The following is a 288,358-nucleotide window of genomic DNA, read 5'->3' as shown; positions in this document are numbered from 1 at the left end:
ACACAGGGCTCTGCCCCCCAAACTCCAGGAATTTCCCAACCCAGAACTGGTAAACTTAATGGAGGGGGGGTCATTCCAGTACATACTATGTACATTCTGCACTTTTGAATCAGCTTTAGCACTTCCATTTCCCCTTTTCTTTGCAACAAACCAGTTCAGTGAACAGTGACTAAGTGGGAATCAGCCACTACCACGCACACAACAGAGCCAGCTAGCGCTGGAAATCGCTTTGCTCTGAAGAGACTGCCACATTAATATCACTGTCTGTTATGGTTGTCAACCTCCAGGTGGGACCTGGAGATCTTCCAGAATTACACAGGGTTGCTAGGCAGCCCCCAATGGAGGTGAGGGGTTCCACACCCCCAGTCATCAATCCCACACATGCACCTGGGCCGTCGTCACACGGGCCCCTATTTTGTCAATTTTGCACTAGAAATTGTTCCTTCTGTTATCGTTATTAGAACAAATTCTCCCATCTTTTGACAACTGATTGCGCTTCCAGTCAGTCACATTAAAAGGGGAAAGCGCAATTCGAAGGTCAGTCAAAGTGCCTCCAGAAACGAGGCCCTAAACATCCCTCCCCTTAAAAAAAAAAATTCGCATATTTGCGCTATATCACTCTTCTATTATACCAATGTTGTGCTGGGCCAACCCAAAAGCCAACCGCGATAGGTAGCAGAGGTTTCCTGCCCATGGCAGAATAACGCTATACCGCTATAAGGCTGACTTTAAAAATAAAACAATTACTTTGAGGCTTAATTGCGGGTCGTGCTGGGGCTTGTGGGAGTGTAGGGCAGGAGAATCAGTGTTAGGTGAGACAGATGATCGGGGAGAGCGAGCGTTTTGGTGTTGGAAAGCATTCATAGTTGATCCAGGGCATTCACATAGAAGTGGATAAAGATGACATAAAGAGTCACAAAGCGTGAATTGGGGAGAATGGCAAAATTGCAACAGAACCAGAATGAGGTGAGCATTCAGCGGGAGATAGCGCTAGTTTGGCGCTAAATTTATGGCCTGGTCGGCGGAGGAAAGGTATGGGAAGCCACAAGGAAGGCAGGCCAGAGGCACATGGGCTAAATGGGCAAACGGTTGTGCCAGGGCCGAGTCTTTAAAAGTCGACTCAAAATACATATTTTGGGCTGACTTTTAAAGACTTGGCCCTGGCGTAACCCATTAGTTCTACATTACACCCAAAATGACATCATTGACTGATGCCATGGGCACACAGGCACCACTAAGAACCCACCATCCACTCCCCCCCCTCTCCCCCCCCCCCGCCAGTTGCCAGAGGGGACCAGGAATCCCTGGAAGTACAACTAATCTCCAGATGACGGAGATCAGTTCCCCTGGAGAAAATGGCTGCTTTGGAAGGTGTACTTTATGGCATTATACTCTGCTGCTGGGGTCCGTCCCCTTCCCAAACCCCACCCTCCCTGGACTCCATCCTTAAATCTCCAGGAATTTCCCAACCCAGAGTTAGGAACCCTACTTTCTGTAGGTTTGTAGAAAACAAGAGCCCAGGTGTAGCTTTTGTTCCCTTAGTGTGAGGTTACTCCTGATCCTGCACTGGGCAGGGGGTTGGACTAGATGGTCTGTATGGCCCCTTCCAACTCTATGATTCATTCTATGACTCACTTCTGAAGAGAACTGAGATGAGGCCACAAGTACGTTTCACACTCAAACTACCAGTGTGGTAAAGATTTCTATCTGTAATGATATAGGTTGGCATCAAACGGGCAACATGCCAGGGAGGGGAAAGCCTCTCTTAAACTATTATCAATTCCCAAAGCCACTACAGCTCTGATAATGTTGTCTGAAGGAAACGCTCTCCCGCTGGAGATCCGGGCCCTGCGGGACCTGTTACAGTTCCGCAGGGTCTGTAAAATGGAAATGTTCCGCCGGGCCTTTGGCTGAGTGCCAGCGGGTGTCCTCCTTCCATCTAAGACCGCCACTTTTTCTCGGGCTGCCCTCAGCCATCTGCTATGCCCATATACGGACTCCGAATATTTGTTTAAATAGCCTACTCCTGGACTATTTTAATGACTTTTTAAAAATTATTGATTTTATGGTTTTTTGACTTTTAATGTATTTTTTTAATGTTGTTAGCCGCCCTGAGCCCATCTGTGGGGAGGGCGGGGCATAAATCAAACAAACAAATAAAGTGTTCCTATTTCTGATGAACAGCTTCCTTTAGAATGTCCCACCGACCGTTTGCAACAAAAACCTGTTTCTTCTCTGAACTATTCACAGCTTGTACCAGAAGGAACTTTAAAATCCTGACCCATGGGCATCCAAAGGCAAATATTATATTATTTACAGCCTGATTATAATTTTGGTTACAGCCAGGGCTTTTTTTCTGGGAAAAGAGGTGGTGGAACTCAGTGGGTTCCCAGCACAGGGGGCAACTCTTGGCAGGAGGTGGTGCCCCTGGTACCACATGTGCGCGTGCGAAGTGCACACATGCTCCCAGGGCCAATGATGTCACTTTGGGTCACCTGGAACAAGGGGGGAGTTTTAAAAAGTTTAAATCGCCCTCGGCGAAAATAGTCACATGGCTGGTGGCCCCACCCCCTGATCTCCAGACAGAGGGGAGTTTAGATTGCCCTCCGCGCAGAGGGCAATCTAAACTACCCTCTGTCTGGAGATCAGGGGGCGGGGCCACCAGCCATGTGACCATTTTCAAGAGGTTCCGGAAATCCGTTCCACTGCTTTCCAGCTGAAAAAAAGCCCTGGTTACAGCACTACAATGTGTGATTCATACATACTGTCTACCTACATAACATACACCTGAGACAGAGCACTACTACAACATGTATATCCCATCTTATTTCCTTATCCCTCCTCTCATTCCATTTAGGATCACACTCGATGAAATGGAAATTATAGATCCCCATCTTTAAAAGCTCAATTTACAGCTGCATGGGGCCCAGTTTCGACTGGGGCTGGTGGGACAGGGAGAGAGTATTTAATACTTCCATTGTGATAACAGTCTGAGGAGGCCCAATTAACGTGCAAGGGTGGAAAAGTTACACCCCGACCCCGGCCCCATGCATCCTGACCTGAATTGGCTCCCTGCACAGCTATAATTGAGCTTTTAAAGATAAATGGAAAGAATGCGGTTCAGTGGTGGAGCATCTGTTTTGTATGCAGAAGTTTCCAGGTTTGATTTCTTGCATCTCCTGTTGAAAGATCTGGGTAGAGGTGATGTGGAAGACTTTTTTCTGAGACTCTGGAAAGCCAGCACCCATCAGAGTAGACATTACTGACTTTGATAGATGAATGGTCCGTTCCACTAAAAGGCAGCTTCATATATTCTCATCTCATTTGACCTTTTGCTGTAGGATGTCTGCATTCGGTATGCGCGCAGATGTGCCGCCAAGTTGCAACAGACTTATGGGGCTTTCTAGGCAAATGAGAAATAGAAGTGGTTTGCCAGCGCTGTCCTCCGCAGAGTCTTTCTTGGCGGTTGCCATCCACGTACTGACTCTGCTTAGCTTCTGAGATCTGACAAGATCAGGCTGTACCATGCCGCCTTCCCTCCCCCATTCAGTATATAGATGATTATATACAAAAAAGCAATCTTGTGGCAGCTTATAGGGCTATGCGGTGCAAGCAGTGTTGTGCATAAATGGCAACTTTCCTGCCTCTTCCCTCCCACTATATTCTTATATGCTCCTATGTAATCGCAAGGTAATCTGAGACTATTTAAACAGCCATGTTGGATCAGACCAGTGGTCCATCTAGTTCAGCACCCTGTTTCACCCAAGGCTGAAGATGGTTTCCAGTTCCCTATTTGTAGCACCTAACTCCTTATTGCCCTGTTCTCCAGATTTGGAAGACGCTGCTCTGCAATGGGACGTGTGCTGCTTCCCGGCCCAAAGTCTGGTTTTATTGCTAAATATTCCAAAGCAGAGTGCCCCTAGGCAAACTAAAAATTAAGTAATTAAGGCCGCTATACCCCAAAGTTTTCAACCACCCTAAATCATAAACCCTCTGCTCTGTGTGGTGACATACACCATGGGCTGGTTCAAATCTTGGTTTGGAGGGAGAGTGCTTCCAATCTTAAATAGAGGAAGGGTGCTGTTGTCACCATTTACTTAACTTTCAGTTCTCGTGAGATACCAGTTTTGGAACATGGTGCTAAAAGCAAGGTTTGGAACAGCAAACGTGCAAAGTTCCCAGAGTCTAGGGGGTCTGTGGTTTCAAGTGGTTCAAAATTTATTTGGGGGTACAGACATACTTAAGTTTCATCAATATTTGTTGCCGTTTCGGAGAATGAGGAAGTAGGAACTGTGGGAATTGGGAACCATCTTCAGCCTTGCCTGTTTCTCACAGGGCCCAACCGGATGTCCCAGAAGACCTGCAAGCAGGGTGTGGTGGCTAAAGGTTGTTGCTTGCCAGCTCTAGTATTCAGAGGATTGCTGCCTCCGAACATGGAGGTTCCACTTTGTCTAATAGCCACTGATGGGCCTATCTTCCATGACTTTGCCTTCTCCCCTTTTAAAGCCAACCGAACCAGCAGCCATAAGGACACCCCTCAGGAGCAAATGCCACAAGCCAATCACTCTTTGGGGAGGGAAAGCAGCACAGTGTAGCCTGATCTCAGCAGACTGCAGAAGTTAAGCAGGGTCAGTGCTGGGATGGGAGACCACCAAGGAAAACTCTGACAAGGAAGGCAATGGCAAACCATCTCTGCTTCTCACATGCTTTGAAAAAAAGGTTGCTGGAGTTGCCATAAGTCAGCTATGACTTGATTGAATATATTTACATATGCAGTCACTCTTTGAGCGAAGTCCTATTGGACTCGTTCCCATCAGCTTGTATTTATTGTACACCCGGAGATACTCTGTGTGTGTGTGTGTGTGCGTGCGTGCGCGCGCGCGCGCGCGCGTGACAAATAGGGTTGCCAGCTCTGGGTTAGGAATTTCTTGGAGATTTTGGGGGTGGAGCCTGGGGAGGGCGGGGTTTGCAGAGGGGAGGGACCTCAGCAGGGTACAATGCCATACAGTCCAAAGCTGCCATTTTCTCCAGGGATACGTATCTCTGTAACCTGGTGATCAGCTGTAATTCCAGGAGATCTCCAGCCACCACTTGGAGGTTGGTGAACCTAGAAGACAGGATACATAATAAATAAGCCCTGCCTCTCAACTGGCAGGAACTGGGGGCTTCATCTGCACAATGCCCTCAAGCTGCAAGCCCTTGGCTGGTCCAAGCCGGCTGTTTGGCAGGCTGCAGGGAAGCATGCTGCCTTCCTCTTGTTTCTCTTCTAGGAGGGAGTGCACATCCCACAAGGCCAAGTTCCCTTCCTGAAGGTTTCCACCCCTTTTGGTGCTGAAAAAGTGTGGAGGGAGGATTGGATTTAGGCCCCCTGCATCTGTCCAAGTTCAACTGGTTAGCCACCATGTGAAGCAAGATGCTAGACTAGTTGGACCACTGGTCTGATCTACCAGGGAACCTCTTGCATTCATCCTGAAGACTAGCTCCACCGGTGAAGAACATGGTTAAAGTCCACTCTCTAAAATAGTGGCCTCCAAATTTGTTGAGCCTGTGAGTAATTTTGGAATTTTAAGAATGGGAAGTAGGCACCTTCAAGAAATGCCAACCACAGAATGGACTTCTATGGGGTTTGGGGGCCAATTTTAAACTCTTGAGAGGCGGCCAGCCAACCGTCCTGCTACAATGGAGGCAGCTGTTTCTGAACAGATGTTCTCGGCAGACACAGAATTGATGCCTCCTGTCTTCTTCCAAAGTAACTCCTGCTCCAATTAAGTGAGGTGGAGGAAAGCCAGGACTGGTTCTTTGCTTCGGGGAAGAGCTACTTTGTTGAAGAAGCAAATGGATGCAATGGTGGACCCATGTTGAATATCACCATCCCCAAATATAAAGTACTTACACAACAAAAACTTATTTGGAAACATGGTAGCCTACAGGTACGCTTACCTGGTATCAAGGTAAACTTGGAAGAGAAGCTGTGAGGGAACTAGAAAAGATCCTTAAAGCTGAAGATGTCTCTCTGGGAACCAAGGTCAAGATAATCCAAACTATGGTATTCCCCATTGCTATGCACGGATGTGAAAGTTGGACAGTGAAGAAAGCTGACAGGAAGAAAATGGATTCATTTGCAACGTGGTGCTGGAGGAGAGTTTTACAGATACCATGGACAGCCAAAAAGACCAATAAGTGGGCACTAGATCAAATCAAGCCTGAATTCTCCCTAGAAACTAAAATGACAAAACTGAGGCTATCGTACTTTAATCATGTTATGAGAAGACAAGATTCTCTGGAAAAGTCAATAACGCTAGAAAAAGTGGAAGGCAGGAGGAAAAGAGGAAGACCTAAAACGAGGTGGCTTGACTCAATAAAAGAAGCCACGTCCTCCAGTCTGCAGGATCTGAGCAAGTCTCTTAATGATAGAACATTTTGGAGGTCTCTCATTCATAGAGTTGCCATATATTGGAGGCAACTTGACGGCACATAACACACACACACACAGGTACACTTAACAGGTTGTAACTGAGCACACACTTTAAAGTGGATGTGCAGCCTGTACGTACAACCCGATTGAGAGAAAATCTCACTGACATCAATAGTCACGACTAACTTGTGACTCATTTATTTCAACGAATCTTGAGACAAGGAAAATCATTCATTTCAGTTAAGGTGATAGGCAATATGTTGATAGATGATTGCCGGCACCTTTCAGTTTGCTTGATGTGAAAAGGGGGCAACGGTGATGTAATATCTGATGACAGTACATTCACACATTCACACGATAAGGTCAAAATGGCAGTTATTCTGTATATAAATTCTGAACATACACATAAACGGCTTGCAAAGGGAGTGAGTGTCTTCCAGGGTGAGAGATTGATGAAGGCGACAGGTAAAGTTCAAACAAAGACATGACTGATGGTTCCAATTTGTTCAGAAACCTCCACTTTATACCATGGAGGAAGAAATTGTTTGATGTGAGGGAATAGCTGGTTTTGTGCTTCTAAAACTAACTTCTTCTTAGTCTATTTATGTACTGAGTAATTCAAGGCTCTTTTCTTTTTTCTCTCCAATCCTGTCAGCTTGACAGTTACATTAACAAAACCCTCTTGCCTGACAAATTGATTATCATATGAAACACCGAAGGATATAACCACTAATCTTTCAAGATGAGGAATAGAAGTTTGAATCTGAATATTAATTTTTAACCACCATTTAATGATACTCTCAAGGTTGGCATATATTTTCATACCTCAGAAATCCACTGAAAATGTCAACACAGATTGAACTTCACTATATTTTTGAAAAAAAGGCTAAGAGGATCAGATATAAATATAGCATTAGAAAGCACCATGGGGAGTAGGGGTTCATGTATGATGTCAGCCTCCAACCTCCCACCTCCCCCATCTCCTCAGGAACACAAAGGATTTTGCTCATAGGGAAGTGTGTGGTCGTTGGGGCGTTTAGTATCACCACTTTTGGTCTCTCGGAGAGTAAATTGGTGGTCTGGTTTATTTCACTGAATGACCAATTGATTGTTGGTTATATTACTAGTCCACCTTTTGAACCTAATCCAGCTTTTACGATAGTTCACAACAAGTATTCTAAAGAAAAGGAAAAGAAGATCATAATGATAAAAGATTAAATATGGGTGAAATGGTGATAAGTGGTTATATTAATCCCAAATCGGTAGAATCTGTTCATAGGGCTGCAGTGCCCATGTACAGAGGAAACACACAGGCCTCAGCCCAGTTCTCTTGTTCCCTCATCCCACTCATGCATAGGAAGCATTAGTAATTTGTATTGGACAGAGAGGTGAATGGGGTATGGGAGGAACACAAACAGACCCCCATTTCTTTTCTGATGGCCCAATCTGTTGTTTCTGCAGGTGCACAGGCAAGAGGAACAAGAAAACTGGATTCTGTGGAACCCTGTGGAAATCCTTCATACATGGATGATAAGGGCTAATTTACACCTTACAGATAGGGTTACCAGGTCCCTTGACTCCCCTGGTGGGAGACTGGGAGCCAGTCACTTACCTTGTCACAGCCCTGGATTCTTTTTTTTCGTGCGCTCCCGGCTTGTGTGATGTCACTTCTGGGAAGTGATGTCATCGTGCGGGTCAAAGGGCAGCCCCACAGGTCAAAGGGTGCTTCTGTGCTCACCAAGGGGCATGAATTTGGGCTGAAATGGGCCCGTTGTGGGGTGCAACTCAGGACACTGTGGGAGTGGAAGCATGCCACGCCACCCGGGGGGGGGCATACTGCACCACCTGGGGGGGTTCCCCAGGGAGCACGATCCCCCGCTGGCCAAGTAAGTGGGTGCGGAGGGGAAGGGTGGGAGCAGGGGATCCCCCACCCCAGGCAAAGGAATGGCACTCCTATTTACAGAACACACAGGTTGGATGTGGGGTCTCCATCCTGTGTCCTGTGGAACAGTCAGAGGCAAGTTATGAGTTCTTCTTAGTTCCCACATGTGCAGTTCCCAATTTGGACTGTGACTGTGGTGCACATAAAGCAGGGCTTTCAAACTTCTCATGGCATCATTTTGTTGATCTGAAATGGTCCAAGGCATGCTATAGCTCAAATCTGACTGTTACGCACAACATAGGTTGGAAACCTCAGATCCAACTAGCGTACTCTGTGATCTGTGAATGGTACCATTGAGTGTGTCATGCTCATAATGTGTTCACTGTGAATCAGTATCCATTCCATCTTACAGTACACTTGGTATTGGTTTAAAGAGGCACATTTCCTTGCTTTAATTTGTCAATTGACTGTGTCAAGTGACAGGTGGATGTTAAGCCTGTGATCTCATTCATTCATTCATTCATTTACTCATTCATTCATAACCTGCCATTCCTTTTGGCTCAAGGCCATGCTGTCACGTTGGCAGCTTTTAAGGTACTTGTGTATTTTAAACTTTTTTGGTGAAAGAGATGTGTGCTATGGTTATATCCAAAGATGGTTGACTGGTGGCTTAGGGGCAAGGTAATTGTTTCTGTCAATTTTTGTTACTGGTATGGTAATATATATATTATGCCCTGACCTGGATAGCCCAGGCAAGCCCGATCTTGCCAGATCTCAGAAGCTAGACCACAAAGGCCTCCAGCGAAGATGAAGGTTACAGAGGCAGGCAATGGCAAGCCACCTCTGTTAGTCTCTTGCTATGAAAACTCTGCCAGGGGTTGCCATAAGTCAGCTATGACTTGAGGGCACTCTCCACCATGTAAAGAAGTATTTCCTTTTCTCTGTCTTGTGCCTATTGCCTATCAATGTATTGAGTGCCCTGAGGTTGTAGTATTACAGGAGACACAGAAAAGGTCCTGTCTATCTTCCTTCACCCTATGTATAGAACAGGCCTTAACAAAAAATTAATCAAGTCAATCTTGGAGTGATATAATCAGGGCTTTTTTTCAGCAGGAACGCAGTGGAACGGAGTTCCGGCACCTCTTGAAAATGGTCACATGGCCGGTGGCCCCGCCCCCTGATCTCCAGACAGAGGGGAGTTTAGATTACCCTCTGTGCCATGGAGGGCAATCTAAACTCCCCTCTGTCTGGAGATCAGGGGGCGGGGCCACCAGCCATGTGATCATTTTCTCCAAGGGTGATTTAAACTTTAAAAAACTTCCCCCTTGTTCCAGCTGACCCAAAGTGATATCATTGTGTGGTCCTGAGTTCCAGCACTGAGTTCCACCACCTCTTTTCCCAGAAAAAAAGCCCTGGATATAATTAAGTAAATTTTGCCCTGCCATCCTGAGAAAAGCTCACATTCCCTAATGCAAGCCACTCTCAGGTGGGGTGTGTGTGAATATTGGCTCTTAATGAAGTTTGCTGTATACAGCGAATGTTTTGTAGCCCTGAACAATTTTGCAATGCTGCATAAATTACCCACAGTTCTCTATAGCTCCCTGGGTGGCTTTTTGTGTGTGTGTGTGTTAAGTCGTGTATGTCCCAACCAGGATAAATGTGCACATTGTTCAGCTTCTTTCACGGTCAAATATTCTGAATCAATGGGTGGATGTTCCTTCAAAACACGTGACCAGCAAGAGATGCCAAAGAGTTGCTTTCGCTCAATTTTTTCCCCCCAAGGAGACAATCTAACCCATGATGCCATCAAAGTTGAAAGCATTTTCAAAGAGTAAAAATCTATGGATTTTCTCCACTTGAATGCTATGTTCACGCAAGCAGCCCTAACTCAGTGGAAAAAAGACAATAACTTATCCTTTGTTAGTAACGGGGAGGGTAAACTTGCTTTATGGAGGGATACATTTACTGTATTCGTGTTTTAAAGCAAGGGAAGATGTGTATTCCACCACTGGGGAGGGACAGAATGCAGCCAACAAACCCCACGTTTTAAAATCTATCATTTGCTTAAACAACGTACATCCTGGTTTTCTCTTATAAATTAGCTCAAAGGCAGTTTACACCACAGTAGCTCTCTTGCTCATATTCCACATCCCATTTTTATTAAGAGATGAATGCTCTCAAGCTTTAATGGTACAGAAAGATTACACACCTTCTGTGTTCAAGGGAAAGATTTTCACATCTGTAAGACAGGATTGCAAAATCACCATTTCTTTCCTACTAGAGTTGCTTCGATTTACAGGAAGAAACGGAATAAAATATTCCATGGCTAGTTTTCATATTGACAAAAAGGAAGCCCAAACAGGAAGGAAACCAATACTGTAAAGTTAACAATAGAAATCCTTTTTCCTGCCACAGCCAGTGATTGTGACTTTGTTTCCTTTCTTTTAAAGGACCGAACCAAGCCCTTCCGAAAAATTCCACTTTATTTGCTGGGTTTGTAAGTGAGAAGACCTAATATTTTAAAATAAAAAAGAGGCAGGTAAAGAACATACAGATGCAGTGCAGAAGGCACTCACAACCACGTTTTAATTAAACTACAATTCACGTGATTGTCTGAACACAAACCGTTCCACATTAGACTATATTTAGGTTTGTTAGCCGAGTGCTAGCAACCAGCAGGATCCTTTGGGAGGCAGGGAGAGGTGTCATACAATGACACAGGGCTTTCTGATGTCACTTCCTGTTTGTACCTGGAAGTGAGTTCATGCTGCTCTAGGAATCCACACATCTCTATGGCTTTTACCCAGAAGTGACATTATGATGTCACAAGTCACTGCCCACCCAGCCCCTTGCTCCTGCTGGAGTGAAGAGGCCCAGCAGGCATGGAAGCCTGGGGCAGGAGCCTGTTAAAGCAAGGCCAGAAACCATGGCTTGAAGTTGGTTTTCTGATAATAGTTGTTGTTAATAATCGCTTCATATGGGATATGTACACAAACTTCCTGGCTTAATCCTGACTTGCTCATAGCCCGAATACCAGCTAGGTCTCTGCAAGAAAAGGCAGGGGAAATGAGCGAAACTGATGAAATCAGCATTTGTAGAGGATTTCAGTGGTCATCTGCAAGCCGATTCCTAGTTTCACAAACCAATAGTTACAATAAACCGTAGTTTCATGTTATGTCTGAAGTGACCCATATGGCACCAGTGGGCACCAAACTAGGGAATCACTGGTTTATAATATGGATTCAAAAATGTCTGTGGCATCACACACTCTTCAACCTGGCCTGAAGCAATGTAAAAATACCTTTTCACATAGCAGCGTTTAAAGTCAATGTATTATTGTTTGTATTAATAAATATTTGTATAGCTTTACTTTTAAAAAAAGGCAGGCAGAAGCAGGGCAGGGAGGGAAGGTGGCATGGTACAGCCTGATCTCATCAGGTCTCAGAAGCTAAGCAGGGTCAGTACTTGGATGGGAGACCACCAAGGAAGACTGTGCAGAGGAAGGCACTGGCAAACCCCCTCTGCTTCTCACTTGCCTTGAAAGTCCTTTACTGGGGTCACCATAAGTCAAACAGCACTTCAAACACACACAGAAAAGTTTGGGGGGAAAGGCAAGTCACAAGGTCTTGAGCCTGCAATTTTTTCACTGCTAGGTAGGTGCAAAGTCCCTTCCCGCATGTGGGCCAAAAGCTGCTCGTGGCAGGCAGGAGCATCCCCAGGCCGTTTGGAGGGTCAGCTGGGAAAAATGTTTTGCTGGAGTACTATTGTTCCAGGTTTTACTGTTTCTGATTATTAGCACAGGGCAGGGATGCTTGCTTAACGAGACAATACAAGCTGGAGGATACTGAGGAATTCCAGGATGGGGAAACAATTCGTAATTCTCACCCTCCCACCCTCGAGTCTCCCACTCAAGGATTCTTTCCCAGGGGCTTAGCACACCCGTTTCCTCCTCCCTCCCTTTTAACTCATCTGCTCTCAATATTCCATTCTGCTGGAACACACACAGTCCTTACCAAGCCATTGTTAGAGATTTTGCCCCCTACCCGCGGATTAATTTACAAGCCATATTTGTCTGTATGTCTGGGGGGAGCCTATGCTGTTACTGTAAGCATGTTTATGTTATTGAATAGCATGAAGCGGGGAAACTCCAGGTAGCCATCATGCAAACTAATGAGTTACAGCTGCCTTTAATATTGGCTTTTTATGAACTGTTTCATCGATAGCTTCCCTGTCCATTTTGATTAGCTAACTTGAAGGAAGGAAGGAAGGAAGGAAGGAAAGTGTATTATAAGCCATGTTTTAGGAAACCAACCAACCCAAGGCAGAGACCAGAATCCCAAACAACAACAGACTTCTACGTGTCTGAATACAATTACCTTCCTGAAATCTGTGGTTCAAATTCCAAGGTGGGGGAGGGTGCGAAACTTCCCTTGCAAGTGGAAGAACTGGCTGCAGCTTCTGCTTAAATGAGGTCTGCCTTTCCCCCCAGGGATGAAGAAAATGAAGCGGCAGTGAACGGTGTAGGAGAAGGATGCCAGCAACTGTTCTTCAATGGAATAAGGCCTTAGGCCAGTCTAGACAAACAGGTCAACTTGTGTTCAGTTGGTTCCTGGATTGGGCTCCTTCGCATTGCAGGATTGCATGACAAGTGCAAACTAGAGGGGGGAAAACCACAATTTCCTGTGCAGGGAAAATGCTAGGTGAGAATCATTGTCCTCTGAATTTAGTTTTTTTGCACAGCATCTTCTATCTGCAGTCGCAGGTGGTACACTCCTGGAGCAGTTTGACGATATAATCAGGTGCTAGCATAAACTGGGGCATTGAATATGAAGCAGAACTAGATACTTGAATATCCCCAACGGGAGATTTTATGATGTGGTGCTACTGGAACTTGCGCACAATATTCCTTCTGGCATGCTAATTGCACCCAGTAATTCTTGTGTGAGTATGTGGCAGAACCCAGGACACTTGGTACCTTCTCAGAGCCCTCCATGTGGAGGTGCGGGGGGACTCTCCAACCTTAGACTCCACTGAACCCAGTAATTCTGGTGTACCTTGCTGTCTCATGCTTAGACTCCTTCTGAAATTTTGGACTTTCTGCTTTCACCTCTCAAACTCCAGGAACAATGGTGTCAGTAAACAGGGAGTGATACCTTCGAAGGCAAAGTGCTCACCTTATCACAGAACTCTTCTCCAAATACTCCGTCTGAAGATAAGATTCTGAGTTAAGCATTTCCAGGATTAGCTATTGCTCCTCCAGGAGGAATAAGGATGCAGAACTCCCTGGCTCTGGTCTGCTGCTTGCTGATGCAACATATACGCCACCGAGCTCTGTGCCATTTAACCAGTTGCCTTGTGGACAGTTCCCCTGCTCCTTTACCAAATGAAGTCTCAGGTTGTGCTGCAAACTTAGGGCCAAGCTAAAAGTGACAGATTACACTTGAATGGCAAGTGAACTGACTCACATGTATTCCTCTCTGTTCACTTGTGCACCACTTGCACTCCACTCGGCGCATGTTCATCAAGTGTCGGGAGACACAATGTTAGCAGAGATGGGTAGTCTAAAAAGACAGAGCCGGCAGAGATTGCTCCTCAGAGGGTTTGTTAATTTCATCTTCATCTCCCCAAAGGCTTTGTCAAATTTCACCTCTCCAGTCTAAAACTTTGTGGGATCCTAATCAGAGGGCAGTGAGGAATGGAAATGGGCTGGGGCTGCCTTCCAGAGCCAGGCTTGGACCTGGAGAGGTTATAATGAGCTGAAGTTTCCCTTCTGGCATTTCACAACCCCTTCACACAGCTGCAGTGTATAGCAAAGCCTTTGCCCTGCTGCTAGCTGTGTCTTTTTAACCTACCCTTCCCGGCTACCATTACATCTCCCAACACATGTTCCTCATGTGTCAGATGTCTCATGTAGAGAGAGACTCGGTTTTTGCTCACCAACCCTTGAGCTCCTGCAGTGACAAACATTTTTAAATATTTATCTATTCACCTTATTTATATCATGTCTTCCCCCCCCCCAGTGGGATCCCAAGCAGCTCACATCATTCTACTCTCCTCCAAGTTTATCCTCACAACAACCCTGCAAGGTAGGTTGTCAGCTGAGATCAAATTGTCAGATGAGATATGACTAGCCTGGGATAGGATGGGCTATTCAAGTCTGGGCAAAACTTAGTCTCCTGCAATTAAATAGCAAAATGCTCATCGTTGCTGCTTTTTTTGGGGCCTAGCTCCTCCTGTCTCCTCTAGATACAAGCAGCAGCAGCAACTGGATGAAAGCAGTTTACATAATACTGAACCATGGTGCTGCAGAACTGCTGTCAATCTATTGGAATTCCATAGTGCAGACATGAAGCATTCTACCACAGAACACCATTACATCTATGGTTGCCAGCCTCCAGTGTTAGCGGTCAGAACCGTCCCCATAATATTAGAAGGTGTATGGTTATGGTTATACCATAAACCCCTTTTCTGAATGTGCTTCCAGCACCGAAACTACTGCCCAAGCCAGCAGAAAACATGCAAGCTTCTGCCCAAGCAGGCAAGCCAGATCCTTCCCAAGAGGTGGAACATGCAAACATGGGGAGAAACAGGCGAGGGCAGCTTGACTCCCTCCCTTGCCCCGGGAGCATGCTAAGGATCCTGATACAATAGGGTCTTCCCAGAGTTCCTGAATCAATCAACGCAACCCACCCTATTGATCTCACCTTAACCACTTTCCTGTTCTTAAGGGTTCAGAGAAATGGTCGCCTCACCCATCTGCCTCGCAGTCGTCAATCATAATTTGATAACTTTATTGCCACCCAGGAAGACTTACTCAAATCTTCCTAGTTCTTTGTTACACCCTGTAGATGGTTTACCAGCTTGTTGTCCCACTTTGGGAACAGTTTGCCAGCTCTTTATTACACCCCAGAGACAACTTCCAAGGGGTGGCTGGAGATCTCCCAGAATTACAACTGATCTCTAGGAGACAAATGCCAGTTCCTCTGAAGAAAATAGCTGCTTTGAAGGTAGGGTTGCCAGCTCCAACTTAGGAAATTCCTGAAGATTTGGAGGGTGGAGCCTGGAAAAGGTGGGGTTTGGGGAGAGGAGGGGCATCAGTGGGATATAATGCCATAGACTCCACCCTCCAAAGCAGCCATTTTCCCCAGGGGAACCAATCTCTGTAGCCTGGAAATCAGTTGTAATTCCGGGAGATCACCAGCCATCACCTGGAGGCTGGCAACCCTATTTGGAGGGTGGATTCTAAGGAATTACACCTTTCTAAGGCCCCTCCCCTCCCCAAACCCTGCCCTTCTCAGGTTCCACGCCCCAAATCTCCAAGAACTTCCAAATCCAGAGCTGGCAACGCTAAAGTACAGCTGGGGGAAAATTAATACGTCATAACAGTTAATAGAATAGTATTTAATCAACTTATTATGCATATTAGCCCATTTCCCCTACACAGTTTCCTTCATTGTTTACTCTTTCAAGTGCTCGTTTTTTCTGATCCTCTCCATTGTTCTCTGTGAGTGGCTTAAACAGACATTTTGTTTTCTCTTGAAAATCATTTTGCTCTAAAATTCCGCACAGCAACTTCCGGAGAAGTTGGGCCGGAGGGGGGGGGGCTGCTCCTGGAAAGGTCAATGACATTTCTCACAGGATGTTCCTTTGGAGACACCTGGGACATCTCTGCATTACAGTCTTTCCTTCTTCCATTAAAAAAAAAATTGTGTGTGTGTGTATGAGAGAGAGAGGGCCAAGCTAGAAGTGACGAATTACACTTGAATGGCAAGTGAACAGACTCACATAAGAACATAAGAGAAGCCATGTTGGATCAGGCCAATGGCCCATCCAGTCCAATACTCTGTGTCACACAGTGGCCAAAAACCAGGTGTCCTCAGGAGGTCTGCCAGTGGGGACGGGACACTAGAAGCCCTCCCACTGATTGCGCCCCCCAAACACCAAGAATACAGAGCATCACTGCCCTAGACAAAGAGTTCCATCTATACCTTGTGGCTAATAGCCACTGATGGACCTCTGCTCCATATGTTTATCCAGTCCCCTCTTGAAGCTGTCTATGCTCCGAGGGGAGTGCAAGTGGAGCGCAAGTGAACAGGGAGGAATACATGTGAGTCTGTTCACTTGCCATTCAAGTGCAATTCGTCACTTCTAGCTTGGCCCAGAGAGAGAGAGATCTGGGCCATTTCCACACTACTCACCTTCAATCGGAACACCGCGGAACGTTGCGAAAAACCCGCAGAAGATAGCATTTTCTCACACGAGTTTTGTGCGACATCGCAGAAAACTCGCGTGAGAAAACGCTTTCTTCCGCGTTTTTTTCGCAACATTCCGTGGCATTCTGATTGAAGGTGGGTAGTGTGGAAACGGCCCTTGTTATAACGAGAAAATCCTGTATGTGTACATCTTTAAATCACTTCTTGAGTTGGGTTAAGTCAATAGAATAGGACCTTGACCTGCTACCACTCTTCTCAGCTAGATGTGGAGCCTTCCTCTAGGACAAAAGCCTCTTCCTCCAGTGAAAGAGGCTATTTCTTCAGGGGAAAGTTCCTCCTGTTGGGAGAAGGTTCCTGCTATTTACCAAGAGAGCCATTCATGGGCCTCCCAGTTGTCTTGAGTAGTTTAGCCCTGAGACAGATATATTTGATCCATTTCATCAGCATCACACCTCCCTTCCCAAATCTCCGATGGAGAAAAACAAGATTCTGACAAATGCTTCCAAGGTCAAGCCTCCAGCAATGCACCTCGAAGGGCAGAATCACTAAGCCATTGCCTGGGAGTCGCTGATTTTTATTTATTTTATTTACTTTGAATTTCTATTCCGCCCTCCCCACAAAGGGCTCAGGGCAGATTATGACAAGTTAAAACACATTAAAACTAGTTTATCCAATATAAAACCATAAATAAATTTTAAAAGATTCACTCATAAAATATACACTAAATATAATAATATATAATAGCCAGATGGTGGCAATCAGTACAACAGCACGTGCAGCTCAACAAACTAAGGTGGTAGACAGCCCTAATAGGGAGGGTTCAGGTCTTATATTCTGCTCCATTTTGTGACATCTTTGCTGCTGAGCTCCTGAACATGGGGACACTCAAGTGTAGGGAGACACGACGTTAGCAGCGAAGCCTAGTTAAAAAAGACAGAGCCAAAGGCTCTGTCAATTTCATCTCTCTACAGGAGGGTAGTTTAAAAAGACAGAGCTGGAGGAAATCAGTCCTAGGAGGGTTTAATTTATTTGCCTCCTGGGGAGGTGAAATTAACAGAGCCTTTGGGGAGGTGAAGATGAAATTAACAGAGCTTCTGAGGAGCGATCTCCGCCAGCTCTGTCTTTTTAAACGACCCTCCTGTAGAGAGATGAAATTGAAAGAGCCTTTGGCTCTATCTTTTTAAACTAGGTTTGCAGGCTAAAATTGCGTCTCCATACACTTGAGCTTTCCTGTGTAAGATGTCTCGTCTCAGCCCTGGCTGGTGGCTTTCTGTTGGACAGCCCCTTTGTCCTTGTTTATTTATCCCTGAGCTCCTCCGAGGTGGTGAAAACATCACAGAAACGGAGCAGGCACAGAGCATACATTTTGGTGGGCAGTCCAGGGGGACTGCTGTATAAACATTTAACTTTTTAAAAGTTTTAGGTGGGTATCTGTGTTGGTCTGTAGTAGATGAGCAAGATTCTGCAGCTGGTGCAAATGTCACAGCCAGGATACTGTCTGGCGTAAGTCAGCAAAATCATACAGTACCTCTGTTGAGACAACTATTCTAGCTATCTGTACATTGCTAGGTCAAGTATGCGGTGTGGACTTTACCCTCAAAAGTTCCAAAAGGACCCTTTGTATCTGCCAGAGCGAGCCCTGTCCTGCTTCAGGCGTCAACTTGTTCAAAGGCAAGAGGAGCCTTCATGAGAAGCAGGGACTTCCCAGTGGTTGGCCCTGAATTTTGGAATGCCTTCAGGCAATTCTCCGGATTCCCCTTCTGCACGCATTCTGGAAGACAGTATAGCTTATCAAGGGGTTGCATCCTAACCATATTTTCTGCTGGCAGAAAAGTTGTCTGTCAGCAGAAAAGGGGTGGTGGTTGTCGCTCATTGCCCTTCTCACTGGAGTTTGCACTTCACATTTGTTGATTTCTTGCTTATCGGGCACTATTAATCCTCCCCCAGGACGATTTCGAGGGACACGGCAGACTGAACTTCATGCCACTCGCACGAGATAAGATCCACCTCAATGCAGATTTCAGCAGACCTCTGGCAACTGAAGTTTGGATACCTAGCACCTGTGCTGCGGCCATTTGTATTTGTATTTGTCTAGTTGCTTATTGCATCTGAAGAAGCGATCTCCGCAAGTCCATGAAAACTTCAGCTGGAAAATGTTGTTGGTCTTCAAGATAATACAAGAGTCCTGTTCATTTTGGCTGCTTCCGGCTTACACAGCTACCTCTCTGGAATCAAGAGCAAAGAGAAGGAAATAATAGTAAGAGAAACTAAACCTACCAGGATTACCCCAAAGCTGCTAAATTCCAACCTGGGGCTCTACCCATATCTTCAAATGTACCTGGACTTAAATCGAGAATGAAGTCAGATACATAGTTTTTCCTGCCAGTGTTTCTTTCCCATTGCCCTTCTTCCTCTGCACTTGTTTAGAGAGCAACAAAACCTGCAGATATACTATGCGCAGATAGGATAGGATACCAGAGGTAAACACTTGGGAAGAACTGAATCTCCCAGTTCATGGAGGGATTGAAAGGCATGAGGTTGGGGGGGGGGTTGCAGTCTGGGAGCCTTTATTGCCCCCCTCCCCAAATAAAAAAGGAGGACAATCTTCTTGTAGTTCAGCACGGTAGTAACTCCTCTTCCCATTTTATTTTCGGCAGCCAAATTTAGCAACACAAAATTAAGCCGGCTATTAAGGCTGTTTCTGAATTTCACTTCAGGGACCTCATTGACATAACAAAGCAAACCCTTGTTTTATTTACTTACTTTTTTGCCTGATCACCTCCTTAGGAGGCCTGCCTCAAAATGCTCTAACCACTTGACCACCTTCCCTGGTCATTAGGAAATGCCCTGACCCCTCTTAAACTTGGAAGCACACGTTTGGCAATGCAGCCCTTTTCTCTGCAACAGGGAGATGTGTGGGTGTATCTGTGTGTGGGGAGCGGGGGGGGGGGGGATACAGGCAAGCTCCTATGGTTGCCATAGTGAATGACTGGCTTTAAGAGTTAAGTATAGGATTGCACATGAATATCCATGCACTTAACGAGGAGGTTGTTGTGTTTTCCTGGCAGGGATGTCATTTATGAACACTGGCTTAGCAATGGATATCCAGCCGCACTGCTCACAAGAATGCCTGGGGGGCCAGAAATAAGCACTGAAGAAATGACATGTTTAGTACAGTCGTGCATCATTCTCTCACAGCATTCCATCAAAATGTATATTTTTTCTCTCGTCAACTGACCGTTGAAGGAACAGCTTTTCAGAGCGGTTTCCTATGAAAAGGAGAGGGGGAGGCCGTGTATGGCACTGATTGGCTAGCACCTGTGATCACCAACCCACTTCTCTGCCCCAAAATCAGGAGCAATTTTGTGTGTAGTTTTGCTAGCGTAGAGGACAAAATGGTGATCTATATCTGGGAGGCTTGGGTTAAAATCTCCCCTCTGCCATGAAATTTTCTGGTTGGCCTTGAGATAGTCACTCTTTCTGCGCGTAAAGGTACCTCACAGAGTTGTTATGAGGATAAAACAGAGAAGGGAGAACTATATGTACACCATGTTGAAGTTTTTGTATGACTGGTAAGATAAAAATGGACTAGATGACCTGGATATCCAAGGTTAACCTGATCTCATCAGATCTCAGAAGCTAAGCAGGGTCAGCTCCGGTTAGTACTTGGATGGGAAACCACCAAGAAAGATCAGGGTCACAACGCAGAGGCAGGCAATGACAAACCACCTCTCTTAGTCTCTAGCCTTGTCAGCTAGGACTTGACGGCACTTTCCACCACCACCAATTTCAGACTACGACTTGGAAGACTGAGTTTGGATCTTAAGAAGAATAGCAAAAATATATGTTTTGAAAAGCACTTGATGAGCACATAATGTGCTACTGTAATTTTTTTAAAAGGTGCTAAGCAGCCCACCTGAGCCAAGAGGGGGAAAGCAGTGGGAGAGGCAAAGAAGCTCCCTTGTGTGCACGGATTCAAGGTAAATCGTGAGACGGGGGTAATGCTGCAGGCCAAGACCCTGATGCCTTTATTGTTAAATGTGAAGATTCCCCCTTACTGTGCAAATCATACCTCTCCATGCTTTTAGCAAATAATCTCACGGCCAAGAGCACAGAAGCTGATGGTGCATCCCCCCCAAATATGAAATGGATGGATGAAAAGGACCCTTTCAACCATCAAAGCCGGCTTCCCCTTGAGAATCTCACTGTGCGGTCCCTGCCCTTGTCCTTTGATAAGCTATATCAGGAAGCCTTGCCGTATCGGTCCTCTGAAAAATAACACAGTCTCCCCAAAGCTGGAGTGACGTCAAACAGCAAGTTTTAAAGGTGGTAGGGAATAGCCACAAAGGCTCTCAACAAGAACCGATGAAGGAGCGACCACATCAGAGGGGAAGCAGGCGATGAGACAAAATGGCAAAGCACGTGGGAAGGCCCCCGGGTTAGGAAAGCAAGCTGTTCACTGCAAGGGTTTGCTTATGAGGAGAGCATGCTTGGAAACAGTCCTGGCATCGCTTTCCCACCAGAGGTGACAAGGGGCTTCAAAAATAAGGATGGAAGGGCATGACTCGAGTCTGAAGTAAATACTCCAGGATGGTGCTAGGGTTGCCAACTCCTGGTTGGGAGATTCCAGGAGATATGGGGGGTGGAGCTTGGAGAAGGTGGGGGTTGGAGAGGGGACAGGGACCTATAATGCCATACAGACCACCTTCCATGATAGCCATTTTCTTTGGGAAACTGATCTCTATTGCCGAGGGATCATTTGTAACTCTGGGAGATCTCCAGCCTAAACTCTGGGAGTTCTCCAGGATCAGTGCTGATCCTGCACTGGGCAGGGGGTTGGACTAGATGGTCTGTATGGCCCCTTCCAACTCTATGATTCTATGATTCTATCCAGCCACCATATGGAGGTTAGAAGCCCTTGGTGGTGCCTTCAGGAAAAGCAAGGAGCCAGTGCTCATAGTGGTTAAAGCATCACACAAGGATTAGGGAGCCACAGGTTCAAGTGACCTCGGGCCAGTCACTAACTTGTAGCTTCAAGTACTTTGTGGGGTTGTTGTGAGGACAATGGAGGGCGGGAGAGCCACGTATGCCTTCCTCAGATCCTCGGAGGATGGATGGAATAAAAGTGCAAAAGAAAGCTTGTAATCTTTGGCTCTGTGTAGGGTTGCTAACCTCCAGGTGATCGCCAGGCTACAGAGATCAATTCCCCTGGAGAATATAGCTCCTTTGGAGGCTGGACTCTATAGCATTATCCCCTACTGAGGTTTCTCCCCTCCCCAAATCCCACCCTTCCTAGGCCCCACCCCCAAATCTCCAGGAATTTCCCAGTCTGGAGTTGGCAGCCCTATCTCTGTGTAACTATTTCTGCATTTTTCTCCCAAATGCTTGTCTTTTTAATTTAGACCACCCTCCTCTTCCATTTCGCTCTTCACTCTTTCTATTTGTGTGTGTGTATGTATGTATACGTATACGTATATATGTATATATAACAGAGTCAATAGTTGAATCCAGTGAGAAGTAATATTCTCCAGACGTATTTGTTCAGATAATATCGAACTTCATTTAATAACTATATACAGCAAAGCAAACTATGAGAGAAAACTTGTTCATGACTTGTACATAATATAGATAGTTACAGTAACAGACCTTTTTAAACTGACACAAAAGGAATGTTCATTCACAGCAGGGAGGGGGCAGTTCAATAGCAACAGATAAAGAAACTGACAGTATACAAAATATCAAGCCCCCTTTCCATCTGCAAGTACTCTTCACTCTTTCTATTCAAGTTAGGCTGCAGTGATTTATTCCAACAGTCCTTAGGCCCTGTGTAAATCTTCTTAATTCACTTCCTCTTCAATACCTGCACCAACTGTTAAGGTGGTGTGGAATTTTAGCATTTCATGACTCCACAACCACCCCTAGAGAAGAAGGGTTCATCTTTGCCACCTGGTTTTTTGCCTATTATAAATATGATTTACAATGTAATCCTATGAAGAGTTACTCCAGTCTAATTCCATTGAAATTAATGGGCTTAGACTGGTGTAATTCTTCATAGGATTGCACTGCTAGGATAGCAAAACTTTGCTTTTTTAAAACCAACCAGACTCTTGCACCTTTAATATCAGCTTGATATGCAGGCATGATCTGGAAAAGCGTCACCTGCTTTGCGAATCTGGTGGGCACAAAAGCAAGAACAGTAAAAAAAAATTGGCAACTTTATATTTCAGAAACTGGGTTCCCCCAGGATTTCAGTAATATTACCTACATTAGGAAATTGGTGTAAATGAAATATTTATTATTATGGGCCCCCCGGTTATTTTTTTAACATAGCTTTCCCCAGCCCACCTTTAAGTCAGAAGTTTCACCTAGTAGCAGTGCTATCTAAAGCAGGTTTACTCAGAATTCTTCTTAGGTCTATTCAATGGGTTTCACTCTGTACATTTCTGCATCCCTGGCTTCTGTTAAAAGAGCAGGATGCATTGACAAACCTAGTGAGATATGTTCCAGTTATTAGATAGGATCTAATCCAGTTATTAGATAGGATCTAATATCTATTCCACTGGATAGGATCTTCAGGCACAAGGGACATGTTCGATACCCAGTGAGAAAAATAAGCAGCGTGGCTTTAATTAGGCACAGATGCAAGGTACGCAAAAATACATGAATTGCATCACTGATGTGATTTTTTTTTCAGCATGAACGAATGTTTCATCCTTCCAATCTTTCATGGATTCAGAAACTTCAGCACGTACAAGTCGAGATAATGTAGGCTTCAGAGCTCTACCCAGATGCATTCAGCAGAAAGCAAAATGTAAGGTTTTCAACAAAGACCCTTCTTACACTATGTAGGCACGACCTTCCTCCAAGTTTATCCCTCTTGCAGGTAGCATCTGCAATCGTTACTGTAAAAAAAAAAATCTGCAAGCTTCAGGGGGTGAGATGGGAAAGGAACCAAGCTACTCTGTTGCTATATTAAGCTCCCTCTGAAGCTAAAAATAGCCAGTCAGCTCGGGAGATGTGATGCGGCTTGCATATCAATGGCCCCTTTCTACCCTGACAGATAACAGTAGTGCAAGATTTGCTTTTTAAAAAACGTGCTTGGTGAAACCAAGGTGAATCTCTTGGCGAGGTTCATCGGAGGAAATGTTATCTATTATACACACAGATTCGTATCAGGCATATGTTGGTTTCCTTTACATGCATTTGCTCTGGGAACGAAATGAAAGAACAGTATAGGAGGTCTGTGTCAATATTTTCCTCGCAGGAAAAATACAGGGTGGTCACGTAACCCCCTCCCCCCAACTCAATTCTAGCTACCAGTAACACACACACACATTTCCCTTTGCTGCTAGGGGAATATTCTTACAGCAAAGGAGCAGGAAATCTCTCGTCCTAATGTTTGGGGGGAAAGAGAGGCTGACCCCCCCTTCCCTACAGAAGTGAAGGGAAATTGGGTGTACCCACTGATGCCCTGTCTCTTCCCCCAAACAGCTACTGTTTGGGTCACAAGAAGACTGATCAGTTGGCATATTCAGATTCTTTGGGAAGAACTAATCTCCAGGATCAGCGTCTTGCTGAAACAGATGGTAAAAGATTTGGGAGAAACGATCTCAAACTGCGATGTGTGGTTATTTTATTTTATATTTTATTTTATATCCTTTGTTTATGGTCCACCTTTCTTGCCGAGGCTCAAGGAAAGTAATGAGATGGGTTTCTGGAAAGACCGCGTTATGGCTTCTTTGAATAGCATCCGTTCTCCCATCACAAGACACCTCAAATTGCCCTTTGTGTACTACCAACTCCATTCCACAAAAGATGCCCAAGCTTCATGTCAGGAAAGCTCTCTACTCAGCTTCTTGGATTATTGCAAAGGCTGTCAATTTATGAGTATAGAGAGCCAGAGACGTGCCATAGGGGAAAGAAAACCCTCAAAGATCACTAGCCAAGCTGACCAGCAGCGGGGATTTCTTCCCAACCAGACCTTGCACAAAAACAGTGCCCTTCCACACAGTGTACATTGAGATTCCAGACCTGATTTATTAGTCATATTACCCAGGGAAGTCTGGGAATAATTGTTCTGTGAGCGCTATCACCAAACTACGGAGGGGAACCATGAATTGGACACTATCAGCTCTTCTGCTGGTAAGAGGAGCAGGTGTGGCCCTTTTTGACCAACCCCAACTACCACCACTCCATGGTGGAGATTCTAGGACTCACATGGATGAAAGTTACATAGGACGGGAGTGGCAGTGAAGACCGGAATAAGGTGAGATCAAGTGGAGAAGCTGGTAGGATGTTGCCAACTCCAGGTTAGGAAATTCCTGGAGATCTGGCAGTGGATCCTGAGGGAGACAGGATCTTGAGAAGGGTGGGACCTCAGTGGGGTATAATACCAGAGTCCACCCTCCAAAGCAGCCATTTTCTCCAGGGAAACTCATCTCTGTCATCTGGCGGTTGGTTGCAATTCCAGGAGATTTCCAGGCCTCCACCTGGAGGTTGGTAGCCATAAACCAACCCCATGACTGATATAAAAAGCAATTGCTTGTATCGTTCCACTCTATTTGGCGAATGGCAACAGGGTCTTTCAGCACAAAAGGAAGACTCTTACAAAGAGTTTCTTGTGTTGGAGGAACGCTTCCTATGGCAGAGGAATGAACTGCCCATTCGCTGAGCAGAGTGGCAAGGTACAATCCCACTACATCCTGAATTATCCTCTGGGAATTCTGTAACACTCCCCATCATCCAAATCCAACCTCTGGTGGTAAAAATAGATGTAACAGTTTTAGAACAGTGGGTCTAATTCGGAAGCATTCTCCTTGCAGCTAGTACAACCAGAGCCTTTTCTAAGGAAAACCTAGAAGGAAAAAAACCCCAAAACAGTTCTACGTGATTACAGAACAATTCTGTTTGAATCAGAGAAAAGCTAGCCCCAGGATGTGCCAATTGTCTAGTGCCTGTGATGTCACCAACACACATCCCCATTCAATCTTTGCAACAGCTCTGTAATTATTTGAAAAAAGGACTGTGGCTTTTCCCCTGGATCATATAAAGGGCAAACATAGACAAACAAAAAGCAGCCTGACTGAAGGAAACCAGCCTTCGGTTCGCTAGTATGGCTTCTCGCCATACAGAATGCAAAGCTGTATCACCACACTGTGACTGAAGACCCCGCCATGACGGCTCTTTAACGACTATCTTTATCTTGCGGCAGTCCTTAATTGCCAGATCAGTGAAATTATCCTTCTGTTTCAATGGAATGGGGGTCTCCTTGCACTAAGACTTTTATCTGGAAAACATTCTGGGACTCTCAGGATTCAAACGAGAACCCAAAGGGCCCCACAAAAATGGCAGTCTCCAGATCACCTCTGCACAATGACATACTGCAAAGGCAGAGAAACGTCTCTGCTGCTTCCCCACAAAGTAACCACTCCAGGAACAATTATAGCAAGAAGTGACGTCAAGAAAGCAGCGAAACCATTAGAAAGGGGAAAGCACCAGGAGTCATTTATATCGATAAACGTAAGTGCTTCAGATGGGTTTAGAAGACCATCCATTTCCAGAAAATGTACAAAACCATCCTAATGGTTTTATTTAATTTTTTTTTTCTGATACAGGGAAAGATGGGAAAAGATCATCAACCATTTAGCATCAGCAAAATGGATTCTTCTGATTTCAATTACTGATACAGGCACTGCGCTAAACGCTTTTGCATTCTTGCCTTGCAAAAACCATTAAACTGGCTCACTACTATTCAACATGGCATAGAAGTGTGTTTTTGATGGTCCCCGTTCTGAAACTTTGTATTGTTCATATTCCTATAAGTGTCATCTATTCCTGGGAATCAGCATCACTAGAATAAAACGGGACTTACTTCTGAGCAGACCTCCCCTGCTTTAGGTTGGCTGGCAATCAGTGGGATTCTGAGGAGGGGGGGCAGGGACCTGAAGGCACCAATGTACATGGGGGGAGGCTGTGGCTCAGCAGAAGAGCATCTGCTTTGCATGCTCAAGTTCCTCAGTTCAATCCCCAACAGCTCCAGTTAAAAAGGATCAGGTTGTAGGTGATGTGAAAGGCTTCTTCCTGAGACCTTGGAGAGCTGCTGCTAGTCTGAGTAGACAACACTGACCTTGGTGGACCAATGGTCTGGTTGTTTGGGATACAGATCAGTTTATTCAGTCTGAGGATGTGGACAGGATCATTGGACCACGGTTTCCAATGTCAAGGTGGTACCTGCAATCTCCTAGAATTACAACTGGTGTCCAGATGACAGAGATCTGTTCCCCTGGAGAAAATAACACATTTGGTGCATAGACTCTACGGCGTTACACCCCACTGAGATCTTTTCCTTCCCCAAATTCCACTTTTCCCAGACGCCACCCTTAAATCTCCAGGAATTCCCCAACCTAGAGTTGGCAACCCTACCTTAGAAGTTGGAGGCTTATCACCTGCTTGATCTTCCTGGCTAATTAAATTTGGGGGTGGGGGTTAACTGGGTCTGAGAGGTAGTTAATGCCTCCTTAAGGGAGGGGTTGGTCACCCCAGCCTTGAAAGAGACTGTGGTGTGCCTACTTCTAAAGAAGCCCATCCTAGACCCAGGGAACCTTAGAAACCAACAAGATTTTTAGTGTATAATCTTTCGAGAGTGGAAGCTCCCTTCTTCAGATTATCTGAAGGTATCTGAAGAGCTTTGACTCTCAAAAGCTTATATACTAAAAATCTTGTTGGTCTCTAACATGCCATAGAACTCAAATCCTGCTATTCTACTGCAAACCAACACGGCTTCCTACCTGAAACAACTTGATACTCAGGAGACCTTAATAATTATTGACGCATCTCAAATTTTCCATTCTTCAGCAAGATGAATGAAATCGTGGTGGCTGGACCACTTCAAGCTTTCCTGGATAAGGCAAATTATTTAGAACCTTTCCAGTCTGGTTTTATGAAGTTGGAACAGCCTTGGTTGCCCAGGTCTACATTGGGAGATGAATAGAAGAAGTACAACTCTGTTGATTCTCCTGGACCTCTCAGCAGCTTTCGATATCTTTGATCACGGTATTCTTCTGGACTGCCTTTCTGGGCTAGAATTTAGGAGGCACCGTTCTGCAGTGGTTCTCATCCTACCTGGAGAGATGGTTTTAGAAGGTTGTGTTTTGGAACTGCCACTCAGCCCTTTGATCTTTGGCCTGTGGAGTTCCATAAGGTTCCATCTTGTCCCCTATAAGTTTTATCATCTACCTGAACCTGCAGAGTGAAGTCATCCAGAGATTTGGGTTGAGTTGTCACCAATATACAGATGACGCTCATCTCTTGCTCACCTTTTTGTCTCATACCAGGGAGGCTGTAGAATCCTGAACTGGTGTCTGGAGCCAGTTTTGGAGTGGATGTAGGCTAATAAACTGAAGCTTAATCCTGACAAGATGGAAGTGCTACTGGTAAACAGAAGGTCTGACCCAGGATTGAAGGTGTCGTCTGTTTTGGATGGGGTTGCAATCCCCTTGAAGGAACAAGCCTGTAGCCCTGGGGTGCTCTCGGACCGAGGTCTACTGTGGCCACGGATGCCTTTTTACTCGGTTTGACTGATTTGCCAGCTGAGGCCTTTCCTGCTCAGGAAAGATCTGGCCACTGTGATACATGCCCTAGTTACATCTAGATTAGATTACTGCAATGTGCTCTATGTGGGGCCGCCTTTGAAAAATGGTCTGAAATTTCCATAGATGCAGAATGGGGCAGGTCGTAGGGACCATTTCACTAGAGTCTTGTCCCATCTACACTTACTTCCAATGTGTGTACTGGCACAATTGGATTAGGGATGTCAGCTCCCCAGTGGAGGCTCCCCCTCCCCCTCCTCTCCCTTCCCCCTGCTCACTTGGTCAGTGTGGAGGAAAGGAGGATGGAGGCAGGCTGGGGGCCACCAGAGCATGCAGCAAAATGGCGGTGCCTGCATGCTTCAGAGGCCCAGGTGACACATTTCCAGTTCAAAATTGGAAGTGACTGGGTCTCAACAGGGCCAAATTAGATTTTGCCCACACTGAGACCTTGTTGCCTTCATTTCTCAACTGGAAGTGACATCATTGAGGCCTCCAGAGTGTGCACACATGTGAGAAAACTGGCATGGGCTCCTTCCACACTTGCAATGTGGCTATCAGTCCACCAAGTTGGAGGTATGGGGGTCTGGCAACCCTATTTGGGATCAACATTCCTGAAGGATCTCTTATTCCCTTATGAACCTACCCACCACTGTGGTCATCTTCAGAGGCTCTGCTTCAGGCCTTCTGAGATTGCATGGGTGGGAACCCAGGAGAGGACCTTCTCAGTAGTAGAACCAAAACTGGAACTCTTTCCCCAGGGAGATTTGCTTGCCCTCTTCCCTTGCTAACTTTTGCTAACAGGTGAAGACTTTTTTGTTTCACTTGGCATTCCCTCAGTGATCCTTCCTCCTTCCCCAACATTTTAACTGTTGTCTTTATATTTTGTATTTATTTTTAAGCTCTCTTTTTAAATTGTTTTAATGATGTATTTGTGTGTTGGTTTTAATGGTTTTCAAAGAAGAGATTTTGATTTGTGTATTTTTAATTTGTTAGCTGCCTTGAAGGTCCTATGAAGGCAAAAAGGCAGGGTAAAAATCTTATTAAATTAATAAATACAAGCCAGCTTCATGTGTGTTCCTGATGGTGTTATGCCACTTCTAGGAAAAAATGAAAGTGACATCACGCTGCTTTAATAATTGCTGATAAATCAAGATTAGTAGCTGTGTTAGTCTGTCTGTAGCAGTGGAAAAGAGCAAGAGTCCAGTAGCACCTATAAGAATAACAAAATTTGTGGTAGGGTATGAGCTTTCGTGAGTCACAGCTCACTTTAACAGTTACTGTAAAGTCGAAGGCTTTCACGGCCGGAGAACGATGGTTGTTGTGGGTTTTCCGGGCTGTATTGCCGTGGTCTTGGCATTGTAGTTCCTGACGTTTCGCCAGCAGCTGTGGCTGGCATCTTCAGAGGTGTAGCACCAAAAGACAGAGATCTCTCAGTGTCACAATGTCTGTGACACTGAGAGATCTCTGTCTTTTGGTGCTACACCTCTGAAGATGCCAGCCACAGCTGCTGGCGAAACATCAGGAACTACAATGCCAAGACCACGGCAATACAGTCCAGAAAACCCACAACAACCATAGTTACTGTAAACTTTACCATTTATTTGGGAAGTGATGTACTGGAGTCTGCCAATGGTGATTTTTTATTCTCCTGCTAGCTGCCCATGTGCCCAGTAGATAACTGGTAATGCTATCTAGCTTGCTTATTCATTTAATAGAATCGTTATTGAAGTTATTTTTAATTTTTCCATCTCTTTCCATTTTAAAGAACTTTGGAATCTTTTTATTTTTAAAATTTTGAAAAACAAAATAGTCTAGAACGGAGGGTGAAGAAGGCTTAGAGGATATCACAGCATCACAGCTCCTGAAATCAAGATATAAATACCTCTTTAAAAATAAAATGGGACATTTATTTAAAATATTTACTGCAGCTTTCCCGCAAAGGCCCAAGATGGCTTAAATGGTCAGCAATGGGATTGCTAGAGAGTCAATGCACACATAGAACATCCAGCTGACGAGACTGTAACGTGTGCATAACCACAAATGGGAATATCCATCAGAATTACCTCCTCTGTGCAATTTAGCAAATGCAGGAAGCAAGAGGTGAGAGAAGATAATGCACCATTAATTGAGCTTAGTCCCAATGTGCTGTTTGGGAAGGATTGTCCTGTTTCAGTTACTGATAACCACATTGGGCTAAGTGATATTCGGCTAATTTATTTTTGAGTCAGGAATCCAGCCTTTCATGAAATGAGGTCTCATGCCATCTCTTGCAATTAAAATCTGCACTGAAAAACGTAACAAAGATCAGGGGGAAAGCTACCCAAATCAGCGCTCAACATTCATTCTTATGCTAAAAGGGGTGAACCGCTTAAGCAAACCTTTGCTACTTCTGCCAAAGTCACCCCAAAATCACTGAGCTCATTCCACTGTAAGGAATTGCCTGAAGCCTGGAGGTGAACGTATAAACAAAACACAAAGACCACTATTGTAAATGTTTGATGGATCAGATTTGTTTCCTGATTGCCGGATCAGGCTGTTGGTGCGGCTCAAGTTCGCAAAACGGGAAGAACTGGTGTTAGTATACAGAACACAGCTTCATTATCCATGTCAGCAGGTTAAACCATCAGGGTTCCCCCAAAAGAATCCTGGAAATTATACATCTATCAGTTTCAGCAGACTTACATATTTACAACTAGCAGCACGTGCTTCAGAAATAAGGTTAGTGTTGAATCAGGTTCACATAAGTCTCTTCTCTCAAATGGACCTTGACAGGAGTCCTTTCGTAGAAAAAGAGCTGGAGGAACTCATTAGCATAACTCATTAGTGTAACTCATCAGCATATGCCACTCCCCTTGCCATCACCGAAAGTGTGTCATTAGCATGACTGATTTGCATATGCCACACCCCCTGACATCACCTATCCTGGCTGTTTTGGACCTAATCCTGGCCATTCAGGGCCGAAATTGGGCCCAAAATGGCAAAAAGGGGCTGAAAATGGCCGAAAAGGGGCCCAAAATGGTCAGGACTGGGCTGCTGCTGAGTGGGAGAGTGATCCACCACCCAGGGGCGGCGCAAGGGTTTGCCGCGCTTGCGTGACGTCATCACGGGTGCGCGCGCGCTGCCGCCGGCCCAATCGCTGGGGTGGGCAGCCTCCGAGCTCTCCCGCTCAGTTGCCTGCGCCGCTGCAGATGCCTGCCTGTGGCGGCTGTGCCCAGCCGGGGGCTTGTGCTGGCGGTGGCAGCGGCGCGGGACGGAAGGGATAGGAGGCTGCTGCTTTGTGGTGCGCGCTCCCGTCCCCGCGCCTCCTCCAGCGCTCCCTCTGGCACCCCGCGCCTGAGGCCACCGCCTACCTGGCCTCAATCGATGCGCCGGCCCTGCCACCACCCATCAGAGGCCCGATCCAGGCCGTTTCGGCCCCAATCCAGGCTGAAATGGGCCCAAAATGGCCATCAAGTAGGCAGGACCACCTGACACGTGACCTCTTTGGGGAACTGCCGGAACTGTGTTCCGGCGCGTTCCCCCTCGAAATGAGCCCTGGACCTTGATGAAATTTTTAACAGCATCTGAACCAAGTTATGATTTGCTGTCTTACCTACAAATCAATACAGCAGTCGGAAGTCCTGATTCATAAGGGCAAAATACAGCTTGTGATTTAGACATAACCATGGTGAAGTGACCTTGTATAACCTCTTTCTGTTTGGACTTTATGGAGCTAGGAATAAAACCAGCAAGATAAATGCAAGCTAATAAATGTATTTTAAGTCAAAACCTTTTAAGGTTTTACAAGTTATATGAGGTTTTACAAGTTATACTAGATTTGTATAACTAAATGCATAGGTGTAACAGAGGTCAGAAATGTTCAAAGGATGTCTTAGAAGACAATCAAGTAACCGGTTATTGCTTAACAGAACTTGGTGGTGAGCAAAGTTCTGGTCTGCCAAGTACCAAAATCTTTCAATGCAGTCAACTCTTGATTAAAGGAACGCACTGGAAACCAGGCTTCCGTCTTCAGCTTTAAAAAATATAGCCCTTGTTCAAGGTGATAAGAGGGCAGAAAATTTTATCAAGCTCTGCAGCAAACCAGTCGCTTCCTTTGCTGCTCAGCTCCTGACGCTGACTCCTGCCTACTGGCTAAACCAACCAGCTCACAGGGGTTACACTCGCATTCCAGGCAGCTGTATAGAAAAATCTCTACTTTGCAATGTGAATGTTGTATTTGCCTTCAGGTTAAGCTCCAATTGCCTGGATGGGTGGCCTGGTCCTAAGGTTGAAGAACCGGTCCACCAAGATGGGCCCTCCAAATCACTCCGCTAGAGTTTAGGATCAGCTGTGGAGTAGTTGGGGAGCCCCCATTGTCTTACAGTGGATCGCTCTGCTCCCACGCTGCCTGGGTTTCAGTGGCAACTCTGCTACAGTTGGAGGCATCAGTGGAGTGGTGGAGGCTGTCAGTTTAGGTCCAGGGCAGCTGCTCTGGATGCTCTGTGGCTAGGACTGCCTTTGCTTCTAAATCCCAGTTGCAGAGGTGAACAGGGTAGCCACTCTTCTGTTAATGGATGCAGCCCAGGAAGACAAAAGAGACCCTGGGCAGGTATAACCAGAGAACCATGGGGCGGAAACCCTGGAGAATACCTTAAAGCAAACTACGTAGCACCCAGGCGGTCTGGTAGGTAGGGAAGAGATTCAGAGAAATTGTCCAGAGAAATGCATAATTAAATACAATACATAATTAAAATGTCATACAGCAAATAAAGCAGTGCATGGGGAAATGACAGGGACTGTAGACTATACTACTGTTGCTGTAAGTATATTCCTTCGGGGTAGTTTCCGCATTGTGTAATATGTCGGGTTAAACTGTTCCTGCTGTTTCAGCATTGCTTCAGCTCTGTATAGGTTTCTGCATATTTTCACATTTCTATAAATGTGCATTTATGTGCCCCATTGCATTGATCATCGAATGTCCCTGCTGTTGTTCTTATTGACTATGTAATCCACCTTGAGTCTCAGTGAGAAAGGTGGATTATAAATAAATCAAATAAACAAAATCCCACATGTATGTATGTATTTATATCTATCCCCTCTCCCCAATGAGATCCTAAGTGGCTGATACTGCTCCCCTCTTCTCCTTTTTTATCCTTATAACAACCCTTTGAGACTGGCCAAAAGTTACCCAGCAAACTTCCATGGCAAACAGGGGATTCGAACCTGAGTCTCCCAAATCCTAGTCTGGCAGTCGAACCACTGCTGCACCCAACCTAATAAAACCTGGTCAAGCCTATTTAATACCTATTTGATTTTCCTGTGCTCCAATGCTCCGGTATATTGCTGTTTGACAGTAAGCTCTTGTTTGTTGTAACCAAGGACTTGCTTATTTCCATATTCCCAGATTGGGCACGGAGTAAAAGAGATTTTTTATTTGGAACCAAATCTGTTTAAAGGTCAGGCAGAGAGATTTTTATTGACCTGCTGGTGACAGCAAGAAGGATATTGTATTTTTGTGAGGAACATCTGGGATAACGCGGGAGAGGCAACCTCCTCATAGTTCAGCAATTTGAGTAAATTCTCATTTCCGGCAATAAAAAGATTCCTGCAGAGCCTATTTTATCACAGTGACAAACTATAGTTTAAATGCAAGCCTGAGAATCTCCCAGCCTCAATGACAAACCATGACTTGTAGCTCACTGATGAAAACAATTCAGACTCATCCCATGTCTGTAATCTGCTTTGCACCAATCCATAGGACTCAAAGCAGCTTAAGCAACCTCCATTTAATAACCACAGAAATACAATACAGAAGATAGAAAAAGCAAGCTAATTACTCATTGCCTGTTGTGAGGATACTAACTGACGCTTGCCAAAGGATCATTAAAAATATGCCAAAAAATTCTACAGAGCTGGAACATTTCTCACATCCATAGAACAGGAGCAACCAGTGCAGAGAAACACTTCTTTACCTGCCCTGAGTGGAGGAGAAAGAGTTAACAATCCTTGCTCAGATTATGGGGGCCAGAGATGGCCCGCCTACTAGGTGACCCCAGGTAATTGCATAGGACACCAAAGGGCAGTCATCAAGGGCTCCAAAAGCAGGCAGCTCCATGGTGCCCTGGCACCACTGCCTAGTTCACCAGGCCCACTGGCAGGGGGAGGTGCAGCTGGGCTGGCAGGCAGTTTGGGGTGCACCCAGGCTGGCCAGTGGAGGTGCACCTGGATCAGTTGATTAGGAGAGGGGCATAGCTAGGCTGGCAAGTCCTTGATCTGGCCCTGATGGGAGACTTCCAAATAAGCAGATATGGGGGGAGACGACCCCACCGATAGATTCATAATTGCACTTACATACCTCTCTTCTAGATAGATTAGTGCCCCACTCAGAGCAGTTAATACTGTCAGTATTGTTATTATCCTGACAAAAGAGCTGGGGAACTGGTGCTGAGAGGAGTGGCTCACCTGTTGAGGCCACCTGTTGAGCTCATGTCAGTTGTGAGAGTTGAACCAGCAGAGTGCTGATTCACAACCCAACCACTTAGCTGCATGAGGACTTCAAAAGTTACTTCCAGCACCTTGAATTGAATGTGGGGCGCCAGGACCAAAGCCATCGCCTTTCCACCGTACTTTGGGAAACAGCCCTAGAATGGCACTGCCACTTCCAGATTGTGCTGGAAGTGATGTTATTGGCTGTGGGCGTGTGCGAGAACGATGGAGGGAAGTGCCCATGCTCCAACTCCTTCTGGTTACCAGGGGTACCTGGCAATCCTACCCTTTCCTTAACAGCAAATGAAACTTCCATGTGGTCTTCAAGGGCAGACACACACAGAATATGTTACAGTAGTACATTTGGCACGGAAGCAAAATTTAATGTTTTGAGGCTATAGGCCCAAGCATATGAACACTTCAGAGAATAAGATTACTCAAGTCTGATCCTAACATTTGCTTTCTGAAGCCTAGGAGCGAAAGTATTTTGCAGAACAGGTTCTCTCATTTTCTCTCTCCCAGCCTCCTATGGCAATTCCTTTGTTTTAGTTTCTCTGTCCTCTAGCCACAGCCCAAGCCTCAAGCAGCACAAAAGCAGAAGATTGACACACGAATTAAGGGGAAGGCATGCATGAGAAATCCCGCCCCCTAGCGTTAAACATCCTTCAGTTAAAGACTGAAAAGGGTAGCATTTTGCAGAAGGAAAAACGGCACCATCTATAAATCCCCTTTCTTCATGCCTTCACTTTGTAGCAGGTGTGCAGATTGTGATATACTCCAGAATGCAAAGAGCCAAGTACTGGAGACTGTAATTGAATTTGAGCCTGTACAGTATAAAATACACACCTGCCTACCCACATTTCCCTGGATTGCACAATCTGCACGCACTTGGGAGTTCCCTGCTGAAAGTTAAATTCCATGGTGTGCAGTACACACAATATGCAATAAGGAGCTTTGCACAGTTTTCCTTACTGGTGATCTGTTGTTTATCTCCATATAGATACACAAGTTTCCTCCCAACTGCCAAAAGAGCACTTTGCTGAGGCTGCTTTGAGTTGGGAAATTGGCAGGGGAGGGGGAAGGACCAAGCCCCCTTTCTTTGTGTGCCACAGTCCCGATCTAAATTGGGCATCATGTACCCGGGAACTGAATTCCCATTGGGGAACTTCTGACTGACAGTCTTCATGACAGATGTAGGCCACAAGACTATGTATCATAAGTTTGCCAGATGTCAGGGGTTGCTTCCAAGGAAACAAACATTTGCTTTATGAATGATTGTATTGCCCAAACCAGTTATAATACAAGATTCTGCACTTTTATTACATCATGTTTAAAAGGATAAATGATAGTAAGGCACATACAACCTTACTAAAAAGTTTATTTCACTGATGACAGGAGAAAACTAACAGACTTGTAGCAGAATGTAACAGTATTTCCACTGTCAGTTTAGCTGTAAGGGCAAAAACAAATGTTCCTGTTTTTATGGGGTTGATCCAAACAGCTCCTTGTGATTAATGAACATCTTAACTTTGCAATTACTAAGTCAATGTCTCCCACCTTGTTGAACCTGGGGGCACTTTTGGAAACAGGTAATGGGTTCCATAACAAAATGACTTCCATAAGGGACTGAGACTAATCACCAAATGGTGGCCACGGAGGCTAGGTTCAATCACAAATATTGGGAGGTTCCAAGCCAAGTATCCTCCTACGATCGCTCAATTCTGAACTCCCTTCTTGTTCCATGTTGAGGATATGTAATCATCAAGCTTTTTACTAGAAGTTCAACCACCACCATGGAAGAGAAATCGCCAGCTCCACATTCCACCTGCAGATCTGCAACTCCACCCCAGCCGAAAGATGCTATGACGTCCCGGGAAGGGAGAGGCTGCTTGCCCCCTTTGTCTACAGATTGTCACCTTTTCTATGTTTTGTTCCCATTTTTAATTCTTGCGTTTCATAGCAGATTTGGTTGTTTCTGTGGATTTTTATGCCTTTGATGTTTGTGAGGTGTTTTTGAGTCTTGTGATCCAGGGGAAAAGCAGCATAAAAATACATTAAATGCGCTCTTCTGAAGCACCTCCGACAGCACTGAAGCAGAACGCCAGGACTGCCTCTCTGATTTGGGAAAGACACAAGTGGGCGCCAGCTAACCTGTGCCACAAATGGCAAGGGTTTATGGGACTGCCAGATAACAGCAGGATGGTCTGCAACCAAGACACGGCACACAGCCAGTCCTTTACTCTTATCTGCCTCTGTTGTGCTACAACGGTGCCAGTTCCACAGCTCACTGGGATTCAAAACTAGTCGAAGGCACAGGGTGCTGTGCTCTAGTACTCTGGACGTGGGCCATACTTGACAAGAAGCAATTAGTACTGTATTCCAGCAATTATCATATCATTTGTGACATTTCATTTGAAATGTATTTTGAATCCAAGTTATACTTAAAGAGAAGAGCAAGAGCCTGGGTTGCATTCCCCGAATTTGTGGAATCCAACCCCCTGTTACTGCTACCATCTTTGTATCCCACCTCCTAATTTCCCACTGTTCTTCTGTAGACAGCTGTCACAACATTTCAGATACTGGTTTTCAATGGTGGGTAAAAAGCTCAAGTAGCACATTTCCCTGGGACAGAAACCACCCCAAAGCAGTGGAAACTAAAAAGGCTAGTTCTTGAAATATTGAACTTTTAGTTTATTTCTTCTGATTGGATGTATTCATGAAAACAGAATGGAGGGAATCTTGTACTGAAGTCCTTTTTTGACCTACAAGTCAAAACTGCTGGGAGTATCCACGTTTACTCAGAGTCTTTGGGCTAAAGGAACGCTCATGTTTTACACTTCTGTTGCTTGGGAGTTGCAGTTTTATTCCGCAACTTGGCTTTTTTCACTTTTGGTGAAGCCCTGATCTTCGTACTTGCAGGCGGCAGCGCGAAGGTTATTTCTTTGTCGTCAGTTTCTTCTGACTGAGACTTTCGGCGTTCAAGAATTGTTGGTGTACATACTGGGGTAGGAAGCTGGAAGAGAGAGAAAGGTGTTGCTGATTATGAAGGGATACTTTTGTTTACCACTGTGCTATTAAACGTATGTGAGTGGGAGAAAATTTAACAGGAGAACTAGTATGAATTATAAAGGTTTTAACTGACCACTGGTCTGCCAATTTATTTAATTACTTATGTCATTTATAATCATCCTTTTTCACTGAGACTCAAGGCGGATTACATTTAAGATGGATTTTTTTAACTACATCAAAGGCAGGAAACCAGCCAAAGATACAGTGAGGTCCTTCAATGACAAAAGATCGCTAAAGAAAGATAAGGAGACTTGAATGAATTCTCTGCTTCGATTTTTAGTGAGGAAAATGCAGAACAGTTATTCACAACAGAGCTGCTGTTTTGGGACCAGAGTTAGAAGAAATGAATCAAATAGAATTTGATAGAGCCCAGCAGCAGCTTAAAGACAAATCACTGGATTTCCATTTTATTTTGCTGCTACAGACTAGCACAACTACATGGGGGTAACACAACCCCTGGACTAGGAGTGTTAGATTAGGATCTGGGAGAACCCGGTTTGAATCTCCATTCTGCTTGTTGTGCGACCTTGGGCCAGTCATACACATGCAGCCTAGCCTACCTCACAAGGTTGTTATGAGGATAAAATGGAGACGAATTATGTAAGTCACCCAGGGCCCCCACTGAGGAAAAAAGTAAGGTAAAAATGAAGTAATAAATGTGCACATCTGAATTTACCAAAGAGGATGGGAGATGAAATTCTAGGGATAGTGGTCAAACTAAAAAAATACAGGAGGTTATGATCCAGCAAAAGTATACAACTTGGTAGTAGAATGAGCCTATTTTCAAAGAAGACAGAAATTTAATGTTAATTAAAAAAAAAGATTCAGAGGAGACCCAAGAAATTACAAGTCAGGCATCCTAATATCTTTTTGGGGAAACTGGAGATCTGAATTCCCATCTGTATCTATAACTATTATACCACAATGTTATTAAAGATACAATTGCACTGAGTTCCAGTTTTCACCATGGATTTCACTAGGTGGCATTGGGCACATCTTCCTTTTCCAGCCTTTCCTACCTCAGAGTTGTTTGTGAGGACAAAAATGGGAGGAAAACCGAGCCATGTATGACGGCCTAAGCTCCCTGGAGAAAGGGTGGCATGAAGATGCCCCAAAGAAATAATAATATGTGCACTGAGGAACAAGCCCTACTGAGGAGGAATCAGTTTGGCTTCTGTAGAAGGAAGTTCTGTTGACCAACCTGATTCAGGTGATATATGTGGCAGTTCTGAGAAGTTTTCGATGAATTTCCTAATCAAAAGTTCTTGACTAAACTTAGCAATTATGGGACTAGGGGATGGATCCTCTTATGGATAAAGGTTATGGATCCTGATTAACAGAAAATGACATGTAGGAGTTCCCACAATTTGTTTCTTGCTGTAAGTTTATAGAAGACTGAGAGGTGAACACCTGACTGGCCCAGTTTACAGGAGTAAATTATTCTGAAACCAAGGCAGATTGTGAGAAGCGTCAAAAGAATTTCTCCAAACAGGTGGGAGGGCAACTACATGGCAAATAAGGCCAATAATATGAAGTGATACACATTAGGGAAAATTTTTTAACTTTAAATATTCAGTGACAGAGCCTGAACTGAGGATAATTAATCTGGAAAAAAATCTTGATCTCATGGTGGATAGGGGTGAAATAGGCAAATTCTACATGAGATTATTAGAAAAACAAAACAGCCAGAATCACCCCACCTTTGCACAGGTCTACCGAGTGGCTGCATTTTGAATACTGGGAATAGTTCTGGTCACCATATTTCAACAAGCATAAAGAAAATAGTGCAGAAAGGGTAACAAAAACAATCAAAGGGCTGGAGAAACATTCCTATGAGGAACGTCTAAAGAATGCGGTCTTTTTGCTTAGAAAAGAGATGACTAATGGGAGACATGAAAGAGGTTTATAAAATTATGCACAGGGGCAGAAGTAGCAGAAGTGGGGAGAGAGAACTTTGCCCTCTCCTCCCACAGTACCAGAATACACGGGCAACCAATGAAGCTGCTGGGCAGTGCAATTCGGACAGACAGAAGTATTGCTTCACTCACAATTCATTTATGGAATTCATTACCACAGAAGATAGTAGCGATTACATGTCTGAACCAATCCATGGCGGATAGGCCCATCAACAGCTGTTAGCCATGGTGACTAAACGGAACCCTCCACATCCTAGAACTGGGTGGCAACAATAAGTAGACGTTTGGGCCTCTGTGCCCTGCTTGTAGGTACTCTGGGAACATCTGGTTAGCCACGATGTGAAACAGGATGCTACACCAGATAGACCACTGGTCTGATCCAGCAAGGTTGTGGGATGGGCCATTAGTCTGGCTACCCAGATGTCTCTAATGGTGATATCTGACTCCCCCCATACTCTGGGTGAACACTGGAAACTCTTTGGCACGATGAGTATTTTCATACAGGTGGGTATTGGATCAAATCAACAGCCAGTGCAAGCTCTGTGTCATACAACTGAGAGATGTAGTAGTGGGAAAGGGAAGACGACAAGTCAGGAAGGTGGAGAATTACTATTGGTAAGCTTGCACTCCTCAACAAGCGCAACAACCACGTTTGTCAAAGGATGTGTTTTGTGCCTTGTGCATGCAGGAATGTCAGCCTCTGTTCAAACAAAACATTTCCTATTACACAAATTTGTGTTCCTGTAGAGCCTAATGAGGCTAGATTTTAAAAAACTGGTCCATGACAATAAGGCAGGAGACTTCATCAAACAGCCAGAAATCACAATCAGATAGATACTGATGTATTGTCGAAGGCTTTCACGGCCGGAGAACGATGGCTGTTGTGGGTTTTCCGGGCTGTATTGCCGTGGTCTTGGCATTGTAGTTCCTGACGTTTCACTGAGAGATCTCTGTCTTTTGGTGCTACACCTCTGAAGATGCCAGCCACAGCTGCTGGCGAAACGTCAGGAACTACAATGCCAAGACCACGGCAATACAGCCCGGAAAACCCACAACAGCCAACAGATAGATACTGTTTGCCTCCAGGACCTTTGGGGTAAAACTGCAATTTAAACTTACATCACTGTTCACAGATATATCCATGCTGGTGTCCGAGTTTGAAAGTGTCTTTTTTTCCTTTGGAAGCATCTGAGCTGCCTAGAGAGAAGAATCCCACCATCAGTTTTCCCTATACATTGCTTATTGGGAACACAAACATTTCTTCTCATTTCTTTTTATGACTGTATTCAAAATGGTTAGCACGAACCTTCTGAAGATGTCCACTAGATGGCCTAATTATACATATAATGGCATAAACGCCAACCCAGCAGGGTATTTTATTTATTCATACAATTTTTAGGCAGCCTTTCCAGCAAACCCGCTCAAATAGCACCTCTTTGCAAGCGCTTGCTTGTCAGATCCCCTGAAGTCACCTACTGCTCGCCCCAGGTGACCAGGCAAGTAGCTTCCTTAAGTCTTGGGGCATACGCTTAAGTTACACTTGTAAGCATGTTTAAAGACACATTTAGCATGTAGGTACATTCTTTAGGAACTGATTGGCTACAGTTGCCTGCTATTAATTGTATGTTCAGCAAAGACAGGGTTGCTTCTGCATCATGTTTGCAAGACTCCACGTTATCACTAATTCACAGATCTACTTAATAAATGGCAATAGAGTCTTTAAAATTCTGCCTGTATTATGAAATTAGCACTTGGCTTAAATTAGTAGCATTTCTTTCCTCCTATGCTAAAACTTTCTTGGGAGAAGAAAAAAGAATGTACACTTACAAATCCAGGAAAATCATAATCTATTCCCTTCTCAGCCAATCTTTTTCGCAACTTCCTCTCTTTCTTCAGCAACTGCTTTGTCATCTTTGCTTTTTCTTTAACCGATCGCTTTCGATTGTAACGTTTCACTGCTGGGTGTGTTGGTTTACGGAATTTTCGTTCACAGCCTTTGAAGAGGTTTTCGTGTACTTTTTCAGGAGGCATAAACTGGCCTGTATTGCAGCAAACACATCAGTGATTTGGTGGGAGATGGAGAGATGTTTGCAAAGCCAAGAGAAAGCCGAACAGTCTTCATTAAAGCAGGAAGGCATTAAATTCTAAACAAGTAATCTGCTACAGATTAGTGTTTCATATTGGGCCTCAGAGTACACACTGAAGAATTACAAAGACCAGTAAGCTTCCCATCACTTCTATACAGGGCTTTTTTCTGGGAAAAGAGGTGGTGGAACTCAGTGGGTTGCTCTTGGAGAAAATGGTCACATGGCTGGTGGCCCCGCCCCCTGATCTCCAGACAGAGGGGAGTTTAGATTGGAGCGGCATGGAGGGCAATCTAAACTCCCCTCTGTCTGGAGATCAGGGGGGCGGGGCTGCCAGCCATGTGACCATTTTCAAGAGGTTCTGGAACTCCGTTCCACTGCACTCCTGCTGAAAAAAAGCCCCGCTTCTATATATTCCCTCCATTTCTTTCATGTGATTCTTTGTCATGCCACAGACACTAAAGCCACCTCCCACCACCCTCAGGCACCTTGCAGATGTTGTCACATGCTTCTACACAGGTTGCTCGATGAAATGCTCTTTCTATGAGGTGAACAGATACAGGCTGCAGGTATTTTGTTGCTAGTTCTCCTCCTGTATCAGCAATCTTACAGCAATTGATTCCTAACTATCTACCTTGCCCAGGTCTGAAACGTAACTTTTAAAAACTTCTCAGGCAATGGTCTTTTCCTGCCACGCATCAATCTTCCCTATCACTGATTTAAGTCCATTATTTCCTATTCTAAAAGACAAGCGCTGGCATGGATCCATGGCGATAATATAAAAAGTACAGCGCCATGGAAAAGACAAATGACTAGCTGAACATATAGTTCCTTGTAGCATCCAAGTACTGTCATGAGAACAACAGTCCATTGTAAAAATGATTCGCCTGGACTAGTTCAATCTGGTCAGCAGCAAGGGACTCGCACAGCTTTCCTTTCAAATCCCAGCACTAAGAATCGCTGTGAATTCCACTTCACTTTTGGTGACAAGCCCATGAGACTAAGCTGCACACAGAATGGTGATTTAGGCAGGCCTGCCCTCTGCCTCGCCTTAATACAAGGCACTGCTATCATCAACACAGTGCAGGGAAGGAATTCCCAAAAGCTTTCCTCAGAAGTGGCACATGCCAAGTGATTTCAGACACGCAGCTGCAGCACCTGATTCTGATGTAGGGTACGCTGGCATAGAACACAGATGTCAAAGAGGCATCAATTCCTGCCCGAGGCTGATTTGGGGGACCATTTCCAGAGTCATGGGTGTTCCCCATTCCACAAAAAGGCTCAACTTTTGAGAACCCACTGCATTTAAAAAAACTATGTCGGCCATTACTTGCCACTTTCAAATCCTGTTTTGGGGCATTGCGTTTCTCATACTCACACTTCAAGAGTCGCTCGCAGAAAAGATAGTTATTCATGGTGTCAGCGACTATCTTAGCAACTTCGTCACAGTCAAATTCCACAAATCCATAGCCTTTGCTGTTTCCAGTCTGTTAAAGACAATGATGAAGATGAAAAATAATTTCCGTGCCAAGCCGGACACCTTTAATTGGTTGAAGGATCTTAATATCTAAGCCATAATATGATTCTGAATTAAGTTGTACAGTCCCTCATTAACAGCCCTTGAGCTATCAGATAAGACAAAATCTGCATAAAAAGGTTAATAAGTACTCCCTGTTCCCATCCTATGTGAGGAAGATGGTTGTCCCCATTAGAAAGCTATTTGTATATGGCCACAGGGAACCATTTATGCTAATTTAAACACATCCCAAAAGCAATGTAAGTGACTGAAACAACTGGGACAGGCTGATAGGAACTGGCTAGCAAGGAAGGAACTCTATGGAATACTTTAAAGAAACATTAGCATCCTATACAACCAAAGCAATACTTTCAGTGGAGGAAACCGAGGAACAGTGTCATAGAAAAACAAGTATATTCTGAACAATTTGAAGAGAATTAGGAAAAGTGAAACTTCAAATAAAGTGTTACCTTTTTGCTCCGTGAAAGTCGAAGCCGCGTGACTGTCCCAAATTGATCAAAATAGTCTCTGAGCTGTGCCTCATAAAGGCCCCTTGGGATATGTCCCAAATAAATGACACCAGGCGTTAGCGTCTCATTCTGTAATGTAAAAGAAAGAAAAACACAAACGTTTAAGTCCATTTCCCAAACGCATTTGGTCATTTTAGGGTGGCTGCACGCATTTGATGATTTCTCCATGTGGAATGGCTCCAAGGATTCCAGGGCAGTTATGGGGAGAGGACGTCACAAGTGATGTGGCATGTTTCTCAGCCATAAAACCAACTCACAACTGCAAAGTGTTAATAAGCGGGTCTATGAGACTTGCTTCTTACCGTTAGTTACAACACAGAATTTGATTTAACAGTTTACCTTATCCCTCTTCTTCTCTCATAGGAATGAGCACAAGACCATATATTGAAACTGCCACCCCAGAAAAACCCGACATAGGAGCTAGGTTTCTGCGGCAGCATCCCCGGCCACTGTGGCTACATCTGAAGTCATAAGAATGTGGCTAATTCTCTCCCCCATCACCCTGCCAGGAGGAACTTATTGGTCTGGCTGATCCCACACCAGCAAAGGAGGTCTTTCACCGACATGCCTTTCATCACAGTTAACTATCATGCAAGCTGGAAACGTAGATTTCATTTAATAAATCTCCCCCAAATTTCATCATTTACACTGAACACTTGAAGATTTAACAAGTTCACACTGTAGCCCATATTAATATTGTAATGTATTACCAATTCAGGGATCAGATTTTATCAACAGAAATTAGCACATTAACACGCTCCATGTAGTGACATGGATGGCCCAGGTTACCTGCTCTTGTCAGATCTTGGAAGCTAAACTAGATCAGCCCTGGCCAGTTTATATCTTGCCTTGAAAACCCTATGGTAGGTCTCTGTAATTTGGCTTAAATTTGAGGGCCCTTTACACACACACAACACACTCCACTGTCAGTTTTCTGCATGGATAATCAACATAAAGGCCAGTATTGGAAAATACACATCTAGCAGCACAGATGACCCTGGAATGCACGGATATCCCTTTGGCAGTTTTCCAAGCAGTCCTATGTTGTTTCAGTTCAGCATTTCTCCACCTCTGTATCGAATTTCTGCTGGTTTCTAAATCTTTGCAAATGTGCATGTATTACATGTCTATTGAAACTCTTTGACAATCCCTGTAATTGACTCATACTGTATCTTCTGCCTTGAGTCTCAGTGAGAACACAAATATTTATTTATAAATAACACAAATAAATAGCAGGCATTTAATATTTTATATCCTTATATGTAAATGATGCTGAAGGGGGGTAGAAATACCAAGGTTGTGAGCATGGCATCTCTGAAGCAGGGATACACGTGTTATTGTGGGGAAAAAGCAAATATTCAACGTATGAGAAACTCCCCCCCTCCCCTGAAATGGTACAGCCCATTCCGTGGCAGATCCTCCACCACGGCGGTTTAAGGCGCGATGACGCAAGCATCGTAATGACACTGGTTGGCGCGTGGTGGCTGCCTAGGAAACGGCGCCCGACCATTGGAAAACGGGGAAAAGCAACGAGCCTGTTCGCCACGCGCAGCGGCTTCTGCTTCCCCGTCTCACGTGACGCTCCCCCTCCCAGCCTCACCTTGCCGGCGGCTGTCTTGCGCACGCGCTGCACCTTCTCCTGAAACTCCTGCTGCCGCTCCGGGTCTAAAGACAGAAGAGAGGCCGCCGCTGGGGTCGAAGTCACCGCAACCGTCGACGCCATCGTGCTTCAGAAGGAAAAGAAAGACGGACGACTTATGTGGACGCGCATGCGCAAACCCGGCGCCCTTTGCACCCGGAAATATTTCGTGGGCGCGCAAGCGCAAAACACAACCCCTGCGCAAAACACAACCCCGATTTCATAGCTGCGCTTGCGTAAAACTAAACTGCCCTTCGACCTTGGAAATATTGCTCGTCGCTTATCTTTTTTTTTGTACCATACAAACAGACTCAATGAGGAGCAAGTAGAATGGAACAGCAGAGGGGTCCGCTGTTTGAAGGATGGACGAGAAGCCAAGTGAATTGAGGGCAGTCCCTGTTCCGCCGAACCAAAGGAACAAAGCTAGAGTAGCGGCCCCGTGTTATTCTTTTGCAGAACAAGTTAAGACGAGTCTTTCAGTATGTGCGTGAGAAAAGACTTATCAGGATCTGAAATCAGTGGCACCTTAGCGACCGATAAGATTTTCGGCGTGTAAGCTTTCGAGAGTCAAAGCACAGGGAGGGGATCTCTGAGCCTTTATATCACAGCCAGGAGGTCTCTAAGGTTCCCCTGGATTCAAATCCTGCTATTCTACTGCAGACCAATCCTGCTCCCTACCTGAAAGAAACTGCTAATATTGGGGCTGCATAGATTCAGGATTTACAGACGGAGAATCACATGTGTGCAAGACGTCATCCAGATGAGCACATTAAAGACTAACAAAATTTATTCCTTTTCTTGAGTCGCCGATGTCATTATCAGTTGCACTGGAGCGTAAATCCATCTCAGCAAGCTTTATGTACACAGCATAAAGATCAGCAGGATTGGAGTCCAGTGGCGCCTTAGAGACCAACAAGACTTTTCAAAGATTGAAGCTTTGGAGAGTCAAAGTTCCCTTCTTAAGATACAACAAGAAGTCCGTGCAGAGATAACGTTGCAAAATTAAAGTGGTCCTATGGAGTCACATGAGAGTAAGTCCCGTTTAACGCAAGCATGCACAGCGGCTGTCTGAAAGCTGCGCAGGGATTGGCCCCCTATCCTCACGTCCACGAGATCGCCCCGCCCCTCCTGCTCCGTGGCCCCGCCCCATTCCGGCAGTTTGCAACCAAACCTGCTTTCTTTGTCACCGCCCTTCGGCGGAGTCAGGCCGAGAATCCGAAAAGGTGAAGGTGCAGCCTAACCCCGCCTCGGCCTCAGCGATTGGCTCTTTTTTTCGGTCTCGGACGCGATAGGTGCATCAGGCAAACTGTGTCGCTCCCTATTGGCTAGGGGAGGGCGCAAGCGGCAGTAAGCACTTTCAGTTGAGCGCGGTGTTCGAGCGGCGAGCCAGTCGGGTGCAGGGAGCTTTTGTTGGCGCCGGCGAAAGAAGGCAGGAAGGAGGCGAAAGCGAAGCTGGCCATGAGCGGCGGCGTGTACGGAGGAGGTGAGTGCGGACCCTCCGTCAGGCCCTTAAGTGCTCCTGTGCCTTTAGGGGCTGGTATAGAGGGGAGAAGTCTGGCAGATGCAGCTTCTCCCTTGATCGCCGTGGGAAAAGCCACGGATGAAACAGGAGTGAAAAAAACCCTCTCGGTTTCTCGAAGGGGCTTCTGTTATTAATTGTTGCATGGCGATTATGGGCGGCCTTGTACCTTTTTCATTTTATTTGCATCATAACATTTCCCCCCAATTGGACCCAAAGCTGCTCACAGCGCTCTCCTCTTTTCCATTTTACCCTCACAACAACCCTGCAAAGTAGGTTAGTCTGATAATATCTGACCGACCCAAGGTCACCTGGCAATCTTCCATGGTAGAATTGGGATTTGAACCAGACTCTTTCAGATTCCAGTCGGACACTCTGACCACGAAACCGCACTGGCTGTCACTGCAGCAATAGCGAGGGAGAAATGCTGAACTTAAGGCATTATGTCCCCCAGTCTCTGTGTGGTTTGAGTTCAGGGGCACCTTAGGGACCAACAGGATTTCCAGGGTATAAGCTTTTCAGAATCAAAGCTCCCTTCTTCAAATATCTGGAGTTTTGACTCTCCAAAGCTCATATCCTGAAAATCTCGCTGGTCTGTAAAGTGCCCCTGGACTCAAATCCCACAGTATCTGCATGGAAACCCACCAGCAGAGCCTGTGTGCATCTGTGGTTGGTATGGCTGTTCCTGATGTTTACTGTGGCATGAGGAGGCTGTCTTTCAGGCCCGGATTTTTACAGCCCAGTCCTGCGCATGGTGATTTGGTAGCGGGTCTTCGTGAATTTCATTGGCCCCCTAGTAGAATTGCAGATGTCCTGACCTGTCAATTCCCTCTGTCTCCCCCAACTTGCTAACGCTGCAGCAGTGCTAAAGATTCCAAGCTTTCCCCCATTAACACAGAACTTGCCCTGTGCAGATTTTTAAATTTCTTTTAATGCCACACTCCCTGTAAATTTTCCTCTTCATCTCCAGATGAAGTCGGTGCTCTGGTGTTTGATATCGGCTCCTATACTGTACGGGCTGGCTATGCTGGGGAGGACTGTCCAAAGGTAAGAACAAGCCCTGAGATATTGCACCAAAGAAGGCGATGTTCTGTGCAGAACAGTCCTTGAAACAGTTATACACTGGGGGAGAACTCTGGAAATCCCATGATCAAATGGCCAAGTCAGTTATGCGCTGGCAACAAATCACTGGCCACAAATCACGCCAGCCATAACACGGCCCAGCAGAAGGACTCAGCGGCTTTCCGCTTTACATCTTTGCTAGCTGTGGACCTTTGTGTATCGCTTTAGAATAAGCAGCATATTCTTGACTTGGCTGAGTAGGGATTAGAACTTGGATCCAAGTTCAAAACAGCCTAACCACTAGCCCACCCATTCACTATGAGACTCTGGGAATTCGATGACTTGAGAGACATAGTTGTGTGTTCTTTTTACCTGTTCGTAGTTATCATTTTGCTTATTGCAATGTATCATGAGGAGATTTTTGCTTCACTTTGGATACTTCTGATTTAAAAGAGTATCTTGGTCAAAATTTAAAGCGCCACAAAGCTCCAATGTGTGTGTGATGCTTCTTGCACTTTAGGAGCTTTCCCTGCTTCAGAGAAGAGAATTAGACTGTCCTGGCTTTCTTGCCCAGAATATTAATATTTGGTGAAAGAGAACAAATCGAAGGGGGCAATGTTAGTAGGTGTCGCCATTGGAGGCCAGGCCTGTTTGTGGTCTCTGGTGACACTGCCAGATAGCAATTGACGCATCTGTTTGCTCAGCTACTGGCTTCCCTTTTGTGGGGTTTTTATTGCCCTCCCTGAACAGGATTTAGCCTTTGCAGGTTTTTCAGCATCATCTAAAGGTATCGTGTGCTGTTGAGTCTCAACCAGCTCATGATAACCTCATGAAGTTCCACCTTACGGGGTTTTCAAAGCAAGAGATGAGCAGAGGTGCTTTGCCATTGCCTTCCTCTGCATAGCAGCCTTGGCCTTCCTTGATGGTCTCCCATCCAAGTACCTACCCGGCTTTGCTTCTGAGCTCTGATGAAATCGGGCTAGTTGGGGCTATTGGGGCTGCTACAAGCATCACCTATCTATGGTCAAATAACAAATCCGATAGCCACTTCCTCTTTAAAAATGGCTTTCTGCAGACTAGCATTCTGCAAGCCCATTTCTGGCGTGCAAGATTTGAAACTTTTGGCTCAGGTGCAGGACAGCTGAATCAGGGGGACTGCAAATGGATAATAGCAGTTCTGATATGAACGTACAGAGAAGGGAAGTAGGCCCAGGTTCAGGTTCCTACAGAGAAGCCAAGTGTTATTTTAGGCTTGAGCTAAATTCTCCCACCTACCAAATTAAAGACTCTGCAGTGTTGGAAGATGCTGTTGGAAAGAGGTGTGCTGGGAGTGGGAACAAAATTAGGCATGTCAGCAATTGTCTTTTGGTGGAAAGGGGATTGTTTTTAAGCTGCTTTGGGAGCCAGTCTGGCTGAAATGTGGGATATGACCTGTATCAAATAAATAAGATCTTAATAGGAGTAATCATACCTGCTAGAATAAACCATGGAGATGCTCACATGCATCTTTAGAGACAATAATAAAACTGAGCCGTGTAGATTTCAGTAATAATAATAATAACATTTGATTTATATACCGCCCTTCAAGGACAACTTAACACCCACTCAGAGAGGTTTACAAAGTGTGTTATTGTTATTCTTACAACAATCACTCTGTGAGATGAGTGGGACTGAGAGAATTCTGAGAGAGCTGGGAGTAACCTAAGGTCACCCAGTTGGCTTCAAGCGGAGGAGTGGGGAATCAAACCCAGGTCTCCAGATTAGAGTCCTGCCACTCTTTACCACTGCACCATACTGGTTGTCAGTGTCCCAGTCTGCTCCTAGGTTGGTTCTGGGTCGCTGCATACAATCTCTTGATACAGCATATTGGAGAACTACAGTTTTCTATGACCATTGGCTCTAGCTGTAACATTAAGACGTTCTTGATAAAACATTTTTAGATTTCCATTTGAATTTATTTAAAATGCTTGGACTTGGACTTGAAACAGAGTGGGGTATTTTTATCCTTTGGCATCCTGCAGATGCTGAATTGAGGTGTGTGTTTGCTTCAGAACCTCTGTGTGTATGGGGGGGTCCCTATTGCTCAACATGGGAGAGAAAGATCCATGAACTCACAGTTTCAGGGAAAGACTAGCTCTGCCAGCGATAGTCCTACAGATTTTAGTCCCATTGGCATCTAAGGATCTAAACACAAGTAATTGTGCACACTAGGGTATCTTGCCCTGACCAGGATAGCCCAGGTGAGCCTGATCTCATCAGATCCAGAAGCTAAGCAGGGAGTTGGGTCTTGGTAAATGGATGGGAGACCTCCAATGAAGACCAGGGCTGCAGAGGCAGGCAGTGGCAAACCAACTCTGTTAGTCTTTTGCCATGAAAACCCCGCCGGGGTGTGTGTGTGTGTCACCGTCAGTCAGCTGTGACTTGAGGGTACCACACACACACAGGGTATCTTAATAACGTTTTGTTAGGATTATGGGAATCTTGGCTTTCATTTTTTCAAAAAGTTTTCAGGGTTGTGAATACATGGATAATATATGATAACTACCCCAAACCAGGGGTAGGTTGAGAGAATGCTTCTGTCCTTTAAAACCCTTTGATTCCTAAACTGCTATCTCAGCTTTATAGAGCTGACAAAGAATGTCAGGGCTTTCAGTGTGGTGGGATGTGCATCCCTTTGCATGTTCCCTAAACTGCTCCCTTTAGCATCTTGCTCATTGTCTGCCCTGCTGGCAGCTGATTCCTTTCCCACTAAGTGAGATATGAGAAAGGAAAGCAAAAAAAACCAAAAACAGAGTCTCCCCCCGCCCCTTTCATTCTCAGGTTTGAAATCTTCCCTCCAAAAAACAGTGATGGAATGGAACTCCTAAACAGTCCTGTGTCTGCAGGGTAGGCGGGAATAGAAGAGGGAAAAGCTCCTCCCAATGGGAGGGGCAAGCTCAATCTGATTTGCATAGTCCTGCCTTTGGAGAGCGTGGGAGGAGCTGCCCTCGCCAGGAATTTGCTCTTCATGTTATCGGAGCGTGTGTGTCTCTCTCTCTTCTGCATTTCGCACTGTAGGTTGATTTCCCCACTGCCATTGGTGTGGTGCTGGACCGGGATGATGGCAGCTCCATGATGGAGATTGATGGCGACAAAAGCAAGCAAGGAGGGCCGACGTACTACATAGACACAAATGCATTGCGAGTCCCGAGAGAGAACATGGAGGCCACGTTGCCTTTGAAGAACGGGATGAGTATGGTGCCCTTTCTTCCCTCTTTTTGTTCTCCAGTCCTGATTGTTAACGTCTGAACAAGTGGAAAGAGACGTATCAGCATAATATTCTGTTTGTAAAAACATTTTTGGTCTGGAGGCGTAAAGATTTTCATTCGCATGATGTCTGTTCAGTCCAGAAGATTTCTAAATGTATGTGAGCTGTAGAGTTGTGGTCCCCCCCCGCTTCTGCCCCCCCCATTCCCATTTATAATATTTAAGGTATGTTGGCTACTAGCCAGTGATGAAACACGACTTCTGAAGGAGAAATTGGTTACCTTTCGCTTCAGTCTTTAAGGATGTAGTAATAACGTAGGCCTTCTTAAATGATAGCATGTTTTGGAAAAGATGGCCTGTCCTGTCTAGTTACCTTGCTGAGCTGTCCCTCCCAACCGAAGCTGTATACAGGGAGCCACTCGGAAACTGCCTGAATTGTGCTTTACTTAATGCAGATGTGACGTTCAACCATGGCCAATGCAAACCATGGACTGCAGATTCATTTCAAACTGGGGAGTGAAGCTTGCAGAATGGGGGCTCTTCCACTCCCCCCCCCATGTTCTTTGGGATGGGATCAGTGGACCCTCATGAATGCATGGGAAGCAAATTGGGGGGATATAGTGGGAGCAGGGAATTGGCAAAAGTATTCCTTCCTGCTGCCCCTCTGTTGGCGGAAGGGGGCTTTGGGTCCACCCTATAGCTTTACATCCTGGTTTGGGGTAAATCCATAACCTTTGTGTAGGTTTTCAGATGTGACACTCCGTTGCAGTCGAGGGAAGTGGAACAGGGCTAAGCACGGTGCCTGGACCGCGGCTGCTGTGACTTTCAGTATGAGAGTTTGCCCCATATATTCCACTGAGAGGCTTCGTGGGCATGTTGCGGCAAAGAGCTGTTGGCTGCATGAGCACTTAAACGTGTGCATCAAAGCCAGCATTTTGTGATGGTTTCCGATTGTGGGTCTGTTCAGGATCCGGACTTGAACGCTGCGTGCTTTTGTGCCCTTTGGTCACAGTGCTGTTGTGGTGCCAGGGCCATTTTCAGTCCTGTTGATGTGGCGCGGATTGTGCGTTGTGCTACTCATCCGTCATCCTCCTCCTGCTCCCCCATCCCCCATTCCATGCTCAGTGTGTTTGTGGACTGCCACCCCCTTCCTGTGCTTGGCATTGCAGGCGCATATATTGCATTGGAAATGGTCACGTTTCAGGCTAAAGCCGCTCTTGTGTCACTTTCTGTCATTACAGTTGAAGACTGGGATAGCTTCCAAGCAATTCTGGATCACACCTACAAGATGCACATTAAATCTGAAGCCGCTTTGCATCCCGTCCTAATGTCTGAAGCACCCGTGAGTAAAAATTGAGCATGTTTCTTTGAAAAGGCCAGCTGAGCTTGATGCACAGGCATTTGGCGCTGTCAGAGTTGTGAAAGTACACGATCGAAATGATGAATGGCTTTGAAGCCAGGGCTTTGCAAAACAGTTGAATGAGTTCAGGGGGCCGTTGATGAGGCAGTCACTGCCTAGTTTAACTGTTTGTTTCTGAGAGCCAGCATGGCATAGTGGTTAGGATGTCGGACTAGGATCTGGGAGATCCAGGTTCGAATCCCCACTTAGCCGCGGAAGCCAGTCACAGCCTAATTTACCTTTCAAGGCTGCTGTGAAACTAAAAGGGAGTTGGGGGTCATGTTACATGCCGCTTTGGTTCCCCACTGGACAGAAAAGTGTGTGTGTTGTGTGTCCCGTTAGTGTGCAGCAGCAGTGAGAAGGAAGCTCAGTGGGGTTTAAGTGGCATCAGTTGGCTGTGTGCTGCTTCTGGGTGCCTCCGTCCAAAGCGTTGGCAGTGGATTGGCATTACCCAAGGCAGCACCCGTGTGGCTGAGAGAGCCCTCCCTCCCGTGAACATGTGCCTTGTCTGACAGATGTGCCCCTTCTTTTGTGGGGTTAAGTGTAGTTTTATGTTGCATGTAGATTAACACAATCATGTTCCTATTGAACTCTGGTTTGTAAAACCACTGGCTTGCAATCTCCACTACACAAGGGTATCATAGTTTCTGTTCAAGCTTCTGCGTCATAAATCCATGGTTCATGCAAGGAGGGAGAGAAGAGCCGAGCCATGTATGCCTCATTCCAGTTTGTGAACCACAGTGTGCCGGGAGCCAGGGTTTCATATGTATGCCCTTTGTCTTTTGTACTGAAGGTAGCCCAGATTGACCTGTCATATATTTTTGGCTCTTTATCATTGAAGAAATTTTGCATGTGGTTCTTCTTGGGCTGTAGGTGAGAACTGGATGATCTTTTTTTTCTCTCTCTCTCATAGTGGAACACAAGAGCCAAGCGTGAGAAACTGACGGAACTGATGTTTGAACATTACAATATCCCTGCTTTCTTCTTGTGCAAAACTGCGGTGCTTACAGCGTATCCCGGAAATGCTGGACAAGTGGGCAGAGTTGCAAAGCTCCTGCCACCTCCTGATAAAAAAATTCCACCTAATTTTTTTTAATGACTAATTAAGATGCTGTCACAAAGTATAGTACCTTTACTGAGTTCAACCCTGCCAGGTAGTGGAATTGAGAGCAACCACCCATGAATTTAATTTAGTTTAGATTATTATACCTTCTCTTCTGACTTCCCAGGGCATAGCTTTAAAGCCATAAAATAACATCATAAATAAAATTTCAGGTGGGTAGCGATTTTGGGCTGCAGTAGAAGAGCAAGTTCCCGAATCCAGTAGTACCTCAAAGACAAACCAAGTTTTCCAGGATAGAAGCTTTTGAGAATCAGTCTCTGTCAGATGCCCTTCATCACACTTTCTTCCTCTAATGAAAGGAGGTTGATTCTCGAAAGCTTATATCCTGGAAATCTTGTTAGTTGCTACTGAAATCGAATCTTGCTCATTGTAAAATGATACAGTCTTCCAACAATGTACAAAAAAGAATGAAGAAAATACAGCTGACACAGAAACAAGGGGAAAAGAAAGCCGAGCAATTAAAGCTCTGTAACCAATGCATTGTTACTCGGTTAACCCCGAGTAACCTCTAGAATTAATACTGTTTTTTTTTTTTTGAAAATTTTTTTTATTGGGTTAGAATCCGTTATTTTTACATTACATTCAATTTTCCCCAAATTTTTCATTTCTAACCCCCTCCCTTTCCCCCCCTTTTGTTGACTTCCAACAGCTTTCCCACCCTTTGTCCCTTTTCCCTTACTTCTATTAAATTCCTCTATCTAAAACAGATATACATTCTCCATTATATTAAGCAGTACATCCTTAACTACTTTTCTTGTTATATACCCAAACTGTAAGTCTTTGTTTCCATCTTGGATAAACAATTTATCCCATTTTCCAGTTTTAAATATTTCTATATATCATAAACCTATATATCATAAACCATAAAAATCTTACATTTAAATCAAACAATTTGACTTATTCTCTATATATTACTCATTCTATCTTTTTATGGTAATTCTATATAGCTCATCACATAGTCAATCAATTTGACTCTTCTGTACATTCAGTTTGGTGCATTATATAAATCTTATCAAAGAAAGAAAATATTGTTGGTTACTCAATCCTTATATTTAAACCTTATCATTAATTATTTTCTATCAATATTCTATCTATTAACCTATATATATCTATATATATATCAGTCTGTTAATCTAACTGCTTATAAATTCACATTTATCTCTTCCTCCCCCGGTAAAGTCACCCCCCTCTATTATACTTTTATTATACTTCAGTAGTTCTCAAACTGCCACAGTTTTCCTCCCACCTCCCATTTCTTCTCCAGATATTGTTTCAGCTTCTCCCAATCTGTGTTAAACTGCCCTGAGTCCAGATTTCTCAGTTTTCTTGTCATCTTGTCCATCTCTGCCATATACAGCAATTTGTAGATCCAATCTTCAATAGTTGGCACTTCTCGTACTTTCCATTTTTGCGCATACAAAAGTCTAGCTGCTGCTGTCATATAAAATATTAACGTCCTATGATGGGCTGGAATTCCCTCCATTCCCAAGTTTAGTAGCAGGAGTTCTGGGTTCTTATTTATTTGAAATTGTAAAATTTCACTCATTTCTCTTATTATTTCCCCCCAGTACTGCCTGGCTACCTCACATGACCACCACATATGATAGAGGGCGCCCTCATGCTTCTTACATTTCCAGCATTTATTAGAAGTGTTCAAATTCCCTAGCGCAATCTTCTTTGGTGTCATGTACCAACGATAGATCATTTTGTAAATGTTCTCTTTAATATTAGTACATGTCGTTGTCTTCATTGTAGTTTTCCACAAGTATTCCCATGCCTCCATTGTTATTTCTTTATTAAAATTTATAGCCCATTTCACCATCTGTGTTTTAACTGTCTCGTCCTCGGTATACCATTTCAACAGTACTTGGTATACCTTGGATATTCTTTTCTTGTCTTCTTTAAGAAGGGTCTGCTCTAGTTCCGAATTCTCTGTTCGTATACCCCCCTTTACAGAGTCCGAGTTATATAAGTCTCTGATCTGTCTATACTGGAACCAGTCGTAGTTATGTGATAGTTCCTCTTGCGTCTTTATTCTAAGTTTAGATGCTTCAATTTTAGTTATTTCTTTGTACGTTAAACATTGTTGTTCATTATCAACAGCTCTCGGATCTATCACCTCATATGGAACCACCCACAAGGGAGTTCCTTCTTGTAAGTAATTTCTATACTTCTTCCAGATTATATATAGACTTCTCCATACAAAATGGTGCAGGAACATCGAGTTGACCTTTACTTTGTCATGCCATAGGTATGCGTGCCATCCAAATATTTTTTTATATCCCTCTAGGGCTAATAGTTTCTTGTTCTTTAATGTCATCCACTCTTTCAACCAAACTAGGCAGATTGCATCATGGTAAAGTCTCAGATTGGGCAGTTGCATTCCGCCTCTTTCCTTTGCATCTTGTAAAACTTTTACTTTCACTCGAGGCTTCTTGCCTGCCCAAACAAAATCTGATATTTTCCTCTGCCATTTTTCAAATTGTTTAGAGTCTCTGATGATTGGTATTGTCTGTAGCAAAAACATTACTCTTGGTAACACATTCATCTTAACTGCTGCAATCCTGCCCAACCATGACAAATTCAATCTATTCCATTTGATCAAGTCTCTCTCTATCTGAGTCCATAGTTTTTCATAGTTGTTTTTGAATAAATCTATATTCTTTGCAGTCAGTTCAACTCCCAAATATTTCACTTTGCTTGTTACTTCACAATCCGTTGTTTCCGTTAACAATTGTTGTTTCTGCTTAGTCATATTTTTACATAATATCTTTGACTTCTTTTTGTTGATATAAAAGCCTGCCAAGTCTCCAAACTCCTTGATCTTATCTATCACTTTTGGCATGTTCTCCAATGGGTCCTCTACAATTAACATTATGTCATCCGCAAATGCTCTGACCTTATATGAATAGTCCTTTATTTTTATTCCACGAATTTCCTCATCTTGTCGTATTTGTATCATCAGAATCTCCAATACTAAAATAAACAACAGTGGAGACAACGGGCAACCTTGTCTTGTTCCTTTACTAATCGTCAGTTTCTTAGTCACTTCATCATTCACCACAATTGCTGCAGTCTGGTCTCTGTAAATTTCCTTGATTGCTCTGATGAATCTTTCTCCCAATTGTAGCTTTTCCATAGTGGCAAACATAAAGTCCCAGTTTAAATTGTCAAACGCCTTTTCAGCGTCAACAAAGAAGAAACCAACCTCTTTATCACAACGCTTGTCATAATATTCAATAGCATTGATCACTGTCCTTAAGTTATCTCTTATTTGTCTGTCTGGCAAAAAGCCTGCTTGTTCCTCTTCTATAACTTCCGAGAGCCATCCCTTCAGTCTCTCCGCCAATATCTTCACAAAAATTTTATAGTCAGTGTTAAGTAGCGATATAGGTCTATAATTTTTCACATTAGTCAAGTCTTGGCCCTCTTTTGGGATCAATGATATGTTCGCTTCACTCCAAGTATCTGGAATCCTTTGATCCCTAAAAACTCCATTCATCACCTCTTTTAGGAATGGTGCCAGTTCATTAGCCATTGTCTTATAAAATTTAGCCGTAAGTCCATCTGGCCCTGGCGCCTTTCCTAGATTTGCGGATTGTATTGCCTTGCTTATTTCCTCGTCAGTTACTTCACTGTTCAATTTGTTTCTCCAAGCTTCCGAGATTTCTGGAAGTTTGGTTTTCTCCAGATATGTCGCTATTGATTCTTTATTTACTTCTTTCTTCTTGTACAGCTTAGCGTAAAATTTATAAAAGGCTCTACTAATGGTAGTCTGCTCCAGATACGTTTTGTTGTCTTCACAAATTTTGTTTATTATTTTCTTTTCCCTTCTCTTCTTCAATTGCCATGCCAGGTACTTCCCAGGTTTATTGGCACCCTCAAACGCTTTTTGATTCAGCCTTTTAAGATTCCACTCCAATTCTTTATTACTCATTGCTGTTAGCTGCTCTTGAAGTATTTTAATTTCCTGGTATAATTTCTTTTTCCCTGGTCTCTTTTTTAGCCGTATTTCTTTGGCTTTTATTTTCTCCTCAATCTCTTGTCTTTTCTCCTCTTTCTTCTTTCTTGCTCTACCATTTAAGTCCATTAGTATGCCCCTTATAACCGCCTTATAAGCATCCCAAACTTTATTGGTTGGTACTTCTTTATTCACATTATATTGTATAAAAAACTTTGTCTCTCTTCTCAATGTTTCCATATTCTCTCTTTCCTGTAACAAGTCCTCATTTATTCTCCATGCTTTCCTTTTTCTCCTTTTTCCTAGTTTCCACATAATTGGATTGTGATCTGAGCCTACCATCGGCATTATTTCTACCTCCTTAGTCCATAACGCTAAGTCTTTTGAGGCCCAGATCATGTCAATTCTTGATAATGTAGAGTGCCTTGCAGAATAAAAAGTAAACTGTCTACTTTTAGGATATTCTCTCCTCCATACATCTTCGAGAGTCTCTTGTTGAATCAACTCAAAAAAGAGCTTTGGCAATAGTCCTCTTTTCTTTTGTGCCGTTGTAGTCTTTTTATCTAGTTCCAAGTCTGTCACTCCATTGAAGTCTCCAGCAAGAATTATCTGGTCATATGAAAGGTCGTCTAAATGCTTCCTCAAATCCTCAAAGAAGCTTTCTTTTGCACCGTTAGGTGCATAAAGTCCGACTACCAACACTCTCTTTAAATTCCAAATACATTCCACTGCTACAAATCTGGCTTCCACATCTCTCATAACAAATTTTGGCTGTAGCTCCTCTTTTATGTACAACACCACTCCCCTTTTTTTCTTGTTGGAGGCCGCTACAAATTCTTTGCCCAATTTTCCAGATTTTAAATATTTTACATCCTGCTTTCTAATATGGGTCTCTTGCAAACAAACAATGTCACATTTTTGTTTTAGTAGCCAGTGAAAAATATTTTTCCTCTTATTCGGTGAGTTTAGTCCATTTACATTCCAAGATATTACTTTACATTCCATGCTCATAGTCTTGTTGGTAAGTCTTTTTCATTGTCCTTAATAAATCGCTCCATCTCTCGCTCAGATCTGATACGTTTTTTGACCCCTTCAAACTCAAAGGACACTCCTTCTGGTAACTCCCATCTGTACCTGATTTTCATGTCCTTCAAGATCTGAATTAGCACTTTATATTTTTTCCGGTCCAATAACACTGACCTAGGTAGTTCCTTCATTATAATGATCGTCTTGCCATCAATCTCCAATGGATCTTGAAACTGTTTTGTCACAATCTTCTCTTTCATATTTCGTGTCGTAAACTGCACAATCACATCTCTTGGTAGTTTCCTCTGGGTTGCAATTCTCGAGTTCACACGATATGCCACATCTAGGATAGCCACAACTTCCTCCTCCTCCTTCCCCAGTTATTCAGCTAACACCTCAGTCATCTGTTCTTGCGCTGACTTTCCTTCCACTTCTGGCAAGCCACGAAAACGTAGCTGCTTCTCCATATGTTTAGTTTCTGCAACTGACATTCTCCCCTTCACCAGTCTCATCTCTGTTTGTTGCGTGTCTGCTAAATTCTCCATCGCGTCTTCTACTGTTTTAACTCTCTGCTGCGTTCCTTGTAGTTCACTTTGTATTGTTTCCATACCTTTTTTCACTTCTGACAGCTCCGATTTTACTGTCTGTGTAACCTCTTTAACCTCTTTAATCAGTTCCAATTTCGTGTCCTTAAGTTCTTTAATCACATCTAAAGGTTTTTTGTCCAGGTTTTCTATTGCCGATTGCCACTCTTTTTTTGACATCGTGGGGCTTGCTTTAGCTCGCTCCCACGAGTCCGCTCTCTTCCTTAACTCTGTGGCGTAAAATTTAAAGTCTTTTTATTTTAAATGTCCCGGTCTTCTTGCAAAAATTAAATTTTAAAGAGTCCAAAATGTCGGGCGTCTTTTCTCTATGGTTTCTCTATAATTTTGTAATCCAAGATGGCCTACTTCCTTTTCCGCTGAAGCCGCGACCCTTCCCCTTTCAAAGATGGCGATTCCCTTCTTCCTGCCCTCCTGCAAGGGCCGCTTCTCTCCAGCCACTCTATTGTTATTACACACTTCCTGTCTCCTGTCTTCCCACAGCAGATCTCGCGATGGTGTCTTTTTCTCACAGCTCCAAAGCCACAGGTATTCAAAACAATAGTCCGTTTTCTTCAATAACTTCTTTAAACTTAGTCTCTTTTCAAATACAACTCCTGCCGAATCTTCCCCTCCTTTTCACTAGTCTGTTGCAGTTTAAAAATCTACTTTTTTTCCTCTCTGTTTTTGTCAATCTGTCCCGTATCGGAAGATAATGATCTTTACCTTCTCTTCACTTTTCTCGGGTTGTAATCGCTGTTTCGATTTTAAGTTCCCCTCTCAGCTTCTTCCCCCAATCGAAGCTTGGGTATGTAGGTCTTATGCCAGCCGAATTGGCCCCAAAACTGCCGCAGAGATTGTCGCAAGGTGGGACCTCAAGGATCGAGAGGGGACCCGTTGTGTAGAGCCCCCCCTCGTCCGAGATCTAACTCACCCTAGGGTCTTGAGCGTTCTTTGCCTGCTCTCTGCCTGAGAGCAGTCGGCCGCGGGCTATTTTCACCCCGCCGGCCGGTTAAAACGGCAGTCCGGTCAGCTCCGCAAGTGGAGCTGCGTTAGACCTCCATGAATCCCAAACCGGAAGTCAATACTGTTTTGATTTCACATCTAAGAGGGGCCGAGAGAGAGAGAGATGAACCTTTTGGGGAACGAAATATTTTTAAAAAAGAATCTCTTAGCCACTTAAAGATGAACAGAGTTATTTTAGCCCAAGCGCTTGTGGGCTGGTGCTTGGAAACTTGCGCAAATGTAAACCTGCTAGTCTTTAATGGGCCACATGGCTTGTTTTTGTGTTTTTCTTGCATAAAACTGAACACAGCTATCCTGCTGGAGGTTTTGATAGGAGTTCCGCAACCCTAGCGCGTCTAGTCGGAAAGGTCATCTCCTGCATAACCACGCTCGGGACCTCTCAAGGTGTTGGGGCAGGGGGGACATGGAGCAGGATATCTCTGGATGATCTTAGTGTACTGATGTGTTCATGACCATAGTTCTTGAAGAGTCCCCGTCCTAAACTGTTTAGGCTCTAAAGGTCCAAAGCAGCAATTTGAGTGGGCCCCCGAAACCTATGGAGAGCCCACGAAGTTGCTTCAGAATCCCAGAGACTTGCCGCACGTGATCTGCCCTTGTTCACAGCCTAACAAATGCAGGAGGGTCCTGACAGGAGTTAACAAAAGAAAATTCAAGATAACCTAACGACAAACCACTTCAACACAATCTTATATAAACAGTCATATAATTAATCCAGTATAGGTCAATTGCCAGTATTTGTACAGTTCATACAGTGTACTTATTCATTCATTACTAAATGCAGTTTCAATAAAGCCTTAGCTCTGAACAGCACCCGACATTATATAATTGATGGTTTAAGTGAAAGTCTAAATTGAATGGAGGGAACATCGGAGTTTATATACCATCTTTGAAAAAGAGAATCTAGAAACGGGACCCCCAACCGGTCCTCCCGTCAGATGGATCTTTCTTTCTATGTGCCTCTTGACCTGTAGTGCCTCTGTGGCCATTTATATTGACATATTGGATGGAATTATCTTGTTCACTGATTTATGACTGGCAGCTATATGGCTATGGACAAATAACATCCTTTTGCACTTAGCACTTTATAGGTCTGGCAACGAAGACTGTATAAATGTATTGAAACTGCATTTAGTAATGAATGAATAAGTACACTGTATGAATTGTACAAATACTGGCAATTGACTTAAACTGTATTAATTATATGAATGTTTATATAAGATTGTGTTGGAGTGGCTTGTCGTTAGGTGGTCTTGATTTTTCTTGCTTGTTCACAGCCTGGCAGCTGGATTGGTGGTGGTTCTTGAGCTCTCTTTTAAGGGTTCCTTGCAGTCATCTGATTGAGTCACCCATGCTGAGCTGTTTGCTCGGTACTGTGAGGACAGAGGAATTGTCCTGTACTGATACAGCAATAGTTTATCCAGGAACAAGATCGGGACTCCAGTTTCAAGCAGCTAGGTGTGCTTACTCCAAAGTAGGTCCCACTGAATTCAGTGGCGCTTACTTCCATGTAAAGAGGCCAGTGGCCCCAGCTACATTGGGATTTGTAACCTGAAAGTGACTTTTCCAGAAAAACAATAATCTCGCCCTTAAATGCATGCAGTTCCTGAAAGCAAATTAACAGCAATACACACGAAGAAAAATGTGCAGAGATGGCCATTGTGTCCCTTAACCTTTTCAACTAGCTTTGCTAATGGCAGATCGACAGGCCTGATCCTGGATAGCGGAGCAACACACACCACGGCTATCCCTGTGCATGATGGATATGTGCTCCAGCAAGGTAAGAATTTTTTCTATGTGGTTGATAGAAGTGACCAAAAGATGCACTTCCTTAACCCTGTATAGGATTGCTCTGTTAATCTTTCACTGTCAAGCATTGCTGCAGTGAACGACCACTCGTTTAGACTTGCTTTTAAAAAGAATCAAGAACTACAAAAAATTCCGGTGTACAGGAACTACAAGGTTCCACAATCTCTCAAAAATAATTTGATATTAGCACTTTATATTTTTTTAAAGTGCCAAGTGCTAATATCATGCAAACAATAATCAGTGCACATAACAACAAAGTCAATTAATATTCATCCCAATCCAACTGTTGGATGAATATTATAAAAATTATTTTTTTGAGAGATTGTGGAACCTTGTAGTTCCTGTACGCTGGAGTTTTTTGTAGTTCTTGGTTTACGTATCCTGTGGTGCCCATTCAAGTTTAGTCTTTTAAAAAGAATCAGACTTAAGTGTTGCATCGTAGTATCATTGTTGGGAAATTTGAGGAAATGGAGGAGAGGAACAATTTTCTGAGATAGTAACAACAGTCTAGAAAAGTTTATCACAGTGTCTTGTTTAGAGAATTATCCTCTTTATGGTACTACATTTTATGCACTGATTTTTCTGCTTTAGTTTTATTTGGGGGGAAAAGCTAGTGGCAGATTTTTTCCCCCAAAGAGTTCTACCAGATTATAGAGGATGGGTTTATTAATGCCTGTTAGGTGCAATACCCAAAATGGAACTTCCTTGTTCAGGAGCAGTCTACCTTGGAATACGAGGCAGTAAGGACAAATGCTAAAAGATGGCAGTCGTTTTCCCACCCTGAGCTTCTCAGAGGCTCCTGCCTGGCTTGGGTTGGGGAAGGTGTGCTGTATTAGGAAGGCCTTGAGCTGGTTACACAAGGCCATTTTCTTGGGCTTCGTTTCCTCACTGTTGCGATAACTTATTTGCTGCGACATGCGGTCAACAGGCAGTCTGCAGGCTGCAGTTCTCCCCTGAAGCAATTTTTAGTGGGCTACTGATGGCTTTATGGAATTGTAATCAAGTAGAGATTTTTTAAAAAAAATTCTCCATGCTTTCTCTCCCGAGACAAATGTTTTCAGATGGCCTGAAACACAAAGATGTTGCACCGTAATGTGAATTCTGCCCCTTGGATTTTTGTGTGTGATGCTTTGGCTAAGCCTGGGCTCATAAGTGCTGCATGACTGCAGAGCCCTTATTAATACAGGGTGCCAGCTCGGGCAGAGAGTTAAAGAGGCCAGTTTGAGCAGCCCCTGGGCAGGCTGCTGAGAACAGACTGCCGCAGCTTCTGCCTGAGCAACGGATCAGGTTATCCTTAATGAGAAGCTCGCGTGCAAAACATGATCTGGGAGGTTTTATATCTTGCCGCAAGTCCCTCTTGCATCATGTGCCTGCAGGCATCGTGAAATCACCATTGGCTGGAGACTTCATTACGATGCAGTGCAGGGAACTGTTTCAGGAAATGAATGTAGAGATAATCCCTCCGTATATGATTGCCTCAAAGGTAAGAGGGTGTGCGGGATGGGAGTGAACGGGGCTTTCACTTGGAGGCCGAGCGAGTGCTTTGTGTGCAAGTCGGCTGCTTCTCTGCACCTCCAGTTTGGGAAACGTTCTATTTCAATTATTTTTAATGTGGCCTCTTCCTTCACCCTGGGGGCAGGGAGGGGGGGCCTGCCCTGCCTGCAGTTCACATGTGTGTTTACTGCACGTCAACTACAGCACAAGGGCATGTGTGAATGAGCCATAGCCGATAGAACATGGGTTTCACTTAGTGTCAGCACAATGGTTTGGATCCCAGAGTTCCGTTTCATGAATGGCTGAGCCTTCCACTGGCACAGGGAGCCTTTCACTGGCACAGCGAGCCTTCCACTGGCACAACAAGCCTTCTGCTGGTGGAACATTGCTCTTCTTCTGGAGTGACGTTCCTTTCTCCGATAGAAGGTTCCTTTTAGTGAGAGGAAGGCCTCCGTGTTAGTGGAATGGGATCTTGGGACCTAAGCCCATAATTCTCGGTGGCAGCTGTTCCCATATTGGGCTGAGAGAAATTAAGTGGTGACTGGCGAGAAGGCAAGGCAGGCAAGTCAGCCTTATAGCGGCAGGGTTAAAACATCTGCTCGAGACTTTTCAAGCTGTATCTCGCTATACCACTCAACTGATGGTGAGGTGCTTTTCTCTCCTCTAAGCTGAGTGGAATGGAAAGCTACAGTCCTGGGTTTAAGATATGCTACCTCTTGCGGTCGGCAGATGGACTGGTGTCTAGAGATACCTGAAACGACACTGTTTTGGGATGAATGTGCAAACTGCCAAGCAAAACAGGGTTGCACCTACCTGTAACGGTTGTTCATCAAGTGTTCTTCTGTGCAGTCCCACATGAGAACTGCCCATGCGCAGGCCATGGCTTGTGCATGCGGAGTTCCCATGTGGGACCGCACAGAAGACACGACTCCGAACCAGGATTTCTTTTGCAGGAAGCCGTTCGTGAGGGGTCTCCAGCAAACTGGAAGAGAAAAGAGAAACTGCCTCCGGTCACGAGGTCTTGGCACAACTACATGTGTAATGTGAGTGGAAAGGGAACACATTTTGCAGGGATCAGCTTGTCACGGCGTTGGGTTGTTGAATCAAAAAGCTGAAAGGTTTTATGGGAAGGATTAGGGAGCTTCCTCCCACTAATAACTTAGCAGATGACAAAAAGTGACGCTCCTAAAGGACTGGTTGAATTGCAGCCATCGCACGTCATTCCACTGTCTGAAACAGGAGCGCCGCAGGCAGTCACTGAATTCCCCCAAAGGTTGACTAGGGGTATAACTCGGCCTTGCAAATGGGAGTGTTGACGGCCTCCGCAGGGACTGTGGCAAAGGAGTTAGCCAGTAGGCGTGAAAAGTAGTAACGACATAGCAATAATTTGGTTTATGTTTGTTTCACGAGGTGTGGTGCGATCCCTTTTTTATATATTATTTTTAATTAAACTTTAAAATTATGGACTTCCCTTGGAACGTACTCAGGAAACTGCAGAGCACTGGACCTCATAGCTTTATTGCTGAATGGGTTCATGGAGGGGCTGGTGAAGCTGCAGTTCTAGATGCGTCAGACGCATCTCAGGAATTCCAGCAAAAGCCTTATTCGTTTTAGCCTGAATTTGGAAAATGAGTGTGCTGCTGTTTATAGAGGACGAAAAACCACATTGGGTGGATTCGGTGCATCACATTAAAACCTTCTCCTTGCTAAAATGTATCCTTTTGAAATTGTAAATTTTCCACTAATTCTTTTCGGGAATTTATGCTGCCTCCCAATTTGTTCAGGACAGACTTTGCTGTTTGTGCATCCCCAAGAAGTCCCAGGAAAAGATCTTCTGTAGGCTAAAAAAAAAAAGCTTTTACATTGTAGGATTTCTCTGTGCTGCTAAGCTGATAGGTTCATTTCTGGCACTTGTCTGAGACGAGGATCTTTTTCTAGGATGGAGCAAAACTGGGTAACTGGTGTGGGGAGCGGGGCGAAAGAGAAGCTCAGGATATTTTTCATTACTCAGAAGCGTCTCTTTGAAGAAGTGTTGGCAACTCCAGCTTTAAATGCTCCGTGTGTGTGTGTGTGTGTGTGTTTTCGCTCCACAGTGCGTAATTCAGGACTTTCAAGCATCTGTCCTCCAAGTGTCCGATTCGACTTACGATGAACAGTACGTAGTAGAGACGTTTATTGTGAACTTAGCACAGAACTGCATTTTAAGTACTTTTTGTTCTGCTGTTATCCAAATCATCCAAAGGGGATTGCTGCGAACCCAGACATCAGGAAGGGAATGGGAGGAAGGGAAGAAAGAGGGGAGGAAAAGGAGGAAGACAGGACTTTGTGCTCTGATTGAATGGCCCACAGAAAAGAGTGGGGTTCAAATACGCTTAACTTTGGCTGGATCAAGATTTATGTTGTAATATTGTGAGCGGAGGGGGGGGGACTATACTTTTCCTTTTACGCATTGCCTGTCGGGAAAAATTGAGAAAGAAGGGGGTGGTTGGGATTTGGTTTGGACGCTGGAGGCCTCGGCTCAGAGCCTTAGAAAGGCAGTGCCTTGTGAGTTACAATTCATATCCAAAGAGGGTCCTCCGGGCAGAAGGTAAAAGTGGGTCAAGTTCACAAGCCCTGCTCCTGAGTCTCGAGGAACCGAAGCTCCCGTTTCTCAAACTGCTTTGGACTCCCTTGGAGAACGAGCGTAGAGGCGTAAAGCGTGTTGTGCCGGATCCACAGGGTAGAAATGCACAAAGCCAACTGTTGACTGCTCTCTAAGAGCATTTGGTTTCTGCCTCCAGGGTGGCAGCTCAGATGCCCACGGTACATTACGAATTCCCCAACGGCTACAACTGTGACTTTGGCGCAGAGCGGCTAAAAATTCCCGAAGGCTTGTTTGACCCTTCCAACGTTAAGGTAAGAAACGAGTGAGGTGGGTAGAAAAGGATCTTTTGGGGTACATGCCATATGTGGAACGGCATTTTGGAAGCGAGTAGGAGTTGGTGAAAAGAACAGGTTCATAGGCTTAACTGTCATTCAGTGGCTTGCGGGGCAGAAAGGATAGGAGATGCCTTGACATTTCAGATACGAGAACTTTTATATCTCGCGTTTGACACTGTGTTACATGGTGGGCAAAGTAATTCTGATAAAGAGTTTAAGCTGCAGGGGCTGGGTGGGTGTGGCTCTTGTGCTATTTCATTGTGTAAATAACGGCACAGCCTTGATGGTAAGTTACTTTTTGCAGGTTTACTTAACTCGCACAGGGTGGGATGAGCCATTTGCCCGTCAGACCCCTAAAGGCCTGCAAAGTCTGTGCCTTGAGTCCTTCATACTCCCCTCTGCCTGTGGGCCAGACTGTACCATTAACCATGGCTGTTCCATCGCAATGTTGTAACCGGTCTGATTCTTCTGCAGCAATTGTATCAATTCTCTGATTTTCTCCTCCTCCCCCAGGGTTTGTCTGGCAACACAATGCTGGGCGTGAGTCATGTTGTCACCACGAGTGTCGGAATGTGTGATATAGACATCAGGCCGGTAGGTCCCAGTTTGGCATGTTGGGTCCATAGAACAGAGGTCGCTGAGATTTTTTCCCCCTAGCCAAGGTTCAAAGTGCTGGCCACGCAGAATGGACTCTTGCCATAACTCAGCACCCCGTAAGGCTGTTGAAAATTTCTTTGTATATTGCCCTGGTGTGGAAGAACGGCTGAGAATGGGAGCTGGTAAGTTTCAGGTTCTAACTGACCTTAGCAATAAGCTTGTTTTCTGGCCGTAGACCGGCCATTACCCTCTCTGCGCCCCCTGCCCCTCACCTGTAATACAAAAACTATCATACTGACACTAGGTGGTTCTGAGATAAATCTGTATAAAGAAACTTTCTAAAAGCACAGTATAAAATGCTGCATGATGGTGGTATACAGGGCTTTTTTCTGGGAAAAGAGGTGGTGGAACTCAGTGGGTTGCCCTTGGAGAAAATGATCACATGGCTGGTGGCCCCGCCCCCTGATCTCCAGACAGAGGGGAGTTTAGATTGCCCTCCACACTGTGGCGCGGAGGGCAATCTCAACTCCCCTCTGTCTGGAGATTAGGGGGCGGGGCCACCAGCCATGTGACCATTTTCAAGAGGTGCCGGAACTCCGTTCCACCGTGTTCCAGCTGAAAAAAAGCCCTGGTGATATATATGGAACTATGTCAGTCTTCTAGGCGGTAAGTTAGAGCCCAATCGTGTACTTTGCAGTACTGAGTTGGGCTGAAACCATAAGGCGTGAAAGGAAGCCCCACTGCACTCAGTAGGTCTGACTTTGGCGTGGTGTAGTGGTTCGCGTTGGACTAGGATCTGGAGTCAGTCCTTACTCAGCCATGACGCTGTCTGAGCTCCCTTGGGCCTGGCACTCCCATCAGCCACACCAGATGCTCCATCAGGGAAGGGGTGGGGATAAAATGGCATTGGGGTAAGTCGTGGAGGCTGCCCTGATTTCCGTGGAAGAAGCTATGGGATAAAATTGTATTGCTTGATACGTTGGAGTTAGCAAGGCTAGGATCACACCGCAAGAGTTCTTTCCTGGTTGAGCGTGTCAGAGAAGGGCACGATGGTTGTGCAGAAGGCGTGGGGGTTCTGTCCCACTTTCAGGGCGGGCTGTTCTTCTGTGGCTGTAACAATGCAGGTTTTTCTGGGTGAGACAGAAGCCTAAACTGGGAGCAGGGTTGAGCAGCCATTTTAAAGTTGGGCAGGGTCGTCTGTAGCATTTGCGTAGCTGCGCACTGTGCTGCATATCTGTTGTTGTTTTTGTCCCCAGTGCTCCATGAATCCTTCACTATCTCCTCCCATAGCTGCACCAGCAGTTCTGAAACTATAGGAATTCCAAATTAAGCTGTCAGGTTTATGTTGCGCATGTTAGAAATGTTTGCCAAATTATGGATTTTTTAAAAAGAACTGAGCATGGCATTACAATAGAGTAATAGGGTTGTACTGTACAGAATGTTTTAGAAGGTTGCTTGCGTAAAACTTTAGGGACTATGGTCTGTAGTACTGTGCATAGCTCGTATTGCCTGTTGCTATAATTAGGATCCTACGATGAAATTTTTGCAAACGCATGCTGTTAATACTTATGCTTTGGTTCAGTTCTGTTTTGGTTGGTTCCAAAATTCTACTGTACCAATACTATTGCGCTTTTTATAGGATGTCGAACCCTGTGATTGTATTAACTTATTCTGTGTAATCCACCTTGAGTCCTAGTGAGACTGTAAATAACGTAAACAAATAAAATAAATTATAAACTTGCTCGGCTCAGATGAAGACCTGTATGCTGTCATTACCAAAGTACCATCCACGGCTTTCTCTACAGGAATAATTCCTTATCTGTGACAATTAGCAGGTCATGTTTTAAACTTTGTCGAGCAAGTGGGGTTGTGACTTGCTGCCTTCAGCTGTAGATGCATGGTGTTTTTTTGTTTCTCCCAAAGTGCAAAATGCAGAAGTGAGAATTGCTTTCACTTCTCAGGATTGTGGCTCTTCTCTTTCCAGGGCCTCTACGGTAGTGTGATCGTAGCTGGGGGCAATACGCTATTACAGAGCTTTACAGATCGGCTGAACAGAGAACTCTCTCAAAAAACACCTCCAGTAAGTCTGCAGTTTGGTTGTGATGTTTCTCTCGTTCTTCATCGATGCGGATACTTTTCAATTCTGGGCTGGCTTGAGCAGTGCTCTTGGCAAGCAGAAGGTGGAGGTTACACATATATAGCTGTTGTGGCATAGTGGTTAAGTGGCTGGGCTGCAAATGAGCAATCCTTTGGTTCGACACCCACGGCTTCCACAAGCTCAGCAGGTTGCCTTGGGCAAGCCATTCCTCTCAGGCCCTGTTCTCCAGCTGTATCGTGGGGATCAGGGCTCATTTGGAGGCGGAACATGCCGGAACAGCATTCCGGTAGCTCTGAAAAGAGGTCACGTGGGTTTTGGCCCCACCCACGTGATTCCTTTTCCTCCTGGCTGTCCTCGTCTTTAGCAGCAGGCTCTGCTGCTTTATTTTCATTTGTGACACGAGGGAGAGAGAGAGAGAGAAAAAGAGTGAATGAGTGCAAGCCGTGTGGGCCTGGGCTCCAAAGGAATGTAAGCTGCTTAGAATTCATTCGGCTCTGCTGCTTGCTTTATTTTCATTTGTGACTCGTGAGGGGGGGCGGGAGAGAGAGAGAGAATGAGTGAGTGAGTGAGTGAGTGAGTGAGTGAGTGAGTGCAAGCCGAGTGGGGCTGGGCTTCAAAGGAACGTAAGCTGCTTAGAATTCATTTTGCTCTGCTTTTTGCTTTATTTTCATTTGTGACTCGGTGGGAGGGAGGGAGGGAGAAAATGAGTGAGTGAGTGCAAGCCAGGTGGGGCTAATGAGCAGCTAAGGAGGGTAAGCTGCTTAAAATTCATTCTGCTGCTTTATTTTCATCTGTGACTTGTGAGAGAGAGAGTGAGTGCGTGTGTGCAAGCAGGGCTGCTGGGGCTGGCTCTGCAGAGGAGGGTAAGCTGCTTTGAGTTCATTCTGCTTTAAGGAAATACCTGGAGATTTTTGAGGCAAGGGGCCAGATGTTGCTTTCTGACACACTTCTGGTGATGTCGGGGTGTGGCATATGCTAATGAGATATGCTAATGAGTTCCTGCAGTTCTTTTTCTAGGAAATGACCCCTGGTGGGGATAATAACAACACTGACCTTGTTCACCGCTCTAAGGGGGGCACTGATCTGTCTAGAAAAGTAGTATATAAGAGCAGTTACTATTATATTCCATAATGGACCCATCTACTGCAGCTGTCCTTTGTTTTGCCATCCATGGGTGTATCAGGGAGCAGCGTGCATATTTCATATGAGAGCCAGTTTGGTGTAGTGGTTAAAAGTGCGGGACTCTAATCTGGAGAACCGGGTTTGAGTCTTCACTCAACTTGAAAGCCAGCTGGGTGACCCTGGATCAGCCACAGCTTCTAGCTCTCTCAGCCCCGTCCACCTCACCGGGTGTTTTGTTGTGGGGATAATAACAACATACTTTGTAAACCGCTCTGAGTGGGTGTTAAGTCATCCTGAAGGGCGGTATATAAATCAAATGTTACTATGATTGTTGTTATTATATGTTGGATCCTATTCTGCAAATGGCAGTGCATTCTTCTGGCACAGGGATTCTTCCGCTGTAGTTGGTAGAATGAATCTGCGCAATCCAGTGTGTTTGCAGATATACGTGTGCTCGTATGAGTCAGCTCTGAACATCCAGCATCCCAAAAAATTGTTCAGCAAGTGCCATGTGCCAAAAGGGGGGGGGTTACGTTTACATTTTGCAAATAAGAGCTACCCCCCTGTGCTACGTTTGTGAAATCGAATTGCATTTCACAAGTGACTTGTGACTCAGTATTGGCCGGAGGGTGAGGTGAGGAATTGCTCTTCAGAGGGGAAAATAATCCTGGCAGGGGCTGTACAAGCCCTTCGGTGCAACCCCTGCCAGGCTTTTCATGATCAGCATTGTTTTTTCAACCCTGCTGCCTCATTGATTTTGGGCAGACAGGACTGTATCGATGGGCCTCTGTGTGGTTTCTTACAAGGCCAAAACAAAAATGCTTGTCCCTCTTACGAAGAAGTTCAGACCTCTCGGCTGAGGCAGGAGGAAATCTCTTTTGAATGTTTTAATCGGAATGTTTTAATCTGAACTGGGCTGAGCGGGGCCCTTGAAGAAGGGAAGGTGTATTCATTTCAGACATTAAAAAAGAAATCTCCTGTCTTGAGGATGCAGAAGTCGCAACCGGTCACCTGTACGCCCACCCCTAGTCTGTCCCCGGCCTCTTCGTTAGCAAGCCTCTCTCCTCTTTTTAGAGCATGCGGCTGAAGTTGATAGCCAACAACACGACGGTGGAGCGGCGGTTTAGTTCATGGATCGGCGGCTCTATTTTGGCTTCCCTCGTGAGTAAAATGAATGAGCTACGCTGGTGAGGGGCCAGGCTGCCCCAAGGCATTTGAATGGCTTGAGAAAATTGATGGTCTTTGGGAATGTTGGGCGAAGGGTAGAAACGTCTGTGGGGAGCAATGCAAACAGCAATGTGTCTGTTGAAAAAGGCTGGGTGGCGACTCTGTATCTTCTTGAGGAGCTACAATGAGGGTCCAATATAGAACTGTGCTGGGAGGGAAGGCTGAATAGCATAGACAGTTCTCATTAGATATTGGGAGCTAAGCAGGGTCAGTACTTGGATGGGAGACGGCCAAGGAAGACTCTGCAGAGGAAGGCAAATGGCAAACCACCTCTACTTCTCACTTGCCTTGGAGCCCCTTGCTGGAGTTGCCTTAAGTCAGTTGTGATTTGATGGCACATAAATACACACAACTGGGCTACTGTTGTCTTCTGCAAAGGGCCTCTCTGCACGAAGATAGCTCACTGAAAATAACAGTGGAACTGAGTGACCAGTGTGTGGCCTCAGGGGGTGAAATGAAATCCTGCCCTCAAGCTTTAGTTGACTTATGGTGACCCCTGGTGGGGTTTTCATGACAAGAGACTATCAGAGGTGGTTTGCCTTTGCCTGCCTCTGCAACCCTGGTCTTTATTGGAGGCCTCCCATCCAACTACTAACCAAGGCTGACCCTGCTTAGCTTCTGAGATCTGATGAGATCAGGCTCTCCTATTGGGCTATTCAGGTCAGGGTGGCCTTGGGGGTTGCAGAGAAGGAAATTCTCCTGGGAATCCTCATGGTGGTTTTCTTACCTGGAGTGGACTGAAATTTACAGTTACCCACTGACTTGGCCCAGAAGAGCCAACACTGCGGTGGTTAGAACGTTGGGCTAGAAATCCTCAATCTACTGAGAGAGGCATTGGGCCGTCATTCTCAGCCTAATATAGAGTTGGAAATGGAGTAAACTGGACCAGGGTGGTGGTGGTAGTGGCAACACAAAGGGCGAACCCCCTGCACCGCTGCTCCGAGCTCCTTGGCAGAAGGAGGTGGGATGAAAATCGGTAGGAGATCGGTTTGCATTCTGTCCTATATCCTTTGGTCTTGCGTCTCGCAGGGTACCTTCCAGCAGATGTGGATCTCCAAGCAAGAGTACGAAGAAGGAGGAAAGCAGTGCGTGGAAAGGAAGTGTCCGTAAACCTCATGCTATGTATACAACAAACCTGCTGCCTTCCCAGCGGTCCTAATATTTGATAGCTTTAGTATACTCAGGAATTGAAATCTGTTATTTTGTAGGAAAAAACTGTATACTTTTTCTGGGGCATCGTTCTCCAGTTCCCATTGTTAACCATAGGCATTCATTTTTAAAGGCCAAACTGGTTCCCTCGCAGCAAGAGGGAGCCCGCGCCCTCTGTTAACGCAATAACTCTTATAAAAACCTTTTTTTATAGTTTTTGTACAAATATCTATTTTCTGCAGAATCTCTTTTCTTGGAAACAAAGCTATAAAACCATGGATCTAATTTCTTGCTGATGCTTTTCCATGCAATTTCTAAGAAACGTGTCTACTTTTGCAGACTAGTCTTCCTTGTTACGTTGGCCTTAATAAAGCCCTCTAGTTTGTCTTAAAGGCTCTGGGGAGCATGCCTCTGTTTTTTACAACAGCCATCCGGTGTAGCCTTTCTTGCTGTGGTCAGGTGTTCCCGCAAGCAAACCTTAACGCTGAGTTTTGTTTCCTACGGTGACTGCAGAGTTCCAGTGAGGTCTTTCTCTGTAGAAAAACACGTGCAACTTGGTCTGCCACCCAGGAGAAAGGCACGCACATCTCTGCTAAGCTGGTCTCTTCCTGCTGGAAGAGCTCCGAATACTGACTGGCATAAAAGCAGGCTTAATGGCAAGGAGGCAGAGGGGCTAGAGCAGGGGCCTCCAACCTTTTGAAGCCCACAGGCACATTTGGAGCTCTGACACAGTGTGGTGAGTGCAGCCACAAAATGGCTGCGACAGCTTACCTTTAGGCACACGTGAAGATCCTTGTGCTGTGGAAGAAGCACAGCAATGGCCAATCAGGAGCCATCACCTGGCTCCACCCACTTTCTAAAATCACTTGGGCACTAGGAAAGGTGTTGACAGGTGCAGTGGTGCCCATGGGCACTATGTTGGGGACTCCTGGGCTAGGGCCTCAGTCAGCAGTCACATAGAGTTGGTATGTGCATAAACCTGGCTTAAGATGCCTTGCTGTTAAAACTCTCATTACCAATGTACGGATGCAGGCACGTGGATAAACTAGAGTGTCTCCATTGACTTCCACTTCCATTTGAAGAGTCCTGTTTACTAAACCTGCAGTAGTGGACCTAATTTTGGAAAGCTTCAAAGCCTCATTGTATCCCCACAATCCCCTCTTGTCCTAACTTGATCAGTTGTCCTACTCTGTAATTAAAACGCTGGGTGTGATCCAGACATGGTTTAGCATTTTTTAAAGCCCTGTATATTTCAGAGGGAGAGCTATGGCGCGTGCTTTTAAAACTCTCCAGTTTAACCCAACGGGAATTGAAACAGTTTAACCGTGGCTCCATCATACCCACTCTCAACTTTCTAGGTCACTACCTTCTTAGCAAACACCATTTCTTAAATAAGAACAGAGCAACTGTGTGGGCATCGGGCCGTGGCCTGAACGGGGATGTCTGCAGGTTCCTGAAACTGGTCTGTATCTTTACAACGTGGTCAGAATCGCAGTGGCAGTAACAGGATGAAGCCGTTGGAATGAGCTGGTTGCCCCGGAAGAATCCAGCTTCTCCTGCAAGAAGGTGGCTGGGCCTTCGGGGAGGAAGAGTGGCCCAGTAGCAGAAAGCATGCTTTGCGTGTAGAAGGAGTGAGCTTCAGTCACTGGCATCTCTAGTTAACAGAAGGTGCTGGGAGATCCTTCTCTGCCTGAGCTTTTGGAGAGCAGCTGTCAGTCGAAATAAATGCTGTTGAACTAAATGAACCAATGGCCTGATTTGAAATAAGACAAGGTCGTTACATAACATACGTACGGACTTTGGATGGAGGTATTCAGTCAACGAATCATAGGGTTGGAAGAAAAATAGTAAAGAGTCCAGTAGCACCTTTAAGACTAACCAACTTTATAGTAGCATAAGCTTTCGAGAGCCACAGCTCTCTTCGTCAGATGACAAAGAGAGCTGTGGCTCTCTAAAGCTTCTGCTACAATAAAGTTGGTTAGTCTTAAAGGTGCTACTGGGCTTTTTACTATTTTGCTACTACCGACTAACACGGCTAACTCCTCTGGATCAAGGGCAGGAAGGGACCTCCAGGGGTCATCTAGTCCAACTCCCAGCAGGAAATTCACTCCCATCTTCCCATTCAGAGGATGCTGGATCATACCAATGAGATGGTTATTTAAGTCTGAGGATGCTAGTACACTTACTGGGTCCTCATTCCTCCCTCTTAAAGCAGTCCTCCATTTCTCTGAAAACTCTGATGGGTCCAGTTGGCTTTCATAATTATGGGAATTCCTGTTTTCTAAGGCCCATTTTCCTCGTCCCTGGAGTCAACTGGAACCTACTTAGCAGCTTGATCTTCTCTGGAACTGAAGACTGGCAAAGATGAATCAGAAGGAAAGGAAGCTCCATCACTAACATGTAGAAAGCAGTCTCTAAGCTGATTCCAAAGTCCACTGGGACCACCTGAACTGTAAATAAACCCCCTTACAGTACCCTCCAGGCAGACTGGATTCTAATACACAGGCTGGAGGTCATCAATGCCTACTGGAAACCCTAATCCAGAAGGCAGGTCTGCTCACAGATTACCAGACTAGTTTTTTTCTTACTGTATTGCTATCTTTGTTTTCGGTACTGAGGCTTATGCGACGCTTTTTCTAGTCATTCAGGATCGCAAGAAACAGGAGGCTTGGTGCCTGCTGGAGTGTGTTGAAGGGTCTGGGGTCTTTTGGATCTTCCCCTTTCCCCCAAGAGACCTCCAGATTGCTGATGCAGGAAGATGTATAATTCACATGGCCCTGGAGCCTGCAGTAGAAAGAGGGAAAGATCTCCTTTGTAGAAATTTTGCACGATTCCAGCGTTGGAATTTTGAGATCACAGGAGGCTGGAAAGAGAAGAACAGTAACTGCAGCTCCACCTTTTTTTTTTTTCATGTGTCACACAGGATCCAAGATGGGTTTGGGATAAGGCACTAGTCCACAGGGAGCAGGATTAGCCCAAATACTTGGAATCAAGCTCCCGAGAGAGCTTGCTCTGCTGCAATATTCATGTTTTTGAAGATCTTTGGCATCAAAAAGTGGAGCTGGTTTCCCAAAGGTAGCAGAAATAGGTGCAAAGGAAGGAGACGAGAGTCCCACTTCTGGGCTAAAGGGATTGAGGAGCAAACTCTGCAAAATGGGAATTCATAACGAAGCTGTCGTGAGCGAACACTGCAGAACAACTTTCAACCTACGTTAGTCTCATTTTAGACCTGGTGCGCTTTGATTGTCATCCTTGGACAAAGGCTGTCAATTCTCACGATTAAGCAGGGCACATTGATGGTGGGCTCCTCTACTGGTTTAAGGTGACCATGGTCTTCAGGCCCCATGCAGCGGCTACCAATTTTTCATATGCTTTTTGCCTCTCTGCACGTCAACACTATTTGCACCTGAAAGTAGAGAAGGGGTTTCTGACCGTGTGCCTCTGGACACACTTTTGGAATTTTGAAAACACAGAGTGGGCACCACAACAAAATGTGCCATAGGGTGGGGCTGGACCAATCAGAAAACATTGGGGTGGTTCCACAAAACGATAGATGCCAAGTATACGTCCTCTTACGGTAGAGATGGATGTTCTCTGAAAACACAAAAGTAATACCCCCAGAGCTCTTCAGAAGCACCTCCTACTCTAAAGAGGTTGAGCGAAGCCAGGATTGGTTCCATTTCTTTGGGGGAAGAAGAAAGTGCGCACCCACAAATCCAGTAAAAAGGACACACTGGGGGCTTCTGCGTACAATGCAGATGCTCTTATCACTGAGCCATGACCTCTTTGCCCAAACACCTTGATTTAATTTCCTGCTTGCTTCAAATAAAGGACAACCATGTTTTTCATTTGCTGACATCTCTGTTTCCTTTAGTGCAAGAGATCTAGTCTACTGCTACTGCTGAATGGAAAAATTCCTCATTCCCCCGCCCCATCCCAGCTGCCTTTAGTAGAATCTGCAAATTGATTTCCATCCACCACCACCTACTGCCAAGGTTGCAAGTACATCCTGCTTTCCATTTTATGATGCCTACACACTTAGGATTTGCCACCCTGCCCTGCGGAAACTTACTTCTTGCCCGTCTGAACCTCTAGCTTGCTGAGCGGCTTGGGGGGGGGGGGTCTTGGAAGCCTGCATGCTGTTTTGTAACACTTTGCTTCCTCTTACTAAAAGGTTTTGGAATTTTTCTGTGGATCAGTGCAGCTACCGACCATCTTTAAATCACTCTGTAACTGAAGCAGATACGTAAATGAATGACAAATACTTCATAGCCAAATGGAGCAACTTTATTTTGGTAAGAAAAAGAACTGAGGGTTTTTCTTTTCAAAGATCACGTGACAATCTTCACTTTATCTTTGGAATTACAAGAGTATTTTGTACCACATCCTGCAGCTCAGATGGTCTGCCAGCCTACCAAGTGCAAAACCATTTTCAACTCCACGCTAACTCTCAGGCTTGGCTGCAAGATGAGGGAATTTTTTCAGTAGCTTTCTCTGTCTGTTTCTCTCCCGGTTTTTCCTCCTGTTTTCACTCCGTAAATATTTTTCCAAACGGAGCCTGCAGGTTAAAAAACAAACAAAAAACAGCTGCCCGTTATTACACTAAGGAATTAATAAGAAATGATAACGCTCATTTTGTTTCCCCTTTCAAGAAGGTGGCAAATTGACTGATGGGGGAATGCGAAAAGGACACGGGCTCTGTGCTTTTACCTGTTAAAAGGCTCGACGTTTTTCAAATAGTAGAATCGTTTCTTCTTGTGCTTTTGGTTCATAAACCACGGTATTGGCCATTCCCTGAAAGTGTACCTGCCAGTGAAACAGAAATTGGAAATATATGACCTCAGCAACTAAGCCTCCGTGCCCCAGTCTATGAAAAAGAAGATCCTGACACTGTTTAGAGTGGAAATAAAGGTAGGACAAGCCCGGCAGCTATTTGTCACTCTCCACCCCCTTAAACACATACATAACCTATCATAATAGCATTTTGAAAAAAAATTAAGCATTAAAACGTCCTTGGTTCATAAAAACTTCAGTTCCTTGTTTGCTCTGGCAGTGTGGTATGGTGGTTACAGTGTCAGACTGGGATTTGGGAGACCCATGTTCACATCTTCACTCTGCTATGCAAGCTTCCTGGGTGACTAGTCTAACTAGTCAAAAATGGTGGGTGCCGGAGCAAACGGGACTGGTACTCACAAGACATGCACCGGTGCTGACAAGAACAGATTGATGTGGATTGAATACTAGCAGGAGGCAGCAGCTTTCCCCGCCATGCCAGCAGAGTCAAGCAGCCACAAGAGAACTCCCAGCCATGATCAAGGAGGAACGTGAACCACACGGCAGACAACAATCACGTACTTAATTTATGCCCCCCCGCTTTCTCCCCACTGAGGACCCCAATGCAGCTTGCATCGCTCTTCCCCATTTTATCTTCACGACGGCTGAGCGTGTACGACTGGCCCAAGGTCACCCAGCAAGCTCCCACAATGAGGCTTTCCCCCATCAATCAGATCGTTGGTTCATCTAGACTGCTGGCATCTCCCTCCAACAGGCAGGGGCTCTCTGTGAATCCATATTCAAACAGAAATTTAATTCAAAGTTGTGCCTGTATCATACGGTTTTGTCACATACCAAAAAATACACATACGTGAAAACAAGCATTGAGTCAACCTCCAGAACAGTTATGAAATTCACTTTCAGCAAGTCATTCTGTAACAATAAAGTGCTGGTGCTTATCCTCCTACGTATACATTTCATACATATATAAATAGTTGAATATTGCACTAGTCCATATATCGTCACAGTCCCGAGGTTCGGAATAACATGCAGAGGAATGCATGTGTTAGAGATCCAGATAAATTCTCTCTTTCCTAGAAAGACATTGTAGCAAAGCTCCTGCATGAGGAGTTTGAGCAACATTGAAATTGTAAATTTCATATTGTGACTGCTTTGATAAAAGCAACGAAATGGTGTAACATGCACCGGATGACCCATAAGCCAGTCACATTTGATTCATTCCTTGGCTTTGCAAAGAAAGAATTAATCGGCTTTAAAAGATCCAACAGCAGCTTTCGACCTGGAAACTTTGATAGGATCCTCTGAATGGATTGAGGGAAATACGGATCTCTAATACATGCATTCCTCAGCATGATATTCTCCAAGAACCCAGGCAAAGTTTCTTCCAGCGCTGCTACTCAAAGGTCCTTTTCACTGGCCAGCTACACGAACATTTTTATCCCACCCTTCCTTGAGTAGCTCAGGGTCCAGTAGTACCTTGAAGACTAACTAGATTTCTAAGATATGAGCGCCCTTCGTCAGATACGACTCCTCATACTTTGAAAGCTCACACCCTGGAAAACTAGTTGGTCTTCAAGGCGCTACTTGATCTGAATCTTGCTCTTCTACTACAGACCAACATGGCTACCCGCCCGAAACTATCTTCAAGGTACAGACAGAGACACACAGCGACAGAGGCAGAATTCTGTAAAAATATGAGCAGTTTCTCATACCAAATGACGCGCCCCAAGAAGTCGTGTCTCCATTCACCGGGCCGCTCCTTCTCCTGGCCAGTCTGTAAGAGCCGCAAAGCATCTTCCCTTTCTTGAATGACCTGATCCATTCTATCCATAGACTTTTCTACCTGAAGTATACAAAAAAGGAGTCTCGGGTCTGAAGCCACAGTGGAAGCAAAACCCGGAGAATTCCCTTCATCATAGGCTATCAAGAATGTTGAGGTGGAGCTTCTTACGTCTTTGGTGGACTTGTAAAGCTAAACAACTTTGGTCTCGAATTCATAGGATAATACAAAAAATGTTTTGTTGGGATTAATGGACAAACAGCTGGAAAATCAGCATGGTATTTTATGTTTATATATGACTACGGCAGTTAGGCTTTTATATGCGCAACAATGGAAAAGTACAGAATTGTCTTCAGTTGACTGGATTATGAAAACGACGGAGCTAGCGGAGATGGCTACACTTACTGCTTTGATCAGAGATAAAACATTGTCTATTTTTATAGTTAACTGGAAACCTCTTATTGACTTTCTGCATGAAACAGGGAAAAATGATTTGCTGATTTGTGGTTCTGATTTTTAAGGAGACAAATTTGGGAAAAAATAAATAGAAGGGGGGCAGTATTGGAAAAGGAAATTTTTGAGAGATTAAAATTTAAAGTACGATGTCTGTTAAAATATAGGTGTAATAGAGAAAAATGGAAAATGAAATATGTATTATTGTTTTCTGTTTTTTACATTTCTTTTTTTTGTATGCTCTTTATTTATTTCTTTTATTTCTTTGCCCTTTTTACCGGGCTCTTAATTCTATTAATAAAATAAAAAAAATTTGGGAAAAAAAGGAACTTTGGGGTGGAGCTGCAGCACCAGCTTTTCTTCCTGTGCACGGACTTGGTCGCCTGGAACTTGCAGGCCTAGAAGCCTTCCTTGCTCTCGCCCAGGAATGGGCAGTCTTCTTTCCTAACTCAGCATTAAAGGGAAGGGGGTATTCTGAATCTTGTCCCAGCCACCACTACCTCAAAGTAAATTGTGCCTTTCTGCCATTTGTGCAAGGGATGCAACTTCAGCGGAAGTATGCCAACCTGTACCATTTGTTCCAATCAGAAACGTTCGCTGCTGCAGAACTGAGGATTTCTGCAAGTTCTGGAATATGACGGGCTCAGGTGAGTTCAGAGCAACCAAGACACCACACAACAGTCCCTGGTGTCACCAGAAGCAAGCCCACCTCATGGCCTAACTTTAGGACAAGAAGTCACCAATGCAGGGATTCTGTGTTGGGTGAGCTCATGCAATGCCCTGGAAACACTCCACCCCCCCACCCCCATACACACACACCAGTCACACTCAGTGACCAACCTTAGCTGACAAGCTCTACAGAGGCACCACTGGTGGCAAACCATCACAGGGTAATAAAGCCAAAGTAAGAAGTAGATTAATGGGTCTTGTGGAATTAGGGGGTAAAGTCTAAGGCTCCCCGTTCAGCAGTCTAACCCCTCCTTTGAAAAAGCAAATAAGAATTTCAAACCAGACTTCAAAACCCATCACATAGAACAAATCGTGGCCTGTGACTATCGTGGCCCTAAATTACCTTTTCTAACCGCTCCGGGCTTGGCATGGGGACCCTCTGTCGCTTTGCTTCTTGCTCCATGGTTAAGAGCATGTTTCTCTCCTTTAGCATGACATACCTAGATCAAAGAGGCATGTCACTAAGGAATGTCAGGCAAGCGCAGCTGGGATTTCTTCCCAAGAGCACCAACTGAGTTGCACTTCTAGTTCTATGCAAAGGAACATTGCATATCAACTGACAGAAGCTCATCCAAGGTTGCCACCTCTACGCACTTCCAAGACCCTTATTCTTGCTCGAAGCCTGCAGCCAAATAAACTGACAGCCACTTCAAAGCAGCCAGTGAAATCAAGCCTTTATTTTCGGTCCTCAATGCCCTGGTCAGGTCATTGAGCTATAGAAGTCACAACCAGCAGAATTCTGGTTGGGCTAAGACTCTGTACACAGCCACGTAGCCCTGGTGGCGTCTGCCCTTGCCTGCCTACTTCTTCTCTGGCAACAACCCACAGCTCCTTCCGTCTCTAGGCTCTGTACATAGTTTTGCTGTTAACCAGGTTTCTCCTTGGTGCCTCTTTTCCAAGGCTCACCCCCATGCTTCACCCACGGTCCTTGTTTGTCAGAACAAGCTGTTCCACTCCCTTATCTACTGAGTGGCCCCTTAGCATGCCAGCACTCAGTCCTGTCTTATTCTGTAGTGTTTCTTTGACACACATACTCCACCTCTCCTCTGGCCTTTTCTCTCCCATCTGGCTCTACTTTCTCCGCTCATTACTTACTCTCTTACTGCTCACTCTACTTTCTTTCCTTTCACCTACTAGTCCCTTAGTTTCCCTGCATTCCCGGTCCTCAGTCATTCCCCGTGACAGGCTTCAGTTCCCTCCAAATTAAACTTTCCCTTCCCTCACAGAAGGTCAGTGCAAAACATCTTCTCCCTTATCTCAACAGATCGCAAACCACTCAGCCAATTTGCTTTCAGAGGCAGAACCTTCACAAGCAAAATATAACATACATTTTTAAACTATTATGGGGTGCCAGCAACTCTTGACTGTATATTGCAGAAAAGTGGAGTCATCTTAAAGAGACAGGAGCCATTCCCCAACTTGAAAAACTCACCAAAGCTTATGCAAATCTTCACTGCTCTTGCCTCGAAGTTGTTCTACTGTCCAAGAATCTCCTGCAGAAAGTATAAAGTGCACCAGAAAGTGAACTGAGACTCGAGGAGGAGGAGGAATGGCCATTCATATTCTATATCTATACGGACTCTATGGCAATAGCAACAGAGAGAGGAACTATTCAAAGGCTATCTATGTATGCTTTGACCGGCAGAATCCATGATTCAGTGGCCATCTATACTCCTCCATACAATTCAAGCCCACGTACCAAGGAAAACCAGATTGCCCAATTAAAAGATATAAATTGGTAACATGCATGCAAAATGGCTATTTTTTAAAGACAGAACCCTAGAAATTTTTAAAAAATGATCAAGACACATGTGAACCACCTCAAGCGGATCTGGAGAGGCAACACAACAATTTTCTACATAAATGAATAAAATGTGCTCAAGCGGTCTCAGTGTCAAATGAAACTGGAAAAAGATTGCCCTGGCAAGGCTTAGTGGTCTCACCAGAGCTCTATGGGAATCCTTGCTCATTAATTCAGTATTTTGAAAATTACATCATCACAGATATTACCGCTTTGCCCATTTTATTTGGCTTGCAAAATGCAGACATTCAAAGAATCCAAAATGATTCTGGAGCATCAAGAAGAACAGAGAGGGCCCAAGATCAGAGACATGGGAAAATATCAAAAATAGTATCTAATCAGCAGGAGCCACCAAGACCTCATTTCCTGGCAACTGGAATCACTGTATACCCTTTAGCCAGGCTCTGAATTTTCAGCCCCCCCCCCAATATTTCCAAGCTCTCTTTTGCATCCATGAGTTCTACATTTGCTTTAGAAATACCAAGCGCTATGCAAAATACTAGATGGTGTGCCAAAAATGGCAATTTTGCAGGTTGATGGGAAAGACACAACCCTACACATAACATAAACAACAGGTAGGCAACAGGCTTTCTTTTTTATTTACTTCATTTAAACCCGGCTTTTCTTGCCAACAGAGATCCAAAGCAGCTCCTATCATGCTCTATTACATTTTATTTTCACACACACATGAAGCTGCCTTATAGTGAATCAGGCCATCAGGCCTTCAAGGTCAATATTGTCTACTTAGACTAGCAGAGGCTCTCTAGACTTGAGTCTCCTGTTAACCGGGGCTGGCAGGGAATGAACCTGTGACCTTCTGCAGGCAAAGTAGAGGTTCTTCTTGTGAGCCACAATCCCTCCACAAACAGCAGGAATCACGCCAGATAGGTTATGCTGAGGCTGTGTGACTGGCCCAAGGTCCTCCAGGAAGCTTGCATGGCACAGTGGGGATTCGAACCTGAGTCCTGTCAGTTCCTAGTCTGACCCTCTAACAATTAATAACCTTTTATTTAAGCACAAGCTTTTGTAAATTACACCTCATGTCACCATAATATCATCATCATCATTATCAGGAGCACTCTATGCATCTGATGAAGTGAGGGCTCACTTAGAAAAGCTGGTGCTTAAATAAAATGTGGTAGCCGCAAGATTCCTGTTATTTTTTTTACTGAAACAGACTAACACAGCTTCCCCTCTCAAAGTATAATCTTGACCATACTCCACTACCAGTCAGACTGCAATTCAAAACTCACTTTCAAGGGTCTGAACATCATTGAACTCAACGGGATGTACTTCTGAGTAAACACATTTAGGATTGCACTGCACAAATTACTTGCAGCAATTTGTATATTCTTACAGGAAGGTGACTTATATTGAGTTGGACTACCGGTCTGTCAAGGCTGGTCTTCCAGGATATGAGCTTCCAAGAGTCAACTACATTTAGAAGTGGAAGTATGTAGGGTTTTATCCAGCCAGAAGGAGGGAGGGATACTTTAAGTAAGGTGCTACTGGAACCAAATCTTGCTTTTCTAGCTGCAGACCAATACGGATACCCACCTGAAACTAAGGACAGCCTTGTAATAATAACTGCAGTTATATACTACTTTTCTAAGCAGATTAGTGCCCAACTCAGATCAGTGAACAAAGTCAGAGTTATTATTATCCCCTTAATACAGACGGGGCTAGGAGAAGTGACTTACCCAAGGCTACCTGCTGAGCTCATAGCAGCAATGGGATGTGAACCAGCAGAGTGCGGATTCACAGGCTGGCCACTTAACCACTATACTATAGCAGCTATCTGTCTAGTTTGACTAGCAATGTCTCTTCAGGTCTCAGACAGAGTTTCTGCACATCAGCTAACAGCTGGTCCTTTTAACTGGAGATACTGAGTATTGAATCTGGGACCTTCTGCATGTCAGATGCTTCGTCACTCAGCAACGGTGCATCGGAAAAATCAAAACCAACAGACCCTTACCAGATTTAACTTCTCTCTCTCCCCAGTTTTTGGGATCATCGAAAAATTCCTCCAGCCCTTTTAGAGGGCGCGAGGTGTGCAACAACGCGCAGAGAGGGAAGGCCTCCACTTTCGCTGTCTCCTTCTGCAGAACATGGTGGGTTAATCTAGAGGACAAGAAAATGGGAGAATTTGAGAAACCAAACCAAGCATCCAGCAGCCACCCAAGGCAGGGCTGCCAACCTTCAGGCAAGGCCTGGAGAACTCCTGGAATTGCAACTTATCTCCAGACTACAGAGATCAATCCCCCTGGAGAAAATGGCTGCTTTGGAGGGTGGACTCTATGGCATTATACCTTGCTGAGGTCCTCGCCAGACTTCATCCCGAATAGCCAGGAGTTTCCCGACCTGGAGTTGGCAACCTTAGCCCAAGGGCAACCTCTCCACACTTTGAGGCGGTTCTTTCCTTCCAATATCAAATGCACCCCCGCCCTGACCGAACAGCGCCTGTTGCTATAATGCATAGCTACCCCGACCTCTCCCATGCCCACCTCGAGGACGCGACTCCGGCCAGCCTCAAAACTCCCGAAAAACGCCGGCACAGCGCAGCCATCGCCATCATACCTCTTCTATCCCACAGTACTCAGCGGCGAGAGCGACGGCTCTCCATGACAACCCTTTTCGTTTCCCACAATGCCTCTCGGTGTAAGCAATTCTTCTCCCCTTCGCACCAGCCCGTACGTAACATGGCGACCGTCGCGGCTTCCATCATACCGCTCCGCTCTCGTTATGCCAGGCACAATCATGGCGGGCGCCAGTGCCCATTTCCGAAATGGCGGCTATGCAGCTTCAGCCCTATTGTAGGCCGAATTAGGTTGAGTACCCCCCTCCGCTTGCCAGATTCAGGCATGGCGGCCATGAGCCTTCTGCTGCGGGCCGCGGTCACATTGGGGTCCCGGAGGCCCTTGGGGGTCTCAGCGGTCTGGAGTCGCTTCCCCCTACTGGGAAGAGCTGTCAGTCGCTCTGGAGTCATCGGTATGGGGGCAAAGACTATGCTGGGTTCCTCTGCAGGTTGACCTTGAGGGGAGGGGGAGGTTGGCTGGTCGGTTGCCAATTCCAGGAGATTTTGGGGTGTGGAACCTAGAGATGGCAGGGGTTGGGGAGGGAATGGACCTCAGCGGGGTATAATGCCATACAGTCCACCCTCCAATGCAGCCATTTTTTCCAGGGGAACTGATCTCTGTAACCTGGGATGAATTGCAATTCCAGGCGATCTCTAGCCACCACCTGGATGGAGGTTGACAACCGTAGTTGGTTGATTGGTTGCCAGCTTTCTTTCTGGCAGGGCACCTGTTCCTTTAAGAGATGTGCTTTCAGCTCCTTGGAAGAAAGGCAAGATCAAAACAAAATAAACAGCTAATACTACTCCATCTTGAGTCTCAATGAGAAAGGCGGACTATAAGCGTCATAAACAAACAGATTAGCTTGAGTTTTGCCAAAGTTTTCAGATGGAACTGGTTTTTGTAGCTAAGCTTAGTAACATGCAGAGCAGTAGCAAAAAAACAAAGGTCTCCTCCAAATGCTGGATATCTGTATATTGTGTCCGGTGCCGTCCTCAAAATGCCTCTCGATTTGTGAGCAGATGAAATGTTTATGCCTGTAGTCCAGTGAATATAGAAACAAAGATCAGCGAGTTTGAATTATGAGTATGGGAATATAATGAACAATTCTTCACGTTGCTCCAGTCCAATGACCAATATGCCCCTGGTTAGAGAACTGGGTACACGGTGGATGTGGGAGAGCCACTTTCAAAGTCTTGCTTAGGTGTAAGCTTACTGGGTAGCTTTCAGGAGCTCTCAGCCTCATAGGGTTGTTACAAAGCTAAAATGAGCATTGCTTGCCTGTTTGTTTTTGAGGAATAGCTGAGATACAAATATAAATGATGCTGAGAATGAATGAATGAAGAGAGAGGGGCGGATTGCCAAGACACAGCTACTGTGTCTCAGCTGGAAAAAAGAAAATGGTGGGAAGATGAATGAGGCTGTAGTTGCAGAGAGTATTCTGAAAAGCCTGTAAGGAGCGCGTGCTGATTTTTTCTAACGCACCAACTTAATTTGGCAGCTCCAGTACGCCATGGCAGCCAGGAGAAAAGAATGTTTATTATCAAGCCAACGACATTTTATGATAAGCGGTTCCTGCAGTTGTTGGTGAGCTAACATTTTTGACAAAATATTATTTAATGAATAACATCATGTAAAGCATTTTAACTATAAATAATATACTCTGTTTGTATCTTAAATTGAGGCTTGTAAACCCAAGATTTTGCTGTATTGTAGAGATAGCTTTGAAGGTACAGCCGTGATTGGAGTTTGTTGAAGGTATTTTGTCACCCCAAAGGAAGATATGCCTATCCGTTGTGTCCTCTTGTGCTGCTGCTGGCTGGAGATGTGATGGTTTGAGAACCTGCTCTGTCACACTGCACAGGGGAGCAGTGTTAGTCCGTGTAACAAAATAAAACTAAAGTCCAATGGCACCTTAAAGACTAATTTTTTTTATTTTAATAGTAGCTTTCATGGGTCACAGCCCACTTTGTCTGATAGACATATGGTGAGAAACAGTACTGGGGAATGTTTATGGAGCAGGTACAGTTTTTCATCACACATCAATCTGGCAAAGTGAGCTGTGACCTATGAAAATTAATATTGAAACTAATAACATTAGTCTTTAAGGTGCCACTAGATTTTTGTTTTATAGGTTGGACTGGCAAGCATATAAAACAGGGCCTTATTGTCTCCTCACCCTGTGTTATATGCTTGCCATTCTGACCTAAAAACCAAAAATCTGGACCTCTCCTGTTTGAACTTCAGCTGTGTCCAAAAACTTTGTTTGGGGGCTTTTGAAATTGAATAGGCTTTGACTTCCCTGGTACCAAATATTTTTGTTCGCATTATGTTTAAGTTTGTTCTTTATTACTGTCTTATTGATGCTATGTTTTATTGCAGTTTTTTTTTGCAAAGGACCTTGACTACTGATGAGAGTTGCAAGGCAGCATATAACTAGTCTGAATAGAATAGATAAAATGAATGTGGTCTCCTGAACTTGGCAAGAATGGTAGAGGTAGACCGTGAACAACATCTTTTTCAGATAGATGTGGTAGCTTCTAAGATGGTACATAAGGACAGGGGCCAGCGCCAATCTCACCTCCACCAAAGTTGCTCAAGTGCTCTTACACACTGTGTTTACAGTGAGGTAAGGGCCTAGGAGACTTTGCCGGCAGTATTCATGATAGTTGTTGGTCCAGTCTAGGCTTTGAGCCACCTACCGATGCACAGATGCTCCTTGGTTCTGTTGGCGGCAGACTAAAATGTGAAACCTGAGATCCAAAGCCATTGTATATGTGTTTGGAAGGAAGGGATGTCCATGCATCTGGAGCTTCATTGATGTTTGCACTTAGCACTTCCTGTTGCCCAAGAGGCTAGCCACTTTTTTTTCAGAAGTGGCTTGACTCTTCAGCAAGGGTGCTTGCAGCAGCAAAAACAAGTGGACATCCCAATTGCATGCTGCTCATATGCATTGGCTGTTTATTCGGATCCTTGCCAATAAACAGATCAAAAGTGGTAGAGTTTGGAAAGAGTAGTGGGCGTGAATGAGGGTTAAGAATTCTGTGTTCGAGATGAGGGCCCTGTTTCTCACAATTTAGAAAATATCAGAAAATCCCAAGTATTTGAAGACTGAGTAAGAAACCACACCTGTTGTGAGGCCCCTCCTTCCCACAGTACAGATTGCAGTGGTTGCATAAGAAAGTGGTCCACATTTACTGGGAACTGCAGGAAAATTGAGTGTTATGAATATTGAGGCATAACTCTCTTGCTTTTCTCACTTTCTTAACAGAGATTCTATATTAAGTTAACCGGAATCCCCATAGCAGTCTTTGTAACATTTATCAATATCTTCATTGGTGAGTATTTTTGCTAGCTTTGCATGCACACATTATTTGAAGTGCTTGAAATTTAGCAAGTAGTTGCATCTTGGGGTATGTGTGTATATTTGAAGTAACAAAGAATTCAGTTTTTATCATTATTATCGTTCATTTATAGTCTGCCTTTCTCACTGAGATCCATGGTAGATTACATACTGCAAGTGAATACAATATAATCAATAGCTAGGACATTTACAGAGCAAAAATACAATATGATCAACAGTTCAGACATTCAATGAAAACAGATGCAATAGGGTATGGTAACTACAAATTTGAAAACTGGCATAAAGCCAAACCCGTAGATGAAACATTTATGAATTAATGTGTAAGTAATTAATATAACATCTTTAGCAATGCTAAACCACCCCCTAGGAGTGTATCTCCATCAGCAGACAGTACCCAATAGCCTAGTCTATAGTTCCCATCCCGTACCAAGGTATCTCTTTGAGCTATTTTTTATGGTACTGGATAAAGAGCTCCCTTTTAATGGAAGGTCCCACAGGAAGTAAAGTCTACAGTAGTTCTGCTTTTTCCTGGATGATCCAATGTTACTGATTTTTCTTTTTATTGTAGGTGGAAACTGGTTTGGATTTTGGAGATACAGGATCTCAAATTTTTTTGAGTTAAAGATCTTCCTAGTCGTGCTCATATTGGTGCTCTATTCTTTGCCTGAGCCCCTGCAGTGACCACCTAATCCCCCCCACCCCGGAGGGCTTTAAAAACAATTGCTGATTATAACATTATAAAGTTGAAACAATCTGTCTATCAAGTTTCATTTTTTAAAAAAGTACTTCTTCCATAGCAGAGAGATACGTCTTTCCCCTTATATCACTGCAATAAAAGGGGATTCACCTATTATTTTAAAAAATGAAAGCTGGGAATTCATATAACCTGATAGACAGATTGTTATAATAATATAATAATACGTTCCCCGGAGATCGCTCCGATCAGCGAATAAATATTTACTTGTGGTCCCCGGCCCTAAGGAAGCCCGCCTCGCTTCAACCAGGGCCAGGGCTTTTTCAGTCCTGGCCCCAGCCTGGTGGAACGCTCTGTCAATGGAAACCCGGGCCCAGCGGGACATATTATCGTTCCGCCGGGCCTGTAAGACAGAGCTGTTCCGCCAGGCGTTTGGTGATTGAAGGGGGCGGTGCCATGTCGGCCTCCCACCTTTGGGGTGGGGAAGGTTCTCCCCACCACTGCACCTTGTTAATTTGTTTTATTATTTGTATATTGATTTTAGTTTTGTTTTTATCAATTTTAACTGTTCACCGCCCAGAGCCCCTGGGATGGGCGGTATATAAATTGAATAAATAAAATAAATAAATTGTCCATCTTTTAAGAAAATCCCCCAAAGCTGCCTTTCGGTGGTGCGAGGAAATAGCTTTCACGGAGGACTGGGGCAGGAAGAATACTGGAAAACCTGCCACATAGCAGCCCTAGTGCTGCTGAGTTTTATCAAGTTTTTTGCTGGTGTTTTGTATATTAACATTACATCTTTATTTTTAAGCTAGTCGACTGGCCTGGAGAAATGTGTCCAATCCATTTAATGGGACTTTATTTACCCTGTTATGCCACGTCATGAAAATCTTCATCTGCCCGTTTCTAGACATGAAAACTCTGTTAAAGGGACAGGATATTTTCCTTTATAATTGGATTATAATTTTGTAGACTCTGGCTAGTTTACACATACCCTATCTCGTAAAATGTTCCTGCCTTGCATTGCTGCTTATGCTTAATGCTTTATTTTTTTAAAAAGGTTTATTTTACTTCTCTTCTTTTTATCTCCTCTTGTGCTTATCTATTTTTGTTTGCGCTTGATTCTGCTTTTATTAATGTGATTTTTATTTTAAATGGTGAGCAAGGGATTGGTTTTGTTTTGGTTTAATGCAGGCTGTGATGGGTTGGATTGATTTTTCTGTGGATTTGGAGGAGGGAGGCTTTGGATGTCTGTTGGCAATTTTGATCAGCATGAACTGCCCCCAAAAGCCTTTGGGCTGAGATATACATGAATAACAACAACAATTGATAACTCCCTCCGATCAGGTGAAGCTGAACTGGCTGAGATTCCAGAAGGCTACACTCCAGAACACTGGGAGTACCATAAAGTGAGTCTGGGACTGAGAAAAGAATGGTGGTGATTGTGGTGCTGGGTTAGGAAGGAAGCACGTGGGATTTTAGATGGGTGGGGAGATGAGACATTGCAAGCGGTCTTGGCGTGGGACCTGTTTCCATTTTACCTGGTGAGAACTTTAGCCTTAATATCTTGATGCAGAGTTTTACTCTCCTTCCCCTTTGGGGAGTACACTTAGATTCTAAAATGAAAAATCTATTTATCGTTAAAGGGTGTGTGTGTGTGTGTTCCTCGACAGCTTGGCCCACTGCTATAAATAAGGGTGTGGAAGTTTTTAGAAAAAGGCCTTGAATACAGCTGTGTGTGCGCTCATACTTACTAAGCTGCTCTGCCCTTGGTAAGTCATTACCACTAAGGGAAAGAAGACGATAAGGGTTACCTTGCTAGATAGATGGTCCAATTAGTGCAGCATCACTTGCTGTTTGATCAGCTAGGCAATGGGCACTGTCCCCAAAACTTCCCTCCTGTAGGAGTTCTCCCCTGATGCAAACAAATCAAAGCGGCAGGGAAAGGTTCTTCCCACTGATGGAAAGTGCCTCCTCTCGCAGAACAGATCCAAGCCAATATCCCTGTACTCTGCACCAAAGACTTTCTGTTTTCGAAGCCAGGAGATCTTTCTTAGAATCATAGAATCATAGGGTTGGAAGGGACCTCCAGGGTCATCTAGTCCAACCACTTGCACAATGCAGGGGCTCTTTATTACCCTATTTATACCCTGCTTTATTACCTTACTTATACCCTGCTTTTCTTCCCAATGGAGACCCTGTGTGTCTTGCAATATTTTTCTACCCTCTTCCATTTTATTCTCACAACAAGCAGGTAAGTAAGGCTGAGACTGGCACAAGGTCACTGAGCAAGTTTCCATGGAGAGTGGGGATTTGAACCTGTCTCCCAGATCCCAGTCTGTCTAACCACTACACCATGCTGGCGCTTGTGTTCTGTGCCAATACCACCAACTGATGTCACAGGCTTCACTGCTGCCTGTGCAATACAATATAGATTTTTGCTGTTCCTTGGTAACTTCCTTTCCCTCCCCCCTCTTCTCCAGCATCCCATATCTAGGTGGATTGCTTACTACCTTCTCGACCCGCCTGAAAAGCATTATGAAAAATGTCTGGCTTTGATTCATGCTGAAGTTGAAAAAGCTGAATTAAGGTATAAACATTGCAAGATGTTTTTTTTCCAGAATGTAATGGAACTCTGAACTATGGTTTTATTCCCAAGCCAAAGGTGGAACTTGTATATTGGGTTGGATCTTTCATTCCTCTAGCAGCAGCATCTTCCTCCACTGCAAGAAACCCTCTGCTGATCGAAGAGGGTCTTCTACTGGAAGAGTATTCAGTGTGCAGTAAGAACATGCTCTGGCCAGCGGAACAGAATGGAAGGACCCCTCCTAATGAATTGCAGAGGGCCCAAGTCTGGGTTTGAAAGTTGTCTAGCCGTGGGGAAATCTTGCTCTTGTCTTTCCCCCAATCTGGCCTTGAGTGTCTGGATTATGGGTGCCTTTGCTGTATTAAAAGCCCCAAAATTCATAATCATTCCACAACCCAGCTCTTTTTTGAGTGTCTTGGAGATGCATAGCTATAAAATTCCTGTGCTAAGACTTCTGGTCTCAATCTGTACTTGTTGGGTTGGAGGAGCATCGGAAGGCTCACCCAGTTCAGCCCCCTGCCCGAAACAGGTCCCAAAGCTCCTCAACCCGTGCCTATCTAATTTCCACTTTGAAAGCCTTTGAGGGAAGGGACTCCATGTTGTTTATGGGCAGTTGGTTCTTGAGGTCTTCCGAAGTACCTGCTAATATTTCACCAATGGTCCTCTTCCCTCAACTTCTCATTCCATGGCATGTACAGGATTCAGAGCAGGATGGCTTTTGGTTTGGTACTGGGACACGCTGTGACATTGGCTGATTCCGCACACGTTGGATAATGCACTTTCAATGCACTTTATCAATTGTTTGAGGTGGATTATTTGTTCCGCACACAAAAAAATCCATTCCAAATGATCTATAAAGAGGATTAGAAGTGCATTATCCAACATGTGCGGAATCACTCATTTATATATCAAACTCCAGTCTAGGACTGAAAGGAGCAGTTTCCCCCGGAGTTGAGATGGTACTTGGAATGTACGTCCCTGCACTTCAGAGCATTTGTTTGTTCATTTTTATTAAAATACTATATTTTGTATTAACTATTTTTATTAAAATATTTTATTACAACTTTATTAAAATTAATTTCAGTTTATTCATTTTATGAAAATGGTTTGTTAAAATTAAAATTATTAATTATTAAAATATTATTGCAATATTATTATTAACATAATAATTGGGGCTCTAGCACATGTAATAGTGTCAGTTAAAAGAGGTGACTTATCAACCACCATCTAATAAAACTAAATACGTGGAGCCTGAAAAATACTGCTTCATAGAAAATGACAACATGTTACTAATCTCCAAGAACTAGATCTCACAGAGGATGTTTATAGATCTCACAGAGGATGTCCATTGCAGCCAAAAATGTTTCATTTCATGGCCCCTCTGGGATGCCAGCAAGTTAGGAGCTTTCTTTACCTCTTCCTGAAGGCCATTTTCTATAACATGGGGCCACCTTTGAAAAAGCTTGCATAGAGCTGTTGTTGCTTGCACCAGGGTAAAGATGGATTTCAAATTATTAAATATTACTTAAATATTTTATAAGTTAAACAGTGGTCACGTGGAAGGATTGAGTGCTGTGCACTGGCTCCAAGTCTTCCTGACTTATTTGGGGAGTTTAGGCATCATCAAAGTATCGGCTTTCTTCTTGAGACATGGGGGGTAAACGAATCTTCATTGGAAAAGGGGAGGGAAATGGAATTTAAGGTCGCGCTGTACCAGCTGACTGACTAGAAAAGCGTTGAACTTATTCCCGATAGTCACATCGCACTGATGTGACATCATCGGCTTAGCTACAGATGCAGAATTTCTTATATTACTAGGGTTGGCGATCCCGCCTTCTGACTGTGCAGAAAGCAAATCTTTTCTCTGGAAATCGAACCCTGACAACATCTTTCCCCCAAAGCAAAGAGCCAATCCTACCCTTCCCCCAACTCTTGCCAGCGACAGCAGCCATTTTGTGCTGCGCAGGACCCTTTCTCAAATTTCTCAAGTATCTGCTGGCTTATCCACTTTGTAGAAGTATGGACTGATGAATGACATTGTAAAACTGCTTCCTGCATCTAACTCTCCATTCTTTCATTTAATAGGAAGAAAGAGTGGAAAGTACGCCGGCTTATGAAAGAAAGGGGAGACGGACCATGGTACCACTATGAAACCCCCAGTACAAGTCTTATTGATTATGATCCTAAATCCACACCTGACAACTGAGCTTTCTGGCCTTCTGTCTCGAAAGAGTGCCCCCACAAAGAGCAGCCGAATTATGTAATATATCTGACTTAATAACTCAAATAAAAAAAAATCTTGTTTCACTTATTTATGGCATTGATTCAAATGATATTTGGATTCTATGATCAAGTCTTGTGAATATTGACTCTGAAATGGGTTTTATTGCTTGAGTACCAGTTATGTTGTGTTGGCATTGTGACAGAGATGTGATTGTACAAGAAAGACTTCCAGTTAATGGAATACGTATGCACTGTGGTTTACAGGGCAATACAATACAGGAGCGTAAGTTTTTGTGATTCTGCAGACACACTATGGAGTTTTACAATCTGGAAAGCTAAGCTGCTTCACTTCTTGCTAACGTCTTTGGAGATGAATTTCCACCCGTGTCACATTTTATTTTGGTAGTATGCATAGACAAGTGGCTCTACAACGTTTTCTTTTAGGTTATGGTCATATGAACATTTATAAGCAAAGCCTTAAAGGACAGAGTTTCAGGTCGGTGTTGGTTTGCCATAGAACAGCAGAATTGAAGTTCAGCATCTTAGAGACCAACAAGATTTTCGGGATATAATCTTTTGAGAGTCAAAGCTCCCTTCTTTCAGATTCTTCAGGTATCTGAAGAAGGGAGCTTTGACTCTTGAAAGCTTATACTCTGAAAATCTTGTTGGTCTCTAAGGCGCCACTAGACTCCAATCCTGCTGTTTTTACCACGTAAGAGTTTTCTTTCTATAAACAAAAAAAGCACCCAAGATTTAAAACAGCCTCAGAAATTTTTGGCACTGGGGTGCTTTGTTACAACTGCTCATAAAACAAATCGGGGTAAAACAATACCCTGTGAGTCCCCACCCCCAGAAAACACTTAGCCAGAGAAGCATTTTCAAGCGCTCTGGAAAGATACAGCCCCTCCTGATAAACTGGAAAACATTAACTTCACCACGGGGAGAGAGGTTCTTGGGTTAGGGAAATACCCTAGATATACACAGTGCTGCCAAATATTAATGACAGATATTTTCTGTCTCATGTTTTCAGGCTCTGGGTGTTTGGATATTGTGAATCACAATGTCTTTGTGATTAACAGACTCCTTGTATGGGAGGTGTATTTTGCTTGATTTATGTATATACCCAGAATACAATTTGTGTTAAGTTCTTTTCAGAGAATGATAGCAGAAGTGTGTTTCTAGTTTTCATGGTTCTGGACGTGTTGTTGAAAGTGTGTTGGAATTTATGTTTTATCGTACAGCGGAAAAAGTGATGAGTATATTACGATGACTGGCTGCGAATATAACTTTTTCGTCCTTGTTCCCAATTGATCACCAGGGATCTGCATGTTAAAAATAGTTCCTAGCAAAGGTCCGTGGTGCAGGGCTACTTGTTTTTCCCTTCAGACTTCTGAGAAAAGCAGAAAGCAAATTGCGGCCCACTAGCCAATGTACAGAGAACTATCTGGCATTAGAAGGTGCCACTTGAAATGCTGCAACACTCTTGGCAGGAAATGTTTGCCGACGATTCAAGCAGAACATGTGCGTGTGTGCGCGCGCACACAAAATTTGAATTCAGAGTGCAATGACAAGAGGACAGGAATGCTTACAATCGATTGCATGCGAAGGTTTTCTAAGCCAGCGTTTAAGCAAAATAATCAGTGAGTAGTTTGGACTGTGCCATTGGGGTGGGGGTATCCTTCTCTGAATCCTGCCCTGCATAAAAAGCTCCCAGTCGCTGCAGCTAACAAATGAACACTAGGGGATTTTTTTTGCAAGGAGTGACATTGAAAAGTGCACCTCACCTACAGTCAAAGATGGAACAGTCGAGCATTCTGTCGCCTCTTCTGTAGTGTGTATATTTGTACCCAGATATTTTTTGCCTTCTTCAATGTCTAGCTTCTTGTAGTTTCTATAACCTCTAGAGGGCAACAATTCCTCTGGTTATGAGGCTGTATGTTTCTAAGAGAGTCTGACCAAAGTGTCTTAAGAGCTGTAGCTGACAAACTTTAGGTAATTGAAAGCCCTCTTTGCCACAGCCATCTTCTTTCTCCTTCTGTGCCATCCCCTCTGTCCTGTGATGGACCTGCTTTGAATCCTTCAGTGTTTACTTCTTCTCCCAAGATCTAAGTGCCATCAGCTATTCAAAACGATATGCCAACTCAACATCTTTCAGCAAATGCTAGCAAGATTAGATCTAATAATCAGGACCTGAAAGATCCGTGTTTTTAATAATTTCGTAAAATCCAGGCTGTTTAAGAATTCTGGTAAGCCTGAAAGCTTGCACAATGTTTTGTGTCTGTTTGGTTGGGCTTAACAAAAGGTATTACATGGATTTTGGTTTGGATTTTGCATGGGCCCATACAGTTGGTTACAACTTTTTTTCTCTCTCAGCACCGGTTCTGCTTCTGTATCCATCCTTTCACATACCACCCTGCCCCCCGCTGTAAAAAACCAAAACTATCCCCACCTAAGGGCATGGAGCCAGAAAGCATGGAGAACAAATGTGGCATAGCAGAAAGAACATGGGATTTTGACGAGCCTGGATTCAGCCATGATACTCAATGTTTAATCTTGGGAGCAAACATTGTGCTCTCAGTTGAGTCTACTTCACAGGGTTGTTGTGCGGAGAAACTTGAGGGGACATGGGTGCTAACCTGTGCTCCTTGAAGGAAGAATGGAACAATGATGAAATGATAATAAATAAATGTGGTCAGGTCTGATGTGTGCTTCAAGAGTTGCCTAGAAATATGCACACCTCTAATATTACATGAAAGACTTTGAATCTGTGGGCCAATTTTGGCTCTTTTAGCATTATGAGAACTGTAAGAAGCCCATTTGGCCAGATCCCAGGGTGGGACATACAAAATGAACATGTATCTGCAGTCAGTGAGGTCTCTAAGTCTGTGAAAAGCCCTCATATAGCTAGTCTACTTCAAAACTGCCGTACCTCGGAGACGAAGTGAGGCTGTATCAGTTCATTTCCAATCTAAAAGACATAATGTACAAATCAAACATGATAGATCTTAGAATGTAAGTAAAATACCCTCTTGCACAGACTTTACCCTTTTTAATTGCACTCTAATTGTAATAGATAGGAATTTGGCCACTGATTGTATATTTTCCTTATGATCTTCCCAGAGCTGGTCAATTGAACATGGCACTGCAAATTTTGTGCTTAGAACGATTTGCAGGGGCTTAAGCCTTCCCCCATGCCATTTTCCCAACCCGAAATGGCTTCACAGTTGCCTCTGCCTCACTGGGGAAACAATGTGTACTATAATGCATGTACTCTTCTTCAACAGGGTATGTACAGGCTCCGCAAGGCTGTTTCACATTAGGAAAATGGTGTAAGGGCAGGGCAGCTTTAAGTCCCTTCTATGCACTGCAGTACCAATCTAAATTGCTACCCCCTGCAGCACCTGAGAACTGCGATCCCAGCACATAACTCACAGTGCACATCTCAACTGGGCTGAGGGAGAATGCAAGGAAAATACAGTGTAGCTAGCCTCTCCTAGAGCACTGCCTAAAATGTTGGACGAATCAGTGATGAAATGAGGAATGTAGAGCCACATATACCACTCTGAGCTCCTTGGAGAAAGGGTGGGATAGATTAAAATGTGTTTGTAAGAGAGCTCATATGGTGGACAAAATACCAGAGTTTTGTCATCCATGTGAGAAGGATTTTACTACACAGACGCAGCAGTGGTAAAGTATAGGTTGTCCATCGCCATGCGTAGTTAGTGTTTTGAATAATTACTCAGGACAAGGGCAGCTGAGGAAAATAAATGGATAGTATTAGGTTCTATTACAGGAAAACAAATCAGAAACAATATCACCCTTGATACTGAAGGAGACCTTGGTCTTTTATGAAGAGAAATTGGTCATTTATGAGAACAGACTTTCATGCTTGTTGAAGAAGGAACAAAATCTACTTAGCATGTTATACACGAAGTAAATTTTTATCTTGCCTGTCTCCAAAGAGCTCAAGGCAGCGGGCATGGCTGTTGTTTTTAGACTCACAACTACCCTGTGAGGTACATAAGGCTGACAAAGACTGGCCCAAGTTGTCACCAAGCCTTGTGGCAGAGACGGCATCTGAACCCAAGTCCCTCAGATTCTTTTCTCCAATATGGCACCGCCTCACATTTCAGGAAAGTGCGCAAGACCCTTGCCTGGTGGAGTTTGTTAGCAGGTGGCTGTTTCCTTGAAACAATTGCCAACAAAGGGACAGATAAGCTCCAAGCTTCCTGAAGGTGCAGGTCTCATGCCAGGGAAGTAAACGTGGCTCTTTCTGTTGATAGTAATTAGCTCTCTGTGAGCTGTGGAGTAAATATTACTGTTCTAACTACACCACCACAGTGGCTCCCTTTCAGCATTCAAAGGATTTCACTTATGTTGTATTCTTATAACAGCTCTGCAGGTCAGTCCAGTCTGATTTATTCACTAAATGTATTCATACCCCATTATTTTTCTAAGACTTGAGGTGAGTCACCTGTGTAGCCAGTGCTTAAAGTGATGGGCTAGGATGTGGGACACCCAGGTTCAAATCCCCACTCTGCCATGGCAGTGGCCAGCCACACACTGTCCACTTAACCTGCCTCACAAGGTTGTTGTGAGGATGAAATTGGGGAGAACGTTGTAAGCCACTTACCGTTTGGTTAAGTTTGGAGTAATGATTACTTCATAAAGTTGGTATAAGTTTACTGTCCTTAGGGTACCATTGGAGGACTGATGCTCAGAGATGGCAACATGCTTAGGCGCACATTTGTGGCAGAAATGAGATTTGATTCAGGGATCTCCCAATCACTATACTAACACCAGCTCCTAGCAGCTGTTAGAAACTGCCTGAATTGTTCGCTTTGGAAGTCTCTGGGTTGTATATGCAGTGATGTTGCCAAGTAGGCCCCTCCCCTGCTTTAAAGCCTGCCATGAACTGTGTTAAAGTTTCCTGCATTGCTGTTTCACTGCTACACCAAAGATTGCTTTACACGTGTGTGTGTGTGTGTGTGTTAATACACGTGTCAGTTTCCTGCCTGCGTGTCAATTACCCTGCTGCTGTAATAGACTGTGTAGTTTACTGACTCCATGTTTGGATAACTGCACAAAGGACTCTTTTTCTGGGCAGCCCTGCCCTGACCTGTATCTGGACTTCCCAGTGTGCGTTTGGACTGTGTTCCCCGTGCCTGCATTGCCATCTGCCACGGACCGTGCCTGTTCCTTGCCTTGGACTGTGTTTTAAAGTATTGTTCCCCCTGCCTCCATGGAAGCCTGCCTCATATGGGCCCAAGCCGCTGCTAGCAGCCGGGCGCCTGCCGGGGAAACCTCCAGCGAGCCTGGCTAGGCGCTCCCTGGTCAGTTCCTGCCTGGAGCCTCCCGCGGGCCGGTCGCCGAGCTTGCCCTCGCTACCGGGCAGCCTGCTATCCAGCCCCAGCCATGCCCAGCCGGCATCCATGTTCCTAGGCAGCTAGAAGACCCTGAGGAAGAAGACTGCTTTGGGAAGCCATTTCGGCGAAGCGGGCACACCACGTCCGCAGCGAGAGCCCCTCGCCCTGCTCTGCATATCTTAGGAGCCGCCCCGGAGAAGAACTAAGCGCCGACCATCCCAAGCACTTAGAGAATGCATCTCAAAGAAACCTCCGCATTCCAGAGCTGATGACATCAGGACAAGCCCTGTCCGCTGGAACATCCTTTCAGCCCACTTGGATTTCCCCCTCCCTCTTTTGTCCCCTCTTCCTGAGGTGTCACTTATCACAATCTGATTACCAAAGTGGCCCATCCAAGCCATTCAGTAACCCATTAGGACCTTTGTTTTAATCTGTGAGAACCACCAACTACAGCACCAGCCCCAGGGTCCGTTTTGGGGTATTTAAGCTGGTCTCTCAGACCACTCGGTGCTTAGGCCATTCCTATCCAGACCCCCCCCCCTTTCTGTCCGTGGCTTAGGCCATTCCTATCCAGACTTCCTTGCTGTCCATCTGTGGTCCCAGTGCTGGCATTGGGCCACCCTCGCTGCTGTGCCTCTGCTTCGCTCCAGGATTGTGAGTATTTCCCTTATCATCGTTGGGAACCAGCTAATGCGAACGTCTCTGTATTTCCTACTCTGTATTTCTTAGATCTTGTATGTTCTCTTGTATGTTTGTGCAAGTTTAGGCTTACGCCACACTAAATACACGTGTTTGGAACTTATTTGTAGTCTGCCTCTTTTTCACTAGAGTGTCTGGGATCGGGACCTCCGTATACATAGGTTATGATCCGCGCTTAATTTTAAGTTACAGACTTGCTACAGCTAATTCCCCATTATAATAAAAGAGCAGTTCTGGTAACAGTGAGAAACAGAAAACACATTGATGGTGAATTTCTTAAATGTTGTCATCTTTTATGGGGTGGGGTACAGCAAGCCTGAAAGGACTGAAAATTTTTAGGAGTTGTTACAAACTTGAAAATAGCCACGAAGCCTGACAAAGGATCCAGTGAAGCCTGAGGTCAGATACTGAGGGCCAAGTAGGGTTGCCAGCCTCCAGATGGTAGCTGGAGATCTCCCGGAATTACAACTGATCTCCAGGCAATAGAGACCAGTTCCCCTGGATAAAATTATTTTATTTATTTTATTTTATTTATGTCATTTATAGTCCTCCTTCCTCACTGAGACTCAAGGATGATTACACAGTATGAGATTAGTACAATCAGTATCAAGTACATTTCAATATAGTATCAAGGACATTTCCATAAACAATGCCATAGGGTAAATAGATACAAGTTTAAAAGATATTAGCAAGAATCCAATACAGAGCAGAAAAAATACTGAAGCAGAACATGATCAATTTGAGGCCTAACATTAGACAACATGGAGCACAGGTGGTACATAGTACATATTTAAAGCAGCAGATAATACATAAGGCAATATAGTGATGAAGTCTATTGTTCCTAACTCATTAGTGAAGCATCTGAGACCCCATCCCTATGATACAGCCCTCCCATTTGAGTAAAAAGCCTTTTTGAACAGTTTGGTTTTGCATCGTTTATGAAAAGCCAGGAGAGCAGGGGCTCTTCTGACTTCCTCAGGCAGGTCATTCCACAGGATAGGGGCCACCACAGAGAAAGCCCGTGTACAGGCTGTTGCTGACTTTACCCGTGTGCAGCCTGGCATCTGCAGGAGACCCTATTCAGATGAGCTGCTCTGAAAAGTGAACTCTAGGGCATCATACCCCACTGAGGCTCCTCCCCTCCCCAAACTCCACCCTCTCCATGCTCCACTCCCCAAATCTCCAGGAATTTCCGAACCTGGACCTGGCAAGCCTAGGGCCAAGATATCCCAGTGGCTATCTACCATGGTTTCTCTACCATGTTAAATGAATTTCTGTTAAAAAATCATAGGCCAAGGCCACTTTTCTCAAACCATTGACTCTGAGCTGTCCCTTTATTTTTCAGTCTTGTCTACCTCACAGGATTGTTGTTGAGAATAAAAACACAGAAGAAGGGGCCCATGCAAACTCCCTGGGAGTAAGAGTAGGACAAAAATACAATCAAATCATTAATTTGCAGAACTATAAATTTGCAGAATTTATTGTCTTGCGTACTGTTCAGTGGTTAGATTCGGGTCAGTAGCGCCTTAAAGACCAACTAAATTAACAGAGTATGAACTTTTGAAAGTCAGCGCTCTGTTCGTCGGCTAAGAGGAGTGAAAAAGGAAGGTTCAGTGGTTAGCGTTCACTTGTATGTTGTGCATAATTGTTGAAAATAAAGAAAAAAAAATACAGTTGATGGTTTCTTCCCTCTTGCAGTCAATCCCCAGCCAGCTCCCACAAGATGCTCATTTAACCTTTTCCCATGCCTAGACTCCCCCCCTCCTTTTTTGCCCTCTTTTCTCCTCCCCTATGGACTTAACCAACCTTGGACCCCACCCTGCCCTCTGGCCCCCCTTCTATCCATCAGGGACCTCACCCCCCATACTCCAAGCGCTGCGCCTCCCACCCATCCCGGCCTAGAAGGAAGGGAGGCGAAGGTACTCCTGCCCACGTGCAGAGTGCCGCCTCTTCCGCCCCAGAGGCAGGCGGGCGCGCAGAGAGATTCCTTGGGCGCGGCTTGCAAAAAAAACAGCCCCTCTCTTCGGAGAAAGGGGAGCCTCGTTGCAGCAGCCGGTGCGGCTCTGGCTGCCATTGGAGTAAAAATAGCATCTCTCCTCCCTTGCCGGGCCGCTGGGCTGGGCTTTTCCGCCGGGCCCCTCCGTCCCGCCTTGCTTGTTGGCTTGCTGGCGAGGCGAGCCGACGGTCTGCTGCCCTGTCCGGCCGTCGGCGGCGAGCATGGAGCGGGCCGCGCTCTTCGGCAACGGCCGGGAGGCGCCGATGGACGCGGGGGACGTGGGCGAGCTCTTGATCCCGTACATGCCCACCATCCGGGTGCCCAAGACTGGCGACCGCGTCTACAAGACCGAGTGCGCCTTCTCCTACGACTCGCCGGTAAGTGGCGGCGGCCGCGACGTCGCTCTGCCTTTGGTCGCCCGAAGTCTTTGCTGTGCTCCAGCAGGACCCCCCCCCCCGGCTTAAGGCGCTGCTCCCCGTTAACTTCTCCGCATGCGACACCCGGGATTTTTAGTCTGGAAATCAAAAAAGCCCATCAATTGTTAAGTTGGAGGGTGGCCCCATCAGCCTTCTTCACTGGGTTGTGGAGTTCGTTGCAGGTGGGTAGGGTGGCCCTGTTGGTCTGCAGGGGAACAGCAGGCTTTGAGTCCAACTCGATTTGCAGGGTGTCAAAGAGTTAAAGCTGGGCAGCTGAAGAAGGGAGCTGGCTGTTGAAATCTTACCCTCTGGCAATCTTGTAAGTCTCAAAGGTGCCGCTGGATTCAAATCTTGCTGCATTTTGGAGCGGTGCATAACTGGCCCTCTTCCGCAGCGGCCCCCCACTCTCCTTGCACTGACAGCTTGCTCCCCGGTATCAACCATTTAGGGCATTTCTATCCTCCCCCTACTCCAAGAGTCAGCGTGGCTTACACGGTTCTCCCCTTCTGCATTTATCCGCACAACAGCCCTGTGAGGTAGAACGGTAGGATTTGAGTCTAGTGGCACCTTAGAGACCCAACAAGATTTTTCAAGGATATAAATTTTTGAGTCTGAGCTCCCTTTTTCAGATACTTGTGAGGTATGTTGGACTGAGTGAGCATGGCTGGCCCAAGGTCACACAGTAAGTTTTATGACAAGTGGAGATTTGAACCCTGGTTTTCTAATATCTAGTCTGTTTACTTACTTCATTTATACTTGGCCTTTCTCCCCAATGGGGAACCCAACGCAACTTATATCGTTCTCCATTTTATCCTCACAACTGTCACTCTGTTGTGTCACTGGACTGAAATCTTGCTCTTCTATTGCAGACCAGCGTTGCTACCCACCTAACTAAACAGCCACCCTGTGAGGTAGGTTAGGAAGAGAGGGTATGACTGGCCCAAGCTTTCATGGCAGAACCGGGGTCTTCCAATCTTGCCACTCTAACCACTACGCCGCAGTGGTTCTCCATCTATCATCATGTTTTACCCCATCTTTCCTTCAAGGAGCTTCGAGTGTTGTACAATGTTTTCCAGTCCCTCACCTTATCCTCCTAGCAACTGCGTGACGTAGGCTGGGCTGAGTAAATGACTGCTGCAAGGTAATCCTGTGAGTGTCATGGCTGAGTTGAGATTTGAGTGTGGGTCTCTCAGGAGACCCCCAGCAGTAGCAGGTAGCTTCATGGAGGCTGTTGTTGCCACAAGGTGGCCAGGCAGCTGTTGTGCTCTGGGGGTTGCCCTCTGTCAGTACCCCATTACCAGAGCTGACTCCTTACATCACTTGTATGTACGCACAAAATTGGTGCACAGGGTCGTAGGGTGCCTGTATAGCTGCTCAGGCTGGGTAGTTTGTTCTGTATGTTCTTAGAGTGGTATTGTTGTCAAACTTCATGCAGTGGCCGACTGATCCTAACCAGCTCCACCTCCCCAGTTCTATGAGTCAACTCCTTAGCCTATTCAGATGTGCGCCCATGCTGCTAGTAAGCTTCCTGCCACTTCCCTCATCAACACACAATCCTATAAGGTGCCTCCATTGTTGTTAAACATCTTAACTGGCTTCCTGACCCCTATGGGCCCTTTCATTGAGTGCCCCAGTCTGCCTGAAGGGGGGGGGTTCTCAACCCTTCATACCGCAGTGCTGAGCTGGTCATGTAGGATGCCTTCCCTCTTCTTGGATGGTGGTGGTGGAGAGTGCCCTCGGGGCAGAGTTGACTTATGGCAACCCCTGATGGAGTTTTCATGGCAAGAGACTTTGAGAGGTGGTTTGGCAACCCTGGTCTTCATTGGAGGTCTCCCATCCAATTACTAACCAAGGCCGACCCTGCTTAGCTTCTGAGATCTGATGAGATGAGTTATCCAGGTGCTGTCCTCTTCTGGCCACCTAAAATGGTAGATTGTGATACTATTAACCAAGCTGTAAATCCTTCTCTGCCCGTGCTTCCTTTCATTCAAGGGCCCCTATCCTGAATTTCAAACCCTATTGCAAATATTCCCTGTCAAATGGATGCATGGTGATGCTCTCTGCTCCACAGGACAATTTGATTGGTTTGTGCCCCCCTCATCTCTTGTGATTCCTTCTAAGGCTCTTAGTCGTGGCGACTGTAGCTCAGAGATGCTTGGCTTGCGGAAGGTCGCAGGTTCAATTCCTGGCATGATCTGCTAAAAGGATCAGGTAGTAAGTGAGTAACCTCCAGCTGAGACCCAAGAAGGGCATGTCCAGTCGAGTAGACAGTACTCACCTTGATAAAACAACGATCAGCCTCAGTATAAGGAAGTTTCATTTTGGGTTGTTACCTGTTGCTCAATGGTAGACCATCTTCTTTGCATGCTAAAGGCCCCAGCTTCAGTCCCCAGAATGTCCAGGTAAAAGAATCAGGCCAGAAGTGATGTGAAATACCTGGACCTGAGACCCCTGAGAGCTCCTGCCTGTCAGAGTATACAATACTGACCTTGATAGACCAAGAGGCTGACTAAGCATAAGGCGGATTCCATGTGTTCATTGATTTCCCTATCCTCAAATCTCAGTTACCCTGTGTGTATAGACTTTCTCCATAGTTGAGTCTGCTTTCCAGACCCATAGAGGATCCCATTAGAGCCCCGTGGCGCAGAGTGGTAAGCTGCAGTACTGCAGTCCAAACTCTGCTCATGACCTGAGTTCAATCCTGGCGGAAGCCGGGTTCAGGTAGCCGGCTCAAGGCTGACTCAGCCTTCCATCCTTCCGAGGTCAGTAAAATGATGAGTACTCAGTTTCCTGGGGGTAAAGTGTAGATGACTGGGGAAGGCAACGGCAAACCATCCCATAAAAAGTCTGCCAAGAAAACATCGTGATGTGATGTCCCCCCATGGGTCAAGTGATGATTTGGTGCTTGCACCTTTACCTTCAGAGGATCCCATTGCACACCTTATGCATCCCCATCTGTCCGTCCTCGGCTGCCAACCTGTTTCTCCTTAACTGCCTGAAGTCTTCTTGCCCAGTAGATCCCCTCATTTGCTGCAATCTCATCTCTTCAGTTTACCCCTAGAGAGCCTTCCTGTTATACTCCATGATCATGGAAAAAATGATTTCAGATTTAACCATGATAGCAAAACGGAACCTCCATATTCAGAGGCAGTATACTTTTGAGTACTGGGAGCAAGGGATAAAGAAAAAGGGAAGGCCAGAACATATTTATACCAGCTCAGTTAGGCATTCAGTTGGCAATGATATTTGTGGCCTCCGTGGCTCTTTGCTCTGACTCTGCAATGCTCTTTTTATGCTCTGATTCCTGAGCAAGTCGGAGCAGAGCTGGAGTAAACCCCCCCTTTTTTTTTTTACACTTTTGACTTTTCACACAATCCAAGTGCAGCATCTCAATCTCTGCACCTAAGTTGGGCTTCTGTCCTGCCTGCATCCTCTTACTTTGCTCAAATTCTTTCCTAGTTCTCAGTCAGCGTTTCCGTATAATCGTTTGCTTAACCCTATTCTCAGTTGGAACTCCCTTTCCACCTGCCTAGCAAATTGTCCAAGTCACTCTCTCCTCTTTTTCCTGGCAAACCACTTTTCTCTTTCGACATTGCTGCTTCAAATATAGCAAAATTCTCTGAAGGAAAGCAGGAAGACTATGTTTGTGTGTAGATGTTACAGCAGCAGCTGAAAATGTGTACATTTTGCTGTGCATGTGCACGCATGCACCACCCAACACAATCCGCCTGCGTGTGATCAAGTCCCACGTTCCTTTCTGTGTCGGAAAGATTGTCGCTGTTTTGTAACTGCTCTGATGCTCTTCCCTAACCAGGATACAGACTCTTCGTTGCAATGCCCTGTGCCTGAACTGCTTTCAGGCTGCTTGGAGAGGTGTGTGTGTGTGTATATTTGTGTGTGTGCCTTTTAAGAAGCTGCTGAATTTAGCAGCCTGGGTGGGGTGGGGGGGAATGTGCAACTGCCAGATGGGATTTCCTGACCTCCCCGCCTCCCCATCCAGCTTCAGCACATTGCAAGGTACAAGTGGCCTTTTTAAAATTAGCTTGAGCCCGTCTCTCCAGTGTTGCTGGAATCGAAGACTGCAAAGGGTATATGAGTGGTTCTCTTCTTCTATAAATCAGTTTCCTGAAGTCATTGCGCTTCCTTGCTTGTTTTATTTTGTAGGGCTGATTCACAACTGGTCAGCTGCAGTTGCTGGTTTTATGGGTCCTTATGTTCGCTGTCCCTTAGGCCTTTTGAAATAGTTGATTAGACACAGATTTTTTTCTTTCCATTCTTTGGGGTGTCTTGATAACCTTCTATGCTTCAGCAGACCGTTTTGTACTATTCTGGTTTTCTCACTTCTGTAGCGAAAGGATGGCTTTCACAAACCAAATATAATTCTGATTAGTAACCACCCACAAACTGGAGATCCTAGTGTCTGTTCTCCAATATCATAAATCTGTGATAAAATTTAGTCAGCATCCTGGTTCCTTGCTTATTTACACATATTTAGTCTCTTGTTAGCATTAATGCTTGCATATCCACAGATTTTGCAAGCAAGGTGGAATAGAAATCTTTTTACTGTTCTTGACTCATCCTGATGGCATGTACACGAGGCAGGTTAAAATATATTTAAAATGGATGTTTTGCATTAGGTAATCATGAGTTTAGAGTCCTAATTTTTTTCTCCCTGGTTGTATATATATTTGGAGATTGTGGGTGTACTTAATTAGCTCATTCCAGCAGGCCTTGGGATTGAAGTGGTTCTTTCCCTGTCTGCATGGCAGATGGAGGCAATAGAGGGCCCTACACAAACTCTGATGTCCACACAATCTGAAGTGTGATATTAACATCGATATGTAGAACACCAATTGAGAAATTTCTCTGGGACTGCAACCATTGAAAGACATATATGCCTGATAACTTAATGTAGAATAGTGTCATGTTTACACATTTTTGAATAACATCCAGAAAAAAAATGATGAAGTCCTCTAGGACTGTACCGCTTCAGACTGCTGGTGGAGATCACAAATTAGAATTCCTGCCCATGTAAAACAAACTCCACCCCCCTTGCTTGCAGAAAATTAGCATGTCAGTAAAGAATGGTTATACTTTTTTTGTAATCTGTTGCATCCTCGAGTCAGCTCTAATTCAGAGTAGTGAATGAATTTTTTTCTACTTTGGTATGACATACTTATTTCTGATTCTGTTCTGCGCTAGAGACTGTGAAAGAAGAGGTTGGTAGGCTACTTAAGATTGACTGGCTTGGCCTAATACAAACCTTTTGTTATTCCAGGGCAGCGTTGCAAACTGCATCTGAAGTATTTTACTGAAGTCACAGGCTAATTGTCAGACATCTGGTTCATACTCTTTCCAGTTTTGTGTAGCGGTTAAGAGCGGCGGGACTCTAATCTGGAGAATCGGGTTTGATTCCCCACTCCTCCACTTGAAGCCAGCTTGGTGACCTTGGGTCAGGCACAGCTTTTCGAAGCGCTCTCAGGCCCACCCGCCTCACAGGGTGATTGCTGTGGGGATAATAATGAGATACTTTGTAAACTACTCTGAGTGGGCATTAAGTTGTCCTGAAAGGCGGTATATAAATCGAATGTTATTATTATTATTATATTATTATGTTGTTGAGAAATAAACTTCAGCCAGGTAACCTTGGACTAGCCATAAGGCAACGGTTGTCGATATATGAGCTTGTACCCTTGGTTGGGTCACAGTTGCGGGGCGAGAGTCCCTCTAGAGCCACTGGTTGGTGGTTTTTTGGGGGGGGCTGCCTTTTGGAAGGATCTGCTGCTACCAGAGATGTATAGAGAGTGAGAATGCCACAGCTCTTGTTCATCTGCATGGTAGCATAGCAAGGTGAGGTCACTCAGAGGTGGAGAAGATTCCTTCATAGCTCAGACAGTGGTTCCTTGTTACGGCTCTCATCTTGGTGTTTGGCTTCCTCTTCTTGTCCCTGGTTGTCTTGGCCTGCTGCCCACAGTTGTAGCTTCGACCTGGTGAGGTCATAACTCGACCCCCTTCTTCCTGTCATATGACTTTGATGTCAAGCACTTACAGTTCAGTGGATCCCGGATCTAGTCCAGTGCTCTAGGTTAACAACAACAACAACATTCGATTTATATACTGCCCTTCAGGACAACTTAATGCCCAGTCAGAACAGTTTACAAAGCATGTTATTATTATCCTCACAAACAGACACCCTGTGAGGTGGGTGGGAATGAGAGCACTCTGAAAGACCTGTGACTGACCCAAGGTCACCCAGCTGGCTTCAAGCAGAGGAGTGGGGAATTAAACCCGGCTCTCCAGATTAGAGTCCTGCTGTTCTTAACTGTTACACCAAACTCACAGGGTATGTGAGAGGAGGGAGGGCTTGTGTATTGCAAGGCTGTGCAGACACATACGACATCCCTCTGGGACCTTTATCAGTGCAGCCAAGTGTCAAGGATAGAGATCAGGTTACCTCATAAAGCGGCGGGATACAGTGCTTTACTTTTTCCCATAGGAGTGAATGCCCACCTTAGGAGAAGAGAAGAGAAGTGGACCATTTCAGGGGCAGGGGAAGTTATGTAGAATTTATTGAATTATTAATCTATCACCAGACTTTGCCTCTGGTTGCAATTATTTATCTTTTTGTGGGCTGGGCAAGGAAGGAGACGGAGGTTTAATGCAAAAAGCAATAATGGAAGCACTTTCCAGGGCTGATTTCAACCAGAGCTTGCCTGTGAAAACCACTCATATCTGCAGATCATAAAAAGCCCTTATCTGAGGACATGTGCATTGTTATCTAAAAATAAGCTACATAACATAGATCATTTTCTTAAATAGTAACCATATTAATATTTAAACTGTGCTTGGTTTTTAAATCAGTATGTCATATGGTTATAGAAAACAATTAGTATGTACTTTTATTTAGAAAGTATCTAAACTGGAGGTCCCCAGCCTTCTTGTACCTGTGGGCAGTTCTGGAATTTTGGGAAACAGTCGTGGATGCCATCACAAAATGGCTGCCATAGGGGTAATTACAAAATGTTGGGAGGTTCGAAGCTGAACATCTTCTGAAGCTGGTGGCAGCTACTTTCAAGTGGACACTTCCTGAAGAACCAGATGTGATGCTCTCTGGAGTCTTCTGAAATACTTTCTGCTTCAGTGAAGTGAAGGGAAGCCAGGATTGGCACTTTGCTTTGGGGAAGAAGTGTTTTGTGGAAGAAGCTAGTGGGTGCCTGGAAGCTGATTGGGGGGCACCATGAGGATGACTGAGGATGACTGATCTCAGTAATCCATGGAATATGTCGATTGCAAACCAGTAATTAAAATCAGCTTTTCTTTTCCTTTCTTGGTGACTTAAACCTTGTTGTCTTAAATCAACCACCCTGAGCCAGCCTCACACCTGTGCTCTCTCTTTCTCTCTAACGGCACAGCTCCTAGCCTATAGGCAGTGAGGTAACCACACTGAATCGCAAAGCAGAATTCCCCTTTTATACATTTTATTTTCTATAATTTGTTTATTTAACCTTTCTTTCGATTGTCCTCATGTCTCTTATATTCAAACAACCCCAAAATAAATTTCACTCCTGGGACTGTAATAGTTGGATCGAAACGCCTCTTTGGCCTACCCGTCTTCAAAGGGTTGTTGTATAAGCATAAAGTGAGAGAGGAGAGAACCAAATATACCATCCCAGGCTTTTTGGAGGAAATTGGGGTAAAAATTGTGTGAGAGATTTTGCCTGTTGCATTGCTTTTCACTCCCATCTCTCTCTCTCTCTCTCTCTCTCTCTCTCTCTCTCTCTCTCTCTCTCTCTCTCTCTTTCTTTCTTTCTTTCCTTTGATCTGATTGTAAATCGTGATTTTAAATAGGAAGCTACTGCCCCTTCCCTGACTGCTTGGCAGAAAAGTTCTGTATACATGTAGTGACTAATAATTAAAAGAGGAAAGTATGGAACGGGTAAAGCAGACCATTATGCTCAAAGCCTTCTTCCAGTTCACGGGAGGCAACCACCCCTACTCTCTAGCTTTGGGGATTTATTTGGGTCCATTGTGCGTGGTTTGTATCAAGTGCCTGTTTCAGGGCACCTCTGGCTTTTTAGCAGCCAAACTGCCCCCCTCACCCCAGATTTGTTTTTAAATTTGATCAGAAATTTGTATGGGATTCAGAGGTGACTCAGCTGCCTGGCGTTTATCATATCTGTTCGGGAGACGGGCTATTTTTATAACGTACACTCTTCAGATCTCAAGTGTCACCCGACCAGCCCCCTCTCTGAAAAGGGAGCCTTGCTTAGAAAGGGCAAAGAAAACGCTAAAGCAAGGTTATAGATTTAAATACTGAAGGAGAACGGGCTAGAGGATGCTCCTTCATTACTCAGGTCTCAGGTGACTTTCACTGAAAAGGGGCTGAATCTGTGAGAATCCAGTCGTTTCACTGGGCTTTGGGTTAGAGCTATATTTATACACAAATGAAAAGCCTGCTGTGATGGCAGGCACCGTATATGTAGAAGAGGGGCCCAGATGGTGCAGGGACTCCTATGGGATGACCTTATGCAAGAACATTTTGGAATGACTCAATGAATAACATTAGAATTTATAGCAATTTGAAAGACGTGAGGGAGATCGGCCTTGGACAATGGGTCAGCCCAGATATTCTCCGTAAAAGTACTTGGTCGAGAGAGATATTTTCAGGAACGTTAGGAAAGCCTTGGGTTGTCTTGTTCTGACATTTCAGTGGCTTGATAAAACCCAATTGCAAGTGAATTTTAGTTCTGTTTGGTTTTAGAAGTTGTGAGTGGCCTAGTGGCAAAGTCCCTTGCTTACGTCCTTTGTGAGTCTGAACTACAGTTTCGTCAGTTGCTGCTTTGGTTCATGCAAATATACTAGTCCAGGGTTCTCCAACGGATAGATTGTGAACTTACTGGTAGCTTTTTGGCTGCTGAAGAATAGCAGCCGCTAGAAGACCCAGGAACCTATCACAAGAGAGAACGAGAGACTCAAAGATTCGGAAGGCTCCACATTTCTGTGTGTGTGTGTGTGTGTGTGTGTGTTTCAGTAGTTCAGGATAGTTTTCATTATGTAGATGTGGCTCTCATTAAAGAAGAGATTGTAGAAGCATCAACTGTTTATGGCAGAACGTTAGTATTGAGGTCCTCGTAATAAGATTGTCAACCTTTTTCTGGTCCCTGATATGCAGACAGGTTTCTCTCCAGGCTGTGAAGAGAATCATTTGCTAACCTCCAATCTGCAGGCCAGGCTTTGTTTTTCTGATCCATTGGCAATCTGCCCTCTTTGGTCTCTTCCTGTGTAGGGCAGAAATATTAAGGGAATCCTGGAAGCAGGTACGTGTACCTGTCTAAGGTTTGTGAATCAGACATGGTAGTAAGAGAATTTCACATTTTGTGTGTGTGTGTATATGAACTTCTATGCGGAAATAACAGGGAAGAACGTCACTGGAGAGTTGCCTGCCATTTGCCCTGATCTGTAAGAAGGCACTAGCTTCTTTTGAGTTTGAGAATTTAGTGGTGCTTGCTTCATTCCCTGATTTATCATGGACAAGAAGTAATCAACTGGAAGGCCTGGCGGTCTGTCTCATTTAGGGTTACCAGCCACCAGGTAGTAGCTGGAGATCCCCCAGAATTACAACTGGTCTCCAGGCCACAGTTCACCTGGAGAAAATGGCTACTTTGGGGGATGAACTCTATGGAATTATGCCATGCCAAGGTCCTTTCCCTCCCCAAACCCCTCTTTCTCCAGGTTTCTCCAGGTTTCACCCCCTAAATCTCCAGGAATTTCCCAACTTGGAGCTGGCAACCCTAGTCTCATTCTTGTTGACAATCCAGAGGTAAACAAGGGATTGGGAGGGGGTGTCTTCTGTGTTAACAGGTCTTGGCAGCAGGCCACTGAATTCGGAGGAACTAAAACTGGAAATGGGAATAGGCAAGTGATGTTTGTTCATTATTTATTTTATTTTTATTTATTTACGTCATTTATAGTCCGCCTTTCTCACTGAGACTCAAGGTGGATTACATAGTGTGAGATTAGTACAATCAGTAGCAGGGACGAGGGCAGGCATTTCCATATAGGGTCAAAGAACATTTCCATAAACAATGTCGTAGGGTAAATGAATACAAGTTTACAAAGACATAGCATTAGCAAAGATCCAATATGGGGTTGAAGAATTGCTGAAACAGAACATTATATCATTATCAGGGCTCATTTCGAGGGGGAACGCGCAGGAACGCAGTTCCTCAAAGAGGTCACATGTCAGGTGGCCCCGCCCACCAGACTCTCGGCCATTTTGGGCCCGTTTCAGCCTGGATTGGGGCCATTCGGGCCTCTGACGGGTGGTAGATCACTCTCCCACTCAGCAGCGGCCTGATCCTGACCATTTTGGGCCCCTTTTCAGCCATTTTCAGCCCCTTTTTGCCATTTTGGGCCCAATTTCGGCCCTGAATGGCCAGGATTGGGTCCAAAACAGCCAGGAGAGGTGATGTCAGGGGGTGTGGCATATGCAAATCAGTTACGCCAATGGCACACGTCTGGTGATGGCAAGGGGCGTGGCATATGCTAATGAGTTCCTGCAGCTCTTTTTCTACAAAATGACCCCTGATCATTATATATATCATTATATCACCACAGTGCAATAGCAATTACTGGTTTTTATAAAAGCCCACAGAAAGACCCTGTGGTGGTACAGTGGGAGAAAAACATTGGGAAAAAGGTACATGTGAGGGGCTGAGAGCACGAAGATAGGACTGATGTGAATGGAACCTTTGTTACGGTAAAATGTGCACCATTCCTTCCACACAACATCCTGATTCACTTGGACTGCGTTCCTTCAAGTGATATTGGAGTAAAGTAGGTTTGGGAAACAGCGTATAGAGAAAGGGGAAGGCCTGGAAAGAGGACGATTAAAGCACGATGTTGTGTGTATGCTCCATTAAGAAAAAAAACTCCAGTTTGGAAGTCAAGTGGAACAAAACTTCTGTGTGGGAGCAGGCTATCTTCTCTTGTCTACCATAAGGTTATCTTGCCCTTCCTTGAAGGAGCCTAAGGTAACATAGCAGGATTTGAGTCCAGTGGCATGTTAGAGACCAATAAGATTTTCAGAGTGTTAACTTTTGAGAGTTAGGGCTCCCTTCTTCAGACACATACATACAGTTATCCCTTCTCAACAGCCTCATGAATTCAGCTAAGCTGAGAGGAAAGGACTGGCCCAAGGTCACTTAACAAGCGCTCTGGTAGATTGAGGATTTGAACCCAGATCTGCAGTCCTAGTCTAACATTTTTTTTTAAAAAACTAGGCCTTCATGTTGCAAATTCATGCTTTGCATTATGTAATTTTCAGAAGAGCACAAATGCTGCATTTCTTCACCTTCTGGAATTCCCTCCGTTCTTTTGTAGACTTGCTCTGCTTCAGGTTTGGCTTGCACTCTGTCATGATTGTTTTATATTGTGCCTGTGCTCTCTGCTTCGTTTCAGGATTCTGAAGGAGGCCTCTATGTGTGTATGAAGACTTTCCTGGGATTTGGACGGGAACACGTGGAAAGGCATTACCGGAAGACGGGGCAGTGCGTGTTCATGCATTTGAAGCGGCACACAAAAGAGGTGAGTACATCCATAGATGACGCATCAGAGAGCTGTTTCATGGGTTATATTCTCTTTAAACGGTAAAGGTGCAAGCACTGAGTCATTACTGACCCATGGGGGAACGTCACATCACAACATTTTCTTGGCAGACTTTTTGTTACGGGGTGGTTTGCCATTGCCTTCCCCAGTCGTCTACACTTTACCCCCAGGAAACTGGGTACCTCGGAAGGATGGAGGAAGGCTGAGTCAACCTTGAGCCGGCTACCTGAACCCGGCTTCTACCAGGATTGAACTCAGGTCGTGAGCAGAGCTTGGGCTGCAGTACTGCCGCTTACCACTCTGCGCCACGGGGTTCTATAATTAAAGCTTGTGTAAGGCAAAGCTCAGTTTGTGAATGGCATTCTGTGTGTTGAGGTTCAAGGAGAGGTGAACTGGTTGAGAAATGAGGCCACACTTTCGCATTTGCTTCTATAGCACATTTAGTGTGGCTTTCAACCCATATTCTGTGGAATTGGGGAGTTCCATGGAAGCTTCTTGGGATGTGTTTATGAGAAGATTGGTAAAGGAGTGTGAGATTTCTTGCTAGTGGTGGCTGAATTTCTGTTTTTATGTAGAAGGGAATGTTAGGTGATCTAGGACACGTTCTTGGTTCAGGTAAGCCACTACAAGATTTGGCAGGACTAGCCAGTGTTAGTGCTCTGCATGAACCAGCTGCCTGCCTTAGAAGGTTTCACCAGAATTTTTTACTATGCACTGGAGTTCTGCAGCTGATCCATAGCAGATTTCATGGAAGAGCATTCACTGGGGAGGGGGAGGGCTGTGGCTCACTTTCTTTGTGTGCAGAAGGTCTCAGATTCAACCCTGACATCTGCAGATTAAAAAAGGACCTGATAATAGGTGATGTAGAAGACCATGACCTGAGACCCTATAGGGTCACTGACAGTCAAAGCAGACAGTTTTGATCTTGATAAACCAAGCGTCTGACTGAGTGCCAAACTACAAGTGACGAATGACACAGGTTGGACACTTGTCAGCTTCCCTCAAGTTTTGATGGGAAATGTAGGCAGCTTGGCGGAATGTTGGACAAGTAACAGTTGAAAAATCCATTGGACAGCAGTCAGAGAGCCAAGCTGCAAGACCAGAACGCCTACATTTCCCATCAAAACTTGAGGGAAGCTCAAAACTTGAGGGAAGCTGACAATTGTCCAACCTGTGTCATTCGTCACTTGTAGCTTGGCCCTCAGAATAAGGCAGCTTCATGTGTCCAATGTGTATGAAAGGTCTATGACTGCCTGTTAGGCATCCTTATTCTACCTCAAAGCTCGCTGGATGTCCATATAGTGGACATTAACTTTAAAACAGTAGACTGGATTAACCATTACGCTAAATATGCTGTAGCATAAGACGTGCTATAGCTACAAATCTCAAAGGACTAGCTAAGCCACTCACCAGTAGCGAAAACCAGCAGCCTGGTGGCGCCTGAAAGATTAGCACATTTATTGGAGAATAAGCTTTCATGAGCTAGAGTGTCCTATTCAGTGGGCAGAATACACAAGGAAGTAACTCTTCCCCCACCCCCCCCTTCTGCTTGCGACAAAGAAAGGACAGAAGGTCCAGGGTTCTGAGCCATAAGTTAGTTGTGATGCATTGCAGAGCATGGGGGAGGACATAATCCAAAATAAATGATCCAGTCCTAGTGGGTGTGAACCATTCCCAACCATCGTTGTATTGGCAAAGTAAGAAGAGGGCTGTACATCCATTTTGAACAAGGGACAATGACTTACTGTAATGAAGTAACAATTCCCAGTCTCTGCTGAGTGCAGATCCGATTGTGTCATATATGTGGATGAATTCTCACCCTGCAGCTTCTTATGGGAGTCTCCTTTTGATTTCGCCCATGTGTAGCGTGGCACCTGCAGGAGACCCTGTTCAGATGAGCGAAATTGCCATGGAGGAACATAGGGAGGGTGGTGGTCCTGTAGGTATGCTGGAACAAGGCCGCGAAGAGCTTTGTATGCGATAACCAACTGAGCACCGTAACTGATAGGTAGCCAGCGGAGTGACTGCAGAATGGGGGTGATGTTCATGCTCCCACTCGCTCCTGATAACCGTCACACTGCAGCGTTTCGCACCAATTTGAGTCATCTAGTTAACTTAGATGGCAGATCAATGTATAGTGCTTTATGTAGTCAAGTCTTGATGTTACCATAGCATGGATCCAAGTGGCCAGGTTGTGTGTGTGTGTGTGTGTAAGAAAACCATGCTCCATGGGTGGACCCGTTCTGTTTGTTGACGTGCTGAAAAATCCAAGCCAAGACTTGTGTTTCATTCCAGGTTCTTTACAAATGTTGCACATTTCCAAACTGAACAAACACAAGGCATGTAATGCCGTTTATTGAGACCAATCTAAATAATACAAAACCCTGTGCAAGCCTTCAAATTCTGCCAAGCTCTTCAGCTGGCTTCATGTTGAGAATTCTTTAAATAATCCCCCAAAGCTTCCATACTGTATTGTGTTGTTTTGCTTGGTCTTAATAAAATATATTCCAGTACCTTTTTTTTGGATTTTACTGTGGACCACCGTAGCTACCTCTTTCTTACATTCGTAGAGGTGGATGTGCGTTCGTCAAGATACTGTAGCAATCGTTAGTCTTGATGGCGTAAAAGAAGACACATTCATGAAGGAGTAACTAATTAGTTTCTATTACTAATGATGGCTAAAAATAGGAAAGGGTTCCCCTGGCCAAGAATGAAATGGTGTCTTCTGTTGTGTGGGCTTATGGCTAGGTTTTCGTGCTTTAAACTGCACTTGCTGAATATATGAGGGCGTCATCAGAGGTCACATACCGCATGTACCTCAAGAGACTTCCTTGGAGCTTGTAAAGTTGTTGGCTTGGAGGGAAGCCAGTGGGTTTTCCTTCCTGCATAATGATATAACAGACATTGGTGGCCGATGCTGTTATAGACTGTCCGTGAGCCCTACCTTGCTGAATACTGAAGGTCCCAGATTCTGCAGTTCCATTAGAAATTGCCCATAACGTTCTTATTCTAACATCTAGATATTTGGCTTTTAAAAGGTGAGGCTTTCGTGTGCTCCATTCTGTGCCAAATACCAACTTCTGCTTTGAATGTTGTATGATCACCTTTATGTACTCTGGGAGACAGGCAAGAGGGAGGATCTTGTGCTTTCTGTAGGACCTGCCCAATCTGAGGGCCAAACTACAAGTGACAAATGACACAGGTTGGACACTTGTCAGCTTCCCTCTTTGATGGGAAATGTAGGCATCCTGGTCTTGCAGCTTCGCTCTCTGACTGCTGTCCAATGGACTTTTCAACGGTCACTTGTCCAACATTCTGCCAAGCTGCCTACATTTCCCAACAAAACTTGAGGGAAACTGACAAGTGTCCAACCTGTGTCATTCGTCACTTGTAGCTTGGCCCTCAGGTAGCAGATCCATTGATGGTGACCTGCGCAGAGCCCTGGAACCGTGCATGAAATATGACACTTCGTAGTACTGAGTCGGGTCCTTTATCTGTTTAGCCCAATGTGATCTACTCTAAGGGTCCCCAACCTTTTTGAGCTTGTGGGCACCTTTGGAATTCTGACACGTGATGGTGGGGGTTGTCACAAAATGGCTGCCACAGGGGGTGGAGTCAGACTCAAAAGGGCTGTCCCAGCCTACTTTCATTCACACAATAAAGATCTTTGTGCTGTGGTGGCAGCTGCTGCCCAAACAATGCTTTTAAAAATCTGCACAGTCCATCAGAAGTCTTGCTGGGCAAAAGCTCTTCTTGGTCCCACCTACTTTCTAAAAACACTTGGTGGGTGCCAGGAGAGGTGTCAGCAGGTACCATGGCACCCATGGCACCACATTGCAGTCCCCTACTCTGAGTGGCGGTAGGTCTCTGAGGTCTCTGGCTGAATGTCTTACCCTCCTTCTACCTTGAGTAGACTCCTGGGCAAGCAACCTGGGAAAGCGAGCCCCAGGCGCGCTCTCAGTAGGGCAGGAAGTGACATCATCCTGCTGGCCACAGGCATGCTCCCGCACTTTGCATAGGGCCAATTTTGGTCCATTTGGGCCAAAATTGCGAAGTGCAGGAGCATACCAGCAATCAGCACAATGATGTCACTTCAACAAGTGATGTTGTTGTGCTTTCCCAGGTTGCCTACTGGTGGAAGGCAATCGCTGGGGCATTTGCCACCTTCAGTGGGGAAATCCCGCAGGAGATTGCCTACCAGTGGCTGGCAACTGGGAAATCCATTCCCAATGCTTTTATCTGGGGACCTTTAACAGGATTGCTGAGAATTGAAACTGGGATCTCTACAGGCTCTCAGTTTTCCAGTCCAGCTTGGAATAGGGACTCCCATGATGTGCATTATTGGCAGGTAAAAAATAAGAGACTTCTGTACTGGCCAAGTTAGGTATATATGCTGTCTAGGTAAAATTGATGCATCTCCGATAGTAAACTCTGATTCTCTAAAGCTTTCAATGCTACAAATTTTGGTACTCTTTAGGGTCCATATACATGTATATTTGTATATTACCGTGATACTCTCTACTTGCTTACTTACTCTTTAGGGTCCAGCTGGACTTGTTCTGGAATAAATGCCATCAGCCTGGTCTTTGGTCTTCGCTTCATCAACAGAACAGAACCCCCTAGTTGTTGCTGTAGGGGCTCTACTTAGGATTTCCATCTCAGTCTTCCAGACTGTGGTCAGCCCATGCACATTCACGTTTATTACCAATTCTTTTAAGACAGCCAAAAAAAATTAAACGAGTTTTACATTAAAAATAATTTTAAATGAGTTTTATGTTTAAAATAATTCCGAGAGCATCACTGGTCTTCGTACCCCCTCCCCTTTATTTTTTTGGCACTATGAACACATGCACCCACCTGTTGTCGTTCGTTTCCCCATCTGTGGCAGGTTGGGACAGCTGGGTCTTGTTCTTTGGCTGGCAGGGTAGAGGAGTGGACTTTGGGTGTTTATGGGTCATTAATCTCTATGGACTCCAGCACAGTAGTAGCAGATGGACTAAGACTCCCAAATAGGGATCATTCTTCCCTACGTCAGCGGAGCTAAATAAGCGATACATTTATCTGTCCTCCTTTGGCTTGAGTAGTAGGATAGGAAGAACAATTCAGGCAGCGCTATTTGGGGGAGTAACTTCACCTGCCACAGTTTCCCCTTTCTACGTGGCTGGCTATTCAGAGCTCAGGAGCATGATTATTTATTCTCTCTGGGGATTCTATCCTGCCCCCAAATTTAGCAAGTATGATGTATCCAGGATCTTTAGTGCAGCACTGAAAGTCTCTGAAGTCGGGCGAAGAGGCCCAAAGATGGGTGGTCCAGCCCAAGGCTTTGAAATCTTGAGAAGTGCTTTTCAAAATATCCTGCTGAGCTGCTGTTTGCCCCATTGGGGAGAAATGTGTTGGTCTTGTATATTTGTCCCAGTGGGGTTTGCCCCATTGGGGAGAAATGTGTTGGTCTTGTATATTTGTCCCAGTGGGGTGAATAGCAGCTCGGTTGGGGCTGTTTCTGGTCAGGAAAACAAAGCAGGGGGGGATGCTTAAGCCCCCTCAAACCACAGTATCCAGTCTGGGCCCTACATGCGCACATTAAAAAAAATTATTTGGGAGTCCACTCATAGAATTCTCAGTTTTGAATCTGATTGTCCCCTGAGGGGGTCTGGTTCACAGCTCCTCAAATGGTGGTGGTGGTGTGATGGCCCTCTTTTGAAAGTTCTCTTTAAAAAAATTAAAAAACTCAAGCCTCTCTGCACGTGGGGAACATCTAGCAAAGCCTTCTTTATGATGTGGTAAGTAAAATGGAGAAGAATGATGCTAAGCTGGTTTGGGTGCCTACTGGGGAGAAAGTTAGGGTTAAATGAAGTTAATAAAATAAACTCGAGGGAGGTTTTTTTTAAAAAAAAAAAAAGATGGAGCATTAAAAATGTGAGTCCATGGCTGATTCCGCACACGTTGGATAATGTACTTTCAATGCACTTTATCAATCGTTTGAGGTGGATTTTTTGTTCCGCACATGAAAAAATCCATTCCAAATGATCTATAAAGAGGATTGGAAGTGTATTATCCAATGTGTGTGGAATCACATGTCTGCACTTTGCAAAGGGACCGTCCAGAATTTTGCCACTTCATTCTGTGTTCAGTTTCTTGGCCCCTCTGAGACCCATATCATGCTTGCACCAGTAGGTAGTTTACTGATTAAGATTCAGCGGGTTATTGGGTCTTTGGACTGAAGGCTATATATTTATTGGCCAGTGGGATTTAGTCTGTGAACTGTTAGAACAAAGCTCTGGCCAAAGTACAGAGTATCCAGCCGGACTAGTACTGAAGCACTGAAATGAAGCTAGATAAGGTTAGGGCTTCCAGGCCATGCCTAACAACTGGCTGGAGAATCAAGGGCCAGAACATGAGGGGTGCGACATGATGTGTGCTGCAACATCATTTTTGAGGAAAACACAGCAGTGACTTTGGGCACCTCTAGGATCACACTATGGTTTTACCATAGAGTTTCCAGTGATTCCTAGAGCTACCTGATATCACTTCTGGGCTTTCCCTTTAAGTGACATTGTGGCTCAAATGATGCCAGCTTTAACAAAAATTCTCCCATCACCACAACAGAGACTGCTGGCAGGAGGCCTCACATTATAGCAGAAGGCCTGCCAGCCCCTAGATAAGGTCTTGTGATAAAACCTGATCCTGCTCATGAAACTTTCCAGGTCAGGCTTGCAGCTTGCTCTTATCTTGAAGTTTGTTAGAGTGAGACTAGGGATGGAGTGAGAGGAAAAATGGTGCTGAAAAGGGCTCCTCCTGCTGGCTAAGGGAGAAAGACAGAAAGAGCCTGCCCAGCCAGTCCTTGCTTGGGGCTGGGATGGCCCTGTAACGGGGGCAGATTGCCAGGCCATCGGCTCACCGGGATGTTCCCCCATGGCCTTAAATATCCAGTCTGCTTCTGAGAGGGAGGGCCTTTCTCACTTCCTCACTCCCTGCTCAGTGGTAATACTTGGCCAATCTCCCCCAAAGCAATGGGGTCATTCTGATCATGAGAGAAATGAGTGGAGGAGGGCGCAGGGTGAGATGGGCTGCTGGAAGACTTTGTCTTTGCTCAGTCTTTCCTATGTCCTTGCCTTTTCTCCTCCCCGTCCCATCTAGCTGTTCAGTAAGAACATGGCAAGCCGAGGCTGGGCCCTGTTACTTGCTTGATTTGTGCCTTCTAAGATTTGGCACCTCTACTCAGAACATAGACTGCCGAGACCAATGTGTGGGTGTAAACTTTAAGCTGTCAGAGTTGTGAGTTAAGCTGAAAATAAATCAAGAGGCCAACACGATCCTCGTATTCACCCTAACAACACAATCATTGGATCTAACAACACCAACCCTACCATCTCAGGTTCGTTCACTTGTTCATCTTCCAACATTATATATGTCATCGAGTGTCAGCAATGCCCTTCCACTCTCTGCATTGTACAAATGGGTCAGTCCCTACTCAAAAGAATAAATGGATCTGGCATTAAAAATCACAACTCTCAAAAACCAGTGGGAGAACATTTTAATTTCCAGGCCGTTCCGTTGCTGATCTAAGAGTGGTGGTCCTCAAACAAAGAAGCTTCAAGGTGAGGTTATCACACAAGATTGCTGAACCTGAGTTCATTTACAAATTCAGAACAATGGACCGCCCCACCCCCCCAACCGTGCTGAATAGGGTCATAGGACTCTTATCTCACTACAGATGCTAATTTTCTGCATTTCCTACCCCTGATCATTTCTCCCCATCTCCAATCAAGCTAGATACATCTTGCATTGTACCTTTGCATTCTGACTCTCCTCTTTGCAATGCTTCTCCCACCTTCTAATTCAGATATAAGGGCTTATCCATTCCTTCTTGTATCTGATGAAGGGAACTTTGACTCTTGAAAGCTTATGCCCTGGAAATTGTATTGGCTTTTAAGGTGCTACTGGACTCTAATCTTGCTCTTCTACTGCAGATCAATGCGGCTACCAGCCTGGAGCTACTTAAAAGAACACTCTGGTAGTTGTTGTAATAGTATGAGAAGAAGTTTGGGAGAAGGGAGAGCAGTAGTGCTAGCGAGCAGGGTACTGGTTGGGTAGCCAAGCTCTGAATAAATATTTACAAAGCTGATTTAGAGTTCTCATTGGCTCTTCCTGTTCCATGGAAAACTTTCCAACAGGTTGCACAAGAGCATTGATGATATGAAGCGATAGATTTGGCATGAGGTCTGTTTACAGAAACTGTTAGGCCATTGGGACCAACTTAACTATCCTTTAATGATGTCAAATCAGTGCTGGACTGGCTGTGATTATCAGCATTCTCTTCTGCCAGTAGACACTCTGTATCAGAAAGACTCCAAATTGTTTTGCTCGGACATGTGCACAATTTTTAAAAAAATTGTGCCACAGTATCAAACTTGAATAAATTTGCTTATTTTTCACTAATATGTTTAATCTTTGTTTCACAGGCCAGGACTACAGGAAAGAACAAATTCTTGCAATAGGCTACAACTTATGAAGATCTCTGTTGAATAAATCTCTGCAGAATAATAGATGGGTGTGTTCAGTTTGCAAAGATTAAGGCAATCTGTTTCAGTTAACGAAAATGCCTATGCTGGTAATGCCTAAATGAACTGCTGCAAGGTTTCCAATCTGGTTTATAATCAATTTTATGTAATTTGAAATGTTGCATTCTCTCCACTTGGCATCTGATTTATTTTGTATGTCTTACGTTAGTTCCACGGAATACTAACTTTCTATTTGATAATAACTCCTGAACTTTTGTTAGTAGCTGAGGGTCACATGATATCTTGAAGACAAGATGCTTCTTTGTATTGTATTGTACTGCCTTGGTTCTGTAGGCCAAGCGTGGCTTGATCCAATGGCTTTAAGACAGGAGTTTCCAAGTACTGTGTGCACTTCTGGAAATCTGAGGAAAAGCGTAGTGGCCATTGCCACAGAAAGTCTGCAATGTGGGGAGGGTTTTTATTATTTACTTCATTTAAATGGAGACTAAATTGCGAATTATGCAGTGTAAAACAGTGCTATGAGACAGTCAATAAACAATGCACTACAACCAGGATTCGAAAAATTTAAAAACAATGCAAGAAAGTAATAAGCACGACACATAATAAATGCAGAAAATGGAATTATAAAAGCAGAAGACAATGCAGTAAGAACATTTTAAAAATTCAGGAAATAGGGAATAAACTATAGTGCTGTTACTTTGATAAGCATCCTCCGGAACCATTCCATTATAGTACAGCCCTGATCCCTTTATAACAATTTTTTTTAATATGGTTATTTTGCTTTGGGAAGAGATGCTGTTTGAGTGTCTGTTTCCCAAGGAAGGGAGAGTGCATGGCACAGTTAGCCATACCAGTCCCCTGGTGGGGGCAGGGGATCCCTTGCTCCCAGCTTCCACTCCCCACCACCTCTTACCTGGCTGGCAGGGGGAAAAGGCTCAGAAATGGGCCTGGGAGCCCCACAGAGCAATTCTATGGAGCTGGCAGAGGGGATGCAAAAATTAAATTAACAAACCCTCTGAGAAGCGATCTCCATCTGTCCTGTCTTTTAAACCACCCTAGTATAGAGAGTTGAAATAGACAGAACCTTTGGCTCTGTCTTTTTAAACTACACTTCCCGGCTAACATTGAGTCTCCCTACACTTGAGTGTCCTCGTGTAAGATGTCTCGTGTAGAGAGAGACTCAGTTCCACCAGTATTGTGTCCTTTTCAGTATGTCTGCATGTTTCCAGGAATATTTTTGCAGGAGAGCTAGGAAGTATTTTCCTATATATATAAAAAGTTGAAAATCTTAGGCTTAGGCTCAGCTGAGAGCCATTTTGGTGTAGTGGTTAACAGCACGGGACTCTAATCTGTAGAGCCGGGTTTGATTCCCCACTCCTCCACTTGAAGCCAGATGGGTGACCTTGGGCTAGTCACAGCTTTCTCAGAGCTCTCTCAGCCCCACCCACCTCACAGGGTGTTTTGTTGTGGGGATAATAATGGCATACTTTGTAAACCGCTCTGAGTGGGCATTAAGTTGTCCTGAAGAGTGATACATATATTGAATGTTGTTGTTGTTGTTATTATTCAGTTTAACCATGGTTACTGGAATGGCTCACATGTGGACAGTTGTACTAGCCATAGTTAGTTCAATTAAAACATGGCTTTGAACTGAGCATTAGCCTCTAAATTCTGGATTCTATATCCAATGTTATGAGTGTCTGTAGCATAAAATTGCAGAAAACAAACTACTTGTGTTCTCCAGTGGTGTCAAAACTGCTTGTCACTTCTTTTGGATTTTTTTCACTGGCTGTCGCTCTCCTCTACCCCTCTGCTGCTGTCTTTTAATTTCAATTTTTTGTTTTGTTGTAACTGCTCAAGTGTGTGTTTGCAAAACAGTGGCTTTTTCATGGTGCCTGGCCTCAAAGAGAACTCTGCTGCTTTGAATAGAAGTAGGATTAAAGTTGTTTGACAGGTGTATTGCCACAGAAATGCAGTATGACAAGAACAGAACAGATGTGGCACGGAGATGCATGTTTCTTTAATTCGAGACAGGGGGCTGCTAATTTGATGGCTGTAGCTGTGGAGGCTGAGAGATTGAGCTGCAAATTAGAACATCCTGGCTTGGGAATTTGCCTCTGCCATAAACTTACTATGTAGCTTTGGGCAATCCCTTTAACGCTCTTCCTGAAATATGGGGAAATAATACTCATCAACTGTATAGGATTGTTATAAGCAGGGCTTTTTTCAGCTGGAACACGGTGGGACGGAGTTCCAGAACCTCTTGAAAATGGTCACATGGCTGGTGGCCCCGCCCCGTGATCTCCAGACAGAGGGGAGTTTAGATTGCCCTCTGTGCTGCGGCGTGGAGGGCAATCTAAACTCCTCTGTCTGGAGATCAGGGGGCGGGGCCACCAGCCATGTAACCATTTTTTCCGAGGGCAACCCACTGGATTCCACAATCTCTTTTCCCAGAAAAAAAGCCCTGGTTATAAGGATTAAAAGTCAATGTATATGAAGAGCTTTGAATACTTGAAAGTGCTGTGCGAATATTTCATTGTTTTATCGTTACAGAAGCAATGCTGGTGGGGAGAAGGTGGTGTTTAGTGCTGCCCTCCCCGTGCTGCTTTTCTGTTTACAAGGAGAGGTGCTGTGGTGTAGTGGTTAGAGTGAGATTTCTGGCAGGGTTCAAATCCTTCTCTTCTGCCATGAACCTTATTTGGAGTTCTTGGGCCTGTCATTTTCTCTTAGCCTAGCCTACCTCAAAAGATTGTTGTGAGATAAAATAAAAGAGAGCCACGTTTTGCTGCTTTGATCTCCTTGCAGGAAGGACATTATCGTTATTAGTCTGTCTTTCTTACTGGGGCCTGAGACAGATTACAAAGATGATTTTTTTAAAAAAACAACAACCCCTGTTTGGTCAGTTAGTACGCAGATTACAAAATATAACATCAGACAGTTGGTGAACATATTGCAAGCTATGCTAACAAATGGCAAAGATTCCTAGTAAGACATGATAACAACGTAGGGGAAGGATAAATAAATCAGGTCCTTAGAGTTGTTTGCTTAACAGTGCTGGGGAACACATACAGACTTCATGCTTGTACCTGTTTTTTTTCCCCCAGAGGGCATAACAGCCACTTGAGCTGGCTGGTTTAAATTGGGTGGGAAGAGTTAACCTTCCCCTGTGCTGTTTCCCTGATAATGGGTCTCTCATATAGGGTTGCCAGCTCCAACTTGGAAATTCCTGGAGATCTTGGTGGGTGAAACCTGGAGAAAGTGGGGTTTGGGGAGGGAGAGGACCTTGGCATGGCATAATTCCATAGAGTCCACCCCCCCCCCCCCAAGTAGCCATTTTCTCCAGGGGAACTGATCTCTGGAACCTGGAGACCAGTTTTAATTCCGGGAGATCTCCAGCCACTGCCTGGAGGCTGGCAACCCTACTCTCATATTGCATCTATTTGACCTTTGTTGTTAATAGAGGGGAGCTGCTTTTGGAGCCAAATGGTGTAGAGACACCATTTTTATTGCTTGGGAGTTATTTTGCACCGATTTTTGTTTTTATCTTGCCAGCTTTTATGTTTGTGGGTTTAGATTCCACTTCTTACGATCTTTTGGAAGGATTGTAATCAGTTTACATTGGTAGTAAGAAGAGAAGTTCTGTCCTACAGCAGCCAGTTGACTGATGGGTAGACACCTAAGCCCTCCTTATGCATCACCGGATTTGTAGTTCCCTTCGCAGAACAAAACTGCTCATGTTTCCCTTGGAGGGAGGAAAAATCTGATTGAGACCAGCTCAGTCTAGGGTGTATAATGTGCCCCCTCACTTACCCTTAATGAATTTCAGAAGCATGGAGCCCTCATTTAATGATTCTGTCTGTGTCTGGCTTTTTCTGATACGTCCCAGGACATCTCTTGGGTGACTATGAGGGCAAGGAGAAAAGAAATGATGTATCTTTTATTACTTAGGGAAGGGAGAGAATTTTGGTCGGTTTAGCTTGCTATACAAGAGTTTTCAAAGCTGCTTTTGCTGAAATGCTTTCCTCCGCCCTGTGGTTAAGGTTCTGTTCTCTTTTGCATCTAGGAACCCAAGGAACTATTTCTGGTTACACTGCCAAAGGCATTAATCGTAACGTTATTGTTACTACTTATTATACTTTGCCTTTGTAAGAACCTTCTGAGGTAGGTTACAAGAGGAGGCAGGAATCAATCCTGTGCTGACATCATCCCCTGGGTTAACAATAGCACACATTTTATATCGGAGTTCCATCCCTAAAGCTAGCCTTTATGCCAATTCCATCTTTTTCTGACTGTCACTTCACCGCATATGAGTAATTTCCCCCTTGTAGTGACAGAAGCTAGATTTTTAACCTTCTCTTCTTCTCCCCCCCCTCCTTTTTTCTTTCTTTTCAGAAGGTTACAGGGGCGTCTGGTGGAGCTTTACCAAAAAGGAGAAACACCAAGCTATTTTTAGGTATTGTAAAGAGCTGCTTTCACACCCTTCTTCTGACTAACCCAGGTGCATGCATTTTTTTTTGTTTCACTGGCTTTTGTGTTTTTGTATTTTCTTTTAAAATAGAGTTGAATACAAATTGTTCACCTGATGGGAGAAAATGGCATTTTCTTACAGCTTTTCCTCCAGTCATTATAAGCTTGTAATCCGTAGAAGGCTTCCCATAATGCACCGAGAAACTCTCAGAATACTGTCTCCCCTTTCTCTCGGCACCCATCTGTGCTATGATAACATTTTGCATGCATTAATAAATTGATTCCTGAAGCCTCACTTTATGCCACTGATGGTTTGGAGCACAGATTCAAAGCCGCTGCCCCCCAGGTCAGAGAGGAAGCTTGAAATTCTTGTCTTTTGCGTTGCCCTTCACTTCTGCACATGTTACTAAGAACCTAGGGACACTCTAGTGTAGGATTGTATGTATAGTCCTCAATTCATGCACAGGCTGTTCTTGCTTGGCGCATGTCAATGCTGCTTTCAGGTAAACTTTCTTTGTGTGACTGCATCTGCAAGTGATTCCAGAGGCCAGAGCGCCAATTCAGCTCTTGTTTTCACTGCAAGAACAAGTATGTAGTCTCCTTTGGCTTGCCAGTTTGCATTTTTTTAAGGTACGAGAAAATGAGAAGATCTGCATTTCAGTGAATGGATGTGGGGGAAACCGAGAGCCAAGCTACAAGTGACTTTTTTCCACGTAGAACACTTGATCGTTTTCGCAAGTTTTCCTGGGAACTGAAGTCCCAGTGTCCTTCCCCTCTCTGTTAGAATCGCTGCCTGAACAGCCAGAGAAAGCCAGCAGCAGCTTTTGCAAATCCAGAGCAGCTCCCCAGGAGCAAGGGAGCAAGACGCCCAGGGAAAAAGCTGCAGCTGCCCGCCCCCAAAGATCGTTGAGAGCAGGCTTGTGACTGGACAAGTGATTTGCAAAAGCTGCTGTTCAAGCCGGCTTTCTCTGGCTCTTCAGGCAGCGATTCCAACAGAGAGGGGAAGGACACTGGGACTTCAGTTCCCAGGAAAACTTGAGAAAACGATCAAGTGTTCTACACGTGAAAAAAGTCACTTGTAGCTTGACTCTGAGATACTTTTAGCAGTTGAGGCGGAGCTGATATTGAATGTGTGAATGTATTCACGCAGAGCAAACTGAAGTGTGACTGTGTGAGTAAGTGTATGGAAAGCTGGAGGGGGAACATCTGAAATGAGGTTTACTTGAGCATCCCTAGGTGCTTCGTAATGCATGTGAATTTTAGAATTGCATCCCTTTTGCTGGCTAGGCTCCTTGGACTTTTAAGAAATAAAGAGCTGAAAGAATGAACGATCTGTGAGAAGGGAAGGCTTGGGGGAGATCTCATGCTAGAAGAAAGTATACTCTGGAAAGAATACCTGTGTAAACAATCCAGATGGTGGAAGATCTCTGAAAGAAGCGTTACGTGACTTTCAGTTTTGTAAATGCAGTTTCAGCATTAGACTTTTGAAATGCTTGATTCTGTCTTTGCTGTTTATAATTTACCTTCTGAAGATTACTGGGTTAGCATTTCATATCAATTACACAGTTTAATCTTGGTGTGGTGGAAGACACATTAAGAGTTTTATTCCCTCCACAACTTGAATCTGCAAATTTAAATTTTGCCCTGACTTTGACCAAGGCTCAAAGGCAACCTCCTCACACAGTGTGTGTGTGTGGGGGGGGGGGTTGACCTTTTCTTGCTTGCAGACAGCCTGCTAACCTGAAACAACTACTCACCCACAATGATAAACTACTTAACACTAACATTGACTCTGGTACCAAGGCCTGCAACAAACCAAGATGCCAACTTTGCTCTCATATGAATCTGAGCAACATCATCAGTAGACCCAACAACATCAGCCATACCATCTTGGGTTCATACTCCTGCTCATCCTCCAGCGTGATTTATGCCATCACATGTCAGCAATGCCCCTCCACCCTCTACGTTGGACAAACAGGCCAGTCCCTTTGACAAAGAATTAATGGACACAGGTCTGACATCAGGAACCAAAACATTCAAGAACAGTGGGGGAACATTTTAACCTTCCAGGACAGTCAGTTGCTGACTTAAAAGTAGCAGTTCTCCTGCAGAGGAATTTCAAAGGGAGATTAGAGAGACTGCTGAATTGCAACTGATAATGAAGCTCAAGACGATACATCCACCTGGACTGAATCAAGACAAAGGCTTCCTGTCTCATTACCAGTGCTAATAATCAGCACCCAGTTGGAGTATCTGGGGGAAACAAGGGTATCTTGAAGGCTTTTAGTAAGCTTTCACTGTTTGTTATCATGTCTACCAAGTTATTGTCTGTTGTGGTATATCCGTAATTTGGACTTAAAAAGAAAAAAATTGAATGTCTACTACAGAAGCTGAGCAAAACTTATTTGCATAGGGATATTGCTTATTGCATGCCCTTATCTGGTCAAACAAAAAGCCTAGAATATCATTAAAAACTTTAAAATACCCTAATGAGAAAAGGAGATCTGAACCTCCCTTACTTTATACAGTAGCTTGCAATATGTGGAACCTATAAACTCAAATCAATAGATGCAAATAAAGCATGTTTTTTCATTGCCATTTTCCCTTGAGGATATAACTTGGATGGTACCACATAATAGACCTACAAAATTAAAATTGAATCCTGGGCCTCTTCCACATGGTGAATTTTACATGGGGAGGACATCGCCGTGGCATGGATCCAGGTGGCAAGGTCAGCTGTCATCTTCTGGGCTAGACTTAGTTGGAAGAAGGCCTTTTATGCAGCTTCAACTTGCTTCTCTAGCAGCAGCCCAGTATCCAGTGTAGTTCCTAGGCTCTTAATTGAGTGCAAGTGTCAGATGAATTCCATTGAAAGTGGGGAGTATGATGCCCTTCAAGATCTCTGCCTTCCCAATCAGCATCACTTCCATCTTGTCTGGGTTCAGTTTCAATTTGTTTGCTTTCAGCCATTTGACCACAGCTGTTAGGCAGCGACCCAAGATCTCTGCTGCATCCCATGGTGATTTGGATAGTGAGACATAGAGCTGGAAGTCATCTGCATATTAATGGCATCCAATTCTATAGCTACAAATTTCTCCTTAAGGCTTTACATAGAGATTGACTAACAGGGTGGTTAAGATTGTGCCCTGTGGAACCCTGCGAGATAATTCCCTCTCTGGAGATAGCTGGTCTCCAGTAGCAACTCTTTCAGTCTATTCCATGAGAAATGACTTAAACCAGTTCAGAGCACCTCACTACCCACTTCTGCCTCCAAACACCTCTACAAGATGGTCTACTGTATGTAAGGCTGCAGATAGATTTAGGAAAAGCAATAAAGAAGCCTGGCCTTTGTCTGAGTTCAGGTGAAGATCATCAACTAAAGCCTCCAGAGTGGTCTCTGCCCCATAGCCTGGCCTGGACCCAGACAAAAAGTGTCCAGAGCAGCAGTGTTATCCAAGACAACCTGGAATTGTGCAGCTACTGCTCTCTGTCTCTTTACCCAGAGGGGGAAGATTGGAGACTGGGCAATAATTGGCCACATCATTTTTGTCTAGGGATTTTTTTTAAAATTAGCAGGCAGATAACTGCCTGTTTGAATGGCCAAGGGACGGTGCCCTGAGTTAGTGACTGATTTACAATAGATCTCAAGGGTTCATTTATGTAGTCCTTACATGATTTTAACAGCTAAGATGGGCAAGGATCCGGTGCACAGTTTTGGGAAGGCTGTGGTGGTGTTGATTCCTTTTGTATTGTTGGTGGCATTGCCCCAAGATTTTACAGTTCTGGGAGACTGTATTAATTCAGATAAATCATTACAGGATATGAGATCCCATCAAAAATGTCCACAGTTTTATTGCAAATGTTTGATCATAAGAAGATCCAAAGAAGAAAGACATTTCATTGTTCTTGGTGGCTGCTAAATTCTTAGTTGCAGCACTTTGGAAAAAAATTAAAAAATACCTTTGATTAAAAAATGCTATCTTAAGATCTGGGATCTCTTGATCTTGGACAGAATCTCTTCCCAGATTAAAATTATTAACAACCTATTGTACACAACTAATTTCAGAAATAGATTGCTACTCTTCCTTGAATTTATTGGAAAAACCAAGCATCGAATCCACAGAAGGCCTTTGAATTACAGCTCCATCCTGGTTTATTAAGTAGTCCAATCCAAAGTCGATATGATATGATTACATAAATGCTCACTCATCCAAGTATACCTATTTTAGAACACCATGGCAGGCATGCAGGAAGAGCAATGATTACGACTCTTTCTTCTTATAGCGATAGAGAGAGAGATCACAGATGAGTGTTTATTTTTTTTAAAAAACTTGAAAATTTGCTGACACAAGAACAAAAATCCCTCATTACTGAGGCAGAGGGAAGAGAGCATCCGATGAGATTGCCCCACAGTTAGGGTCCAGTCAGCAGAACATGGGCAGGAAGTAGGAAGAACCAACAGAAATGCAGGAAACATCACACGTGAAATGCGACTCAGATCTGATAGCTAGAAAAAGATTTGAGATAAAAGTGGTCCTGAAAGAACCAGAACAAAACAGGGAAAAATGCGAGCCAAAAATTAATGGCTCAAGAGAGTGTGTTGACGACAGCAGATAAACCGATGTTGTATGGGCTGAACCAATGCAATAAGGCCCTGTGGAAAATACACTTGGTTTAGCAGCATGGGCTTGGGGTTGCCTAGCAACCACAGCTTACCTGGAGCTAGCAAAATGGCTGATAGAGCTGAAATGTGGCCTGGCAAGAAGCAGCATGGTCAAGGACAGCGAGAGTGTCAGGGAATTCCTGGCAAGCGGTCCGTTTGGCATGACCTGCAGGGTTACCCATGAGGCACAAAATGTCTTATTAGTCAAACAGCGCATGAGTTGGCCCAGACGCTAGTCGCTCTCCCTTCATCCTTCTGTAATTGCTCTTCGGTGAAGTCTTCCTAATTTTTTTTCTGGAAAGCTTCTGTTTGAAATGGGCAATTCCAACAGGCTTGAGATTTTTTTTTTTTGTGGTGGCAGTGACTGTTTTTATGTAGAAGTGGTGACTCATTAGGATTATAATGTACTGGCTCAGCATTGTTGTTTCTGGATAGCTTCCTTTTCCCTTCCCCTTTTCTGTTTTTGTATTAGCTGCAGAGAAAATAACTGAGGCCTGTGTCTGCTTGGTTCCAGCAGTCTGTATGGGAGGGTTTAATCCCCCTCCCCTGAGTAATTGTTTCCCCTCGTTGAACCTGAACAATAGCTTAGTATCCCATTTGAAAGACTAACCAATTTTATTGTAGCATAAGCTTTCGAGAATCAAGTTCTCTTCGTCAGATGCATGGTACATAAACTGGTCAAATATAGAAGAGGAGGGGAGGAGAGAGAAGAGAGAAGATGCAGTTAGGCGGGGGGGAGAGGGAGGGTGCAGTCAAAACATTCCTTTGCTAGTAAATGTAAACATCTCCTTTTGGTGTCCTTTTGGGGTCAGTTGGCTTGAGTGAGGCTTCAAGGGAGTTTGCCCTGTTAGTTTGCAGCAGTAAAATAGCTAGACCATCCAATTCCTATGTAGTATAAGCCTTCGATAACCACAGCTCTCCCCATCAGATGCATCTGACAGAGAGAACTGTTGTCCCCGAAAGCCCACGCCAGGCGCCACTGGGCTTCCCCAGACCCCACCTCTGTAAAGGAAATCTGTTACCTGTGATAATGTGATAACCATTCATAGTCCCTATTCAGTCCCAGCTTGACAGAGTCAAATTTGCATATGAATTCCAATTCAGCAGCCTCCCGTTGGATTTTGTTTTTGAAAGCTTATGCTACAATAAAATTGGTTAGTCTTAAAGGTGCTACTGGACTCTTTTTGATTTTGCTACTACAGACTAACACGGCTAACTCCTCTGGATCTTATCCCATTTGAGATACTCTGATTTGTGGAATGTGACCCCAAGAGGATTCTGTGGTGGGGTAAATGATCCCTTACCCTGCTTGCCTCCCTCACCTATTTCCCAATGTTCAACATAAATTTAGAAAAGAAAAAAACAGGCCTGAAGAGAGCTAAAAGAGACGCTTGCATCCCAAGCAAAAACAGGTGAAGTTTGTCTTAAGAATTGATGTGAGCTGCGAACTTCAGTGCCTGCTTCCTATGAGCCCTGCTGCCGTTCATTTTGAGCCTTTTAGAAATCCATGGATGGAGAAACTATGATAATTAAATTGAGCCTCCACGTGTTCAGGGTTACCAGCAACTGGGGGTGAAGAGCTATAGGGAATCACTATAAGTAAGGTAAAGGTAGTCCCCTGTGGAAGCACCGAGTCATTACTGACCTATGGGGGGACGTTGCATCACGACGTTTTCTTGGCAGACTTTTTTTGGAGTGGTTTGCCATTGCTTTCCCCAGTCATCTACACTTTACCCCCAGGAAACTGGGTACTCATTTTACCCACCTCAGAAGGATGGAAGGCTGAGTCACCCTTGAGCCGGCTATCTGGACCCAGCTTCCGCCAGGATCGAACTCAGGTCGCTAGCAGAGCTTGGGCTGCGGTACTGCTGCTTACCACTCTGTGCCACGGGGCTCTTCCTAAGAATTACTATCTCTAATTTATTTGGATCGTGTGCTTCCTAAGGGCGTCTGCTGGATTAGATGGATCCTTGGCATGTTCCCTGGGCAGCTCTTTTTTGCATGCTTGATGTTGTTGAATGGTTGTAGCAAGACCAAAGCTATCTGAAGAACAGCATAATGTAGCAATAAAAGTGTGTCTGTTTCAGAGAGAGAAGCAAGCCAGCAGATGTAAAAGAAACTCCTAAAATAAAAGCAGAGTAAACGCTTTTATTGGACTGACCGAAATAGCACAAAACTAAATTCAAGCTCTAGATCTCTTAATCAGGCTGATTTTTTGTGTTTTTTTTAAAAAAAGGGTGGGTAGAAGGGAATGTTTCAGGTCCTTAAAGCCTGCAGTCTGCATTCTGCAGACTTGAATAGGTTAGATGATACTGGGCAAAGCTGGTACCAAGTTATATATTTGGCCTTCTGGGAAGAGGAGAAGGGAAGATAGCAACTGCCAATTGAAAATATAAAAACCAATAGTACATTGATAGTGCAATCCTGGCCAGAGGTACATATCCTTCTAAATCCATTGAAAGGACTTAAATGGATGCATCTGTGCTTAGGTTCACTCTAAATGTTACTTCCTTCTCGAGTTTGCCACAGAGCCAACCCTGGTTCCGCGCAGACGCACAGCAGTTTTGGGGAATGGCTTGTATAAAAAAAGGAGAGCCCAAATGGGCTCGGAAAGCTGCTGGTGGGGGAGGGAGAGACCTTGCCTTTATTTTATTTATTCATTTTATAACCTTGACCAGGGGTCATTTCGTAGAAAAAGAGCTGGAGGAACTCATTAGCATAACTCATTAGCATATGCCACACCCCTTGCCATCACTGGAAGTGTGTCATTAGCATAACTGATTTGCATATGCCACACCCCTGACATCACCTATCCTGGCTGTTTTGGACCCAATCCTGGCCATTTAGGGCCGAAATTGGGCCCCAAATGGCAAAAATGGGCTGAAAATGGTCGAAAAGGGGCCCAAAATGGTCAGGATCAGGCCGCTGCTGAGCGGAAGAGTGATCCACCACCCGTCAGAGGCATGATTTGGGCTGAAACGGGCTCAAAATGGCCGAGAGTCAGGTGGGCGGGGCCACCTGACATGTGACCTCTTTGGGGAACTGCCGGAACTGTGTTCCTGCACGTTCCCCCTTGAAATGAGCCCTGGCCTTGACAATTCCCCGTAAGAATTGGAGTATGAGATAAGGAACAAACAAGCAATTTTTTTCTAACAGGGCCTCTTTCCATGTAGAAAGAGGGGACTTGGGGGCAGCAAGTTCCAGTGGAAATGGTGTCTTTGTATGCATACAAACTGGCCATGTTTAATTCTTGCCGTGGTGCGGAAAACAACTGAATTACTAGACCGAAGCAGTATGTCTCACAGCTCATTCACTCTTGCCAAGCTTCTGGGGAAGTCTGTGCAGGGATTGACTGATCGAGTCTGAAAATGTTTCTTCCAGAAAGGGCAGAAAATTTTTTGGAAGGTTAAATGGAAGGCCTCTGGCAGAGGTGAAATTACAATTTCAAATCCTGAATCTGTGATTAGTAGTCTGTGCTGCTTCTTGATGTTTTCCCATTGCCCATTTTATTTGTGCGTGAAAGGTACGGCTCCAGTTTCTTCCAAATGTAAATGAACAAATATGCACCTTAATGCTTCCTGACACTACTGCAGTAAGGACCAGTTAGTACCATCAACCATGTTAGATTTATTTACTTACTTACTTACTTCATTTATACCCCAAGAGGAACCTAAAGAAGGTTACATCCTTCTCACCTCCCATTTTATCCTCAGCAACTCTGTGACGTTGGTTAGGCTGAGAGTGGGTGACTGGCCCAGTGTCACCCAGTGAGCTTCCATGGCAGAGAGGGAAGTTGAACCTGGGTCTCCCAGATTCTAGTCTGACACACTAACTGCTAAGCTACATTGGCTCTGTATTAATTTCTTCGCCTCTGGATACCAGTCAGTGTTCTTAGATCTTCTTGGCAAGAGAATCCTCTTTGGTGTTATAGTATGACTTCCCATGTTCTTTACAAGAAAGAAGAGGAGGAGAAAATTTAAACTAACCACAGCTAATACTAGTATGCAGGGCTTTTTTTCGGAGAAAAAAGGTGGTGGAACTCAGTGGGTTGCCCTCGGAGAAAATGGTCACATGGCTGGTGGCCCCGCCCCCTGATCTCCAGACAGAGGGGAGTTGAGATTGCCCTCTGCGAGGGCAATCTAAACTCCCCTCTGTCTGGAGATCAGGGGGCGGGGCCACCAGCCATGTGACCATTTTCAAGAGGTTCCGGAACTCCTTTCCACCGCGTTCCAGCTGAAAAAAAGCCCTGCTAGTATGTATATATAAAAGTAATGAATTGACTATCACCAAAGGCAGTATGAGATTAGATTTGACGGCTCTTAATCCTGAATTAAAAGGTACCCCCACAAATACATTCTGTCAGACTGGTTTAATCATTTGTTATATTTCCTGCTTTTAATACTCTTTGAGGTATAAACCTATTAAGGGCATGAAAACTCTTTCCTGTCCCCTCTGTATTAGAAACTTCTTTAACAGTGAAATCCTAAACAGAATTACTCCAGTCTAAGTCCATTGAAATCACTGTAAATTGTCACTTTATGCAAGTCAGCAGCGGTCACTGTGATAAAACAGAAATGAAAATAAGCTTACCTTTTCAAACTGTCATGGAAACTGGCTTCTGGGCTGATGTCAGTTCCTGGCAGGTAGATCTCTCAGTCCCTCTCCAGTGAAGACACATTGGATCCAATAAAAAAGGCTTTATTCAGGATTTTACAGTTCAGGTCTGAGCTCCATCACGGAGCTTGGTAGAAGTGACCATTCAAAACAACAGGACAATATTATACTTGAGTTTTCCCATGTTCCAGCAACAGTTACGTTTTGGTGTGCAGGGTTACACTGGTTCTGTGAGAACCCATTATCATTATGGCTAAGCAGTGAGTACACAGTACTGAATTCCCAGCATCTGGGCAAAGTAATAAAGGCAAGCGCCTGGAGTCTCCAAGGTCGTTTCTAGCTCGGAGGTGCATAGTTCTGTGAGATAACATGAGGCTCATCCTGGCTGAAGGAATAACAGTTATAATATGAAAAGAAAATGGGTACTGAGAGAACACAGCAGGTTAGACATTAGGGATTCAATACACTGTGGTATCAGTGACAGAATAAACAAACAAACATGGCATGGATATACACAGACATGACAGTTGGAACAGATGTGAGTGTGATTTCTCACAAACGTACATTTCCTCTGCTGCTGTATTTTAACACTGGTTACTCTCTTAAAATGAATGTATTTTTAGGGGATTTATAATTATAACTGAACTTTGTCCCTCAAAAAACACAGAGTGGATTACAATAGTTAACAGTGCAACCCTATGTAGAGTTACTGTAGCCTGAGCCCAGGGCTTTTTTTCAGCGGGAACACGGTGGAACGGAGTTCCGGCACCTCTTGAAAATGGTCACATGGCCAGTGGCCCCGCCCCCTGATCTCCAGACTGAGGGGAGTTGAGATTGCCCTCTGCGCAGCGGCGCGGAGGGCAATCTAAACTCCCCTATGTCTGGAGATCAGGGGCGGGGCCACCGGCCATGTGACCATTTTTGCCAAGGGCGACTTAAACTTTAAAAAACTCCCCTCTTGTTCCAGCTGACCCAAAGTGATGTCATTGTCCAGTCCTGAGTTCCATCACCTCTTTTCCCAGAAAAAAGCCCTGCCTGAGCCTATTGAAGTCAGTGGGCTTACACTGGAGTAGCTCTGTATAGGATTGCACAGAAAACTGGAGAACCGGTTTAGCTGAATGGCCGGTAAGTTAGATTGGAGGTGCATTGATGACGTTTTTCTCAGGTACATCTTTGGCTTGGCAGATGTGTACTGGAAGTCTGTGCCTCCCAGATGCACACGCGCCTTTGGATTTGAACTGCAGTGTGTCATGAGAAGGCACTTAAGCCTCCCCCCTTGTTCTCTGGATCTGAAATTACCTGGGGGGGCAGTTTGCCACTTGGGGGGGAACCTATGTGTAGCCCCCAGTGTGGCAAATAGTGGCCTCTGTGGAGCAATTCAGATCAGGAGAACAGCAGGGTAAAGTTTAATCACCCTCTCACTGTACATCGGTCATTTCAATCCAAATTGGGGCCACATCCACCCAACTTCTAGCACATGCTAACCCAAGTCAGGAACGTCCCTGGGAAAAATGTCTCGTTTAGTGGGGTTCACAGCCATGGATTCATTCTGTAGTGTCAGACAAGTCATTTTCCCTATCTGTGAAATGGGAATAGTAATCCTGTCTTTCACTAGGTCATTGTGAAAATTATGCGTAATTAAATGTGATTAGGAACTTTTTTGCCTAGATTTCCTTCCCTTCTTTTTTGTTCCAATATAATTTACATTCTGTAAATTTAGAATCTGTAAAATGCATACTGTTGCTCTCTGTGGAGTGCCAAGGGCGAGAATACCGCCTAGTGAAATAATGCTTCAAAATTCTGGCTCTTTAAAAAAAAAAATCAGTTCCATAGTTAACAGCATAGCAGATTCTGAAGCTTTTTTTTGAGTTGATTCAACAAGAGACTCTCGAAGACGTATGGAGGAGAGAATATCCTAAAACCAGACAGTTTACTTTTTATTCTGCAAGGCATCTTACATTATCAAGAATTGATATGATCTGGGCCTCAAAGGACTTAGCGTTATGGACTAAGGAGGTAGAAATAATGCCGATGGTAGGCTCAGATCACAACCCAATTATGTGGAAATTTGGAAAAAGGAGAAAAAGGAAAGCCTGGAGAATAAATGAGGACTTGTTACAGGAAAGTGAGAATATGGAAACATTGAGAAGAGAGACTAAGTTTTTTATACAATACAACGTGAATAAAGAAGTACCAACCAGTAAAGTTTGGGACGCGTATAAGGCGGTTGTAAGGGGCATACTAATGGACTTAAATGGTAGAGCAAGGAAAAAGAAAGAGGAGAAAAGACAAGAGATTGAGGAGAAAATAAAGGCCAAAGAAGTACAGTTAAAAAAGAGACCAGGGAAAAAGAAAATACATCAGGAAATCAAAATTCTTCAAGAACAGTTAACAGCAATGAGTAATAAAGAATTGGAGTGGAACCTTAAAAGACTGAATCAAAAAGCTTTTGAGGGTGCTAATAAACCTGGGAAATATTTGGCATGGCAATTAAAGAAGAAAAGGGAAAAGAAAATAATAAATAAAATTTGTGAAGAAAACAAAACGTATTTGGAGCAGACTACCATTAGCAGAGCCTTTTATAAATTTTACGCTAAGCTGTATAATAAAAAAGAAGTAAACAAAGAATCAATAGCATCATATTTGGAGAAAACCAAACTTCCAGAGATCTCGGAAGCTTGGAGAAATAAGCTGAACAGTGAAGTAACTGATGAGGAAATAAATATGGCAATACAATCTGCAAATCTAGGAAAGGCGCCAGGGCCAGATGGACTTACGGCTAAATTTTATAAGACAATGGCCAATGAACTGGCACCATTCCTAAAAGAGGTGATGAACGGAGTTTTTAGGGATCAAAGAATTCCAGACACTTGGAGCGAAGCGAATATATCATTGATCCCAAAAGAGGGCCAAGATCTGACTAGCGTGAAAAATTACAGGCCTATATCATTACTTAACAATGATTATAAAATTTTTGCAAAGATATTGGCGGAGAGATTGAAGGGGTGGCTCTCGGAAGTTATAGAGGAAGAACAAGCAGGTTTTTTGCCGGACAGACAAATAAGAGACAATTTAAGGACAGTGATCAATGCTATTGAATACTATGACAAGCGTTGCGATAAAGAGGTTGGTTTCTTCTTTGTAGACGCTGAAAAAGCGTTTGACAACTTAAACTGGGATTTTTTGTTTGCCACTATGGAAAAGCTACAATTGGGAGAAAGATTCATCAGAGCAATTAAAGAAATATATAGGGACCAGACTGCAGCAATCGTAGTGAATGATGAACTGACCAAGAAATTGACGATTAGTAAAGGAACAAGACAAGGTTGCCCGTTATCTCCATTGTTGTTCATATTAGTATTGGAGATTCTGATGATACAAATACGACAAGACGAGGAAATACGAGGAATAAAAATAAAGGACTATTCATACAAGGTCAGAGCATTTGCAGATGACATAATGTTAATTGTAGAAGATCCATTGGAGAACATGCCAAAAGTGATAGATAAGATCAAGGAGTTTGGTGACTTGGCAGGTTTCTTCATTAATAAAAAGAAGTCAAAGATACTATGTAAAAACATGACTAAGCAGAAACAACAATTGTTAATGGAAACAACGGACTGTGAAGTAACTAGTAAGGTGAAATATTTGGGAGTTGAGCTGACTGCAAAAAATATAGATTTGTTCAAGAACAACTATGAAAAATTATGGACTCAGATAGAGAGAGACTTGATCAAATGGAATAGACTGAATCTGTCATGGTTGGGCAGGATTGCAGCAGTTAAGATGAATGTGTTACCAAGAGTAATGTTTTTGTTACAGACAATACCAATCATCAGAGACTCTAAACAATTTGAAAAATGGCAGAGGAAAATATCAGATTTTGTTTGGGCAGGCAAGAAGCCTCGAGTGAAAGTAAAAGTTCTACAAGACGCAAAGGAGAGAGGCGGAATGCAACTGCCCAATCTGAGACTTTATCATGATGCAATCTGCCTAGTTTGGCTAAAAGACTGGATGACATTAAAGAATAAGAAACTATTAGCCCTAGAGGGATATAAAAAATTTTTTGGATGGCACGCATACCTATGGCATGACAAAGTAAAGGTCAACTCGATGTTCCTGCATCATTTTGTAAGGAGAAGTCTATATACAATCTGGAAGAAGTACAGAACTTACCTACAAGAGGGAACCCCCTTGTGGGTGGTTCCATATGAGGTGATAGATCCGAGAGCTGTGGATAATGAACAACAATGTTTAACGTACAAAGAAATAACTAAGATTGAAGTATCTAAACTTAGAATAAAGACGCAAGAGGAACTATCACCTAACTATGATTGGTTCCAGTATAGACAGATTAGAGACTTATACAACTCGGACTTTGCAAAAGGGGGCATACGAACAGAGAACTCGGAACTAGAGCAGACCCTTCTTAAAGAAGACAAGAAAAGAATATCCAAGGTATACCAAGTACTGTTGAAATGGTATACTGAGGATGAGATAGTTAAAACACAGATGGTGAAATGGGCTATAAATTTCAATAAAGAAATAACAATGGAGGCATGGGAATACTTGTGGAAAACTACAATGAAGACAACGACATGCATTAATATTAAAGAGAACATTTTCAAAATGATCTATCGTTGGTACATGACACCAAAGAAGATTGCGCTAGGGAACTTGAATACTTCTAATAAATGCTGGAAATGTAAGAAACATGAGGGCTCCCTCTATCATATGTGGTGGTCGTGTGAGGTAGCTAGGCAGTTCTGGGGGGAAATAATAAGAGAAATGAGTGAAATTTTACAGTTTCAAATAAATAAGAACCCAGAACTCCTGCTGCTAAACTTGGGAATGGAGGGAATTCCAGCCCATCATAGGACGTTGATTTTTTATATGACTGCAGCAGCTAGACTTTTGTACGCGCAGAAATGGAAAGTACAAGAAGTGCCAACTATTGAAGATTGGATTTACAAATTGCTGTATATGGCTGAAATGGACAAGATGACAAGAAAACTGAGAGATCTGGACTCAGGGCAGTTTAACACAGACTGGGAGAAGCTGAAACAATATCTGGAGAAGAAATGGGAGGTGGGAGGAAAACTGTGGCAGTTTGAGAACTACTGAAGTATAATAAAAGTATAAAAGAGAGGGGTGACTTTACCGGGGGTGGAAGAGAAATGTGAATTTATAAGCAGTTAGATTAATTGATTGAGATATATATAGATAGGTATAGGTTAACTGATAGAACATTGATAGAGAATAATTAATGATAAGGTTTAAACATGAGGATTGAGTAAATAATAATATTTTCTTTCTTTGATAAGATTTATATGCACCAAACTGAATGTACAGAAGAGTTAAATTGATTGATTATGCGAGGAGTTATATAGAATTACCATAAAAAGTTGAAATGAGTAATATATAGAGAACAAATCAAATTGTTTGATTTAAATGTGGGAATTTTTTATGGTTTATGATATATAGGTTTATATAGAAATATTCAAAACTGGAAAACGGGATAAATTGTTTATCTAAAGACGTATAGTTTGGGTGTATAATAAGTAAAGGAGTTAAAGATGTACTGCTTAATATAATGGAGAATGTATATCTGTTTTAGACAGAGGAATTTAATAGAAGCAAGGGAAAAGGGACAGAGGGTGGGAAAGCTGTTGGAAGTCAACAAAAGGGGGGGAAAGGGAGGGGGTTAGAAACGAAAAATTAGGGGAAAATTGACTGTAATGTAAAAATAAAAATGTTCTAACCCAATAAAAATTTTTCAAAAAAAAAAAAGCATAGCAGATTCTGGTAAGATGCGCCATAAAGTCGAAATTGCCCTGCAAGCTTATTTTTCCAAACAGGCTGATAATGTTCCCCACGCACATATATTATTCATGATCACCTTCGTAAGCTTATTTCATTCGCCAGCATGTCTTGGAGCTGCAAATAGAACCCCCCCCTCCAAATTCCAGCCATATGAATAGGCAGAACCTGTGTTCTCAAATATCTGCTTGTATGAGGAATAGCAGTAATGATAATAATTAGGACAAGCTAGGAAAGCCATGAGAAGGAATCACACATACTGTGAAAATCAAATGTCCTCTCCCCACCCCTGAGGAAGCATAATTTTTGCACGCACCCCTCCACGCAAGTACTTTAACTGCCATTCCGCTGCTCTCAACATTGTATCCCTTCAGTCCTCATCAGCCCCTTTGGAGGGGGTTCTTTTTGATTAATTTAAATATATAAACAAATTGTATAGGAGGTTTTTTGTGTGTGTGTCCAAACATGTGACATTTCTTTTATGGAATCCAATATGGGACTGCACTGAAGAGTGTAGATGAAAACAGGGTTGCGCTTACCTGTGACTGTTGTTCATCTAGGTCTTTGTGCAGGCACGCATTCCCGCCCTCCTGTGAGCTCTCTATGTTTGAAAGATCAGAGGTTATGCAGTGGCAAAAGAGAACCGAAGGAAACGGGGTGACCCCTCCGAGTCATGTGACCATTTCAGGGGGGAAAACTGCTCTGAGGCGGTCCAAGGTCACTCCCTCAGGAGTCTAAAAACTAGGAAAATAGTAAAGAGTCCAGTAGCACCTTTAAGACTAACCAACTTTATTGCAGCATAAGCTTTCGTGAACTACAGTTCTTTTCGTCAGATGCAACTGATGAAGAGCTGTGGTTCTTGAAAGCTTACGCTACAATAAATTTGGTTAGTCTTAAAGTTGCTTCTGGACTCTTTACTATTTTGCGACTACAGACTAACACGGCTAACTCCTCTGGATCTAAAAACTAGGAAAGTCCTGTTATAAGTGGCCGGCCTGCGCAAGCATAGTCCTAATATGCCTGGACAAAGACCTAGGAAAACAACAGTTACAGGTAAGTGCAACCCTGTTTCTCTTACTATCTTATAACTTCAAACACCAGACAAGGTTATCCATATTTGAAACATCTTCTGAAAATCTATACGAATAGTTATTTCACTCTTGTTACCTCTTCTTAACCAAGGCTATGTAAAATTAGCGATTACACGTTTTTCATATATATGAATATCTTTTAACCCTCAACCAATACATCTATCCTTGAGTGATATGGCCAGCTTCTATGAAGTGGAAAAGAGCAAGAGTCCAGTAGCAGTTAGAAGTTAGATTTTCCTGCCGTTCTCAGATACTCTTTGCACCTGGGCATTGTATATGGTGATACAAGGTAGACATCTCTTCTAGTCTGCACGAGGCCATGCAACTGTGTTATTCCAGTGTTATGTTCCTCTCCAAAGTTGTTCTGTCCTAGACCTCTAGACTCCCTTTGTGGCATGCCTAGTTGTGGGGCCAGGCTTGCCCTGTTTCTGCGTGCAAAGGAATCTTCCGTGACTTCCTTGGTCATATCCAGCAACTGCTCTCATGTAGTTCTAACTATATCCATGACACTTTGTTGTTGTTGTGCAGACGGGAGATGCTGGAGATAGAGCCTGAGAACTTCCCTGCCATTAAGCCACAGCCCCAGTTTGTGGGATGGGGTGGAGCTGTCTTTGAGTGCCCCCACGTGATGAGGCCTGTGGGTCTGTGTTTTTGTGTGAGCGCATCTTGCTTTTATCTCCTTTTCCTGGAGCCCGGCTTGGGATCCAATTATATCCCTATTATTAGCACATTCAGTTGGTCACATCTACATCTGATCTGGGCAAGTTGAGTCAAGCAGGCCTCCCTTTTCTTTCCCCGCCCGGCTGTCATTCTTGCAGCTTCCTTGCCTGCCAACGGCCTGGCTGCAGCTGCTCTTTTCATTCAGCCCAGGGCAGGACGTTTGTTGTCATCAGTCGCTAGAGTGACGCTGGTTGAGCTTGACCAGTTGGCATCTGAAGGAAATTTACCCTACTGACTGTTCGCTCCAAAATAACAACTACTTTGTCTGTCCTTCTGCCTGCTTAGAGCATTGAGGATTTTTGCTTTGCTTGTCACCACTTCTTTCTTTTTAATGTGCGCCTTTCCTGACCTCTGGTTGTTCTTGTCTAATGACGGCACTGCTTTAACCATGATTCTGATTGAGTTTCCGAGGGCTTCTAGATCCTTAGAAGGGAAATAAGCTGCGGTTTGCGTTAACTCTTTCAAACCTTTTCATAAGCTGGGTTGGTTGACAGCAGCTGGAGTTTTTGCTGGGGGGAGGGGGAGGGAATGGAGATCCTCTCAATGCTGTCTGTGTAAGCACCTTGAAGAGCTCACCAGCGCTGGAAATGGAACGCTCTATCAAAATAGCTTCTGTGTCATACGAGTACAGTAACTTCTGGAGGACTGTCCAATTCCACATGCCAAAAGAAGCAAACTTGCTCTGTTTATTTTTGATTTAGGGGGTCTCTTCAGATCTGTCTACCCTTGTACAACATAGAAAAATAGTATATTGCCCAACTCAGCTTGAAAGTTCAATCCCCAGAGTGAGAGCTAGTTTGGTGTAATGGTTAAGAGCGGTAGGACTTTAATCTGGAGAACCGGGTTTGATTCCCCACTCCTCCCCTTGAAGCCAGCTGGGTGACCTTGGGTTAGTCACAGCTCTCTCAGAGTTCTCTCAGCCCACCCATCTCAGAGTGATTGTTGTTGTGGGGATAATACACACTTCGTAAACTGCTCTGAGTGGGCATTAAGTTGTCCTGAAGGGTGGTATATAAATTGAATGTTGATGTTGTTATTATCATTATTATTCCGTCCCATCTTAATTATATTGTTTAATTAATTTATTTTCTTCATTTATACCCATTTTTTCTTCCAAGAGTGGCTTACATTATTCTACTCCCCTCCATTTTAGGCTGAGTTTATGTGACTGACCCAAGGTCACCCAGTGAGCTACCGTGATATAGTGGAGACTCAAACTGGAATTTCCCGGATCCTAGTCTCACCCTCTAACCACTACACCACAAACTTTTCTTGATCACCCCAAACCACAAGTGATCTCACAGTCCAAGTTCTAAACAGTTGTCTTTAGGCAATGGGATGTGTCTAATATTTGGGAAGGGGATGCAAATGAATAGCCATCTTGGCTATCTGCAGCTGTCTGAAGAAGGGGCCTCAGTCTCTCGAAAGCTTACACTCTGAAAAACTTTTTGGTCTCTGATGTGTCGCTGGAATGAAACTCTGATCCTGTTTTTCACAAAACCTCACAATCCCAGAATATACTAAAATGGAGGATGCCCTGCATTATGGTCATCCTTGGATAATCTGAAGCACTAAAAAAATTTCCCCTGAACATGTGCAGAGTGCCTTCCCCTCACTACATGTTCCCTCTCCCTGCTTGAAAGGGAGCTTTTGGGGCATGTGAAATGGATTCCATGCCTTTGTGAGCCCACGTACCTCTATCTTCAGAAATGAACTCCGTGATCTGTGTCATGGACCAGGGTGGATAAAAATCAATGATTTTTTTTAAAAAATCAAAAAAATCGGATTTTTTTTATTTACATCGGATTTTTTTGATTTAAATCGGATTTTTTTAAATAAAATGCTTTTTGAGGAAAATATATTACCATCCAAAGGTTATTCCATCATGAAATAAAGATTAGTTTTTAATTATATAGAATAAGGCTGTATATGTTTAATTTTTTTGGTAAATAAATCCCATTAATCCATTCACAATGTCATGCTCTTCCAGAGGTTTTTGTAAGATTATTGGGCAGTTTCTCTGCCTACAAGATATTATCACAGATGCTTGGTTTTGCAATTCTCAAAACTGAATTTGTGTCAGCTCAGCAGAGATCACATGCCTCTTCTTCACAGCAAAAATGTTACAACATGAACAGAGTTGAGAAACAGACCTTAATCCTATTGTTCTACAAACCTATGAAGACAGAATCAACCCCTCCAGTGCTAAGTTTCAAGAAGTTCAGTGAATAGAAACAATATTTTTCTGATTGTTTGGAGTGGAATAGATCTGCACAAGAAGAAACTAAGTGTGAGGAGGGAGGGGCAAGCAGTACAAAATGAAAGTGAAACTTTTTGAGCACAATACTGCACAAGTCTTTGGCTCTTTTGTGTGTATGACCTGAGGTTTATCACATTCCTTCCTTGGAGGAAAAAACCTATAATGGCAGCAGGCCGTAAAAGAGACCCAGTTTGGGAATACTTTAATGAAGTTCCTTTACCTATCGGTAAGGCAGGCATCTACTTGCATATTAAAGTTATACCAGCAAGAATTAGTCTTTATGTAGAAAACTATGATTTAAATCAAGCCTTAATGACTAGTGATTTAAATCGTTATTTAAATCGTGATTTAAATCAGTTTGATTTAAATCAAATCCACCCTGTCATGGACTGACCCCCACAGGCCTGCTGCCCTAGGATCAGGAAGGACTTCTGGGGAAAGGGAAAGCATATCCCACTAACAAAGCACTGGATCCAACTCTGTGTGTCTGTCTCTGGGCCAATAGCCTCTCCACAAAGTGGTCAGTTTTGTAGATTATAGGGTCGAAAACCAGGTCTAACCAACTGTATTGGGGTTGCAAAACAGATGAGTATCACAATGAAACCTTGAAGGGTTTTATTGTTGTGTTGGAGGATGGTGATAATTTTAAGATCTGTGATAGAGAGATGGATTTGATGGAAACCAGAACACAGCTGGGGTTTGAAAGAAACTTCCAGTTATGAGTTGCCAGCATCTGTGTTTTAACAGCCAGCATGAAATTCTTTGGCACTAGCAAGAAGTTTCAAATTCCTAGAATCCTACACTGGTTTTCTGGAATATGAGGCAATAGAATTTTTCAGTCCTGGAATTTTTTTAAGTTTTTTGGGAGGGTGGGAGGGGGGTATTGGCCAATGCTACATGTTCCCCCTGCTTTCTGAAACTTTTTCCGGGTTTTCTTAATATCACATATTTTCCAGAATGTTTCTCAGCCAATTTTGGTAGCTAAATATGACTTAACTCTGCCTCCTGTATTTCATGTTTTATTCTTTGCCTGCTTTTCCAGATCCCTCTTCTAATAAATCATATCTAAAATGGCACTTGTTTTGTGATTTTCACAACTCTGTTCATTCTGTCCCATCTTTAGTGAGCAGGGGCTTTCAATAACTGCATCTCAAATCATTATTTAGTTGTTTTTATCCCACCCTTCCTCCAAAGGGCTCAGAGTGGGCAACGTAGTTCTTTCCCATGTTATCCTCCTAACAACCCTACAAGGTAGCTTAGACTGAGAGAACACAACTGGCTCAAGGTCTCCAAGTGAACTTCTTGGTAGAGTGGGGGTTGTCTCCTCAAACTTGAGTATTCCTTAGCACCAGAAATACTGTATATGCCACCTTTTAAAAATGGCTTTCATCCATCCATTTGCCAGAGGGTGGGGGAGGTAGCTGTCAATTCCATCCACTGTGCAGGGGTTGAACTAGATGGCTCTTGGGGTCCCTTACAGCTCAATGTTTTTTAAAATTTCTATGCTTAGCTTCCAAGAACTGCTGAGACTATACTAGCCTGGGCTATCCAAGTGAGGGCCTATTACAAAAATGACAAAGAATGCCAAAAAAGGAGGTACGCGATATCATAAACAGTGCAAAAAATGGGATTCCAGAAGAAGAAAACAGTGCAGTTAAGAGCATGATGAGACATACAACAAACACTGGAACAGACTACAATGCCCCTTTTTTATATGGCTGAGTAAATATTTCAGATTATTTGGTTCCACACTCAAAATTCGAGGCACTTACTTGGACAACTTGGTATCTGAATTTTTCCAACTTGCTCTACACCTCCTGTGATGCTTTAGTTTCTTCATTTTCTTTTTTCTTTCTCAGTTCTTTGTTTTCCTTCCCCCCACCTGCAGATCTAGAATCCAATGGTGATTTAAACAATGATGATTATGAATATGAGGATGAAGCCAAACTTGTCATATTCCCTGATCACTATGAGATCCCTTTGCCCAATATAGAGGAGTTGCCAGCCCTGGTGAGTGATTATGTGTTACAGTCAGATAATGGGAATTGTGGGTTGTTGTGGGATATACTGCAAAGAGACAAACGGTGTTGCTCAATTAAGCATTGGGTGTTTTGTTTTAGGTTCTGCAAGAGTCCAGTATTTTGGCTCCCCTGGAGAAAAATATCCCTTGTATGCCACAGTCTCAGTGACTAAATCATACTGGCTGCATTCAGATGACTAAAAAAAACTCCCGTGGTTAAACCAGGATTCAGGTGTTATATAGAATCCTAGGTTGATGTCATAGAATCATCTTTTTACATTGTTGAATTCCCCTTTTGCCTTCAGGTTCCACATAAGCACTTAAAATAACATTGTTTTTCCCCTTTAAAATCTGTCAGTGCCCGTTTCCCAAGGATGAGATTCTTCTGTTATGTTTACTTGAAAGTAAGCCTACTTCAACTAGTCCTGCTTCTCTCCGTAATTGTTTTTTCATGCTGTTTTCCCAGCCACTTCTGTTAGTCTGGCTGTTACATCCTGTTCGTTTTTGATCTCCCAGAAAAGCGTGAGAATAGGAGAGAGCCTTTAAATAAGCTTTTTTCCCCTCATTCAACATGAAATGGACAGAGATAATAATGATTTAAAGGGGAAAAAAGAGAAAAGCACACCTACCCCCTGTTCTTAAAAATCATATGGTTTCTGTTGTTCAAAAGCAGGCTGTGGCTGTCCCTGGCACTAAATGACACACATGTTTAAAATCATAGCCCTAGGTGTTCTTACTTGGAAATAAGTGCAACCAGGGCTTTTTTTCAGCAGGAATGCGGTGGAACGGAGTTCCAGCACCTCTTCAAAATGGTCACATGGCCGGTGGCCCCGCCCCCTGATCTCCAGACAAAGGGGAGTTTAGATTGCCCTCTGCGCCAATTGCAATCTAAACTCCCCTCTGTCTGGAGATCAGGGGGTGGGGCCACCAGCCATGTGACCATTTTCTCCGAGGGCGATTTAAACTTTAAGAAACTCCCCCCTTGTTCCAGCTGACCCAAAGTGATGTCATTGTGCGTTTCTGAGTTCCACCACCTCTTTTCCCAGAAAAAAAGCCCTGAGTGCAATTAAAAAATATCTTGAGTAATTGGATTGGAATAACAGTAACAGAAGTGTGCTTATATACTGCCCTTCCAGACAAATTAGTGCCATTCTCAGCGTGGCAAACAAAGTCAGTGTTGTTACCATCCCCACAATACAGCTGGAGACCTGGGGCTGAGAGGAGTGGCTGACTCAAGGGCACCTGCAGAGTTCATGGTGGTGATGGGAGATGAACTTGCAGAGTGCTGATTCACAGCCCAGGCACTTCACCAGCATAAAAACTGACATAGAAATGTGTTGTCATGGACTGGCAAGGCTCTCCCAGGGTTTTGTCTTTTTATTTCTGTTATTCTTCCTTTGCTTTTTAGTTAAAATCCCATTTGCGTCTTGAACGGATTTAGAAACCAAGACCGGAATATAAGATGGAGAGGGGAGGGTTATAGTCCAGTGGTGGATTGGATTCTGCATTTCTCAGGGCTCAGGTTCAACACCTGATCTCCACTGAGGGAGAAGACAGGGTTTAAAAGTATATTGTGCCATTACTGATCAGGAAGTACCCTCACTGCTTTCATCCTGAAAGTAATTCTCCAGCTCAAAACAAACACAAAATTAGCTTCCCAAGATGTTGCCATTCTACCTTCCCCCTCTTCCGTAGTCTTCAAAGCAGTTTTGCACATTTAAAAAGTTTCCTTTTTAAAAGGAGTCAATTAGTGAATGAACGAGTGTATAAATGTTCACATGTTGCTTTTAACAACGGAGAAAGAGACAAACGGATGAAGCAATGTCAACGCTGACAGCTGAGCCGGTGTTCGTTGTGTTGAGACGCACACCTGCCATTTCAGCGGTGGAGCAGGGTGTGAGCTTTCTTTTCCTACTTTTAACATTTGTGGTCGCCCTTAAAAGATCTCAGGTATCAGGGCTGCGGAAGATCCCTGTTTGGGACCTTGGAGAGCTCCTGCCGATCAGAATAGGCAGGGCTGGGTTCCGTGGACTGCTCATCCGATTAAGTAAGGCAGTGTCTGTATCTTAATAAAATAGTGGAATATAAAGCATACTCTGTATTTTCTCTGGGAGTTAAATCTAGTTGCCTAAAGCCAATCCAAATAAGAAAGATCTTGCTTGACTTTTTGAAAGACGCTCAGCTGGAATGACAGCTGTGTCGTATTCATAGGGAATTCTGTATAGACAGCGGAGCTGGCCAGCCGAGTGGTTTTAAAGGCCAGTCTCTATGTGGTGCGGCAGACCAGAAAAGAGGATCTCCTGCATTTAAAAAAAAAAAGTTGCAGCCCTTATGTAACTGCTTTGAAGACTGTTGAAGTGGCACCGAAGCTTCCCCCTACAGAGCTAATTGCTGCTTGGGGAAAGGCAGTTTACGTAACGGAAGTGGCCTTGGGAGAGAGGGCTAAGCTCCCCTAGTATCACTTCCGGAGGTTTTCAGAGCAACCCTGGGGGGCTGCTGACTAGTTAAAACCCACAAGAAATCTCACCGCAGCCATGAAGACACTAGTTAGCCTTAAGGTGGAGAGAGAACGGCCTTCCTGACGCCCCTCCCCTTCCTGCAGTTTGCTAGGTGTAAATAGTAATTACCGGCCCTACAGGATTGTTTTAGGATTGCTGAGGGAATGTATAAGAAGTGTAGATGATGATGAAGAAGAAGAAGAATTGTGTGCTGTCAAGTTGCAACCAACTCGTGGTGACCCCAGAACCATGGGGTGCTCAAGGCAAGAGATGAGCCGAGCTGGTTTGCCACTGCCTCGCCCTGCATAACAACCTCAGTCTTCTTTTGAGTCCAGTCGGAGACCCAGTAGATTTTCAGGGTATGAGCTTTCAGAAGTCAAAGCTCCCTTCATCCCAGTACTAACTGTGTCTGACCCTGCTTATAGATCCAGAGGAGTTAGCCGTGTTAGTCTGTAGTAGCAAAATCAAAAAGAGTCCAGTAGCACCTTTAAGACTAACCAATTTTATTATAGCATAATAAAATATAGCATGAGAAGTCGTTTAAGATTGGGGGGCTGTCTGTAGGCAAGGAAAGGTCTCACTTACTTCTCACTTACTTCTCACTTACAATCATGAATCGGCCAGCAGAGTCACCAGCTCAGGTGCCAGGCCCTGCAACAGACCCAGATGCCAGCTCTGCCCCTATATCTACCCGGGGAATACAATTACAGGACCCAATGGCATCAACTACACTGTCTCTGGCTCTTACAGCTGCTCATCCTCCAATCTGATATATGCCCTCATGTGCCAACAATATCCTTCTGCTCTGTACATTGGACAAACCAGCCAACCTCTACGCAAAAGAATAAATGGACACAAATCTGACATTAGAAATGGAAACGTCCAAAAACCAGTGGGAGAACACTTCAATCTACCAGGACATTCCACCAAAGACTTAAAGGTCGCTGTGGTTCAACAGAAACCTTTCAAAAACAAAATCCAACGGGAGGCTGCTGAATTGGAATTCATATGCAAATTTGACTCTGTCAAGCTGGGACTGAATAGAGACTATGAATGGTTATCACATTACCACAGGTAACAGATTCTCTTTACAGAGGCGTGATCTGGGGGAGCCCAGTGACGCCTGGTGTGGGCTTTCGGGGACCACAGTTCTCTTTGTCAGATGCAACAGGCAGGGAGAGCTGTGGTTACCGAAGGCTTATACTACATAGGAATTGGATACTTTCACTGCTACAAACTAATACGGCAAACTGACTGCACACCAAAAGGAGATGTTTACATTTCCAAGCAAAGGAATGTTTTGATTGCCTCTCTGCTAATTGCATTCTATCTTCTTGTGATTTATGCCCCCTTCTCTCTCTTTCCCCCTCCTCTTCTGTATCTGCCCAGTTTTGATCAGGCATCTGATGAAGAGAACTTGATTCTCGAAAGCTTATGCTATAATAAAATTGGTTAGTCTTAAAGGTGCTACTGGACTCTTTTTGATTTTGACCCTGCTTAGTTTCCAAGCTCTGAAAAGGTCAGGCTAGTAATAACAACAACATTCAATTTATATACTGCCCTTCCAGGCAACTTAGTGCCACACTCAGAGCAGTTTACAAAGTGTGATATTATTCTCCTCATGACAATCACCCTGTGAGGTGGGTAGGGCTGAGAGAGCTCTGAGAGAGCTGTGACTGACCCGAGGTCACCCCAGCTGGCTTCAAGCACAGGACTGGGGAATGAAACCTGGTTGTCCAGATTCGAGTCCTGCTGCTCTTAATCACTACACCAAATTGATTCTAGTAAGGACTATTCAGCTTAGGGGGCATAGGGGACTGCTTTTTCTGTTGTAGTTCTACTTTGCTAAACTTTTGGGGGTGGGGGTTGTAATTTACCTTTTACCCTCCAGGTGACAATTGCTTGTGACGCGGTCCTCAGTTCAAAATCACCTTATCGAAAGCAAGACCCCGACTCGTGGGAAGATGAGCTGCAAGTTTCCAAACATGCCAACAGTCTTGTGCAGATGGACAATGGAGTCAGGATTCCGCCAAGGTGAGGCTGGCGCAGTTTACATGTGAGAACCTCCCTGATGGTTCAGACAAGAATGCATCTCATCCAGCATCCTGTTTCGATCAGAGGCCAGCCAGCTGCCTCTGGGAAGTTTAGAAGCTAGGCATGAAGGCTGCAGGCTGGTCATTGCCCATCATCTGACACTCTGAAGAATACAGCCACTGAATGTGGAAGTCCTGTTTGGCTAATCAGGTTAACAGCTGTTTGTAGAACTATTGAGAGACAGTATGGTATAGCCGTTAAACTACTGGGCCAATACTTGGGAGGCCTAGTTTCAAATACCCACTCAGCCACGGAGCTCATTGGGGCACCCAAGGGCCAGTTGGTCTCTCTCATTGTAACCCACCTCCCAGGGTTGTTGTGAGAATACAATAGAGAGAAACATTTACATGGCCCTTCAAAGGAAGGGCAGGATGAAAATGTACCACTGATCCTTCATGAATTTGTCTAATCTTTTTTTGTGTGTGTGTGTGTCTAATTTCAATAATTTTTAGGGTGGCAGGATGCGTTGTAGTATTGAAAGGAACAACCAGACTCTCTTACCCATGACCCAGAAGCCTAGAGCTAGGGCAAGGAGGGGCTCCCCCACTGTAGGACATGAATATGTAGCAAATCGATTCAACTTAAACAAACTCCCATTCTCATTCTTCTGTCCCTGTAGCAGCCATTAAGCACCCCCTGTGGACAGCCATTTATGCTTCCCCCAATGCCATTTAATGCCGCATTAATCCGTTACCTGACTTGGGCAAAGTATGTTAAAGTTAATTAAATGGTTCTAAACTGCGCTGCTGTACGTTATATGGTTTTATAGATAAATAGAATATCTTAAATTGTCAGCAGGCTGGCATGTTTGCTTTAATGAACTCTTGGAATAGGAAAACACTCCTCTTTGCCCCCTTTCGTCCTGCTTTCCTACTCTCTCCTTTTTGTTATCTCCCTTACTGCCCAAAAGGTGAAACTTAGATTTGTAAGTTCCTTTTGGTTCTCTTGTCTTTGTGCCCTCTACATCCATGCTATCCTGTAAATAACAATAAGAGCAACAGGTTTGGAGGATGAAGGATGCAGAGGGGAACAGGGCAGGATTCCTAAATTGGAAGAAGAGTGGGATAGGCCTTTGGGCATTTGTTAAGGCTTATTTGGTGGTATAAAAAGATTCGGGACACCATCCTATATAACTCATGCAATGCGGATTTGGACTTTATGGGTTTGAAAGTCAAGATTTTGAAGGACGTTCCATTTCTAGTCCGGAAACGGCGTTTTAAATATAAAAAGTTTGCAGCTCTTCTGAGGGACCATGGAATAAAGTACAAGTGGTTATTCCCGGAAGGAATATGGTTCAGATATAAAGATCAGGCCTATAAGATATTATCAGAAGATCAACTAAAGGATTTTGAGAATAAAAACCCAGAACTCTGCTGCACCAAGAACGAAGAAAAGGAGGAGCCGGAGGGGGGGGGGGGAGGAGGAGGAGAGCATCGCAACAGCAGTTGCACAGAGAGAATTGCGTCCGGGACCTAGAAGGGGGAGGAAAGTTTAATCAGAATTTGAAATGTTTATTCTCTGTATGATTAACCACTCCATCATTATTCTATGGAGCTATTTTTGTATTATGACAGTATGAAGGGAAACATTGAAGTGTAGTGTTTAGTGTTTGTAGTTCATTCCCCCCCCCTTTTCTTTTTCCACCTCCCTTTGTCCCTTCCCTCTCCCCTTTCCTTGTGATAGTCTGGTGTAGTGTTTTGTAGTTATGAAAAATAAAAAAAAAGGCTTATTTGGTGGTTTAATCGGATCTGGGCCTTTTGTGCCAGATTTCCTAGGTGCTGGCAATTCACTTCTGGCTTGATCTTCGGCCGCTTCTGTTTTGCAGTGGCTGGAAATGCTCGAAATGCGACCTGCGGGAGAACCTTTGGTTGAACCTGACGGATGGGTCAGTATTATGCGGAAAGTGGTTCTTTGATGGCAGCGGGGGAAATGGACATGCCCTGGAACACTATAAGGAGATGGGTTATCCCTTAGCTGTGAAGCTTGGAACAATTACTCCTGATGGCGCAGGTTAGTCAAAGCCGTGTGTCCTCATGTAAAAAGGCTTTGTTCTTAGCTGATGCCGGATGGCTGAAACGAATGCCCTGTTTTCCAAAAGAAGCTGTATAGACTAATAAGGTTCAAGTCCAGTAGCACCGTAAAGACCAAGAGGATACCGACAGGTATAGGCTTTTCAGAGTCAACCTCCCTTTGTCAGAAGAAATGGAGACTAGTTGGGCTTGGGTTCGCACCTAAATGCAAGTCTTGCTGTACTCTAGAGGTAATTGTACATGCCTGCCTTTTCCAAGGCTGAGCTTAAGGAAAACAAGTTAAACAGGCTGAAAGCATAAAGTAGGCTGTGCCCAGCATGTATTGGCTAGTGCCTGGAACGTTATGGTCTTCTCATTTCCGCCCAGTAGAAAATTTTGGCACTTTTTTAAAAAAGGAGATTTTAAAATAAAAAGTTAGGATTAAATAAAAAGGCTAGCCTGAATTTTAAATTACATCAAGGTACAAATGATGCTTAACAGGGTTTTTTTTAAAAGAAAAAAGGATGTACAACATGTTTAAAGCATGCAGGAGGGAGTATATGTGTAGCCTTTGAAATGGAGTCATTTGCACCTGTCAGTTGCAGCATAACTATTGGAGGGTGATGGGCTTTGCCTGCCAGAGAAGAAACCACTGATTTTAGTTCCATCAATATGTGCTTTTTCTTGTGCTGTGCTGATGTTCTCCAGGATTCAGAATGCTTTGGGGAGGGGGGATTTCCTTTACAGTGAAAAATTGTGTACCTGTACTTTCATCTTACTTTCATACATATTTTATTTCTTGACTTGACTTGACTTGACTCACCTTGACTTGACTTGACTTATAGTTTGCCCTTCTCGCTAAGATTCGAGGCGACCTACGAAATAAAAAGAATGTACTCATAATGCATAAAACAGCTGATTATCAGTGTAATAATACAGAATTAAAAGACAATGCAAACAACAACCTGCCGAAGGCAAGTTATAAGCAATGCAGTCAGTGGAATTACAAAGGTGGAAGACAATGCAGTAAAAGCAAGTTGATAAAATAATCATTGCAGTAGACTAGAGTTCTATTCAGTGCTGTGGGACAGAAATTTGCTGCTTTGTTCTGTGGAAAATTTTCTATTCTCCGTATGTAAATATAGTCTGTTTGTAGTTGTTAGGAATGTTACACTGCAAACCCATCATGTTAGATGGGCTACATGTCAGATGCAAAGCATGGACAACCCCTAGTGACATTAGTTAAATGTTTAAATTCTTTATTTAAATTAGAATCAGAAAATTTTCTGGAAACTCCACACCACTGATCCCATTTCAGTTGAAAATAGGCATGTATGTCATCTTGCCATGCTGCAAGGAAGCTGTTATGTATTCTCAGCATGCAAATAATTCCTGGCACAGCCCTGTTTGCTAGTTGGGAAGTAGGCCTGAATGGAAGAAACCATGGAAGGCCTGCACTGTCGCGTTGCCTACAAGCCCAGCTTGTTCTGTCTAACGTTAAACGGACTGTTTTTTGAAATCCTTTTGCGAAGATCGGTGTGCAGGAAATACTACTCCTGAATGAATCATCTCCGTGGATTTTTCAGGAAAGATCTGTGAACATGAATTTGCAGGAATTTTAGTTTGCTTCAAGATGTATTTTCAGAACCAAGGGCGAAAGCCCCCACGTGTAGGGCAGTAAAGCATGCATCCTTTCTTACATGCAGATTTGATGTGAATTCTCTATTGCAAGAAATTTTGCTGTGTAAATTGCCAAGAGGAACAACGGAGATTGAATTGGATTAGCCATCTGTTAAGAAATTTACCTAACAGTTCTGAGATTGGCATTGATCATTCCACTAAAAATATTTAATGGTGATGGGGAGACAGATGGGTGGGACCATGTTATATAATCCCTCCTCTCTCGCTCCAGTGTTTTATTTGTTTTTGTATTTTGTATCTATTTTCAATTCTTGTTTTAAATTGTTTTAATAATGAATATATGTGTTGGCGTTAATGTTTTTAAGGCAATAATTTAATTTGTATGCTTTAAATTTGTTAGCTGCCTTGGTGGCCCTATGAGGGCAAAAAGATGGGGTGAAATTTTTTATGATAATAATATGTACATGCATCTATCTCTAGAAGTAATTTAGAAATTGCTGACTGTTGTTGGTTCATATAGCTGGTGGGGTGGATATTGCAAAAAAGTGGAAGAGAGGTGGCACCAAACCCTTGTACGTATACAGATTTTCTGAGATGCAAGAATTGTACTCTGGTGCTTCTTTACATAGCAGAATACGTTGTTATTTTTATCCTTGCAACAAACCCTCAGGGTAGGTGAGTATTTTTATTGCAGGGAGCTGAGGGTTGAAAGAGAGACAGAACTCTATCCAAGGCCACACAGCGAGCTTACAGGTTGCTCAGACCCAAATTTAGGGTGGTTTCCTCAACAGGAGGGTGCTAGATACTTATCTTTATTTTTAAATGAAAGATGAGAACTTAGAGAAATTGATGCACCTATTTTTTATAATGCATTGTAGCGATAAAACACTATTCAGTTGTTGATATAAACAAAAAGCCCCCTTTTTGCTGGGGGAAGAAATGGCTGGTGCAATCAGGAAAAATGGCTGCCACGGGGATGGGAAAATACGACCTTTACCATCCACATCGCAGCCATTCAGGCTTTACCGCAATATTTCCCAAAACTTTGCAGCAAAGCAGGTTTAAGAAATATTGGAGAAAAGGAAGAGAAACCCCAGAAGATGCACAAAAGATGTGGTGATTCTCCCCCTCCCCCGCTTCCCAAAAGCATCAAACCCGCAGAAAATAATCTATGTGAAAATGGCCTTGCTCTCTCTCTCTCTCTCTCTCTCTCTCTCCCTCCCTCTCCATTGTACCTTGCTGATTCTCTTAAGTTGCATGTTTTCATCTGATCCCTCATTGGCCATTTTGTTTCCTTTGCGATCTGCCTGGCAGACCATCAGTTTCCCCTGCGACTAAAAGCACAGCAGATGTTTGGACACGGGGCTTTTGTTTCCTCCCAAGTCCAGGAGTTTTATGGGATGCATCCCTTGTGGATAATAGGCCTGTCACCCCTGCTCCATTTTGCTTGCATCCAGCATTTCTTCGGTCTGTGATGAAAACTGCAGTTGTCAGTAGAACAGCCTTGCTGGTTTAGCTTAGCATCACCTGAAGTGAAGGGAAAAGAAGGAACAGTGAGCTCTGCCTCTTCTGACACGGGCTCCTGGCTACGTTTCAGCTTCTTTTGCTGACGTGGAATGCTTGTTCTAATTGGTTCCGGTATCTTACATAGCGATCTTCCCATTATTTTCTTTATTAGGGCACTTTGATGCAGCTTTCTTCCCCAAAAGGACCCAAAGGGGCTTATGGGCATTTCCAAAATAAAGGACAGTTTAAAGAAACAAAACAAAGAATGCATCCTGGGCGGGTCTGATTCACAGGCTTCATTAACATAGGCTGCAAGCCATGGCCTGGGAGCCCTTGGCCTTGCACCCAAGGGCTTGTGCCTCTGGTTGTGGCCAGGCTGGAGCCCCTGCAAGCAGAGGAGAGGAAAAAATTCCAGCTGAATGCAATCCAGCTTCTGCTAAGCAAACGAGCAGGCTGTTCCCCTTCCCCTGGCCTTGGACTTGAAGGCCTGTTTTACATGATTATCAGTCCTAGAATAACATCGCACTGGGGGCCCGTCAGCCTCTCCTTAGAGAGGGCAAATCCAAAACTGATTAGAGAGCCCCCAACCCCGTCCCTGGCAAGATTTGAAGCTCTCGCTTATTCTTTCATCCTGGGATTAAGCGACTGTGAAATTGGCGGCAAGGCTGTTATCTGTGATATGGGGACCCTGCGGTTCTGCAGAGAACTATAGTGTCCTATGACTGTGTAACTGGCAGGAGGGAAGGAAGCTGAAACGTCCTGGGAGATCCCTGCTTTATGTAGACAGGGGCTCGGTCAGCTTCAGGAGTCTGGGCAAAACACTTTCAGCAAGTTTCCTAACCCAGAAAAGATGGGGCATACAAAGCAAGGTCTCGGACGCTGCTTCTGGCCTTCTTGGATTCTGGGCGAAGTGAGAAGTGTGGTGCCATTGGGTCCCTTTGTCAGTTTGGGAGCCAGCCATTGCTCAACCTTGCCCCTTTGGGGATTGGCCCTAGAGAAGTGTTTGTTATATCAAGGTAACAAACTCGGCGTAACTGTCAGTGTATCTTGGCAGTGTGGCCAAACGCTCAACATACTCTCCAAAAACTACACATGGGATAGCATATTTGAAAAGGCTTAAAGTTAATAAGAATAGAAGTCCAGGTCACATGATTTCCATTCATTTGTGCCGACTTTTCTTGAAGGGCTGTCTGAAATGGGGACACCCCCTTCCTTCTAACCCACTACAATTGTCTTTGCAGCCTCCCTGTGCAAAACAGATCTGGCGCTCTGATCAGGTGTGCTGCGTTCTAACAGTGCTGCATATTTCAGACAAAGGGCTTTGCCAGACCCCTTTCACCTAACAGCATTTTTGTCACACTGCTCCCAAGAGCCTTGTGGCTCAGCTGGCAGCTGTCTGAGATCAGTCCCCTTTATCTCTCATACTTTTACCGTGGAATTAATGCTGCACCAGGAAGCGAATAAATCATCGGAACTTCGGGCTGCAAGTGAAAAGGGCAGCGTGACCTCTCTTATTGTTATTCCTTGCGGCCTGAGGGCAAGAGGACAAAATTTATTAGAGGAAAGGGATGGTAATGAGGCATGTATATCCTCAAAGATGCATGTTTGACATACTGATCAGGAGTGCTGCTGTCTGTAAGGGAGTGGATCAAAGCATCGGCCCTGGAGTCACCTTTTGTAATACCTTGCTCTGAGCAGGTTTTTAAGACGAACAATATAGGCTGATTCCGCACATGTTGGATAATGCACTTTCAATGCACTTTATCAATCGTTTGAGGTGGATTTTTTGTTCTGCACATGAAAAAATCCGTTCCAAATGATCTATAAAGAGAATTGAAAGTGCATTATCCAACATGTGTGGAATCAGCCATAGTTTTGGGATTTGGCACAACAATATGGATTTTAGTTGGATGATAATGGAGCAGGGCTTTGGCACAGAATTACACTGTTATTATTAAGTGTTTTTAGTAGACAAGGTTAATTTTCTCTGTTCTGGAGGTCAGAAAGGCCCCTACAATCCTGTTATTCTTCAAACTGTAAAACAGAAATGTTCAGGAGGGCGTATTTATAAAGGGAATAAGTCTGTGGTATAACAGAATTAAGGGTGCTTTTACAAAGGGGACATGACTTTAGTTTATTCCACTGATGATGGTATGGGTAATCTTGCTCTTACTGCATTGCCTTTTGCTTTTGTAGTTCCATTATTTTTTGCATTGTTTGGCATACCATGTCTGTTATTTTTTTACATTGATTTTAACCTTTGGGATCATAGTCCTATTGCAGTATTTGTTAGATGCACGGTGCTGTTTGATTGCTTTGTTTTATACCACATAATCCCCTTGAGTCTTAGTAAAAAAGGCAGGCTATAAATAAAACTTTTTAAGAAGTACAATTTTTTTTTATAAATCCGTGCCAACATCCTCAACTGCAGATTGGTATCAGGGGACCAATGTGTCTCTGTGCACTCCATCCCCCCGCCCCCAGTGCCTCATATAGTATATTTGATTCTTTTATTGCAACCGGGGATATTTTGTGATCTTTAATACTGTACTTTTCATCTGCCAAGGTGGATTTAAAAACAAATTCAAGATGAAACAAATTTGTATTTGGTATTGTGAAAGATTCAAGTTCTTAAAAGCGTCACTGTTTTGGAAGATTCTCTGTTTCTGTTGCCTGTGGTTCTGAATTGTTGAAAGCAAATGATCTGGCTTGCTGGTCAAGTGTTCTTTGAGATGATGTCTTTTTTCAGTGGAGGAAGGGGAAACTGGTGCCTTCTGTGCTGTAGTGGGCCTTTTTCAATGGCAGGTATTTGCTACCTTCCAATCCCATCATTTAATTGGGTAAAATTTGATGTTAATCAAAAGGTTACTTGACATTTCTCTTTGCCCAGTTAGTTAAAACTTGTATTCTGAAGACTGAAGGAATGCACAATTTTTCTCCTAATGTTTTAGGAACTGCAGATGTGCTGGTTCTGTTTGCTTGAATACAGGCCTCATCTTTATACAGTATTAAGTATCTACTGCTATTTCCTGTCATAGTTTCAATTTGCAAAATCCTTTACAATCAATGTCTGAGAGTTTGACCAATGCCATGTGATTAGTTTGTTGACTAGGCGGGCTTTAAATCTAGGCCCATCTATCTTTCTAGCCACTTGCTATACCGTGCTTGCTCTTAAGCACACAATATTCTCCCCTTGTCCCAAAATATCTTCATAGGTGAAGGATTTACATCTATAAAATCTCCATATTTGGGAGCCAGTTTGGTGTAGTAGTTAAGAGCGGCAGGACTCTAATCTGGAGTGCCGGGTTTGATTTCCCACTCCTTTTCCTGAAGCCAGCTGGGTGACCTTGGGTCAGTCACAGCTCTCTCAGAGCTCTCTCAGCCCCACCCACCTCACAGGGTGATTGTCATGAGGAGAATAATAACGCACTTTGTAAACGGCTCTGAGTGTGGCACTAAGTTGCCTTGAAGGGTAGTATATAAATTGAATGTTGTTGTTATTACCAGCCTGACCTTGTCAGAGCTTGGAAACTAAGCAGGGTCAGACACAGTTAATACTGGAATGAAGGGAGCTTTGACTCTTGAAAGCTCATACCCTGGAAATCCACTGGGTCCGCACTTTGTAAACCGTTCTGAGTGGGTGTTACATTGTCCTGAAGGGTGGTATATACATTGAATGTTGTTGTTGTTAAAAAAGCTTGTGAGGCTGCTTGGATTGTTGTTGAAGGAAGGTTTCAGATTTCAGAACAGTGATATCAGGATTACCTGAGTTGGAACAGAAGCGGGGGGAGGAATCCCATTTGGACTTCCATGTTTATTATAATGATCATAGTCCAAGGTCAATAAAGCACAGGAGTTTTTACCAGGTACCCTGATGCATTATGACTTATCTGGGAAGGCATGAGAACTCGGTGAGCTCTTGTTTGTAGAGGGAACAATGACAAATCCTGGGAAGCAAACGCTTCCCTAACATGGAATGTCAACAGAAGGGCACGCTGCATACCCATAAATGCCAATCAGGTCACCATCGGTGAACACTGGCAGTGGGAATGCTGGACTTCGTCGTCTTTGGCAGCGTAATTTAAAGGGGCCTTTTCAGCTGCAAGTGAAGTCCCTCAAGAAAGGGACCGTAACCCTTTTAAATAAACAGCATTCACCCATGAACTACAGCAGTTTCATTCCATATTGAAGTGCAAAGCGTTGAAGCATAGCCTCTCCTGTGCAGATCAAAAGAAATGCTGCTGCTGGTTTTGTACTGTAAGGTTCAGACAATCTGATTCCAAGGCAGGCTGATACCCGAAGATTTATCACTAATAACGTATTTTGTCATTTCATCCAAAGAGGTTATCAAGGCAACTTACAACAGATAGGGAAAGGTAGTCCCACGTGCAAGCACCAAGTCATTACTGACCCATGGGGGACGTTGCATCACGACGTTTTCTTGGCAGACATTTTGTTATGGGGTGGTTTGCCATGGCCTTCCCCAGTCATCTACACTTTACCCCCAGGAAACTGGCTCGAACTCGGGTCATGAGCAGTACTGCAGGCCAAGCTCTGATCACGACCTGAGTTCGATCCTGGAGGAAGCGGGGTTCAGATAGCCGGCTCCAGGTTGACACAGCCTTCCATCCTTCCAAGGTTGGTAACATGTGTACCCAGTTTCCTGGGGGTAAAGTGTAGATGACTGGGGAAGGCAATGGCAAACCACCCCGTAACAAAAAGTCTGCCAAGAAAATGACGTGATGCGACATCCCCCCATGGGTCAGTAATGACTCGGTGCTTGCAAGTTTACCTTTACCTTTACAACGGATAACTGTCATGTATAAACTACAAAGAAAGATCTTAAAATTTCCTTTAAAAAAGGTTTCTTTCACACTGATGACCTGAGACTGGATGTTCTGTATTTTTTTCCCAAATAAAAGCAGGGTAGAAATATTTAAACATCATCAAGAACAATGTCATTAGCAGATGGTGAATTTCATAGCAATTTAACAATGGACAAATGGGAGGCTTATGGTGTAGTCTTAGGCAGCGTTTCTGTGGCTCTTAGAGAGCAGAACCACAAGTGACAAAAGGCACAGATTGGACACTTGTCTGCTTCCCTCAAGTTTTGATGGGAAATGTAGGCATCCTGGTCTCGCAGCTTCGCTCTCTGACTGCTGTTCAATTGCCTTTTCAACTGTCACTTGTCCAACATTCCACCAAGCTGCCTACATTTCCCATCAAAACTTGAGGGAAGCTGACAAGTGTCCAATCTGTGCCTTTTGTCACTTGTGGTTCTGCAGTGGAATAAGTTGGCATAGGATGGCTCTTTAACTCTGAGAGATGGTGTCCAAGGCTACACAATGCATCTTACCACGGCCTCCCACATCCAGGACTATTGTACTGTCTGTTGGTCCACATTCCTAAGTCCTAACAACATATGTTACCTTTTCACCAGGTCCTCTCCTTTTGTCATCAGATGTCTATACATTCAGACATGTGTTGTGAGTTCCATGATGGGAACGTGATTCCTAGGCACACGTGGGCCCAGTTTGCATCAGGACCGTAGCGTGCATGAAGAAGGGGGGTAATGCCTACCTCCTGAATCCCATTATGAAATGGCTCCAGGGTGCATTGGGGAAACCTAGGTGTACTTCATCAGTATATGTGGAGCCCTCAATGGAGCAAATAGCATCTCCAGGCTGTTTCAGGTGAGAAAATGGCCAGGAGTGAAGGGAGAAGGCACAAACACCCTCTCCTGCGATTCCAATCTAAAATGGCGCCTTGCACATGTGGGGTTTGAGTTCTAAGCATAGAACTCCCAAGATAATCTAATTACGAAGATCCAGGGGGCCCTATTTGTAATCTAATTCAACTCCCTAGTCTGAGTTAGGATCAATTTACCCTTTTAAGCATATGCACACTGAACGTTAGCCCCAACAGAGATTAACTCACAACAGCTATATTCTGTTGTCTGTGGCACGAAAACTGCAAGCTGAGCCAGGTTTCTAGAGGTCAGAGATGCCCGTCTGAAGAATGGAATACCGTAGCCCAGCAACCCTGCGAGAAGGGAACATAAAAATAAACAAGCAAACACAGCCCAAATCCGTTAGCATCCCAGTGGTTTGGGCTCTGCCATCTATACAGGTATTGAGAAGAAGTAGAATCTTGCAGGGAATTACTGAGCAACAAACCAGATGCCATTTTAGAGCCATTTTACCATGAGGGCCCAACCTTGATCAGGCCCAAAGCCCAGCAGGATCGGGCAATCCTGTCCCCCATGTACCTTTTTAAGTGCTAAAATGGCAATTGCATTGGTGTCAACAGGTCCAGTCCACAGATGTCATAACATCTAGTTTGGCCCTGTCTAGCATAGGAAGAGCTGTTATGTAAAGAGCTGAAATCAGGGGTCATTTCGTAGAAAAAGAGCAGGAGGAACTCATTAGCATAACTCATTAGCATAAGCCTACCCCTTGCCATTGCCAGAAGTGTGTCATTAGCATAACTGATTTGCATATGCCACACCCCCTGATATCACCTATCCTGGCCGTTTTGGACCCAATCTTGGCCATTCAGGGCCGAAATTGGGCCCTAAATGGCAAAAAGGGGCTGAAAACGGCTGAAAAGGGGCCCAAAATGGTCAAGATGGAGCCACTGCTGAGTGGGAGAGTGATCCACCACGTGTCAGAGGCCTGATTCAGGCCGTTTCGGCCCCAGTCCATGCTGGAATGGGCCCAAAATGGCCGAGAGTCAGGTGGGCGGGGCCACCTGACATGTGACCTCTTTTGGGAACTGCCGGAACTGCGTTCCCGTGCGTTCCCCCTCGAAATGAGCCCTGCCTGAAATGATGATGTCAGTCGCAGTTATATATTTCCCTTCCTCCAAGGAGTTCACTGCGATAGTCATAGAAGGATAAAATGGGAACATTCTTACAGGCAGAGAGCGAGTGAGTAACAGGCCCAAACTGGCCGAGTTTCCCTGGATTTGCACCCTGATGCAGGTGAATACCTTGTCACATGCTCACTGAACAATGAATTGAACAAGGGTGTGGAAGGCTTCCCATGTTGTTCTGTGGGTGCCATTACTATACACTTTGAATATACTGTTGTTGATGGCGGGGCATCATGTATATTTGTGGATTTCCGCCCCCCCCCCCAAGAAATGTAATAGACATCCAGACACATTTTTTAGCTTTTGGTTTAAATTCTTCAGAATTTGTTAGCATGACGTTTTCTAATTTAGCGACCTGATTTACATTTTAATGCAGTCCTGTTAAAAGTCTGTGCTGGAAATTAAAATCCAAACATAGCCATAAACTTAACTAATTCTTTTTCTGAATAGAATGCACAATAAAGCAACAGTTTTTCATTACAACAGTGTAGTGATAAGTGGAGACGAGATGGAGGATGGGTCCGACAGAACGCAAGTTAGAGCTCATGTTGGAATCTTTTCTCTGACACTGGTTATGATGGAGCATATTTTTCCATCCCACTTCCAGTGAACCTATCTTGAGTTGCACGTGACAATTGGATCTACACTGGCTATAATGCAGACTTCTTAATAGCTTATTGTACCAATTTGCTTCGTGAAAAAAATCTCTTTCCTGACCTTGACTTGAAATCCTCGTTGACGATGCCGTATATACCTGAGGTGGTCACAGACTGCTCTTATCAACGTTGTTGGATGAGTTTCAGTTGTTGCAGCCTCAGGACACAGCCAGGGCCTACATCTTTGCCCCTCTTGGCTGATTCCAGCTGAGAGAAAATGGCCTAATTTATTAGTCTTATGCTGACTCCAGTGGGGAAGGGGGTCCCAAGCCTCTTGAGAGGCTGCTGTATAACTCCCAGTTTCCTCCCTCAGTCTTTTGAATTGCAAAAATGATTGACCAGTCTCAAAGCTGCTCTTTCTGAGCAAAGTGGCAGAATAGACGGACAGGTCCACTCTGGATGAACCAGAATCCCCTTTACTTGATTCTTGGTTGGCATGCATTTAGTAGCAGGTCCCCATCCCCCCCTATCTTTGCCTGTAGTGCCAACTTTGATCACTTGTCTTTATGATCCTGCCTTGGTAACTTGTAGATTAGATTGCTGTAATACAGTCTCTGTGGGACTGCCCTTGAAGACTGTTGTGAAACAACAAGAGGCTCAAAATAACAGCAGTCAGAATTTTTATTGGAGTGAGCTGGATGGGCACACAGGGAAACTCTGTGTTGGTGGTTTTCTTATAAAGGCGAGGCGCTGTTTTTGACTGTTAAATCCCTACATGGTTATGTTTATCTGAGGGAGCACGTCTTTTTGCAGAAACTGAGGTTTTCTTAGAGGCCTCTTCAGTTAAGCAGCCTTGCCATCTGAGGGAATGGAGACCAGCTAGAAGATCTAGGACCTGAGTTGTTGGACTCATTGCTTAGACCCATGGCTAGTTAGGACTCCCCTCCTAATTGGTGCTGGAGCATGCTACCTCACTGGGTAGGATTTTGGTGGTTTAACTTTCCCTGAGTAGCCCCAATCTTTATTTTTCTTGATGAGGGGTTGGAATAGAGATTCTCCCAAGTCCCCTTCAATTTCATCTAGTAAGGTGGTGGTTTCATTGACTGTTTTAAGCTTTTTCTTCCTTAGGAACCATCTCATGCTCTAACAGCATGAGTGACCACAGTGGCTGTCTATTATTCCCACTACCATGGCACTACCACGCTTGACTGTTCTTGCAACTTTTAAGACTGGCAGGATTTAAATTTTATATGATCTACATATAACACTTGTTCTCCTTCTTGCTGGCTTTTGGAAAGCAGAGAGTTATGACGTTTATTATGGCCGTTGTTTTAATTTTGATTTTTTAAAAAAAAATCTGGGGAATTGCTGGGTTTAATCATTGGCTTGCGCAGTCTATGGGTTGTTTATGAGAAAGGGTTTGTTTTATGGGTTAGACTTTATGGTTACTTTAATGGCCGTATGTTACTGTAACTGTTCAGAACCTTATTATAGAGCAATACAGAAATCAAATTGATTGCTCTAGAGGACGTTTTGTAATATTTATTTGTGGCTGACCGAGTTATAAGTGAGCACGCCTGTGGGCAATTCTAGTCCTTGAGTGCTACGGTTCCCCCCAAACTAATGGCACCATCTTGTGGACTCTTTGATTCTTACACGGCAACTCAAAAAAACCCTGAGAATTCAAATCTATCTCTACACATGTCATCTGCATACACTCGAATGGTAGATGTGGAGTCAGGTGTCTTTCATAGGGAGGGTTTAGTTAACGAGATTGATGGACTGCTGGTCCTATTGAGGAAACCCGTTTGTCCTCAACCAGCAGTCTATGTAAGGATAATCACATTTAATAACATTGAATTTATATACCACCCTTCAGGACAACTTAACATCACTCAGAGCGGTTTACAAAGTGTTATTATTATCCCCACAACAATCATCCTGTGAGGTGGGTGGGGTTGAGAGAGCTCTGGAAGAGTTGTGACTGACCCAAGGTCACCCAGCTGGTGTCAAGCAGAGGAGTGAGGAATCAAACCTGGTTCTCCAGATGAGAGTCCCGCTGCTCTTAACCACTGCACCAAACTGGCTGTCCAAACTGGATGGATGTCTATCCTGAGGCATTGGGTGCTTTACATTCTACTCTCCACACAGCCCCCTTTCCCACTTCCGGAAAGATTGACTGTGCTAAATGGAAGACCTGCTTTGCCAAAATTGTAAAACATGTCTTTTAATCCTTCATCATAACTCCCTTGCTCTACTACATAGAAGCAACACGGCTGACACTTTTTCCATGGATTAGTCTCGCGACACTGAGAAATTGAAAGGCCTGCACTGTGTGGGTGGGGCCTATCCCCTCACTGTATCTCTGCTGGGCAGTGCCAGTTGAAACTAAGGAGAATGTTACCGATGCCGTGTCTGTCACGTCTCAAAGAGCAGGTATTCCCTTACTGCTAGTGAAAGCATTGGTAATGCAGGGAAACGGGGGGGGGGGGTTTAACAAATTGTACTGAGTCACACTATATTTACTTCCTAGCTGGGCTGGCATGTATGCAAGGAAGTTACTAAGCCTCAGTCTGTTAGGTAGGTGGTAGAGTTTTGGAGAACGTTTGTGTTGTTTGGTAATATTGACGAGTAGCATTTGGTGAATTGCCCCTTTGGTTCCTCATTACACAGACGTCTATTCCTTTGATGAAGAGGAGCCAGTTCTGGACCCACACATAGCCAAACACTTGGCACATTTTGGAATCGATATGCTGCAGATGCACGTGGTAAGTGACTGTCTCTGATTCAAAATTGCTCAACGGCTTACAGCAAACAGAAAATGCTTTCCTCTCTAGCTAGGGATTATAGCTACACTTAAATCTATATATTCAGGTATATTGCCACGAATGCATTTAAGTTGCTTTTTGTATTCCTATTGAGACATTAGATAACATGATAACGTATCAACGGTCGCTACTCTTGAGTCTGGATGGGGCTTGGCTCACAGATGTTAGCACGACATACGAAGCTGCTGTCTGCTGAGTCAGGCTGAGGCTCTATATACTTGGTATCATCTACTCTGGCTGGTGGCAGCTTTCTAGGATCTCAGCTTACTTTTGATCCTTTTAATTGGAGATTCCAGGGACTGAATCTGGGACTTTCTTCATGCAGAACATGTGCTGTACCACAGAGCCCCACAGCCCTCTCCTCTCCACACATGTGAAAATGCAGCAGTGAGAAACAATTTATTTTTATTTTTTATTTTATTTATTTCAGATTTGTATTCCGCCCTCCCTGCGAGCAGGCTCAGGGTGGATAACAACATATTAAAAATACAATTTAAAAAATTCACATACATTAAAAACAACACCTTTAAAACAGGATGGTGGACAGCCTTCACAGGGAGGGTTAAGATTTATACACCCTTTTTTCCAGGCTGGCGGCGGCCCAGCTTCAGCCATATGCCTGGCAGAACAACTCTTGTCTTGCAGGCCCAGTGAAAAGATAGTAGGTCCTGCCGCGTCCTGATTTCAGCAGACAGAGCATTCCACTGGGTGGGAGCCAGGACCAAAAAGGCCCTGGCTCTAGTCGAGGCTAGGCAGGCCTCCTTGGGGCCAGGGGACCAACAGCTGTTTGGGGACCAACAGCTGTTTGTCCCCTGATTGGAGTGTCCTCTGGGGAATATATGGGGAGAGACGGTCCCATAGATATGCTGGTCCCAGTCCGCGCAGGGCCTTATAGGTCAATACCAGAACCTTGAATCTGATCCGGTATTCCACTAGCAACCAATGCAGCTCGCGTAAGAACAGTGTTATATGTGCCTTATTTGGCACTCTAGTAATAATACGTGTCGCTGCATTTTGTACCAGCTGTAATTTCCGGGTCAGTCTCAAGGGCAGCCCCACGTAGAGCGAGTTACAGTAATCTAGCCTAGAGATGACCATTGCTTGGATCACTGTAGTTAAGTCATGGGTTGACAGGTAAGGGACAAGTTGCCTGGTCTGCCGCAGTTGGAAAAAAGAGGACCAGACAATCGCTGTGACCTGTGCCTCCATTTTCAGGGAGGCATCCAAGATGAACTCTTTTTGGAGACCACTGTGATGTTTAGTGCTGCAGGCTGCCCAGAGTGAGCAGCAGTGTTCAGTGATGTCAGTTTCTTGACAAGTTCATTAGGGGGGAAGACAATCACATTTATCTGCATGCCCAAAATGAAATGTTAATATTTCAGTGTGTCAGGCTATGGCATTCCAGTTGGCTAGAGTCTGCCTTTCTCCCTTCTGCAAGAAGACAAGGTCTTTTGATTTCAAAAGGTTTTATTAGAAAGACAGCATTCAGGCCCAGATGTCAACATTCCCGGACCAAGCAGATCCTGGCTGAGCAAAGCTTTGTTAGGAATGAGTTACAAAATGAAAGTTGTTACACTTCAAAGTCTCAGATCCCAGCCTCTCCCCAGAGTTCACACAGCAGGCAGCTTCTCTGTGGGAACGCTGGTTCATCAAGGTCGTCTTAGAAAGAAACAGATAAGACACAGCATCCTTTCCCATGGAAATGTACTTGCAGGGACCTAGAGGGGAGAGAGACTAAACAACGACAGAAATTAATATGGCGTTACACAGGCTACATGTGCCCAGCATGACAGATCCTGACACAGTGCAGAGTGCTGTAATTCTTTTTGAGATGTCCTCCCTCCCTTCTAACAAGGGTTTTTCTTTCCTTTTTTTGGAATGCCCAAACTTAGAAATGCATATTTGTATATCACTCTCTCTTTGTTTTTAAAAGCCTTTCTTGCATTCAGACAGAGAACGGCCTGAGAGATAATGACATAAAACCCAGGGTCTCTGAATGGGAAGTGATCCAAGAATCTGGTATGAAGCTGAAGCCGATGTATGGGCCGGGGTACACTGGCATGAAAAATCTGGGCAACAGCTGTTATGTCAGCAGCATCATGCAGGCTATTTTCAGCATCCCTGAATTTCAGAGAGCGTAAGTTATTGGCTGGATGGTGGGGTGGAGGCGCGAGGAGAGGGCTTTGCCTGTGACCACAACTTTGCAAAACCTTTGCTTAAATGAAGCTTGTGTTTCCTAGCCAGTGTAGGCAACTTAGTATTTGAGTTCCTACCTCTTAGGCTTTTAGAAACTTGCATATAAAAAAAGGCCGATTCACACATTATGTGGCAGCCAAGTCCAGGTTTAGTACTGCCAGCAAGAAGCCTCAGTTAACTGATACACCCAGATGGGTATAGCTGTATGAGGCAGGTGTTTGCAAGCATGTATTTGTTTACTCTCTCACATTTTAGCGTGCATTAAAACACGGTTGGATCCTATGACTCTTCCCTGCTAAATTTTCCTTTAAGGGAGAAAGGTTTCCTCCAATTGAGGATGGACTTTTCTGATGGGAAAATGTCTTTCTCTGTTGGAGGAAGTCTCGGTATGAGGGGGTTAGAGGATCCAACCCGTTATGTAGGAAGTGACCAATAGGCAAACATGAAAGCAGTGTTTCTGTAACTTGGATCTCACTTGTAAGCTTGCTCTAATTTTCCGGGACAGTTCCATCAGTTTAGTAAATGAGCAAGTGTAGAAATTCCCATGTGCAGTGGTGTGAGTTTCTTGAAAATCTCTGAATTGGGTTAAATGATTATTAAAGATTATTTTAACATAAACAGTCCCTTTTCAGTGTCATCTCTGTAGGTGCTTTAGGAATTGAAGTAAAAGACAGACACTGAGGAGCTCTATTCTGCATCTGCTTCTGGGGATATAGGGAGGGGAGGGGAGTCAGAACCCCCAAATGCTTCTTTTGTACTCCAGCATGTTTACCTGCCTGCAGGTGTCCAGTACTCCCCCACCCACCTTCCTCAGATCCTGGGCCTGCCTCACTGTTGGAGAATCCTCAGTGTTAAAAATATTGCATAGAGTATTGCACTTGGAGTTTTTATTTGTGTCTGTTTGACTGCATGCAGGACCACACTGCACAGTGGGAAGACACAAAAGAAAAAAAAAACGTGCCAGATCCCCCCAAATTATATGTTGTCAGGCTGATTGCCGGGGGTGGGGGTGGTTGAACATGCAAGTTCTTGGGGAGAGAGTTCAGATGTGAAAACAAGAATCTAATCTCTCCCAGATCACATCAAATTTGCTTGTCGTAGAGTGGCTATCTGTTTGCTATCTGTCATCATAGAGTTTGCTGTCTATCGCTATAGAGCGGCCTCTGTTTTCTATCTGTTTACTTCATTAATAACCCACTTTTCTCCTTAGTGGGGACCCAAAGTGGCTTACAACGTTTCCCCTTTCTCCTTTGGACCCACACAACAAGCCTGTGAAGAAGGTTAGGCTGGGAGTGTGTGAGTGGCCCAAGGTCACTCAGCAGGCTTCCATGGCAGAGTGGGGATTTGAACCTGGGTTTCACAGATTCTAGTCCAGCATGCAAACAGCTATATCACACTGGCTGTGGGACTAGCAGACCAGGGCAGAATGCTGTAATGGTCTCTGAGGGGGAATTAACTTTCATGCATTAGGAGTACCAACTGGTAAGATCCCCAATTGTGTCTCACTCAGCAAAAAGCCCCAAGTAAAACCAGTTGTATTCCTTGAACTTTTCTCCTCTTCCCCTCCCTCTTTTCCCTGGACAGGTATGTGGGAAACCTCCCAAGGATATTTGACTATTCCCCTTTGGACCCAACCCAAGATTTTAACACTCAGATGTAAGTGCAGTTTTTAAAAAAAATATTAAATAAGGGATTCGCTTCTTACCAGATTTCTATGAACAAAGCAATCAGAGTCATTGTTTTCTGCATTAAGTGCTGGTTTTGTAGCTAGATAAACACGTGATCTTGACTTATACTGAGGCTTACCTTGATAGACCAGTGGTCTGAATTGTATACTGTGACTGGCAGTGGTTTTCCATGGTCTTGGGCAGAGGTCTTTCCCATCACCTTTCACATCACCACAGATTTGGCCCTGGGGTCCAATCTTCCTGAAACTTGCGGGATCCCTAGAGGAAGGTGAGGAGTAGGTCCCTTGCAAATTTGGTGGAGTTTGCTTGAAACATTACACCTTCAGCCCCCCCAAATAGCTCCCAGATATTTTTCTCCATAGGGAATAAAGGAGAGTGGGTGGGGGGAACCTTCTTTGGGGGCCCATAAAATTGCCCCCCAGGGTCCAGTCTCCATGAAACTTGGGGTTTGTGTAGAGGACAGTCCAGAGTAGGTTTCCTTCAAATTTGGTGAAGTTTGGTTTAAAAATGACCCTCCCCCAGCTCACTGGATAGCCCCGGAGTGATTTTTTCCTGTGGTCCTGAAGTGGGGCAGTCTGTCCTGATTTTCTCATAGAAAACAATGGCTGAATAAAAATTTGGGATACCTGTTTTTTGCTTCGGAATACCTGGCTTTACTGAATCAGCCAAAATTTGATATTTTAATCTGAATTCTGAACCAAACTGCACACCTCTAATTCTGATTGGCTAGGTATATGTTTGCTAATTTTCTTACATTGGTGACTGCAGTAACATTGCTATTTCATGTTTATTTATTTATATCTGGCTACTTCAGTTATATTTGAAAATGTTTGATTTTGTGTGACCCGATTGTTGTGTGTTGTAATAGCCAACTGCCTGAGCAATACACTTGAACCTGACTTGATTTTCCTATATAAGGTCTTGTTTACAACGAAAGCAAGCTAGTGTAATTTAACCACTATATCACACTGGCTCTCAGTAAGCTGGAGGGGGGAGGACTTGGCTGGACCACAGGTGTGTTGGGGAATGTGGAGTTACTGATTTATGTGTGTGTGAACAGGCAGGTAGATCTAACTCTGCTTTCAACCTTCTACTTCTAAATCTTATGGGAAACACATTGTGTGCTTTCTCTCCCTGCCCCCTCACTCTCCCACTGCAGGGCTAAATTGGGACACGGCCTCCTTTCAGGCCAGTACTCTAAACCACCTGTGAAATCTGAACTCATCGAGCAGGTGATGAAGGAGGAACACAAGGTAATTGCCCAAGGGTGTGCCACCTGATAACAAGGTAAAAAAAGGCATCCTGTGTAAAGGGAACAGGTGTGGGGGACTTGGAGGCACCTTCATCTCAGATGTTCCAGCAACATGATGCCTTCTGGAAAATGTTAGCGTGAAATGTTCTTAAGTGGTCTTTCTAGAAAGCGTGAGGTAGGCTTCTTTTGGCAGAGGCATGCCTGGCTTACAGGTGGATCTCTGCTTCTGTTGTTCCCGGTGTACATCTTTTGGGGAATGAATTCAGGTTAAGTGCCTTCAGAACTCGATCAGACAAAACCGTTCCAAACAGTATTTGCTCTGGGGTTTTCAAAATTGCTGTGTTTTGAATGGCTTTTTTGTCATGCTGAGTTTTAAAAGATGACACTGAGCCACCTTGAGCCCATCACTGGAGGAAGACAGATTAAAGATTACTTAAATAATACAGAAATTATCTGTAGAGTTTGCCTGGTTTGTTCAAGTGACATGTGGGCAAGAACTGTGTTAGCTGGGTCTCTTAAGGGTTCTAACGTGTCATCTTGTTTCTTTTCTGATGCAAACTCGGTGGATCCTTGTTTTCTCTTTTGAATCTCACTGTTCTCCTTCAGACAATCCTGTTCTTTGACTCCCTTCTCAGAAATTTCTTTATTTTGTGAGATTTTCTGGGTGCCCTCCCCTTTTCATGTGGAGACGCACCCTTGCTGCATTTTTATTTGTAGTTAACTGTTCACATCTGCCTCTTCCACATATTTGACCAAGTCATTACCCAGGATCATGGGAACAGAGATCTCATCCAGCACACCTGCTTCCCAAAGTTCTTGCCAGTCTTTGTATTGTATATTCACTTTTACAACAAGCACTGGTAAACAGGACCTCCCAGCCCTTTTATTATCATGGTTTCCCCCTCCACTATGCTCTCTGAGTTCACCAAGCAGGGTTTAATAACACACACGTCAGAACCTGAATCCATGCCAACACTTGGGATCCATCCACTACATCAGGTTCACTGTAATCAGGATCCATGCCTCTGTCCAGGGTTTTTTTTCCCAGGGAAAAGAGGTGGTGGAACTAGGGTTGCCAGCCTCCAGGTAGTGGCTGGAGATCTCCCGGAATTACAACTGGTCTCCAGGCCACAGAGATCAGTTCACCTGGAGAAAATGGCTACTTTTGGGGTGGACTCTATGGAATTATGCCATACCAAGGTCCTTTCCCTCCCCAAACCCCACTTTCTCCAGGTTTCTCCAGGTTTCACCCCCCCCCCCCCAGATCTCCAGGAATTTCCCAACTTGGAGCTGGCAACCCTAGGTGGAACTCGGTGATGGAACTGAGGACCACACAGTGATGTCACTTTGGGTCAGCTGGAACAAGGGGGGAGTTTTTTAAAGTTTAAATTGCCCTTGGCGAAAATGGTCACATGGCCCCGCTCCGATCTCCAGACAGAGGGGAGTTTAGATTGCGCTCCGCCGGAACTCCATTCCACCGCGTTCCTGCTGAAAAAAAGCTCTGCCTCTGTCAGTGATTAATGCCACACACACTCTGGCATGTCCTGTCCTTGAGATGACAGTTGGTCTCTCTAAGGCCTGGTTCTCCACAGAAGCCTGAACATTCTAAGCCCTCTGTGGTGGTTGGTGTTAACTGCTGAGGTGCAAGCTGCGCTTGCTTGATAACATTTGCTTGCTTTGGTTTTAAAGGAGCTGTTTGTTCGTTCAGTTTAAGACAATTGTACTGCATGTGTTCTGTTCCACCACACTGGCAATGTTTTTTTCATAATCCCTCCTTTCTGCCCTGAGGTGTTTCTCTGGCGCTCTTGTCACCTCCCACTGTATGATATTTTCCGGGCAGGCAAAATTCTTTACGTGTCTCATACCTTTTAAAGTACTTTTCTGAGGATAATTTTTTTCTTCTTGGTTCCCCTCTTATCAACACTAACTCGTCCATAATCTCAGCAGCTTTAACTACTATTCCTGGTTTTTTATCTTTCACCAGCCAGCAGTATTCAGTAGGTATGATTTTATAAAACTGTTCCAATCTTATAAGATTGACAATATCTTGCCGGATCTGAGTTTTTTCTAGCCATTGTTTCAGTAACTGTATTACAGGCTATTTGGGCATAAGTCTCCTCAGGTTTCATTCTTAAACTTCTAATCTTCCTGCTATGTTCTTTGTTTGGCTTTTTTTTAAAGGCATTATAATCATTTACCTCACCATTCCCCATTTCACTGTACCGTTCACTCAGGTCACAAGAGATCTGAAATCTTGTGCAAGTCATTCTCTGGTCATCAGGGATGTTAAAATCTTTGCAGGCTCTCAAAACTTATAAAATAAACTTCTAAATTATCCCCTTTTTTTGATCCCATGATCAAAAGCATTCCCCTTGGGAATTCTTTTCATATTTACTCTCAGGTAGTTGTCTTCTTCACCCCTAGGGGCTGGATTAACTCCCCTCAGTTCAATTTCTCTCCGTTTCAGTTTCTGCATTTGTATTGCTGCCTCTTTCTCAAGTCTGATCTTTTCTAATTCTTGATTTTGTTGCCTTTTGCATTCCTCCATTTCTTGCTGCATTTTGGCTAATTTAAATTCTTTTTGTCTTTCCTGCCTGTTTCTCTTTTTCTTCAGCTGCCAGTTTGGCTAAGCAAATTCTCTCTTCTTTTTGCACTGCTAATTTGGCTAATTCCAGTTGTCCCTTACTTCTCTGCATTTCTAAAGGATTTTGCTCTCTTTCAACTTCACTGTCACTACTAATCATCGCTTCAGCCCCTCCTTCTTTCTCTGCAGCTGGCTTTATTTTCTTAGGTGGCGTGGGCCCATGAACACAGCAACATCTAGTTTGGCCCTAACTTTTGTTCATTCCTGCCTCCTGCTGCAGACCTCAGACTCCCTCGCTTGTTGTTTCTGGGTGATGGGGTCCCTTTTTCTCCCACTACAACCCAAAATACTCACCCAAATGCTGCTTCTGGGGGATGGGAAGTTTTCCTCTGAGGAAAGAAATCCCTGGTAGATCTAAGACAGGGTTTGCCTAATGTTTCTAGGTTGCTGAGACATGATATTTTTAATTTCTCCCCTCTCTGGTGAAAAGATCTTATTGCATTCTGACAGGAAAGCCCCTAACTAGTCTGAAGCAGATACATGTTTGTCTAATTGGGTGTGAGATATTTATCACTGGGCCACGGTATAGATACTGCTTCCAAGGGCACAGTCTGAATCTGTTCAGTTTGTGTCTAATTAGTGTTTGCTTCACAGCCAACCTTTTCCGTTATCCTAAAACATGCAAACTCACCATGGACCCCTTTCCCTCCAAGGTGGCATGTTCGGAAAGGAAAGATCACTGTGTAACTGAAACAGGAGATAGAGAGGAACCTCTGCTTGTGATAAACAGAGGGGTGTATTTATAGTAGGGCTGCAGTTTTCTGTAATCCGTAGATTGCCACCTTCTCAAGCACCCAATAGAAATCTGCATTCAATCCTTGCTCAGCCATGAAACCCTGGAAGGCCACTTCCCGTGTTAGTTCCCACTCTATTTTAAAAAAAGTTATCATTGTGAGGCTGTAGAGAGAATGCGATAAAGATTCCAGCAGTCTTGTCATAATGATGAGTGATAAGAATTGCTGTTTTGTTTGCGATCTTATTGCAGGCAAATTATGGCCAGTTAATGTAAAGAATGTCTGCCCTGACTTGTTCAAATGTATTTTTCTGTGGATAACAAGCCCTTGACACCACAGCTGGTTTGAATGCGCTTCTTAGAGAGCAGTTGTGCCTCTGATTTCGTGTGTCTTTGGAATCTATCTGCAGTTGGACGTCATCAGGCGCCTCCTGCCCAAAGCATTCGTGTGAGAGATTGAATGATCCAGCCCAGCTTATTTTTAGCTAAATATTTTGCACTGTTGATGAGGAAAGCATGCCCAGAATGTGTCTCTATATAAATGCACAGTATAATCTCTGTGCTAAAACCTGCTTGTGTACTGCAGTAGATTAGGTCAGGGATAGTAGGAAATTGCTTAGAATAAAGTTTATCAAAGCAGCATGCCTGTCCTATTTCCCTAGTCTGTAAGGGAATAGGGGTTTAGGACTGTGGGAGAGTGAGAAGATACAAGAAAGGTAACATTTGTGTAGATTAAAGCTGTCTTGACTGAAAATATGTAGGAGACAGAAGGAGACTAGAGGGATTATTGGAAGACCAAGATTTGAGTCCAGTAGCACCTTAAAGACCAACAAGATTTCAAGGGTATAAGTTTTTGAGAGTTAAGGTTCCCTTTGTCAGAAAAAGAGAGCCTCTACTCTACTGCAAATCAACATGGCTATCCACCTGAGACTATTGGAGGAGAATTTGAATAGCTAGCACTGGCAAAAAAGTTTAAAAAATAACCAGACTTTGTTGGACAGCCATTCTGTTTTTCTTAAGGCATCCTGAGAATTGTAGTTAAAGAAGTGACAAGGGATCATTTAATCAAGAAATGTTAAGCACCAAATTGAATTGCAATTCATGGAATTCTTTGAGGGAAACCATGGCATTTAGGGTAAAGGTAGTCCCCTGTGCAAGCACCGAGTCATTACTGACCCATGGGGGAATGTCACATCACGACATTTTCTTGGCAGACTTTATGGGGTGGTTTGCCATTGCCTTCCCCAGTCATCTACACTTTACCCCCCGGAAACTGGGTACTCATTTTACCGACCTCGGAAGGATGGAAGGCTGAGAGCGGAACTACAAGTGACAAAAGGCACAGGTTGGACACTTGTCAGCTTCCCTCAAGTTTTGATGGGAAATGTTGGCATCCTAGTCTTGCAGCTTGGCTCTCCGACTGCTGTCCAATGGACTTTTCAACTGTCACTTGTCCAACATTCCACCAAGCTGCCTACATTTCCCATCAAAACTTGAGGGAAGCTGACAAGTGTCCAACCTGTGCCTTTTGTCACTTGTAGTTCCGCTCTGAGTGAACCTTGAGCCGGCTACCTGAACCCAGCTTCCGCCGGGATCGAACTCAGGTTGTGCACAGAGCTTGGACTGCAGTACTGAAGCTTACCACTGGTTTAAAAGTTGGTAGTATAGATGGGGCCAATATTAGAGATGATAATGGTCCCCCTCTTTTGTTTTTAAAGATTTGGGGCTTGCAACAGGAGTTGGAAATTGGCAAAAGCTTCACCACTTGCTCCAATCACACTACTTTTTAATTGATTTCAGCAGCAAAGTTGTTTATTTCTCCACAATAGAAATGAATAGGTTTAAAATGCTTTGCTTTTAATGGTTGTGAGCTAATATATTTTAAAAGAGTTGGGAGAATTTTTCATCGCTCATTCCAACTATAATGTAGATTGCTCTTTAAACCAAAACTAGCATTCACTTACAAAAGAGAAACTTATCTGAATGCTCAAGATCCAGGTCTAATAGCGCCTTAAAGAGCAACCAGATTTCCACAGTATGAGCTTTTGAGAGTCAAAGCTGCCTTCGAAGACTTCCGGGCACAGGTATATAAGCAACATATGAAATAGCTGGAGTTTCAGTCTACCGGTATTCATCTGCTTTAATGGAGGGCTGCAGAGGGCACTGGTGTGCTACACAAAAGTTTTACTGGATTTTTTGGTATCTCTGTGAGATTCAGTCCAAAGATGATAAAAAATCTAAAGGCTGTTCATGGCGCATACTGTCCACATGAACTTTTACCTAAATTAACCATAACAAAGTCCTGAAAGATTCTTCTGACACGCTAAAGATCATGTGCAGTGACATCTTAATTTTTTTCATCTTCTTTCCTCTGTTGCCTTTTGAGCTGCTTAATGCCTTAAATAGCAGCCATGTTAGACATGAAGTTGAAAAGGAAGTACTTCTTCAACAAGTAATTGCCAGTGAACATAGCGAAGGCTAGCAGCATAGATGGCTTTAAAAGGAGATTAGCTACTTGCCATGGTGACTAAAGGGAACCTCCATATCCAAAAGCAGCAAATGTCTCAATAGTTGTGCTAGAAAGTATCTTTAGGGGAAGGTCTTGGTTTGTCTATATCCAGTTTGTTGTCTTTCCAGGGCAACTGGTTAGTCACTGTGTGAAACAGGATGCTGGCCTAATCAAACCGCTCATCTGATCTAGCAATGCTCTTATTACATTATGTTCCTGCAGTGAAGCACTTAAACTTGTGTACACATGCTCTAGGAAATTATGACTGGTTGTGGCTCACAGTGTGCTCACAGATGCTCCTCTTTAGATGTCATGTGTTCACTGTTGGAGTCACTGATGTGGAGATCCCAGGTGTTGTTTAAGGCGAGAACAGCCATCTCCCGTGCAGCTGAACTCCTGTTTAATGTCAAGAGTAGGGATGTGCGGTTCAGGAATCCGATTAGGAAAAAAGGCCCGAATCAGACACGATCCATAAAGATTTGGGATTTCTGAAGCATTCGGAATGCTTCAGAACGCTTCGGGGCTGAGTTTAAAGGGGCCTTTTAAACATCACCCCCCACCCCGACTTACCTTGTCAATGGCAGCAGTGGCTCCGGCCCTCCCTGCCGCCCATGGGGCAGCGGAGGAGGCAGAGAAAGCCCTTCCTACCCCTCAAATGGCCACGGTGGCAGCCATTTGAGGGGCAGGAAGGGCTTTCTCCACCTCCTCCAGCACTTCCTGCCCCTCAAATGGAGGCCGCGGTACCACGGCCATTTGAGGGGCAGGAAGGGTTAGAGGTGGCGGCTCTGGCCTTCTCTGCCGCCCCGCAGTCTCAGGAGGTGGTGTGGCGGCAGAGGAGCCAGCTGGTTCCAGGCCGCCGCCGCTGCACTGCCACCGCTGCCCAGCTGATGTCCCCCCCGCTCTCCCTCCGGCCAAGTAAGTGGATGGGGGGGGGTAGAGGGGTTGCCCCAGGGGGGTGGGAGGGGGGGAGTTCCCCCCCTCACTTCAGTATGCTCCAAATATTTACAGAGCATACTGAAGTGAGCAAAATAGCAGCCGCTTCGGAATTATGCTATTTCTGAAATTTCTCCCTGCTTCGGGTAAGCCTGAAGCAGGAAACCCAAATATTTTTGGGCTGCACACCCCTAGTCAAGAGTAGCCTGTTGGATACTTTAGCTTGGGTTTGTGCTTGCAAGTGCAGATAGCATACCATCTTGTAGCTTCTACATGTAAAAATAAAGCACCACACCCCCTGTGACATGGAACATAGACATAATCCATATGTGGCATAAAAGAAGTGCATGGGTAGGGAAGCATATGGGTAGGGATGCATTCATGTATACGTAAAGGAGCCCATAAATGGTACTCTGTGTATTGAGGAGCCATGAACTTGAGACTTGATGCTGCTCCTGTGTAGAACATGCATGGTGAGTGATAGGCTGACCTGTCCCAGTTCACCTCTGGTCTTACTATATGTGTCTTTAACCAAGTTATTATCTCTGATCCTCTGTTTCTCCATTCCATAAAATGGAAATAGTAGAACTTCTGTAAAAGTTTACATGAGAATTTGAAGCTATACTATGAAGATTGTACAGTTCAGCCTTTCTTAGATAGTGCGTTCATTATGGGGCATAGGTCACATTGTATTCTCTTTCTGTTTTCAGCCTCAACACAATGGCATTTCCCCACGCATGTTCAAAGCTTTTGTAAGCAAAGGGCACCCAGAATTCTCTTCCAGTCGGCAACAAGATGCACAGGAGTTTTTCCTGCACCTGATAAATTTAATAGAGGTGAGCAAAGATTAATTGCTGTTTTTTTCTCATTAGGAAACTGGAAGAATGGTGTGCCAGTCTTATCTAATGGTGGTTTGTTGATCTCGTGTCGCTAGGGTACATGGCACTTTTGAGAAAAGACGTGAGCGGAAAAGGCAAAAGACTGCCCTGAGGAGCTTACAGCCAGTAGTTTGGGGGAGACAGCAAAGGAAAGGGAGCTGATTCTTTTAGCTTTTACTAAGAAAGCCTAGTCTGTCCTGATGAGTCTGCTTGAAGTGACCAATTTAGTTAAATCAATGCATTTCCTTCTAAATAAATCAGTTTGTGAATTGACTCAAAGTGTTTTATCCAAAGAGAGCCATGAAGTCAATGAATGTAAATCAATAAAAGTATCTCATAAGCTGAATTTCATAGACCAACATAGGGATAGTGCTTGTTTAAGAGAACTTGTTCTTGGATCAATTTGACAAGCATGTTTTGAAGAAAATTTTCCTCCTCATGCATGTAGCGCCTAAAGGTGATGGTGGGGGGATGTTCCCCATGATTCAAATAGCATTAGTTCTGTTTTGCAGTTGACAGGTGCATTCTTTGTCAGCTGTGATGAGTGAATGCCAAACAGCATGTATCAATGACTGAATCGTGCTGATCCGTTCTGCCAGCAATGGCTCTTTCCTCCAGTGGAAAGAGCCCTTCCCCTGCTGCAAGGAGTTCTTCTGCTCTGTGGTCTTCCTCAGTGGCACTCAACAATGTTGCTCATTGACAGAAGCCAGTAAACTGCATCACTTAATAACTGCATGTTTCCCCGAAAGCAGGGGCAGTTCCAGTTTTTGGAGACCCTTGCCAGACATAGCCCATCACTTGTGCATCCTTCCCTCACCTACTTGCAATCTCTCCCGCTGCCCATGCTCACATCTGCCAGCTCTTCTGGGCAGTGTGCGCAGTTGAGAGTTCCATCATGGCCACCCCTCAAGCACCACTGCTGTGCGTCACCAGCACCCCCTTCCCCAGCACTGCTGAGCAGCATGTGAAGCCAGGAGTGTTGGTGGCGGAACACGCAATTGAGCATGCTGGAGAAGGGCAGGTGGAGAGGGGATCAGTGGCACTGGACCTACCAGAAGCCCTGGGTCTGAGCATCTGCCCCCTCTCAGAGACTGCTACCACTGGCCTTGCCCCAAAGGGTAAACAAGTGGCCGCCTGGGGTTGTTCCCTGTTGGTGATGCAGGTGCAAAGGAAGACTTAATTCTCCCCCTCCTGTCATGTCTGCACCCCTCCATGCCATTAATTTCAGCTGATGTGTTGCTATGAGCCATTGTTCTGTGCTGTGCCTTGATATCATATTGCTAATGCCATAACTTGCCTTGTATTCTCAGGCCTGCTGTATCCAGAGTGTCTTATCTCTTGTGCTTTGAAGCTCTGTGTCTCTGACCTTGCAAACCTGCTAGTTCTCAGGGGGAAGAAGAATACCATGTTTCATTCTTAATCTGTTGCCTCTCTTATATCTGGACAAAGCATGTAAACTATTTGGGGAGTTCTCAGGACAGCTTCGTGCCAAAAGCTATGCTTTCTTATTGGGAGTGGGGAGAGTGCTTGGGACCTATATGAACAATAGTTTTTACAGATTTTACCATTCCTGTCAATTTCTGGTCAACCTGTGGACATATCTATGAACATGATTTGATTCCTGAATAAAGCCTTTTCAACCAAGACAATGGAGTGCTTGCTGTGAGGGTACAGGGACCTATCTGCCATAGCCTGTCATCCATAGAAGTGACACCTCCCCTCATGCTGTGGCTCTGGCCTGAATTGGGCCCTGTGTGCTCTGAGCTCTAAGCAGCGTGTGAAATAAGGGTAAAACATTCAGTTTGTGGTCTGCTGCAAAAACCTGGGCACAGGTGTGTTTTTTACAGTGGGCCTTGCCATGAAAAAAATATTCTGGGGAATTCTGATATGGTGAGGCATGTTTCTAAGTACCTGCCTCCAGGGGAAGAATTTTGGGAAGGAGAGTTAGGGAGAGACATATGTGTAAAGCACTTTACACTGAAACTGGCCATCCACAGGTTTCATTCAGGAAGGGTCCTATGAGCAGCATGTTAGCTTCCTGCTGTCTCTTCCTCATTCCAGGAAAATCCATGTGTGACCTATGCTAAGGCTCCCAGGAATTGTTCCAAAAAGCCAAGGTTACATCAGAAAAGGCCCTTAGATAACCCTCTAACAGGCTTTACTCCAAGAAGGCATTTTATGCCTCAGGCCCCTCTTGTATGCTTTAAACTCCTTCCAGAGTGTTGTCATTATCACTTGAGTGGGTGGGTTTTGATGTTCTTTGCAGAGGAACCGCATTGGCTCTGAAAATCCCAGCGATGTCTTCCGATTCTTGGTGGAAGAGCGCACGCAGTGCTGCCAGTCTCGGAAAGTCCGGTACACAGAGAGGGTTGACTATCTCATGCAGCTGCCGGTGGCGATGGAGGCTGCAACAAACAAAGGTAAAGTGGGAAAAGAGGGAAATGCCCAGCTTGCCCTTGAGGTCTGTTGCACTATTCAAACAGAAATCTGTGTTAAGACCCCTTGCTGTTAGTTTCTTTCACATCACGGGATTACAAACTTGTGTACTGATTTGGACAAGTCAATAAGCTGTTGTAGATCTGTTGAGACAAGAGAGTTTTCAGTTTTTCATGATGCCACCTAGTATACAATATTTTGCAATGGAGCCAGTTTGTATGTCCCGCTGGCAGCCATTGAGAGATGCGAACCTGCCCTTAGTTAATGTGGTGGTGTGGTCATTCCTTCTTAATTTGGAATTCCTCCCCTCCCTCTCCATTTTGTTGAAACGGAGGGAGGAGGTAGTAGCTGGTGGTTTAAAAAAAAACCCTGATTCAAGATGGTTCAGAAGTGAAGTCCTCCTCTTGCCCCTTTGACGCCCTTAATCTTTATTCAAGATGTCTAACCAGGGTAGGCTTGTAGTTCAAAAGCAAGATTGTGCTACTGGATCCGGATCTTGCTCTTCTACAATAGACCAACACAGCTACGCACCTGAAATTATTTCCTTGTTGTTCAGGATCCTGTAATCACTTTCAAATCCAGGGCTATGACAAAATTACCTGTGGTTCAGAGAAGAGGAGGCGGGCAAGGGGAGTTTTTTACATGAGTGTAGAGAAGATGGTGAACTGAACTGTGGTTTGCTGTGGGGCTCGTGATATTGTGCTTTGCATGTCTCTTCTTCAAATGTGATCCTTCCTTTGGCTTCTGATTAGATGAATTGATTGCCTACGAGCTAAAGAGGAGAGAAGCGGAAACAGCAAGGAGGCCACCTCCAGAGTTCGTTCGTGCCCGGATCCCATTCAGTGCCTGTTTACAGGCTTTTTCAGAACCAGAGAATGTAGAAGATTTCTGGAGCAGTGCCCTTCAAGCCAAGTCTGCTGGAGTTAAGTGAGTTATGCACTTTTATGTGTGTAAGTTGTGAGGCTGATGTGATGCAGGAAAGCCTACCTGTGTCTGTGAGCCACATGTGGTTCTCTAGGCAGTTCCAGGTTCAGCCTCCCAGATGGGTTTATAATATGGATTACAATAAAATTAGGAATTTTCATGCAGAAAGGGTGTATCATCCTCATGCTTTGCTTGTGGGCTTCTTGGGGCTGTTCCTATTCTCACATATTAACGTGACCGTAGCACTTGAGATTTTGAACATTGCATCTTTTGTTTGGTTTTGCGTTCTTGCCGCTCACTCTCCTTTTTGTAAAACTGCTTGTGTTTCCCAGAACTTCTCGCTTCGCGTCATTTCCTGAGTACCTTGTAGTACAGATAAAGAAATTCACCTTTGGCCTTGACTGGATACCCAAAAAGCTTGGTATGTGCTTTGAATTATCAATTCTCTTGTAATCGTTGTGAATCCCAAAGAGGCTATTAAAAAAAAATTCCGCAAGTAATAGCTCGTGAACTTCCCCTGATATTTTACGTTTACCACTCTAAACCATTTTAAGACTGCTTTAAGTATTGTCTCTCTCCTCTCTACCAAAGAACTCTGGGAATTATAATTTTAGAGAGTGCAAAATTCTTTGAACATTTCCTGGACCCTTCACAGAACTACATTTCCCAGACTTGCTTACTTTAAGAGCCATGACAGTGAAAAAAAGCTTGAAATGGTGGTGTAAGCATGTCCATAGCTGGGTTTTGTCATTGGGTTTCTTGTTCATGAGTAAACTGAAGGGTTGTGAAAAGCTGTGGAACATTTCAGAGATTAACATCTAACATTATTTTCTGTTCATTCCTGGGAAAGAGTGTTGTATATTTTGAGGCTTTAAGGATGTATCTAATTCCCACAGCATCAATGTTAGAAAGTTAGCTAGTCACCTGCCCAATAGGTCTAGAAGTAGCTTGGTGGCGAGGCAGTTTAAACTGGGAAAACAGCATGTGTGTGAACAAAGCTCTCCCTACTTTCCCAGCAGTGCTACACTGATGTAACTTGCAGCGCTTGAGTGCTGTTTTTAAGTTAACTTTATTTATTTTATTTTATTTTCATTATATTTCTATTCCGCCCTCCCCATATGGGCTCAGGGCAGATTGCATCAATTAAAACACATAATCAGCAATATAGACAAGAAATTACAAATTCATAAAAACATTATTAAAATTACAATTGCATATAAATAGTTAAAAGATATCAGAGGGTGGTAACCACAGTATGGCTTAACTTATCTTCACCCAGTACAACAAAGATTATAAAACAGGAGTGGTGGTAACATCTAGTGTGTGTGTGGGTTAAACACTAATTTATCAACTCCGCCTCCCCCCCCACCCCCGGCATGGTTGGCAGAGGCCATGCTCGGCCTCAACCATATGCCTGGTGGAACATGTCTGTCTTACAGGCCCAGCTAAAGGGCAACAAGTCCTGCCGGGCCCTGGTTTCGAGAGGCAGAGAGTTCCATCAGGCCAGAGTGAGGACCGAAAAGGCCCTGGCTCTGGTTGAGCCCAGGCGGGCTTCCCTGGGGCCAGGGACCACCAATAGTTGTTTATCTGATGATCGAAGTGTCCTCTGGGGTGTATATAGGGAGAGGCGGTCCCACAGATATGCAGGTCCCAGTCCGCTTAGGATATTATACAATAGTACCAAAATCTTGAATCTGATCCGGTACTCCACCGGCAGCTAATGCAGCGGATGTAATATGAGTGTTATGTGCGCTCCAACTGGCACCCCAGTAATAACATGTGCAGCTGCATTTTGAACCAGCTGTAATCTCCAGACCAGACTCAAGGGAAGGCTTGTGTAGTCTAATCTAGAGGTGACCATTGCTTGGATCACTGTAGTTAGCTTGCAGGTCGAAAGATAAAAGGGGCAAGCTGCCTGGTCTGCCAAAGATGGAAAAAAGAAGTCCTGACAACCCCTGCGACCTGGGCCTCCATTGTCAGGGAGGCATCCAGGATCACCCCCAGGCTCCAGGTTTTTGCTTTAGTGTGGGTAGCTGGGTGTGGAAGCCTCTTTCAACATAACCTTTCAATGTTTGAGCAGGTTCATAAACGCGTTTGCCTTGCTATGCTTGCAGATGTTTCCATAGATATGCCAGACCTTTTGGACATCAGTCACCTCCGTGCCACAGGCCTGCAACCGGGAGAGGAGGAACTTCCAGACATCTCTCCACCCATTATCATTCCTGATGACCCCAAAGGTACTGCCAGCTACTACGAGGAACTCTGTCTCCCCACCATTCTCCACCACAACTGTTAGTTAATCTTCTTCTATTTGTTTGTTTGGTTGGTTGGTTCCTTCATCATGCTTGTGCTCTACTGGTTCACATAAAACATCTCTTGGATAACAATCTTCAACATATCCATGATGCATCCCATGCATATCCCCCATTGTATGCAAACTAAGGATGTGTCTTCAAGAGAGGAAGACGGTAATAGTGTCGAGAGACCTGACTCGCCAGGGTGAGAAACTGGATCCAATTTCTTGAAGCCGTTGAGGATTTGACAGTCTCTGAGTGTCATGCACTCAAGAGCTGTAGTTGATCTCTGAAGAGGTGGCCCAGAAGGAAGATGAGGAGCAGGCAAGGGAGAATTGGGAGCCAGGGTTGAACGAATCAAGTACAAGCAACAACAGTGTAGCCATTCTGATAGGCTCTCTGTGCTGACAGAATATTCGGGCCAGGGATTGAATGTGATTCGGGGCATGAGGAATGCAGCTTCGACTTCTAGGCCTTCCGAAGGCCAACTTTGGAAGCCAGTCGGGGCCACAGAAGCCCTGCAAGATGCTTGACTATTATACCAGCTAGGCATTTCAGCCAGCTGTCCTAACTGGCTTCATTTCCTCACCCAAAGCACTTTACTTCTAGTCTTGCGGAACACAGCACCTGTGAAATGTCTGAGCGAGACCATAAATCTGTATTGGACGTTATCTATATAAACATTTGCTGTAGACCTGGCTCCCTTCCTCTCTTAGGCCATTCCTATGCAAATTCCATCTCCCTCATTTTACTTTCTTAATTTCCAGATGGCATGATGAACCATTTCATGGAGCGTATGTATCTCATTTCATTGTGCTAGTTTTTTTTTTGTTAACATGAGCTTTTGCAACAAACTTTCTTGCCGGTGCTCATGGGGGGGCTCTGGGTCTGCAGAGCGAGAGATGCATGGAAGCGCTTCTCTTGGGTCTTTTAACTTTGCTGTTGCATTCCAGTGTTTTCCTTGCATATGCTAAACTGTTTGAAGGCATTTCTATAGTAGAGAAATGTTAGAGCCCTCTGTTCTGCAATGGGATATATTCTTCATTTCCCTTCATTGCCCACAATTGGCTTGAAAATTGAAAAGATTAATTTCTTTCGGTGTGACTGTTGGCCACAACAGAATATTGAATTGAGTAAAAAATGTAAGAGGAGCTCAACTGGATGAAACCAATGGTTTATTGTTCCGTTTCAACCATGGAACTATCAGATGGTTCCTAAATAAACAGTGTATCATTTTGTTCCCAGCATCTAAGCATTCAGATGCCTCCGAACTCAGAGGCTCCATTTGGCTACCTAATAGACCCATCCATGGTGAATGAAGCCCTTGTTGTGGGAACGTGGCTTAGTGGAAGAGCCTCTGCTTTGTTTGCCAGAGGTCGCAGGTTCCAAAGGACCAGGCAGTAGTCATGTGAAAGACCTGAGCTGCTGCCAGTCAGAGTAGACAATATTGACCTTCATGGACCGATAGTCTGACTCAGTATGAGGCAGCTTCGTGTGTGTTCAGGGAACATCTTTTCACTTTTGAGCTCTGCTTGCCAGATGGTGACACCTGATTCAGTGAGGCTTCATGAGATTTAACTGATTCAGAATATGTGTTGGGGGAAGGAGGAAATCAGGTATTTGAGTGTGCCCCATTTTAAAATTTCCCTGTATGTGAAAATCTAGAGAGGAGGCTTTAAACTAATGGTCTAGTAGATGTGTGTGTGTGTAGCCCTCAAGTCATAGCTGACTTATGGTGACCCCTAGTGGGTTTTTCATGGCAAGAGGCTATCAGAGTTGCTTTGCCATTGCCCGCCTCTGCAACCTTGGTCTTTGTTGGAGGTCTCCCATCCGATTACTTACCAAGGCTGACCCTGCTTAGCTTCTGAGGTCTGACGAGATCCGGCTCACCTGGGCTATCCAGGTCAGGGCGGTCTAATAGATGACATGCTGAATTTGGACCTTCAAACCAGCTCAAATGTGAAATTATTAGTCTAACAAAAACATGCAACTTGTTAGCTTCTCTTCCAGAGTGTTGGGAGGCCGGAAATGTTATCCCAGTTTTTAAAAAGAAATGTGAAGGTGATTGAGGAAGTTATAGACCAGCTATTTTGAAGTCTGTTTGGAGTGAATTGGTGGAAACTGTCATTAAAGAGCCAGTTTGGTGTAGTGGTTAAGAGCGTGGGACTCTAATCTGGAGAACCGGGTTTGATTCCCCACTCCTCTGCCTGAAGACAACCAGATGACCTTGGGTCAGTCACAGCTCTCCCAGAGCTCTCTCAGCCCCACCCACCTCACAGAGTGTTTGTTGTGGAGATAATAACAACATACTTTGTAAACTGCTCTGAGTGGGTGTTAAGTTGTCCTGAAGGGCAGTATATAAATTGAATGTTGTTGTTGTTATTAGCTCATTGAGAAACAAGCCCTACCGAGGACAAAATGAGCATGGCTTCTGCAATATTTCGAAGTTCTTTGAGAGGGATTAGCACGTGTGGACAAGGAGTAGATGTTGTCTAGTATACGCTGTATATTACTTAGACGTCCAAAAAGCTTCTAATAAAGTGTCTCAACAAAGATTCCAGAGTAAACTTAGCAGTCTCAGGATAAGAAGTCAGAACTCTTGAATTAGAAACTAATTGAACGTCAGGAAGTGGAGAACAGAAATAAATGGACAGTTCTAGTAGTGAAAGGAAGGAAGCAGTGGGGTTCTATAGGGACTGTTATTGGGACCAGTGCTAACAAAGTGGTTAGGTCTGCAGATGACACAAAATCACTCAGGATAATGAGAGCCAACATGAGAAGTTTTACAATATACTACAGACAGGGAAGAGAAAACTAGATATGGAGCCGTTGTTTTTAGCAAAACTTTTAATGTCTAGTTAGGCTTGGAAGAGTGCGAGCTAGTTTCCCCCCATATATGAGGACTAGAAGCTTGTTTTAAAGGAAAATGAAATGTAGAGGGTCTCGGGATACAGTACCTGATGCCCGATTCAGGTAATGAATAATACCTGCAAGCATGTGTGAATACCAAAGTGGGGTGCCTTCTGCTCACTCTTTTACTTCACCCTGCTTGGTTGATCTGTTGCAGAGAAAGCAATGCATGTGAGTGAACCTGTGTATTTACTGCTGTCCCTTTAGAATGAACTTGACCTTGCATGGCAAGTGTCAAGAGGGCTTGGCACATTTCCTTAGAAGCTAGTGACTGTTGATAGTGCTTGTATTTCAGACATATGGAGTCTTATTTCTCTGAGAGACAGTCACAAAGAGTTTTGGTGCTCTTCAGAGCAAAATTAGATCTCTGCCATTGCAAGATCTCTGTAGGAATTTACGTGGATCACTGCGCATGTTAAATTTGTACATTGGTTCTTAAAAGAGGAACAGCCCCCAGCTGTGAACCTGTGGGCGGGCACCTTTGGAATTCTGACACAGCATGGTGGGTGCAGTCACAAAATGGCCACCACAGGAGGCGGAGCCTGCTGTACAATGGCTGCCACAGTGTGCCTTCAGTCACACAGTGAAGAACCTTGTGGTGTAGTGGTAGGGGCTGCTGAAGCATCTTCTTAAAAAATCTACACAGTCAGTTAAAATCTCCAGTGGCCACAGTGGCTGGGCAAAAGCCCTACCTGGCCCTGTCCACTTGGTGGATGGCAGGCAAGGTGTTGGCAGGAACCATGGTGGACTTTACGGATTTTTTAAAAACTAGGATGGGTAACAGAACAGAGAGAAGAGCAATTAATATTGGAAGAGGCAGGTGGGCTATTGAGGCAACTGGGATGGATACTGGAAGTCAAAGAGTACACATCTATCTGTCTTGATTTTAGTAATTTTGAATCTTCAGGAGCTGCTGCCATCAACCTTTAAAGTTTTTTTATTACAGTCACAAGGACTAGACACTTCATTTTAGCAATGAAGAACCATCGGTTTGTTCCACATTTTAGACACAGTGTAAATTCTACAGCTTTGTGCCATATTTGTTATACGTAGTCCTGCTCATTGATGAATGGAGGATTGGTTTGTGGTTTAGATGTATGAAATATCTTCTCTATTTTAGCTCCAGACGTTGATGAATCCTCAGTAATGCAGCTAGCAGAAATGGGTTTTCCACTTGAAGCATGTCGGAAGGCCGTCTACTATACGGGCAACATGGGTGCCGAGGTGGCTTTCAACTGGATCATTGCTCATATGGAAGAACCAGGTCTGTGCTCTCAGTGGGTGTGTGACATATATAACAAATGAGTTTGTTATGGCTGCCAGTATAGGTCTGCGCTTTCCATGCTTCTATTTTCATGGAGATTAAACCCCAGTTTCCTTTACAGTTGTCTCCTGGGTTGGTTTAATTGTTGCAGAATCATAGAGCTAAAATGGATGTAAGCTCCTGCTTAGAGCAAATAAATCCTCAAGCTATTCGTCTACAAATATTTTGTCTAGCTCATGTGTCCACACATGTCTGTTATTGATTTATAGTCAACCGCTGTCACTGTGATTCAAGGCAGGCTATGCAGTGTAATTCAACGCAGTCAGTGGCGGGGATAGTCAATAAGCAATACAATGGGGTATGGATTACAAACATTTAACAAGCAGAAACAAAGTTGAAAATAACGCTGAAACAAAACAAGCAATTTAACACGACATACTAAATCATACAGGAACTACCCAGTAGGAACATACTTGCAGCAACAGATGGCACACAGTAATATAGTCTGCAGAGTATATCTATTTACCAAAGCATCTATCTGAACCTTTTCTGTACAGTACAGCCCTAGATAGAGAATTGGGCTTTGTTCAGTTTATGAACTTTTCCTTGCCTGGTTGCCTAGATTTTATCCAACACAGGTGACAACAGGCTGCAAAAAACCCCTCTGCTCATGAAATGGATCTGCATTCACCGAAAAATGGCTCCATAGGGTTGATGTCACTATGTGGGAAGGGGGAACTGGCAAAAAAAATATCTCTAATACATTTTTGTCCTGCCTTTCCTCCAAGGAGCTCACGGTGTGTGTAGTCCCCCCGCCCCATTTTATCCTGTTAATTCTGTGATGTATCTTAAGCTGACAGAAAGTTAGTGGCTCAAGTCATCCAATGCGATTCATGGCTGAGCAGGACTTTGAACTCAAATCTCACCGATCTCTATTTCAACACTCGAACTACTACTGGCCTTCTTTAACGGACAGGTGCCTTGGCTAGAGGGAACTGGCTGCTTCTCGTAGATCTGAATATTTGCCTTTGTCTTCTAGATTTTGCAGAGCCTTTAGCCATTCCTGGCTATGGAGCAACTGCTTATCCAGGGATAACTGGTCCGGGAACTCCCGGACTGGATAACCAGCCTCCTGAAGAGATGGTGGCCATTATTGCCTCTATGGGCTTCCAGCGGAATGTCGCTATCCAGGCATTACGGGCAACAGTGAGTGGTCCAGCAGGATGCAATTCAACATAGATAAGTGCTCAGTATTACATCTGGGCCACAAAACTGTGAAGCACAAATATAGGATGGGGGATACACTTCTGGGTAGTAGTGTATGCGAAAGAGATCTTGGGGTAAGAGTGGACTGTAAACTATGAACAGTCAGTGTGATGCGGTGGCAAAAAAGGCAAACTCAGTCTTGGGTTGTATCAAAAGGGCTGTTGCATTGAAATCTCAGGAGGTCATAGTCCCTCTCTATACTGCCTTGGTCAGGCTGCACCTGGAGTACTGTGTGCGATTCTGGAGGCTTCGCTACAAAAAGGGTGTGGAGAAAATTGAGAGGGTGCAGAAGAGAGCAACGAGAATGATCAGAGATCTGGAGACGGAGCCCTGCGAGGAAAGGCTGAGGGCCTTGGGAATGTTTAATTTGGAGAAAAGGAGATTGAGGGGGGACACGATTGCTCTCTTTAAATATTTGAAAGTCTCTCATTTGGAGGAGGGCAAGGAACTGTTCCAGTTGGCAGCATAGGATAGGACTTGAAGTAGTGGGCTTAAATTACATGCAGAAAGGTACTGGCTGGATATTAGGAAAAACTTTTTCACGGTCAGAGTAGTTCAAACATGGAATCAGCTGCCTAGGGAGGTGGTGAGCTCCCCTTCACTGGCAGTTTTCAAGAAGAGGCTGGATGACTATTTGTCAGGGATGCTTTAGGCTTATCCTGCATTGGGCAGGGGGTTGGACTAGAAGGTGTGTATGGCCCCTTCCAACACTGTGATTCCGTGATTCTGTAATTACTTTTCATTTGTTCATAAACCCAGATACAGGCATTCTCCCTCCACGCCATCAAATATGACTTTGAAAAGCTGGTACCATAAATAAGTCATTTTTCAAAGCAGTGCCTAACTCTCTTATAGTTGGGAGCAGCAAATCTGGCAAAGAAATCCCTTGAATAATTTTGCTCTGCAGTAAACACAAGATATTGATACAACAATATTGCAATACACTACAATTCGATTGCCTTATAAAAGCATCTTCTTGGACAGTTCCATTATACTGCAATTTGATGCCCTCTTGAATATTTATATTTTGCCCATTATTGCCTTAAAGTACTTTATTCATTCCCAAACATAAAATATTTCATTTTTCATTGGCATTAACGGGGGGGGGGGGAGATCCTGCATGTTTCTGATTCCCCCCCCCCATTTTTTTGTCTTCTTTGTCTTTCTACATTTGAGGCTCTTGATAGTTTGCATTTGGCCTGAAATCAGTGAAGCACTTTGCCAAATCCTCACATCTTAGATCTCAATGCATTGCAAGTGAGAAGTACAGAAAAGCAAATTAGGATGTGCAGCATTAATGTAACATTTATCAAACCTAGCACCTGATAGATGCTTTTTTCCTGGGTTTGGCAGAATAATAATTTGGAACATGCAGTCGAGTGGATCTTCAGTCACCCGGATCCTGAAGGGAACGAAACTGCTTCCGAGGCTATGGTCATGGAGAACCATATGAATGCCAACCTCCTTGCAGAATCCGATCCAGAGGGGCCCAGGATCAAAGACGGGTCTGGAAGTGAGTTTCTCTTGGGGCGCTTGGTTTCCGTTATCCCTGTTACTCATTTTTAAAAGGTCTTGACTATTTTTTTGGCAAACGTCAAAATAAAAAATAATGGGGTGGATTAAACCAGCATTCCACCACTCCACCGAGTAAAGGTTGAGGCATTCCTCCAGCTTGTAGAGCCTTCTTTTAATGGAAGAGCCATTTAAATTGAGGGAAGGCTCCTTCGGCTGGAAAGCACCTTATGCTTCTGCCAGCCTAAGGTTGGATAGATGGCAGTTTAGTTGATGTTGCCCTCTCCCACAGAGGGTGGTTGTGTCTTGTTTCAGTTAGTTTGTTATCCCATTACTTTTTTAGTTTGTTTGACATCTTATGTCAGAAGGGGAGTAGAACATACAGCTTTCATAAATGGGATGTGGCAGAAAGAGATCTTCATTTGCATGCACTATGGTTTGCTGAAGGCCAGTTCAGAAACGAACTTCTTCACGCCGCTGCCTCAGTGGTAGCACGTGCATATCTTCATACATTGTTCTTTTATGTGTATGCAATTTTTTAAAAATGTTCCTGTAAAAATGGTACTCTATCAAGTATGCTACACTTTTCAGTCTTGGTTGTAGTCTCCTATTGCTTGGTAAACCAGAGCATGCTGCGGTATAAAGTGTGAAAGAGTTCATTGCGTGCAGCAGGCCTTAAACTCAATCCATGACACCGCCCATTAAAGAACTACAGGAAGCAGAGCTGCTTCAGGTCTTGGCAGACCAGTATGGATCTAGATAGGCCATCGGTCTGATTTGGTAGAAGCAGCTCCTGATAATGTATCCCTTGTGGAGATCAAGCCTTTCTCAGTCTTGCTCAGGTACAGTTGGATAATCTTCTTATTTTTGCATTTGCCAAGACGTCTGTTCCCTATTTAATCAGATTTTAATCTTCAAGATTGACCTAACCACGAACCACAAGATTGAACCACGGCCATAGATTGCCGAACGCCATAAATGCAACAGACTGGTTCTGTATATGTTACCTCTGGTTTGACTCTGCTTTTCATGAGGCTTTTTTGAGCTGGTATTAACATTCTAGGACCTGCCTCCAGCAATCCAAAGTTAAGTGTTGCTCGGGGCTTGTTTAAACATGGAGGATCTCTGTAGGACATGGTGTGAAACAAACATGCCAGATCATCATATATGACAGTTGCATGTCCATGTATTGCAGTTCCATCAGACTCCTGTATGTGGTGAAGCAAGGCCCAATTGCTGGTTCCTGGTAGATGTACATGCATAAAACACGCGTGTAGTTCCACGTTGATCTACTTGCTTGTTTCCTGCTATTTTCTGAATGCCAGGTTAACTGCTGACCTGGCTGTCTAGGCAAAGCTGACATACACCTAAACATTTCAAAATGGCCGGCATGTAGGGTGTGTATATGTGGGTATTTTATTTATATCCCAGTTTAGGAGACAATTGCCTCCTAGAGCCACTCGGATCCGTAGATAAGGGGTTCAGATCCCACTGAAAAATTGCCATTGATGAGAGAGATTTCCGTCAACAGGCCTTTTGCCTCCCCAGCCCCCAGCTGCAGGTAGAGACCACCATTCCATCCTCGCCTAACATACTGATGATGTTTCCTTGCACAGGATATGAACTCTTTGGGTTCGTCAGTCACATGGGAACATCTACAATGAGCGGTCATTATGTTTGCCATCTCAAAAAGGAGGGAAGGTAAGAGTGGCGCAATTTGTGACTTACACGATGGTGCATAGTGTGCAAGGGTTGGCCAAGGTTCTGAAGCTTGAGTCGTCAAAGGCTCAGCACTTTTTGGAAGGAAGTCCTGTTGGTTTGAATAGGACTGCTTTCTGTATTATGGTTGGTTTGCAACAAAATACTATTTTTAATGGTCCAGACTTGAGCCCCCTCTCCGTGTTTCTTGCATCTTTACTGGACCACTAGTATTCAGCGGTCCTGATTTCCTTACCACAGCCCCAGCCCCATCATATGCTGCCTTTCTGGTAAGAGTATACTGCAGCACCATTGGGTGCTGTGTTCATTGTTTCTTGCAAAAAGGTGGCTAAGATTCAGCAAGTGGAACAATGATGCTTAACTGATAAGTGGCAGAACTGCGGTACTCCCAGCACTGTCTTTGTACCCAGTCCTGTGTTTTTGTGCCTTTGCTGTTGGCAAGAATGAGCCAGCTTTTCCCTCAGAGCAGAACCACAAGTGACAAAAGGCACAGATTGGACACTTGTCTGCTTCCCTCAAGTTTTGATGGGAAATGTAGGCAGCTTGGCGGAATGTTGGACAAGTGACAGTTGAAAAGTCCATTGGACAGCAGTCAGAGAGCGAAGCTGCGAGACCAGGATGCCTACATTTCCCATCAAAACTTGAGGGAAGCAGACAAGTGTCCAATCTGTGCCTTTTGTCACTTGTGGTTCTGCTCTCATCAGTCTCACCTAATCATCCTCTTTACTATGCCCCCTATTCCCCCATGGCAGTTATCCATCCAGGCCTCACAATCCCCAGCAGTAACCTTTTTGGTGGTCAAAGAGGGACCCCTCGCCCTCTTTTCCACCAGTGGAAAAGCTGGTTGGCTCCAACCCTGTGTGAAGAAAAATACAGGACGCCTCTCCCCAGACACTACTTTAACAGCTGCCTTCACATGATCCCTAATTGCTTATCTGGAGGTTGCCACAGAAATGTAGTTAATAACTTCTCATTGTGGTTTTGAGGATACCAGAGGGCAGAAGCCCCCACATGGTATACGTGGCTTGCCACATACACCTTAGAGAGGGGCTGTCCAGTGTCTAGCAAGTGCCAGTCAGGGAGGAAGAGGAGAAGGGAACTAGGGGAGTGCATGGGAAGTGTTAAAGCAGGGGTCCCTGGATTGCTGAATTTTGAGAGGGAAAGGGAACTCACCAGCGGGTGGCATCAGTCCATTTCAAATTTGTCTGTGATGAGTCTGCAGGTTTTATTTTCCGGAAGTTCACTGGCCATCTCTCTTTCTTTTCAGATGGGTGATCTACAACGATCTTAAAGTCTGTGCCTCAGAGCGACCACCCAAAGAGCTGGGCTATATTTACTTCTATCGCAGGATACCAAGTTAGGCCTCAGTTGTGTCTCTTGGCCTTAGGAAGCCATAGCCTTTTTATTCTGCCAAATATATATATACATACATATATATATATTTCAAAGAAGCAAAGCCTTTGGACTGCCAAAAAATGGGAAACATTTGGGGTACTATTTATAGCTTAAATCAGGATCAGTCGTTTGATGCCTTCTTAAACCTTAGTGGGAAAAAAATCTTAGGTCATGGTGCGGTATAAGGTTTTAAAATTTGTATACGTTTTTCTGTGGAGACTGTAAGATTGCTGTCGTTACTAGTGGAGTTTGCAACAAGCAATTGGACAACGGGAGGCTGTTCCTGGACTCTGAAACAACCACCTGACCTTTGGCCTTCCGAGACTTGATTGAATCATGTAGGCCGGCCATGACTGATGACTGGAGAATCTGGTGCTTTCCCCCATAGAAGCGATGTTGCCTTTTCAGAATTTAGTGGAGGATCTGTTGGCTGGCACAATTCGTAGGAAAATCATGAGCTTTGTTATATGCCTGTGGTTTAAAAAAATCGGAATAAGTCTTTCGCTCTGCCTCAGAAGCTCATGGCCCAGATTAGTTTTGCCAGAACCAGAACTTCAAATTAAGATTAACTAGCGGTGCTACAGAAATGCAGTGCTGCCAAATAGAAAATTGAAATAATTCTTTTTTTAAAAAAATGAGTGCTTCAGATGATTTAAAAAAAACATATCTGTGGCTTCTCATCCTAAGAATTGGAATTGCTGATGGCAAAGATGCTCCATTATGAGAAAGTGCAGCTCCATTCATTTCAAGGGAGGTATATCTGTACACGGATCTCCTCTTCCTGTTGAGGACAGCACACACAAGAGCTGCCTATCTGTGTATCAGACCTCCTTGTAGGGCTGTGGATGAGCAAACTAGTTTGTTTTTTCCTCCTTGGGCAGGACTACAGATAAATTGGAGCATGCCATACAGATGCTATGAAAATACCCCTCCCCAGACCCATGTTAATCTTGTTTGTAACATTTGCAGATATTCCCAGTGTGTCTTGTTCACAGTGTCCCTGCCCCAGCAGCCACCAAGTAGCGGAATGTTTGTGATTGTAGATGATGGGGGAGTTACATGGTGAGAATGTGCCCATGATACGTATTGGGTGGAGTTCCCTTCTGGCGCCCTCTCCACAATGACCGGAACATGCTCTGGGCTGAAGTCACAGCTTCTTCCAGTTTTGGGGCTATATAAGCATATCAATCCCACATTTCATATAAATAATTTTAAAAGGGGGCAGTGGTTCTTTAAAGAGGAGCCCTGAAATCTCAGGCAGCGATACTCTGAAGCAAAATTGTTATTTTGGCAATGACACATGCTGCCCTGCTCTTGAGTTGATTTTAGTCTTTGAAGTTTCTTCCAGGGCTAGAAGAGATAACACAGGGTAATTGTTGCTGGATTTATTTTTATTATCCACCGGTTATGAAGGAACTTAATTATTCTGTGTTTCTAAAAGGCTCCCCTCTGCTCCCTCAATTGTCTCACTCAACTTTCATAAAGATTTTAATTTTGTTCTTAACTGATTATTTGGATTCACAGTCCTGAGACAATTAAGTCGACTGATTGCCCTGGAGCAGGCAGTTCCGTGAAAAGGGCAGATATATCTATATTCTTTGTTTAACTCTTGGCAAGCTCTTTGCAGCAATTCAAGCACTGTCATACCATGTATGCCACTTGCAGCCACTGTCTTGGTCACCTGTCCCCTTCTTCTGCCCAGAGCAGCTACTGCTCCTTCCTTCCTCATTCACTCTCTGTCCTGGCATCTTTAAGAATAGTACAGTAACCTGCTGAAATGCTGGAGCTTAAAGACTTGGGACTCTCAAAAGCCAGACAAGGCACACTACTGCCTGGTCGGCAGTACTGTTTGGTTGGCAGTACTGTCAGTGGTGACTCCAGAGCATATTTTCCTAAAGCCTATGCCGCCCGCTCTTGGAACATTGCTGTGGGCAAATTAGAATGCTGTGTGCCATCTCATGCCCTTGTCTATGGCTGCCTTGAATTTCTACTTCCTCATCATCAGGCACATGGTATGATCCTTGCCAGCTGATCTCTTTGATCTTGCTTCATTTGAAATGGGCAGGTGTGTGTGTGCGTGCGTTTGTGAGATTCACTAGAAAGTGGCATCAGCACAAAACTCTTGGCAAGCAATACAATTTGTATTCTCCCCTAGTGGTCCTGCCTCCAGGAACTGAAAAGTAGAGCATATATTGGTCATGGAGGCATGACTTTTGGAACTCTCCAGGATTCCCTTTAAGTCTTTGTTTTAAAAAGAGCAAAGAAAAGGTGTTGGAGAGACCTTTTTATTTTTATTTTTTGCTAGTGCAGAATATTGGTTGGGGTAACCTGGCTTCAGGCCTTACTCCTTTCAAGCAAAATGGCAAGATTTATTTATCTCGTTCCTTATAGTTTTTGCAAAGTTCATATTTTGTTGTGCCAAGGAAGTCTTGTTCTACTGACAGATAGCCCTTCCATCATCAGAAATGTACCTTTTGAATCTTGAGATCCCAGCCTATATTAGGAGCCAAAGTTTCATTTTGTGTTCACTGCAGCCACTGGCTGAACCTTCATTCATGGGCAGTTCCCGAAACAGAGTGCAAGCCATCAGGTTGTTCTTCTAAGTATGTTCCCATTTAAATGAATGGGAGAAGTCTACCAGCAAAGCAAGTGTGTACATAGTTACAGTAAATTATGCCCAAGAACTGATGTATAATGGAAAGTGAGATCCTCTTTGATTCTAGATTCCGTTAGATACGAAAATAACTTAAAGGCTGTCCTGTAAACATATACAGATCTTTAAAAAAACTTTGTGTGTGCTTGGCTGTTTCTTTGAGAGTTGCAAATTCAGGAGGAAAAAACGTCCAAATACTATTTTCCATTAATTTTCATTAAGCCTTAAGGATCTAAATTCTCATCACAGAGTCAGCGTTCAAAATGTGGGTAACATTTGAATCGCAAGGAGTCAAAGCCAACACTTTATTGCCAACATCATTTGTGCAGTTATTCTTGATGTGTTGGTCATCACAGATGCATTTAACCCCATCAACAGTGATTTTTTTTGCATTACAATTTTTGGTGCACGTATGTTTTTTAAGCAATCAGATGTGAACATACATATATAACTTGCAGCTGAATGGGTAATGAATGGGTAATGTATCTTTACTGGACAATCATGAATGGAATCCTACTTTGCTGTTGCGTAATCATGGGCAGAAAGGGGACTCTCCCTAGAAAATCGGCTTCAGAGCTACTGGCAAGGTAACTTTTTAGAAATTCTGAGAAGTCAACGTCAGGCCAGGTTGGATGCTTTAAAATCTTCCATGCAAAGTAGCCCCATAGAGGAGGCAACATGGCAGCAGATACAGGAATCACATCCTGAAATTGTCAGCACAGAAGTGCAGTGTTTAGAAATACTGCCACACTACCACCAGTCATTACTGTGTGTTCTCCCATACAGTTGTATGTTTGTTCATGTGGCTGTGGGCACATGGAGGATTTTAAGTCATCTGAACTGGCCTGTTACTTTGCGGACTGGTAAGGTGGAGGTCTTAGATGCCGATTGTAATATTAAAAGATGGATCTTCCCGCCTATGGCCTTGTTTTCCACCTCTGAAGCAGTTCCACTAGTTTTCCGGGAAGTTTAACTTCCAAGGCATTGAATGACTATGCAAAATTGTAGTGGAACTGGATGTGCCTTTTTGATGTCATCTCTTCTCCTTGCTCACCCTTCTCCCTTCCTCAAATTGGATTGGAATCATTGTATGAACTCTGTCTCACCTGTTGAAGTTGTCTGATGTATCCTGGAAACATTTGCAAAGTGAACGAGTGTTTTGTGCCACTCAGAATTGTTAGCTTGAAACACTATTCAGGTTTTGGAGAAAATTTGCCTGCCACATGCAGGCATATGAATGAGAGATTGTTGCAATTGTTTTAAATTAAAAAATAAATTCTCACATCTTTTGGTTCAAGTTTTTTTTTCTTTGGGTGGTCAGTGTTTCCAAGGAACTTGGCAAAGCTTGTCTGGTGCCATATCTAGGGCAATAAATTGAAATGGAAGAATCTCTCGTTCCTGAAAAATAATCTCTTCAAATAACTGAATAAAATAAGCTAATAGGAATACCAAGAAGCTGGCTCCCATATCAGGATTTTGCCTACCCCTATCACTCATTGCACTGGCAAAAGGAGGAGGGACATTTAATCACTAAAAGGGTTATTCCAGGGATTGTGGAACCCACATGAAGAAAAGTTTACATGGGACAGAAGCTGCAGCCAGGAGGGGAAAAGATCAAGTGGAGAAGCTGGCAAGATCCAATCCAATATCCTTACTCCCTAGCAGAAATCAGTTCATTCTCCAAGTACCAAAGAACTTGAAGCCACAGACAAAAGTTTATTTTAAAACATATTTAAAAATTGCACAGTTTTATAAATACAGGAAAATAAATACAATTTAGTAAGTGGAAAATGAATCACAGGAAGGCATGCTTCCATTACCATACAAAAATACATTTACTGCGGCGCTCTGCAAGTTTTATCTTTTATCAGCCTAATAAATTAAACACACCAAATATTCATATAGTGTCAAGAACATAAATTATGTTAAAAGAGCAGAGCATGGAAACCTCACTTTCAAGCTTCAGTAAACGATAGATCTGTGTTTAATTATTAAATGCAGCTAATAATGCACTAGGTACATAGAGGCAAAATTACCGTTATTTGGAAACTAATCTTACCCTATATCAGAAATTAGCAGACTCTGGGTTAGTTTTGAGGCTTTGAAACTTAAATGTAAACATTCAAGCATTGGGGATTTATTCTGCTCACACTCATATTGCTTGTATTCAAAGGTTCTTTGTATCTCTTCATGAACTTTGGCCCTGATAAAGAATTTGTGGTAATTCTATTTTGTTACAAAAACAAGAAGATAGATGGCTGGTGACTACAGAGAATGGTACTCTTAAGGTTCCAAGTAGAGACGTTGGATTCATTGAGTAGACCCTATGTAAAATTATTTTATTTATAGAGTCCACCTCTCTCAGATGGAACAAAAGGTGGATTACAAGTACAATAGAACTATTCAGTCAATGGCAGTCAATCTATTGAAAATCTTACACTGTCTATTGGGCGTCTGTGGGCCTACCCACATCTCTCAGATTGGCTGTGATAAGATGGTGCTGTTCGCCTCCAGCCAGAATATGAGGTTGGCAGTCCTGTGGCCGCTTGGCAAAAGCTGAAATAGCCAGCAAGGTCAAGGTGAAGCAACCTATTTGGACGAAACTCCTGATCCATTCTAGTGTCTGAGGGGAAAACTTAGGATTCTTGGACAATTGCACAGGAAATATCTGACGTTCAGTGATCAACGCCTTTCTCAACCCTCCAACTAGCTTTAAAAATTGTTCCAAGTAACCTGAATGTCATTGCAGAATCAGTGCCCACATAAACAAATTGTCCGTTGAGATGTAAATGAGAGCAGGCCCCAAAGCTTTCCTCTCTTTTGACTCTGTACTTAAGTTTCAAAAGCCCCAAACCCAGTTTCAAATGTTCAGTGTCTTGCAAGAGAGGCAGCACAATTCCTTTCAAAACTATACAGGCTCTTAGTTTCACCTAAGCACGTTATACCCAATATATAAAATATATATATTTATAAACATTTCTTTCCTAAATTTACATTTTTAAAGAGTACATATATATATATATATTGTAATTAAAAAGCTGCTAACTTAAAATACAATTTTCAGTCCATCCATGGTAGCCATTATGAAATTATGCAACGGGAGAGAGAGAGCACGTTAAGGCTGTGGGTTTGCAGATGCATCAAAGAGACAACCACATTCGTGTGTTTGAAGATCTGGGACACAGGACTGATTCACACATGCATGTAACCTGCCAATAAATCATCAGGCCATGGTTCACACCTGAATATCTAACCTGCCTCCTTTGGAAGAAGCAAGTCATTTGAACATAGATCCAACATCTTGTCACGTAATGTGATGGTTCCTTCCTCCAGTGCTTACACAGAGATTAACATGCATGTGTGAACTGTCCTTCAGTTCATTCCAGTTGTGCCAGAATTAGATTAAGCAGAGGGGAAGGGTCCGATTAAGAACAGAGGGAACAAGGCACCAAAACAAGTATTAAGATGGGGCGTTCCAACAGCACCAGGACTTTGGTCTTGACCCCTTCTTAGTGCAAACATGCTTCGTGAAATGCTCAAACTCATTAACGGAATCTTAATTTTCATACACAATCTTCCTTTCTGTGTTGTAATGGCTCTTCAGCTATTGTGGAGATCACCTATAGCAACGAATACATGTTCTTCAGAGGATACTTTTCTGAGACAAAGTCCATTATTTCATCTCTTCCCATTGATGACATGATCACACACTACTATTCTAAAGTACTTGTCAATGTACTGTGTTATTTGCCAACATACTGGCTGTGAAAGCAAAGCGCATGTCTGTGCACCCACTTGAGGCCTGATTTAGGCTGTTTCCACACTGTAGTTTCTCTCCATGTGGCTTAACCTGGATTCTACATGATGTCGTCCTTCCCCATCCTCAACACACTTTCCTGAACCAGTTTTGTTCTTTTTGAAAACTCTGCACTCGAAGTGTGTGATCACACCACCTGCAGAGAAAGGTGCACATTTTCTTGCCCTGCAAAGGTCGCACCACATCTGTGCTACTTCCTGTGCTGGCCCACTGGATGGTTTTTAAAGACTTTTTTAAAAAAAGGTAATTGCCGTAGTGCTATAACAATATTGACTTTTTAAAAAGCCCCCCAAGGGAAATGGTGCCTCAAGAAGCAGACGGAGCAAAATGTGCAGCAGACGCCTGTCTGGAAGCTCCATTGCCAATGTGCAGGCTTCTGCACTCACAGCAGTGATGAAAGAGCAATGCTTGCCGTGAGGAAGCAGTCTTAAATATGACTCTGGCTGAAACTAGAGCCCTCTCTTCTTGTGCTTTGCATTCACACACAGCATCTTGTTGAAACTGCGCTGCCACCAATGCAAAGCAGCTATGCGTTCTCCCCGAAGTAGTTTTCATCGCTCTTGCAAATGTGGCTACTACTTCATTGGCATTTTACGTGGGAACGGCCATCATGTTCTAAGCTGATAGGAAAATTGTGTTGCTTCTTAAAAATAAAGGCAGAGGGAGAGTTCAAAATGCACAACGGCATGCACCGATAATTATCCTGTAGCAGAGTTGTGTGTTTTAGCTGGGATTTTGGTCATGTGCTCTGCTTAAGCAATCTCTCATTGGATGGTGCCATGCCTCTGGCTTGCCAACAGGGACCTCCCAAAAGGTTGCCAGCTGTATAAACTCCCCCCACCCACTCCATACCTTGCTCTTGTGCCTTTACCCATAGTGTAAAATTTAGGAATTTGTACAAACAAAATAAGAGTTGTGGCACCTTAAGCCTAAAGCATTTATTGTAGCACAAACATTGCCTAAATTTTAAGGTGCCTACAGGATTCTTATCTTGACTGCAATGGAACCTCACAGAACCTTCAGAGACCCACAGAATTTATGCCAGCATAAGCTTTGGCATGTGACTCATGGAACGGATGTTGGAATTAATTGTCAATCTCTTAAGGGGCCACTGAGCTCCTGCAGCTACAGGTTTAACATGGCAACCCAACTGGAATTATTCACAGGGATTAGATGAAGTTCTTCACAATTTGTGCATAAATGTTTAAGTGAAAATGGCGCTGGAGCAAGCCACGCTGCCATTTGACCATGTAGCTAAGCTTGTGGCATCCTTCTCAGCTATACAATTCTGCCTTAACACAAAACCATGTATAACCACAGATAGCCCTACCCCGGTGCCTGTGCGAGACTCATCCATAATCTGCTACAGAGGCCTTAAAAGTCCCAAGAGACCAGTCTCCTTGTTAGCAGTGTCTGGTGTACCCCATCCCTTCAATTTCTTTCTTCCTCATGGTCTTCTTGACCTCTGCCTATATAAAGTCTGAAGCCTTATTCTTTGCCATGATTCCTGAGCCATACAGAAAACCATCAGGGCTGGCCCAAAATGTTTTGAAAGTTGAGTTGTAAAAATCCCACATCTTGCTCTCCTAGCCAGCTGTAAAAACGTAACACAATTAAATAACGGGCTATTTGCCAGCTGTCAGCGCTCCCACCTCAACTGGCCTGTTCGCTGTGTCTCATGCTATGGCCCTCATGCTATGGCATGTGAAAGAACCCCTCCTGGTGTTCTTTCATATGCCGCCTCTGGCTCTTCTAATTTTGGTTTCTGGTGGATTTGCTTTGCACCCTCAAAAGCATACTCAGAAATAAAGGCATGCAACAGATAACATTAGTGGAATTTAGTTTTGTTGCATTGAACATTTATTTGGTTATATTTTAGTTATGTATTTAATATTTATATTTAATATTACTGGATGTGTGTGTTTGGTGGTGTGGTGCATAGGGTATACAATAATGTGGCTTTTTGATGGATGGTGGTTCTGTGAGGGTCACGGAGCAAATACCACTGTCCTAATGGTAGGGCTAGCCTCGAGATGGGTTTTTGCAGAGCACCGGAAACGATCATTTCAGGTGGGTAGCCATGTTGGTCTGCAGTAAAAGAGCAAGATTTCAAGTCCAGTAGCTCTGTAAAGATCAGTAAGATTTCCAGGGTATAAGCTTTTGGAAATCCCAAGGAACTTGACTCTCGAAAGGTATCCTGGAACTCTTGTTAGTCTTCAAGATGCTACTGGACTTGAATTGCAATTCTAAAAATGATTATTGCCCTGTAGATTTTGTGATTTTCATACACCAACCAACATAGCAGCCCTCTCAATTTAAACTAACCTAGTGTGTCTCCACATTCCACCCTGGATGTCGATTATAAGCAAGCTGATGCTTGGTGTGTACATTTTGGTTTTTTTTGAACAACAGTTTGAAGCATTTGTCATAAACTCTTATTTAGAAGACTTTGTCTTGCATGCATTACACACATGTTTAGGCAGCAAAGGGAGTTGCATGCAATACACCGATACCTGAGGTGATGTTTCTTCAAAAGGAACTTTTTTTAAAACAAATTTTCTCTATTGTTAGAAAAACATCCTTAAAAATATAGATAGATACATTTCCTAACTTTAAACATCGGTTTATATTTTTCTAGCTAGCAATAAAAATAGTCTCTTGAATGGGAAAGAAGAAGAAAACGCAAACTGGATCGCCATCAAGAAAAATTAAAAACAGACTTTGAAATTACAGAAAAGGGAAATTCTGCATTAAGTGCATTAACTGGCTTGCTACAACAGTGAAAGCAAGATGGTTGTAGATGCTGTAAACCATAGTACAAAGAATGGGAGTACACGAGGATGTTACAGTATTTCTGTCCCTCTCCCCTCTCTCCATAGTATGTTGTCATCCTATTCCACTCTGAATCTCTGGCTAATGCTGGCAAGGGAGCAAATACAGAAGTTACGAACAAAAAGAAGAGTAGAAGAAATCTTGACCCATGGATTCCATTTTTGGTGGCAGCCCTGTGTTTTAAGTAGTGGATGTAATTTCGCCTTGAAATGGAAGTTCAGAAAAAAGACCTAAAACTGACCCTAACAACCAACCTGAGCAGATAAGGAAACGGGCCTACTTTCTGCCTTACAGGAGCAGCTTAGGCTGCCGGTGCTGATTCAGTATTATAATGGGGAACAGAAAGCACTATGAAGACACCAAGGGACTTCTACCCATTCTTCTATCAAGCATGGCCAAGGGCAAAGCAGTGTTACATCTGAAATAGCTTCCCAGGTTTGAGCTGCTTATCTAAATGGAAACGATGCCCAATTAATTGTGTTGGGGTATATCATGGTTTTCATATTTTCTTCTAGAAAACCCTGGGTTTTCTAGGAAGCCCATCTGAGGGTCCATGGAGAAGTCAGCAACAGCAAGCTAGTTTCTCAGACAGACAACTTTCCCTATTGCTACCAACTTCCCCCTGGAATGTGCAGTTGTAGGGAGAACGTCGTAAGGTATGCTCTCAGCCTGCACTGAGTAATGTGGTAATGGTGGCTAGCAAATTTTGGGGTCTGGATGTGCAACCTAGAGCTTACAGAAGGTCTCGGGTTCATCTCCAGCATCTCCAGTTAAGGCTGGAAGAGATCTGAAAGCCTGGGGAGCTGCTGCCCGTCAGAGTAGACAACACTGGATGGACCAATGGCATGACTAGTTATACAGCCACTTTGTACTCAAAATCTCAGACCCCTCACCATGGGGGTGTTTGTGTCCACAGCAGATACTTAAGAGCCCCCTGGCAGACAAGTCAACATGGAAGAAAATTTCTGGAAGGTAAATAGTGGAAGACAGCAGCACTAGTACACATGAATGTATTTTAATACTAATTGGTTCCCCATTTATTTACTTCATTTCTAACCCACCTTTCTCACCAATAGGAACTCCAAGTGGCTTACGTCATTTTCTTCTCCTCTATTTTATGGAGAAGCTGACATAAAGACCGGCTAAGATGAAACTCTCGTGGCACAGAGTGGTAAGCGGCAGTACTGCAGCCCAAGCTCTGCTCACAAGTCATGACCCGAGTTTGATCCTGGTGGAAGCCGGGTTAAGGTCGCCGGCTCAAGGTTGACTCAGCCTTCCATTCTTCTAAGGTTGATAAAATGAATACCCAGTTTCCTGGGGGTAAAGTGGGGAAGGCAATGGCAAACCACCCTGCAACAAAAAGTCTGCCAAGAAAACGTCGTCATGCAACGTCCCCTCATGGGTCAGTAATGACTCAGTGCTTGCATAGGGGATTACCTTTACCTTTAAGATGAAATTTTTTGGTTTTTCTTGTTTACAGCTCATCCCTTCAAGGCTGCCCCCCCCCAGTCCATCTTTGCTTGGAGCAGAAGACGCATACTTCCAAGATTCTCCCGCCACTTTTGATTGTAAAGGAAGCTGAGGTACTTAAAGATGTAATAACCCCTCACCTTCACCACATTACCCTATTGGAAACCAGCATCGGGGCCAATCTGCACGCTGTGTTGAAGATCCCTGATTATATCTTCCATGGGTATTTTAACATTTAGAAACAGAAGGGGTCTCTCGGTAGGCCATTGTGGGGCTGGCTCAGGGATGGCAGAGTCCTTCCCCCGAGCTGCTCCCTCAAAATTGCCCCTCCTTTTGCCCTGATTTTATCCATCGTATGACAAAGGAAGAGTACCCAAATCATTCTGAGGCTGATATCAATTCAGGGGAGTTGATTTCTGTTGGGGAACTTCTGAAGCGAGCAGGGAAAGGTTATCCCTCCCTCCACCGCAGCTCCGGGCCATGGCAATTGTGGCTCACAGTCTGATCATCTGTTTTGCATGCTGAAGGTCTCAGGTTCAATCCCCCATCATCTCCAGTTAGAAGAGTCAGGTAGTAGCTAAAGTAAAAGAGCTCCACCTGAGACCCTGAAGAGCTATCGCCAACATGATTTAGCTTGATAGAAGTGTTAAAGATAATTGAAGGGAATATGATACAATACAATAGGCCCTCACTATTGTATCTGTGCCAAACTACATAACTTATGATTCCCCTGAGCTGAAAGCAAGCCATTAGCTGTTCCTTATGGATTGACAAGAACTCCCCAACCACAAAGCACACACACATCTTTGCATTCCTAAACACACAATGCTCTGAGATGTTGGTCATCTGCCATATGTGGCCGTACTCTCTGTTTTGCTTTTGTTGGTCACAAAATATGTGACCCTTGAATCTGCTCAAACAGATTTTGCAGGTTTCCCCCCGCAAAAACCTGCAAAACCCGTTTGGCTAGAGACAGCACAAGGTGCAACAAATGTGCACATCAGAGGGAAGAAAAATCCACCCCTTACTGTACCAGCTCCATTCTCCTAATAGTTCTTATGGATCGCTTAATGCTGAAGAGTAGCAGAGGGTTCAGTGCACTGGGAACCACTTCCCTGGTTCTTCCTCACGTCTTGGTGGCCTTGGATCTGCGCTGTATATTTTGGAACAAAGCGCTGGCAAAACTGGGGTGCAAAAGGAGGTAGTGAGGCCGCTTACGGATAGGACTTAAAGTTGCTGAGATATAGAGGGAAAGGACCTTGAGGGTCAGTTGTGTGTGCGCATGAACAGCGGGAAGAGACTGTGTGCTCTTGAGTTGTCACTTTAAGAAGAAGTATTTTTCTAGAATGCTGTACAAGGGAGTAGGGGAAGGTCCAGTTGCCACCTTACCCTTTACCAAGGCAGCAGCAGAGCTCCTAGCACAAGTATTGAACTGTGATCCTTTGGAACTGCTCTCCTCTCGTGCAGCTCCCATTCATTTCAAGGAGGGCCGGAGACCTTCTCCCAGGATTGTACTCAACAGCTCCAAACACCATCCACTGGCACGGGGAGAGCACTCCCTTCCTCTCTGCGTTCTGCACAGCTGGTGTTCTAGAACAAGCTGCTCCAAACCGGTTTCCATCTTGTGACAAAAGATTCAGCAAAGGTGCTTGTCAAGTCATAAAAAGAAGCCTCTGTATTCTTCTCTACGTGCAGTGATAGCTTGCAAGCTGGAGCACTTGTCAATTTTATTGCTGACTGTGCAAGATCTCTGTTACTATTAAATAGCTGCTTTTTCTGAAATTCATTGGCCTCAGGCACAGCATTTGATGGTCTCGCATGTGGGTCCATTAGCAGGGGGTAGCTGAATGGAAATCCGTGTTCAGATGCAGTATATCTTACAGCTGCTGCTGTTGGAATTGACGATCGGTGATGAGCTGAGCCCCTCATGCCCTGCTTATAAAACTTTCAGCCTACATGAACTTTTGGTCTCTTGCAATTCTTGTGTTGCCTCAAGTTTAGAGGAAAATCACCACACAAAGGCTGAGTTTATTGGAAAATTTTCCCACAAGAGTGTGATTTTGCAGGGAGGAGGGTTGCTAAGAAGAAACTGTTTGGGAAATGTTATCTGCTTTGGTTAACTAGTTGTATTGCTGTCCCAGCAAATATTACTATGATGCCATGTTGAAACCTACCGACTCTGAGCAAATCGTGCTTCGAAAACTGCCACGCAAGCCCAGTGCTTAACAGTAGAAAACACTGTGACTTTTCATATTTATATAATTACTTTCATTCATGATCAATTTTTTAAAAATGAAAATTACAGACAATCTAAAATAAGATACTTGATACATTTTTAAATACTCCCTGCCTAAAATGACAGCATAATAAGGATCGGGAGACGGTGAAAACAGAATAAAATTTTGTTAGTTGTTACGGTGCTACAAGATTCCTGGTTGTTGTTTTTTTCGACAGGAGGTCATCCTAGCCTCCTGCTTTTGTTAGCCTTGTCCCTAAACTCTCGAAGAATGATGTTCCTTGGAAAAATCAAACTTCCGCTAAAAATCCAGCATGTGTCCTGGTTTTGGTTCACTTCCTCTGAAACCAACAGTATTTAAAGGGGGTTTGCTGGAGGCACGTGTCTTGCGGCTTGATCCATCTCTTGTGCAAGCCCTGTTGAAAGGAGCTGATTATCGTGCCCCTGCCTGGCCCCTTTTTACTTCAACAGGGTTTGTGTAAGAGAATGTGTTGCTGGGACTGAGTATTTCGAGTCCCAAAGGACCGAGGGTCCTTCACATTAGGGATCTTAGGGGGTTCTGCAGTCCAGTCTTAACCTTTCAGCATGAAGCAGAATGCTTTTTTTGCTGAACTGCTTACAGTTTCCTGCAGAATCAAAAAGAGTCCAGTAGCACCTTTAAGACTAACCAATTGGTCTGATGACTGTCTGATGTCTGATGACTGGTACCCCAGCGCATGCCTGGCACCTCTGGCCTGACTAGCCCTTGAGTGCAATATGTTGCTTCCATCCCCACTCACTCAATAGTAGCTCACTGACAGCATGGATGCAGCAGCAGCTGCTGCCCTGCTGGCACAAAACCAAGCTCTCCAGCAGCAGTTAAACCAGCTATCAAACATGGTGGTTAGTCTTAATTGGTTAGTCTTAAAGGTGCTACTGGACTCTTTTTGATTTTGCTACTACAGACTAACACGGCTAACTCCTCTGGATCTAGTTTCCTGCAGGAGGCTGAAGAAACAGATGTCTGTTCTTTCATGGCTGACATATATCCCCTGTTGCTACTCCACACAATACCTTCTATATGCTAAAAGAGTCCAGTAGCACCTTTAAGACTAACCAATTTTATTGTAGCATAAGCTTTCGAGAATCATGTTCTCTTCTATATTCTAGGCAGTGAACTGATTATCACTCTTTGTATTTTAAAACCATTTAGGCTAGAAGGAAGCTTTGCCTTGTATCCAAAGGCCCTTTATGTCAACAAAGCTGTAGCCGTACCTTTTGCTCCTAAAGTCAAAGTGCAGAAAGTGTGACGGGTTCCCATTGCACTACCCCCCCCATACCCTAAAAGGAAAACAAGAAAGTTTGATTCAAGTGCATTATGTTCGTAGATCCTAATTCTGTAGTGAGCGCTGCTCAGAACAGGTGATCAGCAGGCAAAATGGACATCTGGGTCACTGGGCAGCCAGTTGCTGCCCATGTTGGTGTTCCAGCTGCCACAATGCCTGCGGCCAGGGGTGTTTGCTTCTTGGAAGAAGGGGAAGGAAGCATGGGGCAGGTACCTAAAACACTTCCCGATCACTCGGGGGGCAGGGGGGGGTCAGCTCAGAAGTGACTGTATGTACATTCTTGGCATTGCTCCCATTGCAACATTCCTCTGGAACAGCCAAAAACAGATGGCTGAATGCTAAAGAGCAGCAATAGGTTATTGTTCAAAGGGTAAGGAGGACTTGGGGAGACGAGGTGCAGATTCAGAAAGGGGGAAGGGGTGGAGGTGGACCCAGGGAGCCCAACCTGTTAGGGCCAGCCCTACTTTTATATAAACCCCAACCACTAGTGCGAAGCGCCCTATAAGCTTGCACAACAGAACCCTACAAAATGTTATTTGACCGGCAAATTCTCTATACATTTGAGATTTCTACCCTGGAAGTCTTCACAAGATCATATTCTGGAAGTAAGAAAATGCAGCAACCTTAATTTTAAGCCCTGACGGGTCAACAACTAAGTACATTGATGGGTTGGGGGAATGCAGTGAACATGCATGAACGGTTGTATTTGTAGGGGAAGGATTTGGGACAGAGAAGCTGCCCAGGCATTCCCCACCTGCAGATGGTATATTTCAAAGACTGCATATCCAATGGACCTGTGTGGATCCTTAGGAAGTATTACCCAAATACACTCTTGGGTGCTCTTTTGAAGATACAGCATGACTTTTAAAGAGAAACATACTTTCTTCGTATAGATTTATGTTGTAGACAATGCAGTTTCTTCCAGTAATATTGTTTCAGCAAAACCCCATCAATGTCGCAACAGCTGTTCACCTGAATCCACCATGAATGTTTGAGCAAGGTGGTGGTCTTTAAAAAGTTTTGTGCTTTTTAACTTCCTGTCTGGAGACCTGGTGAAATCCCGCAGAACCCCTTCTGCTGGAAAACATCTGTGCATCTGTCTTTTGTTCAAATGGGGAATTGAAAGACATTTTTTATTGTTGTACAAACTTGTTTCTTATGTTCGGATGGCTTGGTTGCATGTATGTGTTTATCCGTTGCCCTGTTACGGATCAATTTTAAAAGCTCTTAACAGAACATCCAGGTCGCCCACATTAGCGGCTTGGAAAAGTTCCGGCTGGTCCATCATAGACAAAGCAATTCTCAAAGCTGCCCAGATATTACCTGAAATTGCAGGGCGGGGAACTTGCTGCTGATAGCGGCTCTTGCGTTGCAAATTGAGGGCTGTGAGGAAATTGCTGACGGCCTCCCTGTGGCGTGGAAGAGGGGGGGGAAATGCACAAAAATTGGGGTCAAGTTTTCTGCAAGGTCAGGAAGCCAGGTGGCAATCCATTACATGTGATCATGAGTAATGTCTCTTAAGGTGCCCTGCTGGATCAGACCCTCTAGTCATAGAATCATAGAGTTGGAAGGGGCCATACAGACCATCTAGTCCAACCCCCGCATCCTGCCTCAAGAGGGGCTGATCCTTTTCCCTGGAGGCCTAGCAGGGCATATAGCCTAAGTCCTTCCACTGACAGTGCCTCCCACCACTGGGATACAGAGGTTGACTGCCTCTGGATGTGGAAGTTCCCTTCAGTCACCATGGCTTGATGGACCTTTCCCTCAGAATCTGTCTAATCCCGTTTTCTATATACTCTGTATTCCTTTCCCTAATCTTCTCACATAGGGCAATCCATATGAAAATGTCACCCAACTACTTATAAAGAGTCAGTTTGGTGTAGTGGTTAAGCGCAGCAGGACTCAATCTGGAGAACTGGGTTTGATTCCCCCCTCCTCCATTTGAAGCCAGCTGGGTGATCTCAGGTCAATCACAGCTCTCTCAGTCCCACCTGCTTCACAGGCTGATTGTTGTGGGGAGAGGAAGGGAAGGTGATTGTAAGCAGCTCCAAGACTCCTTTGGGTAGTGAAGGGCGGAGTTTAAAACCAATTATTATTATTATTATTATTATTATTATTATTATTATTATTATTATTATTATTCAGTCTTCTTATAGTCTTGTTATAGACAACTCCCAGACAAAAAAGCTCTCCTCTTAAATTTCAAAAATATAACAATTTACTAAAATGTAAATGTGCAAAGGTGCAATCAATCATATATATACAAAGTATTTGAATTCTTTGAATGAGAAGAAGCCCCTTTTCTGAACTGCTGTGAGAAACTCATTGCCACTTTGGTAACGACTATATTGTCATATAGACTGGTATACTGGGACATCTGGTCTTGTATTCGTTTCCAGATTTACTGGTAATGTAACTATTTAAGAATGTGGATTCTGGTTGCCTTGTATTTTTGACAAATTGGTACTAGTAATAATACCTGTGTTAACTCTAGAAAGGACTGACTGTGATATATGTAATTGGAATAATATTTTGTATATATATGATTGATTGCACCTTTGCATATTTACATTTTAGTAAATTGTTGTTATATGTTTGAAATTTAAGAGGAGAGCTTTTTTGTCTGGGACCTTACGTTTTCTCCTTTGAGTGCCTCTATTTGCTCACCTGGTTATAGACAACTGCCTGCTTAACTGTTTTTCCCTATAATCCATGACCTTCCATCAACAATGCAAAACTGAATTGTTCAAGAGGGCTTTTTGCTCAGATGGGAGGGCTGTACTGTAAGGAAGTGGTCTCAAGAGATCCATCAGTAAACAGATAGGGAATCCCGCAGTAAAATGATAAGGAGGGACCATAGACTTTATTACTATTGCTGTAAGTATAATCCTACTAGGTAGTTCCTTTGTTGTATAATATATCAGTCATGGAATTTGCTTATGTTTTGTTTCAACATTGTTAATAGTTTCATTCTCTATTTTTCTTTAAATCTTGCAGTTTGCATGTATATACCCATTACATGTATATTGAAATGTTATGATATTGATTGTACTGACTCACACTATGTAATCCGCCTTGAGTATCAGTGAGAAAGGCGGACTATAAATAAATAAAACCGGATGCCTTTCAAAGTAATGACAGCCCTTTTCCCCAAGATACGTAAGAACTTCTATACAATTGTTTCTTTTGCTTGTCACTTGTAGGTCTGTTTTTAATATCTTTTTGTACAATATAAAGCTGTCTTGTTGGAAACACGATCTTGGCTTGGGTCCAGTGGAGCATTTCTGTGGGTAGGATCTTCATCTGTGGAATGTGACTTTCTTTTTCTCTTCCTGCTAAAAAAATGGGGAACAGCACTGGAAGAGGGGGTAGGGGCTGCAGTGGGAAAAGCGTGGCAGGAAAGTCACACTCTGTGGATAGAAATTCTTCCAACTGTAGAAACACTCTGCTAGATCCAAGCCCTTGGTATGACATAAAGGCAACGACAGACTGTTATCAGCTGCCTAATGTAAATCAGGAATCCTAAATGTAGGGATTCAGAGCAGGAGTTGACACTCTAGAAAAGATGGCGGCAAGTAAACAGGTGGCACTGAACACCCTGTATGACTGAAGACAGTTATTTCAGATTTCATGACCCTGATGAAAACCACTCTGTAACTTGAAAAACTGAAACCTTTCCTTCATTTCCTAGACTCTGGATGAAATCCTCTGATTAAAGCCAACCAAGCTTTATTTACAACATCTAGACCCTTTGTCTTGTCTGTTTGATCTTCCATAGGGAGGAAATCCCAGTGATATACTGGACAGTCTCACCCCCGAGACCAGTGGTCTTCAACCCATGGGTTGGGACCCTAGATGGACCACACAGCCCTATTCTGCTGGGGTGCAAGCCGCTACAGAGCTGCCATCTCTTTGGTGGGGTTGGGATGGGGGTGCTGCCTTTTGGAAGGACTTGTGGCTAGCTTACACAGATAGAAAGCACAGCAGGATGACGAGATGAGGACCTTTGGTGATAGAAAGGATTCCTCCAGGGTCTGACCCCTGGCTTGTTCACCCCTAGCTTGTCACTGGTTCCTTGGTCTGCTGCCCATGCTCCTGGCCTTGACCCTACTGAAGTAATAATTCTGGTGACAACTTTCATGTCATCTGTGTGCAGCTCAATGAATTTTGGGTCTGAAAAGGTCAACGACCACTGCTCTAGATCCTAAGAATACCATGATATATCTCTGGGTGCATTGAGGACAACCAGGGCTTTTTTTCAGGTGGAACGCGGTAGAACAGAGTTCCAGAACCTCTTGAAAATGGTCACATGGCTGGTGGCCCCGCCCCCTGATCTCCAGACAGAGGGGAGTTTAGATGGCCCTCTGTGCAGCTAAGCCACCAGCCACGTGACCATTTTCTCCGAGGGCAACCCACTGAGTTCCACCACCTCTTTTCCCAGAAAAAAAGCCCTGAGAACAACCAAGCCTTTCTCCAACACCACTACTGTCTCTGGTCAAACAGGTTCTTGCAGGTTTTTCAAGCACTTTGTTTTGAGACAATCTCTACTAGCTGGTAACAATGCAAATGTAACTTTTTTTAAAAAGGCTTTTATATAAGTGTATTGTATTAATTATCAGTGATGGGATAAATCTTGAAATTATATATATTTTATAAAAATTATACTGTGGGTTTCTTTCGGTTATGACTGAGCAAAAAATCTGATCCAGCCAGAGATTATGGTGACTGCATGCATGATGGGCTCTATCAAACCACTTTCAGCTCTTTGAAACAAAACCAAAAAAATTTCTTTCTGGCTCCAGCTTTTGTTTATCATTTTCTACTCTATCCTGCAATCATCACCGAAAACTAATTATCCCCCACTCAAAACACTTAGAATTGTATTTTAATGAAGCATCAGCAGTGAGAAGAGGGAATGTCTATGGGAGAAGCAGGTGATGTTTTGAATGAATTTTATTTCATCTTTTATGGGAAGATGAGAGGGAGACAAATTTCATTAGTAACGAATATTTGCTGCTCCTTGTTATGCTGTTGCTTGGGAATAATAGCGGGAACAGATTTCTTTACTGAGGATACTGATGCCCTCTCTTTTTTAACCCACGTTGGTCCATGAAGCAGAAATTTAAAGTTGAGGATCAAAAATACATACAGACACAGTAATCTACCCCAAAAGGCAAGCAGTTGATTTCCAGAGACTGGGAAGTAGTGTTGTGAAGCCCTCATTGTTCATGGGCCGCATTTAATTTTTGGTCATAGATCTAGAGGAGTTTGCTGTGTTAGTCTGTAGTTGCAAAATAGTAAAAGGTCCAGTAGCACCTTTAAGACTAACCAACTTTATTGCAGCATAAGCTTTCGAGAACCACAGCTCTCTTGCATCTGACGAAGAGAGCTGTGGTTCTCGAAAGCTTATGCTATAATAAAATTGGTTAGTCTTAAAGGTGCTACTGAACTCTTTCCTATTTAATTTTCGCGCACCCAACTATAAAACAGTTTTAACAGCTATTTGTAGTGCTTCAGTCTGGATGTGGGAATGAGTTCTGTCCCCTTCAACACACAAACTCGATGTGGGTACAAGGTGTGTTTATAGCGATGGCTGACTATGGGTGGGAAGATCTGGATTCAACACCCACCCTCGAAGTTCATCCTAGGCAAGTCACTTTCTTTCAGCCTAACCTACCTCATAGGTTTATAAGGCCACGGTGGGATGGCTGAAACAGTCTGCTGAGACTGAATCCATCAAAGACTGAGTTCCTGTGACTGGGGAAGGGCGATCCGAGGTTGGGGTGCCAACTCCCGGCTCTTGATGGCATGCCCAAAAGATGGCCCAAAAGATGTGTGGCTGCCCTTAACTAGAGCCAGGGTCTTTTTGGCCCTGGCGCCTGCCTGGCAGAACTCTCTGCCTGGGGACATCCGCACCTTGCAGGAGCTACTACAGTTCCGCAGGGGGTGTAAGACAGAGTTGTTCCGTCAGGCTTATGGTTGGGGGTCAGAAATGGTTGCCACCATATCCAGCACCATTATCTGTCCCCTTATGGAGGGCAGAAATATTAATTTTGTACTATTTTAATGGTTTTTATCCTGACTGATCAACTTAATTTATAATTGTGCATTAAATTATGTACATTATGCATATTTCTTAAGTTGGTAGAATTGTATTAGAAATGTCGTACACCACCCTGAGCCCAATTAAGGGGGAGGACGGTTTAGAAATCCAATTAAATAAATAAATAAAATGGGAGAGTGGAGAACTAGTTAGGTATACTGCTTTGAAGTCACTGGCAGAATGTTGAGCTAAAAAGGGATGAATAGGCATGTCGGCCTTTTCAGGTAATGGTTGCTGGCACTGAAAGGACAGCATAGATGGCCTGCCTCAATTGGGCAGACACTCACCAGCAGGGGGCACCCTACCATTGTCCTCCATCTGAGAGGGAAGGTTACCTTCCCTTTGTTCTTCTCCTCTCTCCTCACCCTGCTCCTTTCAGCCTCAAGATCCAGAGTGCCCTCCTCGACTTGGTCCCCTTTGCCTTATGAAGGGCCTGGTTAGTCCTGGGGTCAGCCCCTTTGGAGGCGCCAGCCCTCCGGAACTCCACCCGCTGTCAGCAATACCGACAGCTAAATTTGCAAAAGAAAAGAGTCGTTTCAAATAAATCCAGAAGAAATCACAGCATGTAGCTGTGCCCTTTGTCACCCCCAAACGGTGTTCTCTGAGTGTACTTTTTATATTTCCCCGTGTCAAGGAAGAGCCTGTTCCCAGCACTGATGGTTGCAGACCCTGCAAAGCAAGCCTGCTTCTATTCACACCACCCTCCAGCGTGGATGCTTTCTCATGGTCACTTGAGAACGTGTCAGAAGGCCAAACTAAATGTGACAGTGTCTTTGTGGCTACCGTAAGGATAGCGTCACCATTTTAAAGTGATTTTAAAATGCCACGAGGGCCTGGGACCATGGTGCAGAGCTCTTTCCCCCTCACTCTGGGGGTGGGGGGGGGAGCTCACTCATTCCTGCAGCGGCTTTGGCACTTGAAAAGGTGTGGGGTGGAAGGGAAAGAGCTCTGCTCTGTCAGCTCAGGTCCTCGTGGCATTTTAAAATAGTAACATTCGATTTATATACTGCCCTTCAACGCCCACTCAGAGTGGTTAATAAAATGTGTTATTATTCTCCTCACGGCAATTACCTGGTGAAGTGGGTGGGGCTGAGAGAGCTCTGAGAAGCTGTGATTGACTCAAGGTCACCCACCTGGCTTCAAGCGGAGGAGTGGTGAATCAAACCCGGTTCTCCAGGTTAGAGTCCTGCCGCTCTCAACCACTACACCAAAATCACTTCAAAATGATAAAGAGCCATCCTCATGGCAGCCACAAGGAGGCTTTAGTTTGGCCCAGGAAAGTGGGGGCGCTGGCTTTTCTTCACATAGGTGCTGATTTGTTCACCCTTACCTGTAAGCTCCTAGGTTGATGCAGCTGATTCCTAAATTGTACCTAGACCTGATGAAGCCAGGCTGGATTTCCAACGCTCTCGTGTAGGCCTCCACAGCTTCCTCGCTCCGATCTCCGTTTGCTAGGGTAGCACCTAGACGGTTCCACAATGAATAATCCTGACAACACAATGACAATCTTCTAGTATTGGTGCAATCCCCCTATTGGATAGCTTTTGATTTTTTAACTTGTCTGCTCAAATTAATGGCCACCTCCCCCCCAACCCTGAGTGCCTCTTCCATTAACTGACACAAAACCATGACTCGCTATCATAGACAACCTGTAAAACTGCTTTCCCTCATCAGCAGGCAGGCCGAATGTGGGACAAGAATCAATCTGCCTGAAACTGAGACTCCCTGGCAATTAACATTTCTGTTGCGGGTATTAAAGTATTAACGGCTGAAGTGGCAGCTCATTAAGGCCGCCCAGCATTACAAGGCATGAGAATGGACAGGGGAGCAATGTGTGAAGCTTGTACATAAAAAGCATAAAACACACCTCTGGTCGAACAGTGAGGGCAGCGCTGAAGGCATCTATTGCTCTGTTAAACTCTCCACTCAGATGAAAGAGCACTCCGAGGCCAGTTTGTAAGTCAGCATCTATCATCTCGCCATTCTGGTGAGCGGCTTCCAGGTACAGTTCCTTCACATCTTCCAGCAATGAACTAGAAGACAACAAAAGTAACATAGAGGGATTCCGCACACGTTGGATAATGCACTTCCAATCCTTTTTATAGATCATTTGGAATGGATTTTTTTGTGTGTGGAACAAAAAATCCACCACAAATGATTGATAAAGTGCATTGAAAGTGCATTATCCAGCGAGTGCAGAATCAGCCATAATGGGGTGTAGGGTAAAGGTAGGGACTATACTTCCACACCAGCTCTGACCCTCTGAAGGAGTTACCTCTACCTTCAAAACAAAAGGGATTATTTCCTGTCAGAGAATGAGATGTGACAAAACTGGTTCTGTGGGAGTTTGGTTTTTCAGGTAGAACCAGGGTAATGTCAGCTGCAATGAGCACCTATTGGCTTGCTCCTATGCCATCACCAATATATCTCACTTCCCCATATAAAGTAATTATGCAGCTGGTGATTTGGGGGTGTGGTGTGGTGAAAGACATACACATGTTTGCACACACACACGGTGAGACTTTTAAAAAGTAACAAGGCCTTATCCTGCCTGACACACAAGGGAAAAGGCAAGATTTGAAGATTCATCTAATGTTCGACTTATTGTTCATAATTCAAGACCCTTGCAAAACCTTAAAAATTCTACACTCTAATTTCCCAGAGGCCCGGCTCTCTGTAGAGGGCAATCTCAACTCCCCTCTGTCTGGAGATCAGGGGGCGGGGCCACCAGCCATGTGACCATTTTCAAAAGGTTCCGGAACTCCGTTCCACCACATTCCAGCTGAAAAAAAGCCCTGCATTGCTATAAGGGCAGGATCGCCACACAGGCTTTCATATGTACACTGGGACCTCTCTAACTACGGGGAGATGTGGTCCTGCAGAGAAGCCCCCTCCTGCCCCTGAAAGGATGGGATTCTTTCGGTCAGTAGATCTTCCAACTCCAGGTAAGGCTGGATAACAAGGCCCTATAGAGCCATCATGTTTTTTGCTGCCTTTTAGAAGGACTGAACGCTAGTGCGCATGCATGGAGAGCAAGGGCACCATGTTTCCTGCCCCACTACGCACACACAGTGAGAGCAGCAGTAGGAAGGTGAAGTGAGGGCACTCACCAGGAAAGAGGATTCCTCATTAGTACTAGTCAGTTCAGATGCAGCACCCTCTCCCCCTCCGCACCAAAACTCCTCCTTGCTTTCTGTGACTTCCCTGGGCTCAATTACCCCTACTGCACCTGTGGCTCCTCCAATGCTTTGTGTGTGACTGTAGTATGGAGCCCCTCTCCCCACCAGGGAAGTAGTAACTCTAGCTTCTTCCCTTTCGGTCATGTGGATGTCACATGACTTCTGGTCACATGCTTGCAACTCAGAGGGTCCTGTGGGCATTAAAGATGGGTCTGGAGTGCGGAAAGACTGAACATCACTGCAAACACTGCAAACGTCCCCATTCACAGCCAGCATCATTTCAGGCATGCACCTGGAGCTCTGCCTTCTACCCCAAGTGTTTGAATTTGCAGTGTTGTAACCCCCGCTGCCCCCGCTGCACACATCCCTCTCGGTTCTTCAAAGAGCAAAATGTTAATGCCCTCCATCATCTTGCACCTAGCCCCCGTTATCGAATGCTCCAGCCACGGCTGTTACCTTTCCATTGTTGCCTTGGACACTCTCCGGGTCAGTGCTGGCGAGCCCTTCTTGCTCCTGGCTAAGTACTTGTATTTGGGGTTCTGCTTGATCCAGTTCTGTAGCGCTTCATAGGCTTCCTGCTGGTGGCTGGTGTTGGTGTAGCTCACAGCCAAGGCCATCAGGGCTTTCAGGTTGTTTGGCTGAAGCTCTAAGCACCTGGGCAGAGCAGAAAGCCACATCAAAGGGGCAGGAAGAGCTGCTCAACGGAGTGCAAGGATGGGCTGAGCCAATCTTGCTCTCAAAACTCTTGCTGTGACGCTACACAGCACTTTTCACCCCTGGATGGGCTTCAAAAGACGCACCAGGCATTCCAGAAGGGTCCATATGAGCATCTGGATGCAAGTGGGGGGGGGTGCAAGTGTAAACCCTATGAGGTTAACTGGTTTAGCCCAGTGGGGTGGAGTCAGAAGCTAGAGGCAGGCTGCGGAGGAGGAGGCTGGTTGCTGGGGAGCTTAATAATTGATATGCTCTTATCACCTTGATTAAGGTCATCAAATGTTGTACGCAAACAATATGATTTAAAGCAGTGTTTGTGTATTGTGTTTGGTTGGTGTTACTGGGATTGTATTATTTTTTCCCCAACAAGAAGCCTGGGATACAGGTGCTTCACATTAATGAAACAGGACCCCATCACTTCGTGAAATGTTGAACTGTTTTACCTTTTTAAAAGAAACATTATTGATTTAAAGTTTTCTGTATGGTTGCACTTATGAGTTCGTTTTTTAAAAAAAGTTGTATTTTATTAATTGTTAAAAAGTTCAAAAGGAAAAAAAAGAAAAGAAAAATTCTTTCTTAAAATTGTGTGAAAGTTGCTTCCTAAGCCCCATAGAACCCATGAAAAGAGAAGTTACACAAGCACATCTGGAAACCTCACAGGTGGAGGGAAGGGAAGCCACTTGGGGGAGGATGAGCTGGAGAAGGGAAATGGCAAGGAAAGAAAGGGTTAAGCACTCCTTCCTTGCCTGAAGGTTTTGTGCTCCTGAGTCCTGACTGCTCCCCCTGGAAGTAGCTTTTCCTCCTCAAAAAGGGATGCTGGGCCTCACCCACATTTGCTTTGTCCTCCTTCCCAAGAAACAGAACCCAGTGCAGGGTTATTCAGATACCAATAGATGCCCCCCCATTGTTGTCTTCTGCCAGCAAATGAAGACTAGTTTGTTTCATTTGGCATACCCCCAATAACTGTTACTGGCCCTCCCATGCTGTTCTTGGTGTTGTGCGTTTCTTTAATTATTTGTTTATACTTTCTTAAACGTCTTACATTTAAATTGTTTGAAATGTAGTTTCAAGTGTTTTAATGTTCGCTACCTTAGGGGCCCTATTTGGGTAGAAGGCAGCATACAAATGTTTTAAATAAATAATAAAAGTAATAAATTTGTAACGGCAAGTGCTACGAGGAATGGATTTAAACCCCTCGGTGACACCTTCATCTCCTGTGAGTGAATGACATTGGCTGAACTTGGGAACTGCATTGCAGAAAGCTTTTCTGAGGAGCCATTTTGTCCCTAGCGGGAGAGAGAGAAAACAGGCTGCCCTGATGAGGACAGAACCTGACTGAGGAGAGTCGCACAAAGACAGTACGGGGAAGAATATATTTAAAGTGATTTAATTTATTTCCTTCTTTTGCATCCTGTCATCTTCCCATCTCAGAACTCATGGCGATGTTACAGGATTCCGTAGGAGATCTCCCATCTAGGCACTGACTAGGCCCAGATCTGAGGAGCTGCACCCATAGGGCTTCATCAGGTGGCTTCGGGCTCACACCCTGAGTCTTCGGTTAACCGAAGGTAAGCATTGGAGGCAACTGCTGTAAACGTTTTCAAAACCAGTACAAAATGAATGGGTTGTTAGTGGGGTTTTCTTAACTCTTAATCACTTCGGCTGCTTTCATTTTTAGATTTGTAAATATATGAACAGATAAAGCTATCTTCTTGGTCCACCTTGCTCAGTATTGTGGGTTATGGGCAGTAACTCTCCACAGCTGTGGGCACGGAGCAACAAGACATAACCCTGGGAGTTCTGTGGAGTTCCAAGCAGATATTCTCCCGCTACAAATGACACACGCAGGAACCCAATAGGTACCATCAGGGCTTTTTTTCAGCAGGAACACGGTGGAACAGAGTTCCGGAACCTCTTGAAAATGGTCACATGGCTGGTAGCCCCACCCCCTGATCTCCAGACAGAGGGGAGTTGAGATTGCCCTCCGCGCCAGTAGTGCGGAGGGCAATCTTAACTCCCCTCTGTCTGGAGACCAGGGGGCAGGGCCACCAGCCATGTGACCATTTTCGCCGAGGGCAACGCACTGAGTTCCTCCACCTCTTTTCCCAGAAAAAAAGCCCTGGGTACCATCAGTGTTTTTTAAAGGTTCCTGCAGTGCCATTATCCTAACCTGAAACAGCCCTGGGAAGCCGATATTTAAAACACCACTAACGTGGTGAGTTTCAAGTGCTGGTCTGCAGTAGAAGAGTAAGATTTGAATCCAGTAGCGCCTTAAAGACCAACAAGATTTCCAGGGCATAGGCTTTTGGGAGTCAAAGCTTCCTTCGTTAGCTACAAGTAGAATTCCTTCTTGTATCTGATGAAGGGAGCTTTGGCCCTCCAAAACTTATGCCCTGGAAATCTTGTTGGTCTTTGAGATGCTACCGGACTCAAATCTTGCTCTACTGCTAATGCAGTTTGGTGAGTCTGTATTCTGCTAGCAGATATAGGATGCAATGAGGCTAAGCCACAGTAAAGGCAAAGCAAATGAAACCATCTTTTTGGGACAAGGCATCACATGATGGTTTTCTGACTATCAGAACAGCAGCAACGGCAGGAAAGATCTTCATGCACATAACATGCAGCTGTCAGAACAAGTTCGGCTCAATTAAAGAGCGCTTCTAATGAAGAGAAAGGCCTTTCAAAGGCAGGCAAGCGCCCCACATGCCAAACAGGTCTCTTATTTGCTCCTTGTTTGTATTTGCAGGGCTCTGTTGGCTTTTGCTCATGTTTCCTTTTGTTTGAGTCAGTAAAGGTCTAGATTCAGTATTCCAGGTAACTGTAAGGGTGCAGGATTTTTAAAATTAGGGCAACTTGAATTCTGCACCAAAAAAGCTGAGACATCGATCAGTAATTCAAGTAAAGCAAATTTACATGGTCTTTACTTTGCATAATTTATTCTGCTACTGTTAAACCTGGGTAGGGACAAGGAGCTATATAACACACTGAAGCCAAGACATCTGACTACAGGAAGTATATCTTGGTCCCATCCACTATCGAGTTTCTATTTCACCAAGTGCTGCCATTCATTCTTTTCAGCCTGTTTTCTTAGCCATAAGGACTAGAAACTTGTGTTCTAAATTAAGAATGTTAAAAATGAGTTTTAGGATTCTGTATACTACAAAAGCAATTGTAGTACCTTTCGACTACATTTCCTCCTGTACAGTTTGAAATATTTCTCCTTCACCAATCCCTCAGGTCAAAAGCAAGCAACATAGCTGAAGAACTTTTGAATTCCTAATATCTTTCTTTGGGACTATAATGGACAGGGCCAGGTCTGTCCCCTTTTCCAGTATCTGCCATTTCCCCTTTGTACTCTAGTGGTCTGGACAGAATGTCGAAAACAACCAGTCTGGGCCCTGGGAACACTTAGGGGGAGGGGATGAGCAAAGGGGGGGAAATAAGAAACATTTAAGGGAGGTTTGAGTCAGATAAGGTTTAGAGCATACTTAGGCAGGTTAGGGATTGTGCTCTTTCTTCAGTCACTTGAGGTGAAAGTGGACTGTTTAGTGTGGTTACCTGGTGTGGCATACACTAGTATTTGGATCTCCTAAGTAGCCTTTCTGAGTGACTGGAAAACTGGTGTGTGCATATTAAAAAGGCTCTAGTGATCATTTGAAAGGTTCAGAAACTTGTGGGGAAATCAACAGTTCCTCGCTTACTCTCCACTCTCCGTATTTTGTTCTTCATTTTAAAAAAATAACATTTGTATAAAGTGGGTCCTCAACATGCTCAGTTTACTTTCCCACACTGTAAATAAATTTTTCCTTGCTGTGCTCAATCTCTGTTCTCTTTGTTGGTAGTAAGGGTAGAAAAGGTTATAATCAGGTTTTACCAAGACAAGGGAGCAGGTACCTCAGGAACACCATCACAATTTACAACAGGGGTGGATCACAGTAAATAGTGCCAAACTCTGGCAAGCCAGAAAAGAAACATGGCTTTGGCCTATTCCATAGGTGTGCTTAGTAGGGTTGCCAGCCTCCATGTGGTAGCTGGAGATCTCCCGGAATTACAAGTGATCTCCAGGCTACAGAGATCAGTTCCCCTGGAGAAAATGGCTGCTTTGAAGAGTGAACTCTATGGCATTATACCCCACTGAGGCCCCTCCCCTCCCCAAACCTCATCCTCTCCAGGCTCCACCCCCCAAATCTCCAGGAATTTCCCAATCTGGACCTGGCAACCCTAGTGCTTAGAGTTGTGATTGAAAAGTATGATGTGGGCAGATAGTCCTCAGTTAATCCCAAAATCAATACACCCTACCATCATGAGGACAGGGACACTGGGCTGTGTGCAGGTTTTCCTGCCAAAATACTTTAGTGCCCAGTTCTGCCACCCCAAACCATCACAGGGACCAAAGGTGCAACCGGCACTTTTGATCCCTGCAATTACCACTGCCTACCTTTGGAGGGCAACAATCGCTCCTTGCTCATTTTCATTCTCCGCTTGTGTTATACCAAGGTACTGCCAGGCCTGTGACAAAGATATAGGTAGGACTAATATTTTTGTATTGATTGATGAAACAGATACTCCATTCCTTTTGCTACACTGGCAAATTATCTTCCAGCTTGATAGTTTCTAGCACCCATTCTATTAAAGTCAGCATCCAAGAGCTTGAACCCACCAAAGAATTCTGTGGGCGGAAGGATTTCTTCCCACAGAGTGTGACTTTCTCACTTCCCCGCTCCTGCTGCAGTCCAAAGGCCCACCCCCAATGCTGCTCCTGGGGGACAAGGAACCCCCAGGAATATGTAAGGGAATTTTGAGGCACCCTACTCTTTTTTTAATATCACCCACATTTGCTATGCTCTGGATTAACTGAAGTATCTCTGATTAACATACACTCACACACACTGTGCTTATCAGTTCATTTTATTCTGTTCTTCCTGTACTTGGTCAGTACAAGATGAAGGACAAGTTAAACATGGCAAGCATAACAAGCCTTGAGTGAATAAAGGCTTGGATGCTTTTCTTTCCTGCTCCCCTCTTTCAGCCTTGGATATATCCTTTCCCAGTCATGTTTAGATATCACCAGAGCCTTAATAGCTCATGGTCTTTGACCCAAAGCAGATAGGAACTTAACCTGTCAATCCATCATGTTTGAATATCATGTAACTTTGACTTGACTGTTTATATATTCATGTAATAATTTCTTGTTCTGCAAACAAAATTGTTTACCTGGATCCCCTCCTTTTGAAAAGTATAAAAGTGGATGTTACCAGACTCTGGTATGTACTTTGCTGCTTGCTATGTACATCAGGTTTATTACAAAATAAACTTTACTTCTGAGATCATCAATTTGGAAGTCTTGGTTAATTATTTAGACTAAGAAAGTGGGGAACCTCAAATTGCTACACCGTGGAATTTAAGAATTTCCCCAACATTTGGACACCATTTGACCCTGCAGCTGGGGGGTGGAGGTGAGAAAGTCACCTTCCATGGGTGGAAATTCTTCCATCTGTAAAACTGCTCTGGGGGATCCGAATCAATGTACTGATCCTTCACAGTTCTCTACGTATAGACCCACATGTTCATACGAGTCTGTTCTACTCCCAGAATACAACAGGCACGAATACCTCGGCGTCATGAGGGTCTTGCAGAATAGCAGCCTCCAGATACAAGATAGTGAGGGGCAGGTCCCCTTCTTTCAGTTTCTTCAGGCCTTCCTCAAAAGCACCAGGCCAGTCTTTGAAGGGATTTTCAGTATGAAAATAATAGCCCTGGAACAGATAATAGAAAAGAAACCAGACAACAATGAGAAACAGCCACAGAGACGGCAAGCCGACCTAAAGTTGTTCATTACTGTATTGTCGAAGGCTTTCACGGCCGGAGAACGATGGTTGTTGGGGGTTTTCCGGGCTGTATTGCCGTGGTCTTGGCATTGTCAAGACCACGGCAATACAGCCCGGAAAACCCCCAACAACCATTGTTCATTACTGTCGACGCAGATGCAAAGTTTCCTCTTCTTTTACCAAATGCACAAGTAATTAAGATTAATTTTTTCAAAATGTAATGGCTATTTCCTACAGCAGCACTGGAGACGGGAGAGGGATAGGCTGGCTTTCTCTTAAAAACATTTCATGCGTCTAAGAGGTTCATTTTCTATACACGCTGGATTAGAGCCAAAGGTGCTGTTCCTCTGCCAAGAGAAGTGTTGCTATGTTGTGCATAACTACCATTATGCTGGTAGAATATCATTTTCATCGGCAAAGGAGGAGATATTCACAGATTCCCCCTCCCGCTGTGGATCCCCTAGTTTGCCCCCGTGTTGATCCTTGGGGGGCCCTTGCAGCAAGACAAAGGGTGGCGGAGAAACCCTGCTCCACCAGCTTTACTTCATGGGCAGTATTTGGACTCAACCTATTGCAACTGTGGTCAGAACTTCCTGAGGCAGCAGGTTTTTTCTGACTCTTTTAAAATATGGTTTTAATGTATTTTATATTCACTGCTATTTTATCCAATGGTTTATATAACGTTTTTATACGGTTGTTACCCATCTCGAGTCGTGAGAAAGGTGGGTATATAATTTTTTTAAAAAATAGAAACTTCTCTAACATCAGAGAGTTCACTGAACATTGCCCTACAAGTTTAAGCTCATCTTTCTAATCACAAGGGTCAAGCTATGGGGACATTCAGAGGCAAGACCACGGCTATGCAGCCCGGAAAATCCACAACAACCAATAGAAATATTATTTTGAAATTATCCTTGCAAGAGTCAGTGCAGTGTAGTGGTGAGCAGGTTAGACTAGGACTGGACTAAGTCCTCACTTAACCGGGATGCAAGCTGGGTGACCACGGGCCAGCCACTCTTTCCCAGCCTACCCAACCTCACAGGCTAAAACAGAAGAGAGGAGGACCAGCCCTGCACCACTGCCTGCTCTTTATAGATGACAGCACTCTGCATTGTCATCCTACGGGCTTTACTTTTTGCAGTCTGAGTGTGCTATAGTGGTTAAAGTGTCTGACTAAGAACTTGAAGACCAAAGTTCAAATCCCCACTCTTCCACAGAAACTTGCGGGTGTGACCAGTCACATACACTCAGCCTAACTCACCTCACAGGGTTGCTGCGAGGATAAAATGGAGGAGAGGAGAAAGATGTGAGCTGCTTTGGGTCCCCGCTGGGGAGAAAGGCAGAGTATATTTTATTTAGTACATTCATGAAGTAAATAAATAAAACAAATCCATGGCCTGGCTTCCAGACCAGTGGCTGGTGCTGCTCAGCACTTCTCTAACATCATCAGAGAGTTCACTGAACATTGCGCTACAAGTTTAAGCTCATCTTTCTAATCACAAGGGTCAAGCTATGGGGACATTCAGAGGCAGTAAATGTTTAAATACTGGTTACTGGAAGCAACATCAGAGGAAAGCCTCGGCCTATGAGGCCTATTTCTGGCTTTTCAGAGTAGTAACAACAACAACACAACAACTACGTCGATTTATATACCACCCTTTAGGACAACTTAATGCCCACTCAGAGAAGTTTACAAAGTGTGTTATTATTCTCCTCACGACAATCACCCTGTGAGGTGGGTGCAGCTGACAGAGCTCTAAGAGAGCTATGACTGACTCAAGGTCACCCAGCTGGCTTCAAGTGGAGGAGTGAGGAATCAAACCCGGTTCTCCAGATTAGAGTCCTGCTGCTCTTAACTACTACACCAAACTGATTGGCCACTGTGTCAGATGGGATGCTGGACTAGATGGACCACTGGTCTGAACTAGAAGGGCTCTCTCTCCTCATGTTCTTAAATTCTTACTTGGACCCATTTATTTCCCAACTGCCACATACTGAATTCCCAAGCTCCCCCATTCTTGTTGAGCACATCACAATTCATTGGGCCTACAGCCCTCTTTCTTTCTCCAGAATATTATCTTTACCTTTTCATTGATGGAGACAGATGGCTGGCCTTGTGCTTCTTGGCTATCTGAAATCCAATTCCTGCGAGCCATTTCTTCCCACTCTGCTTGCATTTTATCCCAAAACTCTGTGTCTGACTAGGGAGAAGAAAAAACAAAAAAAGAAAATGGAAGAAAGAATAAACAAGGAAAATCGAAGAGACTCCATTCATTTGTTATGGTACCTTATGATCACATCTCCATTTCCAAAATTATCACTCCTAAATAATGCTCAGCTTCAAATTGCTCTCACTGGTCACTATACATAGTTGATCAGGGTTGCATGTGAAGATGGAAAGTAATTCTTCCTTTGCTATCTACAACCTTGTAACTGTTATATATGATACATGGGTGTGACATTGCTTGAAAATTGTTCAGCAACTCCAAGAGTGCTATACGCAGCAAAATGGAAAACAGATATATGCTCTGATGTGTCAGAGTGGATAGGTAAGATTTATGAATATGCATCAATGGTCAAATTAACTACTTATGTATAATAGACCAATAGCTGGATTTGGGGGGGAAAGGAAGGATTTCTTTGACTACTTAGGCAAAGTTAACATTAATTAAGCACTGACCAGGGCCTATTCCACATAGCTTCCGAGATCTCCGAAGATTAGGCTAGTCCGGGCTATCCGTGTCATGGTTTCGGGTCCATATACATCAGTGAGACACCAACTTTTTTTTTACACTGAGGCACCCAGTTAAACTTTTCTTATTTGCTGCCAGCAATGGATTTTATTTTTATCCAACCAACTCATTGCTGTTTTATTGTCTCTTCGTCTGTGGGTTTATCTCTTTTAGCTCCCATTTTAAATGATTCATCTTTTCATTGTTTTCACTTGGCTTTGATGTATTTTGATTTTTTTTAGGGAGGCACTTTTTTTAACAAAGAAAAGCAGCATAAAAACATGTACAATGAACAATATATATATATATATATATATATATATATATATATATATATATATATATATATATATATATATATATATATATATATATATATATATATATATATATATATATATATATATATATATATATATATATATATATACTTAAATTTTATGGTTAACGTACTGGCCAAGTGCTGTAATAATAAATTACTTACTTACTATATATATATATATATATATATATATATATATATATATATATTGACTACCCTTTCATTGGATCACTTTCTTTTGAGAATCATTTCCTGTTGATTAGTCCCTGTTTTGAGCCTTTTGGCTTAACAGAATATTTCTGTATGTAAATAATACACAGAACTTTATCAAACAGGAATGCCTGCAGACTCTCACCAGGGAGTGATGCTCTAATCAAATGAACCACCATTCCTCACTCCAAGCATCTTAGCAAAATGGGGGGGGGCATACTGTATCAAGTTTAAAATCTATGGGCACTGCATGCCTCAAGGCAAGCAATTTGTAAAGCAATGGAGTTCAGAATAACGCTACTGATTTCAGCCATAGCTCTTCCTTTCATTTGGATAGCTACTCTGAATATCATGTCACGTCTTCTGAAGGTAAAGGCAAGAGTCGCAGGACTCAAATCCTGCTGTTCTATGGCAAACCAACACAGTTACTTGCCTAAAACTGGCTTTAAATTAGCATTTCATTATGACAGAATTTTTGCTTTGCAAGAAGAAGATCCAGCCCTGGAAGAACTGAATGATCTACATTTTGACAGTGGTGGGAGGGACAACAGAGGGAGGAAAGGGAAAGGAGTAAAGGAAGAGGTGTGGACAAGTACATGCAAATATGCCGGACAACAGGAAAACCGGGAGGTGCTGCTGACTTGCTTGCTTGGTCCTCCACAAGTCTCTTCCCACACCATTCTTCTGTGCCTGCTCTGGGGTAAAGCCACAGTCCTGATTTCTATAGCTGGTGGAAGAGGATGGGCAAGGAAATGGGTGAAGGAATCATGTTTGCTAATTCTAGGTGGCTATTTCATGGTTTGAACTGTTGCAAGATGCTCCGGTAATGGTACATTAGGGTAGCAGATATGCGTGGGCTAATGTGCCCACCAGTTTAGATCTTCTTCTCAAGCCCAGGTGGAAGAACACAGAGGTGAGTCTGGCTTGGGTTGTCAACCTCCAGGTGGGACCTGGAGATCTGGAATCACAACCTGTCTCTCGACTACAGGGATCAGTTTCCTTGGAGGAAATGGCAGCTTTGGAGGGTAAACTCTGTGGCATCACACCCACTGAGGTCTTTTCCCTCTCCAAACCTCCAGGAATTTCCCAACCCAGAGTTGGCTTTTTCAGTGACAGCATGGTCTGCAGAGACCTAATTAATAATAATAATAAATACAATTTTAATGAAAGTGCCAGCGCAATTATTGCAAAAATTACAAGTATTCAATATATATATATACTCCAGAAAATACCTGGGACTATTTATCTACACACATGTAGACCCAATGCATGGGATTTCGTCCATACAACACGTGTATTGTAACATGCAATATAAATGCAATGTTCATATTCCAAAGTGCACGATTCCAACGGGTTGTTTCTTTCTTGCAGACAAGACTGCCAATGGAGGACAAAGAGGGTCCGACAGGAGCCAGAAAGTAGATAAGGAAGCTCCCGGGCTGTTGGCAATGGGTGTGCTAGCCATCAAGACAGCCCGTTTCGCCATGTATCGCTTTGTCAATCCATTCCTCTATTGCATTATCTTCACCAAACAACATTTAAACCAGCATTGGTAAGTTTCTTCCTGAGAGCCAAGCTACAAGTGACGCCTTACACAGGTTGGACACTTGTCAGCTTCCCTCAAGTTTTGATGGGAAATGTAGGCGTCCTGGTCTTACAGCTTGGCTCTCCATTACAGCTGCAAGACCAGGATGCCTACATTTCCCATCAAAACTTGAGGGAAGCTGACAAGTGTCCAACCTGTGTCAGGCATCACTTGTAGCTTGGCTCTGAGTCCAAAAAAAGCAAAGGAGGGCCAAGGGAGACATATGCCAGCATCCCCCCACCCACTTCCCTGAGAGAAGTGATGGTTGTAAAATGCAGTCAAGGGTGCCATAGACATGACTGCTTCTCAGAGAGCTAAATTAGATGTGACATCAAGTTCCACATTTCTTTTCCCCAGCGTCCCTCCCCCTCCCCCTTAACTGAAAAAATCAACCATGGAAAGCGGCAGTTGGGATTGGGCAAGGCTTCTCTCTCTCGCTCTCTTTCTCTCTGAACAGCTGTTTAAAACCTCCAGTTCTGCCTCACATTTCCCTCAATAGCTGCTTTCCCTCTGCGTTTCGCCCTCCCCCCACAGGGAGAAAAATAGCTGGCAGAGAAGGGCAATCTTTAGCAGACAAGTGGAAGGGAAAGAGAGATGGAATTTCATGTCATGTCTACCTTCACCTGCCAAAGCTCTCAGTCGCTAGTATTCTAGGTGGCCCACAATGTGGCTGACTGAGGGGTGGCAGGAACCGACTCCCTGGATTCCTCAGGGAGGGAGGGATCAACTAATTGCTAATAAAATGTATCAGATTCAAAAGTCCATCAAAGACTACTAGCCACTGTGACAGAAAGCCACATCCAGAGGCCTTCTCTGAATATCAGTGATAGGATGCAATGTGAAGAGAGGCCCTGGCCTGTACGCAGTGCTTGTGGGCCCTCCAGCACAAATGGTTGCCCAATGTGCGAAAAAGGACACTGGACTAGACGATCCAGAAGAGCTCTTCTTATGATTTAGTCTTCTGTAAGATTGACTTTGCACATCACAGCAAGAACCTGGAATTCAGGGGCCATTAAGTTCCAAGTATCAGACTTTATCGCGATTTGATCTTACATAACAGCTAACGTTATACTGTCTTTGAATCTACAGTTCATAACAGCTCTCTCAGGACTTTGTCAGAATTGGCAAAATGAAACCAGTTCTTGCTGTATGCGCTTTCCCCCTGAAATAAAAGTCCAAACAATAAAGTTTTATGTGGACACGTTTGGGAGCAATGTGAGGTTACTGACACTTGGCTGCTGTGCTCTCAATCTTTTGCTTGCAATTTTTTAAAAAGCTGAATCATAAACTGGATTGTACTTCCACTGAAGCTCCAGGAATAATCCATCAGCACTGTGTGTTCTTAAAATTAGCTCCTTCTAATTAAAGTTTGGCATTCCCCACGCCGACAACAGAATTACTTTGCCGAGTCAACTAATATCCAGAAGTCCTTCAACAGCCTTCATGCTACATGCAAGGGAGGGTGTAAGTTTAGGACTTTTTTACACTGACCCTGAAAAGTTCATACTCCAGGTCATTAATGCAAAGTTCTTGCCCATTTGCATACTTTTAACTACTTGGGTTATATGTTTTCAAATGGGTGATTAAAGCATTTCCCTGATTTTTATCCATACATCTAATTCTCAACTTGGCTCCAAAGTGCAGATCAAAAAATCCACACAATGTTGCCAGGTACAAAAAGGGAAGATTTCCCCACAAACTGGCCAAGCAGCGTCTGCACTGGCCCGGCCAATGCAACTCAAGCAGAAACATAGCACTGAGATCCATCGAGCAAAATCACAGCAGACTTTACAACTGGGCATTTTAAAAAAATAAGGAGAGGCAGAAGTGCGGAGGATGAAGAGGCCAGAGGAAGGTGTGGGGAAATAGGGCAAGATGGTGGAGAGGGGAGGAGGTAGAGACAGCAGTAGGGTTGGGGGCGTGGTGGTAGGTAGACCCAATTGAACAAGCGCAGTCCCAATTTCAATCCAATTCAAAGGCCATCTGGAAAATACTTCAATCTGGAAGGCCCGTAGGGATGTGAGAATGGCAGAAAAGCCCCTCCCACAGGAACCACCCATAAATACTGATCTGGATGATGCCCTTTGGTTGCTCCATACCCAAATCGTTTAGAGAGTTAGAAGTTCAAAACCAGCAGCCTGAATGAATTCCGGAAACAAACTGGGAATAGGAGCCATTGAAATTACATTGGTTTACAGGGTCAACTCTGTTATGAGTTTGCTAGGATCAGCTGATAAGTTTGGTAAAATTGTTGGAAATCAAAATATTTTTTCTATTGAGGTAGGAATGACATGCTACCATTTATTAGCAGCTAAAACGAAGAAATGAACAGTGCACAATTTTTAATAATCATTGGGCAAATAATTAGGGAGTATGAATGATGGGGTTGTACAGCTAGAGAGATGAATGTTTTGAGATAATTTAAAAATATTACATGCAATGTCATGTAAAGATAAAAGCAGGGTTGCAGGATGGCCTGGAGAAGAATATCCTGTTCCCTTTAACAGAGGCTAAAAGTTTAGAAATGCATAGCTGAAGCATTTCATAGTGCGGACATCACCTGGTAAATAATATCCTATTATGACTCTATTAAAGGGATCAGAGAACAAATGAAGGCTACATGTTTCCTTCCTGCCCTTTTCTCAGCCTTGGGTATGTTGTTCCTCAGCAATGTAGAGATAACCAAGGAGTCTTTCTGATAGTTTATGACCTGAAAGGAAACATAATCTTGACCTGTCAATCTATCATGTTCTGAATATCATGAGACATTTACTTGAATGTTTACATATTCTTGTAATCAGGGGTCATTTCGTAGAAAAAGAGCTGGAGGAACTCATTAGCATAACTCATTAGCATATGCCACACCTCTTGCCATCACCGGAAGTGTGTCATTAGTATAACGGATTTGCATATGCCACACCCCCTGACATCACCTATTCTGGCTGTTTTGGACCCAATCCTGGTCATTCAGGGCTGAAATTAGGCCCAAAATGGCAAAAAATGCCTGAAAATAGCTGGAAAGGGACCCAAAATGGTCAAGATTGGGCCACTGATGAACAGGAGAGTGATCCACCACCCATCAGAGGCCCAGTCCAGGTTGTTTCAGCGCCAATCCAGGCCGAAACGGGCCCAAAATGGCCAAGACTCAGGTGGGCGGGGCCACCTGACATGTGACCTCTTTGGGGAACTGCCAGAACTGCGTTCCTGTGCGTTCCCCCTCGAAATGAGCCCTGCTTGTAATAATCCTCTGTACTGTAAGCAACTGTTGTTTACTTGCATCATGCATGTGTGGTGGTATAATTGTAGGTGCAGCCTGTTTGTTGGTATGCACCCTGCTGTAATAGCCTGTGCATCAGGCTTATTTGAGAACTTCTCATAATAAACTTTTTCTGCTTCTAAGATCACCAAGTGTGAAGCTTTGATTTATTATTCAAACAAGGAGACAAGGGGGACCTCGTAATTGGCAAACAGAGGTAATAAAAAGTTTCCCCCAAACAACAGGTTTCTAAAGAATTGGATTGAGGTTCCCCAGACCTCACTCAGGTTCCCTGCAGCTACACAGGAGCTTTGGGGAATGAATAGCTGTTAAAAATAAAGGAGACTCTAAATGGCCTCAGAGTGGCTCCATGGGGGGTGGGGGTGGAGGGGCTCCCCTCTCAAGCCATTTCCTCATGTCAAAGTAACAGGGGAGGGAAGTTTTGTCCCTGTTTTTTCTGGTCCACATGGAGTATTCTGTGCATGTGGAGCAGTAAAAATGGGGGGGGGGGGACTCCTCCCGTGCTATTGTGACACGGAGAAATGACTTGAATGCCCCGTGGAGGCATTCTGAGGTCATTTAGGCTCTCTTTTATTTTTTAACAGCCATTTACTTTTTAACTGCTGTACGGCTGTGGAAACCTGAGCTGGGTCTGGGGGATCCTGACCCAACTCTTTAAAAACCTGCACTTCTTGCTCGGCCCTTAGTTCCATGCAATGCTATACTAATGGGCAAAATCTGGCAATTCTTAGATCGGCATATACCCATTCGCCAGGCCTTCTGATTCATTTTCAGGGACATTCAATGCACCCTACTCCATTCTAGCCGAATTCTGCTTCTGCTGTTTGCACAGGGAAGAGATTTGCTCATCGAAATGACTCCTCTGCCAACCCATTTGAGGCCTCTATAATTACTATTTTGTATCACATACTAAAAGGGGTTTCTTTAAGGAAAAAACACTTTATCTCACAGGCAGCACCTGTTCATAGTGATGTAAGGTTTATTACAGCTAAATTGCATTTTGCAAACATACAACCATTTGTATCAGTGAAGGACAGATTCTCCACTGGCTATTTTGATGGAGGAAAGTGTACTCTAGTTGGCTCCAAAATCAAAAATCCTGCAGTTGATTCTCACACCACAGCATGCAATGAGATCTAAGGTGGATCCCAGCTTTACACACGTATCCCTGATGAACTGGGAAATATTAACATTTATTCTCCTTGACCCTGTGATTTAAACCTTGATAGATGTAGACCGAACACGGCTAAATTACTGTGGAAAACAGTAATCGTTTTAATAATGAAATAGTCTGCATCCCATGCTCAAGGAATGCCTGCCTTCAGACCACAGTAGCACCTGCCGCTTTCAGTTTTTGTTATGTTCCATGCACAATTAGGGTTGCCAACCACCTGGAGAAAAAATGTCCTGCTTCCTTAATAGAGGTTTAATGCAATGGTTTTTTGTTTACCATGCAATGTTATTTACCTCCATGCCATGAAAAGCTTCAGTTGCCCATTTCTATGCATTAATAAAGGGGCAAGATTCTTTTTCTCATGCACACTGGTGGGGAGAGGGGCAGAAGGTAGGACATAAACTGAGTATTCTATTTCCCTTCTTTGCCATGGTGCAATTTCTGGCAGACAGCAGGAGACTCTGATCTGAATAGGCCATAAAAACAGAGATTCAAGGATGGGGTTGAAAAACACCAGGTGATGCCATACTGAGTTACGGCATATGACTCACAAAGCTGCCTTATAATGATTCAGACCCTTGACCCATCAAGGTCTGGATTGTATATTCAGACAGGCAGCGGCATTGTAGGGTCTCAGGCAGAGCTCTATCACGTCACCTGCTACCTGGTCCGTTTAACTGGGCATGCCGGGGATTGAACCAGCGACTTCCTGCACGCAAAGCAGATACTCTGCTGCTAAGCCACATTCCTTCCCCAAACTGTAATCAATCCAGGCTGGCTTTGGACATTTTGACTGACAGCAGGTCCCAGGAAGGGTTTTTTTAAGCATGATGTCCTTTTGCTGGAAAGCTCCAACGATTGAACCTGAATGTGTCCTTTGAAGCCCTTCCCCAAGCCTAGCTGAAACAACACAAGTATTGGCAAAAATAGTATTGCCTTTCTTTTATCGAGAACCTGCTCACTTTCCACCTGCTGGAAACTGAAGTTGAAAGGAGACAGCAGGGTGCGATGGAGGGGAAAATGGACTGAGCCCACTTCAAAGGGCAAGGAGAGGATTCCCTTGGAATGCACCCAATCTTAAAAATCTGCAAAAAGAAAACCAGTGCAGAATGTAAAGACAGGGTGGAGAACCGCTCTCTCTGCCCGGTTAATTTTCTGTTTGTATTAATCCAGAGGAGCTGGATTAATGCATCTGATGAAGAGAACTGTGATTCTCGAAAGCTTATGCTACAATAAAGTTGGTTAGTCTTAAAGGTAATACTGGTCTCTCTACTGTTTGCATTAAGGGTTTTATGCTATCAGACATTCAGAACTGAAATCCATGAAGTCAGAAGCAGTGCAGTTCATTGTGCCAATTCAGAGCTCTGCCACCTCATTCTCCTGTATATACGAGCAAGGCTTAGGTGAGTATCAGAATTTTGATCTATAAAATGTAAATTGCAAGCTCCTAGTGCCTCAATTTGCATTGAGGCAATGCAGGGAAAGGACAGGGGACTTAACCCTTCAACCTCTGCTCAGTTTTGCTAACTCCTGGGCTTCTTCTACTGACATTAGCATATGAAAGGGGGAGATGTGGTTTTATTTTTAAAGGGCATAACTTATCTTATGTAAAATGTTAATAGCAAAGCAGGGATGCTAGCTTTGAACACCAAACGGTACAATGATTGAAGGATAACCCCACACTCCGTTCCCTGCACGGCTCTCATTCAGGCCGAGCCTGCAAATTTTTATTGTATAGAAGGATGGATCTGTGTTATTTTTGTCCCTCTGTTTCTGTCCTGGGAGCATAGTTAAGTCTACTCTTCTGAAGGGGGAATTGTAGTACCTCCTCCAATCTCTGTTCTTCATACATCAGGAGGACTTTAATTCATAGGGTTGCCGTAAGTCAGATGCGACTTGACAGCACGTAACACACATATGATGGCACACGAGGCTTAATTCAGACTGGCTCCTTTAATTGCTAAATTCTTAACTCGGTCTCAAAAGAACATCCTTAAAACATATTATTCTTCACTTGCAAGAACAGAAATCCTTTTGCTACTGTCTTCCTTCGATTATCCAGCCCAGCCTCTTTGCCTGCAGTAACAATTTAACACATTTTCTTTCTCTCTTCAGTTGGGTAGAAAAACGTTGTGGAAAAATACCAGCAATTATCTTCAACAGGTTCTTTTTTTAAAAAACCCTAGTCCAAATTTCTCTATTAAGTAGAAAGAAATGCTTTTACTTTTAGCAAAGTGGTATTTAAATGATGTTCTTTGCTAACAGCTGTTCCCCCTCTTCATATGAACCTGTTTTAATTATCTCTCTAGGTAAAGTATTTCAGGCCAAGGATGCTATTTAAGAGTCTCTTTATCATTGGCTGAATGTTTCATAATTGAACAGCAGAGCAACTAAAGTTTTATGCAAAAGGAAGCTCAACTTGTATTCATGCCAGAAAAAAGCCTTCCCCTCCTGCGAAATCAACAGAAAACCCTAAAATACATCATGTCACAAAATTTGCACCTGAAATCAAATTGCTGTCCCTAGTGAATAATGAAAAATACTTGGCCTCCATATGGCTCATTTCAAGAGTTTAAAGCACATCTCATGAATTTACCTCAGCAATACTTATTATTCACATAATGCTATCATTCAGGACACTATACAGAGTGCAGGCAAGGAAAAAGAAAATAAGAGTCCTTGCCCCAAGGACCTTACAGTATAAACATAATCTGTACCGCAGTAGAACAGAATTAGTACCTGTAGCAAGAACAGTGGACCCAGAAGGGATCTGGATTTACGTACCAGATGGAAGGAGAAGTTCAATATTTTTCTCCAAAATTCAAAGCTTGTGTGAAAGCAGTACTGAAAAGATCTGGAAGGTTTCCGGGTCCAGTGATGTCAGCTGGAGCGCATCTAGGACTGAGAGCTTGCCACACCCTTTCATGGATAGATCAGGCCCTCTCCGCTGCCCTGGCCCCCTTGGATACAAGATGGGCCTAATCAGCAGCCAGGAAGAAGCGCACACACTCTTCAAGGTCCCATCACACCTCTGAGGACACCACTGGAAATGCTAAGCAGCAGCCTATAGTTCCCCTTGAAGCCTGAGCTTCATAAAGGCCAGCATGCATTCCAAAATTCACCTCTGTCACAGATTTTCCTGCTTTGCAAGATGTTAAATCCATATTCTGTTGGGACTTGCAAAAAGTCCTTGCCCACAGAAAGCTAGCACGTCAGATGAAAACTAGAACCCTTCTAGTAACATGCCAGTTTCCCACAGGTGGATAATCTTTGTCAATAGGAAAAATTAAGTCACACAATTTTTCCCACTCTTCTCAGTCCTAGAAGGCAGTCATCATGTGATTCTGTTAAAATGCAGACAGAAATCAGCCCTTCGAGCCATGAGGATTGATGGGAGCTGTAGTCTTAAGCAAGGACCAAGACTCCAGTTTAGCCTTACTCTTTCCCCCAATGTTATGCTGTGCGAGATGTCTTGGTGGGCAGATTCGCCTTAATACGATTTGCAAGGATCTCACAGAGTCCTCTGAAAATGGGATTCATTCCCAAGTGACATGTAGGCTGATAAATCATTTTGTCACTGAGCTAAAGAAAGCCCGCTAGTGGTATGTCAAGAATTCTGCCAATCAAGAGAAATCTGAATAGAATGACAAAAATCTTAGAGGGAAGGTAGCAGGAAAAAGACAGCACAGACAGCCACTCAATCAGCCTTCACACTCTTGGATTGAAGCCAGGCATAAGTAAGCAAGCACGACCGCATAAAAATGAGAGAAGAAAAAACCTGCCTCGTTGTGATTTGCAATCATTGACGTGATTGCTTCAGTGCCTGTTCATCATAATACAAGCCACTTCTAACTGACACCACACCATATCATGAGTGTATAAACCTAAGTACACTTCCAGGCTGGATTTCGCATTCTAATGTTGGTTGGAATTTGTTGTCTCAATCAAGGGGACTAAAAGGTTGGGGAAATGAGGTTGGTTCGCTCATTCCCAAGAACACTTGTTTGCTGGAGAAGTAGAAAACTCAGGATGCGCTGAGAGCCGCAAACTTGGTTTTAAAAGGGGATTAGGCATATTCCTGGAGGAGAGATCCACCTGTGGCTGTACTCATCATGGGGCAGTAACCATGACGGGGCTGTGGAGGAGGCAGGTTCATGGGGAGTAACCCTCTGAATACAAGTATGGGGGGGCAACAATAGGCACCCTGCTTATAGGCCACTGTGTGAGACAGGATGCTGGGTTAGAAGTATCGCTGGTCTGATTCAGCACAGATGCTTTTATGATCACTCGATGCAAGGAAATCACATTCTCTCAACTTTGTGGAATGGCCTGCCTGCATACAAACTATGCAAAACTGAATTATCCAGGAGGGTTTTCTTAACTGTAATGAAATAGTTCAGAAAGATGTGTCCAGGGTTGAGCGCTTCAAGCACCCTGGACTTGCCACAGACCCCTTACCTGAAGGCCGACGGAACCCCGGTTGCAGGCATAGGAAGCCCCAGGGAGGGGGTTCAGCTCCAGACAGCAGCAAGGAAAGGGAAAAAGGAGCCAGGGGAGAAACCAGCCAGATGCACACTGCCCAACCCCGCCCCAAAGGGCAAGAGGCACACAAGCCTGCCAGAGACTCCAACACCGGGACGGAGGTACTGGAAGCCTTAGGGGGAACCAGCAGCAACAGCCTCCTGGGAGAGCTGGCTGGACCCCAGGAGACCAGCACAGCACCTCGTGAGCAGAGACAAAGGGGGCCGCGCCACATTGTCTGGAAGGGCCCTGCCAGCCCTGTCTTGCAGGAAAGAATAAGAGTGAAAGGAGGCACACCTGAGAAAAGCCCCAGCTGGGATACATCCAGCCCTGCCCTGCAAGAGAAGAGAGGAATGCAACGAGAAACTAGGGCGAAGGGAGAAACACCTGAGGGCATACACTGCTGGACAACATCGGAGTGGGAAAGAGCCTGGGAGAAAGGGCGGGGGAAGTTGGAGGAAACCCTATAAAGGCTGTCTTAGGACGGAGATCGGGGTGGGTTGTGCAGGAGTGGTGGAGTGGAGTAGGAGTTGCTGGAGGTTGGATGGCAAGGAGGGAAAGGAAGGTCAGTGAAGGAGAGGAAAGTGGGAGCAGGAGCAGAGTCAGGTGGAGCAGGCCTGCGAGTGGACTGAGAGGGAGTAAGGGTGATGATGAGGTATACCTCCCCTCCTTCCACAAAGCGGGACCCTGCAGTATCCCTGACAGCACCCCGGAGTCAGAGTCAGGCACCCTGGCGTCTGGCACAGCAACGCCTGGGATAAATCCTGACAAGATGGCACTGTAGATTATACTACTCTATTCCATGTGTACTATCTGTTGCCATCAGTATGATCCTACTATGTAATCCTGTGCATCGTTTAACGCATTGTGTTAGTGCTCAAGCTTTTGTGTCAGTGGAGTTTTTAGACTTCTACTTGATTTCAGGGTTCTGAAATCCAAACCGTATAGCTTTGCTTATTGGATGTCCCATCCTGTTAACTGTATTTGATGTACACCCCTGGAATCTCAGTGAGAAAGGCGGGCCATAAGTAAAGTAAATAAATCCAAGCACTCCAATTCCAGAAGGGAAATCTGCTTGCACAAGGAGACTTCCAGTTCCTCATGGGTACAGATGTGCTTTCACAACCTAGCCACACTGGCTAGGCTGCACACTGGCTGGCTGCACATTTTTTTTAGCCAGCTCAAAAAAAAAATGCACATTTCAGTCTTCCGTGCCATTGTTGTTCCTGCTCGCTCTCCTTTTTGCCCGTTTCCCACCGTTCCTTCTCCTCTAGTCTTTTTGCCCTCATCCAGACCACTCCGTCCCTTCCCCAGATTTCTGTTTCTTCTCAATCCCCGTCTTCTTTCTTAGGTGTCTGTTTTGACTGTATGTTCTTGCCTAGATTTCTTGCCTACTTAGCTCCCTGCACTATCTGAGCAGCTTGACCAATGGCAGCAAGAGAAATCCCTGCCTGCCCTGTTTTTCTGTAACATCACGGAAGTCCCAGACTCTTTACCCCCATCACGTCTTTTAGTACTTTCAGATGATCACAGAGTGTCTTTTGAAATCATGCAGAAATATAATGTGAGACGGGTTCGTGCCTGCAAATAGATCTTTTTTTGTCCTATTTCATCTAAGTTTTAGTTCTCACATTATGTTCTTCAGACATGCACCAATGACCTGGAAGGGCATTCTCATGTCTTTAAAATGAACAATGCTGTGTTTTAATGATTGAAGCACCTCTTATACGACAACTGTTGTAAGTACAATTACCTGGACACAAGTGACACTGATATCAATTGGAGTTACTTTCAAAGAAAAACGCTGAGGATCAAGGCGCTAACTTTACAGGGACCTCTTCTTTATTTCAGGTTACCTGATGCCCGGAGGTGTTTTTGACTGCTTCTGTTAACAGCAAACCCACCAGCCCATTGCACTGGAAAATAAGTTTAGAAGATGAGCTTTGAGCTCTTATCAAAACATAAACCAATACCTCAACGGCTGCTTTGGCTCTTTCAAATTCCTCCTCCAAGGAATGATTTCGTGAGAGGAGGCTGCTTCCCCAGCGCTGCTCTTTGGTAGATCGTGCCTAAAAGAAAAATAATATATCCAGTAAGCAGGATGCAGTGTCCATTCAGAGTGGCAGTGGTGTGCAGTGGTTAAACCAGAAACCCTCAATTCAAGTAACCACAGAACCCAAGGTCACTATTTTTCAGCCCAATATTCCTCAAAGTGTTGTCGTGAGAACAGAACTGGATAATCCTACGGAAACGTTGAGTTTCTTGAAGGCAGTGTGATTTTAAAACTTGACACGATCCTTCTGTGATGGACGTTTTCCAGTTCCGTCCTCTGGAAGCCTCAGCCAATCACTTTGAAACAGTGGATTGGAATGCTGAAGGGGTGGAGGAGTAGGAGTTTGGCAGTTTAACTGCTGACCAGCTGACGGAGTTGGGAGTTGTATTTTGGTGGGGGAAGGGTTTGGAGGTCTGCTGGTTCGGCAGGGAGTCCATTAGGGACTTTAGGTGTTTTGGTATGTTTGGATGCTCTTCTTGTCAAAAACAGTCTTAAAGGGGGTGGGGCTATCTACTCTATGTTGTAAGGTTCAGGTGCCGTTCCTGTCAGTTAAACCTTATTGCTAAGTTATACTTAACTGTGAAGTGTAGCTGATCAGCAGTTCTTGCTGCAAAGATACCATGTACCCTAGAATAAAATGGACCTCCACATTTTTTGCTCGAACACTCTTTTGGGACCTTTTGGTAGCAACTTCCAAGTTTTCAGGCCTGTCCACCTCCCCCTCCGATCCCTGTGAGGTTGATAACTTAGAATTAAGTTCCAATAGACTTTCTAGGCCCATTTTTGTCTGGAAGCACAAGCAATGTTCTTAAGTGAGTTGAGAATTTTCAGGAAACTGGTGGACCCCAAGGCTGCCTGACTCTGAGGTGATCTGAGGAACTAGTTCTGGTGTCCACTCACATGGGCAGTACCTTTAAGGTGACTCCTGATGGCCGGCTGGCTGGCTGTGACTGGCCCTTTAATGGCCAGTTGTCTGACCATCAGCTGGGAAGGGTTGAGCCATGGATAAGCTGTGGAGGTAATACCAGTTTCCCATGGGAACTGCTCCAATCACACAGGAGTTCCAGAGGTGTGAGGCCATCACAAGCCCTTCATAAGGAAATTGGCCAAGGAAGACAGACCACCTCTTGCTCCTCATAATTAAGGGACCAGGGGCAGGAGGGAAGCAGAGGTCCAAGGTGAATGAAATTCCCTTCTCAGTTTGAGGCCTATCAGAAAGTACACAGTGCACTCTTCTGGCGAAGATCCTCTGGGCTTGGAAAGGTCTCTTACAAGAATAAAACATTTTGATCCCATATTAGGAGTTTTATTTCAAGGGAAAGGACATTTTATTTAAATTTCTGGCATTTGAAAGCAATGCTTTCCTTTGCCACTTTCACAACACAGCTCTTGGCTATTCCTGGCTCCATCCTTCATTTGCCTTTGGTATCATCTCCGGAGGGAGATCCACTTTAACTTTATGAGCATCTTTTCATCAAAAACTTCTAAGTTCATGAACACCATGAAAAGAATGATCCCTTGTTATGGCAAAAGCAAGCAATGCAGTGACCTAAAAATGCTGAGTCTTCTAAGCTCCTGACCTCACACTTGTCTGAGGTTAAACTCATTAGCTGGATATCTGCCCTACAGATCCCAATTGTACCTACTTACATTATTATATTTCTGATTATTATGAACCTTGGGGATATTTAATTACAGCAAGCACTTTTCATGCTGGATCTAGTTTCTATTGCATCAGAAGTCAAGACTGAATCCAGATGAGGGTTGATTTATTTTATTTTTTTAATCCACCAATCTTGTGCAGAGTGCTGATGCAAGGGCAAGCGGCTTAGGAATTGCTAAAGCTGCACTTTTCAACCTATGCACCACCGAAATCCCATTTCAATGAACTGGACTACAACAGGAGCACTTTGGAGTTTGTCAGCCGACACATGGGCGCATAAACACTCGGCCTTTAGAACTCACAAGGCTAACATTCATGATTGTTAATCCTGGGATTTCAAACTGTGGGCAGACTATCTAGAAATCTGTGGTGCATAAAATCTGCATAGTATTAAAACCCAAGAACTGGAACAGAAGTTGCATTTATACTTTCTCTACACAGAGGGAACATCCCACTGTCCCATGTTTACAGCATATCCAACTGGTCACACCTCGTCAGGGTCATGGACTTCTTCATGCCACACAGAATTGATTTATGAAATTTTCTGCTACAAGATGCAGTGATGACAGTTCATTTTACAGGGCTTTAAACAAATCCAAACAGGATAGGTCTATCGTTATTAGCCTGGATAGCTGAACGGAGTCTCCAGGTTCAGTGGGAGATGTACCACTGACTCTCTGCCGTCTGGGTCGAACCGCAGAGGAGAGCTCTTGTCTTTTTGCCCCACTTGTATTTTGGTTTTAAGAGTACCTGCTCAGTCACAATAGGAAACAGGATTCTGAACCAGATGAACTTTCTAAATGATCCAGCAAAGCTTTATTCTTTAAGTTCTCATGTTCCTGCTCAGAGTATATGTAAGCTGTGTGGATCTACATGTGAGAGATGCGTACAGGCCAACCAAAGCATGTAGTAGTCATGCACAATGCCATGTGTTCATGCCAGACTGAGGGCCAGTCAGGAAGGGGGTGGGATAGGCTCCAGAGAACTCAATAGGGCTCTTCTCTGGAGGGGAAGACGGATCCACTCTTTGCACTTGAATTCGTTCCAGGGCCCTCCATATCCTCTCTTACACAGAAGATAAAACAGAAAGATGACATGCTTGTTTAGGATCCCCTTGTTCTCAAGACAAAATAGCTTAGTGCTGCTTAAAAAGAAGAGCAACCCGCCCTGCCCCCCTGATCCCTAAGGGATCGCAGATGGTGAACTGCAGTCATCTTGACAAGCTCAACTTTCCATCGCTCAGCCAGCTGATGATACATATGCATGGGTTTGCAGTTAAATGTGAAGGGCACATCTCTGCCTCGGAGATGCAAATAAGCAATTGGGACCAAAGAGGCACTCGTTATTGCAAAGGTGTTGGTGAAAGAAGGGATGGAAGAGGGGTTGGGTTTTTTGCAGGGTGGGGGGCCATAAAGTTATGAAGCTATATGAAAAGGCAAGTGCCAAGAAGTGATCAGATTTGACTCCTGATGGCAAAGCAAGGATTGTGGGTCTTGGGTACAGCAGAGCCTGTCTTTAAAAGGCTGTGATTTTGGTTCCCAGTTGGAGCTGTTTAAATACCACAATGGGATCTAAGCATCCAAAGTATGGCAGAATGAGGACCTAACTGTCCTGTTCTTTGCACGGCTTACTCAGAAGCAAATTCCATTGATGGTTGTTGTGGATTTTCCGGGCTGTATAGCCATGGTCTTGGCATTGTAGTTCCTGAACTACAGGAGTTCCTGAACTCCTGAACTACAATGCCAAGACCACGGCTATACAGCCCGGAAAATCCACAACAACCATCGTTCTCTGGCCGTGAAAGCCTTCGACAATAAATTCCATTGAGTTCAGCAGAACGTAACCAGCAACAAATGTGCACAGGAATGCACCCTTGGCGAGTCAGACGTTAAGTGACAATGTTTAGACTGTTCCTCGATCAATTATATTTATTAAAATACTCTCTGCACCAAACCCAAAATATCACAGATTGCTTTTAGTGGCAAGCAATGTTTTGTCGCTGTGTGAATGAGCCTCTGGAGGAATCCTCGGATCCAAGTGCCTCCCCTCAGAAGGCACGGCTGGCTACTGAATGATTGCTTCACATCCAAACAAACTGCCCGTGGTTTGTACTTTGCCTGCCACCCAGGCTCCCAAACAGGCCTTCTTTGGAATCCTGGCTCAAAAGGAAAAAGCAAATCACAGTTCACCAAGACAAATGGAGACCGCAAACTATCCTGCCCCACGGATCAATGCTTTCATGCGTCCAATGGACATTTAGACCTTTTATCCTTTGTATTTTAGATGGTTTTAAAAAATTTAAATATTTTATTATTCTATTTTTATAATATTTATATTTTATATATGTTTTAGACTTCAAAGTCTAAAATTAAAATCTATCCACACGTGAAAGACAAGTGGAATTCTAGGCACCCGATGCTTATTGCTTAGGAAACATGTCAATGTTTGGTTTGGCTCTTTTCTGTGTCACTGTTTTATTGCTGTATCGATCTTCTTCTGCTTGGTCTCTAAAAGCTTAGCAGAGCTTGCGCTGATTTATGTACTGTGGAGTATTTAAGGGAGAGAAAGTGTTACGTCAAAATAACTTGCCTTTTTCCAATAGCCCCAAAGCTTTTTTTCTTCTCTTGACAGGTCAGTGATTTCCTGGAATAACTTTCAAGAGCCAAACTTGAAACACACAAATTACAAGAGCAATAGCAGTCTTGGCTATTCGTGTGGCTGGGGAACACTCCAAAGCATCCTTCTAACACTTGCACCCTCTAAAGGAGAAGATTTGTAGCTGGCCTAGGCAGTTGTGGGAGACTGCAGTGGCATTGTACTGGGCTTTAGCTAGCTGGCAATTTTGGACTACCTAAGCAGCGCAGTGACCCTTCCTTTTGGTCACATCCCAACTACATCAGCTATTGGGAGGAAGCAATGTTGCTCTCAGGATAACATTCATCCCAAATCTGTACCTCCAGTCACATTGAATCCCTGTTTAAAGGCATTGGCTGCCTTATATCTTTCACTAGGAGCCCTATGAAACGTGCCTTATTCCATGCATGTTGGCTGCTGGCTGATTAAGGACATCTGTCTAGCTGTTCTTGTTTTTTCCAGGGGAAAAAATATATATCGAAATTTAGGGACACTTCTGTGAAGTATTTTCTCCTTTGGAACAGGTGAAATGCTTTTTAAAGCAAGGTCTTACTCAATAAATGTATAGCATCAAGATTTTTATGTAAACCAGTCCACAGCATTAGATGATAAATTATTCTTTAAATTATGCTTTTTATATTGATAAAGCAGTAAAATAAATGATTAAGAAATATTACACAACATGGATGTAATGCCAATAAAGGTTACTGAATTGAATTGAAATATTACATATATTTATATTGTCCTCAAAATTTCTGCCCCTGCCCTCTCAGCTTCAAAACTTCGGGAAATTTTTTATCTCTCACTGAATTTTTATACCATTTATGTACAACTGACACAAAAGATGCTAATTTTAACTGCAATATTGCTGTCCAACTTTGTTAGCACAGTCACAAAAAAGGACAAGTATAGTTTTGCCCTGTGTGCAGAGAAACCATAAAGAAACTGAACTTGCTGACTGAATCAGAATTGTCAGAAAATTGGGTAAAATTAAAAAAAAGTTATATTCCCCAAAGAGCACGGACATTTTGATGGATCACCACTGTCTAATTTCAGCGTCTGCTGCTTCCAACCACAGCCAGGAGAGGTCTGAAGGACATAGCCTTCTCGCGCTGTGGGAAACCATAACTTCTTGGTATGTATCAGTTCTAATGTATTTCTGATGCTTGACAGCTGATCAGGCTGTCTTTTGATCAACTCACATCTTATATAGTAAGCTTAAAGAGATATGAGTTACCTTCAACTTGAGCTATGAATGGTGGCTGCGGAACTATTCATAAAGACGTTACAGCTGATTTACTGAACAAAGGATGTCAACCATTTTGATTCTCCCTCACTAGCACTTGCATGTTAAGAAATTCCTAAAGATTTTAGGGGTGGAACCTGGAGAGGGCAGGGTTTGGGGAGGAGAAAGAGTGGTATACAGTCCATGCTACGAAAGCTGCCATTTTCTCCAGGGGAACTGATCTCTGTTGTGTGGAGATCTGTTGTACTTCCGGAAGTCCTCCAGGCCCCACGTGAAGGTTGACAAAACCATACCTGTTGGTCTCACTACCTATAAAGTCAAATTCTTGGGAGAAAGTTCAAGAACAACCATACCCTGATATCTCACCAGAAATTTCCCACAGAACCTACATTTCTTTCCACTTGCCCTGAAGTCTCAACAGCCTTCAATACAAGTCTTGCTCATGACCCCTTACCTTTGTTGCAGGTGCTAACTCTAAATCTGAGGCTGAATCAGATTCCACTGCGGTCTTGACAGCAGCCACTTCTGATTGGGATCTGTTCTCTGCAGACCTACAAAGAATGTATTTGCACAGTCGTCATTGCAACACCAGCAGAGCAAAGGCCTTGTGACCTACTAGGATGAGACACCTAAACTTAGCTGCAGAATAGTGACTACGTCCTCAACAATAGAAGGTCCAAACAGAGAGGGCACAAGTCAGAGGTAGAGCTTTGTTTACAGAAGGTCCATGGTTCCATCTCTTGTTCAAAGGGTAGCAGAACTGGGAATGACCTTCGTCTTCCCAAGACCTAGGAGACCTGTTATCTGTCAGAATAGACACTATGGAATTGGACAGAGCAGTAGAAGGCAGTTTCATATACTCAAGTTTGACTCTCACCTACCTCATAAAACACATACATCCTGATCCTAAACACCTACACAGCAATAGAGATTCCACTACTTCTTGTTAACAAGCCAGAAGAGCATTTAAGAATCGACACATGGCTCTGAATGTCCGTGGGGCTCATGCATCATTCTGTGGGGGAGATGCACACGTCCCTCTTTTGAACGTCACAAGAAAGAGTGGACCAGAATACAGGAATTCTTTGTAGTGCAATTAGTTGTAATTATTACTTATTAATATATTTATATCCCACTTCCTCCACCAATGGAGGCCCAAACCAGCATGCCACGCCATTCTTTCCTCCTCCATTTTACCCTGGAAACAACCCTCTGAAGTAGGTTAGGCTGGAAGTGACTAGTTACCCACGGTCCCCCAGCGAGCTTCTATGGCAAAGTGAGAACTTGGATCTCCCAGATCCTAGTCTGATACCCAACTCGCTGCACCATACTGGTCTTGAGGTGAGCATTAAGTTTATGGAGGGATGGTTCTTCACAGACGTGAGCCAAAATAACAGAAGAGTTTTGTACCATCTAAAAGACTCACAGATTTATTTAGGCATAAGCTTTCATGAGCCAGACATGTTTTGCATGGGAGAGCAATCAAATGACTGCTCCACTGCATATATGATGCTCCAAGGTAACCAAGAAGTGTCTGAATGATTTCAACAACCCTTTTGCATGCAAGGAACTGGCCCTAACGTTGAATGCAATAGAAAACATTTTGGCATGGGAGCTCCAGACGTTCACCGGGGTATCTCCAGACCTTTGGAATTCCTTATCTTCTGTTGTATAGTGACCACAGGGCTCAGATCACATAGGAGGAATGATGTGATAAGTTAGCACATTAACTTCTTAGTTCATTAAACGTAAGTTCATTTTTGGTTTTGGGTTATATATAAAATGATGTTTACTTTGCGTCATTCATTACCATACTTTGAGCGCATAATGTTCAAGATTTAAGAATAACGTCAGATCTTGCCACCCAGGTGACTGGCAGTGGCTTGGGGGTGGAAGATTCGTGAGAGCAGAAGTCTTGCGAGGCTAGAAGGACATTGAAAGCGTTTGTCCCAGGCACTCATCTACTGACAACCCAGGTCACAGAATCAGCCTCTTAATAGCAGCAAGGCCTGTCCTGGAGGTCTCTGTGCTCCATGCTCTACACATCATCTTCTTTCTGGCCAGCTGTATGGCCAATAGAACAGGAGCCCAGTTACTGCATTGGCACCTCCTTCTTAGGCTGGTGGGAGACCTCAACTGTCCATTGGAGGTGATCAACTGTCAGTTGATCACCTCCAGTGGAAGCTTTGACTTTCAAAAGGTCGTACCCTGGAAATTTAGTTGGTTTTTAAGGTGCTACTGGACTAGAATATTGCTATTTTACTACAGAACAACATGGCTGCCCATTTGAAACTATGTGTCCTTTTGTAACTTCAACTCTTTCAGACTCACCTACCTCACAGGATTGTTGTGAGGATACCTCAACTGTCAAATAACTGCCTTTTGAATGATAACTCGAAAGCTGCTGCCTGGGGTGGCCTGCCTCCCCAGCCTAACAGTAGAGCCACCCCTAAATGAAAGTCAACAAATATGTTTTACCAAATAAATTCTTTTGATGGAGCTCTGGAAGATGACGGTTTTCTCTCGGGCGCCGGATGGCCTTTGCTGGCCCTGTCTCCACGAAACTTCACGTCATCCCATTTCTCTAGCTGTGCCTGAATATTGACTGAGGAAGAAAAGACTAAATGAGATTTTGCAAGAAAACTGCAGCTGAAAGGTATGTTGTTTTGCCTCCAATTACTGGAAAGGCTGGGAAAGACACTGGGTCAAATCCAGATTAAGTTTTCTGATCATGCAAGACACATCTGCCAATGGAACAGTGTGAGGGGCCCAATTTGGGTCAGGACCAGTGTGTGGGGGCTTCAGCCTTCCCTCCTGCACCATTTTCTGGACCCAAAACAGCCCCAGAGGGTATGATCTACCCCACTGGGAGGACGCCTACCAATGATGAGGTTGGGGGATCCAGACATAACCCAAAGAGTGTAATGTGTAGTTTGGCCCAAAGTATACAGGTTGAGTAGGTTGGAAGCAAGTAGGCATAGAGACAGGCTGTGATAGCCTCAAAGCAGCATCAGCACCAAACCCCAAGATCCTAAAAGGCCAATCAGAAAACTTTTCACAAATGTTCTCAGTTAGATGGTTGTTGTGGGTTTTCCGGGCTGTATTGCCGTGGTCTTGGCATTGTAGTTCCTGACGTTTCGCCAGCAGCTGTGGCTGGCATCTTCAGAGGTGTAGCACCTCTGAAGATGCCAGTTAGCTCAGTTAGCTCCAAAACTCAAAGTGTCCCTCTATCCAAATTTAAAATGGCAGAAGCTGCTCCTTTCAGCTGTCCTCCCACCAGATAAAAAGAGGCTTCACGGGCCATCCACAACACCTCAAGGGATTGATCTTGTTAAAAAATGGCTGCCAGATACAGTGTTCTGATTATATAAGCAGCGCTGGATCCAGGCGCGCGGGTGCCCGGGGCAAACCTTGCCCGGGTGCTCCGCGTGCACGCAGCACGCGTGCTCCCAGTGCTGCGTGATGATGTCACTTTGATGTCATCATGCAGGGCGGGAGCCATGCCCGCCTGCGCGGCAAGCTGGCCGCTCCAGTGCCCGGTGAGCCATGGAACTGGCGGCGGCGTGGGCGTGCGCTGGGGCGGCTGGCTGTCTTGCCACGTGTGCAGGACCTCCCAGCCCTGCACTCAGCCACCCGTGCGGCAAGCCAGCTGCCCCAGCGCACGCTCTCGCTGCCGACAGCTCCGCGGCTCACCAGGTGCTGGGGTGGCCGGCTTGCCGCGTGGCCAGCTGAGCGCAGGGCTAGGAGGCCCTCCGTGCAGTTAGCGTGCCCCACTGAGAGACACGTACAGGAGAGAATTTACCACAGAAGGAAGGGAGAGTTCTTGTTCCCTCTTGTATCGACTGATGCTTAAGATCCTCATAGGGAGAAAATATAGAATAAACTCTCATGCATAAGGCTCAGAGCTGTTTTGTAGTAAGGGGTATTTAAATTGGGAAAATATGCAGGGGAATACGGTTATATGATCATCCCCAAATGACTACATTTTGAGCTCCCTCCTCCTGCTGCGATCATAAATCCATTATCCTCCCAGTTACCCTCATTCCTGAGACAAGAAGAGGAGGAAACATCCAAACCACACACTTGGATCCAAATTTCATGGCTTCCTCAAGCACAATCCATTATATTTTATTTATATCAGTTTGTTAAATTGCTGTAAACTGTTTTGGGAACCAATTTTTGGCTAAAAAGTGTGTGTGTGGGGGGGGGGGGTAAAAATTCAACAAACAATGAAGTAAAAAAAAAGGAAAATGTTGGATCGCCAGCTTCATTTATCATCTGGTCCAGATTAAGGCCTGCAAGGCCTAACAAGAAAAAGAGAAGTAAAAGGAAAGCTGGGAGGGATACCTCGCCTTCCACTATGTAATCTACTTTGAATCTCACTGTGAAAGGCAGATTATGAGCATAGTAAAATTAAAAAATAACAACCAGAGCAAGGATGCTTTCGAATGTCTTATTCCAGCTGTTCTGACGCATTTTGATTTCACTATTCCCCCATGCAAAACAAACCCAGGAGGAGTTCGGCACTATTTCCTGATTTCCAGCATTGAATTTCCCACATAAAATGCACACACTAATCAATGTTATTTGTGCATTAATAAATATGGGTTGGACCCTGCAGATTTGTACCACTAGCTGAGGTATCTTCCCTGAGGCAAGATGCTCAAAGGCTCCTTCCACCGGAGGAAAGAGCCTCCACTAGCAGAATGGATCTGTGCCATCTGATATATAAACAACAGAAAAACAAACACAACGGCACATTAAAAATATATAAAATATGTACACAATACAAGCAAATCTACAAATCCAGGGAGAAAAAGCCAAACCTCAAAACTGTTGACAAAAATGTAAATAAGTATAAAAAGCAAGGAAATGGGGAAAATTCGCTCAACCCTATATCTAAGATGGCAAGTACCTAAATCCAATGAGGACTTCTCAGGAGTTCTGACAGACTGGGTTTTCTGCTCAGCATCCACGCTGATGAGGTCTGGACTGTCTGTCTTCTTCCTGTGAGTTAAAGTCTTTGAACCTTCTCCTTTTGAGGAATTCTCCGACTTCTTTGCTTTGCTTTGGTTTTTTGAGACAGGTTCCGTCAAGTCCAAGAGATCCAGCCCTGTGGACAAAACTATCACAGGAGACTCCGCATCACAGGTCTGTTTTCACTCAAATTTGACACTGCTCTGCCGTATTTTCAACTTCTTACAAAGCAACCTGTTGAATTCATGCTGCATGTTACTACAGAGTCAATTCCCAAACGTTGTTAGTCTCCTTAAGTCCAGGAAAAAGGATAGAGTTTTAGTGTAACAAAGAGCCAAGCTACAGAGGGTCTCGCCTTCCACAGGCCATGCTAGCTTAAGTGTGCAGTGGAGAAATATATTTCTTCCAAAAAAAATATATTGTATGTAGAAAATAGAAATGGGCACGAACAGCAATACGGGAAAAAAAGCCACGAACAGCCCAATCTGCTGTTCGTGAACAAGCTGTTCACGAGGACCCATTCTGAACAAACAGGTGGTCATTGCAAGCCTCGTTCGTTGCTGTTTGTCAAGCCAGACAATCTGGCACCTGCAATCAATTCCCTTGGCAACTTAGGCAGGGATGAACTCTGTCTGAACTCTGTCTGAACTCCTGCTGTTGCCCTGGAAACCCCAATCTAAGCCCAATTTAGCTTGATAGGCAGGTCTTCCTTTCAAATGTGGAGCTCCAAATTCGTTACAAGAGAGCAAAGACCGGGGGGAGGGGGGCTCCCAGCTCTGACTTTGCAGACAGTGGAGAGGGAGAGAGACAGTTGCTGTTGGCATTTTGAGAGAGTGCATTGGCACTTGAATTTTCTTTGTGTGTGGTGGGATAGGGATCTACCCCTTCAAGTTCCAGGGCTGCTGCCAGGCTCTGGGCCAAGCTATTATTTATTATTGGTACCTTTCCTGCTGCCTGCTCTGGTCAGGTTTCTGGGAGTGGTGCAGTAGGGATCTTGATCAAACTTGGATGATAGCTGGAGGAGAGCCTGCTGGCCCCCACAAACAGCCAACCACGAACATGTTTGTGAACAGGGCCATGTTTGTGGTTGTTCGTGAGTCCCTGTTTGTGGATGGCAACGAACAAAGAACATCATGTTCAGGGTTTTTTTTGTTCGTGCCCATCTCTAGTAGAAAATTCAAGGCTTCAATATTGTTAAAAGCCATCTTCTGCAATGTTATCTTTCCTTTTATGGTGAGGCATTTTTATTCTATAGGAATGCCTCCCCTTTATGTGGTACTGTCCAAGAAAGCCTTGTTTTTTTAGGTGCACTTGGATAAAATCTCAGGCTGGGGAATCAGAGTGGGTTGCAGGTGAGGGAATGGACAGCAGTTGGCATGCGCAGCCTTCTACCACACTCCTGATGGATTGGGGCCATAGTCAGCGTCAACATTTTCACCAGTTGTATCAAGCAATTTCTCTTGCAGTAAGGCGTCAAGTAGATCATATAACTGGAGAGAGGGAGAATTCGTGTATATTTATTTCTTTATCGTGTCCAGCAATTCATGTGTAAATTAAAAGAGGAGTCTGTTTTTTTAAAATACTAGCAGAACACATGGGCAAAGGAAACCAAGCCTTGCCCCCTCCCTCTCTCATCACTCGAGTACTTTAACCACTTTACGTTTGTAAATCAATACCAGGAAGGGACACAAATCTTTAAAGAGACAGAACAGAGAACAGTAAGTGGGGGCATGAAGGAATTCCCCTATTCATGTGCTATTTTTGTTTTAAAAATTGATTCTTCCTTCCGTGTTTCAGATATTAACATCTGGGGTCTGATTAGATGATACATTAAATCATCTGATTAGACAATACATTGGAATACTCAACCTAAATTGCATTTAACATATCATATAATCAGACCCATGCATACATGTATTCACAGATCTCCCTATAACAACAAATTTGGTCTTCATCACTGTTGCAGATAAAAAAAACCCCTGGCCCCAGGTCTAGGGAACAGTGAGGCTGTTCACACTAGATCTTGTCCGCACATACCTGCCCACTCTGGCTCCACTCTCTGAAGTATAGTTCAAACATACAGAAAATACACACTGGAGACCTTCTTGGCATGTACCAAGGAATTGCATGCTTGAATCTTTCATTCTATTGTATTTTAAAATCTTGGAATTGAAAGCTAGGATTATGATTTTAACTACCCCCTTGATCTGCTAGATTTCTCCAGGTAGGAAGCGTGCATTAATTCCCCTCCCACTGTCATGTCTAATTTTGTCTTCTTGTGACTTTATTTCAAAGTAGCAGGGAAGAGAATGAATCTAGCAGCAAACTAGAAAACACCATTATTAAAAAAAACCCTCCATTACAGCGTTTATGAGCCTCCAGGGCTTATCAAGAACCATTTATTATATCCTAAATGAAAACAAAAAACTATAGTCAACATTTCATTGAATTAAATCTTGCATTTCTGCATATTGTTTTGGGATGTTAATTAATTATGGATGCAGATAAAGATTATCAGCCAGAACTAATGATGGAATGAATGAATCTTGAAGTTTGAGCGTATGTATATTTTTTTACTCTTGAATTTCTCTGACTCTGAAGCTGCTGGATCATTTATGATTTAATGTATATTTTGTTCATTAAACCGAAAGCTGAGAAAACGCCAGATGCAACCTAGATAAAATTTAGTACTTTGTTCTCCCCTGTCTTGTTTGTCTGCTATTAATAGTCCAGTTGGTAAAGGGGGAATCTATGTACACAGGGCCAATCGTGTTGTGAGGTTTATTGGGACCCTCATTCAGTCAAGTGGATAGAACTTTTGCATCACAACCACTGGGGCTATTTGTTGTTTCACAACAACACTTAACTGCACTGGATCAGGGACTCAAGTTGCCAACCCTAAACCCATTTGCTGGGCAGCAAGAGCCACATTCAGACAAATCTGTGGATCTGCATGTTTTCGTGTTATAAGAGTGTTTGAATAAATGCTAGTTCACATATGATTTACCAAAACAGCTAAAGCTGAAATATGCACAGATCTCTGTTTCTCCCTCATCTGGGAAGGGAAGCATGAAACAGATTGGATTGGGAGGTTTTTTTTTTTTTAAATTACTGTGTATTCTTTACCTACCATGGTTTCTGATGAAGTGTGGGGAAACTGCTTCCCTCTGTTCCCTGCCCTTAAGGTGGCACAGAGGTCCTTAAAAAGTCAGAGAGGGGAAGAAAGGAGATTATGTGAACTGAGAAAAAGGTTAATACTTAAAGAGGAGGGCTAAACGGACTGAGATTGACAGGAGAAGAGGTCAGAACAAGGCAGCCCACAGGGAAAGGAGAAACAGCCGAGTAGAAACAAGCATCCACATCGAAGAGACCACAGAGAGTTGGTACACATGGCAGAAGATGAACATATAAAGCGAATGCCAGTTCAATCCTATACAGAGTTCCTCCTGTTTAATCCCACTGAAATCAATGCACTTAGACTGGAGTGATTTTGCATAGGACTGCACTGTTCAATCTCCTTCAATTCTGTGGAACATGATTCCTGGTAAACACATATGGGATTGTGTAAAAAATTACACAAGGCCATATGCCTTCACACAAGGCATATGGCCTTGTGTAAAAATCTGGGCCGATCTTTGCAATTCCTTCTGTTCTGGCCACTGTCAAACTGCCACACTAATCGGTTGGTTGTTGGGGGTTTTCCGGGCTGTATTGCCGTGGTCTTGGCATTGTAGTTCCTGACGTTTCGCCAGCCACAGCTGCTGGCGAAACGTCAGGAACTACAATGCCAAGACCACGGCAATACAGCCCGGAAAACCCCCAACAACCATCGCTCTCCGGCCGTGAAAGCCTTCGACAATACATCACACTAATCACTTTTACTGGGTTGTTTTGAAAACCACATTTTAAAAAATGTTCCTTTTTCTACATCTGTATGTGGAAATAGCTTTACTCTATGAATTCTTTTGTTGGATCTCAAGCCACCGAGGTACCCTGGACATTCTGTGGGAAGTCTGCACTTGTGTAATCCAGTGAGGTCCTCATTCACACTAGATGGCATGGATGTCATGTATAACCACTCTTTGCGTGGGTTCTATGAGGCTAATTCAGGAACAGAACTTGCAAGACAGATTATTTAAAATAAAAATGTCTTGAACAGCCTCTCCACCATACAGAACAATGCAACAAAATGGATGTAGAGAAGACATCAATATAGCAGTGAACAGGAAATGCAACAGATAGTCTCTCTGAGTTTAATTAAACAGCTGGTTCTTGATTGCAATGCTTTCTGGTAAGTTAAGTCCATCAAGGAGGCAGGATTCTTCTCATCCTCTTCTCTTTCAAAGAGGTTCCATTCCAACCAATTGGACAGCTCACTAAGTAGACTGCAATCTGCAGCTTGAAAGAAGTGGTAAGAGCCCAGAAAATCTTACTGAGCTTCGCAGCAACCACCCTCTTCCTCTGCTGCTAAATTCCATACAGTGACTCTGCCCCTACTGGGCTAAACCAACTAGTTCTTGGTGGCTACAGATATACATTTCCACCTGTAAAAAGTGAATGCAACTACTGATTCTAGTCGTGTGGAAGATGCTATGGACTTGAACTAGTGTACACGTGTCAGCCTATTCACCAGTCTTCACTATTTGGGAAAATCTTTGCAATACACTTGTTTGAATGGAACACCTTAAAATACAGAGATGTCTTTTCTAGTACTTTTTTTAAACCTACTTTTCCCAGATTTTATATTCTTTAAAAAAAAAAAAATAATGCATACGCAGTATGCATTCATCTGTGTGGAAATTGGGAGTGTTTTATTTTTAATCATAACAACAACAATAATAACAACAACAACAATCTGCGCTTATATACCGCTCTTCTAGACAGATTAGTGCCTCACCCAGAGGGGTGAACAAGTTAGTGTTATTATTATCCCCACAATACAGCTAGGGAGCTGGGGCTGAGGGGAGTGGCTTACCCAAGACCACCTACTGAGCTCATGGCAGTAGTGAGATTCTTATTTTTAAAAACATGAAATTAAAATGAAATTAAAGAGCAGCATGGTTGGCATAGGAGGAGTGCTGTAAACAGGGTACATCATGCACAAAGCATAAGGGGTTATGAAATAAAAGAATTAAGGCTGCAATCCATTCTACCATTTACTGATTGCAGTTGGACTTCTACTGGGGAGGGCTGTGTGGCTCAGTGGCAGAGCATCTACTTGACCTGCAGAAGGTTCAATCCCCGGCACCTCCTTCTTAAAAAGGATCGTGTAATAGATGATGTGAAAGATCTTGACCTGAGGCCCTGGAGAGCGGCTGCCAGTCTAAGTAGACAATATTGACCTTGATGGACCAATGGTCTGATCCGGTATATGGCAGCTTCGTGTGACCTAAGAAAGTATACAGAGGGCTAAGCTATGAGGGTTTTAACAGAGGTGCACATTGAAAATAAAGTCAAAGCCCTGCTTCATACATTGCATTGTAGGCATGGTGGTGGAGAGTGCCCTTAAGTCATAGTTGACTTAAGGTGGCCCTTGGTGGGGTTTTCACGGCAAGAGAATAACAGAGATGGTTTGCCATTGCCTGCCTGTTCAACCCTGGTCTTCATTGGAGGTCTCCCATCCAATTAATAGCCAAGGCTGACCCTGCTTAGCTCCTGAGATATGACGAGATCAGGCTCACCCTGGCTACCCAGGTCAGGACACATTTTAGGCATACACTTCAGCTATTTTAAGTATACCTCTTAAACTGTACCAAGTGTGAATGTGACAAATGCACATATCACACTTGGCAGGGGGTCACAAAATGCTGTAACTCAGTGGTGACGGTAGCAGATTGGCTTCTGCATGACTCTAAGGGCCTACCACTGTTCCCAGGACTTGCCCCTGTCCACTACAGGGACTGCCAAGCAGCTATATGCTGGCAGTTCCCAGGTAAAACTTAAGATTCCCAGGGGTTTGGGACTGGGACCATGGCACGTGGGTACAGAAGGCTTAAGATTTCCATCCCATGCTGTTTTCCTAAACTGAAATGGCCCCAGGGACCTGCTATTTACTCCACTGGGAAATTTACATGTACATGGGTAACCCCCAGCAGGGCAAATAAATGCTTTCCGGGGCCATTTCAGGTCAAAAGATGGTGCAGGAGGAAAGAATTATGCCCCCTTTCTCTGTGTGCCATGGTCCAAATCTGAAATGCCTAATCGAAGTTTCATCCTCATAGCCTAATCTAAACCCTAATCTAAATTGTTCCAAGATCTCATCTGCCAGATAGTTCGCAAGGCAAACACAGGGATAGTCCTAGGAAGAGCTTATCATATGGTTAGGACCTCCAGGTGACAACTGTCTGATCAGAAGCAAACAGAACCACAGTTGATCCAAATCGCTACAACGCTTCTTTGCATGAGTGGAAAGACCTTTGCCAATTACTTTAAAGGGGTTAACTGTAGGCCAATATAATTTTAATTTCACCAGAAAAAGGGGTGTGTGTGGAAACCTGAATAGAAGATTGCTCAGGAAGGCTGTGAGAAATGATCTCGGCCTGAATATTGCCTTTCTCAAAGAAGCACAGACAGACGCTTTAAGAACTAGATTAATAAAAAATGTAACCGGAGAAGTTGGACCGCCAGTATCCAAACAGCGGATGTGACTTCACCCCTTCCTCAACCTCAGTCTCATTTAGATAAATGAAGTTGCACAATCTCTCTCCGGTGGCATCCTTATAACCACTTCTCAGCCAGTTTTGCTGATGCCACAGAGTTCTTTTTGACAGCTCAATTTTCAAGTGTTTGAACATCTGGGTCAGCACGGCTTAGCCAAACCGGCACAAGAGAATTTCGACAAGTTCATGAAAAGCATCCACAGCTATTAAGAAGAACAGAAAGGGCACATTCAAGATGTCACCAGACCTTTGGGACTCCTGGAAACAGAGAGTGACTAACAAGAGGAAGGAGGGAAGTATAATGTGTCCTTTTCCCAGAAGCATGGGGTACCAGTTACCAATAGTCCATTGGAGAGCTCAGTAGTTTTGATGGAGGAAATCCTAAATTTTATGGGTGATTTTGCTACTGGCAGTGTATCAAAAATATGAATGTCTATTTCTCCAGTGACAGAAAGGACAGTTAATTATCCATGTCCTAACTTAATGCAAAAATGCTTCCATCTGTGAGGTTGCTACAATATCCCGGCTTGCTCAGATGAGTAAACATTTCCCAGATGGGGCTAAATGAGAATTAGCAGTCTTCTGGAAGGGCTGTGCTGAGCCGAACATGACGGTATCCCTTTTTTCCCAGCCAGTCCTTGTAATAAGGAGCAAGCATTCTTACTACGTCCTCAAGGTTGTTGCTATTTGGATTGTGCCCTGCTTCAATGCCTACTTTGAATTTTAATAAGCAAGAACAAATTCAGCTTAGCATAAGAGCTGCCTCACTATGCTGGACAAAAAACACACTCAGCCCAGAATCTTGTTTCTAATAAAAGGCCTTCAAGAAGAAGCCATCCTCGAGAAAGATGACGTCCACTGTATTTGATGTGCCTCAACCAACTTTGCTAAAAGCCACTGAAATACCTAGTTGTTATAGCCAGGGTTTTTAAAAGCTCTCTTCCATCTCAGTGTGCTCTTGGTTATGAATCTTTGTTCAGAAACAGAAAAATACCTGTGATTTGGAGATGTTTTTCCACTGGGAGGCTTGGGGGAAGGGAGAAACAGCTAAGTGGTTTTGGAAGTAAGGGGCCAGAGGATGCCAGCAAAACAAGGTGCTGTGGCAACAGCAGGGGCACCTGGGAAATTATGGACCAGTCATTTCTCACCTTTCTAGGTGTTAATCAGCTTAAGTAAACTAGGGAGGCTATAATTGCAGAGGAACAGCCCATGTAAGTCAGTTACAGCAAAAACAAAGCAGGAGTCTTATGGCACCCTGAAGAGAGACTAAGCGGTTGAGCTTCTGCTTTGTATGTAGAAAGTCACAGGTTCAATCCCCGACACCTCCAGTTAAACAGGTAAAGTGACAGATGATGTGAAAGACCTCTGCCCGAGACACTAGTTCCAATCAGAGGAGACAACACTGACCCTGAAAGATCCAATTATCTGACTGAGTGAAACACAGCTCTAACCAGTTTTGTTCCAACATAAGATCTTGTGGGCTACATGCCACTTCATCAAATGCATATAGTAGGTCTTCACAAGTCAGGTGCATATGTAAAAAAAGCCAAGAGGTACTGGATGTCATATAATGATGCAAAATTCAAAGCTGATCAATGGAAAGTCCAAACACCATACATAATAGCAGTAACTGGTAAGCTCCATAGTTTTGCTAACCTACTTAATGTTTGTAAGGAATCTCAAGTCCTTATTAAATCCTCAGGATACAGCACCAAACTTCTTGATGCCTTCTAATTCAACAATGTTAGGACCAAATGCTGCTGTCCTGAATAGTCACTGTTTTGTCTTGTATAGATTTAGATGTGGAAATGTCACAACAATCCCCTCTTGCATTTCATGGTCTTTGTCTCCCAACAATTTACTCAGTTTTTGTCTTAGGCAGCTTTCATTGCTTTGTTCACTATTATTACAGCTTCAGTCCTATGAACAAGTTCCATGCATACCAGACAGTCTCTGCCAGACAGCACAGTTCCTCTTCCACTAGCACTTCCCTTTGCGCAAGATAGGCAGTGTTCAGTGGGCCCTTGGGCAAATGGAAGCACCAGCAGAAAAGGAAGCATGCTGTGGGGCAGAGACCATCTATCAGGAACAAAACGCCTTTACAGAAAACAAACCACATTTTTTTATCGCCACTGTTCTCTAATTCTGCAGTCTGTCTTTTGTTGCATGATTTGTAGTATGTACTGAGGTGGATCTTACCCCTAGCCTATCATTCCATTGAGCAAAATTTATTTATTTATTTAAATATTTGCACCCCACCATTCCTTTGGGGTTGAAGCTCTCTTGCAATGCTTGGAGTCTTCTCCAAACTTCAAAGTAAGAAGTAGTTCTGTAGGTGGAAGAGCCACTTAAATTGAAGGAAGCCTCCTTAGGCAGGAGGAAGGCACCTTGGAGGATGGTTGGATCCAACCCACCATATTGCTCTAATGCATGTACCATGCCGTGTTGTTGTTTTTTTAGTGCGCTGCTTCTTCATTTTTGTAATTTAGCTTTAGTCTATTGTTGGTTGTATGTATTATACTGCCTCTTGTATTGCTTTTAAATTGTGCAGTCTGCCTTTAGCCTCATCGACGCAAGCAGACCATAAATGGAGTAAGCAAGTAAATACATTATTTTCCATCTATAATTGTTTGATTATTCACAAAAAATCATATCAGGTTCTAGACCTATGACCATTTCTCCCCCTGTCTATTTGTTAGGCCCAATTAAAACGTGACGCTGGCAGAGGCAAAGGCCCTCTCTTCTGCCGATGGCAGCCCAGTTTTCCCAAGATGACGGGCAAGTGCCAAGTCCCGTAGCTTTAGCCTCTGCCGGCATCACACTTAAATCAGGCCTCGGTCTTTAAGGTGTAACAAGACTCTTTTTTTTCTCTTTGCTGCTGCAGAAGGAAAAAACCCAGATACAATTATGCCCCCTCAGTCAGTCAAAGATAAATTGTGCATGAATAAAGCCAACATTCATACATGGGCCATGTGGGAAGGGGAGAGGGGATTCCAATTCCTATTTGTTTTTTTAACTGAATAAGCTTTCCATGCTGTTACTGGCATTTTAAAGGGAAAAAAGATGTAGCCTTTTAAAACCACAGTCTTTTAAAAACCATTTTGATTCAAAATGCTAAGAGCTGTGTAGGGAGCCAGGTTCCAGATCCACCAGACCCTTCGCTCCTTACTGATTGCCAGTAGAGCTGCATGTTCAATCTACCTTTGCCGGTCTGATGGAGATCTGTGATCTCTGCCACATGTTTTGTGCTAACTCTCTGGAATTTGTTATCTGGGAATGAAGAAGAGAAGATTAAGCAGAGACAAAAGCTAAGTAAGGAGAGACTGTGTGGTAAGTGGTTAGAGCACTGGACTAGAATTTGGAAGACTTGGGCTCCAATCCCCCAAATGGCATGAAGGTTGTACGGTGACGCTGGCCCAGGCGTTCTTTCTCATTCTCTAACCTACCTCACAGGGCTGTTGTGAGAATAAAATCAGGAATGGAGAGTTATACATGCTTCTCTGAGCTCTATGGAGAAGAGGTAAGCTTAAAACTTACTAGAGACCTACAAAAAGAGGGTGGGGAGGAGCTAGTCAGGAGCAAGAAGCAAGGAATTTTCTCTTCTCTTGTAGAGGCAATGGATGGCCAATGGTTTAAAGGTACTATATATTTGCCAATGCCTTTGGCATTCTCCCTCTCCCCTTCCTGCTAGGATTGCACTGAAGAGTTGTGCACTACGTAAGCTTTGGAAAGATGAGGTGAGGGCAGTGCAAAGGTGAACGTATGACAACACAGAAAGAATTGGGTAACAGAATCAGAATGAATGCTGCTACCTGCTGTATTCGATGTCACAGGTCTTGCAATAGCTTCCGATTTGGTTTCGCAGAGAAAGTCATCGATGGAAGGACTCAGTAGGGGTCTGCTTTCTTGCTGCTCATTCACCAGCTAGGGGTGGGAGGTGGGGAGAAGAGAGAGGGGGGTCAAATTCCTGAATTGGGCATCAAGTATTTTTAAAAGCACATAACAAAATGGATATAGCGATCGGGTGGAAGGCAGGCGATAAAAGCGAAAGCGCTACAGACAACTTTAGGATTTTCATGCGGAATTGTATCTTTCCCCTTCTGAGGCTAAAAATTATATGCAGGTTTCCAAAGATACATTAAACATGATTTGGAAGCGTGTTAAACCATGCTTCGTTTAACGTCTCTGTAGCCAGTAGGGATATTTGCCTTTTTGACCTACCATTATTATCTGACTGGTGACTAGTCAAGTCAGTGTTGAAACATGCCTGGGGGTCTAAGTGGAAAAGCACCAAGAGATTCAGCTCCAGCTCAAACGGCAAGAAGCACTAAGAGAAGCAAGAAGCAGTCTAATCCCCTTCCCCTCTCTCAATAGGACTAGGCTATACAGCTGCCTAAATTGAAGCACCCAGTTTGGATTTTGCAATCACTGGGGGAAGTCTAAGTATGGAGCACTGATCCAGTGGTGCGGAGGCTAGGGTAAAACCTGGTCAAGGGCTGGAGGAAGAATGGAGAGCATACTGGCCTCTACAAATGAGAAAACGAATCCTAACCACATCATCTCCTCAGTCCTTCACGGGGTGTTGTATATCAGGGTGGAGCTAAGTATCTTCCAAGGAGTCTTCCTCCAGCCCTAAGGAGTTGAAGTGGCTTGTCCTCCAATGGAAAAACTGCTTAAGTTGGAGGAAGGCTGCAACTTTGGGGGAGTGGGAAGATTAGGGTAGGATCCACCCCGCTATCCATATGTGGACAGTGGAATGGCCCTTCCCCAACACACAGGGCTGGTCCTCTGGCCAAGCCATGCAAATAACTGCGGCACAATGAGGGAGCCGACACACAGCAGGAATTCGGCTTACCCCCAGCCATCGGCAACACAGGTGAGCTGCAGCATTTTCTAGGCTTGGACCTGGCCAGGGGTGGGGCAGGCCCAGGAGGTGATGGACACACCTTGTACGGGAGGATAGCGTTCTTTGAACCACGGCTGCTTACATACCACACCTACCCACCCACCTCTGCAAACAGATGGCTGGCACATTGATCATGAGACACGTTTACTGCGTTAATCTATTCTAGCAAAATTACACTGGAGTTATGTGGCCCCCAACTAACCATGTTTATTTCTATGTGAGCTTTCGGGACTCAGAGTTCACTTTGAAAGCTTATGCTTTGTCAGTCTTTAAGGTGTTCCCTCTCTCCTGGAAAGTTTCTGCAGCTACAGACGACGAGTGCTTTTTCATAACAGACGGGATATATAAGCCGTTAACATATAGGAATTCATGGGCATAAAGTACAATTTTGATCACAGATTCTAAGCACAGTGGGGGAGTTCCCATGACTCCAAGGCTCAATCGTGTGGTCTTTTTCATTTAAATCTTCCATCCTGGCCATACGTGAACAAGCTGTCAACAACTGCCTTATACTATATACATGTTGCCATTGGCAGTCATTCCTTCTCAATGTGTTGCTCTCTCATCTCGTTTTGCTTTTTCCTGCTTTCCTCTCTTCCTCCAATGTGTTCTTTCTTCAAGCACTAGGCCTCTGAGGAAGTGAGCTGTGACTCACGAAAGCTCATACCCTATCAAATTTATTTTTAGTCTTATAGGTGCTATTGGACTCTTGCTCTTTTCTAAGTCTCTAAACAATCTCAATAGGTCAATGTACAAAAACATGCTTGCTTATCCACCCATCTTGGAAGGATAGTCATGAATGACACTCACAGATTAGATTGACTGTTATACTCAGACGGTAATCTCAAATGTTGTCAGACTAAGGACGGATTCTTTAAAGGAACATGATATTCAAGGTGTGGGAAAGATCTGTAAAACCTCGTTGAAAAAAAGAGTTTTCTTCTTGAATTGGAGAAAAAGACTAGCAAATAGCGAGTATAGCTGAACACAGAGAATCACACAAAGATTGTGCTGTAAAATTTCCTGAATTTTGGCTGGCATTGAAACAAAGAGCTGGTTTTTTTTCCCCAGATGAAATTTGGTGGTGGGAGGGAAGGAAACACAGCTTCTTTGGCTTTCAAAGCCAAGCTTTATTTTCTTCTCTGTTATTAGATCTTTCCAGTGTTTTCAAGGTCATGCTGGGCTCCACTTCAGCTTTGGAGGCATGGGAGGGTTTAACTCTTCTACTCTCATCTGGTTTGCCAATCTGAATCAAGTCTCTATCCTCTATGGCTTTCAGTTCAAGAAAGAAAGAAAAAAGATGAGAACCTCTCTTGACCTGTCTTTTTGTATTTTCCTTTCCAAGGTTCATAGAAATACAAGTGGGAGGGTTAATATCAGTGATGATAGAAGGGTTAAATCTCTTTTGACCCTTTCCTTGTTTTGGTACTTACTAGGCTTTAAAAATGCTGGCAAGATTCAGTCATGGACCTCACAGAGTCACTTGCCTTTTGACCCTACTTGGATGTAGGAACAAGAGTTTCTGGTGAGAGGAGATATTTGACACTTGAGTGGACGGCCAAACTGATAGGCAGGATGGTGGAAGGGGAAGGAGGCTCTGAGACCGCAATCCTAAAGACAGTTTCCTAGGAGTAAGCCCTACTGGATAACATGGGGCTTACTTCTGAGTAGACCTACCTAGGCTTGCTCTCTAACCGTAGATAAAGAAATCATGGCTGGGGCGAGTTCCTGTCTGTGGCGGACAGAACAGAAGGAAAGCTGATACTTTGGGGAACGATAGCTTTGAGGGTAAGGGAGCAATTTGGAGGTGTTAGCAAACATGGTGCACACTTTGGATGAACAATGGGTTAAGAGCAGAATTTTGAAGTTAGGGTTTTCAGGTTGGGTTGGTAGCCATTGGGGGATGGAATACTTTAAAGGATTAATCCAAGGTAATCTGTCGCCAGTGGTCATGTTTATGGCTAGGTGAACAGCAGGATTTGAGTCCAGTGGCACCTTACAGACAGATAAGATTTTCAGAGTGTAAGCTTCCACCAGTCAGAGCTTACACTCTGAAATCTTGTTGAACTCTAAAGTGTCACTGGACTTGAATCCTGCTGTTCTACTGCAGACCAACACGGCTATCCACTTAAACTATCCTCACGGAAGGGATAGCTGAGTTACTGCTCTGGTTGGGGTAACTGAATACCACCATAGTTCTCAAGTCATTTTAAGGTAGCTTGTTTAGTACCTAGCCGCCATTCCCCCGTGATCACAAAGTGTTGCAATCCATCCAAATTCCCTAGGAAGCAAAGGACAGGGTGCAAAGAAAAGTCCAAGGATCCTCTCCCCTGATTTCCAACTGCTCAGTCTTACCAGTGAGGACCTGGTTTTGCATCAATGAAAATGTCTCTGCTAAGCTATCAGTTCTGCCAAGTATCCTATCTGGTGTCCTAAAGGCTCAGCAGGCAGAGTATCAGAATGCCGCGGTCCATCATTGGGCCACCCAAGGCATGTGTGGGCCCATCCACACTTGAAGAACGGTAATTTCAAGAAGAACTTTGGGGATTTACCTCCCTAACAAGTCAGAGACAGTGTTGTGTAGTGGTTACACCTTGAGGCAAAGTCTGAGGAGATATGGGTACAAAGCCACAAGGTTCAGCTTTGTAGCCTTGGGCCAGTTTTTTCTTGCACACTGATGTACTTCAGTGAGTTGCTGTGAGGATAAAATGGAGGAGAGTAGAATCATTTACGCTGTCCAGAGATCTCCTTGGAGGAAGTACAGGATAAATATGTAAGATATCTTTTTGATGGGGGGACACTGTTGCTGATTTCCCGCCCTGCTTTCTCTCCACACCATTCTATGGGCATTGCATTTACACCGTTGAAGAATTCAGAGAGGTATATCAGATTGTAAGTGACTTGTGATATACTGAAGACGAGTCAAGTACAGCTGGAAAGTACTCTATCCTTTTTTCCTTTTCAAATCTATTTATATAGCCTTTGCTTCATTGATAACAGAATCCTTTCTGGCTGCTAAAGCAGCCTGTTTACCCCAGTCGTAATAGGACCGTGACTTGAAATTGCATTTATGCATAAAGACAAACTGATGTAGCTGTAGCGTCTGCATCACCAGAAATGAAGTTTGCTCACTGGCGTAATTTGAAAAATGCAGTTGAAAACTTTACTAGCAATTATATGCCAGGAGAGAAAATAAATCTATAAAAGCTTTTTCTATCGTAAAGTATTTTAAGACAGTTCTGAAAGTTGGGGCCAGGAAGCAATTTTCCCCAGATCAGTTTGGTCAAAGAATCCTGACAGAGTCTTGCCATCTTCTGGGGATGAAGCAGGGATCACTAGGGGTGTGGGGTGGAGGTAGTTGTGAATTTCCTGCATTGTGCAGGGGGTTGGGCTAGATGACCCTGGAGGTCCCTTCCAACCCTATGACCGTACGATTCTATAATTCTATAATTTTCTGCTAGGTGGATTCTGGAAAAAGGAAGCCATCTGACTTCAAACTATAGTCCAAGATGACAAATATTAGTTTCTGGACAGTAATCAGCAAGCCAGAGATGAGAATAGAAACCATTCCTCTTATGTAGCTGCTGGTCTAAAGTATTTGCTCTGATTGCCAAGATAGGTTTGTATCACATCTGAAAGCAATCTTAACCATTTGATGGCCTTAATCCTTCACTTGAGAATGTTTGATTTTCTTCTTGTTCTTTGATCTTTTATAAAACTGTACATTTACTTTCTTTCTAATTATATGGAAAGTAACAGAGTCCATCAGCACATGAAGCTTTCCTGTGCAAGTACCGCTGACATTAAAGGGAGATGTACAAAAAGGACACAGTGCTTAGCATTTAAATGGAATTTCTGCGTGAGAAACTGCTGGTAGACCATGCCAAGGATGTCTAGAAATATGCCTTTCTGAGTCCACAGACATAATAAGAGGAAGTGAACACATCTTTGATCTTTCCAGAAAAAACAAATTGCAGGGTCACATGTCCTCAGTTTGCCTGAAGGCTGAGCTGGGAAGGGGGAAGGCTTTCCATCTACCCTGGGTTTTGCTATTTGAAATGGGTTCCTCCCTACTCTGGTATTAGCATTTTAAAGGAGGAAAGACATATCTTTTAAAAAGATGACTCATCTCCTTTAAAATGCAAATACCAGAGTGCTGGGGAAGGAGATGGTTTTGAGGAGCCTGAGTAGCATTTAAAGACTTGAACTTTCTCTTTCCTCTCTCTTCTCTCCCCTGCACAGCCCCAAGTTAAATTGAGGCTGCATGAACTGCATTTTGCATTTGATGGATGGAGCAAGATGTAAACCTCCATCTTGTCTTGTTAAGTTCTTGCGATTGTGCTCTGAGCACCACTTTAATTTAAAAAAAATCAAAGAGTTTGGGGAACCTGCATTTTAATGACGGCAAGTTTCTAGTTATAATGCTTGCAAGAAAAAATGACAAGCAGTTTCTGCTAAATGCTTACAAATGAGAGAATCCCATAATGTGGTCTCTAGGTATATCGATGGTTTCCATAAGGGGCTGGAGGGGTTGTCATGAGCCTCTTCTCCCAGAATGAGTTGCTGGTATGGGCCATCAGTGGGACTTTACTTACGCTGCTAAGCCAACCTCCCTATTTGCTTGGAAGAACAGAAGAGCACTAAAATTACTATTCCAGATCGACCTGTTTTGGACACATGTACTATGAAAAGGCTGGAGGAACTGAACGCTGTAATATTCTATCCCAGGGGTAAACCAACAGTAACCCCAGAATATATCTTGTTGGTTGTCAAGAACTATCCAGTGTCCTACGGGGAGAGGGTGTCATCTCCTTATTCCCACAGTAACTTAAACAGCTGATACTCCAAAATACAAACCCAGGCAGGCAGGAAGTGTATGGACCATGAGTTTTTCCTGGAAAAGTCCCCCTCTTGTTTTTTTCAAGAGAAAAAAAAAGAGATTCGAGAGATCTCGAATGAGTCATTGTGCTGTGCCTTAAGCCGGAATACCTTACATCCTTTATACCCACAGACAGAAGAAATTAAACTACCATGTAAAATTGTTTAACCTGGCAGGCATCATTTTGCTCCTGTGAAGTGACATCTGCGGTGGTGCATATCCATAGCCTTATCTTGCGAAGGATTCAAGGATTGTTCAGACCGATTGCCAATTTGTGTTCAGAAGTCTTGATTTGTAAGGACTTCTGCAAAGGATTGGCTCACAATCTGACCAAACCCTCAGAGCTCAACAACACATGCAGCAGGATTGTGAACTTTTCCTGGTGGATCTCACCAGGGCTTTTTTTCTGGGAAAAGAGGTGGTGGAACTTAGTGGTGGAACTAAAGACCGCACAATGATATCATTTTGGGTCAGCTGGAACATGGGGGGAGTTTTTAAAAGTTTAAATCACCCTTGGCGAAAAGGACCACATGGCGGTTGGCCCCACCCCCTGATCTCCAGACAGAGGGGAGTTTAGCGGCATGGAGGGCAATCTAAACTCCCCTCTGTCTGGAGATCAGGGGGCGGGGCCACCGGCCATGTGGCCATTTTCAAGAGGTGCCAGAACTCCGTTCCACCGCGTTCCCGCTGAAAAAACCCCCCCGGATCTCACCTTTGAGAGTTTCTGCAAATGCACGCCCTCAAAAAAAACAATGAGAAAACTAGTGCACCAGGGAGAAGTCAGCTGAAGTCCACCTCCCCAACAGACTAGCTTTCTATGGTTTTTTTAAAAAATTCAAACTTTGAGAGAGATCTCTCATTCTGAATAGGAAGAACTGCATCATATAATTCTGCTAAATGGGTAGATTATTAAACATTACATGCCTATCATCTCAAAATTCTTTTCTTGCTTGAAACTCTGTTTGGGGGGATATGTGTGTGAGAGAGAGTGGGGAAGAAGTAGGGGAGAGACATTCAAGTCTTAAGCTTTTTCAAATCACCCCTGACAAGCTGCTTCCCCCCTCCGCCGGTGGGGCTTCAAATGCGTGTTTTCCTGTCTCACGGGAGGGAGGATTTGAAGTAGGGAAATGGGAAGTGGAGAAACAATTAAGTCTTCCCTCCACTCTCTCTCTACACAACCATTGTAAGATGGAAATTGATTGTGTATGGATGCTAACCCTTCCAGTGTAGAAGCCTTAATGAAATGGGGCAGTGGGAGAATTGGCCAGAAAGCCATGTTAGGCTGGAGACCAGGAGGGAGCCAAATCCCTTTTCTATTCCCTCCATATTGTGCATCATCACTGTGTACATGGTATTAAAGCATCAATCGCACACACTCCCTACCAGTGGAAAAAGGGAGAAGTAGAGCTCAACTCCAATTAAACTAGTTGAAAAGAGGTTGGTTAGGGGTGGGCTAAAGGATTCTTTTTATAAACAAAGGCACAGGTGAGCGGTCAGCCAACTGGTAGTTTTCTGTGGACTGGTTTGACTGGTGTCACCAGTGATTTCCAGCAGATTTAACATAATACTGAACAGACCTCTGAGTATGTGCCAAGTGCAATTCTCTCACTGCTGAATAACCCCAGTCTATTGTCTGGCAGCTGGGATTCCAGATTAAAAAATACAGCTTGGATGCTCTCCAACATGGGCAGACCTACATAGCCTAACTGGTGACTTTGATTCTTCCCCCTTGCTCTGAACTCTTCTAACCCCCTCCCCCCATTGTGACCCATTGGGCCAGTGGATCCCCAGAAATATCACAGGGTCAAAGTGGCAGGCTGCAGTGAGAAGAGGGAATTGACAAAAATCACTATCAGCAGAAGAGCCTACTGCACGTGAAAAGAGCACTCGGAATCCAAGCCTGTTTCTCCCAGGTAGGATTGATCCTGGCACATATTTTTTTAGAAATCAGCCTTCACCGATGCCCAACCCAGAGAAGGATGCCATTGTTAAATACAGAAAAGCATTACATTTCTGTATAGTTTTTTCCCCGCTTTGGGGAGAAAGTAATGAACAAGGCTTACTTTTTAAAAAAAAATTATGACCGCGCCATTGTTTCCTGCTAATTTATGACAAAATCAGTTACTCAGTGGAACAATCTGTTTTATTTATATGAAGGAAAGTTGGTTTAATGTTCAGGCTGGCAGCCAATTTTGGAAGCCTGTTTCATCGAGGCAATTAAAACAGAGCATTCACATGGGGATACTCCGGCAAGAAATCAGATGCATTCTGCTAAAAATAAATACAAGATTTAACAATACTTAACTTACTAATTATTACCATTTATCTAACAATCGCTACGGCTTAATACTTCTTACAGCCTTACAGCATAAATGCTTGCGGCCAGTCGCTTGGAGATTATTTTGCTAGCAACTTAAACGCTGCTCAGCTGTACAAAGCACATGGTGGGGTTTAAAACCGGGAACGTTTCAGCCAGCTCATTCATCTTCTCTGTCATCTCATGTATATCCCTCCCACCACTAGTTAGTTCGACTACACTGAAACGGACCTTCTTGTTTCAGTTCAATGGTGGAGCTCATGCTTTCCACAGCAAAAGTTTAATTCCTGGCATCTCTTGCAAAAAGATTGCAGATAGCAGAGCTAGGAAACACCTCTGGCCTGAAACCTGGGAGCGCAGCTGCCGATCAGACCAGACCATACTGGAATTGATGGACCAACAGTCTAGTGGGGCAGAAACAGGGCAGAAAAGACTTCAAATTTCTTCCAGACAGCAGCCAATTTTTAAGAATGAGTATACAGAGCTGTTTAAATATCTAAACTTTCCAGCCAAGGCACTTCCAGGGCTGGCTCACATATATCGCTTGCTGCCTGGTGGTGAAATCGGTGAACTGACTCCACTGGAAAACATTGTAATGGGAGATGAAGTATAGTCCAGTGTAAACAGCATACAATAGGATAAATGGCACTTTCTGGCCTTTTAACATGCCAGGAAAGATCCCGGTGGGTCACTGTCCTGGAGGCTGCTGGCAGACAGCAGTGAGCTGAGCCAAGTCCTAGCAGTGCTGGCAATGGTTGTTTGGCTCAAGCCAGCCAATCACAATAATGCCTGCTGCCACCACTGCTGGTTGGGTATGAGCTGAGTTGCACCAAGGGATTCTCAGCTCAGAATGTGCCTGGGTCATTGAAACTTCTCAATGTGCCCCAAAGCACTTTTGGTTATCATAAAGGCATACAAGGACATTCTTGACAAATCGACACATGATACTTTTCTTGGGGGGAGGGGCTCCTTCCACTCCAAGTAAGAGGAGACTCCTTAAAAGGCTACTGAAAACATCTCTTTGTTCTGATTTGATTTGGGAAATTAATTCAGTAGTTTGTCTGCAAATGGCAAAAACGGGTGCCAAGGATTCTGTTGCTTCCTTACTCCTTACAGCCCTCATCCAGCCTCATCATTAATGTACAAAAATTAGACATGAGGCACTAAAACGGCTAAAAGATGGTTCTGTATTGGGTAGTTGTCTGAATGGCCTTCCACCCAGCATTATGTTTGTAAGCCTCAGTTGTCACACCAGCTGTTTGGCACTGTACCGATTTCCTGTGGTGAGACTCCCCTATCACACTGGTAAAGTGCTGACCACATCTGTCACCGAGATCACAAGATTATATTTACAGCCGGCAACAGAGGTGCACCAGCACGGAATGGACACACAATCAAAGTGTGCATATGTTATCAAAGTGTGCATGCATTATCAATGTGATAGAGAAGCGCAACCACAGGACAGCCTGTAGTTTGGGTGTCTACCATCCTATACAGGGGATACACAAATGGGTCCCCAAGTTTTTTCTTCATTTTATTTTATTTCAGACAAATGTTCTCAACCAAACACACACACACAGGCTAACAGACAAAGGCATCATAAAACAGCGAGTGACATTTATGCGACAGATATGCAAGTGAGAGAGGAGGCCAGAGACTGCAAACAGATGTACGCAAATGCAGGAGACAGTGACCGAAAATACTCACTCATCCATTCGATTTTGCCTCCTCTAGGCTTTGTGCAGCCAACTGGTGCATAACGGGGACGTTGTTCAACTTGTACACAGTGAGGAAAAGAAGTGTATGCAGGCTAACATAAAACATTTGACCTTGGAAAACTGGATCACAAATGACTACTGGTGAATGTTACAGGACAACCAATACAAATGGGGGCACAAAGCACATTATGAATCAGGTGTCTCAACATGTACGATTCAGAAATGGGTGTTTGTACCATCCAAAATAGGATGCATCAAAGGAAGCATCCTATTGCATCATCCAATCATGTCTCAGCAGAAGGCTATTTCACACATGATGTTTTCCCTAAGTTAAAGCTTAATGTATGAGAGCCGCATGTGTCTATTTTGCCATGTGCACAAAAAAAGCTGAGCGTGGATACAATATTATGACTAAGAGACAAATCAATAAATCCCTGGTTCAAATCTTGTCTCTGTCATGATCTCACTAAGCATGCTATTATCTCAACACTGCCCCAATATGGAGGATAATGATCCTGACCTGCATTACAAGGCGGTTGTAAAAATTGCAACAGCATAATGTTATGTGAAGCACTTTGCATATTTGAAAGCGCTGTATAAATGTGAAGCATTGTTATAACGTGTGCTGCGAAGCTGCAATCAGTCTCGATTCCCAAGGTGCATGTATACATGGACAAAAACAGACAAGATCACAAATACGATGCATCTGAGTATATAAACATTCCAAGATATCCCATATCTTGTACAAAGCAATCAACACAGGACATTCTGAGCCCCTGTATATATAATGCTGCATTAAGAGGCAATCCAGATAAGAATGACTTGGAAAGTAGAAGAAAATGTTGACAGTCATTAATTATAACTGTATCACTGATGTATAATTTGGGGAAAGAGTGAGTTGGCCTTTTCAAATAAATCAATGAATAATTACAGAACAACGAGGTTTCGGAAAAAAAGATGGAAATAAGCTTGGCATTTTAATTATATTGAAATCAACGGGCTTAGACTGGAGGGATTCTGCTAAATTATGCTTAGACTGGTGTAACTCTACTTAGAATTGTACTATCAGAGATTTAACAATCTTAATATCTGCCTTGAGTCTAAAGGTAGGCTGTAAATAAACTGATTGTAATATTTTATAACTATATGCCCCAAGTTGGCATCTAGTTTAGGGTGCAACTGATTCTGTCCCTGTACATTCTGCTATATAAATATCACTAGGCTAACACTATTTACAGGGAAACAAATTCCATTGTTTCAGAGGAGTTTTCTTCCAGGAAAATGTGCTTAGGATCTCAGAGTGGTTGGTTTCTATAATCGGTTCCTTCCCGTTCATTTTTTAAAAAAATTGTGTTTGTTTCCATAGAAGTGTGGGAAGAGGCACAGTGCAGAATGTCCCAAATTCAACCCCCAGCTCTCCAGTTACAAGAATCTCGGATAGAGGGGTTGGGCAAGTGACCTCTGCTTGAAGCTCTGGAGAGCAGCCCAAAAGCATTGGCAGATCAATGGTCTGGTACAGTATAAATTGGACTCATGTGCCCAGAGTCAGATACTAAATCAAAGTTATCATAATCTTGTCCAGTGAATGTTTAGTAGAACCAGGGCTTTTTTTCAGCTGGAACGCGGTGGAACGGAGTTCTGGAACCTCTTGAAAATGGTCACATGGTTGGTGGCCCTGCCCCCTGATCTCCATACAGAGGGGAGTTTAGATTGCCCGCGGTGCAGAGAGCAATCTAAACTCCCCTCTGTCTGGAGATCAGGGGGCGGGGCCACCAGCCATGTGACCATTTTCTCCACGGGCAACCCACTGAGTTCCACCTTTTCCCAGAAAAAAAGCCCTAATAAAAGTATTAAAAAAACAAAAAAAAGCCCTGAGTAGAACAGTTTTTGCAGTTCCATTAAAAACAAAATCTTGCAAACTGGCCAGAACTAGAACAAATGTGCAAAGTTTCAACAAAACAAAGTTGGAATGTGGGCTTGGAGTAAAGTTTAGATTGCAAGCGCTTTGGGGCGGGCACCTGTACTTTTGTATTCCGTAAAGTGCCATGTGATTAGGGTGTCATACTATGACCTGGGATGACCAGGTCTGAATCCCTCATTCAACCATGGAAGCTTACCGGGTTAAGCTTGCCTGTCACAGCTTAACCTGCCCTCACAATGTTGTTGTTTTGGGGAGGGGAAGACGGGGGAACAATGTGAAAAGCCACTTTGACCCCATCAGGGAGAAAGGCGGGATATTCATTTAAAAAAATCAAACAATGGCACGATTGACCTAGATCAACAGATCAAAGGAAAACTTTTTAATCATTATGCACTGGTTACAATGAACAATGGATGGAAGGGATTCATGGAACCGATCTTCCTTCTTTGCAGTCTCCTGAAACGCTCTTGAGTTACAGCAAGAAGGGAAATTGGCAGGAAACACCCACTTCCCTCTCATACAAGTTCTTGCACAAGCATAGCAAGAGCTTGTGCATGAAGGAGGGAGAGATTTCTGCTGATTCTGTATACTACATTACATATCCCCACACCACATTTTATTCTCAGGACCTCAGATTTTATGGGCATGCAGGAGGGTTGGAAAGGGAAAGATCTACTCCATGAACTCCTTCCATTCATGGCTCATTAGGTCCAACTCCTTATGTTTTACACTCTAGTTTCACTTAATGGGCTTATATCTTGGCAATGACTGTTTACAAAGATGTAACTGGAACGCCCCATTCATATGGCGTTGCAATAGCATGAAAGCGGCTTCCTCTAACTGTGATCCTCCAGTGCTTCTAGTTCAATAGGAAGCATCCCGCAATCAGCCTCACCCGTGTCATCACATCATTCACACATAGCCATGTGGGATCACAATACAGAGAAGCACACAAGTGTGAAGGGAGCTGAAATCTGAGGCAGAGAGGCAAGCACATATTGAATGGTGCAAAAACAACACTTCTCTAGAAGAGCTGTTATGTACGGTTCAACCGATATCTCTTTTGTTATGTGCATTTATATATACAGTATTATGGAATCTATGGACAGCATGAATCACAGTTGACAGTTTCAATCATTTTTAGATACTCAGCTGGTAACTGACATATGTACACCGTGGCTCTGCAAATCGTTTTATGTAGAACATCTGTCCTTTTTTTTTAAAACTCCCCAAACTTGAATGCACAAGCAGCGCATTTATAAAGTGCAGGTTACTATTTTTGGTCAGTATCACTTTATGTACGATGCAATTGTTTTTGTATATTTGAGTAGAAATTTTCTAAGGGGCCAAGCTCAAGTAGATTCGCTGAAGCTAAAACCGCAACAGGTGCGATAACGAAATGTTGACAATTTTCTTTTTCCGGCAACACACTGCCAACATAATTTGGGTTTATGAGTTGCCGTACGGTAAATAGCTCCTTTGGGGGGCTGTTTTGGCTCCAAGAACAGTTAACAATTCTCGGCTAATTGGCCTCCATGAAAATCAACATATGTCAGCTTCCTCCTTGGAATCCTACATTCTGCCCACCTGTGATTTCATAGTAAGGAGGGGTTTTTCCTCGGCAGACTCCTCCCTCGGTATCTCCTTCATCACCATGGCAACAGCCTTATCTGCCGCCCTAGAGCCTTTCCCCTATAAACAGTGAAATCAACAATGACTTGCGTCAGGAGGAAACTTCAGCAACCTGTTACAGATATATCAATATCTTATCGTCAATACCGATCGCCAAACAGTTCAGAAATTAAACTATGATGTTAAATGGTGGGTCACTGAAAACAAAGTCACTACTATGTTCATGTCAAAAACAAAATTTTGTTAAGAATTTGTTAAGAACAACAGAGAATATATTTGGTGCCCAATACTACACTCGTACTTCATGATAACTTTTTGAGGGCAATGTCATAGACATATGCTTTGTTGTCCTAAGGAAATGATAAGTTTCCCCACAATTCCTCATAAGAGCCAATATATTATGATTATTTTACCCATATACATTATACAAATACAACTTTTAACCCCCAATATATGTGCTTTGTTTCTCAAAAAATATCCCCTGGCTATGTGGCAGAGCCCAGTGGCTAAGGCAGTGTTTCCCAACAGTGTTCCACAAGACATCATCAGAGGTTCCGTGAGAAATCGGGAATTAAAAAAAAATCGAAATACCGCTAAAAATCCCAAATATACAAGCCCAAATATCACACTGAAAGTGACCTTATATTGATTTTGGATGTTCACTTTATTTTGATATTTAAAGCAACTTTGATTTGATATTTTGATACGGGAAAAAATATAGAATTTAAAAAGACAGGGACAACACAACTTTTTCTCTCATGATGTAAGCTGACTAGATATCTCAGGTCTTTACAAATAATTTTTCTTAACAAAAACATTTTTCTTGTCTTTACAAATTACAGGTCTTTACAAATAATTTTTCTTGACAAGAATTTAGCAGGAATTGCGTTGTGCTCCCTGCCATCAACTTTTTCTGGACTGTAAATGTTTTCATAGGTAGGAGTTCCTCCATGGAAAAAAGGTTGAGAAAACACTGTGATAAGGGATGGACTAATAAATCAGGAAGTCCCCTTATTCAGATTGTGCTGCTGTGAGTAAATTTGCTACATGCCCTCAGGCAAGCCACGCTCCTTCTGCCTCAGCTACCACCTCCCCCGCCCCCCCAGCAATTTGGGGAGGAGAAGAATATTGTTCTTCTTTATAGTATCCTTGTAAAGAATATAACAAGAGAATGTTCTAGAATTTTTTTAACACGGTGTATAAATGCTAAGTGCTGCTGGTATGAATTAAAAATCAAGGCCCTGAAGTTTGGCCAAAGCTACCTTGAAGTTAAAGCTGTAGTATTGGGCACCAGGTATGGTATCGTTTACAACAGAAGCAAGTGGCACAAACGATTTTTCTAGCTTTCGTTTACAAAATCAAACATCACAACAAACTCTTCCATTGTTGGTAGTCCTAGGGTACATTCAGACAGTTTGTTAACAACTCATTAATGAACCTGTTGATAATCTTGTCAGGTATTCTCACTGACGGCTCCTGTTCTTGGGAGACAAAACATCAATCTCACGTCAAGTCACTATGTGACAGACAAATCTTCAAACAGCCAGGCTATCATATGATAATTGCAATCATCAAGCAAACAGCACCGTAAGCTTTAACGCCCTTAAATAATTTCCCACTGAGACAGAATTGGCCCAGTGGGATGTGTCATTGCATCAAAAACATTTATCTGAACTCGAATTGATGAAATGAGGCATAAAGTTTTGGTTAATTCTTGAGTGGAAATTAAAGGTGTCAAAATATGGAATTTAAAGGAAAATCTCAAGAAAACCAAATGACATGAATTTGTTTGAAGAGATATTTGCTCTCTTTAGAGAGCTTAGTGAATTCTTCTTTAGATACATAAACAGAACACACAAACAAGTATGCATTGCCTTAGAAGAAAAAGCAATTATAAAATGAATAGCATTTAAAAAAAAAGAAAAAAGAGGGCAGTAGGCTGTATTTGGAAAGATAATGTTCCAAGTTTTCATGAGTAAAAAGCTTCTTTTAATTCCCACTGGATATGACATCCCAGTGCAAGTTGGACTTGGTCCCACTGACAGCAAGAATTTGGTTTCTAAAAGCATTTATTTTAAAGAATGCATAGTTTCTCTTTAAAAACTCCAAAAGAATGTGGTGAGTTGAGTTCTGAGATAAAACAGAGTTGAAACTCAGTTATTTTGCTGCCCACTCATTCACAGAGAAATATCTGTATAAACCCATGGATTGTGGCTATGGCTCATTTCTAATGTATCACTGAAGACAATTTTACTTTTTCTTTTGGTCTATCCAATGTACGTCTATAGAACTCTGCCAGTTTGTGTACACCTGGCCCCAAATTTAGTCTATAATTAGGGTTTTCCTGATCAAGGATAAGCTTCATGCAATTACCTCTGTGTCAGACTAGTACTTCTGGGCAACTGAGTCCTGCATACAGTTGCCTAGACGGAGTTAGAAAATTCCTAGGTATTTGAGAGTAGAGCCGAGGGAAGGCAGAGTATGGGGAGGGGAGGGACCTCAGTAGGGTACAATAGCATACAGTCCACCCTCCAAAGCAGCCATTTTCTCCAGGGGAACCGATCTCTTTGGTCTGGAGATCACTTGTAACTCTAGGAGAACTCCAGGCTCCACTTGGAGGTTGGAATCCTTAGTCCTGCAGCATAAAATGGATCGTAGGAACCCAGGTCACTAATGCTGAATCATCCATTGCATTGTTGCATGTGTTTTTCAGTTTATGGCATTCTGAGATGTCATCCAAGAATTCAAAGTTGTATCAAAGTAATCTTAGGGTGAGGACAGATCTCACATTCTTAACTAGATCCAGAGGAGTTAGCCATGTTAGTCTGTAGTAGCAAAATCAAAAAGAGTCCAGTAGCACCTTTAAGACTAACCAATTTTATTGTAGCATAAGCTTTCGAGAATTACAGTTCTCTTTGTCAGATGCATCTGATGAAGAGAACTGTAATTCTCGAAAGCTTATACTACAATAAAATTGGTTAGTCTTAAAGGTGCTACTGGACTCTTTTTGATTCTTAACTAGGGTTGCCAGATCCCCTTACCCTCCTGATGTGACATCATGTTGGCAGGCGTGCTACCGCCCTTTGTGGGGGCCAATTTGGGCCCATGAAGCGCAGGAGCATGCTTGCTGATGGAAGCGATGACATCACTTAAGGAAGTGACTTTGCAACCGGCTGGAGCATGCCCATTGTGTGTTGGCCTGGGAGTTTCTTTTGCCTCCCGGGCCTGTTCCCACCACCAGCCAGCAGAGTTGCAGAGGGGGGGGCAGAGGCTGGGAGTAGGGGATCCCCCACCCTCACCGGGGGACTTGGTAGCACTATTCTTAACAGTGATTGCCATGATCCTTCTTAGAGATGGGCACCAACTGGAAAATGGCGGTTTGTTGCAGTTTGTGGTTTGTCATGTTTCACGAACCACGAACCAGCATGAAATTGCCTGGTTCATAAACCGGTTCATTTGGTTCATGAATTGCCTAGGAAACTGATTGATTGGCGCCAGGCTGTCTGCAGTGTCAAACTGAAAAATGAATCAAACGAAACAAGCTAAAAATCATAGCTGTTCATCAGAAATACCCTCTGATGAACCGCTGGTTCGCGAACCAAAAAACGGCCCGGTTTGTGATGAACTTATTATTTGTATATTGATTTTAGTTTTTGTTTTTATCGATTTTAACTGTTCACCGCCCAGAGCCCCTGGGGATGGGCAGTATATAAATTGAAAAAATAAATAAATAAATAAACTTTAGTTTGTTTTTTGGTTCGTGCCCATCTCTAATCCTTATCCATGACATGAATTCTGCTTTGGAATTTGCCTTACACAAGCTATTATTAAATTTAAAATTAGTTTTCAAAGTTTCAGATGGTTTCTGAAGTTTCAGATAGTTTTCAAACTTCAGATGGAGTCTTTCCTTTTCTTTTATATATTTATAAAGCAGCATATGTGCTCATCTTCTACCAAAAACAAACTAATCACAGTTGCAAAGCTCTGACTGGGTAGTAACATCTCAGCTGCTGGCCAATATGCGCTCATTGCAACGGGCTTTATCTCTACAGGTTAGCGATTCATAGAATTACAACTACACCCCCCTCCCAAATTAGCCATAGGACATGAGAATTTGTGTGTTATCAGACAATGCAGGCACCTGCAAACCATCTCTGTCTGTTTACCCCTCAAAGACAATAGGTATGGAAGTGACAACAGAGACTTTTTAATCTGAAGAGGCAGCAAAATATGCCCTTAACGTTCATAAAACTTGAAAGTAGCGTATGGTGCTCTACACATGTCAGCATTTTCAATAGGTTTGCTACAAATGCTACATCAGAAATTGTCTTGTACATGATTGTACAGGAGTATGTTTCTAAGCTGGCAGAAAAGAAGGAGAGGATATGCCAACTTGAGTCGAAGGAGATGAGGCAGGGTAGAAATGTTTTAAATAAATAAATTTAAATAAATGAATAGCCTAATCAAGGTGTCAGTGTGGGAATACTACAGCAGATTGGTCTTCTCACAGTGCAGAGAACCTAGCTATAAGAATGGAAGGGGGGTGTACTGTGTCCAAAAGACACAGGTCTGCCCAATGGAGAATTAAGTCTCCCTCATGGGGGTAACACAAAGATCTACTTCCTCTATGCAGGACAAGAGCTGAAATTACATATGTGTAAAAAGAGAAGTGTCTTACCACACAAGCCAAAACTGGCCCTTATTTTCCATAATTTCATTCATGAAATAGTAAAAAGTCCAGTTGCACCTTTAAGACTAACCGACTTTATTGTAGCATAAGCTGTCGAGTACCACAGCTCTCTTCGTCTGACAAAGAAAACTGTGGTTCTCGAAAGCTTATGCTACAATAAAGTTGGTTAGTCTTAAAGGTGCTACTCGATTCTTCATTCATGAAAACCATATTCCCTGTCGCTATCTTATGTTTGTGCAACAGCTACTTAAACAGAGCTGGAAAAATCCCACCGTTCACTTGTGGGCCTAACAACTTGATGTTGGTGCACATAAAATCCAAAATTTCAATGAAGGGACCTACATATCTGAAATATGATGGCATACTTTTTCTTTCTGCCAGGTGCGAGATACATCCGGTGATGGTAATACGACATTTTATTCCTGAAAGCCAAAACACATCTATAGAACTGTTAAATTATGACAAAGGCTTGCAACCAAAGCAATATGTCAACAAAATTCATTCAATGGCCTGCAGTTATCTGATAGTGCATGCTCATATCAAGAATCATAAAATGTAAGCATGCTCAGTTTTTCAATTCCTCTGACATTCAAAGAACTGCAAAATGCAATTTTGAGAACAGTGTGACAAATTAGGGTGTGGCATTTCAGATAATGAGAAGCACATTCTGCTAGCAAAGCCGAACCAAGAGGCCAAGGCTACAATCTTCCATTTGTGATTTGGGCCCCATGTTAATTTTTAAAACCCAGTTTACAACATCCTCAGATTTGCCACGTGGAACTACCATTGCACTAGCAGGACATATCATGCAGCTTTTGTCAAAAGAAGTTAATCCTGTTGTGCTAAATGCTGGAAGGAAGCACGTTTTGTCTGCTAGAAAGGATGCATTGGAAGGCATGCAGTGCTTTTTAAACTTCTTGCACAGGAGGGGAAAAAAGACCCACCAAGGCAAAGATCAGCTCACATTTTTGCAGCCAGAGCCACTTTCTCTTCAAGGTCTCACCTACTGCCTGAAAAGAGTCATGATAACTCACATTAGTGGTCAAGATCAGGTTCTTCAATGAGAAATCAATTGGATGGCCATAGTCATCACAAAAAAGATCCCCTGCTTTTACAAACATCACCCATGAACCAACTGTGGTATTACTGCTGCTTTAGTTTTGCAGAGGGTGGGGAGCAGAAAGATGGTCTAACTATTCACTGGACAGTGGACTTTGGTTAGGGAGACCCAACTTCAAATCCCCGCTCTGCCACGAAGTCTGCTGAGTGATTTTGGTCCATTCATTCTCCCTCTCACGACTTTCACGTGGCTATTGTGAGGATATTCAGAAGACAGGCCATATATGCTTCCCCAGGCTCTGTGAAGGAAATGTACGCTAGACACACACAAAATGCACTAAACCAATAGAAATCGTAAACATCCTCCAAAATCTGACTAGCATTTGGCATCTGGGAAATAGGCAGCACTATAGCACACAGCTGTAGCAACCTTTTGCCCCTCTCTTTGTACACAGCTTGAGAATAGCTGCCAGCCAACCTCCTAGCTGCCACCAGCCTTAGCTGAATGGTCCTACTCAATGCTGGACAGCTCCCTTATAGATCAGGCATTCCCAAGGCTATGTTGGAGTAACCAAGGGATGGAGGCAGCAGTTAAAGAATTGCTGCAAACATCTGCCTAATGTTTTGCTTCAAGCTAGATTTTAGGATCGGGCCAAGACTATTCTAACAGATGTGGCAGCATTCTATTACATTTCATCAAGGTGACTTTCATACCGTGTTTGCTTTGCATTTTTTGATCAACTCAGCTCGAAAATGACCTTGTGTGATTATCAACTTAATGGCTCCACAAACATCTTTAAGATGAGAGCCAGTTTGGTGTAGTGGTTAAGAGCGAGGGACTCTAATCTGGAGAACCAGGTTTGATTCCCCACTCCTCCACTTGAAGCCAGCTGGGTGACCTCGGGCTAGTCACAGTTCTCGGGAGCTCTCTCAGCCCCACCCACCTCACTGGGTGTTTTGTTGTGGGGATAATAGTAACATACTTTGTAAACCGCTCTGAGTGAGCATTAAGTTGTCCTGAAGGGCGATATATAAATCAAATGTTATTATTATTAATGTTATTATTTAAAAACTGGAGTATTTTATGAGACAGAGTTCCATCCTAGATGGTACCAAGCGGATGGCTGTCCTTGTAGAAAGCTGTATTGTACAGCAGCACTCACCACTGGCAGCCTGCGTATTGCATACCATAAGCAGTACATGTTGCTGCCTGTCTCCGACCGGTGGCTTCCTGCTGAAAAACGCCAAGTTGTTCAACCGATTTGTACTAACAAGATGCCATTTCAAAGCACCTGATAAAATAGATAATGCTTACAACCAATGTTCCTAGGCATAGGTGGCTGTTCCTTTTACTTACTGGGAAAGTTCCAGTCGGACTGCTACCCCAGAGGGCCAATAGCTGCTGAGGAACCAGCAAGCCCCAAAGGTGCTGGCAGCCTCACAGGGGTCACTCAGCTTGGACCCAGCCCATGGTGTTTAGGGATGACTCCAGGAGACTCCTCGGATTTAGCCTCCTCCAGCACGCCTGCTACCAAGACCTCCCCAAAGCCTGTGTCTTACGCACACACCCCAGCCCAGGAGGGAGGCCACTGGCTGCCCTGAGTGACCTGTCAGAGACACCTGATTGGAATTCATTTGAAACATCTCGATTACAAAAGCACATCAGTGAGGTCAAGAAGAGTGGGCTCGACCTTCACAGCTGGCATAACCCTACTAGTTTGTATCCCAATGTATTTTTATGATCTAACATATCCTGAATATAGACACGCCTTTACGTTGGTGCGTCTTAATGCTTTACCATCTGCAGTCTCATCAGGTATTCTATACTCAGACTGGTATTCTATACTCAGAGAGAACGTATAACTGCGACCTTTATTGTACCGAATCCATCGATCACATACTTTTAAGCGGTCCTGAATTTTTAAAACTTAGACAGGAGCTGATTTTCCCCCTAATTAGTAAGGATTCTGCTTCTCCAGCTGCCGAGACTTCCAGGCTACTGAGCAATGAAGATGGATGGGTTACTTACAGGGTGGCTAGATTTTTGGCTGCCGTTATAGAAATATGGAAACATCCCAAAGCAACTGCATAAACCCTATCATTAGGTGGGTAGTTTCCCATTAACTACCTAAATATAAACTCTCAGTGGCTGTTCAAGACCATTGGGTTGAATGAACAGTAATAGAAAAGAAAGAATAGATGTCACCCTCAGTGGGGCAGATGGCCATGTTCACAACGCGCATGGGAGGCAGCCCTTGCACGGCCCGGATGGACCACCCTGTCATGAAGCAGCTTTGTAGCCAGCACACAAGGTGGGTTTATACTCAGGTCCATCCTACCTATTCAAACCTTGTCCTTCTTTTAAATTTCCCAGTTGGAACCCCAGTGCAGTGGGGTAGCTGGGAAACTGAAATTGTTGACAGGAGGGAAAAACCCTGTGTGGGTGGTGGCACCATATCCATTAAGGGGCCATAAAATGTATCCATCTGAGGGCCAGTCAAGATTTGATGGACTTCCCACGGTTCATCCTGGAGACATGCCACCATTTTAAAAGCGAGGTCCTAAAAGTACCCCATGAGGGCCTGATTCTGGATGGAACCACTACAATACAGAGGGAGGAGTCACTGAAAATGCGTCCCGGCACTGTTTTGAGGTGGAAAAATGGAGCCGGCGGGGGGGGGGGGGGAGACAAGATCCCCTCCTTCCCCAGTTGTCCCAACCAGAACTGGGGCCCCATGGCACAATTTAAAGATGTTCCTGGCTGAGAACTCACTTTTAAAATGCTAGTAAGCCCGCAGGCCAAACCCAGAGACGCCCATCACATCTTAGATGGGCCCTGTCAGGTCCCTTTTTTCTTCTCCTCCCTGGGAAAGAAGGAAGATTGTCAGTCATTTTCAATAGAGCATTACGGCTCCCTTGACCAACCAGGGACTGAAAGGGAGTCATAAGGGCAGCCATAAGGGCCTAGCTTAAAAGGGGGAAGGGGAGCCTTCTGACTGACTTTGTAGGGAAGGATCTTCTTCCTTGTAGTGCTGAATTAAACAAAGACAAGGCAGAGAATGACTCAGCGGAGAGCCTGCCATACCCTGGACTGCCTGGTGAGGACAGTAAAAAGGCAGGCAAGAGGAGGCTGGAGGCCATCTGGGTTGGTGAAGCCGTGCCCCATGTGCCCTAGGGCACAAGGGAAGGTCTTAACAAATGTCCACCAGCCAGGAGAGGTAAAGAGAACAACCTCATTCAGAGATGGAATGCCTCTTCACACCAGTTTAGGATAAAATTGGGGGCAGGGGGACGAGGGGCTTCTGCCTTCATTTCCTACCTTTGAAGTTTCCAGAAACAGCTGTCTGGCCAGTGTTGGACAAGATGGACTTTTAGCCTGCTCCAGCAGGGTCCTTCGTATGTTCTCATATTGCCTGTGTACTCCATCCATTACAAATATTAAATGCTAACTAATAAGGAAGACAGCAACCATGCAGTATGATTGAAAGTATTTCCTCCTACCAACCTGGACCTTGCATTTAGGGCCAGCTTGCGCCTGAGGATGTATTGCTTCGTTAATCACATCTAACAGGTACTCATTTTACTATCTTTGGCTAACCTTGCATCAGCAGCTCAAAAGAACTCCATGGACAAACAGTCTTCTAAAAAAAATTGCTTTTAGTATGCTAACTATTTGGAGATCCCAACACGAAGGGGTGACTTGCAATTGAAATTTATTTGAATGAGATATGAATAAACCTGCTGCGGGCTGGATTGCAGCCCATTAAATAACCCTGCACACAATTAATTTCCTTAAATCCTACAAAAATCAGCAAGTTTTAACTAATTGTATGCAGCAGGGCTTTTTTCTGGCAAAAGAGGTGGTAGAACTCAGTGGGTTGCCAGCACAGGGCGCTGCTCCAGTGCGGAGGGCAATCTAAACTCCCCTCTGTCTGGAGATCAGGGGGTGGGGCCACCAGCCATGTGACCATTTTCAAGAGGTTCCGGAACTCCGTTCCACCACGTTCCAGCAGGGAAAAAAGCCCCGGTGTGCAGCATTATGACCTTGGTTCTGCTTCAGAAATCACTACTTTTAGGTCTACCTTAAAAATATGCATGAATGTGACCAGCGCATGTTTGTCAAGATGCACACTATACAAGTACTTTCCAGGAAGGGGGCTACCTTAGGTTTCCTGTTGAGCATTACCTGATTAACTACAGAGACATCCAAGTTTAATTCTTCATTGTTCCCCAGCACTGCCACTTGCAACAATGCATGCCAAGGTATTAGCTGGTTCTCCACAGGGGAGGAAAGGGGAAAGAATGAAGGTGACGAAACAAGCATATCTCAAGGAAAATCAGGACTTGTATAACTGTTTGCCAGCCAAATCCTTGCTTCACAACAGGGTGGATAAAAATCAATGATTTTTAAATAATAATAATAAAAATTTTTTAAAAAATTTAAATTTGATTTTTAAAAATAAAATGTTTTTTGAGGAAAAATCTGTATAAAGATAGTTTTCTACTTAAGATGCATTATAGTCCAAAGGTTATCATCATGACATAAGGATTAGTTTTTAATTATGTAGCATGAAGCTGTATATTCATGCAATGTTTAATTTTGGGGGGTAAATGAATCCCATTAATCCATTCACAATGTCATGCTCTTCCAGAGGTTTCTGTAAGATTATTGGATAATTTTTCTATCTAGAAGATATTATCACAGATGCTTGGTTTTACAGTTCTCAAAACTGTGAATTTGTGTCTGCAGAGATCACGTCTCTTCTTCACAGCAAAAAGGTTATAAAATAAACATTCGACCTTAATCTCATTGTTCCTTTGCAAATCTTTGTACACAGAACGAACCCCTTACCTCTTAAGTGCTAAGTTTCAAAAAATTCCATGAATAGAAGATTGTTGGGAGTAGAATAGATCTACACAAGAAGCTAAGTGTGAGGAGTCTTTATGTAGAAAACCATGATATAATCTAGTCTTACTGACTAGTAATTTAAATCGTGATTTAAATCATGATTTCATAGAATCATAGAATCACAGTGTTGGAAGGGGCCGTACAGACTTTCTAGTCCAACCCCCTGCCCAATGCAGGATGAGCCTAAAGCATCCCTGACAAATATTCATCCAGCCTCTTCTTGAAAACTGCCAGTGAAGGGGAGCTCACCACCTCCCTAGGCAGCTGATTCCACCTTTGAACTACTCTGGAACGTGAAAAAGTTTTTCCTAATATCCAGCTGGTACCTTTCTGCATGCAATTTAATCCCATTGCTTTGGGTCCTACCCTCTGCTGCCGATTGGAACAGCTCTTTGCCCTCCTCCAAATGACAGCCTTTCAAATATTTAATGAGAGCAATCATGCCCCCCCTCAATCTCCTCTTCTCCAAACTAAACATTCCCAAGGCCCTCAGCCTTTCCTCATAGAGCTCAGTCTCCAGACCCCTAATCATCCTTGTCGTTCTCTTCTGCACCCTCTCAATTTTGTCCACATCTTTTTTGAAGTGAG

At 44.0% G+C, this 288,358-nt stretch overlaps 6 protein-coding genes across 10 annotated transcripts; 3 read left to right on the top strand and 3 right to left on the bottom strand.

The window, feature by feature from the left end:
• Positions 1-37,230: 37,230 nt before the first annotated feature.
• NIFK (nucleolar protein interacting with the FHA domain of MKI67) lies at positions 37,231-45,432 on the bottom strand. The gene is made up of 6 exons (XM_054984205.1): positions 45,279-45,432; positions 43,619-43,747; positions 43,011-43,119; positions 41,376-41,587; positions 40,668-40,745; positions 37,231-37,576 (listed from the first exon to the last, which is right to left on the bottom strand). Exons 1-6 carry the CDS (start codon positions 45,399-45,401, stop codon positions 37,388-37,390), a joined length of 840 nt encoding a protein of 279 aa, XP_054840180.1. The 5' UTR covers positions 45,402-45,432; the 3' UTR covers positions 37,231-37,387.
• Positions 45,433-46,692: 1,260 nt separating this feature from the next.
• Positions 46,693-73,064, top strand: ACTL6A (actin like 6A). Its single transcript, XM_054984151.1, has 14 exons — positions 46,693-46,800; positions 47,807-47,883; positions 50,956-51,130; positions 52,386-52,486; positions 53,457-53,554; positions 61,943-62,037; positions 63,443-63,549; positions 64,514-64,603; positions 65,654-65,715; positions 66,341-66,455; positions 66,993-67,073; positions 69,061-69,156; positions 71,371-71,457; positions 72,553-73,064. Exons 1-14 carry the CDS (start codon positions 46,776-46,778, stop codon positions 72,631-72,633), a joined length of 1,290 nt encoding a protein of 429 aa, XP_054840126.1. The 5' UTR covers positions 46,693-46,775; the 3' UTR covers positions 72,634-73,064.
• Positions 73,065-76,937: 3,873 nt separating this feature from the next.
• MRPL47 (mitochondrial ribosomal protein L47) lies at positions 76,938-84,845 on the bottom strand. Its single transcript, XM_054983390.1, has 7 exons — positions 84,734-84,845; positions 84,205-84,350; positions 81,861-81,921; positions 80,772-80,868; positions 79,179-79,309; positions 77,383-77,478; positions 76,938-77,230 (listed from the first exon to the last, which is right to left on the bottom strand). The coding sequence occupies exons 1-7, from the start codon at positions 84,802-84,804 to the stop codon at positions 77,116-77,118; spliced, it is 717 nt and encodes a 238-aa protein (XP_054839365.1). The 5' UTR covers positions 84,805-84,845; the 3' UTR covers positions 76,938-77,115.
• Positions 84,846-85,053: 208 nt separating this feature from the next.
• NDUFB5 (NADH:ubiquinone oxidoreductase subunit B5) lies at positions 85,054-93,758 on the top strand. Its single transcript, XM_054983154.1, has 6 exons — positions 85,054-85,217; positions 86,304-86,389; positions 88,074-88,140; positions 90,208-90,269; positions 91,344-91,450; positions 93,533-93,758. Exons 1-6 carry the CDS (start codon positions 85,091-85,093, stop codon positions 93,651-93,653), a joined length of 570 nt encoding a protein of 189 aa, XP_054839129.1. The 5' UTR covers positions 85,054-85,090; the 3' UTR covers positions 93,654-93,758.
• An 8,081-nt stretch (positions 93,759-101,839) lies between these two features.
• USP13 (ubiquitin specific peptidase 13) lies at positions 101,840-200,466 on the top strand. 3 transcript variants are annotated; one of them, XM_054983327.1, is made up of 21 exons: positions 101,840-102,108; positions 113,608-113,733; positions 126,672-126,729; positions 147,800-147,921; positions 152,321-152,463; positions 154,349-154,533; positions 167,822-167,916; positions 169,926-170,113; positions 171,757-171,828; positions 173,020-173,113; positions 180,642-180,767; positions 183,076-183,229; positions 183,998-184,172; positions 184,502-184,590; positions 186,284-186,406; positions 187,231-187,257; positions 190,494-190,637; positions 191,677-191,843; positions 193,257-193,416; positions 195,032-195,116; positions 196,402-200,466. In XM_054983327.1, exons 1-21 carry the CDS (start codon positions 101,953-101,955, stop codon positions 196,493-196,495), a joined length of 2,583 nt encoding a protein of 860 aa, XP_054839302.1. In that variant the 5' UTR covers positions 101,840-101,952; the 3' UTR covers positions 196,496-200,466. The 3 variants fall into 3 exon arrangements, with proteins under 3 accessions (XP_054839302.1, XP_054839303.1, XP_054839301.1); XM_054983326.1 differs by having other exon boundaries at positions 101,841-102,108; positions 126,669-126,729; XM_054983328.1 differs by lacking the exon at positions 187,231-187,257 and having other exon boundaries at positions 126,669-126,729.
• An 11,600-nt stretch (positions 200,467-212,066) lies between these two features.
• Positions 212,067-277,151, bottom strand: PEX5L (peroxisomal biogenesis factor 5 like). Of its 3 annotated transcripts, XM_054983250.1 has the most exons (14): positions 277,057-277,151; position 270,742; positions 263,552-263,663; positions 253,019-253,228; positions 250,582-250,708; positions 248,558-248,654; positions 242,481-242,576; positions 228,771-228,887; positions 226,471-226,614; positions 225,297-225,367; positions 220,601-220,798; positions 218,833-218,998; positions 218,296-218,453; positions 212,067-212,271 (listed from the first exon to the last, which is right to left on the bottom strand). In XM_054983250.1, exons 1-14 carry the CDS (start codon positions 277,134-277,136, stop codon positions 212,067-212,069), a joined length of 1,782 nt encoding a protein of 593 aa, XP_054839225.1. In that variant the 5' UTR covers positions 277,137-277,151. The 3 variants fall into 3 exon arrangements, with proteins under 3 accessions (XP_054839225.1, XP_054839224.1, XP_054839226.1); XM_054983249.1 differs by lacking the exon at position 270,742 and having other exon boundaries at positions 277,068-277,151; XM_054983251.1 differs by lacking the exons at positions 253,019-253,228; position 270,742 and having other exon boundaries at positions 277,068-277,151.
• Between the last annotated feature and the right edge of the window lie 11,207 nt (positions 277,152-288,358).

The sequence above is a fragment of the Eublepharis macularius genome, chromosome 6 (genome assembly GCF_028583425.1).
Source record: "Eublepharis macularius isolate TG4126 chromosome 6, MPM_Emac_v1.0, whole genome shotgun sequence".
In the NCBI taxonomy this organism is placed as follows: domain Eukaryota; kingdom Metazoa; phylum Chordata; class Lepidosauria; order Squamata; family Eublepharidae; genus Eublepharis; species Eublepharis macularius.
Note: the sequence above shows the minus strand (reverse complement) of the source record. Positions and strands in the feature narration are given on the sequence as shown.

Excerpts from the sequence above, each read along its gene's own strand:
- NIFK (XM_054984205.1), bottom strand. The coding sequence starts at position 45,401 with ATGGCGTCGACGGTTGCGGTGACTTCGACCCCAGCGGCGGCCTCTCTT. Across the intron at positions 41,588-43,010 it reads CTGCGAGCGACTCTTGAAGT|GCCAGTTTATGCCTCCTGAA; the intron begins GTGAGTATGAGA and ends GCTGCAATACAG. Across the intron at positions 40,746-41,375 it reads ATTATGATTTTCCTGGATTT|GCAGCTCAGATGCTTCCAAA; the intron begins GTAAGTGTACAT and ends TCTTCTCTCTAG.
- ACTL6A (XM_054984151.1), top strand. The coding sequence starts at position 46,776 with ATGAGCGGCGGCGTGTACGGAGGAG. Across the intron at positions 51,131-52,385 it reads GCCTTTGAAGAACGGGATGA|TTGAAGACTGGGATAGCTTC; the intron begins GTATGGTGCCCT and ends CTGTCATTACAG. Across the intron at positions 63,550-64,513 it reads CGTATATGATTGCCTCAAAG|GAAGCCGTTCGTGAGGGGTC; the intron begins GTAAGAGGGTGT and ends TTTCTTTTGCAG.
- MRPL47 (XM_054983390.1), bottom strand. The coding sequence starts at position 84,804 with ATGATGGCGATGGCTGCGCTGTGCCGGCGTTTTTCGGGAGTTTTGAGG. Across the intron at positions 81,922-84,204 it reads AGAGAGAGAAGTTAAATCTG|GAGATTCTTGGACAGTAGAA; the intron begins GTAAGGGTCTGT and ends TACTTTCTGCAG. Across the intron at positions 79,310-80,771 it reads GCCCGGAGCGGTTAGAAAAG|GTAGAAAAGTCTATGGATAG; the intron begins GTAATTTAGGGC and ends TGTATACTTCAG.
- NDUFB5 (XM_054983154.1), top strand. The coding sequence starts at position 85,091 with ATGGCGGCCATGAGCCTTCTGCTGCGGGCCGCGGTCACATTGGGGTCC. Across the intron at positions 90,270-91,343 it reads AACACTGGGAGTACCATAAA|CATCCCATATCTAGGTGGAT; the intron begins GTGAGTCTGGGA and ends CCTCTTCTCCAG. Across the intron at positions 91,451-93,532 it reads GTTGAAAAAGCTGAATTAAG|GAAGAAAGAGTGGAAAGTAC; the intron begins GTATAAACATTG and ends TTCATTTAATAG.
- USP13 (XM_054983326.1), top strand. The coding sequence starts at position 101,953 with ATGGAGCGGGCCGCGCTCTTCGGCAACGGCCGGGAGGCGCCGATGGAC. Across the intron at positions 102,109-113,607 it reads CCTTCTCCTACGACTCGCCG|GATTCTGAAGGAGGCCTCTA; the intron begins GTAAGTGGCGGC and ends GCTTCGTTTCAG. Across the intron at positions 190,638-191,676 it reads TGCTCATATGGAAGAACCAG|ATTTTGCAGAGCCTTTAGCC; the intron begins GTCTGTGCTCTC and ends TTTGTCTTCTAG.
- PEX5L (XM_054983250.1), bottom strand. The coding sequence starts at position 277,136 with ATGGTGATGAAGGAGATACCGAGGGAGGAGTCTGCCGAGGAAAAACCC. Across the intron at positions 253,229-263,551 it reads TGTGACATCGAATACAGCAG|TTTTGTCCACAGGGCTGGAT; the intron begins GTAGCAGCATTC and ends CTCCTGTGATAG. Across the intron at positions 250,709-253,018 it reads GAAGTCCTCATTGGATTTAG|TCAATATTCAGGCACAGCTA; the intron begins GTACTTGCCATC and ends TTTCTTCCTCAG.